The 288,358-nt window shown below is 43.8% G+C and overlaps 7 protein-coding genes and 3 long non-coding RNA genes across 39 annotated transcripts; 3 read left to right on the top strand and 7 right to left on the bottom strand.

Annotated features, from left to right (window-relative positions):
• Positions 1-46,037: 46,037 nt before the first annotated feature.
• socs9 (suppressor of cytokine signaling 9) lies at positions 46,038-49,068 on the bottom strand. 2 transcript variants are annotated; one of them, XM_052077510.1, is made up of 3 exons: positions 48,915-49,068; positions 47,298-47,646; positions 46,038-47,177 (listed from the first exon to the last, which is right to left on the bottom strand). In XM_052077510.1, exons 2-3 carry the CDS (start codon positions 47,638-47,640, stop codon positions 46,165-46,167), a joined length of 1,356 nt encoding a protein of 451 aa, XP_051933470.1. In that variant the 5' UTR covers positions 47,641-47,646; positions 48,915-49,068; the 3' UTR covers positions 46,038-46,164. The 2 variants fall into 2 exon arrangements, with proteins under 2 accessions (XP_051933470.1, XP_051933469.1); XM_052077509.1 differs by having other exon boundaries at positions 46,038-47,646.
• A 738-nt stretch (positions 49,069-49,806) lies between these two features.
• LOC127608433 (protein Smaug homolog 2) lies at positions 49,807-67,762 on the bottom strand. The gene is made up of 13 exons (XM_052077496.1): positions 67,465-67,762; positions 65,372-65,854; positions 63,599-64,075; positions 63,264-63,500; positions 63,073-63,182; positions 61,363-61,449; positions 60,911-61,178; positions 57,476-57,561; positions 56,571-56,686; positions 56,254-56,452; positions 55,999-56,125; positions 54,834-54,917; positions 49,807-54,715 (listed from the first exon to the last, which is right to left on the bottom strand). The coding sequence occupies exons 2-13, from the start codon at positions 65,565-65,567 to the stop codon at positions 54,687-54,689; spliced, it is 2,016 nt and encodes a 671-aa protein (XP_051933456.1). The 5' UTR covers positions 65,568-65,854; positions 67,465-67,762; the 3' UTR covers positions 49,807-54,686.
• Positions 67,763-76,332: 8,570 nt separating this feature from the next.
• gmfg (glia maturation factor, gamma) lies at positions 76,333-150,050 on the top strand. 25 transcript variants are annotated; one of them, XM_052077586.1, is made up of 8 exons: positions 76,333-76,551; positions 99,483-99,518; positions 99,867-99,945; positions 100,024-100,067; positions 100,141-100,190; positions 101,483-101,577; positions 102,326-102,399; positions 102,492-102,647. In XM_052077586.1, the coding sequence occupies exons 2-8, from the start codon at positions 99,516-99,518 to the stop codon at positions 102,555-102,557; spliced, it is 411 nt and encodes a 136-aa protein (XP_051933546.1). In that variant the 5' UTR covers positions 76,333-76,551; positions 99,483-99,515; the 3' UTR covers positions 102,558-102,647. The 25 variants fall into 25 exon arrangements, with proteins under 25 accessions (XP_051933546.1, XP_051933553.1, XP_051933554.1 ...); XM_052077593.1 differs by lacking the exons at positions 99,483-99,518; positions 99,867-99,945; positions 100,024-100,067; ... (2 more) ...; positions 102,326-102,399; positions 102,492-102,647 and adding exons at positions 115,289-115,324; positions 147,274-147,352; positions 147,431-147,474; ... (2 more) ...; positions 149,728-149,801; positions 149,895-150,050 and having other exon boundaries at positions 76,336-76,551; XM_052077594.1 differs by lacking the exons at positions 99,483-99,518; positions 99,867-99,945; positions 100,024-100,067; ... (2 more) ...; positions 102,326-102,399; positions 102,492-102,647 and adding exons at positions 115,289-115,324; positions 131,469-131,547; positions 131,626-131,669; ... (2 more) ...; positions 149,728-149,801; positions 149,895-150,050 and having other exon boundaries at positions 76,336-76,551.
• LOC127608488 (uncharacterized) lies at positions 76,765-99,356 on the bottom strand. The gene is made up of 2 exons (XR_007964276.1): positions 99,233-99,356; positions 76,765-76,924 (listed from the first exon to the last, which is right to left on the bottom strand). It is a non-coding gene; the product is annotated as an uncharacterized LOC127608488 (long non-coding RNA).
• On the bottom strand, positions 113,798-164,189 carry paf1 (PAF1 homolog, Paf1/RNA polymerase II complex component). Of its 4 annotated transcripts, none has more exons than XR_007964269.1 (15): positions 163,965-164,189; positions 162,812-162,844; positions 162,634-162,726; positions 162,440-162,561; positions 162,188-162,254; positions 161,985-162,086; positions 161,793-161,898; positions 161,495-161,563; positions 161,285-161,388; positions 161,097-161,213; positions 160,892-161,020; positions 159,671-159,776; positions 159,479-159,572; positions 157,238-158,464; positions 113,798-114,108 (listed from the first exon to the last, which is right to left on the bottom strand). XR_007964269.1 is itself a non-coding variant. In XM_052077507.1 (14 exons), exons 1-14 carry the CDS (start codon positions 164,009-164,011, stop codon positions 158,031-158,033), a joined length of 1,623 nt encoding a protein of 540 aa, XP_051933467.1. In that variant the 5' UTR covers positions 164,012-164,189; the 3' UTR covers positions 157,220-158,030. The 4 variants fall into 4 exon arrangements, 1 of the variants encoding a protein (XP_051933467.1); XR_007964268.1 differs by lacking the exon at positions 113,798-114,108 and adding an exon at positions 129,593-129,903; XR_007964267.1 differs by lacking the exon at positions 113,798-114,108 and adding an exon at positions 145,398-145,708.
• A 6,753-nt stretch (positions 164,190-170,942) lies between these two features.
• Positions 170,943-190,989, bottom strand: taok1a (TAO kinase 1a). 2 transcript variants are annotated; one of them, XM_052077459.1, is made up of 20 exons: positions 190,398-190,989; positions 186,089-186,345; positions 183,988-184,059; positions 183,800-183,901; positions 183,666-183,711; positions 183,476-183,572; positions 183,225-183,338; positions 183,051-183,142; positions 182,880-182,973; positions 182,704-182,785; positions 182,464-182,631; positions 182,173-182,373; positions 181,490-181,624; positions 181,008-181,244; positions 180,762-180,890; positions 179,310-179,513; positions 178,322-178,561; positions 176,639-176,851; positions 175,861-176,043; positions 170,943-174,888 (listed from the first exon to the last, which is right to left on the bottom strand). In XM_052077459.1, exons 2-20 carry the CDS (start codon positions 186,218-186,220, stop codon positions 174,349-174,351), a joined length of 3,081 nt encoding a protein of 1,026 aa, XP_051933419.1. In that variant the 5' UTR covers positions 186,221-186,345; positions 190,398-190,989; the 3' UTR covers positions 170,943-174,348. The 2 variants fall into 2 exon arrangements, with proteins under 2 accessions (XP_051933419.1, XP_051933420.1); XM_052077460.1 differs by having other exon boundaries at positions 190,463-190,989.
• A 1,481-nt stretch (positions 190,990-192,470) lies between these two features.
• Positions 192,471-201,416, top strand: tsr1 (TSR1 ribosome maturation factor). Its single transcript, XM_052077461.1, has 15 exons — positions 192,471-192,650; positions 193,055-193,158; positions 193,978-194,206; positions 195,029-195,163; positions 195,260-195,702; positions 195,800-195,944; positions 196,093-196,268; positions 197,286-197,500; positions 198,334-198,493; positions 199,332-199,442; positions 199,527-199,659; positions 199,727-199,843; positions 200,679-200,819; positions 200,899-200,973; positions 201,185-201,416. The coding sequence occupies exons 1-15, from the start codon at positions 192,533-192,535 to the stop codon at positions 201,361-201,363; spliced, it is 2,481 nt and encodes an 826-aa protein (XP_051933421.1). The 5' UTR covers positions 192,471-192,532; the 3' UTR covers positions 201,364-201,416.
• Positions 201,417-233,857: 32,441 nt separating this feature from the next.
• On the top strand, positions 233,858-242,602 carry hic1 (hypermethylated in cancer 1). Its single transcript, XM_052077487.1, is given in 3 exon segments — positions 233,858-234,266; positions 239,884-242,029; positions 242,031-242,602. Coding segments are annotated over 3 exon segments (2,262 nt in total). The 5' UTR covers positions 233,858-234,214; the 3' UTR covers positions 242,095-242,602.
• LOC127608485 (uncharacterized) lies at positions 236,038-239,706 on the bottom strand. The gene is made up of 3 exons (XR_007964273.1): positions 239,486-239,706; positions 239,293-239,378; positions 236,038-237,261 (listed from the first exon to the last, which is right to left on the bottom strand). It is a non-coding gene; the product is annotated as an uncharacterized LOC127608485 (long non-coding RNA).
• A 28,783-nt stretch (positions 242,603-271,385) lies between the features above and the next one.
• On the bottom strand, positions 271,386-277,194 carry LOC127608489 (uncharacterized). Its single transcript, XR_007964277.1, has 2 exons — positions 277,128-277,194; positions 271,386-272,214 (listed from the first exon to the last, which is right to left on the bottom strand). It is a non-coding gene; the product is annotated as an uncharacterized LOC127608489 (long non-coding RNA).
• Positions 277,195-288,358: the final 11,164 nt, after the last annotated feature.

Here is a 288,358-nt window from a genome sequence, read left to right as displayed (position 1 = left end):
TATTTCGTAGAAACGACGAAATATTGCATGTTTGTATAGTTATTGACTGGTCATTGTGTAGCACAGTTTTTTTCAAACTTTTTTGAGCCAAGGCAGAAAATGTGAAAAACAAAAACGCTTATTTGAACAATTAACGTGTTATATTGTTACTATAACCATTTTTTAACATTGAGGAATAACGTTAGAACAGCTTGAATTGGAATCAAATAAACACAAACAAAAAAGTATTTTCTCATCTTTCATATTTATTGTTTCACCGTCGTCCTGCATTCATGCGTCACAAATTTGCTTGTCTCGAGTGGTCGAAACACAAGGCAATTGGCTAGCTGTTGCTGCTCCCTAGCGGAATGAGAGGATACTACACGATTACTTTCTGGGCGATAGACCGCACAGGCATACAAATTTGATATTTTCCCGCGGCACAACTTAACAATGTCTCGCGGCACACTGGCACAGGGTTTGAAAAACACTGGTGTAGCGCATGCTTACAAATCCCTTGTGTTTCCCATTAAAAATAAGATCACAAAACTAAAAATCAGGTAAACTACTGTTAAAAACTATACTGCAAAAATAAAATATTTTAATCACCAAAAAAAAGTCATGGCACATATGTACCTCATGCAATCTTTTTAACATAGCTGCCCTGCTGTTACCCAGATTTTGAACTTTTTTTTCGATTTACGATTTTTCGATTTAGATGTTTTAACATGTTCAATATTAGCAATCTCAACCCTTCATGTGTATCGACGACAATCATTTGGTGTGAGTCCTGGACTCTTTGATCGTGACGTGGAATAGAAAGATAGCAAATTACGGCGCTACCTATAGCTAGCGCTCATGTTTGAAAATTTGAGTTCACCCATATTTTTTTTTCCTTGTGCATGTGTGTTATTTATTTATGAATGACAGCCCTGATTGTTGAACGCTTTCAGGGACAGCGGTTACTATGGTGGACATCTTCTCAGGTTATCATGATTTGTGCATGAAATGGTTAACGAGCAGATCAGGGAGCGAAAAATCACCCATCACACCTTGCCCTCCAATACGCACTCCAGATAATCGAGGGGAGACATTTTGAGATTCTTCTGACTTTGATCCGAAAACAGGGAAAATGCTCAAATCTGGCCCGATTTTAGTGTGTGTGTGTGTGTGTGTGTGTAACAAGCTTAAGGGGGGAGAAAAAAAATTATGCGGCCAGATGAATTCGTGAAGCAACTCAGTACAACCTCCCCCGTAAAAGAGGGGGCGCCCCCCGCCCCCCATCCCAATGTACCGCTTGATTGTCAGACATTCTTTCTCGACGTTCAAGTATCATTCTGTCACCGCGGCAACGCTCCGCCGCTGATGCGGGAACTCTGTCATCACCTTGAAAGTTCCAGCGCGCCGTTGGCAGCCTCAACATTTTCATCTGCGCGCCGGTAATTTTCATGAGCTAACAAGGATTTATTTAGCATGCCGATTTAAGGGGTTTCGCTCACACCCGCTTCCTCCAGGTCAGCACCACCTTGAATTTATCCCTCTTTAAGCTACCTTTAGGACAGTATTTCAACAAGACTCTGTCAGGTAAAATGACTTCAGAAGACGGGCCACTATGTCATCGTGACTTCTCTAACTTACAGAGCTATCACGTCTATGAGCTCTATGACGACGACTTCAAGGTTTCATTGAGGTTTGTTTTTTTTTTACCCTAATTTACCCTGTGTAGACTGAGACAGAAAATCTTTCAAATTGTGTACTTTAGATTATACTACAGCACACTGCTGTTAAACAAAACGTCCGTCACAAAATTTCAGGCGGAGTTTAAAAAAAAACTAAATTCTTGCTTGACGTACAATGGACATGAATAAATTGAATACATCAATAAATGAATACATGAATAAATAAAATGGAATGAATAAATCACTTGTATTCTTTGGCGTTTGACTCAGCATGACTTAGATTTGTTCTTGATTTTACTGCTTGGTGCTTTCTACCGCCTTTATTACTGATTCGTCTTACTGTTTATTGTGTATGTTAAATCGCTCCATGTACAGCACTTTGTACGCAGCGATGGCTGTTTGAAAGTGCTCGAGAAATACTGTTGACTTGACTTAAAACCGTTTCAAATGTTGATTCCTTCAGATTTTTTTTGTTTGTTAAATTTAGTTTACTTCACTGCTGTAGACTAGTTAAAGATCTGCACATAGGCAAAGGAGCAATGTTTGCTTCATGTAGCTCACCTTAGCCTGGCCATCATGTTGGCTAATGAGTGAAGTTAGCTTGAACCTTCAACAGCATTCTACATTCTTTGTTTCAAGTGTTTGAACAGAACCAACAACAGAGAGGTGCTAAAAAAAAAACCACAATAAGGAATAGATTCCTTAACAAGACCCTTGCTGTAAACGTTTCCAGTGGTGCGGAAGTGCACTCTACCTAATGTGCCTGGATTGCCAAGCAAAGTGTATTTCATAACAGCGCTTCTCATCGGGTAACACAGTTCCATCTGCCATTGACATACATTGAATGCATCCCTCATGGAAGTCGATATAAGCTCAGAGAAGTATATTAGACCATTGATTCATTCTCTGAAGCCTAACCACCTTCCCGGTTTCATATTGTTTTCACAAACAGCTGCCATCTTGCAGTAATAGATGTCAACGGCACCGCCTCGATCGATGCACAATGCTTCCGATGGGACACCCGTGGCCCGCCTCACGTCCGATGCTTGGAAACATTATGAAAAAGTATAACCTGCCCAGCACCGTTTGCTTAAACACAGCAGCTCATTCCACTGGAACATGACAACACAAGGGATGTGAAAGAATGAACAACAAGTGTCCATCACACCCACGCTCACGGGCTGAGAAGAGGGATTGGGGTTGGCCGGCCAACGCCCTTCAATGGTCGGGAGATTTTTCAAGAAGTTATAGATTGGGGCCGTTGGTAGGATGGGTGTCATACACAACATGCTGAAACAAGCAGTTTCTCGCCTCGCTGCTACAATACTAATATTTCATCCTGATGTCTTGCCAATAGTGCTCGCGTGTGCACACGCATACATACACACACGCACGCACACAGAAACAAAATTTACGGCCGCTTTAAAATGTAATTACAAGGACTGACAACGTAAAATCTCTCACCTCGCCGTCATGAATCCCTTAAAGACATTGTGAACTTTTCATTTTTCATTTTCCCCGCTCTGCATGTGAAGTCTCTCATTGATTGTTGTGGTTGCAATCAGCGGCCTTGGCAGCGTGATTTATAAAGACAAACTACCAGGCTTTGTTGCAAAGTGCTACTAATTGTTTCGGTGAGCGGGGTTGGTGGGAAGCGCGAGCCGAGAAACAACATTCACCCATGTACAGCGTTATGTCTAATGATGCCCCCATGCCTTATCAAATGATGCTGCTGTGCTAGGGTTACCGGTTTATCCCTGGGGGAGGCTACGGATTTAAGCCCACCTCTCATTTCCGATGTTCTACCTTAATGAACTTCACTCCTGTGCTGTCACGTACAAAACATTTCCACCCTCTGATCTGGAAGCCTTGAATATGACGGCACGAGCTCCAAGGCAGCAGCATAAAAATGGCAATTAAAGTACATCGAGACTGAGAAAAATGCAGTGAATCTCCTGCTGATTCACAATGCGCCTACTCGCAATGTTTTGTTTTGGACCAAACAAGTGATATCTCAGCTACACGTATTCACGCCCATCTCCTTCCTGACATGTATTTTACTGCTGTTCCATTAAGCAGCTTTGGCTGCGTCGAAAGCGAACAGGAGCATAATGGAAGATTCAAGAAGAGCAGGGGTGCCAAACATACGACCGCGGGCCAGAACTGCAACTGAAGAAGGTTCGATCCAGCCCGCAGTATTATTTAAAAGTGAAAAAAATGCATTAAAGACACAGAATGAATATTTTAAATAAAATGTAATTTGTGGGTTATCCGCTAGGGGGCATTAACCTGCTCAATTACTGGCTCTTTCTTAGCTTTGTCCGTAAGGGATTCTTGTTGTTTATCATGTTGATATGTGTCATTTACATAGCCTATTTGGTATGTGTTTGTTTTTTATCAAATAACTCCATGTAATACACATACAGTGATATCCCCACTTACGAAATTAATATGTTCTGGAAGAAATTTCTTAACTAGAAAATTTTGTAAGTACAGACGCTTTTTCCATGTAAATGCCCTAATCCGTTCCAAGACCCCCAAAATTCAGACATACATGTTTTCTAAAGCATAAAAATGTGTCAAAATACGTAACAAACACATGTTTGATGGCGGTACGGACGCCTGCAGCGGCTCCTCTTGTAGTATGTTGTATGTTACACATACAAAACATTTGACAATAAAATTGTCTCCTATCCAATCCAATTATAGCACAATAAATGAGAGTTGTACATAATGTAAAAAAACTAAGAATAAAAATGATGGTATTTTAACTTTTGACTGTGTTCTCATCATTTTAGTTGCCCTCTTTTATTCATGTTTTCTCTCAGAAGTTGTTTTTGCCTGGTGTTTTGTCACGAACCGATCCAAGGACGCTTGCTTTTGTCAGCTTTCCTTCAAAAATGTCCAAGACAAACATCAGCAAAGTGAGCGATTTCCCGACTGCTGAACACTTTTTCTGGAAAATTCACATTCACAGGACAATTCACAGGATCAAATGACAAGGACGCTGCATAGATACATATCTATCCACGAACATGCACACGTATGGTCAAAGTCCCTCTTAGCCAATGGGATGCCAGAATGATGCTCGGTAATAGCCAATGGCAGAGCGGCTAGAAGTATTTTCGCGTTCAGGAAACTCGGAGCGACGATCAGCAGCTGTCACTGTATTTTTACTTGAAATTTATTTCGAAACAAGAGGCAATATTTTCCCGTTGAGGCGTTTCGTAACTTGAACATTTCGTATGAGGAGACGTTCGTGAGTAGAGGTACCACTGTAATCTGCTATATATATATTTGTAGGACTTGTATAGGTCAGAGTTGACCATTCGGGATGAGAAAGTTAGTATGTACAGGTATGTATGGCTGGTAATGTCAATTGGAGATGGGGTTGGGATGAAACAAGTTTTCTTCATTTTTCATGTGTTACTAATGAGGGGTGCACGATTCAGATCACATAACAATAGGGATCATCTGATCTTTTGGCCAGATTGTCCGCCTCGCCGAACGAAGTAAATCAGATGCAATTATAGCATGCGGATCAGGGAATTGCCGAGATGTTTGCAAATGAATAGGCCGCGACTAATTTGTGCCTATGATGAACAGCCCACTCTGTGCATTAACGTGATGAATCATCTCCATTTGTCAGGTCATTCATTTGCCGCTCCTGATGAGAGCCGCGGGCGTTGTTCATCACGCGTCTCACCAAGCGTAGATCCGGTCCCGGCATCAAAAATTTGGCACAAGAGGCCACGGCGCCGCCAGACCACGTGAAGGATTTTAGCACACAAAACAGCAGGGGACCATAGTTGAACCTTAAAAGTCATCCATCCCTTCAATTTTTACCATATAAGCTGGAGCTTGTCCCAGCTGACTTTGGTGAGAAGGCACATCTAGATGCAGTCTAAAGTCTGGGAACCGACCAGCATCACAGAACGGATCGTCTTCAATTTTGGAGGTTTGGGATTTAAATGAAAGCGACCAGTCTGAAGTCCTCTAATGCGATTCCCGCCCTCCCCCGAATGCGAACATACATGAAGAACATGGTGAAGGATTGTGCCAATGCTTATTTTACGTTCAGGGTTAGCGTGAAAGAACTGAAGCCTGCTTTTTGTTGCCACACTATTTGCTTTGACTATTTCCATTTACTCCAAGGTTAAAATACAAAAGAAAACCTTGGTTCAGCGGGCCAGCGGAGTGCGAGCCCTCAGTTTAATGTGAACTGTTGTACGCCACCGCCGCTCACAAAACTCCCACAAATGTTCAGGTATTCAGATGTGGCCGTGGACAAATCAAAAAGGAACCGTTAAGATTTTCCTCACATGATGCTTTTCGCTTTAAATCCTGCCTAATTTAGTGCAATTTAGGAGCACTAAATCAAATGTCTCGATGCGAAAATTTACTGTTTATTTTGGGGCAGTGATTCCCAATCTTTATTGAGCCAAAGCACGTATTTTAACTTTGAAAAAATTTTTACACGGCACAGCACCAGGGTGGCCTGGTGGGGCAGTGGTTAGCGCATCGACCTCATAATCCAGAGGTACCGGGTTCAATTCCAGCTCCGGTTTCCCTGTGTGGAGTTTGCTTGTTCTCCTAGGGCCTATGTGGGTTTTCTCCGGGTGCTCCGGTTTCCGCTCACATTCCAAAAATATGCATGGCAGGCTGATTGAACGCTCTCAATTGTCTCTAGGTGTGAGTGTGAGCGCGGATGGTTATTTGTCTCTGTGTACCCTGCGGTTGGCTGACAACCGGTTCAGCGTGTCCCCCTGCTTGCTACCCAAAGACGGCTGTGATAGGCTCCAGCACCCCCCCCCCCCCCCACCTCGACCCTTGTGAGGATAAAGTGGAACGGAAAATGGATGGATGGCACACCACCAAACAAAATTAGCACAAAAAGAAGAAACCAGATGTTAATTTCACACTTTTTGCCATTTAATAAACTAACTGCATTATGCATTATGCAGGTTTGCATGATGGAGTTGGTCGCAAAAAGTGTAGGACCCAAGTGCAGGGAAGCACAGAGGCTTTCAAGAGCCCCAAGACTGTCTGTATAAATGCTTGTACTCATCCGCTCAGGAACTGTGACACCCAGTGCCTCATATTCCCAGGATTGGCTTCACACTGAAATTCAAATGACTATTTACCTGTCGCACCAAAACTGTGAATCATGACCATTTGCTAGTAGGTTTCCGTTTGGCCATTTGCTGCTTGTAGGAGGCGACAAATTACACAGTTTATATGCCCAAAACACACACACACACACACACACACACACACGCACACACACACACACACACACACGGTTATCAGTGATTGGCATGACTAACAATGGCTGCTCACATCACATCGACTGAGGCAACTGGCTCTGGAGCGGGGAGAATACTGCGAGTGTGACATCTTGAACTCGCCACACAAATCGATGGCAAAGGCCTAAAATTTGACACACACAAACATGACACCGCCGAATAACCGTGGCCCGAGGCTCAAGAAACGATGGCCGACAGCACCTACAAAACCTTGCTGACGGCTGGAAAAGTAAGAAAAATCATCATGCTTTTGCTAATAATTGACCGGCGAGTGCTTTTGTTTGTTTCTAAGCGGATGTTTTCAATCTAACAGCCGACCGTTTCTCAGATTTTAGCTTTCTTGCTTACAAAGCGAGCTCATCTTCTCCGACGATTTGTGCGCCTTGAAATCAGTCTGTTTCATTTGTCTGCTTGCTCATCTCTGCGGGATAGCGAGGTCAGTGATTGGAAGCAGAAACTGCGTCTACAGCTTTTACTTCTTTATTTTTCTTTTTTAACATTTAATTTCCCTGCTGCGGCTGAATTCACAGCACCGGCCAGGAAACCATTTCACGTTGATTACCGTTTTCTGAACTGGTGGCCTGGGGTGTTTTATTGACTGAAGTGCATCGAGTAGAAAGCATTTATTTGAGGTGAGGCATTTATTTCTTTGAGTGGACAGCATGTCCATTGATTCATTGTGAAGAATGCTATGTGATGAAAAACTATCGGGAAAATCTGCCATGTTAATGTTGGATTCGGACGACAACACAACAAATGAACAATACAAATTTGTAGCATGCTTTCAGTTATTTGGTGAAAAATTATCCAATGCTAATGCTAATTATCCAATGCCAATTCTGAGACATTCCAGTCTCCCACATACATACAGCATGTGTTTCCTTCATTGTAAGTTTTATAGAAGGCTTTCATTTTTTTGCGGCTCCAGACATATTTGTTTTTTAGTTTTGTTTTTTGTCCTATATGGCTCTTGCAACATTTTGGGTTGCTGACCCCTGGTTTAGGGGGAAAAAATAAGTTGTAAAAAGGGGTTTTTAAAAAGTAGTTCCAATTATATTTATGACCTTATTTTTGTGCTCACGCACAGTGGAGTCCAACTGTGCGCATGAGTGGGGTTTTTTTTCTTTCTGCATTTTCATGGACGGGTGCAGTACGAAATGGGTGTTTGCGTCGTCGTGGGACTGAACACCGGCTTGATTCCTAGCCAATCAAAGTGGCTCTGCTCCTTCCCTTTAAATTCAGCGGTTTCGAAATGTCGTCAGCAAAACAAACACGCTGAAGTCCGTGCAGGAGATTGGCATGTGCACAGTATGTGTATGAGGAACTGCAAGAGTTGCACTTGCGGATGATGGAGACCAACTTCAATCCCCAATCAGGTGCCTGTGAGCGACTATACTGTGACTGAAGCCCTTACGGACACTTCAGTTTGAACAAAGAAGTGAGTAAGTTTCGCACATGGGGCGGGAAGCAGGGGGAAGGGGAGTGAAACGTACCAATTAAAGGAGAACATTCGGGCTGCCAATTGCATGATGCATTTTTGCCTTTTTGCATGATGCAGAACAAAATGTTGGAAAAGTGAAATTAAAAGGAGGTGGTGAGCAGGACTATTTTTTAACAAAGGGGACATATTTCCAAGAGGAATTTATTTTCACATTATCTGTCAAGTAAAACGAGTTTACGATCATTTCTGTGGAAGTTGGGGCCACTTAATACTGAGGAACAAACTTGCTGCAGGAAAAAAAATAAACCAAACTGTTTCAAAGCATGTTTTGCAACAACATTTGAGTGAGTTTGGCCGATAGGGTTGTGCTCATGTAACTGAATCGAAGGTTCGTTGTGTTTTTTTTTTCACGAGTCTTTACGACCCACAAAAACCCTGAAGGAATGTGTGTGTGTGTGTGTGTGTGTGTGCGTGTGCGTGTGTGTCTCAGGGCTTCCTCACCTAACTAAACACAGTCAGTTTGTGAGGCAGGCAGCAGCCTTGGAGGCTAAACACCCCACTACTTAAGAGCCAATAATGACTGTCAAACAGCACAACACAGCCTCGGGGCAGCCGAATGCATCGCGCGCGGCATCGCAACACAACATTTCCACCAGTTTGCTGAACAAGAGGGCTCATTTGCATATTAGGCGCATATAACGAGAGTCACATCTCAATGTGTTGCATTGGAATAATCAAAAGGAAAGCTCGAAGGAACATCAGATTTGTTTTCCGTGTCACTGTTCAGTATAACGCGGGCATGGAACGCAGGGAAGTTGCCGCTTCAATTTTCCGCTGGCAGATCCGGGATCAGAGCAGAAGCCGTGGCGGGCCATGAGCCGGTATGGGTACTTGACACCTCACAACCCCCACCCACCCACCCCTCTGTTCCACTACTGCTGTTTTTACAGCAATAATCTTTCATAACTTTGCTGCTGTTAATTGGGAATTTCTCTATTGTGAGACGAAAGGTTTTCTTATTCTTCGGGACCAGGCCCCAAAACATACAGCAACATTTTGCTACAAAAAAAAGGTAAGGCCCTACACCAAACTATGATCCTGGAACACTTTTTTAAATATCATTACCAACTCATTTTACATCATTACCCCTAAAAATGAATGACTAACAGATATTCTAAAAACAAATGCAATATTAAGGCAAGGATGCTGGCCTGTATGTGGTCACTTTACACCCAGGAAAATATCAATGACTACTTTCTTATGAGCCATCATCATGTACGCACTTTTCACACATACAAGAAAGAACAAAAATGAGTGGATGCAAATTAACAGCTGAATTTTTCAGTCAATGGATTTCAGTTAAAAAAAAAAAAAACAACAACATTGTGAACAGGTATAGGTTGACTGTACATTACACCAGATGCTGCAGTCGTTGAATTCGGATTTTGCCATGTGAAAGCTTTTGCGCAGTTGCAGTAATTTTACGCTTCACAAGGCAGAGGCAGCAGTACCATCATGCCTCACTCAAACAACAACATGTGCGACTGCAAGTGTACATACAGATGGCACTCAAAAGGGACAAACACTTTATATTTGTGCTCATTTGAATTGACAGAATTGTATTATTATGATAAATACAGAAGCAGATTTCAGGAGCTGGAGGGAGTGGGGGGTCTCCTTAAGACTCCCTTTAATCCAATTTGAAGCAGGCGACTACGTGGCGCGAGGTCTTTACGGGGGGAATGGGGGGCAAAAAATATTTTCAGAATAATACCATGCTTTGTGACCAGTATATTGCTTAAACATTTCATGTTGAAATGATGCTAAAAGCTTCAACAAAAATAACAAGGACAATTGTCGAGAAATGCAAAAAATACGTCTGAACTGCTTGGTGGAACTAATAAGTCTCCCAGCTCTCAACTTGTTGCTGTACACGTGAGAAAAGATACGAGGTGCTACCATGCTAACATTTGGTACGCCAACATGTAGCAAGATGGCAAGTGCAAGGAGCACTAAGGCAGATATTTTATATCTATCTATCTATATACATATATATATACACACACACACATCTATATATACCGTATATATTCTATTTGGTCAGATAGCATTTCATGAGAATGGATGAATGCTAAATTGCTAACACCAGCTTGCATGCAAACATAAAAAAGGTAGATAAAATAATCTACCTTTTTTATGTGCATGCAAACATAACAGATAGGACTGAAGCAGATCAGGATGCTTTTTGTAGCCTTTTCGTAAAAGTTTCATTTCAAAATACTATCGAGACTAGCTAACATGGTAACACTCTAAAAATTGATTTGCAAACATACAGCATGATAGCAAGCACTTGCTAGCACAAAAAATTGGTTGTGGTGATCAATCGGTTGGTCAGAGATGGATGGATAGACTGTCAGACACACAGTGATTGATTGTGGGTCTGATAATGTAGATCGTGGGTCTCAAACTCACTGCCTGGGGGGTAGGGGAGCATTTGCAGGACGATACTTTGTGGCTCCCTACTTTCGTTTTTAATGTCAAATCTGGGTTTATTGGAGTAAGAGACAAACTGAAAGTCAATCTGATATATGGTCAGCCAGTCAGATCCTTCCTGTATGTGGAAAAAATGTGTCACCCGAGTGTTTCTTTACAAACTCGCACTCAGAACCCTATGAGGGCTTCATCCTGCTGATGAAAATATTTCAACGGTCCTTAATAAGTGATCAGTGTTTGCCGCGTCGACGTCTCCCTCAGCGAGGCAGACGACTCTTCTCTTTACTCAATTTATTAGCCTAAGTCAGGGGTGTCCAAACTTTTTGCCAAGGGGGCCAGATTTTATGTGGTAAAATGTCGGGGGGGCCGACCTTGGCTGACATTCTTTACATTGAACAACAATATTGTTCAACAAATTTTAGTAAGCCAGTCTGTTTTACATTTCCATTTTTATTTTAATTTCAACAATTTTAAGAATTTCTTTTGGTTCATTTGAAACAGGTATATCACATGCAACTGCTTATTCACTTGACTTTTTCTTAAACAGAAGTCTCCTGAGTGCAAATTGATTGATTTGAAACATAAAATGTATCACCATGACTTTTCAATAGTCACAAAACCTTTGACTCGAACAACAGGGAAATGAACAAGCAATACACATATCCACAACTGCAAGGATCATTTGAAATATGACACATCAGTCAATATAAACACGGAGTGATGTCTTGTTAACTCGTGAGTGATGCCCTCTAGTGTCTAAATACTATTACTCATTTAGTGAATGCTATTACTCATTTAGCCACTAGAGGGAAGCAGTACTCTATGAAACATCACTCCCCAGTCTACGAGACCTCAGTCAATGCAACACGTGTTCCATTGCGCCCAACCTGCGGGCCAGACGGCACTGATTTTATGACGGGGGCCGAGGGCCGGATGAAATTCGACCGCGGGCCGGATTTGGCCCGCGGGCCGGACTTTGGACATACCTGGCCTAAGTAATCGCTTGATGCACCACGAGTAACCACGACAGACAGCATCATACGGTCGCCCATTTCAAAATGTCGTCTGCTGGGATATCACCTGACGTTTTAAAAGTGTCGCCTTCGATTTGTCGCCGTGGCAACAACATCACCATGGCTTGCGCACAGGCTTTTCATTCACAGAATATGCAGACACCAAATGGGGTTTTTTTTTTGCTTGGTTTTTTTGTGTGTGTGTGTGTCTGTGTTTGAGAAAACTGCACTTTTCTGAGAATGTCTGCAGAGTGAAATCAAATCTATTTCTCATTACAGAGGCACACTCATGCATCACCACAATAATATGAATACAAATCCTTGTCTGATAATTTCTTTCGCGCCCAAAAACTTCACTTCAGACTTTATGGCTATTGCATCCTGCACAGGCTCTAAGTATTAGTGATGATGTGACCAAGCAAATATGACGATTACGCATTTCTCTGCAGCACAGCAAAAAAAAAAAAAACTATTCCAATATCAGAGTTATCAGCTCATAAACATATCCCTCCGTGACTGTCTCATCTGGAAATGAACGTTGGATTAATACCGGGCGCAAGCAGTGCTTTGATGAAATATTTTGCATTTTTACTCGATACACAAACTCTGTTACAAGACTTCGACACCCAAAATGCCATACATGCACATCGCCATGGAGACAAGCAACAATGTCGGGCGCTAATGATGAGGATCCAGTTTACTGTATTGGTACAGCTAGATTTTGCAACAAAAAAAAGATTTTGCTGCATGTTTTGTATTAGCATCAGTGGGTTCAAATTGGCACAAAGAGTTGGCCCCAAAAAATTTCAGGCCGCGTTCTTACCCAGTCTTCAAAGTCGCATGTGAAAAAGTGTTTCAGTATTTGATTGCTTTATGAATCCCTGAGGCATATTCCAATATTTTTTTTGAGAAAGCTGTGATTCCATGAGCACATATTTGCAGAATTTCGATTACAAACGGCCAAAGTCTATTTTTTGATGAACGATAGTGCACTTGGTCTAGATGGGAAAGATATTGCGGAGCGGCTCACATAGCCTCCACTTGCCCCTCAAATCGAATTTTCCATCAAAAACAAAACCCTATTTTCTTTCCGTGGTGCTTCCAGTATCTTCTGACAGAAACTATTTTGGGCCACTTGAGCTAAAGTCACTTTTATTTTCTCTGTTAACCTTTCTCAAATTGATGAGAAACTCTCAAAGCTTCTTCCCGCTCAATTGATACCCAGAGCGCTGCATCTGTTAAGAACAGCATGAAAGAGATTCTGAGCAGCTCTAAAAGAAGCACTTGCCCGTCTTCAACATTAAACGGGAGGGCGCCACCACGTTTGTGTTAGTTCGCCTCTCAAACGGCAAAATAGCTTTGAGGTCATTTGACAGGATGAAATGACTGAATTTATGAAGCAATGCGCTTTGATGATCCTCCTGGTCCTGTTTTTTGTTGTTGTTTTTTTTAAACAGCAAACACTTGTTCACACACACGCAGGCAGATTAGGAGTGAGCACGTTATCTTTCCACTCCATATTGGAGTCTTTTACAGGGCCTGAATTTCAATTTGAGACTGGATTCTATGAACTCCTTCCGAGAGAAATTTTTTTTAAAAAGACAGGAGGATGCCGCTCATTTGTTGCTGAAAGCTTGTTGGCTCACTTCAAGGACTCTGTCAGGGAGATAAATCCCAGCTGGCGGGAATGAAGCCATGCTGAATCATTAGGAGGACCAACAGGTTCGCAGATGTTGATCACTGACTGTTGATCATTACAACACGAACTCATCAACACAAATTACAACAATGCACTCGCACGCAGGCCACAAAAATAGGTACAACTCAAAGCTCTTATGTGCCTTTCTAAAGACTACAATGCTCAATTTAGACCGACACTGTCATAGAGGTAGTCATTCAACAGTTTCTTGACTCTTGTGGAACTTGACTGCTCGAATCACGTGAGAGAGAATACAGGATGCTACCATGCTAACAGTTTTTACGCCAACATGTAGCAAGATGGTGAGCACCAAGGCATATTTATAGAATTTTGTTAATATCTATTCCATTTGGTCAGGTATCATTTCATGAGAACGGATGAATGCTATCATGCCAACACCGGCTTGCATGCTAACATAACAGAAAAGACTTGGACAGATCAGTGATGTTTTCGCAGCTATCCTATTTCGTTAAAAGTCTCATTTCAAAATACAATTGAGACTAGCTCAAGTGGTAACACTCTAAACGTTGATGTGCAAACATATCGCAAGACAGCAAGTACAGAAAGCACCAAGACAAATCAAGGTTTAAGTACCTGTAAAATAACTAACTGAGATAATGTAATTGCGCAAATGTGCCTCCTAATAATTGGGCATGTGGCGGTCTTCATTTATATTTAAGCAAACACATTCACATGCTGTTAAATGGGTGTAATAAGCACACACCTGCCACTCTTACAGGTGCCTCCAATAAACCCCAAATAAAGTTCAAATTTTGCAGGCTTTTCCTGATTTGGGGGGAATCACATCATAAAGCATAAACCATGGTCCAGAGAGGACTTCGTTGGATCAGAAGGACTTATTGTGCAAAGGTATCAGTCAGGAGAAGGGTTCATTAGAATTTCCAAGGCTTTAAACATGCCACGGAGCACAGAGAAGACAATCACCATCAAGAGGAGAAGACATGGCCCGGAACCAACATCCATCCATCTATTTTCTGAACCGCTTGATCCTAACGAGCGTCGCGGGGGGTGCTGGAGCCTATCCCAGCCATCTTCGGGCAGTAGGCGGGGGACACCCTGAATCAGTTGCCAGCCAATCGCAGGGCACACAGAGACGAACAACCATCCACACCCACACTCACACCTAGGGACAATTGAGAGCGTCCAATCAGCCTGCCATGCATGTTTTTGGAATGTGGGAGGAAACCGGAGCACCCCGAGAAAACCCACGCAAGCCCGGGGGGAACATGCAAACTCCACACAGGGAGGCCGGAGCTGGAATCGAACCCGGTATTTCTGCACTGTGAAGCCGACGTGCTAACCACTGAACTGCCGGGCCGCCCATCGGAACCAACATTCATTCATTCATCCATCTTCCGAGCCGCTTGATCCTCACTAGGGTCGCGGGGGGTGCTGTAGCCTATCCCAGCTGCCTTCGGGCAGTAGGCGGGGGACACCCTGAATCGGTTGCCAGCCAATCGCAGGGCACACAGAGACGAACAACCATTCGCACTCACACTCACACCTAGGGACAATTTATAGTGTTCAATCAGCCTGCCACGCATGTTTTTGGAATGTGGGAGGAAACCGGAGCACCCGGAGAAAACCCACGCAGGCCCGGGGAGAACATGCAAACTCCACACAGGGAGGCCGGAGCTGGAATCGAACCCGGCACCTCTGCACTGTGAAGCCCACGTGCTAACCACTGGACTACCAGGCCGCCCTTATTCTACAGATAAAAGTTTTAAATTAACTTTATGGTCACGTATGAAGTATCCGGTCTGTATTGCAGCAAACGGAATCAAAATTATTATAATTGTATTTCAGTGCAGAAAGGGTTCTTTTTGGCAGCACCTCTGACTGTTCAATCACCTACATTTTCACAAATGATGTGCCGGTCACGAACGAGCCGGTACAAAAAGCCGGCTCTTTGAAGTGAATGAAGTGAATGATGAGCCATACCTCTGCACTGTGACGGAACCAACATACTTTGGTAAAAGCATACTTATTTAGGGTGCCTTTTTCTCCCCCCATCTTAGGAGCCTAACAATGTAACTTTGGCTTTTGTTTTGCAAATTCAGCACTGGCATCCTGAGCAGTAAGTTCTTCGAACATTGTTCTATTGATGTGAATGTTGTACATGCGTAGGAGTGTAAATCCCTACACAAACGTGTGCACAATGTGTTTCTTTTTTCTTTGTTTGCTTTGGAAAATAATCCACTGGTGCTTGTGCGCATGTCCTCTAGGAGAGTGTGTGTACTGTATGTGTATTGATGTTTACGACAGTGATGCCAAATTTAGTAGCATTATCTTACCCGTTGTCTTTTTTTTTTTTTTTTTTTTTTTTTAACGGTTGTACGTCTGCAGAGTTTGGAAGAAATATTGTGCATGCAATAAAAAATGTGAAAGGACAAAGAGGGACAAACAATGAGGAAAGAGTCCACACCGTGTCCTGTAGTTTGACAGCGTTTCATTTGACAATTGATAAAATGCTAACATGCTGATATATTCTATGATAAACAGCAAGAACAAAGCACTAAGGCAGATCCAACAAGGTGTGTAGGATTAAAAAACAAAAAATTTAAAAGGCAACAAACTTGGATCACATTTTATGCCATGCAGTTCAACTAAATAGTTCAAGATTTCTTCCAACTTAAGAGTGTTTTTTTGTAGTGTATCGGAGACGGGAGGGGCAGGGTGATGCTCATAGTTTTGTCCTATTTTATGATCACTGATAAAATACATGCGGGCAATTGGTATGTCAAAACACTGCCGTACTTGAAAAAAAAAAAGAAGACACAACTCAGTCGGTTCGATGAGGATTTCATATTGGTAGGGGAAAACAGCCTGCAACTGGATAAAATCCTCACATGCTAACAGTTCACATGCTAACATATAGCAAGCGGGAAACCCAAGGAGAGAAACCACAAAGGCAGATCAATAAGAACTTCGCAGCATGGCCTGGAGACAGATGTCGTTTCAAATGATCAAGGATCAAAGGCCAACATACGAACACCTTACATCAGTGGTCACCAACATGGTGCCCGCGGGCACCAGGTAGCCCGTGAAGACCACTTGAGTAGCCCGCCAGTGCCTGGACATTGTGATTTGCTAGTAGAAATTATGATTTAAAAATGCAAACATTGGCAGTACTGTGAGACATTTCGAAACACGATCAAAGTCTGACAATTTAAATCATCAAGTATTAAAAATAACACATCCTCATATTATAGAAGGTATTTTGGACAAATATGTTATTTCAGACGTGTATCAATTTGGTAGCCCTTCACACAATCGGTACACATGAAGTTGCTCTCACCCTCAAAAATGTTGGTGACACCTGCCTTACATGCTAACATTGCATTGCAGCAATGAACAGGAAGCAATGAGGCAGCTCATAAGATTTTTCCATATACCCTTTTCGTAATGGAACATTTCAAATGCTTGAGACTGATTTTACATCTTGGCAAACAATTCAGCCCTAACCCTAACACAGGGGTGGGCAATTATTTTCCCGGGGGGCCAAATGAGAAGCAGAAAATATTGTGGAGGGCCGGGCCAAAAGTTAGAAATAGAAAATAAAGAAGATAGCACAATGTCTTTGTATGCCAGTAATAATGTAACATTCTCCTCCACCATCACACTCAGCACCGGTTCTCCTCAGGGATGTGTACTGAGCCTCCTGTTGTTCACGCTCTACACATTTGACTGCTCTCCGACTCTTATTAGCGGTCCAGTTTGCGGAAGGTTTTTAACCTGATTACAATCAAACCATTCTAGGAAATGTTCATTGACTCGAGCTACAAGCAATTCACTCTGAGCATGGAAATTGCCAGAATCGGACTGAGTAAGAATCGCTTCCTTGTTTTTCAAAGTCTCGTAGATTTGAGTCTTTCCGACTCCAGGCGTTTCCTGAATGTTTCGTACTTCGTTACCAGCTTCGTTTAATCAGATACATATCACTTTCCCTTCCATGGTCATTACTCTCTCCCTCTTTCTTCGTCTTCCCCTCCCACCCTGTGCTCTGCAACTTGAAGTAACTGCGCCACCTGGTGTTGAAATACCCGTCATTACGATTCCAAAAAAATGAATGCAATCAAACCTTAATTGTGCACCAATCTTCGGCGGGCCGGATTAAAAAGACCAACGGGCCGGATCCGGTCCGCGGGCCATAGTTTGCCCTCCCCTGTCCTAACAGGTAAATGCTAACATGCAATATGCTAAAATACATTAACTGGAGTTTGAGTGGCCGGTGTGCACACAAGTACGTTGACGTTCAGTCTTCCCAAATCTAGTAGCATTTTCTGCATATTTTTTGGATGTACATCCAAAGTTGGGGAAAATTTGTCCTCTATAAAAAGAATGCTAAAGGATGAAGAGGGTTGTGAACAATAGACTATCTGTTACTCTTATCTGCCTTCCTCCTTCCACAGTAACGTTAATCACATCTCACCACTGAAGATACTTGAGAAGAGTTTGCTGGGCCGGCTGTGCAGTTTACAGATCTCATTTGATTTTCTGTACTGATAACGGACGCCGCAATTTTATGCCCATGCTCATTCAAGTAGGTGGAGATTAAAAAAAAAAAAAGAAGAAGAAAAAAGACGCAGACAATTCTTGCTACATCCCCGGTTTCATGAGATCGACAACGCGAGTTCAGAAGGAGTCATCCTGTGTCGGGAGCAATTCCAGCATCACGGCTGCGCCCCGAGAAGCTCAGGTGTACTCAATGCATTTGCATCTATTTACATGTTTGTCAAGCATGGAATTGTGACTTACTGCAATCACTGCTGATCAGACTGGGGAGAGATTTACATATATAAAAATGCAGCATATATTAGTCCCCTCTTCTTGCTCATCCATTACCATTTGATGAATATCAGTTTATGGCGTTGCATCATTCAAATACCTGATTTAACAAGTCACATTTACAATAATATTAACTTACAAACTTCTTGGGTTTGATTCTCAGGTAGTGAAGCGGACTGAGATACTGGCTTGCAATGATATAGCAAAAATGGCGACATGCGCACCGAATCCTCTCGGGGTAACAATTTGAAACCATTTAGAGTCAGGATTTCAGATGCAAACGCTCACATGCTTACATTTTACATGCTAGCCACCTGCATAGACCAAGAAAGTCAGGAACATTTCAGGGCTAACTGGAAAAGCATGGAAGCCTACGGAGGAATGTAAAATACTAATAATACCAGCAGGATCGCAACCAGAAAGCAGAAACTGCTAAGGCAGACCGATAAGAAAAACGTATGCGTACAACTGAAACGGCAACTAAGTACAGAAACCACTGCGACAGATCAGACGTTTTTTATGTTTAGCCTATTAATGTACTCGAGCAAATTTCTTTTCATTCAAAACTCCAAAAATGACGTCGTTCTATTTAACTTACTGTTGATTAAAAGAAAAATTGTGTCTTAGTCTTAGGATGGAGAAGGTTGCTTAAAATAGGATTTTAAATGTCAGGCATGCCCGGCAGACGTCCCCACATAGCACAAAGGTCATGACTAGTGTGGTCTCGATCCCAGGTGACCAACGTGGAAAGACAAGCTCATGTGAGTGGAGCACTGTACTCGCCTGAATTCCCAAAGTAAAATTCTGTTGCTTTCCTGTAATTAGTGATGTGATTTGTGTTTCACTTACATCTGCAAGCACACTCCCCGGGGGAGCCAGACAAATTGAGACAAAAAGATATATTGCTCCAATTTCTTGTTATTTATGAGCGACATGAATTGTGCTTTAACCGCTTATGAAACCTTCATCACCTTGTTCTCTGGAGACGACAACAATGAGCAGCAGCCACTTTGTGTGACACAAAAAGACACGAACACGCCGCGGAGTGTTACGCGCGCATTGTTTGATTGCTGACATCATCGAGCGCCCCGCTACTAACTGGCGACAACACGAAGAAACGACATAAATTGATGTCCCCCATTGATAAAAGGAGGGGAACGATGCTAAAAGGATAGCCAAAATTCGCTCAATCACTAACTGTAGCCGTGTTCCGCAGCATTTCCTCAATCGCTGCTGTCGCGTCACAATTCACCACCAGAAGGCACACTATACTTGGGGGGTGGGATGGAGGGGTGGGGGCGCAGCAAGTCAAATAGACCCTGATATACCGTATTGGCCCGAATATAAGACGATGTATTTTGCATTGAAATAAGACTGAAAAAGTGGGGGTCGTCTTATATTCGGGGTCTAGACATTATACCCATTCACGACGCTCGATGGCGCCAGATATCATTGAAGTTAATGCTGAACTTGACTCCCCTATCACGAAGAATAAAAATAAAAATAGCGGTAACATGGAGAAGAAAAATAAAAAAATAGCGGTAAGAAAGAAAAGAAGAAAATAATAGAAGAGATAACAGAAAATGGAGAAACGTAGCAACCAACTGGACAAAAGTGGCTAGAAGATCGGCAAGGTTAAGCGGCAGATGAGGTGAAGTTATGATGTCATTTACATTTAAAAAATCTGAAGCCATTCATTTACGAATGTGATTGCACTTTAGTTTACATATGTAAATGTTCAGATATTAAGATTTGAATGAGGCAAAATAACATGCTTTTTCTCTCAAATATATTGTTTGTTTGTTTCAGATGTACTGTAATTATTTTCTGGACAAAAATTAATTTGGTGTTCATAGAGTCATTTGTCAAGCTTGAGTCTTGAAAAAGAGGGTCTTCTTATAATCAGGGCCGTCTTATATTCGGGGCAATACGGTTTTGTACACTGTGGGCTGAAAGTAAGTGTACGCTTGAAGGACTGTTCAAAATGGGGCTTCTAAATTTGTATTCAAATCAGTTGCAAATTATGTACAGCCAAGAAAAGAGGTGAGCACATCGTTGGACAGGAAGAAGAGCTCAGCACAGACAAAGTCCATGAATTTGCTTCTCATTAGAACCCGCCTTGCACGCCCTCGCATTTGGTTTCATGGCACACACACCGTACTGCTGCTATTTATGGCAGTCGGCCTTCTTATTCCGCCACTTCTTTTGAGGAAAAAAAAGTCCTTAAAGTCCTAGATTTGTACAAAATAACATCTTTATGAAAAGAGAACACTTCCATGTAAAACAAACAAAATGGCCTTGCTCATTCGTTTCGGGCAGACACGTTTCCAGTATAAAAGGAGACCCTTTTCACATGGGCCATGTTGGCACTCGATGCGACAGACATATTTGTTTTCGAGACGTGGCTGTCTGTCAGCTGACGGCAGATAAATCTTACTTTAAGCTGTGTGATGGGACGCCGGCGACAAACACACAAACGCGGACGCAAGATTTATACCGTCGTCTGTCTCTTCAGTGTGTGAAAAGTAATGGCGGGTGGGAAGAGAGAAGAAAAATCTTTTGCGTCTGGGTCTTAATGTGCTGTGTGGTGTCCGCCTTTAAAAATGTCAGGTGGAGCCCGCAAAAAATTGGAGGCCTCCCGTCCACAATAATGTAGTACATCTGGTTTTGATTGCGATTTGGCCATAAGTTCCTAAATCCCAGGAAAACGCTTTTGTCAAAGAAACCGAGGATGAAGAATGACAGCGTGCTTCAGTTCACCACCTTCTCTCAGCTGCCGGGCCAGCACTGAGTACAGACTCCGTTACCCTGGCAACCAACGGCAGAGTTAGGGTTTGAAACGAGCCGAGAGCAGGGCTATGTGCATTTCATATTCGATATTCAATTATAATTTTAATTATTAGACTCCACAATTACAATATTGGCATAATCATTTAAAAAAGATTATGATTATTATCCCCTTTAATTCCTTTGTTTTCTTCACCTTCTGTGGTGTCGTCTCAGACAAGCACAATACAATTTAGCCCGGCTCCATAAGTGAAGGCTGTCAGCCCCGACTGCACAGCGACTTGGACGGTTGCTTTGATGCACCTCAGGTCGAAATGTGATGCGCTGACCACCAGAGCAGAGAGCACATCACTAAAGTTGTGCTTTGTGAGTCTTCGCACTTTTTGTTGAGCTCCGAGCAAACCAGGATACAGGACGCATTAGTTATTCTATGTTCATAATCAGGTATATTTAAAAAAATGTAGCTGGTATTGATGAGTAATAATAAAATATGCTGATTTTCCAACTACATTAACATACATCAATCAAAATCCACCGTAATTTAGTTTGACCTTCTCTCAATCTTTAATGGACAACTGCTCACCTGGGAAGGCTAAAGTGTATTTTAGTTCATCCTGAAATATCGCCTGAAAGCCTTAATTTGCATGTGCAGCTGCGGTCAACAACCTGCAGATCTTTTATTTTAAAAAAAATAATAATAAGCAAAAAGCTCACCGGGGATATCGTCAATTCCTAATAATGTTGAAGACGTGATTATTCGAAAATGTAGACGCTTGCAAAGATGTATAGAAATAGTGCATTATATTGATGATCCATTTCCTACCTTGTTAAATCGCAACTCTGAAACGTCATTAACAACAGTGTGTTCACTAAGGGTTGAATCGAATTCTACAATTAAAGTTTTTGTTTGATTGAGTCCGAGTTGATTCAGTGATGAAGCAATTGATTTTTTTTTCAACAGCGCAGTAGTTTTAAACTTGCTTTGCACGTATTTGAGTCCCACGCATGTTTTCTCTTCAGCGAGCTTATCTTGTGTTACACAGGAAAATACGTTCCAAGACGTACTTTCCTGTGGAACACAAGTTTGAAGACACGTTGGTAGCCAGGGCCGAAAAACAATAAAATATTTTGCAAGTGACCTTGCCTCCGGTCTCACGTTTGGTAAAATATCTCCCCACACTGCAACAATTTATAACGATGCCATGATGTTGGTCTTATCACGCAGTTGTTGCACGCACATTATGTACCATCATAAAATTGAGCTTCACTTCGTCCCACCTTGCTGCCAAGTCCCGTGGTACAATTGGCATGAATATTTTAAGACGAGCGGCGATCGGAAAAGCGGGAGTTATTGCGGCTTGCCATCATTCTCATCCCCAACCAGTTTATTTTTCAGACTGTCTGACTCGCGCCACTGCACAAAGACTGTCACATCATTAGCTAGACATTTTGCTGCTCCACAGAGCATCATTGTCCGGTGACGGCAGCGGACGGGCGAGTCACAAGTCCACTGAAATTAGACACCTGGATGACAAGATGTCAAAAACATGATGATTTGGTGACTTGGTGGGGGAGGCAGTTGAAATTGATAGCACACGCTTTGGCATCAACAAAAAAAGGAACGCTCAGGAAAATCATATCTTACGACTAAACGTTGATTGTCGATGCATTGCCGTGGAAAAGAAAAGTCGCCCCTGCCAACATGGCCGCCACAAAGGCATAGTGGTTAGCCAGCAACAGACCAATCAATGGTCAGTATTTCGGGGAAATCCTGTGGATTCCTGGACAAGTTTGAGCTCATAACGCTGAAGAATTATTAAAATGAGTACAAAATTTGCAGAAGTGAGAACAGCTTTATACTGATACAGGACTCATATTGAAGATGCTCTATGAGGAGTATCTACGACAACGGCAAGGTAAGGAGCGATTGTTTTGCTGGTATTTTTGAGGGTTGGTTTGCTCATGCTCGTAACCAACTGAGAAGGCGTTATTTATCATACCATCCACAGTTAGGCTTTCATGACATAAGATGCAGAAAAAAAAAAATAATACCAGCAGGATCAAGTCGAAGTAAAAAGCAAAGTTTTACAGAGCGCAATTTACTAGATTCTATTTCCCGTTGGGGTGGCCCGGTAGTCCAGTGGTTAGCATGTCGGCTTCACAGTGCAGAGGTACCGGGTTCGATTCCAGCTCCGGCCTCCCTGTGTGGAGTTTGCATGTTCTACCCGGGCCTGCGTGGGTTTTCTCCGGGTGCTCCGGTTTCCTCCCACATTCCAAAAATATGCATGGCAGGCTGATTGAACACTCTAAATTGTCCCTAGGTGTGAGTGTGAGCGTGGATGGTTGTTCGTCTATGGGTGCCCTGCGATTGGCTGGCAACCGATTCAGGGTGTCCCCCGCCAACTGCCCGGAGACGGCTGGGATGGGCTCCAGCACCCCCCGCGACCCTAGTGAGGATCAAGCGGTACAGAAGATGAATGAATGAATATTTCCCGTTGTTTAGCTTTCCAATCAGAGTGATCAATCATCGTCTGCAGCCAACACTATTTTCCATACTGCAATTAACGGTCCATTCATTCAAACTATCTCAAAATCACAACACATTTTTGTGTTGATTTTTCACAATTCTAAATGCTGCTTTTTATGACAGGATTGCCCGTCTTTGTTTTATGAAATGTCTGATCATGTAACCGACATCTCAGCCATGTTACTTGTTTTCTAAAATATGAGCGTCATGATTTAGTTTGAAATCGACTTCAAGAATCATTTGTCTTTTCCCAAAGGATGGCTTGCTTTCGCATTCAAATCAGTTGTAAATTCAGCATTTAAAAATGTCATTATCATCAAATTATGGCAGAATATTGAAGGATACGGCTTCCTTGCGATGCAATAGTAGCCCACTGGCAAGTTTCACTGCTCTCCCGATTAAATACTACGGGCCTGCGACTGAATCATTATTGCCTCAAATCTACCAGTGCAGGTCACAGTCAAGCATGTTTGCTCCCGTGCTTTGTAGAGGAGTAGAGCTGCACAGAGCTCAAACCGCATCAAACCGACAGATGCTTCAAAACAGCATGATCATCTTTGTCGAGGCACTAATGTGCGAAGCAGCTCATGTTTTGCACGTTTTGTGATGGCCGAAATGGTCCGCGCGTCAACTGCCGTCTTGTCGATTCTCGTGTAGAAAACGCTGTTGACGATGCCCACTTGTCACCCCCAGGGGCCGTAAACAGAAGCGGCGCGCTGGACGACAGATGAAGACGGATGGATGAAGCGTCGCGGCTACATCGTCTCATCTTCACACTCGCCGCAGGCAGTGTTGTCGGACCGAAAAAAACCACACACACCCCCGTGATCGGCACTTACCAAAGAGAATACAAAGTAGCCGAATACAAAAAAAAAAAAAAAAAAGAACGCTCCGCGCTTCCGTTGTGGCTGAGAGCTGACCGGGACAATGTGGATCATAACAGATTTTCTCCTTTCAACTTTTTCCCCTAAAAGCAGAGGGAATGATTTTCAAGCCGTGGCTCATTCCAGCTGGCATCAAGCAACGAGGCTTATAGAGATAGTCGAGGGTCTTGATTCACTAAAACCACCCGGACTATTCTTATCAGCCTCCGCAGATGCTGCTGGCAAATGCTACATCATTGTCTTCCTTTTTATCTTCACAGTGCCTTTAAAAGGTGGGCGTAGTAATGACAACCCGGACAGGAAGAGACGGCTTCAGTAAGCAGGTTACATCTTGTAACCCTAAAAAGGGATACGCATGTGTCGACTTTTAACATTGTCACTGGTTTTTGAAATGATAGAAGCCTCACGCATCAATATGTCAAACAACCCTGGCAAGTCTCCTCCCACAAACCAGGTGGATGTTGTAGTCTCAAGATCAGAAATGTCAAATCCAGTCAAATCTGTCACTGTTTGGCTTTAGCTCCGGGTGAGAACGTTTACCTGCCGGTTGAGTAGAAGCACCTGTGGCTAAAGCCAAACTGGCAGGGTTTTTACTTTCTGGACCGCGATTTAACACCTCTGATCAAGACCCATAACATGGTTATGGTTAGCAAAAACTCATTTTAAAAAACAAAAACTGTAAAAAAAAATCATGTAAATGCTTAAAAAAAAAATTATTATTTACAATCGTAAAAAAGCAAAAATGTCTGTTTTCTCTTGTCAAAGTGTCTAACACACAACCCTTTGGGGTTGACTATAAATGTGTTTATTCCGTTATTAGTACATCCATTAGCTGGAAGAAGTTCAACAGTGGTCCGTTCGCAGTGTGTCAGCTGGAAGCATCACCTAGTGGCAGCCTATCAAAAAATGCCACCAGATGACATACCTCCATCGCTTAGCAATTAGCTTGGTACACTCAAACCATTATTAAATGCTAACTGCTTAGTCAGAGCCATGCTAGTCTAACCTTAGCCTATGTTAGCTTAGCTTATGCCTCTGCCATGTGGTTGTTTTTTTTGGTAGGACGACAGTGTGTCTTATTTCTTCGTTATTTTAATTTAAAGCATGTTTAGGAACTAATGATAATCAAAGTTTGTTTGGTGTATAAATGACAATACAGTATTATAGCTTTCAAGATTTGACCTCATTGTCATATTTGCTGCTCAACTTCTCTTCATACTTGAACGACAGTTTGGATGAAAAAAAACAAAACAACCCCCCGCCCCCCCCCCCCCCCCCACACACACACACACACAAATCATTTTTAAGATTTAATCATTGATACAGTTCCTCTCTGGAACAGATGCATTCACTAAGACAACAATATGTTATTGCTTCACGTAATTGTTTACCGACACCGATTAATTGGTTTTGCATGTTAAATAGGGGAAATCTGAAAAATGTCAAAGTGGACCTTGTATCCTATAGTTATATGATTTTGTATATTCAAATGCATTCGTATACTTGGTAAAAATTGACATTTTTGATGCAGCTCTTGCATTGGGTCTCATTAAAATGTGGTGGCATGGCAATAAATTGAGTGCGCTATTCGATGCCCTTTCACGGCCTTTCTTTATTTTGGAACACTGAATAATGAATGCAATTATTCAATTAACTACATGTGACATGGAAAAATTAAAACGAGAGACTAACAGCACGCGTAGGCATTTTTCTTCCTCGCACGAACAGCTTTGCACAAAGGATCACCATAATTGTGTGTGAATAGTCCATAGATATGTGTTGTGTTTGTTGACGTACACATTGCTAACTACTCAACAGCAATTTGCGTGATAGGGATGCTCACGCTGAAATAAACACACCCAAAAAAATGTACTGTTGACATCCACCAAGATGAGCCGCCTGCCTTTGTGGGGAACAACTGATAGCGGGTTCTGGCAAAAATTTACAGCAGGAAAGGGAACAAGAGACATTTTATGAGATAATGGTGCAGCGGCATCATTTAAATGATAAACTGCCGACTTTGAATAATGGCTATGAACACAAGAAAGCAAATGCTACTCTTTACTATAAATTCTCTCGTAAGCAGTCCACCGAGGAAAATTCAGTAGGTAACAGACGAATAAAACATGACACGGCACAACATAATCCATTTGACAAGCCAGTTGACTTCAAAGTTGTTGAAGTCAACTCTCACTAAAATCCTAAATAGCACTTTCTGAATTGCATGTTCATTCATTAAACAGAGTGCGCTTGATTTATTAAGAATGCGCTTTTATACTTTGACCTCAGAACTAAATTGAATCTAGTTTCAATTTTTTCATTACAATTAGTCTTTATCTCATTTTAACTTCTGTTTTTTAAACTCAGTTCACCTTAATGAGTTTTTGCAACAGGATTGTTATCTTACTAATTTTTTATTTTGTTGTTTTCAGTTTTAGTTATCTCCGTGGCGGTTTTGATCGATCCATTTGCATATACCCGTACTCCTCCCACAAGATTGAAAAATGAACTGCGCAGCAATTTAACACATTTAATGAAATCCTCCACAGATGACCTAGTCCAGCTGCCCAAGTTATAAATCTCAGGTAGCTCTTGAGCAGAGGTGGGCAAACTATGGCCCGGGGGCCAAATCCGGCCCGTTTGTCTTTTTAATCCGGCCCGCCGAAGGTTGGTACGCAATTACGGTTCGATGTCAATGACTGCATTCATTTCATTTGGACTTGTAATGACAGGCATTTAAACGCCAGGTGGCACAGTTACGGGAAGTTGCAGAGCATAGGGAGGAAGGGGGAGACGATACGTAAGCCTGCAGTAGCGCCAAGTCAAGCAAATCCCGTTCGATACGACAGAATAATGTACTCTTAAAGTCTGAAAAACGTGCCAAAAAATGCAAAATACTGCTTTTTAAATTAAGAAATCCAATTAATATTATGTCGAATTTAGTTCACCCTTTTGATCCAGCCCTCCATAATATTTTATGGTTCTCATGTGGCACCCTGGGCAAAAAATAATTGCCCACCCCTGCTCTTGAGCATTAAAGATTTGCCCGTCATATTCTCGCTGAATCGATGTACCACAGGGATTACTGATTTGCACTATGACATTTTGATGTTTTATTGGCAAACTGCCATTTTAGGTTCCTCTGTCCACTGAATAAAGTTTCGGAATTTAACCAACTCCACTGGTCCCAAATCGGAGCGATACATTTCACCATCTGGCAGAGACGCAATACTGTATGTCAAAGAATGACAGAAGGCCCTGCCCTGTAAACACCTCATTCCCACGTTTCACATCAAGAGTCAGTTGGAAAAGAATGTTTATTAAGGATTAATCTTCATGATTTCGGAAGTTAACTTGACCCGGACAAGCTCCTCAAGGCAAGAACGCTCACATTTCATCATTTATCAAGCAGCCAGCATTGCTCGAAAGGGGTTCCTTGTGCATTCATTTTAATGAAAATATTTAATGGGAATGACGCGAACGTCTGAGCCCGAAGGCGGTGATAACGGTGACTCACGAGGCTGTGACTCCCCGCAGCTGTTTGGGCTCTTGGAGAGGATCGACACCCAATCTTTTTTATTTTACTTAGTTTTGGCTCGTGGACAAGATATTTGCTTGTCATTTGCTTAACTGTAACATTGAAAAACGTGTAATTGCGGGATGTACATTTGCGGGATTCCAATTCATAGACTGGAAGGTGGATCCGATTGGTTTGGTAAGCCTTACAAACCAGGAACAAAGTGAGCATGATAAATATCAATAAATTTGATTGGAATTCCAACAGCAGAGGCCTTCAGTCTCTGATTCAGTTGACAGCGGTTTTGTCGCATGTCTTTATACGGGTTTATCGCCCTATGGCCATCCCGACATTTCGAGGTTACAAACAATGCTCAATGAACTACAGCAGTTTGCGCAGTGGTCTAAGAATGTTTTGACATGTCAGAAGCCGTTTTTCCATTTGTTTTATGTTGAGGCCTGCAAGTGTTTTTCATAAAAAAAAATATTGACTTAACTAGCTGCAATAGCTTAAGTTAGCGAGACGATGGCCCGACTCGGGTGCAAATTTGGGTTAGGTTGACATTTCTTTTCAGGGCAGGCTTTGTGTTCACAATAGGGTTTCTTCCCTTTCTACTTAAGAAAACATAGCCTCATTTTTACCAGAGATCTTAGTAAATAGGAGAAACATATGCCAAAGCCTTCCTATAAAAAACAAAACTCAATTGATTTTACACATATCCTACCTTAAGAATTTAGACCTCAAGGTAGATCAAATGAGTATTACTGTAATATACTATATATACTATATAATATACTATAATGAGTACTGTACTATATATACTATATAATATACTATAATGAGTATTATAGTATTACGACGACAGGGGATGGTTGACTTAAGACAGTCCCAGCATAATCAGGTTTCGATGTTGCGAATGACATGCAATTATTAAGTTACCATCAATGCCTGCCTGGCACCATACCTGAATTAAATCAGAGACTACAGGGTGACCACGGTTTAAGAATTCCGTTCCTTTGTGAAAAATGCCGAGTTGAAATCAAATCATTGAATGAAAAATGTATGGTTGATTTTTTTTAAGTGTAAAAGTCCTGTTTTCATCATAGAAAAAGCGCATTCAGCGTGATTGTTCAGAAATCCAGCACAACTGAAGTAATGCGGGGATATTGATATGTGCCATATGGGCTAGCTTACATAAATTCCCTGCGTCTACACATTCTTCTCAAGACATCGATTCATCAAGTGAAGACTTAGATTTGCTTTGACGACTCACCAACTGATTACACACATTTAGCAACATTCTGATCACTTCATTGAAACATGAACAAGAAATTACTCCTGTGACATACCCAATAGAGCAATTCAGTTTGTGTATGATTTCCGACAAATTTCTCTTGGGGCGATGGTGATTTGTATGATCTGAAGTTGTAGTCTGCCTGAGTAAGAAAACTGGGTCAGGCTTATGAAACAGGAAGAGACTCTCTCATTTATTCTCCATTACAGTATAATGTTTAATCTTCTGCGGTTAGTTTTACGATCTACGGATGATCACGACCTTTCTCTTTCGCTCCCTTGCTCTTTCTCCATCTCTCTTTTTCTGTCATGTCATTCTCACTACCTCACATGCTTCCTGTAAACGCTGCTGCACCAGCGAACTTCCCCCAGTGGATCAATAAGGCGCAATTGAGATCTTTTTTCTTTTTTTGTTGCGTCACTGCAAAGCAGCAGCAGCACATTTGTTGTGCTCCAAGTCATTTGCTTCTACCCGGGAGGACCTGCTGCTGAATTTAGTAAGCGGCATTATGCCACAGTGACTCAAATGTCGCTTGTTTTTAACGGGGACAATTACGGTTTCAACGAAAGGTGCGTCATTTTTCACTTTAGGAAATCGTGTGCAGTTAATTCATCTGAACGGTCGCCATGTGACACATTTAATAGCACTGATGATTTTAATCATATGAATTCTAAATCAAGGAAGGGTGCATGGCAACAGGAAGATGTTTGCATAGCTATGCTATCATCTAGTGGTGTTTTATATTTATTGATGGAATTAAAAAAAAAAAAAGAAGCTCTGCTGCGTTTCTAAATATGTTAAACACGGTTTAAGGAAATTGCTGAAGACATGCAAAGACTGAGAATTAGGTAGCACTCAACTGTGGACATACAGGTTTCTATTTTCATAGACTGCGTGAAAAAGTGGCGCAGCTTCATTTTACATGCCCGGACAAGTCGAATTTATCGCGTTTGGGAATTTAGCAGGCCACGCAGTGCCTCTCTGGGCATTACGGCCAACCAAGGGCGTTTTCTATTCCGCACCCCGTGCCCACTTGACAATTTGGTGACAGAGAGTAGACTACTGTAGACTTTAGACAAGGTGAAACCAGGTCTAAGTTGTGGCGCAGGTGGCGTAATGCGCGTAACGGTGGATTTGACGCACAATCGGGGGTTAGAGGCAGTCTTCAAGTGCCCACTTCACAGCGGCCAACTTTATCCAAAAGTGGAGATCTAGTTGCAGTTTCTTTGAAAATGTACTTTGCGCACGCTGACCTCCTGCACATATTGAAGCAAGTCCCTTCTGCTTACGCCATGTAGCCCGCACGCCAGTCCTGCGTTGAATTCAAAGGACTGAGGGGAGCCGCTTTTATTGGCTGAGAATCATGTTAGCTGTGTTCACTCCCACAACGGCGTAAACGCCCATTTCTTTCTGCGCCCAGCTACAAAAATGCCAAAAGAAAGAAAATCCAACCCGTTCGCACAGTTAGACAGCACGTCGCGCTAGACTTATATTGGGCATGAAAATAGGAGCCTGAGTGTTAAATTGATTTTCAACATTTCTTTTTGAGGTGTGTCTAAAATGGGACCAAGTGACTTAGGGCCTGGTCTAGCCGCCACGATATAAGAATGCAAATGACTTCATTCATACTCACATTTCTGACAGTGCTTGTCCTCATTAAGGAAGCGGTTGAGACAATATTGCCAAGTTACATTTCCAGTATTTCCACGATTATTATGTTACTTTTCCTTGCTTGGAACTCCATGTTTGACTCAACTCGTCCCACTTTCGTGGGCACATATTTTAGGGGAAAAAAAAATCTCCACCCAGCAGCAGATGCTCGAGTTATGTATAAAAAGTATGCATATTGAAATAATCTCCTCGACATCTACTCAAAAATCCAGTCCTGTTTAGTTGAACACAAATTATCTGTCAATATGTTTTTATGAATGGCAACGGGGGGGGGTTACAAGGTTTTATGGTCGCTGGAATAGATTTAACAAAGAATTGTAGTCAATCATTTTCAGACCAATGTGGTGACATGGGCCAATTCCCGCAGCGCAGGAAAACTGACCTGATCTCGATTTGCCCCTAATTAAGAGTTGTTCAAATTCAGTGCGCGCACAACCACCAGGGCAAAAAGAAGAGCAACAAACCTCTCGAGAAACCGATCGTTGCATTAGAGGCTGCTTGCCAAGCAGGACACGAGAGCGAGCTTGGACTATATTACAACGGAGAAGAAGGCGAGCGCCAGTCGTTTAGTGTTGCGTGACATAACACACGTGGTTCGTGACCGAATCACCACACCCACACACAAATTTGACCATCAGCACAAGCGTCAACAATCAGTGCAGGAGAGCTTCGACGTTCATTGGATATCTGGGGCTAACACACTAATTGCACGTTGAAACTATCTGCAATAAAAGTACGTACTAAATCTGTGACGAAATGTTTGTCACGACAGCAACAGCTGCCTCATCATTTGCCGCTCTTCTTTTTCACTGTTTAGCTTGTTTATGACCACTCGAAAAAACATTTGCATCTTAATTGTCATCTTGTGCTATTTCCAATTTAGTTTTGCTGCGTTTAAACGTTTCATTTTTCGACTGACACATTCAGTCATTACGCCGCAGAGAGGATCATTCAATTTGGATGAACTATTTTAGAACGCATCCTCTTCCATGGTTGAGGTCCAAGGAGTTCATATTTCGAAGGGAAAAAAATGACAAAAAAGAATAAAATTATTCATTCATTCATTCATCTTCTGAGCCGCTTGATCCTCACTAGGGTCGCGGGGGGTGCTGGAGCCTATCCCAGCTGTCTTCTGGCAGTAGGCGGGGGACACCCTGAATCGGTTGCCAGCCAATCGCAGTGCACACAGAAACAAACTACCATTCGCACTCACACCTAGGGACAATTTAGAGTGTTCAATCAGCCTGCCACGCATGTTTTTGGAATGTGGGAGGAAACCGGAGCACCCGGAGAAAACCCACGCAGGCCCGGGGAGAACATGCAAACTCCACACAGGGAGGCCGGAGCTGGAATCGAACCCGTGTACCTCTGCACTGTTAAGCCGACGTGCTAACCACTGGACTACTAAAAAAATAAAATATAAAAAAAAAAAAATCGGGCTCAAACTGTCATGAATTTTACATTTTACAATCCTTAACTGTCACACACGTCTAAATCTATGTCAAAACAAATACAAATGAGTGTATAGAGCTGGATAAAAAAGGTGTGTCATTTTAGAGGGCTTTTTCGGAATTCATTTTATATATAACCTGTATAATGATGTGAAAAATTGCGTTGAGAAAATGTGAGGAACATTCCAAGAGAGATTCCCATCCCATTAACAAGAAACAATAGAGTTGAAGATTCCCTTTTTTCTTTTTTACTCTGGAGATAATTAAACAATCATTCAGGCCATGTTTATTATATTGGTTGGGATTACCTGAAATTATGGTCAGTGCCTTTTATAATTAAGGGGGGCTTCTCAGAGAATGCCAGTAAATGACTGAAACTGTGGGCAATTTATGCGCTCCTTTCTTAGTCACATGCGAAAGGTTTTTGCAAACCCCCCCCCCCCCAGAGATTCAGCATCTTGCCAAAGCTCCCAGCGGGGTATTTGTCGGTGAGATGATGAGCCCCCAGGCACCAAGTGACTCATACTGCAATGTTAAAGAAAGAATGGATGAAATAAATGCAAACAGGCTAAGGTAAAAATGGCTGCATTAGTGTCAGGTGATTATACAGTCACGTGAACGAACGAGGAGAACAGAAGATAATACTAATTGCGACCAACGCAATTTGAGGGATCACTCGCCTGAAATTATAAATGTATTCCCCGCTGACGGACAAGATGATCAAAGTACAAACATGAATAAAATGAATTGTAAAAATACATTACATAGTCTGGAATGAGGCCACCTGCTTTCTTGAGCCTTAATCGGCACTTCAATGAATCATGCATTCTTATTTCCGGGCCTTTTGCAAGCCCCTCGTTTATGCAGTAGCAACTTTACAGGTCTGAGATGGGGCTTCTGTTTTAAGTTGATTGCCTTTTATTGGAGTTGGGTGAACAAATCAATTGATTGTTTTTATTCCAATACACTCGGGCTAAAACTGCTCTAATTATATATCCATCCATCTATTCTCTGAGCTGCTTATCCTCAGGAGGGTCGTGGGCGTGCTGGAGCTTATCCCAGCTGTCTTCGAGAAGTAGGCGGGGGGGCACCCTGAACAAGTTGCCAGCCAATCGCAGGGCACACAGAGACGAACAACCATCCGCGCTCACCAAATATATATACTGTATGTGTGTATTTATTTAGGTTTTAAGAGGTGCTGCAATCCAACTTGCCTTTTTTGGTAAATGGGCTGTCAACGTCGACAGCGCTTTTCTACCTTTGGCATTGAAAGCGCTTGGCATCATTTCCCCTCATTTACCGACTGATGACGCAGCATCAAGAGCAACTGGGGATTCTGTATCTTGCTCAACGACACTTCGGCAAGGTTGCAATGGCTGGGGGATTTAACCGACTCTACCGCTGAGTCAGGCGGCCCCATGATTTAGGTATATGCCACATTTGCTTGATAGAAGACTAAAAAGACTGCATTCATTTACTAAGCTTCACCAAAACCTTTTATTTTCTTCAAATCAATCTGATCTTGTTTACTCTAATACAGTTTTACATGGGAATATGACTTGTATATTGTATATTGCTTGTATATTAAAATTGCAATTGCAAAATTGAGGAAATAAAAAAAAAATCACCATTTCATTATTTCTAACAAATGGTCAGCCTTGCAAGATAGGGGACAGGTGTATGTCTGAAATAAACAGAGGAATGATGCCAAAGATCATTCAGTCTGAATTTCCCTCATCCTACCATTTGTTGTCCATGCTCGGCATGGAACCCAATCGCAGGTTTTCCGCCGTGAGATCGCCACAATTTCATCGCTCCTAGCAAAGGGAAGGCCGAGACAAGGATGAATGACCTCATCTCCATTTCACGTTGAAAGTCGTGAGCCTTCCTGCTCGTGCCGGGATGCCCCCTGCGGCCAGCAGCGGACCACAGCTTGTCCCCTTCTCCTCTGTCAATACTGTATGCTCTATTTTAAGAAAATGTCAAGGTGATTTGGGACGGATCAACATCCAATCTAGCATGTATAATGTAAAAAAAAATAATAATAAAAAAATATTGAATGAATGAAAAGCAGGCTCACATCAATGTGTGTTGAAGAATTCCATTTGGCATTTTGCCACAGACAGCCCACCTGTGATTTACTGTGTCCTTACCTTGGGTGCATGTACAAGCACAATTATTTATGCCAGCAAAAAGGGCTTTCTGGTGTCATGCTGCTGATTATAAATTAATGCCTCATGGCGCTATTATTAAATTCCGCTCTGGCAGGCAGGCAGAAAAAAGTGGCCGCTCTTCATTCTCAAACTCGTACAATTTACGTTCAAGCAACATCGGCTACTTAAAAAAAATAAAATTAAAATACCCCAGCAAAACTAATGGGGTGAGAATATAATTTCATGCTAGACTATTCAAGTTGAATATTTGTCATGACGCTTATATATTCTGGCCGGAGCATCGACAAACGCACAGAGAAGTGACATATTCGTTATGCCGGCGCCAGGGGATGACCTTTAAAATGATTTCTCTTTTTTAAACACAGATAATGCGGGCAATGCAAGCCTTTTAGTTTGTTTATCAATGATATTCACCTGCATATTGTCACTGCAGGATCCATATTTCACTGTAATGTAATTATTAGGGCAAAGAATTAAAAATAATAATTTTTAAAAAGTGGAGTATGGCGGCCAATTGGCATGCAGCGAGTAACTCCAGTGGCCGTCTCCATTTCGGAGAAGCGCCATGGTCCAAATAGCATTTTCTCTGGAGCGATATGAACGACCAATACGGACATAACGCGCAAGTCAGACGCTATCAGACCAATCAAATTGACACCGTCACATCTCTGCGGCGTGTGCGCGTTAGCGCAAAGCAGATTTCATTAGAGATGCTGCAGCGCCTTTGGGAGGGGCGGAGGGCTGGAAGATTCATTTCTTGTACCAGAATAGTCAAATAGAGTGAAGGAATGATGTCAAGGGACGTTATCACATAATTAACTGATTTTATGTGAGATTCCTTGTATACAAATTGTTGGGTTGCATGTTCTCCCCGTGCGTGTGTGGGTTTTTTCTGGGTATTCCGGTTTCCTCCCACATTCCAAAAATGGAATACTCTAAATTGTCCCTAGGTGTGAGTGCAAAAGGTTGTTCGCCTGCAATTGGCTGGCAACCAGTTCAGTGTGTTTCCCGCATACTGACCAAAGACAGCTGGGATGGGATCCAGCATGCCCACCACCCTCGTGAGGATAAGCCGTTCGGGGGAATAAATGGATGGAAATTGTTGGGGGAAGTCTATCAGCCCACTTAGTCAGAGGCTGAATGATAAATATCCATCCATCCATCATCTGATCGGCTTATCCCCACAAGGGTCAGTCAAGATAGTGCCTCCCATGATTCCCAAAAAGACATGGTGGAAGGGGAGGAGGGTGTGTCCATATAGCCCGATCACAAAGGGCAGTTTTAAAGTCATTAGTTTTGTATTGATTACTCAAAAGCAAAAGGATATCATTGAAAAGGGAAGCTAACAATTTTCTCTCTTTGAATAAATAAATAAATAAATGAATAAATACACCATTTGAGCTTGTTAGCAAAAATATATACATTTTAAAAATGGACCCTCCAGGCCGGATGATCACTTGAAATTGTGGCCAAAACAATGCATAATAAGGGTCCTTTAGAATGAAGGCTTCACCGCCAATCACTACCGAAATCAAGTAATGCGGACGTTGGATGCATTTAATCAACCTATGGTGGGCTTCCACGAGCGGGTAATTTGATGACACCCACACAGAAGGCATGTTAATGACCGGACTGACCGACATGCAACCTTTATGATGTGAGCTCCGCTGCTGCAATTTAATCACTGGGGAGTTTGGCACTTACTCCGAGTCATCTCATTAGAAGGTCACCGGATGAATCCAGATACTATTGTCCATGCCATGGGTCTGAATATCCGAATATCCAATGATTTTTTTGTAACAAGTAACAAGCAAATTGTTTTGAAAGTGTTTGCATATCTGACTATGATATTTTCACTTTTTTCTGACGATCCAATCACACAATCGCCACTGACATCTCTTCATTCAGCCGTCACCGCAGCGACTGTCAGTGGCCGGGATAGAGATAAGAGGAAGGAATTTGGGATTCCCCCAGCGTGCACTTCGAGGGACAGTGAGCCAAGCAATCCCCCAGCTGGCATACAAAATTAGCTTTGGCGTTAATATGGAGAGAACGCCTGACAACTCATTAAACACAGTCCTCTTGATAAGCACAATGGGGGGTGCGTCTTGGGAGTCGACAAATTCGACATTGCGATGGAGAAGATATTGTTTGAACACGCGTGCGCACAAAAATAACAACAAATGCTCGGGAAAAGAGCGCAGAAGTACCACAAGGGAACTTGCAGAACAAAGCGCAAGTTGTGCGGGAGACTCACTTCGCCAAGGAGATGTGAAGGTTAAACACAGCCCATCCTTCCTCTTCCTCATCCTCCTCCTCTCGCTCTAATTACGGGGACCGAGCTTGAGAGGAGAGGTGGCGGGTGACCGCAAAGCAAATCTTTGCTGTCATACATCGTACAGGAAATCATGGATGGATGGAGAAATTGTCTTGGCGGCAGCTTTCAAGTTAAAACCATCCTTTGTGCAATTAAGAGTAGAGCGGAACCCAAATGGAATTCAATTATTAAACCTACGCCACGGCCCAACAAGCCTGAAGATGTTTTGTCTCAACTCGAGTCATGTGCCAAGCAATGCTGTTTTACTTGAGGCCCGCAGGCACTCATTTGATCTTCCAAAGTAACGCAGCAGACCAATATTAAACAATACACTAAGTGAAGTTGTTTCACCATTGATACGGTGGCACCAAGTCAGAAGTCACCAATCTACGGTAACACGATAGTAAAGTCATAATTACAGATCATGTATGGAAAAACACAGACGTAATATAAAAAAACTGTTGCCATTCAACATTGGGAAAACAAACAATATTTCTGAATTTATTTTGGTTTTAAACAGTATATAAATACACTTTTAACCTGATCAGGCACTCTTCTGGGCCGATGTACGCCTGCCTTCATGTGCAAATTCAGTTCCAGTCGCGTGTAGCATGATTTGCGCATTTCCCCCCCTCTTGACACCAATTAATTTGCCTGCTATTTTGCCAACCAAACGTGGTTATTCTCATCTTCGATGCGGTTCTAGCCAGACGTCTGCAAAAACGTACTTATTTCTGGTATTTTGCAGTTACGTGTCGCCATAGCTTCGCCAATTAGCATAGCTTCTCCTCATCATCCCTACGTGAGAACGCTACTTGTCAAAGTTGTAGCTCATTTGCCACCATAGAGATGGTGATTACTGAACTGAGAACGACTCTGCATCATATTTTGCCGAACTAGCTAGCCAGCCTGAGGTCGTTGCCAGCTAGCAATTTTTACTGGCCCAATCAGGCCAGCATCTTTGCCAGAGGTGTCAAACTCATTTCACATTGTGGGCCACATACGGACTCGGTAGGTGTCAAGTGGGCCGAACGATTAACATAATACCATACTGTGCTATGAATCACCAAAATCTCATCTCTTTTCTTTGTTTTGGTCTCAAGAAGCATTGATTGGCGCTTTCATATGATTTGCAGCATTGGGTCTATCTTGGTGACAGACTGAGACTGCTGTTTTCTTCCCCGATCAAAACAATGTTGTCTTCTACTGTGATCAAAACAGTGTGCCGCCTAGCGGATAATCCAGGAATTGCATTTTATTTAAAATATTCATTATGTGTCTTTAATGCATTTTTTCCACTTCTAAATTGTCGCGCGGGCCGGATCGAACCTCATTGGGACCCGGTTCCGTAGCTACGCTCATTGGCGCAATTACTTGTGCTTAATGTGAAAGTGTGTTTGATGCATGTCGGAACCATCGTAAAACAAGGACCCACTGTAGAGGATTATTTGAAGTGGTACACCAGCATGTGCGTCATAAATTATACCATCTTAATATCAAATATATCGATCTCGAGCTTAAATCCGCAAACAGATAACATGATTGGGAGAAATTAGTCAAATATATTCGTCCAGCAATGTTTTGACCCAAGGGATGCAAAATGACTATCAAATGATGGATCTCCAAAATCCAATACAAAGTTTGCGGACGGAAAAATCAAAAGCGTTAAAACGTAATCTCATCAGGCCAAGTTAGTGTCACGCTTCGTAAAGTTATCCAATAGATGTAATCGGTTTGTCCGATTGTCATCGCTTACAAGCTCGCGGTGTCGTTTCCGGATGGGACCATACTCGTTTCAACGCACTGTCGTTTCCGAATAAATAGTTTGGGTTTTAATTGGGAACAGTAAGTGCAGGCGCGGCACTGCGGGTAGTCTCCGCTCTGGCTTAACACCGCTGCCTCAAGCTGCGTTTTGTCACCCTTTTGTGTACAGCTTAAACACACACACACACACACACACACACACACAAAAACAACAAGTAACACAATTACAGAGATGCTGAAATAATACACGTTGTCTGCTTCCCTGCTGTCAATCAGAGGACTATTGAGCACATCGCTTCAAATTGGCGCCACGTTGGCCATTGAAGTCTGAATAACCTCACATTCAGCCTGCTGATGACGAGAAAAGCGGCATGCTGTGTTTCTTAGCAATGCGGCATGTATCTTATTGGTGACAATTTCTCATTTAATCAGCGTGGATTCTTTTCACATGGATAGCGAATCCACACATTCATGAAATAATGGTGCTGATGGAGGGAAGGGGTGATATTCCAGAATAGAATTTTAAACGTACACTCATTGTCTTAAGGGGGTAGAAATCTAATGATTGGGTGGAATTGATCGTTAATGTGTTGCTTTTGTGCATGAATAGGCAACATTTTGCGGAGCAGGAAATGTTGTCGAGCGCGGCCTGGAAGAGATCTGGAGAGAAATGAGAGTCTGCGGTTCAAACTGAAGTTAAAAGCGAGTTATGACTAAATGGGCCTGAAGAATTTCAATGCACTTTATGCACTTAGTGAGTTAGTCGTCAACGGACACGTTTTCAGCTGTTAAAAAACTACAGTGGCTCGTTTGCTTTCAAACTTAGCAAATGTGAGTGCGTCCTCATACTGGTCAACGGAGACTTCAATATTGCTCCCCTCTCTCTTCTACATGGTTATTTTTCGGTATCCATTTTTTCATGTACAGCGCATTGGTACAGCTGTGAAAGCGGCATGGAAATAACGTTGAGTAGTAAGTAGGACATGTTTTGTGTTTGGTGAATGGGAGCCACAGTGTCGTGTCGCCCGCTTACATGAGACGTCTCGTTGACTTCAAAACGTTTAGTTGACTTCAAAAAGACACAAAAACTGGGTGCGGTGCGCTGTAATTCTTCACTAATAGGTTATTTTGACAAAAGCATGGGCAGGTTTTAAGTGTGGAAAAACAATGTATACGGATACTCCTTTCATGATTATTTTAGCTTTTTGAAATCTGTTCAACTGCCCGGCGAGAGCTCCAGTGGACTCCACGCCAAGATGCTATGTAGCATCAGCATGAAGCTAGCGGCCTTAAAAGCGGAGCTGCTGTGCGATCGTTGTAAACACATATCGTGAAATTCTCTCTTTTGTTTATTTAACATTAAATTTCAATTGCGAGTGGCAATAAACAGCTTGAATTATTCCACTCCCGCCCCCAAGAATTGTTTTCTAAGTGCAGCAACCGAACTGCATCTTGTTGTGAAATAAAGTGAGGGACTGCCCCATACAGCGCTCGTTTCTATGGTGCGAACTGTCAAAGCAGAACTAAACTATTTCATCTGTGTGTGTGTGTGTGTGTGTGTGTCTTTCCAAAGCCATGGCGTCAAAGCCAAGAAGTAACTTGAGCCCTTGCCACACACCAAGTAATCACCGGCCAATTCGATTCTAAGCGAAGGCCCACCACTCATAAACGGCCATCTTTTAACATTCATCTGTCGTTCATCCAGTGCCTGCATGACATCATCCTGTAACACCTGAGCGGAGCTTTACAGTCCACTTGCATTTAGCATGATCATGCTGTTGCTTGATAATTCTGCGATTACTACAACTTTATTTTCCTTCGAAGAGCTCTCGTGGCCAAGATTTATTGGGATTGAGGCTGATTTGCGACAAGCAAAGCACCTAATCACACACGGGTTCAGTATATCTCGTCAGCCTCTTAAAAGTCCCAACCCACGCAGCTAGTTCAATACACCATAAAATCCAGCCTGGCCTTGCACAAGCATATATGTAGAGGTGTAACCACGCCCACTAAGCTGTACGAACCCCAAAGTCCTCCTAAAACGCCACTTTGCAAGCAGTTGTGCTAATAACAAATCTTCCAGTTTATAACCGATACAGCCATGTATCTATCGCATAAGAGATCTCCCCCACAGCACAGATGACCAGCACAACAACAGAAATTGACAGTATTCGCAAAGGTGTTGTTTGCAATGGGGTTTTTTTTTCAGAGATGAAAAGGATGCCATCGGCAAAGCTTGTCAAGTGGATTTGTTATGACAAGGCAGCTCGCGATGGATTCAAACTTCAGTTCGTCAGATGAGAGGATTTTCTATTTGGTCTGTAGATATTGTTGTTGGGACCTATATATATATATTATTTATTTATTCATTGATTCTTTGAACAAACACATTTGCATAAAGATACATGTTTACAATTAAAGGCCTTCCTCCGAACCAATGCTATATACAAAATTGGCAAGCTGTACAACTATAAGGTGCAGAGACTGTTGACATTACTCTCCAGTCCCATAGCCAATCAAGATGCAGATCAAAATGTGCTGTTAAACAACAACAACAACAAAATAAATCAAAACAAACAAAATCTTTGAAACAGCAAAGCCGTGTGAATGATGTGCACTAACATAACGTCCCTCCTCCTCATACATTTTGTCACAATTGCCGCTTCAATTCCAAGTCAAAATTCTCTCCTCAAAATGCGACTCAAGACCTCAAGACAGTTACTGCTTGCTCACTGTTGACAAGACTTCCAAAAGCAGTGGAAAAGCTCAAAAATCCTCATTCAACAGCAATATCATCACATGACAGAAATTGAGTCAATTGCAGTCCACAGATTGATGTTCCACGATAAGAACATCAAGCGGCCATTCATTTACACTCTTATTCAGTGTTAACAGCGGGTCAGCGGTGGCAAAGCGCAAAGCAATTGGCATCTTAAATGGAGACATTAGTCAGCCTCTATTTTGTACATCAGCAGAGAACTAAACAACAATGAGCATAACATGCAAGAATCCAGAAAAACATCAGGGCTGGGTCAAATGGAGTCAATTGTCACTAGCTTTAGCTTCATCTAACAAAGTGTAGGTCCCAAATATCTCCTTTTTTTCGCCTCTCAGCTTCATTCTGGATTTTTGATGTTTTAATGAACACAAATTTCCTTACCTTTTGTTGTTGCGTGCTAGTCTCCCTTCCATGATGTCAACCATCGTGAGGCCTCGCTGCTCGACGAGCAACACCTGGATCTTCCCTGGCCCCGCCCTACTCTTTCTCTGATTGGCCAGTCAGCTTCCTCTCAGTTGCCATTGCAGCACACCTGTGATTGCTCTTTGTGATGAATTGAACACAGTTTTTCCTCAGTTGCTTTGGTACATTTCCCAGATCAGAATTGAATGTCGCAAATCCACTTGACCGATTTTCAGAGCATAGTGTCGCTTGTGCACACCAGAAAAAGCAGTTTGTCATTCCTTGGCGCATCCCTGCAAAAAAGATTATGGACGATGTATGTCATCATATCTTAGATCAACCAGTTTCTTGAAATAGCTCATCGCAAGTGAAGATAATTGTTGTGATGTGGATGGAAATTGGTGGCCCAGAGGAAGGAAGAAGACGACTGTAATTCCTACAACGGCGCATGTACAATTTTCCCTCTGGAGATTGTTTAATGTTCACATCTCCCCATTTCTGATTTTTTTTCTTTTCTTTGTGCTATCCAGCAACATCCGCAATCAGGTGGTTTGCCAAAAACATTACAGTGCGCGCAGGATAACAGTGGCAATCTTCGGACCCCCAAACTCATCACTTTTCAACATTGCATCATCAAAGAGAGGCAGCCATTTTTCAACGCTTTTAGCTTGACCAGTAATTTATTAAAAAAAAAATGCATATTTACGGTATATATTGCCCACAGGTATGAACTGAGTCACAGTAATAATTTGTGAAAAATAAGAAGTTTGCTAAATTTTGATGAAGGTTTCAGGTCTGATGGCGTTGAGATGTTGAGTGACACAAATATTTCCTTTTGAGCCAAGTACGAAGAGAACCATGGTGTTTTGCTGTTTGTACGAATTGTTCTGAGGAATAGAGTACACATAATGTTTTGCAAATATTCAATTCTAATCTGAGAAATCTACCAATGCAATGAGGAAACTGTAAGTTCTCTACCATATTTTTATTTTTGATCATTTGCTTGAAGATATTTTTTTTTACGTGTTGTTTTATTGTAAATAGCTTTATTGGATAACTTTTTTAACTCGGCTTACCAGATGCCACCGATGCTCTCAGAAATCAGAGTGCTGGTCCGAATAGTATTAGTACTTCATATAGTGATCCTGTTTATTTCGCCAACTGGAGAAATAAGACATTTTTCAGGGCTATTCCTTTCATTTTTTCTAAATGCTTTTTTTAGAGTGGTAATCAATTGTGGTAATTTTCTCAGATTTTTGGTTTGTTTGTTTTTTAATTCCTGACGCATGTGGCCCCGTTTAGCAGAGGTGAAAGCTGCTATTAAGGGACCACTGTTCTCAAAACAAACAACTCTTATCTATAATTATATCCGTAGCGCCCATTACGGCAAACGTATTATGATACATTACAAGTATAGCGATAGGATCATTTACAAAGCTTCATACGGGAAGCCGTGTCGATGGCACATCCCGGCTTTTTCCATTAAGTAGCGTGGTAATGATTTTATGGACTAAGCCGTCGAATAACCGTCACTATCTATCTATCTATCTATCTATCTATCTATCTATCTATCTATCTATCTATCTATCTATCTATCTATCTATCTATCTATCTATCTATCTATCTATCTATCTATCTATCTTCCTGTGTTTCTGTCTTTGTGTATGTTCGTCGATCCGGGAATGACTTGACCTGTTTTTGAGAAGAAGCGCTCTGTTTGAACAGTTTGACGAAAATAGACAGGTATGTTCCTATTCATTTTCAAAAGGGAGAAATTCAGCGAGCCTAATTTGCTGTCCACCCCCCCCCCCCCCCCCCCCCACCACCACCACCACCACACACCACACACCCAAAAGAACTTGGGAGGAAACTCTTTTATCTGCAGTGTTTCCACTGTCACAGAAATGTTGGCCTGCTCGGTGGGCGGATCAGAGGAAAACATGTCTAGACGTAATCATCTTTGCAGGAAGTGGGAATCAGTTTCATACACCCCCACCTGAGTGAATGGCCTACATACACTGCATGCTGCGGAAACTGTGTTCACACATTACATCAATGGAATTTGTGTGGCAAAACAATGTTGGGGCACAAATACCCAGAAGGGCTGATTATTACTTTTCTATAATCCTCTTCCAACTCCAATATTATAAATATGTATAAATCACACAGGCAATCCAATACAAAATGGACAGCTATCTATCTATGCTTTTATACATATGTATATACTGTATATAAAAAAAATCCTCGTCTCACCCCATCTCGGTTGGTGTCCGTCCCTCATTCAGCTCGGGTCCTCTACCAGAGGCCAGGAAGCTTGAGGGTTTTGCTTCCTCAAGCTATATATATATATAGTATATATATATATACACACACACACACATCGCGCCATCAGCACCCACAATCACACCGAGGAACAATTAAGAGTGTTCCATTAACCCGCCATTCATGTTTTGGAACGTAGGATGAAACCAAAGTACCTGGAGAAAATGCACGCAGGCACGGCGGAGAACATGCAAACTCCACACTAAGGCCAGAGCCGGAATCAAACCCTGCACCTCTGCACTGTGAGGCGAACATGCTAACCAGTCGACCAGCTCATCAAGCTCTGCATAAGCCATATATCTATCCTGTTCATTTCAATCAGGTGTGTTGCAACGGAGAGCGATGGAAAACATGCAGGACCGGAGTTTGACACCTTTGAACCAGAGTAAGGCATCTGTTAAAGTAGAGTTCACTTTTTGAGGGGGAAACAGCACCATCTGGTGGATCTGGTGTGTTGCTGGACTGCAGCCCATGCCCCTCAAGCGTAGTCACAACTGATGAATCGGGGTCTCCACAAAAAGCCCAAACAAACCTATTGAAGTTGGACCAGTGCCAGCCTGAATCCGTTTGCAGCATTTGTTCAACCCGCAGATCCGCCGGGCGACTTGGCAGTTTGTTTATCCCCAGGTGTTGTGAACATTCCAAGCTTATTCTCCACCCCTTTGATGCTCAGATGTAGGGATTAAACTCAAGAAGGACAATCTCTTCCCCCACTAGTGAGAGAGGGAGGGAGAGAGAGTAGAATGTGAGGTTTCAACATACAGACAATGTGTAGCCAATCAGCTTGGGTCTCTCCTTGAGCGCCGGTGTCCCCTCTGGGCCCACTGATCCAGGAAGAAATGCCTCTTTCTTCCCTCAGGGGTTCTAATACCTGCATGATGAGTGCCACAGTGTTGCCAGCTGCAGCAGGCACACACATACAGCCCAACATGGAGCAAAGCTCCCTACAGCCCCCTGCTGTACTTGCTGCAATTTTGCTGCTGCAAAAAAAAAAAAATAAAATAAAAAAAATACTGTTGTGATATTGTATATGTTCTTAGTTCTAGCATCCCCTTTTTAAGAACATTCAGGAGGTGTCCGCAGTATGGATATTGAGTGCTTCGGGCTGTCTTGTTAGAGAACAAGCGCGAGCTTGTTGTTGAGAGAAATTAGGATGGAGTGAACTGGATCTTATTCAAAATATGCCAGTGAACCAAATGCTCTGAGTATTACAGCTGAAACCTTCAAACTGTTCCATCAATGGATTTCAATGTAAATGATGGCTCATTTACATGTGAATATTCATCATTACTTTTCTTAGCAAATTGGCTGACACAGATCACACGGTTCCATCGCCTTTGAAATGGGGCTGAAAATTTTCGAAAAATCGCTAATGTACAATTTTTTTTTTTTACCGTCAATTTACATGTGCGATTTAACATGAAATAATTTTTTTAAGGTCCTCTTCCCATGTAATTTTATGAGGGGTTTCCCAATATCAAGAATGCAGAGAACGTTACAATTTAATTAAACACCAAGTCTTCCAAAGAATAATCTTTAAAAACGTTATAGCCGGTTTTAAAGGGTGCCACTTATCTGCAGATTTTCGCCATTCGCGGGCCGGTCAGGGTCCACTCACTGTAACTGTTTTTATTATCTTTTGTTTGTTCGTCCGTGAGATTTGTAAAAAAAAGTCAATAAATTAATCATGCCGTTATCTAATCAGCAGAGCTGCTCTCATCACAGATAGAAATTCAGCAGGTTTATTGTAGCAGAAAGAGTTTACATACTTTTGACAGTGTGTTTAGAATGTACACAGCAGGATATACAGTACAATAAATAAGTCCAGTTTGGCGAGGAGTCGTTGTCGTCAACGTTCATTCCCACCACGTGTCCAGCCTGTGGATGTGTACCCTCTGCTTGTAGTGATACTCTTTGAGGTGCTTCTTCAAGGCGTTGGGTACGGGCAGCGCGTTGATGCCGTCGTAGGTGGTGCAGCTGCTGACGACGGCGCGGCACAGCCTCTGCAGGCTGAAGGGCTGCGTGCGGTGCATGGGGAAGGACAGCAACGGCTCAAAGAACATGCACGAGCTGGGGTCCTTGTAGTGCTCCAACAAAGCCGTGACGGTGGGCGCGTGAAAGACGCTGGGGTCGCGCACGTCAAAGCTGAAGTTGTGGTTCCACTGGTCGACGCGGGCGTGCAGCGAGCGGCCGTAGCGGCGGAAGCTGACCGAGAACAGGTAGTCCTCCTGAGCAGAGTCGCGCAGAAGGAAGGTGCCCTCGGGCTTGCCCTCCAGGAGCCCCTCCGCCTCGTAACGGTCCATGATGCCCCAGTAGCAAGGCAGGTTGGTGATCTGCAGCAGGTCGGGGACCAAACAGTGGATGTAGTCGATCTGAGTGTGAACAAGCGGGCCGGTGTGGGGAGGCGTGGCTCTCGCGGCCACTTCCGCGTCACAAGAAGAAGTGGAAGAGGGCGAAGAGGACGCCACCACCTCGTCGAGAGTGTCCAAACAGGTCTGCAGAAGGAGCTGGTGCTGCCGCTGGAGGTGAAGCTGCTTCTGCTCGGCTCCAGCCGCTTCGGTCACGCCATGGGCCAGCTTGGGGCCGCGCCGCCTGTGGAACGCCGGGCCGGTCTGGGACATCACCTCCAGGGTGTGGATCTCGGCGTTGGCCGGTGGCTCCACGCCGTGCTCGATGCTGATGCGCCGGCGCTCCCTCAGTCGGTCGTCCACATCGTCCGCCGGGAAGGCCGAAAGCCCGGCGGCGGGGTCCATCGCCGTGTGCTGCTTTATGACATGCCACTTCTGAGCCAGCTCCGAGCCCGCCGCGAAGGGGCAGCTGTCCAGCATCAACTCGCTCAAGTGGATCTTCCGCCTCGAGGCAGTGCAGCCTGCTGACAAGGACAACGCCTGAGGGAGTGACGGCACGCTCGCTGCGCTGTGAGTCTTCATGGGGAAGCACTGCCCCACCGCGTCTTGGATTTTTTGCCGGAGTGTGCGACTGCTGCTACCTTCGCCGGCTGACGACTCTGCACCCAACACCGGACTGGATGCCCCCTCTTCTGAGACTTCCTTATTATGACATCGGCAGCCCAATCTCTGGGAAAATGAGGAGCTGGCTCCGGCCTGGTCACTGCTCTCCAGCTCTTTCAAAAAGTCCCCATACTCAAAGCCGTCGCTGACGGGCCGTTCGGCAGCCGGTTGGTGTGCGGCGAAATCCTTCCGCCTGCCGTGAGAAGCTTTGCGGCCGCCGCCAGTGTCTCGTCTCTCCTCCGACCGACTCAGTCGCACCTTGGGCTGCGCTCCCATCCTGCGCTCTTTTCTGCGAGCCCCCAACTCCTCTGGTAACGACATCGTGGACTAAGACGAGAAAAAAAGTCCGACATGGATCAGAGTATTACTATTAGTAGTTGTATGAATTGTTCTTTATTTAGTTATAGTAAAGACGATCTGGCTCATCTTCATAGAAGGGTTGAAACTTCTGAGCTTTCAAAGTTGAACTCTTTGCATGGGAATTGATACTGTATATGGGAATAAATTGTAGGGCTGAACAATTCTGAAAAACATTTTTTTTCACCCCTTGAACATTGTAATTGCAATTTACAAAATAATGCAACCAACTCTGTCATTTTATCATTTGTACTTTAACTGTTTCATGACACAATAATTATGGTAAACACGTGGACCGCACTGCACTTATGGAGCCACTGTATAATTACATAAAATACATAATTACATAAAATACACACGTCAATTTGAAATTAGATGAACCGTTCAGTAGCATCTGGCTGGCAACCAGCTCAGGGTGTACCCCGCCTCCTACGCAAAGAGAGCTGAGATGGGCTCAGCACGTCCTCGACCCTTGTGAGGTTAAGCGGCTCGGATAATGGATGGACGGATGGATGGTTCAGCCAGAATAAATTAGAAATGAAATATTACATTTTGGGGGAGCACACAGTTGATTCGTGGTTTTGAACGTCTGCCTCACAAGGTTCTGAGGTACCGAGTTTGGATCTCGGCTCAGGATGCGGAGATGGGACGTTCACCCACGCCCACATCTTTTCTTCAGCTGGTCCGGCTTCCTCCCACATGAAAAACTCATGCATGTTAGATGAATTGAGGATTAAATTGTCCGTAAGTGTACTTGTTTGTTGGCTCTCGAACAATCCTGGGCATACCTGCTGTCTCCAGGTCAACAGGATCCCCTAGACCCTGAACTAGATCAGCGGTATATTAAATGGATGAATGTGCTACTTCCCTAAGGGAAAAGTCCAACTTTGAATATTTCCAGAATTTAGAAAGTTTCCGCTTTTTCCGAACTTCACTGTCAACTGTGCAGATCAAGAAAGTCAGTAACAAATCCTTTCAGACATAGGTGAGTTACGCCATTTGAAACACTACGGTTCTTTACCAGTCATGGAATTGTGACTGTATAAACACAAACGAGGCTTACTTTTAGAGGTCGAAGCCAAAAACAAAAATAACGCATTAGGTAAAAGAACAAAGCACATCTAAACTAAGGCTCGACTAGCCTTCTGTTCAGGAAGTTACGTGACTGCACGAGATACATTTATCGACTAAAAAAAAACAATACATTTGGATTATTTGAGCTAAGTATGGTAACATACCTTTGCTGGTTGTGTCGAATTCAGCACTGAGGGGACTTTGGCTTCATCTTGGGTAAATTAATAACGATACCAAAAGGCGGCTCGCTGTCGCTTGCTAGAGGACCAAAAACGGTTGCCGTTCAACCCGGAAGTACTTTCGATGACGTAGTCGGACTGAATGTTCCGAACACTGAACCGACAAATACTCGATATATCTAATATCTAGATCGATATTAGATATATCGATCTAGATATACATCTCTCTCTCGATAGATAGATAGATAGATAGATAGATAGATAGATAGATAGATAGATAGATAGATAGATAGATAGATAGATAGATAGATAGATAGATAGATAGATAAAAAGCCTTTGTCTCACAATGGAGAAATTCCCAATCGATAGATCAATATGTATTTATAGCTATCTACATCTCTGTCTCTCTCTAAAGGCTCCAGCACCTCCAGGAGGATAAGTGGTTTAGAAAATGGATCGATTAATAAAACCAATAAATAAAGCACAAAAACAATGGTCTCTCTCTCTAGAGAGAGAGAGAGAGACAAAGGCACGTGCGTCAATAATTTTGTTAATTGTAATTTGGATAAAATGTCATGTAATTAAATATTTACGACCAAGTGTGTTGATTTGAAATTACAGGCATTATGTGATCAGAATACTGTAAACTAATTTTAAAATAAAGTGAACAGGTGAATTTCTGTTACCTTTGTGATTCACTAGTTGAAATAACTTCCGTGTCTGCAACTATTGTACACCTCACTCATGTTTCCTCCCCTCAATGTTGTATTACATTTCAATTGGGTGCAAGTACTCCTTAGTGAAATATTCTTCACACTTGAGAGGTCAAAGTCACAGCATGAAGATGCAAGTCAAAAGAAACCGACCAAACCACTGATTCCGTTGCAAAAACTGAACCTCTTTATTTGGACTGCCATTGAGCCGACGGATGCTGCACTTCAGACCATTCACAAATAGGACTTACAGTTTTTAAAAAAACAAACAAACAAAACAACAAATAACAAAAGCAAGCACGGGATGCACAGCATTTCAAAAAGCATTAGAAAAAGTCTGGGAAGTCTTTAGAATTAAGTATAAATTGTGTTAAGACAAAACCAACAGCTCGGTTGCGTTAATCAATCAAGCTTGGCAGGGACATCGAAGATTTCAATGTGAATGTGAGAACTAGTGCAGGGATGGGAGGACCGTTGTGGTCCTCTGAGGCCTTTCTCAATGCAAAAATATGTGCCGACTGATGTGCATCATTTACACTACTGAAGTTTTTCAGCGTTTTGGTGAAATTTCAGGATGAAGCTCAAATGCAGTATGTCTTCATTCGACCCCTTCTAAACTTTTGAAAGAGCCAACTGTTCACTGTCTGTCATTTCAATGCTTTTTGACAGATTGCTGTTCTCTAACAAGAAGCTGAACAGCAAACGTCACCCCCAAAACTAGACAAAACGAAAAGTGGCGGCATGGTAAGCAACTGGTTAGCACGTCCGCCTCACAGTACAGAGGTGCCAGGTTTGATTCCGGCTCCAGCCTTCCTCTGTGTAGTTTGTATGTTCTCCCGATGCCGGCATGGGTTTTCTCCGGGTACTCCGGTTTCCTCCCACCTTCCAAAAACATGCACCGTAGGTCAATTGAACAGTTTAAATTGTCCCTTGGTGTGAGCGTGAGCATGAATGGTTGTTCATCAATGGTGCACCGAGCCAACTTCCCGAAGACAGCTGGGACAGGCTCCAGCACCTCCAGGAGGATAAGTGGTTTAGAAAATGGATCGATGAATAAAACTAATAAATAAAGCACAAAAACACAGAGCAGTTACAAATCCATCCATCATCTCACAAGGGTCACGGGCATGTTGGAGCCTATCGCAACTGTCTTTGGGCAGTAGGCGGGATACACCCTGAATTGCTTGCCAGTCAATCGGGCACGCATAGACAAACAACCATTCACACTCACAATAACACCTAGGGACAATTTACAGTGTTCCATTAACCTGTGCTGCATGTTTTGGGAATGTGGGAGGACACCGGAGTACCCGGAGAAAAGCCACACAGGCACGGGGAGAACATGCAACCGCCACACAGGAATCAAACCCTGCGCGTCTGCAGTATTTAGGCAAACGTACAGCCAGTTAGAAACCAATACACCAAATTTTAGAGGTCAAATCAAGTAGACCTGTAAGTTTATAGTGCATTTTCGGTTCATCCTGAACTTTTTGTACATGTGTATCATAAGCATTTGGCCACAGGTCCCCCGACCCCTGTTCTAGAAAAGAAACAACTTGGAAGTGCATCACTGGAATGTAAACATGGAGTACTGCACTCCTTGGCCTTGAATTGTTGTGTAGTGTTTTACAGATTACTCATCAATCATGGCTCAGAAAAGCATATCATGCCCTGTTGCAGCATCATTATTTCCGCACATCCACTGTACCGTACTCTACTGCAGTGCTTCGCTTCTGAAAAGCACAATCTGAGCAATATGTAACACAAGCCCTAAAAACGTCAGCTGTCTTTGTTGAGGTCTTTGTCCGGCACGAGTGTGATGCATTTTTTTTCATTAAGTCAGATGTATCCAAGAGCCTGCTCTGAAGAAAACCCATGACTGCAATATAACTCGACACCATGAAGCCAACATGTTACGGATCCGCAGAAACCCCCCCAAAAAGGGGAGGTTGTTTTTGCTTTGTTTTCTCATAACATGATGTGGGCATCATCTTAGAAAGATGTAAACAGGCGTTATAAACACACAGACACAACTTTAGTTGCAAGATGCCCGCTCACCATGTCATTCTCTTATCTACAACAGTGCTGCATTGCCACACATGCGATTATAGAAAGTAAGCATAAGTTATCCATCGCAAGGGAGTTAAAAAAAAAAAAAACAGGTTTGTGTATACAGTGGAACCTCCAAAGGGGAATTAATTACATCTAAATTTGAAAAGGTATTTCAAATTTGTCAAATGAGTTAGCTCTGTAATTTAGGTCAGATGTCAAGCTGATTAGTATACAATAGGAGAAATACCATTCATTAGACAGCAATCAAACAGAAATTTATTGAATGTAAAAAAAATGTGTAACCGAGATTATAGCTCGAAACTGCATACAATTATCAAAAGGGGGACATATTTCGATGCTGTGACTTTTGAATGGTGTACACACATAATTGAAGTTTAACAAATCTTAAACCTTTTGTGATTTGGCTATTTCTGAAAATGGGGGCGGGAGGGCAAACTACAGCCTGTGGTAACTTGACACAAGCGGCATTCATTTGCAGTCTGTATGCTGCATTTGTAACTGAAAAGTATAAAATGGTAGCTTGTTGTTGAAGTACTGCCTTCACGAGGGAAAAGAGAACCCATGCTGGGGGCTTCACCGTTTGTACTAGCTTTTATTCGATTCAGTGTTCCGTATGCAGCCAATTGTTGCATCATCACCACAAAGTCTGGACTCACCGTTGGACCAGCAGTCAGGGTGAGATGACGGCTAGCTCGCATTATAAGACAGGGACAATTTGGCCAAATGAACAAATTTTAGCAAGACAAGTGTGTGTGAAGTGTCTTATAATTCCTGCTTCTTGTGTTATTTGCCCATCCAATTAATCGGCTTGAATTAGCGCTTAAATCGGCCGATTTTTAAAACCATTTGTGAACATGTCGACACATTTCAACATAAAACAAGGATTTCAACAATCAAACACCGCAAAAAAAGACATTTTTTTCTGTTAAGTTTAAACAAATACAAAAGGACTTCCGTAAAACAGTAGAATGCTCTCCGTGCAATTCATATTTTCAATGTTGTAAGTATTAAGGGTCACCCCCCCAAAAAAGAAGTTATTTCAACCACTATACATTTTAAAAATTAATAGGACTATTAATCAGTTATCAGAATTTTATTCCGTCAAACATTGCAATTGGTCTCAAAATATCCGGTTGGGCTCTAGTCTAATAACCGGGGAACTGTTTTATGATCACCAATAATTCAAAGTATGTCATTATGTTTACAGTTTGACTTTGAAACTCGTTCATTGACTTGACATTATTTCCAAGAGGAAAACGTAAAAGTAGAATAACTTTGAAGTCAACTTTGAGGGTTCCACTGTTTCATCATCTATTTTTTTTTTTACCATGGGCGCCACCACAAAATAAAAAACAAAATAGTTATAATCGCTGCCTTACAAAACAACCGAACAATCAAAGTGAGGCAAAAGAGAGACCATATTCAAGCCTACATGCACCTCGGCCCTGTCACATTCCAAGACAGACGCCGGGGTTAGAAGACCGCTTCTTTTGTTTATTTATTCATCATTATTATTATTTTTATTATTTTTTACTATTATTTAAACAATTCAACACTGATACCATGTGATAATGTTGAGGGCTTACTGAAACACAGACAGTAATGGAAAAATATGGACATCTTGGAGCACCTTGGAATCGCATGAGTCATCAAATCGTCACGTGTCAGGATAGAGGGTGCACTTCAGGGTGCCAAAGTCGGTCCATGGGTCTCATTTGGAGGGCCGATTGTCAAGAGTTTCACGAATTCAGGCATTTCTCTATCAATTTTGCTTTTGTACAGTACTTGCAAATTTCCCCAGTGTGGGATAAATAAAGGTTATCTTATCTTATCTTGTGAATGTTACAGCAATCCAGGAGGTCCTCGGATTTTGACACTGGATGTTACGAACTAGCATGTACTGCTGCGTAAGAATGTCTCGATAATCAGTTAGCACTGTACTTACTGGATTCATTTAATCGTATCGTTTTAAATATAGTTCCGAGAAGTGTTTCCGGACAACAACTTACTGCTTTACTGCAGGTTCATGATATACCACAGCATGTTTGGACTTGAATAGAAATTTAGTGTTATGCCACGGCAGTCCTAAAACCGAGGACACCCTGTACTTGGGGTCCCCGGAGAGGAAGCATGTTTCAAATCAGCTCTTGTGCAATAGCGCAACCCTCGGCCAACCCTCGCTCCTCAGTAAAAACGTGATAATTCATCATCATTAACGCCAGTAGGGAGATAGTTGGGGGAAAAAAAGGATATAACGGAAACAAAGTGCAGCCGAGCAATCTCAGACTGCTTTTTAAAGTCAAACCATTCTGTCGCCAGGAATCCTTCCCGAGTGAGACACGGACTGAAAAAACCCTTCTCTTTGGCTTTAGTGGAGAGGAGGAGTCTTTAGGGTGTAACGCTTCGAATAAAAGGCAAGGCCTGCTCTTAAATTGAATGTTTGTCCTCTCAGTAATCTGGAGTGGACAGTCAGGAGACTAGTCGCTGTTTGAACAAAGTGTGGGGAATCTTTTCAGATGCCTTTCGGGGTCTCAAAAGTGTCTTCTTAAGCCAATTACAGTCTAGTGCCGTTTGTATAAAAGTGCCTTACTTCTGGCTGATCCACGCACGAGGCAGCGTAGGTCTGCGGGGAATAAGGAAAAGAAAGAGAACTCATAAAGGGCCGTTTTGAAGACAGCACCAATCCTTTTCGCGCTCTCTCGCTCGCTCAAATTGCGCCATGTCACAGTCCTGCAAATGACATTGGCATCAACCTTGCTCCCTGTCCTACAATATAATAATTATCTGTATTCCATTTTTTTGTGTAATAATAAACTTAGTTGTATATAATAAAGTACAAAAATATTCGACAACGTGTACACAGTTTTTTTGTCATTATGTAGTGACTGCTTCTGCTTTGCCTGGTTTGCTTGAGCGTACGTAATTCTTTGTGCTGGGTGATGAGGATTTTTTTTCTTCTGTTGTCTTCTTTTCATATCGTCGATGTCCGGTCAGTTCCGTCTGTAGTGGTGATGAGAACGTGTGAATACATTTTATCTTTACCACTCTTTTTTAATTTTTTATTTTTTTTTGTAGGAGAGAGTGTTAGGCTCGCGTGAACGCAGCTAAGGACACTCACCCCCTAAGGCGTGTTCCGTCATACTGAGGCACAGCGACTCCAGCGTAGGGTTGATCTCCAGGTCAGCGCCTGGAACTTGGCAATCTAATAATAAAATGGTGGTTTGGGTCATGATTGAGCATTAAATTTCATCATATCCAAATGTGGTTGTGTGAAGGAGTTGCGTGGGCTGCCAAAAGAAATACCACGGGTATAAAATCACAGAATGTAAAGAGTGGGTATTTTCACCCATGTAGGTTTCGTTGTAGTCGGAAAGTTCTAAATTTCTGATAATAAACTATATATATCATATATCAAAAACAAAAAAATGTTACTCCTATAAGAATACATTTGACATATTATAAGAATAAAAGCATTATTTTAGCAGGATAAAGTAATAAGAAAAAATGTGTAAGTGTACCAGAATGAAGTTGTAAGATTACAATTATGCCACTTAGAGCTCATAAGTTTACCTTCTCTGGCAGAATTTGTAAGATTCTTTAAACTGTGTTCAAATCCTGAAGGTTCCACTAGACTTGCTGTTAATGAATGTTTCATCCATCTAGTATTGTTTTAGCAGTTAATATTGGAGGCCACACATGCTGCAAAACGTTACCAAAGTAACCCCCCCCAACAAAAAAAACAGGTAATGAGTGGTACTTTCGTAACAGAGTGCCACCGTGCTCCTTTTGTGCCGGAGACGCAATAACCAAGGCGAGGCAAGCAGTGTGTGGCTTTTAACAATCTGGCACACATTCCGCAAGGCGCACACTCGTTCTCGTATGCCAGATGCCGCGTTGCAGATTTCGCTTCTAATGGCCCTGTCGTGTTCCAACCAAGTCAACGCTGACCTTTTTTGCAACACGTCACCTGTAAAAACGTTTGAGGCTGGTTCACGCCTATTCATTATTCATTCAAAGGCGGTATAAGACGTTTGTGTGTGTGTGTGTACCATGGAACACTGGCTTTCGTCAGCAACAGATTGAGCAGATGACTTATTGTCCATGTGTGAACAACAGCAGCAAAGACAGATTAACTGAGTCGTCAAGCAAAGAAGGTGCATTCTAAACCAGTCCTAGACAGTATTGAACAATAGTGGCAGTAAAGTCGTTCAGAAATCAAATGAACTATTTGAAGAGAAAATTCCAGACTGATGGGGGCTAATGGGAGAGGGTTGATACAGAACCTTGCTGCTGGAACATGAGCATGGTTTGCGGCGAGGTGTGGACAGGAAGCGAGTGTGTCCGCTGCACAGAGCTGCGACTTTGACTTGGCATGCTGTTACTGCCCCCAGGGTTGGCGAACCACAAACTCTAAAAACCAGGAGAATTTCAGCAATAAGTCCCGTCAACTGGTTGACATTCAGCTCAGTCGCTGATGCTGCCGTGATCGTAAAATTTGAACAAAATGACAGGTAGCACACTGGCCCCGCTGTACTGACTTGACGACCCTGGCCTGCCAGCGCAGGATTGGTGAGAGAGTGGCGGGGAGAGACTCCGCCAATTCCGCCGGGACTCAGCAGACCGATGCGCCCCGCCTGGAGTCCGCGGGGGGTTATTTGGAACTGCCTCTGGCCCCGGCGGCCCACGCCTCCGCTCACAGAGCCCGCTGTGGGGAGGGAGTTGGACCCGTAGGCCCAGCTGGAGCAGGAACGCACAACAAGACATAGGAAAATAAACTGGGAGAACTCCATTTTGACTCAGCTGAAACTACTTCATGTCAAGTGGCGGCTCGGATTCAAAGTTGTGCTCAGCTCACCCTTTCTGTCGGTACACGGGCATGTCCAGCATGGCTTTACGAGGGACCAGGCGGAGCAGTTTGAGGACCTGCTGCTTCCAGGAAACCAGCCGTTTCTTATGGGTTTCTGTGAAAGCCTTAAAAGAATGATGGAAAAATTAATAAATAAAATAAAATTAAAAATCATTTTAACTTCAATTTGGTTGTGGTCATGTACAAGGTGTGAACTGTACTTCTTTAAATGACGACCATCCCCCAATTGATCAACTTTACAAAAAGAGCTAAGCCCATTATCCTATCCCCAAAGTACCGATAAGGTGAGTGGATAAACTTTTTTTAAATATATTTTTTCACACCAAATTTCTACTCTCCTGGGCATTTTTACGCTTTCAAAAAAGTACTTCCTTGGAACGGACAATTGGCTCTGACTGACGAGCATTTCCCCCAATTGAACCTGTTCAACTGTATTTGAAAAATAGATAACTACCTCCCCAAACAAACCCCAGATGGACACCCGACATGTCACCCATTCAAGAAAAAAAAATCATCTCTTAAATAGCGGGAATTAGGTAAGCATCTCATTTCAAAGATCTTGCGCAGACGGAACAACTGAGCCAGTTTAAACCATGTTGCCCACCAAAAAAGCAGCACCTATCAAGGCACACAGTCTTTCACGAGTGGGGTCTTATTGGATGTCATAAATTAGTTCTCTGTGCTGCATTAAAGAAGATCATCCGTTACTTTGTTCTGTTCTGTCGGCCTCAGTTCTTGCATTTTTCCGTTCAAGTGCTTTTTATTTTGTGTTTAAATTCCTGTAATTTCCCGCGAACATTGATAAGGTTTCTACCTCACCTGCAGTAGAATCAAAAACACACATCTACCCCTGGATACCATTTGATGAAAATACATCAGGTACCTACACTCACCTCGTGTATTAGACACTTCTCAATGAGCTGAAGGTAGCAGCTGATATTCTCCTCATCTGGCCTGGACACGAGCAGCTGTGTGCACACTGAAACGACAGAAGTGAGCCTGCTCATAAGGGATGAGCACAGAACATTGTCAAAGACAATTAATAACTTATTATGTAATACATTCAACTATAGGAAGCACTTCAATGTATTTCCATTCAGCCATCGAGATGTCATGGCAATTAGTTTTTTTCTTCCTTTCTATAGGGTGGGATAATGCCACACAAGTGACATCTGGTGGACCGCATTTTGTGTTTCTTCAAGATGATCAGTGTGTTTTAATTTCATTTCACTGTGCGTTTATTTACACCTTCTGATACATAAATGTATATATTTTGTTGTTCTTAACAAGGCTTGTGACTTATAAGGAAGGTAAGAAGCTGTAAAGATTCAATTAAAATTCTTCAATGACAATAACATGTATATTTTTGGAATATAAGGAATAGCCAAAGAAATCCCGCAAAAGTGTAGAAACAGAACACCATGCAAATTCCACATAGAAGAGCCCCAGTCAATTTTTTTAACCCAGGACCTCTGGACTGCGAGGCAGGTGTGCTACCCACTAGGATACCGTGGTGGTGCAATTTATATACCATATTTTCCAGACTATGAGTTGCAGTTTTTTTCCATAGTTTGGCTGCGGGTGCGACTTATACTCTGGAGAGATTTATGGGTGAAATTATTAACGCGTTATTATATCATTTCACCAGTTATTTTCACATTAACCCACAAGAAGCTGCTCTAGACTTGTATTCTCAAACTTGGGCATTAAACTGGACAGTGATTTCAAACTCGATCGGCAAATTGGTGCCGTTGTTAAATCCAGCTTCTTTCACCTTAGACAGCTGGCCAAAATAAAACCTCTCCTCTCACATGAACACTTTGAGACAGTAATTCATGCCTTTGTCACATCCCGGCTGGATTACTGCAATGCCCTGTACTTTGGAGTCAGCCGGTCCTCCATTAAGCGCCTTCAGCTAGTCCAGAATGCCGCTGCTCGCCTCTTGACTGGTACTCGTAAGAGGGAGCATATAACTCCTACTCTGGCATCCCTTCACTGGCTCCCCATTCATTTTAGAGTTATTTTCAAGATCCTCCTCTTTGTTTTCAAATCTCTGAATAATCTCGCGCCACCTTACCTCTCTGAGCTCATCCGCCCCTACACACCTGCCCGGCGCCTCAGGTCTGTGGACCAGACTTTGTTAGAAGTACCAAAAACTAAACTGAGGCTCAGAAGGGATCGAGCCTTGTCTGTTGCTGGTCCCTCTCTCTGGAATGACCTCCCGCTGAACATTCGGTAAGCCTCCTCGCTGCCCATCTTTAAAGCCCTCCTCAAAACTCACTTGTATTCTTTGGCATTCGACTCAGCATGACTTTGATTTGTTCTTGGTTTTCTACCGCCTTTATTACCGATTTGTCTTACTGTTTATTGTGCATGTTAAATTGCTACATGTACAGCACTTTGTATGCAGCGATGGCTGTTTGAAAGTGCTCTATAAATACTGTTGACTTGACTTGACTTGTATTGATAAAACCACGATGAGTCTCACGTAAGCGGCGAAGAAGAGGAAGCGCTGCATCTTCTACATCCGGAGTTGGTGGCGTTGTTTTAAAGATACACAGAGAAGGATGATTTCATTGGATTTAGTGATTTGGAGTGACACTGATGGTTTGGTGAACTTGTTAGCATGTGCTTTATGCTATAGTGAGCTGAATAACTCAGTTCGTTGTTTATGTGTCATGTAACTTATTCAGCGTGTTGTTTTCCATTTTATTTTTAGTTTAAATTGCCTTTTCAAGATGGCATGTATGTCCTTGGTGTTGGAGTTTATCAAATAAATGTCCCCCCCCAAAATGCGATTTATACTTCAGTGCAATTTACAGTAAATATTCCCATCCCCGGAATTCTATGAAAAGGAATATCCTTCACCCGGAATAAAAACCTATGCATTAACATTTTGACTACGATATTACATGTTACCGGAACTTGTGTAAGCGGAAATTCCACTACCCGTAACCCGAATGGAGGTGTAATGCCGCGGGAGCTTAAATATACACAACGCCTACCCGGTGCGACGGAAAAGACACAGTGCTGAAACAAGTTTTCACTTTGTGTTTTTCAATCATCAGATTCTAAACGACGAGATGTAACTGACTTTTTATTGCCGTGCGTTTTACTGTAATTGTGAATGATTTTAACTTTATTCACTTATGTCCTGGAGAACGCTGCACTAGCATAAAAGCAGCACCCACTCGACATGACCGAAGAAACGTGTTCGCTTCGCCGTTTTCATTCATCAGATTTGAAACGAAGACGTGCAAGGCGACTTTTTATTGGCGTGCGTTTTACTGTAGATTTTAACTTTATTCACTTACGTCATGTAGATCATCGCATCGAAACGTAGAAGAACTGTAACGACTGGAGCGGTGCGAGTGAAATGCGTCCGTTTGAGCGAGGCTGGACACAAAGTAAAAAAGATCCAGCAGACACTTGGAGTCGGAAAGACGCAAATCTACGAAACTTTAAAAAACAAGGCATCGATTCATATCCTGATGACAAGCCACCATCCAGCAAGGAAGCAATGCAAATGGCAACAAAAATCCTTCAGTATGCACAAGAATTACCAGACATCGGTGATCAACGGGACAGTTACTTGCAACTAGCAAGAAAACTGTATAGCACGCAGACAAACATTGTCATAAACCAAAGAATGCATCCAACAAAACAATCCAAAATACACATTTTTTTCCCCAAGACAGAAAAAAATAAACATTAAAAACTTTACGCATTTTGTACGTATATTTTGATTTTTTGGGGGGGATACACCTGTATTGCAGTTTTTGTTATACAAACAGTTTTTGGACAGTATATTTTCGTATTTTATTGATTGTGTTGTTACACGTGCATGTTGTCAACATACTTGCAGGTTCATAAAGGACATGTACCATGCTCATTTCCCAAATGAGGAATTTCTGTCATCAGGACAAATTGGACAGCGTGAACACGATTCCGTACTAGAAAATATTTACTGAATATGTTTCTTTCTTCTTTATTATGCATTTTATGGTTGGTGCGACCTGTACTCCGGAGCGATTTATAGTCCGGAAAATATGGTGTGTGTGTGTGTGTGTGTGTAATATACTGTATATATATATATTTTCTTTTGTTTATTTATTTATTTATGTCCCCCCCACTGACATTCTTCTCTGCCTCGGGCGCTCTCTCTTTTTATTTTTTTTAATGGCCAAGTCCATTTCTAAGAGTTACTAAAAAAAAAAACACACACACACACAGCTCACCAGTAATGAGACTGTTCCAGTCTCATTACTGAGACTGAGACTGTTCCAGTGACGCAGACCGCACCACCAGAGCAAAGAGATGATCCTTACCTTTTCCCATGACTCGGGTGAACTGTCCGGCAATGTCACCGTCCGAGATGGGCGTCGCCGAGGAGTCTCCATCGCAGGCGGGTGTGCTGTGGGAATGGAATCCCTCGCGGGCCGTGTCTTTATCCGTCACCGACTTTGTCGCTTCTGGAGGAGCGCTGGCCGGCTCTTGCAGGGTCTGCATCAACGTGCTGTAAGCCTTGATGGGCGTGATGATGATCTGCTGCAGCTCCTGCAGAGCATTGCGAAGGTTTCCTCCTTCCAAAATATCCTGCAAACAAGTGAGGTGAGCACATTAGTCAGCCACAAGAGTCCAATAACTAACGAAGACCCAATCAACCAAAAAGCTGAAGGGGAATTTCCTGACGCAGCAGAAGCGAGTCACATGAAGACTAATTACTACTTACTCATTGTTCTCAGAATATTAACTCATTAAAAAAATAAGTATAAATTACCTTTTCCAAAGACTTGAGGACACTCTGCCGCTCACGCAGTTTTTGAATGCTCAAGGCAATTTTATGCCGCGCTCCCTTGGTGACGTTCTAAAGAGGAAGGAGATAAAAAGATGTGCGTAAGGCAACCTGTCATTTCTTGCCTCAGCCATCGATATTGTCACTACACACCAAAACATAATCACCATCTGTTCCAATGAAGCCAAGGGGCAGGGACAATAACGGTTTTGTCGTTACATGTGACCGGCAGGGTACATTGTTTAATTTCACGCCTCATTGAAAGGTGATGTATTAGCATTAGGTTTAAGGACACGACACAAGTGTTTATACATCCACCCATGCACTTTAGCTTGAAAAATGTGCCTTGTAATTTTCCATGAATCTGAGCATTCACACAAACTAAACGAGCATTCCCCTTACCATGGTAAGCAACATTAGACATGCACATAGATATCAAAACAATATCACACCTGTCCAAAACCTGACGTCATAACAAGTTATATGATGTAGATACGTGACCAAAAAATTCAAACTATCCATTTATCAAAACAGAACAAACCATTGAAGGTTTGTGACACGAACAAAAATCAGCCTGTTTGTTACTTTTAGTTTAGCACACAGGTAATTTTAATCATAATTAAATCTTCATACAATCTCTACTAATATGGTCCCACATTGTCCACGCATAAATAATGGAAAATTTTTCATCACCTGACTTCTGAAACATGCAAATAAGCCTCATGTGTGTGTGTGTGTGTGTGTGTGTGTGTGTGTGTGTGTGTGTGTGAGAGTGTTCCCGATTACATATTAATTGAAGACCTCAATCTGTCTGGTGTGTGAACCAAATGCGTTCCCAAAGTGGCCCTCATGTACAGAGGACGAGACAGCGTCACTCATAACATAGTATTGATGGAAGTAGGGTCTAGTGTGCACAGGCTCACACATTTTTATTATCTCAAATCTAAACAGGAGCAACATTTTTATGGCAAAACAGACCAGGAAACAAGTCAAAAATGCATAGTGACATACTACAGCACACGACAGCTTCACGATGATTATGTGAACGGCTGAAAAATTTTCAACATGGTGCAGTGCAGGGTCCGTCACTATCCATCCATCCATCCATTCTCTGATGCACTCATTCTCACGAGGATCACGGGCGTGCTGGAGCCTATCCCAGCTGTCTTCGGGCACTAGGTGGGGGACACCCTGAACTGGTTGCCAGCCATTACCAGGGCACACATAGACAAACCACAACCATTCACACTCATAATGACACCGAGGGGAAATTTAGTGCTCCATTAATTTACCGTGCATGGTTCTGGAATGTGAGAAGAAACCAGAGTATACAGAAAAAACCCACAGAGGCACCGAGAGAACATGCAAACTCCACACAGGAGGGCCAGGGTCGGAATCGAACCCATGACTTGTACATTGTGAGGCAGACGTGCTAACCAGTCGACCACCGTCATTATTTTAATACTTAATGGGCTTCAATTTTTTTTTCAGGGAATCAGATGCCATTGATATCTGCTCTATTAATGTTTACATACACACTATCATAGAATGAAGAAAAATACATTTTCAGTGTCGTGTTGCTTTAAGTCTCAGAATATTTATTACATCTTGCAATATTTTGGTGTGTTTCCAAACTGTACAACCAAATGGCTCTTCAAATTTTGGGATTTTGTTGGAATCTAACTCAAGTCTCACCTGAGATTCCAGATGATGCTCCGTAAGAATCATCATCTCCTCATAGGTCATTTGGGAGAAAAGCGATGCATACTTGTGAAGGCGGAGGCTTTTTAACCATGCGGGGACATCTGCAACAAAACACGGGGCACAAAATGAGAGGTCAGCTTACGTCACTGCAGCGCCACACACGATTGAGAGACTCCTCTGACCTTTCATGCCACTGCCGTCCTCTTGGAAGGTGTTGCGTGCTGAGCCCTGCTCTTCTGTCTGCTCACTACCGGAGGAGGCCACGCTGCTCTGCGGGGAAAGCGGCGCTTGGTCTGTCGGGAGGAAGTTCTGCCGGCTACTCATGTCATCCTGACTGACCCACTCTGAGCCACAGGCTTGGGGACTGGAGGGGATGACGGACTTCTTCATGGGGCTGGGCTGCATCTGCCCGCTCAGTCCTGGGAATGAGTAGGGAAAAAAAGAAACTAATAGTAATCCTCGAAAAATAAAACTCTCGTCCTGTTTGCAGTTTTGACAGCATGAGCTAAAAATAAACCTGTGTTGTTGCTGTTAACAGGAGAGGACAATCCGCCCGGAAAAGCCATGTGCCCGTTCTGGCCTGCAGGAGACGTGCTAGATGAGGGGGACTTTTCGTGCCAAGCGTGGCCGGGCTCCAGGGTCTCGGCTGAGCTGTGCCACTCGTCCGAGCCCTGACGTGGGTGGTACGGGCTGGGCGGCGCCCGTGTAGACGGCACAAAGCCGCCGGATAGATGCTCCTCCAGGTGGTTGAGCCACATAGCCAGGGACGTGCGGTCCTCCAGCGTAGTGGCGGGGTGGATGAGCGCGTAGGACAGTAACTGTCTGCTCTCCTCCACAAACAAGCTACTCTCAATGGTGTGACTCAACACCTTCTGCAGCAGCTTCATGTACTCACATTTGGCCTCGCTGTTGCGTGGCTGCAGCAAAGGCAGATGGGACAAAAGCAAGGACACCACTTTCTCCTTGGGCTCCTGGTGCCACTGGTTGACTATGGCTGAGGGCAGAAGACATTCTATCAGTGCTGCTGCTTTACTATGTTCAAACAACAATTTGGATATACAGGAGAACCTCCAAATTGGCCAAGTGACCTCAGATTACCTCGGTACTGTGCTTTTTTTCTTTTGCCGTTTATTTAGCCCTTTCTCCGAATAATGAACGGCCATCACACATGGCCTGTATTATTATGACATGTTTCATCTAGAGACAGTTTGCCTCCCAACAGACAAAGTCCACTCAGTAGCGACCAAATACTTATTCACCCTTTATACATATTTAGTCTTTATTAGCGACGCAACACTTCATCAACAACTATTTTTGATACATGATTCATCGTTTAGCTAGCTTGTTACATTTAACATTGGCCAAATTCTCAGAATGCCGTGTTCTCAACAGTAAATAAACCAAGAACTGAGTCGTAATTTATTTGTTTATCTAGTTTGTATATGTCGATGACGGTGTAGGGGTAACACAGACTTGTGTGCGGGCAGCGTGGATTCGGTTCCCATTCAGTGACGGTTTGAGTGTGAATGTTCATTTGTCTCAATATGTGCCCCGTGACTGACTGCCCACCAGTTCAGGGTGTAGTCTGCCTTCCGCCTGAAATCAGCTGGGTCAGGCTCCAGCAACTTTCCATGACTCTGTTCATGATACGCGGTTTTGGAAATGGATGCATGGATAGTTTTATAGTCTATTTTCAGTGCTGTCAATTGGACATAATGTCTTGGTTTTGGTAAAAGGGGGGTGGGGGGGTATTTAAAACTTATAAAGGGAGGGAAATTAAAACTTCCTTTTATTCAACTCAACAACAAAATTAATCAACAGATTAGTCAGTTGAGGAGTTGAGGCCATCAGCAGGTTGGCTAAAAATGTTCTTATTTTTGTACGATGTATTTGTCGTTTGTTCACTGAAGCTATTGAAAGTGCACCAGTTGGTGTTGATTCTCCTTCTATCCTAACCACCTGCAGAGCAATTACAATTCAGTTCTGACTAGCGATGGTATGCTATATTAAATTGGCTAACAGTGTACACTTTCCCATAGACATGCTGTTTTGGAACTTAAGCCAGTTGCCCTTTCCAATAGGCAATTGAACTTTTTTATTCGGAATGAAATGATCCCAACAACAACAAATTCCTCTCTGCACTGAACCCACAAAAAGTGAACTGCGATCCAGGGTGGAACTGTATTTCTCATTCAAAATCCAACTGGAGGTTCACCAGCATCCCAGAACATACTGTGATCCATCTCAGATGTTGCACCGTATATAAATACGGAAATACATGTTCATCTACCTGCATTGTTGGCCTCCGCTTCCAGGATATGAATCTCTGTGCAGTCCGCCAACCAGTGTTCAAGGCATATGTGTAAAAAGCGAGCCTGGGTGCGGGACACCCTCTTGAGAAGGGACAACAGCGCCACCGTCTGTTCGCACTCGTTCCAGCCCTTGAACCAGTCCGTGAGGATACCTACCTGGTCTCTGAACATCATGGCGCGTCTCCTTTTTTAAGGTGAGGAGACGGGGAATGTGTGGACAGGGTAGGAGGGGACGAAGGGGACAACAGGGTGGGGAAACACACTTTTCAGGGACAGGGTCAGTCTTTTCCCCAGACTCCAACGCAGAAACCCTCACATGGTTCAGGTGCAGCAAAACATAATGGGAAATCTTGACAGATCACTGTGTGGAATGCTTGGGGGATTTCCTTGTAAAGTGTTCCTGACAGGAGTCCAAATAAATTGTAGAGTCACTCTTGCATGCTCAGGAACATATTGGTCACCTAGGCAAGCAGAAGAACAAAGAAAGGAATGTTGTTAACCTTTTAATTGTGATGGACATTGAGGTTTTAATAAAGTCTGTCTAGCAGTGTGACTGGTGCCAGTAAATTAATCATTTAAGATATTAAACCCTTGTCTTGATACCACAGAAGACAGCCCATGTAATCAAAGCGGGTTTAATGTTTTTCACGTTTTTTTTTTTGCCTCATCTCTTGGATTTTGTTCTAGCAGCAAGAACCAAAGTATGGGATGTTAATTGCATGAACATCACTATCAGGGCTCACGTGTACCATTTTAAAATGCTTCTCCTGACGCTCCATATTACCATTCTTTGCCAGTGCAGTGAATTGCTTATGAAAGAAACTGATGAATATTTTTTTCATGGATATATCGCGACAGCTCTGGTCACAAGCTGCCATTGTGGTGGAGGAGAGGAGGTCATGTGGCACCGTAAGTTGAAGGTGACCTGCTTTTTACGTTTGTTTGGGGGGAGTGAAAGTTTTTGGCGGGGTTTTTGCCCATTCACCCCTACATTCCCGCGATCGACTTGGAACCAGTTCGTGAGCTCCTAGTCGATCGTGATCGACTGGTTGGACACCACCTACTCTAGATCATTCAATATGAACAGCAATAGAACCGTGATTTTCAGTTTTTCACTGCCTACCACGTTATTCGCCTTCCCACTATGTAACACTACTGACGACTTAGAGTGGTGGTTCTCAAGTGAAGATATGCGTTTCAGAGCAGTGTGGACCCCTGCCCTGACAAAAACCCAACATTTGCTACGTTCGGAAACATTCGCCACTCAGTGAGGACCCAAACTAACCTATCAGACCAAAACATTTATGTATAATACGTCTAACACGGTTAATTGTAAAACAGACTCATCGTTGTGTTTGTTAATTTAAAAATACAACACTAAATGATTTGGGAAAGCTCCTTAAAAAAGAAACATTGTAACTCTTGTTACGTGTTTGAATATTGTCCCTGGTAAGCTACTTTTGTTTTCTCTGCCTGAATGTCTTTGGCCGTTGTGTTGTGAATGAATTTAGGTGTTACGTCTTTGTGTGAGGCACATTGAGTTGCCTTGTGTACGAAATATGCAATATGCCCATTTATATAACGTTGCTTTGCTTTAAAACTTGATCTTGATACTAGAAATCATATCGCGAACTGAATCAACGTGGGTTCAGACATACACTCTAGAACAGTACGGTACATACAACTAGGTGACCGGCGGCAAGCATAACGTTCATGTAGCATGTCAAACACTCGCCCGTCACTACAAATGGTGGCACCTGTAACATTAGGAGCAACATAACCACACCCTGAGCGGTGTTAGGTCAGCACAGTGTTCCCGAGAATAGTCACAGGAGAGTAAAACGAGACTTCTAGGCGACATCGACAACTGGAATGAGCTAGCCAGCGCGAGCAAAGTCGGCCTTGCTAAGGGATGGGATGGAATTTGTATTGTTTTTCGTTGGCGGTGTTGCTGCTTAAAACACGTGCCCTCAAAACATTTAAACGAAAACATGGCCACGTCGAATAAGTTCACCAAGACGACATTGGTGTTAATACACGAAATACGCGGAGAAGACACAGGGTTGTTTACCTTTGTCGCTTTGTCGGTGCTTTTAGCAAGGTGAGGCTAATGTGCTAACGCATAGCTTAGCGCTTAGCGGCTACCTTGGTCGCTTATAGCAAGTTTTGCTAGCAATAAGGTTGCCTTAGCAGCGAGAGGCGAACATTCCGATCCTCCGTCGTGGTGTTGTCCATGACAAAGATAGTCCCGCAGTGGATACAACGAGGTCAAAGAATGTGTGTACAAAAAATGTGTTTATCATTATACAGGAGTGGACGCCTAGTGAAAAATGTACTTCATTTTTTTCCTTGACGTGCGCGAACGTCATACGTCTGACATCATCATACGTCTGGACGGCGCGTCATGTTGTCAAAAACACAAGAAAAAAATCATCGTTTAAAAATTGTATTATTATACTTTTTTTCGCGAAAACCAGTCCAAAGACTACAGGGAAAAAACGGAACACCTTCAAAATGACTTTTTGAAGAGCTACAAAATAACAAGAGTGTAATTTATGAATCATTTTGATTCATTCAATGCATGAATACTCACGTGAGTATTTTATTTCATGAAACTGACTGTGGAGAGTATCATAAAGAATGACGCACACATGCATGGGGATGTTGTGTCACTCTGGCCAACACTGCGAAAAGTTTGTGGCTACAGCCCTGCCCTTTTTGCTAACTAAGTAGTCTGACAGCTTTTACTTTGGTGTTTTCATGTTCAAACAGATCGGGAGGTAATCAGACGTGTGTGATTTTTGAACTGTGTGATCTGCCACAGTAAATTCATGATGACACAAAGTGGGCAAGTGCTTTTTTTACAGAGGATCAGGGAGCTCAGATTACCCCCCCCCCCCCCGAAATAAATCAAAATTTCATTTCAAACCGTTTTTTTATGTTTACCAAGGTTAACTTTGTCTGATTTTCATGTTTGTTTGATGGTCTTAAACAATGAAGTGGGGAAACTGAGAATTTTCAAAGGGGAAAATACATTTTCATGGCACTGCATGACACTTTAAATTCTAACCCAGCGAGGTGTCCGAAAATTCCCAGATTTTTTTCATAGCGTGTAAACGTTTCCTTGACTGCTACGCAAGCTCATCACCTATCATCATGAGAACACCGACACTAGCGGGGGTCTGGTGGTGCACATCATCCAGATTTTTGTAAACCATGAACCTAGTCCAGACGGTAAGTATTTAATAAGTCGCATCACTCATATGTCTTCGTAAAGGTTGAATTTGAACTCGAGATGGCAGTCGTGTGCTTTAAGGGAATGGTGCAAGGCATTTGAGTTTAGCTCATTTCCTGGTCGGACTTGGTGATTAGTCAGTGTTATCAATCAATTGTACTGAATTGCTCAAGACCATTGAACACAATTTTTTTTGGTAATTGTATAGAAAAAAACAAATCCAAATACTTTTAAGGACTATTTTTCAAAAGAGTGACAAGCAACTAAATCCATCCATCCCATCCATCTTCCGAACCGCTTGATCCTCATTCGGGTCGCGGGGGTGCTGGTGCCTATCCCAGCTGTCTCCGGGCAGTAGGCGGGGGACACCCTGAATCGTTTGCCAGCCAATCGTAGGGCACACAGAGACGAACAAACCATCCACGCTTACACTCACACCTAGGGACAATTTAGAGCAGGGGTGTCCAAACTTTTTGCCAAGGGGGCCAGATTTTATGTGGTAAAATGTCGGGGGGTCGACCTTGGCTGACATTCCTTACATTGAACAACAATATTGTTCAACAAATTTTAGTAAGCCAGTCTGTTTCACATTTCCATTTTTATTTTAATTTCAACAATCTTAAGAATTTCTTTTGGTTTATTTGAAACAGGTATATCACATGCAACTGCTTATTCACTTGACTTAAACAGAAGTCTCCTGAGTGCAAATTGATTGATTTGAAACATAAAATGTATCACCATGACTTTTCAATAGTCACAAAACCTTTGACTCGAACAACAGGGAAATGAACAAGCAATACACATATCCACAACTGCAAGGATCATTTGAAATATGACATATCAGTCAATATAAGCACGGAGTGATGTGCCTTGTTAACTCGTGAGTGATGCCCTCTAGTGTCTAAATGCTATTACTCATTTAGTGAATGCTATTACTCATTTAGCCACTAGAGGGAAGCAGTACTCTATGAAACATCACTCACCAGTCTACGAGACCTCAGTCAATGCAACACGTGTTCCAAGTAAAATAAAGTATTTTACTTTATGTTAACTGTTTTGTAAAGCGCTTTGTTACAGCTGCCGCTGTTGTGAAAGCGCTATATAAATCAGCATGTATTGTATGTATTGTATTGTATTGCGCCCAACCTGCGGGCCAGACGGCACTGATTTTATGACAGGGGCCGAGGGCCGGATGAAATTCGACCGCGGGCCGGATTTGGCCCCCGGGCCGGACTTTGGACATGCCTGATTTAGAGTGTTCAATCAGCCTGCCACACATATTTTTGGAATGTGGGAGGAAACCGGAGAAAACCCACGCAGGCCCGGGGAGAACATGCAAACTCCACACAGGGAGGCCGGAGCTGGAATAAACCCAGTACCTCTGCACTGTGAAGCCGACGTGCTAACCACTGGACTACCGGGCCGCAAGCAACTAAATATCACGCATAAAAAAGACAACATAAGCAGATTTTTTTTTTACATCCAATTTTTACACATTTTTCTGTTTGACAAGCAAGGAGTTCGGTGGAAGGCAGTCATGAGGTCAAATTGCGCTGACACATGGTCCCCGCTTACATTGATATTGAAAGCATTCAAGGTCTGGTGGATATAAATTCAACACACACCTGTTCAAATTTAAGGATTTTTTTGTTTTAAAAAAACAAGAGCACAAAACTTTTTTTCACCTCTACAACTCAATTCAAAAAGAAGATGAATGGTTGCAGGTGTGCGCTGATTCTCCTTTAACATGAGTTTGAACCTGACGGATGAATTCCAAACAAATCCACGTCCCCAGATATGAGGGTGTGCACACTTGTGCTCATTATATCAAATGAAGACTGTATGTTGAATGTCCCGTAAAATGTACTTATTGTGCATTGAATGTGAAGGGTGCTCCGTAAGGACCCTGATGGTGTACGCATCCAGCGTGGAACTCCCGAAGAAAGCGATGAATGCCACCAGACATCTGCCTTTCAACACATACCGTCCGTTCAAGCAACATCCACAATGCTGGTTTGCTCACTCTCAGATACGCCTTTTTCAAATCTAACAATCTTGCACATGGCCAGTCGTCGTCATTCATATCCTTCAACCCTTCCTGAGTCACTCTCTTCTTACAATCTTCTACATCCTCCTGTATGCGTACCAACATTTGCGTTACATCCGCTGTGGACCTCGCTTTCCTAAAGCCCGCTTGGTTTTCGTCCGAAAACACGACGAGGTCTAAAGCCAACTAGTCAATAAGAAGCGAAACAGCGATGCAATAAACAATACTCCGACAACAGGTGTACGGCGGAGGAGTCCTTAAATACTGAGTCTATTAATCACAGATTGGCAGCAGGTGTGCTCAGAAGTCCGCTCATGCCACCTGCTGGCCAGACCACAAACCGAAACGTGACACAACCTTCTCCTCGCATTCAGTGTCTCCATTTTCTTGTTCCTTCTGTCCACCCTCTCCCATATCCTCTTCTTCGTCTCTTCTATCTCCTCCTCTCTCCCTACCGTCCAAGGGTTGGATATTTCTTTTCTCTTCCTTCCACATACCTCCACGACTGTTTCCACCAACCCCGTCCACCCGCTCTCCTTTACCAGTCCTTCCTTGTTCGATTCCTCCAGTTTCTCTCTTGTCCTCTCTTGTCCTCTCCTCATATTCTCTTTTCTTCTCCTCCTCTTTCAACATCTCCCACTTCGCTAGCACCACTCTCCTCTGGATCCTCTCTTCTGTCCTCCATCTCTTCCGCTTCCCATTCACCTTCATGCGCACCGGCCTATGGTCTGATAATTCGTACTCACTCATAGTCCACATCCTCTTCACCATGCGGTGTCTCTCATTCCCCTTCACCAGAAATCCATCCAACTCATACCATTTTCCACTGGCCATGTGTTGCCACGTCCCCCTCCTTCTAAACCTATATCTGTTAACATATGCCAGATCGTGCTCCTGACACCATTCTATTAAGTCCCTTCCGGCTTCATTCATCCTCCCCAACCCGTGCCTCCCACACACTCCTCCTATCTTCACATTCGTCCCCACACTTGCATTGAAGTCTCCACCAATCACCAGTCTTTCACTCCCTCCCATCACCACCCGACTCGCCATATCTCGTCGGCATCTCTCCATTTCTCGTTCATCCGTTCCCCAGCTCGCTTGGTAGACTGATGCCAGCCTGAGCCCTCCCAGCACCACCACCACCACTCTCTCTCCCAGCCACTTCTGTTGTCCTTCCTCTATCCACGTCCTCAATGCCGTTCCCCTCAACATCACTTCGGCTTTCCTCCCATGAACAAGCACTACCTGTTCCTCCTCCTCACCCAGCCACACCACCCCGGCTTCTTCTGCCTTTAGTTCCGTCATCAGCACCGCTTCCCATTTTTCTTTGTTGACTCTTTCTGCTCCTCTCCTCAACCTCTTTCTAAGTGTTTCTCTCACATTCAATCTCCTCCCATTCCATGTGACTATCACTCGTTCTCCATTCTTACCCCGAGCTTCAGTTCTGTTTCCCCCTTCCCGTCCCGCCCTTCCTTTCCTCCTGTCGCCCCTTCTTTCATTCCTCTCTCTTCTTTTGTCGTTTCTGCTCCTTTCTCCCCTCTTACTACCAGGGCCTGGATGAGGGTGAATCCCCACCAGTCTGTCTTTCACCCATCCTCCCACATGCCTTTTGTCCATCCCACCTTGCTTGCGCTTTCTTCTCACCATCCCCATCCCACCCCCTGGGGAACCCTTTCGGTCCCACCTCGTCGCGCCACGTGCGGGTCCTGAAAGGTCCCTCGCCTGACTTTTGTTTAAGGAGGGTTGTGGGGTGGCTACTCTCACTTCCCTCCGTTCCGGCGGGGCGAACATCGGGTGTCTCTCCTTCCAGTGAGATCCCTCCTCCTTCCCCGTTGGCTGGTGGGCACTCAGCCGCAGCAGGGGCTCGAGACCCCCGGCGTTCCCCCTCGCGCCACGTGGAGGCATCCCACCATGCGAGGCACCCCAAATCTTGGCTCTGTCTCTTCGTCGTCCCTGTCAGAATCACTGGCGGAGTTCTCGGCCTCGCTGTCACCGCCTCTCTCTTTGTCATCGCCTGGAGGAAAAAGAAGCAAAAGTCACATGTAACCTTTGTGTAAATGTTTGAATGGCAGCGCCATCGCCGAGGCGTTTTCGACGCTGGTCACGTGAAAGTCCAGGAGCCGCATTGAAACAGCCAAAGAGCCGCACGCGGCTCGCGAGACGCGAGTTGGCCACCCCTGCAGTAGTCCATGTTTAGTGAGTTTGCACACCATTGTAAAGATATCAGAGTAACCTAATTTAACCTAAACAAATTTATTTTCAGTACCCCTCCGTGAGTCGTCACCTTACCGTGGTGGAGGGGTTTGTGTGTCCCAATGATCCTAGAAGCTAAGTTGTCTGGGGCTTTATGCCCCTGGCAGGGTCACCCATGGCAAACAGGTTCTAGGTGAGGGGCCAGACAAAGCACGGCTCAAAAGACCCCAATGACGACAAAAATAAATGGATCTAGGTTTCCCTTGCCCGGACGCGGGTCACCGGGGCCCCCCTCTGGAGCCAGGCCTGGAGGTGAGGCTCGTTGGCAGGCGCCTGGTGGCCGGGCTTACACCCATGGGGCCCGGCCGGGCACAGCCCGAAGAGGCAACGTGGGTCCCCCTTCCCATGGGCTCACCACCCATGAGAGGGGCCAAAGGGGTCGGGTGCAATGCGAGCTGGGCGGCAGCCAAAGGCGGGGACCCTGGCGGTCCGATCCTCGGCTGCAGAAGCTAGCTCTTGGGACATGGAATGTCACCTCTCTGGCAGGGAAGGAGCCCGAGCTGGTGTGTGAGGCAGAGAATTTCCGACTGGATATAGTCGGACTTGCCTCCACACACAGCCTGGGTTCTGGTACCAGTTCTCTCGAGAGGGGTTGGACTCTCTTCCACTCTGGAGTTGCTCACGGTGAGAGGCGCAGAGCAGGTGTGGGCATACTCATTGCCCCCCGGCTCAGTGCCTGTACATTGGGGTTCACACCGGTAGACGAGAGGGTTGCCTCCCTCCGCCTTCGGGTGGGTGGACGGGTCCTGACTGTTGTTTGTGCATATGCACCAAACAGCAGCTCAGCATACCCACCCTTTTTGGAGTCCTTGGAGGGTGTGCTGGAGAGTACTCCTGCTGGGGACTCCATTGTTCTGCTGGGGGACTTCAATGCTCACGTGGGCAATGACAGTGATACCTGGAGGGGCGTGATTGGGAGGAACGGCCCCCCCGATCAAAACCCGAGTGGTGTTTTGTTATTGGACTTCTGTGCTCGCCACGGATTGTCCATAACGAACACCTTGTTCAAACATAAGGGTGTCCCTATGTGCACTTGGCACCAGGACACCCTAGGCCGCAGTTCGATGATCGACTTTGTAGTTGTATCATCGGATTTGCGGCCGCATGTTCTGGACACTCGGGTGAAGAGAGGGGCGGAGCTGTCAACTGATCACCACCTGGTGGTGAGTAGGCTCCGATGGTGGGGGAAGATGCCGGTCCGTCCTGGCAGACCCAAACGTATAGTGAGGGTTTGTTGGGAGCGTCTGGCGGAATCCCCTGTCAGAAGGAGTTACAACTCCCACCTCCGACAGAGCTTTTCCCATGTTCCGGGGGAGACGGGGGACATTGAGTCCGAGTGGACCATGTTCCGTGCCTCTATTGTTGAGGCGGCCAATCTGAGTTGTGGCCGTAAGGTGGTTGGTGCCTGTCGTGGCGGCAATCCTCGTACTCGCTGGTGGACACCAGCAGTAAGGGATGCCGTCAAGCTGAAGAAGGAGTCCTATCGAGCCTTTATGGCCTGTGGGACCCCAGAGGCAGCTGACGGGTATCGACTGGCCAAGCGGACCGCGGCTTCGGTGGTCGCCGAGGCAAAAACCCGAGCGTGGGAAGAGTTCGGTGAGGCCATGGAAGCCGACTTCCGGACGGCTTCGAGGAAATTCTGGTCCACCATCCGACGTCTCAGGAGGGGGAAGCAGTGCACCACTAACACTGTGTACAGTGGGGATGGGGCGCTGCTGACTTCGACTCGGGACGTTGTGAACCGGTGGGCAGAGTACTTCGAAGACCTCCTCAACTCCACCAACACGCCTTCCTTTGAGGAAGCAGAGCCTGGGGACTCTGAGGTGGGCTCTCCTATCTCTGTGGTTGAAGTCACCGATGTGGTTAAAAAGCTCCTCGGTGGCAAGGCCCCAGGGGTGGATGAGATCCGCCCGGAGTTCCTCAAGGCTCTGGATGTTGTGGGGCTGTCCTGGTTGACACGCCTCTACAACATCGCGTGGTCAACAGGGAGAGTGCCTCTGGATTGGCAGACCGGGGTGGTAGTCCCTCTTTTTAAAAAGGGGGACCGGAGGGTGTGTTCCAACTACAGAGGGATCACACTCCTCAGCCTCCCTGGTAAGGTCTATTCAGGGGTGCTGGAGAGGAGGGTCCGTCAGGAAGTCGAGCCTCAGATTGAGGAGGAGCAGTGTGGTTTTCGTCCCGGCCGTGGAACAGTGGACCAGCTCTACACCCTTAGCAGGGTCCTTGAGGGTATGTGGGAATTCGCCCAACCAGTCTACATGTGTTTTGTGGACTTGGAGAAGGCGTTTGACCGTGTCCCTCGGGGAGTTCTGTGGGGGGTGCTTCGTGGGTATGGCGTACCGAACCCCCTGATACGGGCTGTTCGGTCACTATACCACCGATGTCAGAGTTTGGTTCGCATTGCCGGCAGTAAGTCGGAACCGTTTCCAGTGGGGGTAGGACTCCGCCAAGGCTGCCCTTTGTCGCCGATTCTGTTCATAACCTTTATGGACAGAATTTCTAGGCGCAGCCGAAGCGTTGAGGGAGTCTGTTTTGGGGGCCTCAGTATTACATCCCTGCTTTTTGCAGATGATGTGGTGCTGTTGGCTCCTTCAAACGGGGCTCTACAACTCTCACTGGAGCGTTTCGCAGCCGAGTGTGAAGCGGTTGGGATGAAAATCAGCACCTCCAAATCTGAAACCATGGTCCTCAGTCGGAAAAGGGTGGATTGCCCCCTCCGGGTCGGGGAGGAGATATTACCCCAAGTGGAGGAGTTTAAGTATCTTGGGGTCTTGTTCACGAGTGAGGGCAGGAGGGAGCGAGAGATCGACAGGCGGATCGGTGCAGCGTCTGCTGTGATGCGGACGTTGTATCGGTCTGTCGTGGTAAAGAAGGAGCTGAGCCAAAGGGCGAAGCTCTCAATTTACCGGTCGATCTACGTCCCAACCCTCATCTATGGCCACGAGCTATGGGTCGTGACCGAAAGAACGAGATCCCGGATACAAGCGGCCGAAATGAGTTTTCTCCGCAGGGTGTCCGGGCTCTCCCTTAGAGATAAGGTGAGGAGCTCGGTCATCCGGGAGGGGCTCAGAGTCGAGCCGCTTCTCCTCCACATCGAGAGGAGCCAGATGAGGTGGCTTGGGCATCTGATTCGGATGCCTCCTGAGCGCCTCCCTGGTGAGGTGTTCCGGGCATGTCCCACCGGGAGGAGACCCCGAGGAAGACCCAGGACACGCTGGAGAGACTACGTCACCCAGCTGGCTTGGGAACGCCTCGGAATCCCCCGGGGAGAGCTGGAAGAAGTAGCTAGGGAGAGGGAAGTCTGGGCTTCCCTGCTAAAGCTGTTGCCCCCGCGACCCGGCCCCGGATAAGCGGTAGATGATGGATGGATGGATGGAAATTTATTTTCTACCAAAGCGAGCAAATGCTTGTCGGCAGTTTTGAGCGCATACCTGCTAAATTGGACCTGGCCAGCAGGGGCACTGGACTTAAACTGTATCATAGAAGGCATTTCAAAATGGCAATTAAAGATGACAAGCAGAGAAGAAAACATGTTAGACAAGTTCACACCTGCACATTCAGTGCTTTACATCCACCTGAATAGTTTCGAAGCTCGCCGTGCTTTGCTCCCTCCTTAACAGGTAAGCAATTTGCAACACAAATCTATTTCGCTTGCATTTGGTGGTGGAAAATGCAGATTTATAAATCCTAAATTTCCAATCTTTATCATTAATTTGGATTGTTTCAAAATGAACAGATTGGGTGGGGCTGCAAGGACATAAATGATACCAATTTTGCCAAGTGGTGCATTTCAGTTTTTTGCATTGTCAAGCACTCCACTAGTGAGTGATGCGTTTTTAGAAATATATTTGTGTCTTTTAGCTGCAGAATATCATGCAACGTTCCCAGACTGCTGGGAAAGTCCCAAATTGATCTTCGCAGAGCTTCCTTAGCCCAGCCTCAAACTGCTCTCACAACCTAAGTTAACACTTTTTTTTTTTCCCATATATATGTCTGAGTAATTTCATGCACCAAATATTGGACTTTGGCGATCCCAAATAACGTTTTCCGATACGGGGCTTAGGAATGTCATTTATACGAGGTTTCGGGACCACGCCCGAGTAGTCAAAAGGGTTTTCATTTCCAAAGACAGTTTGCTATTTTGTATTTATTGAGCAAGTGTGAGTGCACAGAGCTATAGAATAACATCTGTGTTGAATATTAAAGCTTTTTTTCCTTTTTAACTTTTTTTTATACAGTCAGGAAGTCTGAGGAAAAAGATCAGCAGGAAAATGGTGAGAAAAACTGATGCAATTCCATGATCGTGTTGTTTCATGTTGTATCATTCCTTTCTACTTTGTTTCTTTCTTTTCTATTTAAGTTTTTTCCAAAGTTTGAGCTAAGGGACTCATTGTACATTCGAAGAATCTCATGGCACACCCTTGAACAAAAATGTTACCCAAAGTCAAAGTGTCTTCTGCTAATCAAATTGTTCTGCCTGTCATGATACATTGTTGACATAGAAAGATAAACAGAGACATATTTGCGTTTAATTACCGGTAAAATAATTTTTGAGAGCCTCTCACTGCACACGAGCTGGTTGGGAATCACTTGCCGGTTTTATCCTGTTTGTAACCCCACAGGCCATGATGGGAATACAGATGGATGATGACCTCGAGCAGAAATTGAAACGTCTTACGAACCACAAACACGCCCTGATTAGTGAGTGCTTCTTCACTCAAATAGACGTTGATGCTGTTCCGTATCTTGATGCAGAAGTGTATATCATGTCTATTGCAGTGAAAATGGAAAACAAACTTTTGATTTTGGATCAGGAACACGAGGCAAGTGACACTTTTTATTGGAAAGAATTTGGATCTTGAATGCCCCTTTTGAAAATCAACATTTGTCTTTCAGAACATCTCGATGGATGATTTAAGAAACAAGATTCCAGAGAATGAGCCCAGATATCCGAAAGTAGTAACAAAGGCCATTACCTGTGTTCATTTAGCATGATTGGTCATGACATTGTTCAAGCTGTTACACATGGTAACATAATTCAAGGATTTCATCAATGACAGCAAGTCTTCTCGGTCCTGGAGGAGTATTGCACCCCGAGATTATCTCGCAACCACCACCAGCCACTCCTGAGAAGATTAATTATTGTTCCATGCTCTCTCAATTTGTGGATAGTGGCTCTTATCGTAGCTTTCCAGACTGAGAGATGTCAATTGATATCTCAGCCGTTCTTGAATTTCTTTGGATCATGGGTGTTTGTGGCAACTTTTTGAGATCTTTTGCAGGGGCGGTACTTCATGGTGGGGTCACTCTCTGGCCACGCCCTTAGCCACCCCTCACACCTTGCTGGAAATTATATTAACTATGATCTTTATGCTATTTTCACATGGGTGTAGTATTCCTCTATCTTTGCATACGCTCCCAAAACTTATTTGTATTCACTCCACATTCAAAGACTCAATGCACAATTGATCTGAATGTAAATTCTCAAAGAAATCTGTCAAGAGCATTCATTCTTAGCGTCAACATTAGTCAAAATCATTACCATCGCAAACAAAAAGCATGGCACAGAAGTCAGTGTTTATCATAGCTCATCCACGGTCATGATTTCATGAAATCACACATGTCCAGAACCTTGCTGTGCGTGGTGGACATTGTTCTGGATATGTGAGTCTTTTATTTCATGAAACTCTGACTGTGGAGGGGATCATAAAAAATGACGCACCCATGCATGGCCACCCCTCTTTGGGGTATTGTGTCACCCTGGCCAACCCCGCGAAAAGTTTTTGGCTCCAGCACTGATCTTTTAGCCAACTTTAAGTTGTCAAACAGGTTTTACTTCTGTGTTTTCATGATCAAACAGGTCTGGAAGTAATCAGACGTGTGTGTGATCATCCTCAGTGAATTCATGATTAAACAAGGGGTGCAAGTGCTTTTTTAAAGAGGACCAGGGAGCTCCAATCTCCCCCCCCCCCCCCAAATATATCAAAATTCCATTTAAAACCGATTTTTCTCTTTTTATTATGTTGACCATTTGTCTGATTTGTTTGTTTGGTGATCTAAAACATTTAAGTGGGGGAAACTGAGAATTTTTGAAGTGGAATATACATTTTGATGGCACTGTATTTGAATTTTGCTGCCGCATGACACTTCCAATGTTGAGCCAGTGAGGTGTCCAAAAATTCCCAGTTTTTTTAACAGCATGAAAACTTTTCCTTCACTGCTACCCAAGATTATCGCCTATAGTTATGATTTCCAGCGCCCAAGCGGCCAAAAGATACACCACAGTACGGTGATTTTGGTATGCCCTGACCCCAGCCCAGGCGGTAAGTATTTATTATGTTGCATCAATCATGTCTTCTTAAAGGTTGAATTTGAACTCTAGATGGCAGTCGTGTGCTTTTCGGGAATGGTGCGAGGCATTTGAGTTTAGCTCATTTCCTGGTAGAACTTGGTGATCAATCAGTGTTATCAATAAATTGTACTGAATTGCTCAAGACCATTTTAACACAATGTTTTTGGTCACTGTATTTAAAAAAAAAATCCAAACACCTTAATGGCAAATTTTCTAAAGAGTGACAAGCAACTAAATATCCTGCATAAAAAAAGACAACATAAGCTGAAATTTTCCATATTTTTTTAGCTAAAATTTCAATTTATTTTTCTGTATGACAAGCAAGGAGTTCAGTGGAAGGCACTCATGGGGTCAAATGCGCTGACACATGGTCCCCACTGACATTGATATGAAAGCACTCAGGTGTGGTGGATATAAAGTCAACACACGCCTGTTCAAATGTGAGGTTTTTGTGATTTAACAAAACAAGACCTCAATAAAGTATTTGAAAACCTTTTTTTCCCTCTACAACTCAATTCAAAAAGAAGAAATAATTTCAAGCGGGGTTTGAACAGCTGAAGTTCATTTGCTGTTAACATGAGTTTGAACCTGACGGATGAATTCCAAACAAAGCCACGTCCCCAGATATGAGGGTGGGCACACTTGTGCTCATTATGTCAAATGAAGACTGTATGTTGAATGTCCCCCAAATATACTTATTGTGCATTGAATGTGAAGGGTGCTCCGCAAGGACCGTGATGATGTACGCATCCAGCGTGGGACTCCCGAAGAAAGCGATGAATGCCACCGAGGTGTCGATGATTTCTCATTTCTCACACTGACTTGTGTAGGTCTAGGGAGCCGAAAAATGATGTTTTTTTTTTCCATTTTTGTGTTCCACTCAGTGTCTCGAAATCAAAAACAAGAACGACTTGACCGAGCAGTGGCTGAAAAACCATCTGGTTCACTGAGTTTGAAAACCCATGAACATGGTGACAATTTCTGTCCATTTTCTTTTTTGATGGCATGTATCTTGCTAATAAATGGATGGACCTATATAACGTGTTCCATTTTGCCATCTTTTACAGAACTTCAATTTTAAGTATCGCAAAAACAAACCAAGCACATTAAAAAAAAAGATCCCACCATGACAAATCACAGTTTGATATCATATCGGATCATGATTATGAAGGTCAGATTGAATTGATGCAGGTGCTGTCACGATTCGGTCTAACCGAATCAAGTTTTGGAACCCAAGAGTGTAGACGCCAGACAAGGTCTCCGAAGCAAAAATATTTAATGTACAAAAATCGCACCGACAAAGTAGAAACATAAAGCGCTGGTCGAAACAAGGACCAGAGGGCACAAACAACGAACAACAAAAAGCGCTTGCACTAAAGGCAAGGGAGGAAAATAAGGATCGCGAAGACAAACCAAAACAATGTATCCAAAATACACGCAAGAGAAAACCAATTCACAAAATAAAATCCAATACTTACAAAACCAATGGTACCGAGAGTTCAAGAGCGAAACATGACGAGATCTATAGCAAAAAATAGTCTATGGGCAAGGAAGCATCAAGGCATAACAATATCCCGACAACCAGCAGACAGATTGTTGGTTCTTAAATACACAGTTCCTTGATTGAAAGATTGGCAGCAGGTGTGCAGCCAGAAAGTCTGCTCAGACTGCCACCTGCTGGCCAGGCCAAGGACAGGAACATGACAGTAACCCCCCCTCAACGGACGCCTCCCGGCGGACCACCCGGTTTCGAAGGGTGAGCAACGTGGAAAGCACGAAGAAGGGACCAAGATCCAGGAGCGGGGGACCCACTGCCGATCCTCCGGTCCGTAGCCCTCCCAGTCGACCAGGTACTGGAACCCCTTTCCCCTGCGCCGAGAGTCCAGGATTTCCCTCACCGTGTACACCGGGTCACCGTCAACAATCCGCAGAGGAGGAGGCGAGGTGGGAGGCGGAGCCAAGGGACTGGAGGCCACCGGTTTAAGCAGGGAAACGTGGAAGACTGGGTGGCCCTTCATGGAGGGCGGCAGCCGGAGCTTGACAGAGACGGGGCTGACGATCGATTCCACCATGAACGGTCCCGTGAAGCGGGGCCCCAACTTGCTCGAAGCGCCGGCCAGACGCAGATCCCTCGTAGACAGCCACACCTTCTGCCCCACCTGATAGCTTGGTGCCGGGCGACGACGCCGATCCGCAATCTGCCGGTTTCTGGCGGCGGTACGTGTGTCTCCCTCCACACGTGATGGGCCCGCTTGAGATGGTGCTGTACCGACGGGACTTCCACCTGCCCCTCCTGTGATGATAGCCATAGGCAGACATGAAGGGAGACTGACCTGTGGCTGAGGAGACCAGGGTGTTATGCGCGTACTCCACCCAAGGCAGGTGGACGGCCCAAGATGAGGGACGGTGGAGACACACGCATCGCAGAGCCACCTCCAGGTCCTGGTTCATACGTTCGGTCTGCCTGTTGGACTGTGGGTGGTAACCTGACGATAGGCTTGCTGTAGCCCCCGTGGCACGACAGAACCGCTTCCACACCCTGGACACGAATTGGGGACCCCGGTCCGACACAATATCCAGCGGGATCCCATGGAGGCGGAAGACGTGGTTGACGAGGAGGTCGGCGGTCTCCAGGGCGGACGGCAGCTTGGACAACGGAATGAAATGGGCGGTCTTGGAGAAGCGATCCACGACGGTGAGGATTACGGACTTTCCCTGGGAGACAGGGAGGCCTGTGACAAAGTCCATTGAGATATGGGACCACGTCGAGGAGGAACAGGTAAGGGTCATAGCAAGCCAGCCGGAGGCTGATGGGAGACCTTACTGCATGCACAGACGGAGCAGGCCTTGATGTAGTCCACAATATCCCTTCTAAGTTCATGCCACCAAAAACGCTGAGTGACTAGATGCAACGTCCGGTTAACCCCAGGATGGCATGCCTCCTTAGATGTGTGCCCCCACTGCAACACCTCCGCGCGCAGAGGTGGGGGCACAAATAGCCTTCCTGTGGGACACCCAGCCGGAACTTGGGTTCCCTCTTGGGCCTCCTGGACCCTCCGCTCAATCTCCCACCTAAGCGCTCCCATGATGCGGTGGTCTGGTAGGATGCTCTGGGATACACTGCTCTCGGCCACTGGGTCATAGATCCGCGATAGGGCGTCGGGTTTCACGTTCTTGGATCCTGGGCTGTTGGTGAGGGTGAAATTATAGCGCGTAAACAGGAGTGCCCACCGGGCTTGACGTGAGTTCAGTCTTTTGGCAGAGCGAATGTATGCGAGATTCTTGTGGTCGGTGAACACGGTGAAAGGCTCCTTAGTTCCTTCGAGCCAGTGTCTCCATTCTTGTAGGGCTAGCACGACGGCCAAGAGTTCTCGATTTAGCACATCATAATTGGCTTCAGCAGGACTGAGACGACGTGAGAAGAAGGCGCAGGGGTGGAGTTTCTGGTCAACTGGTGAACGCTGAGACAGTACTGCCCCCACTCCTGAATCCGACGCGTCCACCTCTACTACAAAAGCAAAATCAGGGTTAGGATGTTGCAACACGGGTGGCTCAGTGAAGGCCTTCTTTAATTCGACAAACGCTTTGTCGGCCTCCGAATCCCACCTAAAATGGACTTTGACGGAGGTCAACCGGGTTAATGGAAGTGCTTTCTGGCTGTAATTGCGAATAAAACGACGGTAGAAATTAGCGAACCCCAAGAAATGTTGTAACTGCTTCCTTGTGGTGGGTGTCGGCCATTCCACCACCGCCTTAATCTTGGCAGGATCGGCTCTCAGCTGACCCTTCTCCACGACGAACCCAAGGAACGAAATAGAATTGACGTGAATCTCACATTTCTCAGCTTTGACAAAGAGACGATTCTCCATTAGACGTTGCAAAATTAGTCTGACGTGGTGTTGATGTTCCTTAAGCATCCTTGAAAATATCAATATGTCATCCAGGTAGACAAAACAAAACACGTTAAAAAAATCTCTCAACACATCGTTGATTAAACTCTGAAACACGGCAGGAGCGTTGGTTAACCCAAAAGGCATGACTAAGTATTCAAAATGGCCTAATGGTGTCTTGAATGCAGTCTTCCATTCGTCCCCCTTCCTAATACGGACCAAATGGTAAGCACTGCGTGGATCCAGTTTTGAGAAAATGGTTGATGATTGGAGGGGGGCAAATGCAGAATCTAATAGTGGAAGAGGGTATTTGTTTTTAATGGTAATTTCATTTAGTCCCCGATAGTCTACACAAGGTCGTAACGACTTGTCTTCCTTTTCAATAAAGAAAAACCCGGCCCCCAATGGGGATTTAGATGGCCTAATAAGGCCAGCGGAGAGTGAGCTGTCTATGTATTCCCTCAGAGCCTCTTGTTCGGGCTGTGAAACCTGATAAAGTCGAGAACTCGGTAGTGGGACGTTAGTCAGCAAGTCGATGGCACAGTCGTAAGGTCTTTGAGGAGGTAGGGATTGAGCACGATCTTTACTAAACACTTGGCGTAAATCATGATAGATGCTTGGGACTTCCCTCCATTTCCTGCCAGTCCTCACTTGGATCCCAGCCTTAGCCACCTTCGGATCTCTTGAGTCCCTGTATTGAACAACTTCTCTGGCTATGGTGACCTTAAATTCCTCCTCCAAGGATTTGAAGGGCAGTTGCAGTTTGTTGCTGTTTCCGTAGAGAGCGATGCTGCTCAGGCTCTTTGGAAGTCCTAGCCATCTCCGGAGGTGGCTGCTGACCTTCCTCTCTAAGGTCTCAACTGTTGAGATGGGGACGGAGTAGACCAGGAGGGGCCACAGGATCCTGGGAAGAATGCCGTGCTGGTATACCCAGGCTTTAAACTTCCCCGGTAGGCCTGACTTGTCCACTGATTTCAGCCAGCCATCCAACTCCGTGCATGTCGACTGGATAGATTTTGTGTCTCTCAGAGAGCAGTCGAAAACCTTCCCTAGGCTCTTGACCGGCTTCTCTGAGATTGATGGAATGGCTGTGCCTGAGATGGTGAACCGGAACTTGTTTTCCACCTTCCCTTTCCTTAGCACCATAGATCTTGATTTGGCGGGTTTGAAACGCATCCGGGCCCACGCCACCAGCTTTTCAAGACCCTTCAGAATCCACCGGCAGCCTGGGACTGATTCTGTCGTGACTGTGAGGTCATCCATGAATGCCCTAATGGGTGGTTGCCGTTGTCCGGAGTTCGTGCGGGGCCCTCTGCACTCTGGCTCAGCAGATTTTGTGAGCATGTTCATGGCTAGCGAGAACAGTGTCACAGAGATAGTACACCCTGTGATGATGCCGATCTCCACCTTGTGCCAACTGGATGTCATTGCTCCTGTAGAGATCCTCATCCTGAAATTGCTGTAATAATCAGCGATGAGATCTCTGCATCTGCTGGGTACATGATGCTTTGTCAGAGTGAGCTGGACGAGCTTGTGTGGAATGGAGCCGAATGCATTTGCCAGGTCGAGCCACAGCACTGATAGGTTACCTTTGTTCTCTCTGGCCTCCCGAATAAGCTGTGTGACCACACCGATATGTTCCAAACATCCTGAAATTCCTGAGATGCCACCTTTCTGGACAGATGTATCGATGTAGGAGTTCTTTGCCAGGTAGGTACACAGCCGCTTGGAAACAACAAAGTAGAAACATAAAGCGCTGGTCGAAACAAGGACCAGAGGGCACAAACAACGAACAACAAAAAGCGCTTGCACTAAAGGCAAGGGAGGAAAATAAGGATCGCGAGGACAAACCAAAACAATGTATCCAAAATACACGTAAGAGAAAGCCAATTCACAAAATAAAAACCAATACTTACAAAACCATTCTGAAGGGGGGGGGGGGGGGTTCACTCCCCCTAACATAGTCAGGCTATGTTGATTGTGTTGGTCCTTCTTGCGCAGAAGTCTCTCTACGGTTTTGTGTAGACCTCATTTCAAATGACTACACTCGGTTCGATGACAACACTGGAGACGTTTTACTTTCGCTAGGTCGCTACCACTGTAGCGCACTGTCACTGTCAGACGAACACAGAGAAGCTCCACCCGCTCTATTTATATGGACACGGAACGCTGTAACCTTCCACACAAAATAGTTCCAAACAAGTAACAATCGCGTCAGTGGCATACATCGTATACCTGTATGATACAGAGAGAGAGAAGAACAGATAACTTTGGTCTTGTCAGTGGAGCAATATGGCAACTATTTAAAGGTAAACTTTCCATTCATAAACTCTTTAAGTATCCGTTTTCGGTGTCTCGCGCTGCCGTGGCTGGCAAAACAGACATGGGCGTGGACTTCTGCAGCGCTTGTTGCTTTGTTTCTGGTGTATTTATAGAGCACCGTAACATCCGCTTGTGACGTGTGCCGCGTTAATCTCGCGAGAAAAAAAAATTAATCCCGTTAAAATTCATTTAAATTAATGCCAATAAAAACGCGCTAAACTAACAGCTCTAATATATATATATATATATATATATTATATATAATATATATATAATATATATATTATATAGGCCTCATGAGGCGTGTCGACACACTGACTCACTGTGTTGATACTGTGCTGATACTGTGTCACTGACCACTGCCACCTCCTGGACCTTCAAGATCCCTGCAGCCAACCCACTTAACAGACTGAACCGACTGATACATTTATTTGTATATTGAACATATAAACATACAATTCGGTAATAAATTGGCAAAAAATGAAGGTAAGATATAAAAAAAGGAAAAGAAAATAGTCATCATCACAAATATGTGTTCAAAGGAGTCGAAAGAAGTCTATATACATATATATATATATATATATATGGGCTACTGTAACAAAGCGGAGATGGGCGAGATGCGATAACATGGCTCTGTTGGAATGCTACTACTCAAGCAACCCTAGTCAGAGGGGTTACATGCAGAGAATGTGGGCTAAATGGTTACATCGAAACCCACAGTCACGGTTGACCACGAAACACCTAGTAGCTCAGTGTTCCAACATCCACAAACGGCAACTGCTGTCATAACTTGAGATTGATGAGGTACAACGCAGGTTACATGGTGAAGGGCCCCAGGCTGCCAGATCAGAGGAGGAGGTCATACCAGAGATTGGGAAGCAAGCCCCAATGAATGCAGATGATGAGATTGGGAAGCCAGCCCCAATGAATGAAATGCTGAGCGAGGCAGCAACTGACCTTAAAGCTAAGATCATGGCGAAAATGAAAGCTGGGCAACCTAGAAACCGATTACAACGGCTATGTGAAGTACCATCTGAAAGTCTCATAGAAAGTGTGAATGCAGCACTGAGGGCGATCCCTACCGTAACGATCACAGAAACCAATGAGCTGATATACGCTTCAGCATCAGTGATCCTAGAGACTCTGGGCTATAAGAGCAACCATGGAAGCCATGAGATACGTTACCTACCATGGAAAAGACGGTTGGAGGCTAAGATCAAGGCAGCCCAGAAAGATGTGAGTCAATTGACGGAGGCCCAGAGCGGTGTGACGAAAAGGCCGATACCCGAGAGGTACATCCAGATGACCATACCTGAAGCACTCGAAACTGCCAAACAAAGGCTCCAAGCCTTGTCCAGCCGCCTAACGCGGTACACGAAAGAGAATGAGACCAGACGAAAAAACAGGCTGTTCGCAACACAACCTGCGAAAGTGTACGCTCAGTGGCAGGGTCCTAACAACAGAGCTGACCCACCAAGACTGCAAACTGAAAGGTACTGGAAAGGCATATGGGAGAAGGAGATTGCACGTAACAGCAGTGCACAATAGCTGGTAACCCTGAGAGAGGAGCACAGCAACCTCCCTGAACAGAACCCAGTTACCATAACAGTGGCAGACATACAGGAAAGAGTCTCAGATATGAAGAACTGGACAGCACTAGGCCCAGACATGGTCCACACCTACTGACTAAAGAAACTCACAGCACTCCATGAGCGCCTAGCAGTACAAATGAACCAGTTGCTGAGGGATGGGACTCACCCAGAATGGCTAACCGAAGTGCGAACGATCCTAATCATGAAGGATCCCTCGAAGGGTGCAGTCCCATCCAACTATCGGCCAATAACCTGTCTCTCCACAACATGGAAGCTCATGTCAGGCATCATTGCGGCTAAGGTAAGTGGACACATGGATCAATACATGAACGAAGCACAGAAGGGCATTGGTAGAGATACCAGAGGAGCCAAACATCAGCTCCTGGTTGACAGAACAGTCGCACAAGACTGCAGGTCCCGACGTACCAACCTGTGCACAGCCTGGATTGATTACAAGAAAGCCTATGACTCGATGCCACATACATGGATCACTGAATGCTTGGAGTTGTATAAGGTGAACAGGACCCTAAGAGCCTTCGTTGCGAACTCGATGAGGATGTGGAAAACCACACTTGAAGCCAATGGCAAGCCACTTACCCAAGTGTCCATCAAATGTGGCATATACCAAGGTGATGCACTGTCCCCACTGCTGTTCTGCATAGGACTGAACCCCCTAAGCCAAGTAATCACCAAGACAGGCTATGGATACCGCCTCAGAAATGGAGCTACAATCAGTCACCTCCTCTACATGGATGACATAAAGCTGTATGCTAAGAGCGAAAGGGACATAGATTCCCTGATCCACACAACCAGGACCTACAGCAGCGACATCGGGATGTCATTCGGGGTTGAGAAATGTAGTCGGATGGTGACTAAGAGAGGAAAGGTAGTCCGCACTGAAGGGGTCTCACTCCCCGAAGGAACAATAGCAGACATTGAGGACAGCTACAAGTACCTCGGTATACCACAAGCCAATGGCAACCTCGAACTGGCAACAAGGAAAGTGGCTACGGCCAAATACCTCCAGCGAGTGAGGCAAGTCCTAAGAAACCAGCTCAATGGCAAGAATAAGATCCGGGCAATAAACAGCTATGCCCTGCCAGTGATCAGATACCTTGCAGGAATAATGAGGTGGCCAAAGGAAGAGATTCAGACCACGGACGTTAAGACCCGAAAGCTCCTAACCATGCATGGAGGGTTCCATCCTAAATCCAGCACCCTGAGACTCTACGCAAGCCGAAATGAAGGAGGCCGGGGACTAGTAAGTGTGAGAGCCGCTATCCAGGATGAAACATCCAAGCTCCATGAATAGATCAAGGAGAAGGCTCCAACGGATGACGTACTCAGAGAATGTCTCAGACAATGGGGAACAGAGGATGAGGAGCTGGAAGAGGGACCATCATGGGAGGACAAGCCCCTACACAGGATGTATCACCAGACCATAACTGAAGTGGCCGATCTCAAGAAGTCCTATCAGTGGCTAGAGAGGGATGGCCTGAAGGACAGCACAGAGGCACTCATCCTGGCTGCTCAGGAGCAGGCCCTGAGCACCAGAACCATTGAGGCCCAGATATACCACACCAGACAAGACCCAAGTGTAGGTTGTGCAAAGAGGCACCTGAGACGATCCAACACATAACTGCAGGGTGTAAGATGCTGGCAGGGAAAGCCTACATGGAACGCCATAACCAGGTGGCTGGCATAGTCTACCGAAACATCTGTGCGGAGTATGGACTGGAAACCCCAAGGTCAAAATGGGAAACACCTCCGAAGGTGGTGGAGAATAACAGAGCGAAGATCCTGTGGGACTTCCAGGTCCAGACTGACAAGATGGTAATGGCGAAAAAGCCAGATATCGTGATCATAGATAAAGGACTGAGGAAAGCCGTTGTGGTGGATGTAGCGGTCCCAAGTGAAGGAAACATCAGAAAGAAGGAACACGAGTGTCAGGTTGGTCCAAATTGACACTCAAGAATAACCAAAAGGAGGAGACAGGAGACTCGATTCTGGTACCAGGAGGGAACGAGGAGAAGCGTTCGGTTTCAGTTCTCCACACGGAACCCTAACGATCTCCCCCTTCACCTCCTCATTTATTGGGAAAAGCTACTACATAGGTGTGTCCAACCTAAAGGGTGGGGGCTGTTGAACACACACTGAACTTGTTTGACTATGTGTGTGTATGTGAGTGCAATTTACGTACATGTGTGCAAATAGACATAAACATCCCGTTGCAGCTGGTGTTGATGACTCCATTCACGGTTCAGCCTTGCTCGCTGTTTAGTCTTAACAGTTATCTCTTCCCAGTCACGTCCTCGGAAAGGTGGTTGCGACCCTAACTTCTCACACAGTACAGCAAGCAAAAGTGAGCACATAATGAAGAACATATAATGATTATAGATGTGAGTAAATAATAAAGGATAAATCTTTATTGAAAGCATAAGCGTTCTTCATTGCAGGCAAAGCCAACTAATGATTGCAAGCATAAGCGTTCTTCTTTGCAAGCAAAATCAAACTATACTGACAGGCAGAAGCATTCTTCATTGCGAGCATAAAATGACGACACGAGAATCAACCGAATAATACGTGAATGTATGATTACTAAACAATAATAAATCCAACATTCCCCCCTGTTCATCCTACATTTGCACGTATCATCACACAGAACCTCCCCGTAGGACTTTATTCAGTGGAGTCATGCCGCACACGCAAACATAGTTACACCTAGGGGCAGGGAGCAAAACGACTAAAAACCATCTATGACCCCCTGATGCCGAAGCGAAATCACGTCATCATCCGAAGAGGCATAATCAACACCAGAATCACTGCCATCAAACAACAACAGAGGATACATCTCATTCACTTTAGACGTCGTGGGCGAGACAGCCGTAGTAATAAGCCGGATAAGCAGCACTCTGATACAGGGAATGCAACAGCATCCACACAACGTCAAGACAGCTGCAAAAAGAGCAAAAGAGATTAGTACATAAAACACCAAATCCTTGTTCTCTCCAAAGGCCTTATGCCACCACTCCGCCCAGAAGGACGTATTCACGCCGGAATGGGCCCTTATTTGGCGAGTCAGGGTGCGGAGGCCTCCAATGGCCTTGGCGAGGGCGCTATCAGGCGCGGTGTTGTTAGGTATGAACGTACAACACTGGTCACCAAACATCGCACATACTCCATTGGTCTCTGCCAAGAGCATATCAACCGCGATGCGGTTCTGAAACGCCATCAGGGAGGTGGCCGCCAATTGCTCTTTTATAGCCAAGACGGCTTCTTCAGTAAAATTTCCGAGCCTCTGGACGTTGTAGTGGAGGTAGTTGATCCTGTCAACATTCTTATTAGGGGTAACCCAAATGAAAATGGATTCCCAACCGGCAGCAATCTGGTTAACCAACTTATACTCATCTGGCACGCCACGAGGAACCCCAATTGCGTCTATATAGGTGGGATCGCCATCCCTCCAGGAGGCGTCACGCCGGAACCGGAGAAGGCTACTCTCCGTCATCGACGATAACGCAGCCCCCTGTATATCCTCCGCTGTTGATGGAAACACAGTTACTGGCAAAAGCAGTGATACCAATGCGCAGACACCAGAAAATGAAAAACACTCGCCTGCGATAACCATAATTTGCCTTCAAAATCATTAGAAGTACACTACTTCATCACACCGTATCCGCAGTAACATAAAATAAAAATAAAATAACAAAAGAATGAAAAATAGCTCAACTTTCTGCAGAGAATAACTACATCACCGTTGGGTCGTTTTCCTTTTTCCTTTTACCACCAAAGAAAAGATCGTAAACGCATAAAATCACCTAAGAAATGTATTTAAAATCCATATCTGAACCATTACGACCAAATCAATGCACCATTTGAACTAGAAATAAATCAAAAAACGGTTATAAATTCAATTTCAGCCGAGCAACATCACCAGAGGAGCACAGTACACAAATCACTTCAATCTCCAAAACAAACCCAAATAAAAAAGTTGTGCTCTTTTCTACCACTCATGGTGTGTTCACTTCTCAATTTTTATTTTTTATTTTCATTATGAGATCGACTAGACCGATTATAAATAAAATACTTTTGCCACCAAAACAAAAAAGTATACAACAATTTGTGCCGCAATGTGTTTCTTCATTTCCCTTCCCCAGATCATCTAGTTCACAGGTGTCAAAGTCGAAACCCCATGTACTTATGTGGCCCGTGAAAGCAATTGACGCGCATCAACTGCCATAAACCCTGCTAAAATCTGTACCGAAATGCCCAAATTCTATATGAATAATGTCGAGATTTTGTGATAATTTTGTTACCTGTTAAAACACTCAACCAAACAATAATCGAACAAAATATGACTGGCTTCAGAATTGGCACAATTCATCCATGTGTAGTTGTTAGCAAATAATTTCATCATTGTATTTCTGATATATCATAAAATATAACCATTTAATCAAATGTAGTTTATTAAAAAAATACACCCCCATTCACATGTGCTAAAGGAGAGCACAAATACCATATAAAAAAGGAGAACACTCGATCATGTGTTAGTGTGATCATATAACAGGAAACGACATGCCACCACTGATATTCTAGCATGTCGACAGAAACACACCCTAAATGAGTGCAAAGGTGTCTTGAAACTTCTTCCGCCGGTCGTTTGATGTTCCCAGTAACTAAAATACTGTGCCCATCGCGTCACCGGACTTCGCTCACCTTCCTCAGTGGATGTTTCTGTCGAGATGACCTTTTACAATGTCCATCAAACGGTGTGGTCATCAACACTTCAAAGAAACACAATGTTTGTTTTTCATGTTTCGAATCAGAGCTATGTCCGCTGGAACCTGCTGTGGAAAAGCACAATCGTCCTACAGCAATCTCAATTCATTTTTATCTAAACATTCTCACATATTGTCAACCGAATCAGCTTAATTTCGTAGTTCACAATTTTGTAGAAATTATCAATAATATATATAGTCTCCCAAACAATATTTCGAACAAAGAAGAAAACACCATTCTCGTAATATTAACATATAAGTCAATTCAATTTCAATTCAATTTCTTTAATTGAATTTTAACCATATACTTTCAGACTTGCTACCAATCCTGCAGATTGTGGATGGCAGGAGCAATAGTGTCTCAAATAAAATGTGAAACATGCATTCCATTTTATCAATTTTCGACCCATTTTGGAAAAGCCTCAACCAAACCCCGGCACTATGGCATCCCCTCATTAATTCAACGAAAACCATCTACATTATCTGAAATGGAGATGTAGTTCAAAATGTACCGTATTCCAACATTGGTTAAAACCATAGGTTGTATCATGTCTCCGAACCAGAGACACCATTCCCCCTGCCAATGCGTGAAATAATCCATGACACAAAAAAGAAGTTTGGGTTCACTGCCCAATTTGTTGCCGCATATAAAACAGAAGTGAACTGAACCCAAAACGTTATCATGTTGCTGTTAGTCAGCAAGTCCCCCCTAAAAAAAAAAAGAAATCGCTGCCGTGTGAGCCGCGTAACTATCACAACATGATACAAAAACGAGCAACATTCGTCACACTGAATTAACAATACTTCACGTGTTATATAACAACCGCAAACCGCAAAATAACTATACAAATCAGTTTTAAGCCAATAAACTGATGAGATGCCGTAACGTAACGGGGCACCAATTTTGAAAAGCGACGCATAAATATGCTCCCGTATATGCTCAAACAGTTTGTGCACAAACTGAAAGTCGCACAAACCTACCTAAATATAGCCCGCAAAACGCGCTTGTTTATATCTAGATTCCTCCCTTCGCCCGTTAAACCGAGATGTACCCAAAAAAACGACCCATCACTATATGAAGCAATACATTCAGTCATTCAATGTCCGATCCGCTTTTATCCTCACGAGGTTCGCGGGGGTGAGTGGAGCTTATTCCAGCCATCTCCGGGCAGTAGGAGGGGGACAACCCGAACCGGTCGACAACCAATTACAGGGCACACAGACACAAGCACAAACACCCAAGCCCATGCTCACACCTAGGGACAATTTAGAGTTTCCAATCAGGCAGTCATGCAGGTCATCTCAATAATAATATGAAACAAATCAACACACACAAAAACGGGAGATAAGATGAGATGAGTTTGTTGTACATCCTCCTACAACCTCTCAAATCACTATTACCTGTTCACATTCCAACAAACAAACAAACAAACAAACAAACAAACAAACAAACAAACACCCATCAGGAAGCCACAACAAAGCAGCACGGTTAAGCACTGTGCATTTTTCCAGCGTTAAAGGGGATCGACATAACAACATAGACACACAAAATAAATGCCAACCATGCAACAAAAAAACGTCATGCTAGTGTGCAACAGCTCATCCCTTTATCTTTGTTTTTTTTTTTTTTCTAGCACTCTTCCAGCATGCAGAGTTCACACCATACACTGCTGCCAAAAGGCTTATCTATGCCACAACTGTCTTTGGTAAACACCACCTAGGGTGCGTGATACTCAAAAATGCCACTGACCTTAAAACGTGCAGTCATACTAAGTTAACGAAGCCAATTGTAAATTATTCACACGTGACCCTGAAACGTGCTGATTAAAGCTGGAAGATTTTGCTCTTGTGACAAACGAAATTAGAAATCCAGCCTGTGTATGCACAAATGAGATGTGTCGTAAAATCTGACGGGTTTTTTTATGACTCAAACCAACAAGAATTTGTATGTTCGACGATAGCTTCAACTCTAGTCATTAAATTTCATAATGACGGAAGGCACAACACAATCCACGGATAGCAAAGTTGTAACAGAATTTTCCAAATTCATGAGACAAGACCATCATTCCTCCCACATCAGGAGCCGTGATGGCTCTTCTCAGGTTTCAAGAGAAATGTGCATCTTATGAACGTAATCTAAAAAAAACATTGGAACATAATCGGAACATCCTGGCAATTAGCAGCATAACAGAAGCATTTATAAAACAAATAAGATAACTGAAACCCACAGACATCAACATTCACAAATCATCCAGATCAAGGCCTTCACTGTATACTTACACATTCTAACTCCTCCCAGAAAGTTAACAACGTCCCACACACGTCCACTGTTTACGACTTACAAACAACCATCTAAGCATCTCGTGACCTTCCGGCCCTTTTCAACCTAAACACACGGTGACCTCCTCATTCGTAGCATCACTGTGTCAAACCTCACCTGCCCGTGCCTTTCTTTATTCTCAACATACTCAACTTCCATCATCACCTTACGTCTCACCATCAATATTTTCACTTGCCTGTCACCCACTATAAGTATCCAAAACTCTCTGTGTCACCACACCCATACTCAACCATTTTATTTCTTTACCTGATTTACACATACTTCATGTAGCGCCGGTTGAAATTATGAAGCTGAAGTGGTGTTAGGAATTATAATAAAAACAGTTTCAATTACAAGTACCGGTAATTATAATACAAACCTTCTACACTGCAAAAGCCAGAAAACAAAACAAACAAGACTCCATGAGTCGCGCCAAGAGTCACGCATATCTACACACCCACACGCAAAGACTAATCCAACACATATTCGCAGACACAACCCTACAGACAAACCAAAATATTCACCTTACTACCGCTCACAACCAAGTTAAGCACATCCAAACTTTTAATTTTGTCATCAGCGAGAAGACTTCACTCCATCCAAATATCGATACAGTATACATCATCAATTTACTGTCAAACAAGCCGCCATCCAAACTTGTTGCTCCTCAGCTCCATTTAGATGATATGATTTTCGCAGATCCTCCATTTCCTGGACAAATTGTACCACGTCAATTTTATGTGATGTAATGCCGTCTACGGCTTTTTTTTACATCTTCTTGTGTCCATGTTCTATAAACAAAAATGACAGGCGACTCACCTTTTATGTCTGGATCTGCAACTTCAATCATGGGAAAAGCGTCTCGTACCTCACTCCCGGATGAGTCAACCTTCGTCGCAGCAGGGGAAAAAACACTACTCCAATTTTTTGAAAATTCCACTCCCAAATCTCCTTTTCCCCTGGTGGCCATCGGATGGCCCCCTCTGTAAGAGGGTGGAGAGGATGGTGGAAAAGGAGGAGATGTCGGAAGAGTCGGATCTAACGGTGGTGTATTTTTCTATCCACGTATCTAAATGTTTTATCTTCGAAGGACATTGGCTCTCTACGAATCTCCAGTCCTTACATGTTAACTTCTTTTTGGGATCACCTCTCTCCACGGTCTTACTATTATGAACCCCCATTTGCGAATTAGGAGGTGGAACTTTGGGAATTTGGATAATTTGGAATTTATTTTTCAGAGTCAGCGATTTACCTAGGGTAACTAGGCTGACTGTTCCCTTGAACAGGGTGGCAATTTCTCCGACTGAGGTAATTTCCAACCTTCTACCACCAAGGTGGCGGGAAATTCTTGCCTCTGCTTCCTCAGACAGTTGCCACAACAAATGTCCTGTTCAGATGAGGTAGCGAACCTCCACTCACACAGTTACACAGTCATACATTTATGCGCATTTAATTTGGTTTTATCCTATTACCTTGACCAGAGGTAACGCACTATATAGAGATTATTATTATAAATGTCCCCACTGTGGGACGAATAAAGGATATCTTATCTTATTTATACCCGGGGTTTAACACACATTATTTACACACGGAGTTTAAGCACGTGCAGGACACCGTCGCCCTCATCAGTTTAGAGACTTGCACGGTCTGTATGCCTGATAGGGACTAGTATGGCTCAGGGCTTTGCGGCGCGCAAACACTCAATCACCGTTGAAAGAGTTCCTTCTCAACAAACCCCTCTCAGGCTCACACAGGGTCTCGAACCAAGCGTTCGAACCAAACTACAACACCTGCCCTGAGAGTGTTTCAATTGAAAACAGGTTTAAAGACCCCGACCTCCGTCTTTACAAACCCGGCGCGCAAACACTCCTCGAGTGTCGATGCGGAGTTTAAGTACGTACAGGACACCGCCGCCCTACTTACCAAGAGTAGTCCTCTCTCCTCTGGGATTCGCTTCAACCCTCAGCCCCCAGACGAGGAGCCGAAACCCAGTCCCAGAAAGGGTGTCTTTGCCGTGGCCACGGTCTTCCTGGCCGTCGACTCAGCGTCTGGAGGCGTCAGGTATGTTGCGATCCCGGACGAGCCCCCAAAAATGTCAGGTTGGTCCAAATTGACACTCAAGAATAACCAAAAGGAGGAGACAGGAGACTCGATTCTGGTACCAGGAGGGAACGAGGAGAAGCGTTCGGTTTCAGTTCTCCACACGGAACCCTAACGATCTCCCCCTTCACCTCCTCATTTATTGGGAAAAGCTACTACATAGGTGTGTCCAACCTAAAGGGTGGGGGCTGTTGAACACACACTGAACTTGTTTGACTATGTGTGTGTATGTGAGTGCAATTTACGTACATGTGTGCAAATAGACATAAACATCCCGTTGCAGCTGGTGTTGATGACTCCATTCACGGTTCAGCCTTGCTCGCTGTTTAGTCTTAACAGTTATCTCTTCCCAGTCACGTCCTCGGAAAGGTGGTTGCGACCCTAACTTCTCACACAGTACAGCAAGCAAAAGTGAGCACATAATGAAGAACATATAATGATTATAGATGTGAGTAAATAATAAAGGATAAATCTTTATTGAAAGCATAAGCGTTCTTCATTGCAGGCAAAGCCAACTAATGATTGCAAGCATAAGCGTTCTTCTTTGCAAGCAAAATCAAACTATACTGACAGGCAGAAGCATTCTTCATTGCGAGCATAAAATGACGACACGAGAATCAACCGAATAATACGTGAATGTATGATTACTAAACAATAATAAATCCAACAACGAGAAACTCGAGAAATACCAAGGGCTCAGAGAGGAGTTGGAGAGAGCCTGGAAAGTAAAGGTGACAGTCGTGCCCGTGGTGGTCGGAGCACTCGGGGCAGTGACCCCCAAACTAGATGAGTGGTTGCAACAGATCCCGGGAACAACATCGGACATCTCAGTCCAGAAATGTGTAGTGCTGGGAACAGCAAGGATAATGCGCAGAACCCTCAAGCTTCCTGGCCTCTGGTAGATGACCCGAGCTTAATGAGGGACGGACACCACCCAAGGGGTGAGACGAGGATTTAAAAAAAAATATATATCTATATATATATTGCGCGTTGTCCCGCACGCGGTCTGTCCTTCCGTCTGTCCCTTTTCAAAACGTACCTACTTCACCGAGCCGCTGTGCGCCGCCACTGCGCGCCGGCACTGCGCGCCGCCACTGCGCGCCGGCACTGCGCGCCGCCACTGCGCGCCGGCACTGCGCGCCGCCACTGCGCCGCTCAGGCAGTGGCTCACTACGATCGCGCGGGCATCTTAGCGAAAAAATGTTGTCTACCCACAAGCATTGCAATGAAATTGTTAGTTATTTAGTAGAGCTAAACATCTCTTTATTTTCGCGATAAGCAATGAAGATGAACAAAAAGTTGAACCAAGCAACAACACTTTTGTGGCCACCTTACCAGCCTTCCGCAGGAACCAGCTGATGAGCCGCCCGGAGGGCGGCGAACCAGCTAGTATATATATATATATATATATATATATATATATATATATATATATATATATATATATATATATATATATATATATATATATATATATATATATATATATACGATTGAACACTTGAAATCTCGGTGTGAGTGTGAATGGTTGATCGTCTCTGTGTGCCATGCGATTGGCTGGCAACGGGTTCAGGGTGTCCCCCACCTACTGTCTGAAGCCAACTGAGAGTGGCTCCAGCACTCCAGCGACCCTTGTGAGGATGAAGCGGATTGGAAAATGGGTGGGTGGATGGTCCTGCTATTTTGCTGTTTGCTTTAGATAGTATTTGTTTGTTTGTTCGTTTATTGTTACTTGAACATATAAAAATATACAGTAATAAATTGGCAGAAAGTGAAGGTAAGTAAAAGTGTAATAAAGAAAACAGTCATCATACAGCATATGTTCAAAGGAGTAGGAAGAAGTAACAAATTTATCTAGTTCTACCTCTTGTTATGTATTAATATAAATAGATAAAATTTTATTTCAATTAGAAAGGGAAAAAGTCTGCATGTAAGCAAACACTTTTACCTTTCAAGTGTTTTATACTTTTATTTTTCCAACTTTTGGTTTGTATAGGGCAGGCAGCCTTCCTCAACTGGCAGACCGCGATCCACGACCGGACCGCCGACCTCCTCTGCCCTGACCCTCGGCAAATTGTATAAAATAATAAATTATCATGTGATTAATCAGTGTTATCAATCAATTGTACTGAATTGCTCAAGACCATTGAACACATTTTTTTTGGTCATTGTATAGAAAAAAAAAATCCAAATACTTTTAAGGACTATTTTTCAAAAGAGTGACAAGCAACTAAATCCATCCATCCCATCCATCTTCCGAACCGCTTGATCCTCACTCATGTTTAGTGAGTTTGCACACCATTGTAAAGATATCAGACTAACCTAATTTAACCTAAACAAATTTATTTTCTACCAAAGCGAGCAAATGCTTGTCGGCAGTTTTGAGCGCATTACTTGCTAAATTGGACCTGGCCAGCAGGGGCACTGGACTTAAACTGTATCATAGAAGGCATTTCAAAACGGCAATTAAAGATGACAAGCAGAGAAGAAAACATGTTAGACAAGTTCACACCTGCACATTCAGTGCTTTACATCCACCTGAATAGTTTCGAAGCTCGCCGTGCTTTGCTCCCTCCTTAACAGGTAAGCAGTTTGCAACACAAATCTATTTCGCTTGCATTTGGTGGTGGAAAATGCATATGTATAAATCCTAAATTTCCAATCTTTATCATTAATTTGGATTGTTTCAAAATGAACAGATTGGGTGGGGCTGCAAGGACATAAATGACACCAATTTTGCCAAGTGGTGCATTTCGGTTTTTTGCATTGTCAAGCACTCCACGAGTGAGTGATGCGTTTTTAGAAATATATTTGTCTTTTAGCTGCAGAATATCATGCGACGTTCCCAGACTGCTGGGAAAGTCCCAAATTGATCTTCGCAGAGCTTCCTTAGCCCGGCCTCAAACTGCTCTCACAACCTAAGTTAACACTTTTTTTTCCCATATACATGTCTGAGTAATTTCATGTACCAAATATTGGACTTTGGCGATCCCAAATATCGTTTTCCGATACGGGGCTTAGGAATGTCATTTATACGAGGTTTCGGGACCACGCCCGAGTAGTCAAAAGGGTTTTCATTTCCAAAGACAGTTTGCTATTTTGTATTTATTGAGCAAGTGTGAGTGTACAGAGCTATAGAATAACATCTGTGTTGAATATTAAAGCTTTTTTTTCTTTTTTAACTTTTTTTAATACAGTCAGGAAGTCTGAGGAAAAAGATCAGCAGGAAAATGGTGAGCAAAACTGATGCAATTCCATGATCGTGTTGTTTCATGTTGTATCATTCCTTTCTACTTTGTTTCTTTCTTTTCTATTTAAGTTTTTTCCAACGTTTGAGCTAAGGGACTCATTGTACATTCGAAGAATCTCATGGCACACCCTTGAACAAAAATGTTACCCAAAGTCAAAGTGTCTTCTGCTAATCAAATTGTTCTGCCTGTCATGATACTTTGTTGACATAGAAAGATAAACAGAGACATATTTGCGTTTAATTACCGGTAAAATAATTTTTGAGAGCCTCTCACTGCACACGAGCTGGTTGGGAATCACTTGCCGGTTTTATCCTGTTTGTAACCCCACAGGCCATGATGGGAATACAGATGGATGATGACCTCGAGCAGAAATTGAAACGTCTTACGAACCACAAACACGCCCTGATTAGTGAGTGCTTCTTCACTCAAATAGACGTTGATGCTGTTCCGTATCTTGATGCAGAAGTGTATATCATGTCTATTGCAGTGAAAGTCGAAAAGCAACTTTTGATTTTGGATCAGGAACACGAGGCAAGTGACACTTTTTATTGGAAAGAATTTGGATCTTGAATGCCCCTTTTGAAAATCAACATTTGTCTTTCAGAACATCTCGATGGATGATTTAAGAAACAAGATTCCAGAGAATGAGCCCAGATATCCGAAAGTAGTAACAAAGGCCATTACCTGTGTTCATTTAGCATGATTGGTCATGACATTGTTCAAGCTGTTACACATGGTAACATAATTCAAGGATTTCATTAATGACAGCAAGTCTTCTCGGTCCTGGAGGAGTATTGCACCCCGAGATTATCACGCAACCACCACCAGCCACTCCTGAGAAGATTAATTATTGTTCCATGCTCTCTCAATTTGTGGATAGTGGCTCTTATCGTAGCTTTCCAGACTGAGAGATCTCAATTGATATCTCAGCCGTTGTTGAATTTCTTTGGATCATGGGAGTTTGTTGCAACTTTTTGAGATCTTTTGCAGGGGCGGTACTTCATGGTGGGGTCACTCTCTGGCCACGCCCTTAGCCACCCCTCACACCTTGCTGGAAATTATATTAGCTATGATCTTTATGCTATTTTCACATGGGTGTAGTATTCCTCTACCCTTTGAATACGCTCCCAAAACTTATTTGTATTCACTCCACATTCAAAGACTCAATGCACAATTGATCTGAATGTAAATTCTCAAAGAAATCTGTCAAGAGCATTCATTCTTAGCGTCAACATTAGTCAAAATCATTACCATCGCAAACAAAAAGCATGGCACAGAAGTCAGTGTTTATCATAGCTCCTCCACGGTCATAATTTCATGAAATCACACATGTCCAGAACCTTGCTGTGCGTGGTGGACATTGTTCTGGATATGTGAGTCTTTTATTTCATGAAACTCTGACTGTGGGGGGGATCATAAAAAATGACGCACCCATGCATGGCCACCCCTCTTTGGGGTATTGTGTCACCCTGGCCAACCCCGCGAAAAGTTTTTGGCTCCAGCACTGATCTTTTAGCCAACTTTAAGTTGTCAAACAGGTTTTACTTCTGTGTTTTCATGATCAAACAGGTCTGGAGGTAATCAGACGTGTGTGTGATCATCCTCAGTGAATTCATGATTAAACAAGGGGTGCAAGTGCTTTTTTAAAGAGGACCAGGGAGCTCCAATCTCCCCCCCCCCCCCCCCCCACCCCAAATATATCAAAATTCCATTTAAAACCGATTTTTCTCTTTTTATTATGTTGACCATTTGTCTGATTTGTTTGTTTGGTGATCTAAAACATTTAAGTGGGGGAAACTGAGAATTTTTGAAGTGGAATATACATTTTCATGGCACTGTATTTGAATTTTGCTGTCGCATGACACTTCCAATTGTGAGCCAGTGAGGTGTCCAAAAATTCCCAGTTTTTTTAACAGCATGAAAACTTTTCCTTGACTGCTACGCAAGATTATCGCCTATACTTATGATTTCCTGCGCCCAAGCGACTCAAAGCTACACCACAGTGCGCTGATTTTGGTAAACCCTGACCCCAGCCCAGGCGGTAAGTATTTATTTTGTTGCATCAATCATGTCTTCTTAAAGGTTGAATTTGAACTCTAGATGGCAGTCGTGTGCTTTTCGGGAATGGTGCGAGGCATTTGAGTTTAGCTCATTTCCTGGTAGAACTTGGTGATCAATCAGTGTTATCAATAAATTGTACTGAATTGCGCAAGACCATTTTAACACAATGTTTTTGGTCACTGTATTTAAAAAAAAAAATCCAAACACTTTAATGGCAAATTTTCAAAAGAGTGACAAGCAACTAAATATCCTGCATAAAAAAAGACAACATAAGCTGAAATTTTCCATATTTTTTTTAGCTAAAATTTCAATTTATTTTTCTGTATGACAAGCAAGGAGTTAAGTGGAAGGCACTCATGGGGTCAAATGCGTTGACACATGGTCCCCACTGACATTGATATGAAAGCACTCTGGTGTGGTGGATATAAAGTCAACACACGCCTGTTCAAATGTGAGGTTTTTGTGATTTAACAAAACAAGACCTCAATAAAGTATTTGAAAACCTTTTTTTCCCTCTACAACTCAATTCAAAAAGAAGAAATAATTTCAAGCGGGGGTTGAACAGCTGAAGTTCATTTGCTGTTAACATGAGTTTGAACCTGACGGATTAATTCCAAACAAAGCCACGTCCCCAGATATGAGGGTGTGCACACTCGTGCTCATTATGTCAAATGAAGACTGTATGTTGAATGTCCCCCAAATATACTTATTGTGCATTGAATGTGAAGGGTGCTCCGCAAAGACCGTGATGGTGTACGTATCCAGCGTGGAACTCCCGAAGAAAGCGATGAATGCCACCCAGGTGACGATGATTTCTCATTTCTCACACTGACTTGTGTAGGTCGAGGGAGCCGAAAAATGATGGGTTTTTTTCCATTTTTGTGTTCCACTCAGTATCTCGAAATCAAGAACAAGAACGACTTGACCGAGCAGTGGCTGAAAAACCATCTGGTTTACTGAGTTTGAAAGCCCATGAACATGGTGACAATTTCTGTCCATTTTCTTTTTTGATGGCATGTAACTTGCTAATAAATGGATGGACCTATATAACGTGTTCCATTTTGCCATCTTTTACAGAACTTCAATTTTAAGTATCGCAAAAACAAACCAAGCACATTAAAAAAAAAGATCCCACCATTTACAAATCACAGTTTGATATCATATCGGATCATGATTATGAAGGTCAGATTGAATTGATGCAGGTGCTGTCACGTTTCGGTCTAACCGAATCAAGTTTTGGAACCCAAAAGTGTAGACGCCAGACAAGGTCTCCGAAGCAAAAATATTTAACGTACAAAAATCGCACAGACAAAGTAGAAACATAAAGCGCTGGTCGAAACAAGGACCAGAGGGCACAAACAACGAACAACAAAAAGCGCTTGCACTAAAGGCAAGGGAGGAAAATAAGGATCGCGAAGACACACCAAAACAATGTATCCAAAATACACGCAAGAGAAAGCCAATTCACAAAATAAAATCCAATACTTACAAAACCAATGGTACCGAGAGTTCATGAGCGAAACACGACGAGATCTATAGCAAAAAATAGTCTATGGGCAAGGAAGCATCAAGGCATAACAATATCCCGACAACCAGCAGACAGATTGTTGGTTCTTAAATACACAGTGGGCGGCCCGGTAGTCCAGTGGTTAGCACGTCGGCTTCACAGTGCAGAGGTACCGGGTTCGATTCCAGCTCCGGCCTCCCTGTGTGGAGTTTGCATGTTCTCCCCGGGCCTGCGTGGGTTTTCTCCGGGTGCTCCGGTTTCCTCCCACATTCCAAAAACATGCGTGGCAGGCTGATTGAACACTCTAAATTGTCCCTAGGTGTGAGTGTGAGTGCAAATGGTTGTTCGTCTCTGTGTGCCCTGCGATTGGCTGGCAACTGATCCAGGGTGTCCCGCCTACTGCCCGAAGACGGCTGGGATAGGCTCCAGCACCCCCCGCGACCCTAGTGAGGACTAAGCGGTTCAGAAAATGGATGGATGGATAAATACACAGTTCCTTGATTGAAAGATTGGCAGCAGGTGTGCAGCCAGAAAGTCTGCTCAGACTGCCACCTGCTGGCCAGGCCAAGGACAGGAACATGACAGGTGCGTGTCAACAAATTTGTATCTTGTGTGGGGAAAAATCCGTACTACAGCTCATTTCAAACAATTAAACTCAGATTACAGGAAAGTAATTCTCAGAAGGCCAATTGCTACCCTTTACATGATAAAAATAATTTTGATTGTGTCTGTAAATTTTGGGGGTTTGTTTTGTTCGTTGTAAATTAATATTTAATGGATAAAATATTTTTCTCAGTGTGTAATGAAAGTACATAACACATTTCCAACATTGTAATTTCTTGAGATGTAACTCGTGCAGATTTTGACGCAAGCATGGATTTATCTTTTCCTATCTCTCTCTCTCTATACTGTATATACCTGTATATATACATATACATATATATATTAGAGCTGTCAAACGATTAAAATATTTAATCGAATTAAAAATGCAACTGTCATAATTAACTCAAATGAACAAAAAAATTAATCGTGGTTACTCACACATTTTTTATCGTTTCTGAATTTCCTTTTACATTTTTTTTGTCCTATTTTTTCCCCATTTTAATGCTCTCATCAACATGGAATCATGAATCAGTTTTCTATGTGCCAAATGCAAATATTTAATGAAATAACAATTTCGATTTTCAATTTTACATGAACATTTTTCACTTGGTGCAGTTATTCACACATAATCTCTCACACAATATTACTGTCCATCAATAACGGTGAAAAAATATTTTGTCACACAACAGCTGCTTTAACAGCTTTTTTTTAATGAAATCAAAACAGAGCAATATAACATTATAAAGTGCACATCTAAGGTACACTAGTACTCAGCCTATACTGGATTTAAACCATGGTTGCATACATCGTTTTTCTCAAGTTTGCTTTCAACACAGCAGTCTGTTTCTGTATGTTTGTTGAAGAATAACGAGACACCGGACACACTGTTCATTATGTGCCGCTGTATTCGAAACTGCCGGCCGTACAAACAAGCACACGCACTTCCCCCGTGCTGCAGGGGCAAACCACTCTGAAAGGGGGGGGTTCACTCCCCCTAACATAGTCAGGCTATGTTGATTGTGTTGGTCCTTCTTGCGCGGAAGTCTCTCTACGGTTTTGTGTAGACCTCATTTCAAATGACTACACTTGGTTCGATGACAACACTGGAGACGTTTTACTTTCGCTAGGTCGCTACCACTGTAGCGCACTGTCACTGTCAGACGAACACACTACACAGAGAAGCTCCACCCGCTCTATTTATATGGACACGGAACGCTGTAACCTTCCACACAAAATAGTTCCAAACAAGTAACAATCGCGTCAGTGACATACATCGTATACCTGTATGATACAGAGAGAGAGAAGAACAGATAACTTTGGTCTTGTCAGTGGAGCAATATGGCAACTATTTAAAGGTAAACTTTCCATTCATAAACTCTTTAAGTATCCGTTTTCGGTGTCTCGCGCAGCCGTGGCTGGCAAAACAGACGAGGGCGTGGACTTCTGCAGCGCGCTTGTTGCTTTGTTTCTGGTGTATTTATAGAGCACCGTAACATCCGCTTGTGACGTGTGCCGCGTTAATCTCGCAAGAAAAAATTTAATCCCGTTAAAATTCATTTAAGTTAATGCCAATAAAAACACGCTAACCTAACAGCTCTAATATATATATATATATATATATGGGCTACTGGAACAAAGCGGAGATGGGCGAGATGCGATAACATGGCTCTGTTGGAATGCTACTACTCAAGCAACCCTAGTCAGAGGGGTTACATGCAGAGAATGTGGGCTAAATGATTACTTCGAAACCCACAGTCACGGTTGACCACGAAACAACTCGTAGCTCAGTGTTCCAACATCCACGAACGGCAACTGCTGTCACAACTTGAGATTGATGAGGTACAACGCAGGTTCCATGGTGAAGGGCCCCAGGCTGCCAGATCAGAGGAGGAGGTCATACAAGAGATTGGGAGGCAAGCCCCAATGAATGCAGATGATGAGATTGGGTGGCCAGCCCCAATGAATGAAATGCTGAGCGAGGCAGCAATTGACCTGAAAGCTAAGATCATGGCGAGAATAAAAGCTGGGCAACCTAGAAACCGATTACAACGGCTATGTGAAGTACCATCTGAAAGTCTCATAGAAAGTGTGAATGCAGCACTGAGGGTGATCCCTACCGTAACGATCACAGAAACCAATGAGCTGATATACGCTTCAGCATCAGTGATCCTGGAGACTCTGGGATATAAGAGCAACCATGGAAGCCATGAGATACGTTATCCACCATGGAAAAGACGGTTGGAGGCTAAGATCAAGGCTGCCCAGAAAGATGTGAGTCAATTGACGGAGGCCCAGAGAGGTGTGATGAAAAGGCCGATACCCGAGAGGTACATCCAGATGACCATACCTGAAGCACTCGAAACTGCCAAACAAAGGCTCCAAGCCTTGTCCAGTCGCCTAAAGCGGTACACGAAAGAGAATGAGGCCAGACGAATAAACAGGCTGTTCGCAACACAACCTGCGAAAGTGTACGCTCAGTGGCAGGGTCCTAACAACAGAGCTGACCCACCAAGACTGCAAACTGAAAGGTACTGGAAAGGCATATGGGAGAAGGAGGTTGCACATAACAGCAGTGCACAATGGCTGGCGACCCTGAGAGAGGAGCACAGCAACCTCCCTGAACAGAACCCAGTTACCATAACAGTGGCAGACATACAGGAAAGAGTCTCAGATATGAAGAACTGGACAGCACCAGGCCCAGACATGGTCCACACCTACTGGCTAAAGAAACTCACAGCACTCCATGAGCGCCTAGCAGTACAAATGAACCAGCTGCTGAGGGATGGGACTCACCCAGAATGGCTAACCGAAGGGCGAACGATCCTGATCATGAAGGATCCCTCGAAGGGTGCAGTCCCATCCAACTATCGGCCAATAACCTGTCTCTCCACAACATGGAAGCTCATGTCAGGCATCACTGCGGCTAAGATAAGTGGACACATGGATCAATACATGAACGAAGCACAGAAGGGCATTGGTAGAGATACCAGAGGAGCCAAACATCAGCTCCTGGTTGACAGAACAGTCGCACAAGACTGCAGGTCCTGACGTACCAACCTGTGCACAGCCTGGATTGATTACAAGAAAGCCTATGACTCGATGCCACATACATGGATCACTGAATGCTTGGAGTTGTATAAGGTGAACAGGACCCTAAGAGCCTTCGTTGCGAACTCGATGAGGATGTGGAAAACCACACTTGAAGCCAAAGGCAAGCCACTTACCCAAGTGTCCATCAAATGTGGCATATACCAAGGTGATGCACTGTCCCCACTGCTGTTCTGCATAGGACTGAACCCCCTAAGCCAAGTAATCACCAAGACAGGCTATGGATACCGCCTCAGAAATGGAGCTACAATCAGTCACCTCCTCTACATGGATGACATAAAGCTGTATGCTAAGAGCGAAAGGGACATAGATTCCCTGATCCACACAACCAGGATCTACAGCAGCGACATCGGGATGTCATTCGGGCTTGAGAAATGTAGTCGGATGGTGACTAAGAGAGGAAAGGTAGTCCGCACTGAAGGGGTCTCACTCCCCGAAGGAACAATAGCAGACATTGAGGACAGCTACAAGTACCTCGGTATACCACAAGCCAATGGCAACCTCGAACTGGCAACAAGGAAAGCGGCTACGGCCAAAATACCTCCAGCGAGTGAGGCAAGTCCTAAGAAGCCAGCTCAATGGCAAGAATAAGACCCGGGCAATAAACAGCTATGCCCTGCCAGTGATCAGATACCCTGCAGGAATAATAAGGTGGCCAAAGGAAGAGAATTCAGACCACGGACGTTAAGACCCGAAAGCTCCTAACCATGCATGGAGGGTTCCATCCCAAATCCAGCACCCTGAGACTCTACGCAAGCCGAAATGAAGGAGGCCGGGGACTAGTAAGTGTGAGAGCCACTATCCAGGATGAAAATCCAAGCTCCATGAATAGATCAAGGAGAAGGCTCCAACGGATGACGTACTCAGAGAATGTCTCAGACAATGGGGAACAGAGGATGAGGAGCCCGAAGAGGGACCATCATGGGAGGACAAGCCCCTACACGGGATGTACCACCGGACCATAACTGAAGTGGCCGATCTCAAGAAGTCCTATCAGTGGCTAGAGAGGGATGGCCTGAAGGACAGCACAGAGGCACTCATCCTGGCTGCTCAGGAGCAGGCCCTGAGCACCAGAGCCATTGAGGCCCAGATATACCACACCAGACAAGACCCAAGTGTAGGTTGTGCAAAGAGGCACCTGAGACGATCCAACACATAACTGCAGGGTGTAAGATGCTGGCAGGGAAAGCCTACATGGAACGCCATAACCAGGTGGCTGGCATAGTCTACCGAAACATCTGTGCGGAGTATGGACTGGAAACCCCAAGGTCAAAATGGGAAACACCTCCGAAGGTGGTGGAGAATAACAGAGCGAAGATCCTGTGGGACTTCCAGGTCCAGACTGACAAGATGGTAATGGCGAAAAAGCCAGATATCGCGATCATAGATAAAGGACTGAGGAAAGCCGTTGTGGTGGATGTAGCGGTCCCAAGTGATGGAAACATCAGAAAGAAGGAACACGAGAAACTCGAGAAATACTAAGGGCTCAGAGAGGAGTTGGAGAGAGCCTGTAAGGTAAAGGTGACAGTCGTGCCCATGGTGGTCGGAGCACTCGGGGCAGTGACCCCCAAACTAGATGAGTGGTTGCAACAGATCCCGGGAACAACATCGGACATCTCAGTCCAGAAATGTGCAGTGCTGCGAACAGCTAGGATACTGCGCAGAACCCTCAAAAGCTTCCTGGCCTCTGGTAGAGGACCCGAGCTGAATGAGGGACGGACACCACCCAAGGGGTGAGACGAGGATTTAAAAAAAAATATATATAGATATAGATATATCTATATATATATAGCACGTCGGCTTCACAGTGCAGAGGTACCGGGTTCGATTCCAGCTCCGGCCTCCCTGTGTGGAGTTTGCATGTTCTCCCCGGGCCTGCGTGGGTTTTCTCCGGGTGCTCCGGTTTCCTCCCACATTCCAAAAATATGCATAGCAGGCTGATTGAACACTCTGCTTTGCTGATGACACCCAGTTCTACCTCTCCTGCAAGCCAAACTCCATACTACCACCCCCCTCCCTCATCTCTTGCCTCTCCGAACTCAAAACATGGTTCACAACAAACTTTCTTAAATTAACTGCTAATAAAACTGAAGTCCTCCTTCTTGGCACCAAATCCACTTTATCCAAAGTAAACAGTTTTTCCTTCAACATTGACAGTTCCCTCGTGTCCCCCTCCCCCCAGGTTAAGAGTCTGGGTGTCATCCTGGATAGTACGCTCACCTTCCAGTCACATATCAACACCATCACCTGCACTGCTTATTTCCACCTCCGCAATATTACCAGACTTCGCCCTTCCCTCACCCCCCGCACCACTGCTATCCTTGTCCACAGTCTTGTCACATCCCGCCTTGATTACTGCAACGCTCTCCTCTTCGGTCTACCTCAAAAGTCCCTTCATAAAATCCAGCTGGTTCAGAACGCCTCTGCTCGTATCATCACAAAAACATCTTCCCACCAGCACATCACCCCCGTTCTCCAACAGCTCCACTGGCTCCCTGTTCAACATCGAATCAACTACAAACTGCTTCTATATACATATATGGCCATCCACAACCTGGCCCCTCCTTACCTATCTGACCTTCTCCAGGTGCATATCCGATCCGATCCGATCCTGGGCAATCGGCCCCCGTCAGGGACTGGCCCCCCCTCCCGGGTCCCACACCCGGCACGAATCCCCTTGGCGTCTCGCAAGGTTCCCCGCCAACATTTCCTTCCCACACCTCCCGCAAGCTACCCTTCTCCCTCCACGCCCCCCCTCCCCATTCGCCCTTCGCCCCTCCCCTGCCCTACCTTCACGCGCCACGCCCGCTCCCTCCCCTCTCACTCCTTCCCTCTCCCCCTCATACTCTCTGCAGACTCTTTCACACCCCCTCACGTGTCTGGCATAGTTTGCTTTCGTCACCCACCTATCACACCCTCCACACTGTCTCCTTTCTCCCTTCTCCTCATACGCTCCTCCCGTGCAACTCCTTTGGTGACTCATTTTATTTCCTTTCGACGCAAACCTCTTCTCACACTTCTCGCACTCAAACTCCACCTGTTCCTCGTTCCTGCGGTGTATGCGTTTCTCGTGCATGGTTAGACCAGCTCTACTCCTGCACACTTTTCCGCACCCGTCATACCGACATACCAACCCATCATTCACCCTCCTCACATTCCTTTCCAGTCTTTCCTCGTTCCTTCCCGCCTCATATCTGTGACCTTTCTGATTTTCCCATTCATACAGGTGATCCATTCGCTCTCTCACTCTCCGCTTCCATCCTTCCCTGTCACTCGTCAATCTTTCTACCTCCGTCCAGTCCATCCCTGCATCCCTCATCACTCTCTTCCAGTACAACACCGTTTTACTTTTGCGCCCCATCCTCGTCCCTCTTCCTTCCAGTTCCTCCCACCATCCCAATACCATAGCTTTTGTTAGTCTTTCATTTCCCATACGCATCACGTCCAATTCTCTGCAACACTCGCCTCTCGATTTTCCACTCGATGGATTTTACTCCCAACATTTTCCTTACATCATACATATTCACTCCTCTTTCTTGCATTTGCCTCAGTGGTTCTCCGTTCCTATCACTCCACACATACCTGTAGCACCTATCCATCCACTTCTGAAGTTTCCCCACATCCTTCTTCATCCATGTTCTTACCTGACAGTCATATAGCAAGCTGCTCTCCACACACGCCTCTACTACTCTCCCTTGCCACCTCTTAGATAGTCGTGTCCCTTTCAACCACCCTTTCACACTCCCCCATAGCTTTCCTGCCCTCTTGATCCTGTTTCTCACATCTGCCCGAGTCCCAATCAAGCTTCCCAACACTCTAATCTCCTCCCCCTCTAGCGTTCCAAACTCCAGCACCTCCTCCTTCTCCTCATTATTCCTCTCTTCCCACTGGGCCATTACACTTTTCACTCTCCTTACACTCTCGTCTATCTCTCCTTTCGTCCCCACTATAGTAGTGTCGTCCGCAAACAAGGCGCTCGATACCCTCACTTCCTTTGTTTCCGAGCTCCCTCTCTCCCAGCCATGGTCACCTGCGAATGACCCTCCTGGTATCCACCTCCACACCACCATTTTTTCCTCCCTGTTACCTTGATTCCTCGCTGCTAGTGCCTGCCTCATCACCGCCTGATGGTAGATGTTAAAGAGGATCGGTGATATTGAGCATCCTTCCCTCAGCCCTCTCGCTGGCATCCATCCTCCACTCACTCCCTCCCTTCCCCTCACCTTATACTCTGTCGTCTCATGCAGGTCCATAATGGTGTCCAGACATCTGCCTTTCAACCCGTACCTTTCAAGTAACATCCATAGTGCTGGTTTGCTCACTCTCGGATACGCCTTTTTAAAATCTAACAGTCTTGCACATGGCCGTCGTTGTCCTTCATGTCCCTTACCCCTTCCTGGGTCACTCTCTTTTTACAATCTTCTACATCCTCCTGAATGCGTACCATCATTTGCGTTACATCTGCTGCGGACCTCCCTTTCCTAAAGCCCGCTTGGTTTTCGTCAAGGAGCCCCAGGTGTTCGGCCCACCAACTCAGTCGCTTCGCTAATATTCTCCCTAACACCCTGCTGCCCATACTCAGCAGGCACACTCCTCTGTAGTTGTTTCTGTCATTCCTATCCCCCTTCTTATGTATCGGTACCATAAGTCCCACTTTTACACTACCCTCCCATCGGTCCGCCCTCTGCTCAAACATCTGCCTCACTATCTTAATCACTCTTTCTCTCACTTCCTCACACGCGCTCCGTATAAATCCTATTCTCACTCCATCTTCTCCCAGTGCTGACTCTCGTATCTCCCCCATAGCCTCCATGATTTCTTCCCTCTCTGGCACCTCATTCATGATCTCGTTTGCTTCGCTCGCTCTGCTATCGTCTCTGAGATCTACTGCTCCTTGAACTGCCTCTTCTATCACTCTTGGTTCTCGACACGCTTTCAAAATGCTCCCTGAACTCCTCTGTCGTCACCGTCGTGCTCCGAGCGGCCGGTTTATCCCTTTTTCCCAACTTCCTCAAACATTTGTACATGTCACCAATCCTTCCTCTAGAACATGCTTCCTGACAGTCCTCAATCACTCTTTCCCACCAGTCTCTTTCCAGTCTCCTCAGCAGCTTCTTCAATTCCTTTCGCGTTTCCTTCACTTCCGCTTTTAGCCTGGTGAGTTCTTCTTCCATCTCCCCCACTCCTTTCCCTCCTCCCCTCACTCTCAACCTTCTCCTCGCATTCAGTGTCTCCAATTTCTTATTCCTTCTGTCTCCCCTCTCCCCTATCCTCTTCTTCATCTCTTCTATCTCCTCCTCTCTCCCTACCGTCCAAGGATTGGATATTTCTCTTCTCTCCCTTCCACATACCTCCACTGCTGTTTCCACCATTATGTTCGCCAGCTCTGTCCACCCACTCTCCTTTCCCCGTCCTTCCTTGTTCGACTCCTCCAATTTCTCTCTTGTCCTCTCCTCATATTCTCTTTTCTTCTCCTCCACTTTCAACACCTCCCACTTCGCTTGCACCCTTCTCCTTTGGGCCCTCTCTTCTGTCCTCCATCTCTTCCACTCCCCATTCACCTTCATACACACCGGTCTATGGTCTGACAATTCATACTCACTCATGGTCCACATCCTTTTCACCATGCGATGTCTCTCATTCCCTTTCACAAGAAATCCATCCAACTCATACCATTTCCCGCTTGCCATGTGTCGCCACGTCCCCCTCCTTCTAAACCTCCTATAGCTATTAACGTATGCCAGATCGTGCTCCCGACACCATTCTATTAAATCCCTTCCGGCTTCATTCATCCTCCCCAACCCATGCCCCCCACAGACTCCTCCTATCTTCACATTCGCTCCCACACTCGCATTGAAGTCTCCTCCAATTATCAGTCTTTCCCTCCCTCCCATTCCCACCTGGCTCCCCATATCTCGTCTGCATCTCTCCATCTCTCGTTCGTCCGTTCCCCAGCTAGGTTGGTAGACCGATACCAACCTGAGCCCTCCTTTAGTTCCGTCATCAGCACTACTTCCCAGTTTTCTTTGTTGACTCTTTCTGCTACTCTCCTCAACCGCTTTCTAAATGTTTCTCTCACACTCAATCTCCTCACATTCCATGTGACTATCACTCGTTCACCGTTCTTGTCCCGAGTCTCAGTTCTGTTTCCCCCTTCCCGCCCCGCCCTTCCTCTCCTCCTCTCTCCCCTTCTTTCATTCCTCTCTCTTCTTTTATTGTTTCTGCTCCTTGCTCCCCTCTTGCTTTCAGGGCCTGGATGGGGGTGAATCCCCACCAGTCCGTCTTTCACCCACCCTCCCAAATGTCTTTGGTCCATCCCGCCTTGCTTGCGCTTCCTTCTTACCATCCCCAACTAGCCCCCTGGGGAACCTTTTTCCCACCTCGTCGCGCCACGTGTGGGTCCAGGTGCATATCCCCTCTCGCTCCCTCAGATCCTCGTCCTCCCTCCGCCTGTCAGTGCCCCCTGCCCGACTGATCACCATGGGAGCCAGAGCCTTCAGTCACGCTGCTCCAAAGCTCTGGAACAACCTACCTCCTGACCTCCAAAACTGCACACCTCTTTCCACTTTCAAGTCCCGACTAAAAACACACCTGTTCAGGATTGCCTACAACACATAGCTCTTCCATTTCCTATGTTTTTATGATTTTATGTCCTGTTTTTATATAACATCTCGTTTACAAATTTTTACATTGTATTTTCTTATTGTTTGTACAGTGTCCTTGGGTGGCATGAAAGGCGCTTTTAAATAAAATGCATTATTATTATTATTACTTTAAATTGTCTCTAGGTGTGAGTGTGAGCGTGGATGGTTGTTCGTCTTTGTGTGCCCTGTGATTGGCTGGCAACCAATTCAGGGTGTCTCCCGCCTGCTGCCCGAAGACAGCTGGGATAGGCTCCAGCACTCCAGCGACCCTTGTGAGGATGAAGCGGATTGGAAAATGGGTGGGTGGATGGTCCTGCTATTTTGCTGTTTGCTTTAGATAGTATTCGTTTGTTTGTTCGTTTATTGTTACTTGAACATATAAAAATATACAGTAATAAATTGGCAGAAAGTGAAGGTAAGTAAAAGTGTAAAAAAGAAAACAGTCATCATACAGCATATGTTCAAAGGAGTAGGAAGAAGTAACAAATTTATCTAGTTCTACCCCTTGTTTTGTATTAATATAAATAGATAAATTTTTATTTCAATCAGAAAGGGAAAAAGTCTGCATGTAAGCAAACACTTTTACCTTTCAAGTGTTTTATACTTTTATTTTTCCAACTTTTGGTTTGTATAGGGCAGCCTTCCTCAACTGGCAGACCGCGATCCACGACCGGACCGCCGACCTCCTCTGCCCTGACGCTCGGCAAATTGTATAAAATAATAAATTATCATGTGATTAATCAGTGTTATCAATCAATTGTACTGAATTGCTCAAGAGCATTGAACACATTTTTTTGGTCATTGTATAGAAAAAAAAAATCCAAATACTTTTAAGGACTATTTTTCAAAAGAGTGACAAGCAACTAAATCCATCCATCCCATCCATCTTCCGAACCGCTTGATCCTCACTCATGTTTAGTGAGTTTGCACACCATTGTAAAGATATCAGACTAACCTAATTTAACCTAAACAAATTTATTTTCTACCAAAGCGAGCAAATGCTTGTCGGCAGTTTTGAGCGCATACCTGCTAAATTGGACCTGGCCAGCAGGGGCACTGGACTTAAACTGTATCATAGAAGGCATTTCAAAACGGCAATTAAAGATGACAAGCAGAGAAGAAAACATGTTAGACAAGTTCACACCTGCACATTCAGTGCTTTACATCCACCTGAATAGTTTCGAAGCTCGCCGTGCTTTGCTCCCTCCTTAACAGGTAAGCAGTTTGCAACACAAATCTATTTCGCTTGCATTTGGTGGTGGAAAATGCATATGTATAAATCCTAAATTTCCAATCTTTATCATTAATTTGGATTGTTTCAAAATGAACAGATTGGGTGGGGCTGCAAGGACATAAATGACACCAATTTTGCCAAGTGGCGCATTTCGTTTTTTTGCATTGTCAAGCACTCCACGAGTGAGTGATGCGTTTTTAGAAATATATTTGTCTTTTAGCTGCAGAATATCATGCGACGTTCCCAGACTGCTGGGAAAGTCCCAAATTGATCTTCGCAGAGCTTCCTTAGCCCGGCCTCAAACTGCTCTCACAACCTAAGTTAACACTTTTTTTTCCCATATACATGTCTGAGTAATTTCATGTACCAAATATTGGACTTTGGCGATCCCAAATATCGTTTTCCGATACGGGGCTTAGGAATGTCATTTATACGAGGTTTCGGGACCACGCCCGAGTAGTCAAAAGGGTTTTCATTTCCAAAGACAGTTTGCTATTTTGTATTTATTGAGCAAGTGTGAGTGTACAGAGCTATAGAATAACATCTGTGTTGAATATTAAAGCTTTTTTTTCTTTTTTAACTTTTTTTAATACAGTCAGGAAGTCTGAGGAAAAAGATCAGCAGGAAAATGGTGAGCAAAACTGATGCAATTCCATGATCGTGTTGTTTCATGTTGTATCATTCCTTTCTACTTTGTTTCTTTCTTTTCTATTTAAGTTTTTTCCAACGTTTGAGCTAAGGGACTCATTGTACATTCGAAGAATCTCATGGCACACCCTTGAACAAAAATGTTACCCAAAGTCAAAGTGTCTTCTGCTAATCAAATTGTTCTGCCTGTCATGATACTTTGTTGACATAGAAAGATAAACAGAGACATATTTGCGTTTAATTACCGGTAAAATAATTTTTGAGAGCCTCTCACTGCACACGAGCTGGTTGGGAATCACTTGCCGGTTTTATCCTGTTTGTAACCCCACAGGCCATGATGGGAATACAGATGGATGATGACCTCGAGCAGAAATTGAAACGTCTTACGAACCACAAACACGCCCTGATTAGTGAGTGCTTCTTCACTCAAATAGACGTTGATGCTGTTCCGTATCTTGATGCAGAAGTGTATATCATGTCTATTGCAGTGAAAGTCGAAAAGCAACTTTTGATTTTGGATCAGGAACACGAGGCAAGTGACACTTTTTATTGGAAAGAATTTGGATCTTGAATGCCCCTTTTGAAAATCAACATTTGTCTTTCAGAACATCTCGATGGATGATTTAAGAAACAAGATTCCAGAGAATGAGCCCAGATATCCGAAAGTAGTAACAAAGGCCATTACCTGTGTTCATTTAGCATGATTGGTCATGACATTGTTCAAGCTGTTACACATGGTAACATAATTCAAGGATTTCATTAATGACAGCAAGTCTTCTCGGTCCTGGAGGAGTATTGCACCCCGAGATTATCACGCAACCACCACCAGCCACTCCTGAGAAGATTAATTATTGTTCCATGCTCTCTCAATTTGTGGATAGTGGCTCTTATCGTAGCTTTCCAGACTGAGAGATCTCAATTGATATCTCAGCCGTTGTTGAATTTCTTTGGATCATGGGAGTTTGTTGCAACTTTTTGAGATCTTTTGCAGGGGCGGTACTTCATGGTGGGGTCACTCTCTGGCCACGCCCTTAGCCACCCCTCACACCTTGCTGGAAATTATATTAGCTATGATCTTTATGCTATTTTCACATGGGTGTAGTATTCCTCTACCCTTTGAATACGCTCCCAAAACTTATTTGTATTCACTCCACATTCAAAGACTCAATGCACAATTGATCTGAATGTAAATTCTCAAAGAAATCTGTCAAGAGCATTCATTCTTAGCGTCAACATTAGTCAAAATCATTACCATCGCAAACAAAAAGCATGGCACAGAAGTCAGTGTTTATCATAGCTCCTCCACGGTCATAATTTCATGAAATCACACATGTCCAGAACCTTGCTGTGCGTGGTGGACATTGTTCTGGATATGTGAGTCTTTTATTTCATGAAACTCTGACTGTGGGGGGGATCATAAAAAATGACGCACCCATGCATGGCCACCCCTCTTTGGGGTATTGTGTCACCCTGGCCAACCCCGCGAAAAGTTTTTGGCTCCAGCACTGATCTTTTAGCCAACTTTAAGTTGTCAAACAGGTTTTACTTCTGTGTTTTCATGATCAAACAGGTCTGGAGGTAATCAGACGTGTGTGTGATCATCCTCAGTGAATTCATGATTAAACAAGGGGTGCAAGTGCTTTTTTAAAGAGGACCAGGGAGCTCCAATCTCCCCCCCCCCCCCCACCCCAAATATATCAAAATTCCATTTAAAACCGATTTTTCTCTTTTTATTATGTTGACCATTTGTCTGATTTGTTTGTTTGGTGATCTAAAACATTTAAGTGGGGGAAACTGAGAATTTTTGAAGTGGAATATACATTTTCATGGCACTGTATTTGAATTTTGCTGTCGCATGACACTTCCAATTGTGAGCCAGTGAGGTGTCCAAAAATTCCCAGTTTTTTTAACAGCATGAAAACTTTTCCTTGACTGCTACGCAAGATTATCGCCTATACTTATGATTTCCTGCGCCCAAGCGACTCAAAGCTACACCACAGTGCGCTGATTTTGGTAAACCCTGACCCCAGCCCAGGCGGTAAGTATTTATTTTGTTGCATCAATCATGTCTTCTTAAAGGTTGAATTTGAACTCTAGATGGCAGTCGTGTGCTTTTCGGGAATGGTGCGAGGCATTTGAGTTTAGCTCATTTCCTGGTAGAACTTGGTGATCAATCAGTGTTATCAATAAATTGTACTGAATTGCGCAAGACCATTTTAACACAATGTTTTTGGTCACTGTATTTAAAAAAAAAAATCCAAACACTTTAATGGCAAATTTTCAAAAGAGTGACAAGCAACTAAATATCCTGCATAAAAAAAGACAACATAAGCTGAAATTTTCCATATTTTTTTTAGCTAAAATTTCAATTTATTTTTCTGTATGACAAGCAAGGAGTTAAGTGGAAGGCACTCATGGGGTCAAATGCGTTGACACATGGTCCCCACTGACATTGATATGAAAGCACTCTGGTGTGGTGGATATAAAGTCAACACACGCCTGTTCAAATGTGAGGTTTTTGTGATTTAACAAAACAAGACCTCAATAAAGTATTTGAAAACCTTTTTTTCCCTCTACAACTCAATTCAAAAAGAAGAAATAATTTCAAGCGGGGGTTGAACAGCTGAAGTTCATTTGCTGTTAACATGAGTTTGAACCTGACGGATTAATTCCAAACAAAGCCACGTCCCCAGATATGAGGGTGTGCACACTCGTGCTCATTATGTCAAATGAAGACTGTATGTTGAATGTCCCCCAAATATACTTATTGTGCATTGAATGTGAAGGGTGCTCCGCAAAGACCGTGATGGTGTACGTATCCAGCGTGGAACTCCCGAAGAAAGCGATGAATGCCACCCAGGTGACGATGATTTCTCATTTCTCACACTGACTTGTGTAGGTCGAGGGAGCCGAAAAATGATGGGTTTTTTTCCATTTTTGTGTTCCACTCAGTATCTCGAAATCAAGAACAAGAACGACTTGACCGAGCAGTGGCTGAAAAACCATCTGGTTTACTGAGTTTGAAAGCCCATGAACATGGTGACAATTTCTGTCCATTTTCTTTTTTGATGGCATGTAACTTGCTAATAAATGGATGGACCTATATAACGTGTTCCATTTTGCCATCTTTTACAGAACTTCAATTTTAAGTATCGCAAAAACAAACCAAGCACATTAAAAAAAAAGATCCCACCATTTACAAATCACAGTTTGATATCATATCGGATCATGATTATGAAGGTCAGATTGAATTGATGCAGGTGCTGTCACGTTTCGGTCTAACCGAATCAAGTTTTGGAACCCAAAAGTGTAGACGCCAGACAAGGTCTCCGAAGCAAAAATATTTAACGTACAAAAATCGCACAGACAAAGTAGAAACATAAAGCGCTGGTCGAAACAAGGACCAGAGGGCACAAACAACGAACAACAAAAAGCGCTTGCACTAAAGGCAAGGGAGGAAAATAAGGATCGCGAAGACACACCAAAACAATGTATCCAAAATACACGCAAGAGAAAGCCAATTCACAAAATAAAATCCAATACTTACAAAACCAATGGTACCGAGAGTTCATGAGCGAAACACGACGAGATCTATAGCAAAAAATAGTCTATGGGCAAGGAAGCATCAAGGCATAACAATATCCCGACAACCAGCAGACAGATTGTTGGTTCTTAAATACACAGTGGGCGGCCCGGTAGTCCAGTGGTTAGCACGTCGGCTTCACAGTGCAGAGGTACCGGGTTCGATTCCAGCTCCGGGCTCCCTGTGTGGAGTTTGCATGTTCTCCCCGGGCCTGCGTGGGTTTTCTCCGGGTGCTCCGGTTTCCTCCCACATTCCAAAAACATGCGTGGCAGGCTGATTGAACACTCTAAATTGTCCCTAGGTGTGAGTGTGAGTGCAAATGGTTGTTCGTCTCTGTGTGCCCTGCGATTGGCTGGCAACTGATCCAGGGTGTCCCGCCTACTGCCCGAAGACGGCTGGGATAGGCTCCAGCACCCCCCGCGACCCTAGTGAGGACTAAGCGGTTCAGAAAATGGATGGATGGATAAATACACAGTTCCTTGATTGAAAGATTGGCAGCAGGTGTGCAGCCAGAAAGTCTGCTCAGACTGCCACCTGCTGGCCAGGCCAAGGACAGGAACATGACAGGTGCGTGTCAACAAATTTGTATCTTGTGTGGGGAAAAATCCGTACTACAGCTCATTTCAAACAATTAAACTCAGATTACAGGAAAGTAATTCTCAGAAGGCCAATTGCTACCCTTTACATGATAAAAATAATTTTGATTGTGTCTGTAAATTTTGGGGGTTTGTTTTGTTCGTTGTAAATTAATATTTAATGGATAAAATATTTTTCTCAGTGTGTAATGAAAGTACATAACACATTTCCAACATTGTAATTTCTTGAGATGTAACTCGTGCAGATTTTGACGCAAGCATGGATTTATCTTTTCCTATCTCTCTCTCTCTATACTGTATATACCTGTATATATACATATACATATATATATTAGAGCTGTCAAACGATTAAAATATTTAATCAAATTAAAAATGCAACTGTCATAATTAACTCAAATGAACAAAAAAATTAATCGTGGTTACTCACACATTTTTTATCGTTTCTGAATTTCCTTTTACATTTTTTTTGTCCTATTTTTTCCCCATTTTAATGCTCTCATCAACATGGAATCATGAATCAGTTTTCTATGTGCCAAATGCAAATATTTAATGAAATAACAATTTCGATTTTCAATTTTACATGAACATTTTTCACTTGGTGCAGTTATTCACACATAATCTCTCACACAATATTACTGTCCATCAATAACGGTGAAAAAATATTTTGTCACACAACAGCTGCTTTAACAGCTTTTTTTTAATGAAATCAAAACAGAGCAATATAACATTATAAAGTGCACATCTAAGGTACACTAGTACTCAGCCTATACTGGATTTAAACCATGGTTGCATACATCGTTTTTCTCAAGTTTGCTTTCAACACAGCAGTCTGTTTCTGTATGTTTGTTGAAGAATAACGAGACACCGGACACACTGTTCATTATGTGCCGCTGTATTCGAAACTGCCGGCCGTACAAACAAGCACACGCACTTCCCCCGTGCTGCAGGGGCAAACCACTCTGAAAGGGGGGGGTTCACTCCCCCTAACATAGTCAGGCTATGTTGATTGTGTTGGTCCTTCTTGCGCGGAAGTCTCTCTACGGTTTTGTGTAGACCTCATTTCAAATGACTACACTTGGTTCGATGACAACACTGGAGACGTTTTACTTTCGCTAGGTCGCTACCACTGTAGCGCACTGTCACTGTCAGACGAACACAGAGAAGCTCCACCCGCTCTATTTATATGGACACGGAACGCTGTAACCTTCCACACAAAATAGTTCCAAACAAGTAACAATCGCGTCAGTGACATACATCGTATACCTGTATGATACAGAGAGAGAGAAGAACAGATAACTTTGGTCTTGTCAGTGGAGCAATATGGCAACTATTTAAAGGTAAACTTTCCATTCATAAACTCTTTAAGTATCCGTTTTCGGTGTCTCGCGCAGCCGTGGCTGGCAAAACAGACGAGGGCGTGGACTTCTGCAGCGCGCTTGTTGCTTTGTTTCTGGTGTATTTATAGAGCACCGTAACATCCGCTTGTGACGTGTGCCGCGTTAATCTCGCAAGAAAAAATTTAATCCCGTTAAAATTCATTTAAGTTAATGCCAATAAAAACACGCTAACCTAACAGCTCTAATATATATATATATATATATATGGGCTACTGGAACAAAGCGGAGATGGGCGAGATGCGATAACATGGCTCTGTTGGAATGCTACTACTCAAGCAACCCTAGTCAGAGGGGTTACATGCAGAGAATGTGGGCTAAATGATTACTTCGAAACCCACAGTCACGGTTGACCACGAAACAACTCGTAGCTCAGTGTTCCAACATCCACGAACGGCAACTGCTGTCACAACTTGAGATTGATGAGGTACAACGCAGGTTCCATGGTGAAGGGCCCCAGGCTGCCAGATCAGAGGAGGAGGTCATACAAGAGATTGGGAGGCAAGCCCCAATGAATGCAGATGATGAGATTGGGTGGCCAGCCCCAATGAATGAAATGCTGAGCGAGGCAGCAATTGACCTGAAAGCTAAGATCATGGCGAGAATAAAAGCTGGGCAACCTAGAAACCGATTACAACGGCTATGTGAAGTACCATCTGAAAGTCTCATAGAAAGTGTGAATGCAGCACTGAGGGTGATCCCTACCGTAACGATCACAGAAACCAATGAGCTGATATACGCTTCAGCATCAGTGATCCTGGAGACTCTGGGATATAAGAGCAACCATGGAAGCCATGAGATACGTTATCCACCATGGAAAAGACGGTTGGAGGCTAAGATCAAGGCTGCCCAGAAAGATGTGAGTCAATTGACGGAGGCCCAGAGAGGTGTGATGAAAAGGCCGATACCCGAGAGGTACATCCAGATGACCATACCTGAAGCACTCGAAACTGCCAAACAAAGGCTCCAAGCCTTGTCCAGTCGCCTAAAGCGGTACACGAAAGAGAATGAGGCCAGACGAATAAACAGGCTGTTCGCAACACAACCTGCGAAAGTGTACGCTCAGTGGCAGGGTCCTAACAACAGAGCTGACCCACCAAGACTGCAAACTGAAAGGTACTGGAAAGGCATATGGGAGAAGGAGGTTGCACATAACAGCAGTGCACAATGGCTGGCGACCCTGAGAGAGGAGCACAGCAACCTCCCTGAACAGAACCCAGTTACCATAACAGTGGCAGACATACAGGAAAGAGTCTCAGATATGAAGAACTGGACAGCACCAGGCCCAGACATGGTCCACACCTACTGGCTAAAGAAACTCACAGCACTCCATGAGCGCCTAGCAGTACAAATGAACCAGCTGCTGAGGGATGGGACTCACCCAGAATGGCTAACCGAAGGGCGAACGATCCTGATCATGAAGGATCCCTCGAAGGGTGCAGTCCCATCCAACTATCGGCCAATAACCTGTCTCTCCACAACATGGAAGCTCATGTCAGGCATCACTGCGGCTAAGATAAGTGGACACATGGATCAATACATGAACGAAGCACAGAAGGGCATTGGTAGAGATACCAGAGGAGCCAAACATCAGCTCCTGGTTGACAGAACAGTCGCACAAGACTGCAGGTCCTGACGTACCAACCTGTGCACAGCCTGGATTGATTACAAGAAAGCCTATGACTCGATGCCACATACATGGATCACTGAATGCTTGGAGTTGTATAAGGTGAACAGGACCCTAAGAGCCTTCGTTGCGAACTCGATGAGGATGTGGAAAACCACACTTGAAGCCAAAGGCAAGCCACTTACCCAAGTGTCCATCAAATGTGGCATATACCAAGGTGATGCACTGTCCCCACTGCTGTTCTGCATAGGACTGAACCCCCTAAGCCAAGTAATCACCAAGACAGGCTATGGATACCGCCTCAGAAATGGAGCTACAATCAGTCACCTCCTCTACATGGATGACATAAAGCTGTATGCTAAGAGCGAAAGGGACATAGATTCCCTGATCCACACAACCAGGATCTACAGCAGCGACATCGGGATGTCATTCGGGCTTGAGAAATGTAGTCGGATGGTGACTAAGAGAGGAAAGGTAGTCCGCACTGAAGGGGTCTCACTCCCCGAAGGAACAATAGCAGACATTGAGGACAGCTACAAGTACCTCGGTATACCACAAGCCAATGGCAACCTCGAACTGGCAACAAGGAAAGCGGCTACGGCCAAAATACCTCCAGCGAGTGAGGCAAGTCCTAAGAAGCCAGCTCAATGGCAAGAATAAGACCCGGGCAATAAACAGCTATGCCCTGCCAGTGATCAGATACCCTGCAGGAATAATAAGGTGGCCAAAGGAAGAGAATTCAGACCACGGACGTTAAGACCCGAAAGCTCCTAACCATGCATGGAGGGTTCCATCCCAAATCCAGCACCCTGAGACTCTACGCAAGCCGAAATGAAGGAGGCCGGGGACTAGTAAGTGTGAGAGCCACTATCCAGGATGAAAATCCAAGCTCCATGAATAGATCAAGGAGAAGGCTCCAACGGATGACGTACTCAGAGAATGTCTCAGACAATGGGGAACAGAGGATGAGGAGCCCGAAGAGGGACCATCATGGGAGGACAAGCCCCTACACGGGATGTACCACCGGACCATAACTGAAGTGGCCGATCTCAAGAAGTCCTATCAGTGGCTAGAGAGGGATGGCCTGAAGGACAGCACAGAGGCACTCATCCTGGCTGCTCAGGAGCAGGCCCTGAGCACCAGAGCCATTGAGGCCCAGATATACCACACCAGACAAGACCCAAGTGTAGGTTGTGCAAAGAGGCACCTGAGACGATCCAACACATAACTGCAGGGTGTAAGATGCTGGCAGGGAAAGCCTACATGGAACGCCATAACCAGGTGGCTGGCATAGTCTACCGAAACATCTGTGCGGAGTATGGACTGGAAACCCCAAGGTCAAAATGGGAAACACCTCCGAAGGTGGTGGAGAATAACAGAGCGAAGATCCTGTGGGACTTCCAGGTCCAGACTGACAAGATGGTAATGGCGAAAAAGCCAGATATCGCGATCATAGATAAAGGACTGAGGAAAGCCGTTGTGGTGGATGTAGCGGTCCCAAGTGATGGAAACATCAGAAAGAAGGAACACGAGAAACTCGAGAAATACTAAGGGCTCAGAGAGGAGTTGGAGAGAGCCTGTAAGGTAAAGGTGACAGTCGTGCCCATGGTGGTCGGAGCACTCGGGGCAGTGACCCCCAAACTAGATGAGTGGTTGCAACAGATCCCGGGAACAACATCGGACATCTCAGTCCAGAAATGTGCAGTGCTGCGAACAGCTAGGATACTGCGCAGAACCCTCAAAAGCTTCCTGGCCTCTGGTAGAGGACCCGAGCTGAATGAGGGACGGACACCACCCAAGGGGTGAGACGAGGATTTAAAAAAAAATATATATAGATGTAGATATATCTATATATATATAGCACGTCGGCTTCACAGTGCAGAGGTACCGGGTTCGATTCCAGCTCCGGCCTCCCTGTGTGGAGTTTGCATGTTCTCCCCGGGCCTGCGTGGGTTTTCTCCGGGTGCTCCGGTTTCCTCCCACATTCCAAAAATATGCATAGCAGGCTGATTGAACACTCTGCTTTGCTGATGACACCCAGTTCTACCTCTCCTGCAAGCCAAACTCCATACTACCACCCCCCTCCCTCATCTCTTGCCTCTCCGAACTCAAAACATGGTTCACAACAAACTTTCTTAAATTAACTGCTAATAAAACTGAAGTCCTCCTTCTTGGCACCAAATCCACTTTATCCAAAGTAAACAGTTTTTCCTTCAACATTGACAGTTCCCTCGTGTCCCCCTCCCCCCAGGTTAAGAGTCTGGGTGTCATCCTGGATAGTACGCTCACCTTCCAGTCACATATCAACACCATCACCTGCACTGCTTATTTCCACCTCCGCAATATTACCAGACTTCGCCCTTCCCTCACCCCCCGCACCACTGCTATCCTTGTCCACAGTCTTGTCACATCCCGCCTTGATTACTGCAACGCTCTCCTCTTCGGTCTACCTCAAAAGTCCCTTCATAAAATCCAGCTGGTTCAGAACGCCTCTGCTCGTATCATCACAAAAACATCTTCCCACCAGCACATCACCCCCGTTCTCCAACAGCTCCACTGGCTCCCTGTTCAACATCGAATCAACTACAAACTGCTTCTATATACATATATGGCCATCCACAACCTGGCCCCTCCTTACCTATCTGACCTTCTCCAGGTGCATATCCGATCCGATCCGATCCTGGGCAATCGGCCCCCGTCAGGGACTGGCCCCCCCTCCCGGGTCCCACACCCGGCACGAATCCCCTTGGCGTCTCGCAAGGTTCCCCGCCAACATTTCCTTCCCACACCTCCCGCAAGCTACCCTTCTCCCTCCACGCCCCCCCTCCCCATTCGCCCTTCGCCCCTCCCCTGCCCTACCTTCACGCGCCACGCCCGCTCCCTCCCCTCTCACTCCTTCCCTCTCCCCCTCATACTCTCTGCAGACTCTTTCACACCCCCTCACGTGTCTGGCATAGTTTGCTTTCGTCACCCACCTATCACACCCTCCACACTGTCTCCTTTCTCCCTTCTCCTCATACGCTCCTCCCGTGCAACTCCTTTGGTGACTCATTTTATTTCCTTTCGACGCAAACCTCTTCTCACACTTCTCGCACTCAAACTCCACCTGTTCCTCGTTCCTGCGGTGTATGCGTTTCTCGTGCATGGTTAGACCAGCTCAACTCCTGCACACTTTTCCGCACCCGTCATACCGACATACCAACCCATCATTCACCCTCCTCACATTCCTTTCCAGTCTTTCCTCGTTCCTTCCCGCCTCATATCTGTGACCTTTCTGATTTTCCCATTCATACAGGTGATCCATTCGCTCTCTCACTCTCCGCTTCCATCCTTCCCTGTCACTCGTCAATCTTTCTACCTCCGTCCAGTCCATCCCTGCATCCCTCATCACTCTCTTCCAGTACAACACCGTTTTACTTTTGCGCCCCATCCTCGTCCCTCTTCCTTCCAGTTCCTCCCACCATCCCAATACCATAGCTTTTGTTAGTCTTTCATTTCCCATACGCATCACGTCCAATTCTCTGCAACACTCGCCTCTCGATTTTCCACTCGATGGATTTTACTCCCAACATTTTCCTTACATCATACATATTCACTCCTCTTTCTTGCATTTGCCTCAGTGGTTCTCCGTTCCTATCACTCCACACATACCTGTAGCACCTATCCATCCACTTCTGAAGTTTCCCCACATCCTTCTTCATCCATGTTCTTACCTGACAGTCATATAGCAAGCTGCTCTCCACACACGCCTCTACTACTCTCCCTTGCCACCTCTTAGATAGTCGTGTCCCTTTCAACCACCCTTTCACACTCCCCCATAGCTTTCCTGCCCTCTTGATCCTGTTTCTCACATCTGCCCGAGTCCCAATCAAGCTTCCCAACACTCTAATCTCCTCCCCCTCTAGCGTTCCAAACTCCAGCACCTCCTCCTTCTCCTCATTATTCCTCTCTTCCCACTGGGCCATTACACTTTTCACTCTCCTTACACTCTCGTCTATCTCTCCTTTCGTCCCCACTATAGTAGTGTCGTCCGCAAACAAGGCGCTCGATACCCTCACTTCCTTTGTTTCCGAGCTCCCTCTCTCCCAGCCATGGTCACCTGCAAATGACCCTCCTGGTATCCACCTCCACACCACCATTTTTTCCTCCCTGTTACCTTGATTCCTCGCTGCTAGTGCCTGCCTCATCACCGCCTGATGGTAGATGTTAAAGAGGATCGGTGATATTGAGCATCCTTCCCTCAGCCCTCTCGCTGGCATCCATCTTCCACTCACTCCCTCCCTTCCCCTCACCTTATACTCTGTCGTCTCATGCAGGTCCATAATGGTGTCCAGACATCTGCCTTTCAACCCGTACCTTTCAAGTAACATCCATAGTGCTGGTTTGCTCACTCTCGGATACGCCTTTTTAAAATCTAACAGTCTTGCACATGGCCGTCGTTGTCCTTCATGTCCCTTACCCCTTCCTGGGTCACTCTCTTTTTACAATCTTCTACATCCTCCTGAATGCGTACCATCATTTGCGTTACATCTGCTGCGGACCTCCCTTTCCTAAAGCCCGCTTGGTTTTCGTCAAGGAGCCCCAGGTGTTCGGCCCACCAACTCAGTCGCTTCGCTAATATTCTCCCTAACACCCTGCTGCCCATACTCAGCAGGCACACTCCTCTGTAGTTGTTTCTGTCATTCCTATCCCCCTTCTTATGTATCGGTACCATAAGTCCCACTTTTACACTACCCTCCCATCGGTCCGCCCTCTGCTCAAACATCTGCCTCACTATCTTAATCACTCTTTCTCTCACTTCCTCACACGCGCTCCGTATAAATCCTATTCTCACTCCATCTTCTCCCAGTGCTGACTCTCGTATCTCCCCCATAGCCTCCATGATTTCTTCCCTCTCTGGCACCTCATTCATGATCTCGTTTGCTTCGCTCGCTCTGCTATCGTCTCTGAGATCTACTGCTCCTTGAACTGCCTCTTCTATCACTCTTGGTTCTCGACACGCTTTCAAAATGCTCCCTGAACTCCTCTGTCGTCACCGTCGTGCTCCGAGCGGCCGGTTTATCCCTTTTTCCCAACTTCCTCAAACATTTGTACATGTCACCAATCCTTCCTCTAGAACATGCTTCCTGACAGTCCTCAATCACTCTTTCCCACCAGTCTCTTTCCAGTCTCCTCAGCAGCTTCTTCAATTCCTTTCGCGTTTCCTTCACTTCCGCTTTTAGCCTGGTGAGTTCTTCTTCCATCTCCCCCACTCCTTTCCCTCCTCCCCTCACTCTCAACCTTCTCCTCGCATTCAGTGTCTCCAATTTCTTATTCCTTCTGTCTACCCTCTCCCCTATCCTCTTCTTCATCTCTTCTATCTCCTCCTCTCTCCCTACCGTCCAAGGATTGGATATTTCTCTTCTCTCCCTTCCACATACCTCCACTGCTGTTTCCACCATTATGTTCGCCAGCTCTGTCCACCCACTCTCCTTTCCCCGTCCTTCCTTGTTCGACTCCTCCAATTTCTCTCTTGTCCTCTCCTCATATTCTCTTTTCTTCTCCTCCACTTTCAACACCTCCCACTTCGCTTGCACCCTTCTCCTTTGGGCCCTCTCTTCTGTCCTCCATCTCTTCCACTCCCCATTCACCTTCATACACACCGGTCTATGGTCTGACAATTCATACTCACTCATGGTCCACATCCTTTTCACCATGCGATGTCTCTCATTCCCTTTCACAAGAAATCCATCCAACTCATACCATTTCCCGCTTGCCATGTGTCGCCACGTCCCCCTCCTTCTAAACCTCCTATAGCTATTAACGTATGCCAGATCGTGCTCCCGACACCATTCTATTAAATCCCTTCCGGCTTCATTCATCCTCCCCAACCCATGCCCCCCACAGACTCCTCCTATCTTCACATTCGCTCCCACACTCGCATTGAAGTCTCCTCCAATTATCAGTCTTTCCCTCCCTCCCATTCCCACCTGGCTCCCCATATCTCGTCTGCATCTCTCCATCTCTCGTTCGTCCGTTCCCCAGCTAGGTTGGTAGACCGATACCAACCTGAGCCCTCCTTTAGTTCCGTCATCAGCACTACTTCCCAGTTTTCTTTGTTGACTCTTTCTGCTACTCTCCTCAACCGCTTTCTAAATGTTTCTCTCACACTCAATCTCCTCACATTCCATGTGACTATCACTCGTTCACCGTTCTTGTCCCGAGTCTCAGTTCTGTTTCCCCCTTCCCGCCCCGCCCTTCCTCTCCTCCTCTCTCCCCTTCTTTCATTCCTCTCTCTTCTTTTATTGTTTCTGCTCCTTGCTCCCCTCTTGCTTTCAGGGCCTGGATGGGGGTGAATCCCCACCAGTCCGTCTTTCACCCACCCTCCCAAATGTCTTTGGTCCATCCCGCCTTGCTTGCGCTTCCTTCTTACCATCCCCAACTAGCCCCCTGGGGAACCTTTTTCCCACCTCGTCGCGCCACGTGTGGGTCCAGGTGCATATCCCCTCTCGCTCCCTCAGATCCTCGTCCTCCCTCCGCCTGTCAGTGCCCCCTGCCCGACTGATCACCATGGGAGCCAGAGCCTTCAGTCACGCTGCTCCAAAGCTCTGGAACAACCTACCTCCTGACCTCCAAAACTGCACACCTCTTTCCACTTTCAAGTCCCGACTAAAAACACACCTGTTCAGGATTGCCTACAACACATAGCTCTTCCATTTCCTATGTTTTTATGATTTTATGTCCTGTTTTTATATAACATCTCGTTTACAAATTTTTACATTGTATTTTCTTATTGTTTGTACAGTGTCCTTGGGTGGCATGAAAGGCGCTTTTAAATAAAATGCATTATTATTATTATTACTTTAAATTGTCTCTAGGTGTGAGTGTGAGCGTGGATGGTTGTTCGTCTTTGTGTGCCCTGTGATTGGCTGGCAACCAATTCAGGGTGTCTCCCGCCTGCTGCCCGAAGACAGCTGGGATAGGCTCCAGCACTCCAGCGACCCTTGTGAGGATGAAGCGGATTGGAAAATGGGTGGGTGGATGGTCCTGCTATTTTGCTGTTTGCTTTAGATAGTATTCGTTTGTTTGTTCGTTTATTGTTACTTGAACATATAAAAATATACAGTAATAAATTGGCAGAAAGTGAAGGTAAGTAAAAGTGTAAAAAAGAAAACAGTCATCATACAGCATATGTTCAAAGGAGTAGGAAGAAGTAACAAATTTATCTAGTTCTACCCCTTGTTTTGTATTAATATAAATAGATAAATTTTTATTTCAATCAGAAAGGGAAAAAGTCTGCATGTAAGCAAACACTTTTACCTTTCAAGTGTTTTATACTTTTATTTTTCCAACTTTTGGTTTGTATAGGGCAGCCTTCCTCAACTGGCAGACCGCGATCCACGACCGGACCGCCGACCTCCTCTGCCCTGACGCTCGGCAAATTGTATAAAATAATAAATTATCATGTGATTAATCAGTGTTATCAATCAATTGTACTGAATTGCTCAAGAGCATTGAACACATTTTTTTTGGTCATTGTATAGAAAAAAAAAATCCAAATACTTTTAAGGACTATTTTTCAAAAGAGTGACAAGCAACTAAATCCATCCATCCCATCCATCTTCCGAACCGCTTGATCCTCACTCATGTTTAGTGAGTTTGCACACCATTGTAAAGATATCAGACTAACCTAATTTAACCTAAACAAATTTATTTTCTACCAAAGCGAGCAAATGCTTGTCGGCAGTTTTGAGCGCATACCTGCTAAATTGGACCTGGCCAGCAGGGGCACTGGACTTAAACTGTATCATAGAAGGCATTTCAAAACGGCAATTAAAGATGACAAGCAGAGAAGAAAACATGTTAGACAAGTTCACACCTGCACATTCAGTGCTTTACATCCACCTGAATAGTTTCGAAGCTCGCCGTGCTTTGCTCCCTCCTTAACAGGTAAGCAGTTTGCAACACAAATCTATTTCGCTTGCATTTGGTGGTGGAAAATGCATATGTATAAATCCTAAATTTCCAATCTTTATCATTAATTTGGATTGTTTCAAAATGAACAGATTGGGTGGGGCTGCAAGGACATAAATGACACCAATTTTGCCAAGTGGTGCATTTCGGTTTTTTGCATTGTCAAGCACTCCACGAGTGAGTGATGCGTTTTTAGAAATATATTTGTCTTTTAGCTGCAGAATATCATGCGACGTTCCCAGACTGCTGGGAAAGTCCCAAATTGATCTTCGCAGAGCTTCCTTAGCCCGGCCTCAAACTGCTCTCACAACCTAAGTTAACACTTTTTTTTCCCATATACATGTCTGAGTAATTTCATGTACCAAATATTGGACTTTGGCGATCCCAAATATCGTTTTCCGATACGGGGCTTAGGAATGTCATTTATACGAGGTTTCGGGACCACGCCCGAGTAGTCAAAAGGGTTTTCATTTCCAAAGACAGTTTGCTATTTTGTATTTATTGAGCAAGTGTGAGTGTACAGAGCTATAGAATAACATCTGTGTTGAATATTAAAGCTTTTTTTTCTTTTTTAACTTTTTTTAATACAGTCAGGAAGTCTGAGGAAAAAGATCAGCAGGAAAATGGTGAGCAAAACTGATGCAATTCCATGATCGTGTTGTTTCATGTTGTATCATTCCTTTCTACTTTGTTTCTTTCTTTTCTATTTAAGTTTTTTCCAACGTTTGAGCTAAGGGACTCATTGTACATTCGAAGAATCTCATGGCACACCCTTGAACAAAAATGTTACCCAAAGTCAAAGTGTCTTCTGCTAATCAAATTGTTCTGCCTGTCATGATACTTTGTTGACATAGAAAGATAAACAGAGACATATTTGCGTTTAATTACCGGTAAAATAATTTTTGAGAGCCTCTCACTGCACACGAGCTGGTTGGGAATCACTTGCCGGTTTTATCCTGTTTGTAACCCCACAGGCCATGATGGGAATACAGATGGATGATGACCTCGAGCAGAAATTGAAACGTCTTACGAACCACAAACACGCCCTGATTAGTGAGTGCTTCTTCACTCAAATAGACGTTGATGCTGTTCCGTATCTTGATGCAGAAGTGTATATCATGTCTATTGCAGTGAAAGTCGAAAAGCAACTTTTGATTTTGGATCAGGAACACGAGGCAAGTGACACTTTTTATTGGAAAGAATTTGGATCTTGAATGCCCCTTTTGAAAATCAACATTTGTCTTTCAGAACATCTCGATGGATGATTTAAGAAACAAGATTCCAGAGAATGAGCCCAGATATCCGAAAGTAGTAACAAAGGCCATTACCTGTGTTCATTTAGCATGATTGGTCATGACATTGTTCAAGCTGTTACACATGGTAACATAATTCAAGGATTTCATTAATGACAGCAAGTCTTCTCGGTCCTGGAGGAGTATTGCACCCCGAGATTATCACGCAACCACCACCAGCCACTCCTGAGAAGATTAATTATTGTTCCATGCTCTCTCAATTTGTGGATAGTGGCTCTTATCGTAGCTTTCCAGACTGAGAGATCTCAATTGATATCTCAGCCGTTGTTGAATTTCTTTGGATCATGGGAGTTTGTTGCAACTTTTTGAGATCTTTTGCAGGGGCGGTACTTCATGGTGGGGTCACTCTCTGGCCACGCCCTTAGCCACCCCTCACACCTTGCTGGAAATTATATTAGCTATGATCTTTATGCTATTTTCACATGGGTGTAGTATTCCTCTACCCTTTGAATACGCTCCCAAAACTTATTTGTATTCACTCCACATTCAAAGACTCAATGCACAATTGATCTGAATGTAAATTCTCAAAGAAATCTGTCAAGAGCATTCATTCTTAGCGTCAACATTAGTCAAAATCATTACCATCGCAAACAAAAAGCATGGCACAGAAGTCAGTGTTTATCATAGCTCCTCCACGGTCATAATTTCATGAAATCACACATGTCCAGAACCTTGCTGTGCGTGGTGGACATTGTTCTGGATATGTGAGTCTTTTATTTCATGAAACTCTGACTGTGGGGGGGATCATAAAAAATGACGCACCCATGCATGGCCACCCCTCTTTGGGGTATTGTGTCACCCTGGCCAACCCCGCGAAAAGTTTTTGGCTCCAGCACTGATCTTTTAGCCAACTTTAAGTTGTCAAACAGGTTTTACTTCTGTGTTTTCATGATCAAACAGGTCTGGAGGTAATCAGACGTGTGTGTGATCATCCTCAGTGAATTCATGATTAAACAAGGGGTGCAAGTGCTTTTTTAAAGAGGACCAGGGAGCTCCAATCTCCCCCCCCCCCCCCCCACCCCAAATATATCAAAATTCCATTTAAAACCGATTTTTCTCTTTTTATTATGTTGACCATTTGTCTGATTTGTTTGTTTGGTGATCTAAAACATTTAAGTGGGGGAAACTGAGAATTTTTGAAGTGGAATATACATTTTCATGGCACTGTATTTGAATTTTGCTGTCGCATGACACTTCCAATTGTGAGCCAGTGAGGTGTCCAAAAATTCCCAGTTTTTTTAACAGCATGAAAACTTTTCCTTGACTGCTACGCAAGATTATCGCCTATACTTATGATTTCCTGCGCCCAAGCGACTCAAAGCTACACCACAGTGCGCTGATTTTGGTAAACCCTGACCCCAGCCCAGGCGGTAAGTATTTATTTTGTTGCATCAATCATGTCTTCTTAAAGGTTGAATTTGAACTCTAGATGGCAGTCGTGTGCTTTTCGGGAATGGTGCGAGGCATTTGAGTTTAGCTCATTTCCTGGTAGAACTTGGTGATCAATCAGTGTTATCAATAAATTGTACTGAATTGCGCAAGACCATTTTAACACAATGTTTTTGGTCACTGTATTTAAAAAAAAAATCCAAACACTTTAATGGCAAATTTTCAAAAGAGTGACAAGCAACTAAATATCCTGCATAAAAAAAGACAACATAAGCTGAAATTTTCCATATTTTTTTTAGCTAAAATTTCAATTTATTTTTCTGTATGACAAGCAAGGAGTTAAGTGGAAGGCACTCATGGGGTCAAATGCGTTGACACATGGTCCCCACTGACATTGATATGAAAGCACTCTGGTGTGGTGGATATAAAGTCAACACACGCCTGTTCAAATGTGAGGTTTTTGTGATTTAACAAAACAAGACCTCAATAAAGTATTTGAAAACCTTTTTTTCCCTCTACAACTCAATTCAAAAAGAAGAAATAATTTCAAGCGGGGGTTGAACAGCTGAAGTTCATTTGCTGTTAACATGAGTTTGAACCTGACGGATTAATTCCAAACAAAGCCACGTCCCCAGATATGAGGGTGTGCACACTCGTGCTCATTATGTCAAATGAAGACTGTATGTTGAATGTCCCCCAAATATACTTATTGTGCATTGAATGTGAAGGGTGCTCCGCAAAGACCGTGATGGTGTACGTATCCAGCGTGGAACTCCCGAAGAAAGCGATGAATGCCACCCAGGTGACGATGATTTCTCATTTCTCACACTGACTTGTGTAGGTCGAGGGAGCCGAAAAATGATGGGTTTTTTTTCCATTTTTGTGTTCCACTCAGTATCTCGAAATCAAGAACAAGAACGACTTGACCGAGCAGTGGCTGAAAAACCATCTGGTTTACTGAGTTTGAAAGCCCATGAACATGGTGACAATTTCTGTCCATTTTCTTTTTTGATGGCATGTAACTTGCTAATAAATGGATGGACCTATATAACGTGTTCCATTTTGCCATCTTTTACAGAACTTCAATTTTAAGTATCGCAAAAACAAACCAAGCACATTAAAAAAAAAGATCCCACCATTTACAAATCACAGTTTGATATCATATCGGATCATGATTATGAAGGTCAGATTGAATTGATGCAGGTGCTGTCACGTTTCGGTCTAACCGAATCAAGTTTTGGAACCCAAAAGTGTAGACGCCAGACAAGGTCTCCGAAGCAAAAATATTTAACGTACAAAAATCGCACAGACAAAGTAGAAACATAAAGCGCTGGTCGAAACAAGGACCAGAGGGCACAAACAACGAACAACAAAAAGCGCTTGCACTAAAGGCAAGGGAGGAAAATAAGGATCGCGAAGACACACCAAAACAATGTATCCAAAATACACGCAAGAGAAAGCCAATTCACAAAATAAAATCCAATACTTACAAAACCAATGGTACCGAGAGTTCATGAGCGAAACACGACGAGATCTATAGCAAAAAATAGTCTATGGGCAAGGAAGCATCAAGGCATAACAATATCCCGACAACCAGCAGACAGATTGTTGGTTCTTAAATACACAGTGGGCGGCCCGGTAGTCCAGTGGTTAGCACGTCGGCTTCACAGTGCAGAGGTACCGGGTTCGATTCCAGCTCCGGGCTCCCTGTGTGGAGTTTGCATGTTCTCCCCGGGCCTGCGTGGGTTTTCTCCGGGTGCTCCGGTTTCCTCCCACATTCCAAAAACATGCGTGGCAGGCTGATTGAACACTCTAAATTGTCCCTAGGTGTGAGTGTGAGTGCAAATGGTTGTTCGTCTCTGTGTGCCCTGCGATTGGCTGGCAACTGATCCAGGGTGTCCCGCCTACTGCCCGAAGACGGCTGGGATAGGCTCCAGCACCCCCCGCGACCCTAGTGAGGACTAAGCGGTTCAGAAAATGGATGGATGGATAAATACACAGTTCCTTGATTGAAAGATTGGCAGCAGGTGTGCAGCCAGAAAGTCTGCTCAGACTGCCACCTGCTGGCCAGGCCAAGGACAGGAACATGACAGGTGCGTGTCAACAAATTTGTATCTTGTGTGGGGAAAAATCCGTACTACAGCTCATTTCAAACAATTAAACTCAGATTACAGGAAAGTAATTCTCAGAAGGCCAATTGCTACCCTTTACATGATAAAAATAATTTTGATTGTGTCTGTAAATTTTGGGGGTTTGTTTTGTTCGTTGTAAATTAATATTTAATGGATAAAATATTTTTCTCAGTGTGTAATGAAAGTACATAACACATTTCCAACATTGTAATTTCTTGAGATGTAACTCGTGCAGATTTTGACGCAAGCATGGATTTATCTTTTCCTATCTCTCTCTCTCTATACTGTATATACCTGTATATATACATATACATATATATATTAGAGCTGTCAAACGATTAAAATATTTAATCGAATTAAAAATGCAACTGTCATAATTAACTCAAATGAACAAAAAAATTAATCGTGGTTACTCACACATTTTTTATCGTTTCTGAATTTCCTTTTACATTTTTTTTGTCCTATTTTTTCCCCATTTTAATGCTCTCATCAACATGGAATCATGAATCAGTTTTCTATGTGCCAAATGCAAATATTTAATGAAATAACAATTTCGATTTTCAATTTTACATGAACATTTTTCACTTGGTGCAGTTATTCACACATAATCTCTCACACAATATTACTGTCCATCAATAACGGTGAAAAAATATTTTGTCACACAACAGCTGCTTTAACAGCTTTTTTTTAATGAAATCAAAACAGAGCAATATAACATTATAAAGTGCACATCTAAGGTACACTAGTACTCAGCCTATACTGGATTTAAACCATGGTTGCATACATCGTTTTTCTCAAGTTTGCTTTCAACACAGCAGTCTGTTTCTGTATGTTTGTTGAAGAATAACGAGACACCGGACACACTGTTCATTATGTGCCGCTGTATTCGAAACTGCCGGCCGTACAAACAAGCACACGCACTTCCCCCGTGCTGCAGGGGCAAACCACTCTGAAAGGGGGGGGTTCACTCCCCCTAACATAGTCAGGCTATGTTGATTGTGTTGGTCCTTCTTGCGCGGAAGTCTCTCTACGGTTTTGTGTAGACCTCATTTCAAATGACTACACTTGGTTCGATGACAACACTGGAGACGTTTTACTTTCGCTAGGTCGCTACCACTGTAGCGCACTGTCACTGTCAGACGAACACACTACACAGAGAAGCTCCACCCGCTCTATTTATATGGACACGGAACGCTGTAACCTTCCACACAAAATAGTTCCAAACAAGTAACAATCGCGTCAGTGACATACATCGTATACCTGTATGATACAGAGAGAGAGAAGAACAGATAACTTTGGTCTTGTCAGTGGAGCAATATGGCAACTATTTAAAGGTAAACTTTCCATTCATAAACTCTTTAAGTATCCGTTTTCGGTGTCTCGCGCAGCCGTGGCTGGCAAAACAGACGAGGGCGTGGACTTCTGCAGCGCGCTTGTTGCTTTGTTTCTGGTGTATTTATAGAGCACCGTAACATCCGCTTGTGACGTGTGCCGCGTTAATCTCGCAAGAAAAAATTTAATCCCGTTAAAATTCATTTAAGTTAATGCCAATAAAAACACGCTAACCTAACAGCTCTAATATATATATATATATATATATGGGCTACTGGAACAAAGCGGAGATGGGCGAGATGCGATAACATGGCTCTGTTGGAATGCTACTACTCAAGCAACCCTAGTCAGAGGGGTTACATGCAGAGAATGTGGGCTAAATGATTACTTCGAAACCCACAGTCACGGTTGACCACGAAACAACTCGTAGCTCAGTGTTCCAACATCCACGAACGGCAACTGCTGTCACAACTTGAGATTGATGAGGTACAACGCAGGTTCCATGGTGAAGGGCCCCAGGCTGCCAGATCAGAGGAGGAGGTCATACAAGAGATTGGGAGGCAAGCCCCAATGAATGCAGATGATGAGATTGGGTGGCCAGCCCCAATGAATGAAATGCTGAGCGAGGCAGCAATTGACCTGAAAGCTAAGATCATGGCGAGAATGAAAGCTGGGCAACCTAGAAACCGATTACAACGGCTATGTGAAGTACCATCTGAAAGTCTCATAGAAAGTGTGAATGCAGCACTGAGGGTGATCCCTACCGTAACGATCACAGAAACCAATGAGCTGATATACGCTTCAGCATCAGTGATCCTGGAGACTCTGGGATATAAGAGCAACCATGGAAGCCATGAGATACGTTATCCACCATGGAAAAGACGGTTGGAGGCTAAGATCAAGGCTGCCCAGAAAGATGTGAGTCAATTGACGGAGGCCCAGAGAGGTGTGATGAAAAGGCCGATACCCGAGAGGTACATCCAGATGACCATACCTGAAGCACTCGAAACTGCCAAACAAAGGCTCCAAGCCTTGTCCAGTCGCCTAAAGCGGTACACGAAAGAGAATGAGGCCAGACGAATAAACAGGCTGTTCGCAACACAACCTGCGAAAGTGTACGCTCAGTGGCAGGGTCCTAACAACAGAGCTGACCCACCAAGACTGCAAACTGAAAGGTACTGGAAAGGCATATGGGAGAAGGAGGTTGCACATAACAGCAGTGCACAATGGCTGGCGACCCTGAGAGAGGAGCACAGCAACCTCCCTGAACAGAACCCAGTTACCATAACAGTGGCAGACATACAGGAAAGAGTCTCAGATATGAAGAACTGGACAGCACCAGGCCCAGACATGGTCCACACCTACTGGCTAAAGAAACTCACAGCACTCCATGAGCGCCTAGCAGTACAAATGAACCAGCTGCTGAGGGATGGGACTCACCCAGAATGGCTAACCGAAGGGCGAACGATCCTGATCATGAAGGATCCCTCGAAGGGTGCAGTCCCATCCAACTATCGGCCAATAACCTGTCTCTCCACAACATGGAAGCTCATGTCAGGCATCACTGCGGCTAAGATAAGTGGACACATGGATCAATACATGAACGAAGCACAGAAGGGCATTGGTAGAGATACCAGAGGAGCCAAACATCAGCTCCTGGTTGACAGAACAGTCGCACAAGACTGCAGGTCCTGACGTACCAACCTGTGCACAGCCTGGATTGATTACAAGAAAGCCTATGACTCGATGCCACATACATGGATCACTGAATGCTTGGAGTTGTATAAGGTGAACAGGACCCTAAGAGCCTTCGTTGCGAACTCGATGAGGATGTGGAAAACCACACTTGAAGCCAAAGGCAAGCCACTTACCCAAGTGTCCATCAAATGTGGCATATACCAAGGTGATGCACTGTCCCCACTGCTGTTCTGCATAGGACTGAACCCCCTAAGCCAAGTAATCACCAAGACAGGCTATGGATACCGCCTCAGAAATGGAGCTACAATCAGTCACCTCCTCTACATGGATGACATAAAGCTGTATGCTAAGAGCGAAAGGGACATAGATTCCCTGATCCACACAACCAGGATCTACAGCAGCGACATCGGGATGTCATTCGGGCTTGAGAAATGTAGTCGGATGGTGACTAAGAGAGGAAAGGTAGTCCGCACTGAAGGGGTCTCACTCCCCGAAGGAACAATAGCAGACATTGAGGACAGCTACAAGTACCTCGGTATACCACAAGCCAATGGCAACCTCGAACTGGCAACAAGGAAAGCGGCTACGGCCAAAATACCTCCAGCGAGTGAGGCAAGTCCTAAGAAGCCAGCTCAATGGCAAGAATAAGACCCGGGCAATAAACAGCTATGCCCTGCCAGTGATCAGATACCCTGCAGGAATAATAAGGTGGCCAAAGGAAGAGAATTCAGACCACGGACGTTAAGACCCGAAAGCTCCTAACCATGCATGGAGGGTTCCATCCCAAATCCAGCACCCTGAGACTCTACGCAAGCCGAAATGAAGGAGGCCGGGGACTAGTAAGTGTGAGAGCCACTATCCAGGATGAAAATCCAAGCTCCATGAATAGATCAAGGAGAAGGCTCCAACGGATGACGTACTCAGAGAATGTCTCAGACAATGGGGAACAGAGGATGAGGAGCCCAAAGAGGGACCATCATGGGAGGACAAGCCCCTACACGGGATGTACCACCGGACCATAACTGAAGTGGCCGATCTCAAGAAGTCCTATCAGTGGCTAGAGAGGGATGGCCTGAAGGACAGCACAGAGGCACTCATCCTGGCTGCTCAGGAGCAGGCCCTGAGCACCAGAGCCATTGAGGCCCAGATATACCACACCAGACAAGACCCAAGTGTAGGTTGTGCAAAGAGGCACCTGAGACGATCCAACACATAACTGCAGGGTGTAAGATGCTGGCAGGGAAAGCCTACATGGAACGCCATAACCAGGTGGCTGGCATAGTCTACCGAAACATCTGTGCGGAGTATGGACTGGAAACCCCAAGGTCAAAATGGGAAACACCTCCGAAGGTGGTGGAGAATAACAGAGCGAAGATCCTGTGGGACTTCCAGGTCCAGACTGACAAGATGGTAATGGCGAAAAAGCCAGATATCGCGATCATAGATAAAGGACTGAGGAAAGCCGTTGTGGTGGATGTAGCGGTCCCAAGTGATGGAAACATCAGAAAGAAGGAACACGAGAAACTCGAGAAATACTAAGGGCTCAGAGAGGAGTTGGAGAGAGCCTGTAAGGTAAAGGTGACAGTCGTGCCCATGGTGGTCGGAGCACTCGGGGCAGTGACCCCCAAACTAGATGAGTGGTTGCAACAGATCCCGGGAACAACATCGGACATCTCAGTCCAGAAATGTGCAGTGCTGCGAACAGCTAGGATACTGCGCAGAACCCTCAAAAGCTTCCTGGCCTCTGGTAGAGGACCCGAGCTGAATGAGGGACGGACACCACCCAAGGGGTGAGACGAGGATTTAAAAAAAAATATATATAGATATAGATATATCTATATATATATAGCACGTCGGCTTCACAGTGCAGAGGTACCGGGTTCGATTCCAGCTCCGGCCTCCCTGTGTGGAGTTTGCATGTTCTCCCCGGGCCTGCGTGGGTTTTCTCCGGGTGCTCCGGTTTCCTCCCACATTCCAAAAATATGCATAGCAGGCTGATTGAACACTCTGCTTTGCTGATGACACCCAGTTCTACCTCTCCTGCAAGCCAAACTCCATACTACCACCCCCCTCCCTCATCTCTTGCCTCTCCGAACTCAAAACATGGTTCACAACAAACTTTCTTAAATTAACTGCTAATAAAACTGAAGTCCTCCTTCTTGGCACCAAATCCACTTTATCCAAAGTAAACAGTTTTTCCTTCAACATTGACAGTTCCCTCGTGTCCCCCTCCCCCCAGGTTAAGAGTCTGGGTGTCATCCTGGATAGTACGCTCACCTTCCAGTCACATATCAACACCATCACCTGCACTGCTTATTTCCACCTCCGCAATATTACCAGACTTCGCCCTTCCCTCACCCCCCGCACCACTGCTATCCTTGTCCACAGTCTTGTCACATCCCGCCTTGATTACTGCAACGCTCTCCTCTTCGGTCTACCTCAAAAGTCCCTTCATAAAATCCAGCTGGTTCAGAACGCCTCTGCTCGTATCATCACAAAAACATCTTCCCACCAGCACATCACCCCCGTTCTCCAACAGCTCCACTGGCTCCCTGTTCAACATCGAATCAACTACAAACTGCTTCTATATACATATATGGCCATCCACAACCTGGCCCCTCCTTACCTATCTGACCTTCTCCAGGTGCATATCCGATCCGATCCGATCCTGGGCAATCGGCCCCCGTCAGGGACTGGCCCCCCCTCCCGGGTCCCACACCCGGCACGAATCCCCTTGGTGTCTCGCAAGGTTCCCCGCCAACATTTCCTTCCCACACCTCCCGCAAGCTACCCTTCTCCCTCCACGCCCCCCCTCCCCATTCGCCCTTCGCCCCTCCCCTGCCCTACCTTCACGCGCCACGCCCGCTCCCTCCCCTCTCACTCCTTCCCTCTCCCCCTCATACTCTCTGCAGACTCTTTCACACCCCCTCACGTGTCTGGCATAGTTTGCTTTCGTCACCCACCTATCACACCCTCCACACTGTCTCCTTTCTCCCTTCTCCTCATACGCTCCTCCCGTGCAACTCCTTTGGTGACTCATTTTATTTCCTTTCGACGCAAACCTCTTCTCACACTTCTCGCACTCAAACTCCACCTGTTCCTCGTTCCTGCGGTGTATGCGTTTCTCGTGCATGGTTAGACCAGCTCTACTCCTGCACACTTTTCCGCACCCGTCATACCGACATACCAACCCATCATTCACCCTCCTCACATTCCTTTCCAGTCTTTCCTCGTTCCTTCCCGCCTCATATCTGTGACCTTTCTGATTTTCCCATTCATACAGGTGATCCATTCGCTCTCTCACTCTCCGCTTCCATCCTTCCCTGTCACTCGTCAATCTTTCTACCTCCGTCCAGTCCATCCCTGCATCCCTCATCACTCTCTTCCAGTACAACACCGTTTTACTTTTGCGCCCCATCCTCGTCCCTCTTCCTTCCAGTTCCTCCCACCATCCCAATACCATAGCTTTTGTTAGTCTTTCATTTCCCATACGCATCACGTCCAATTCTCTGCAACACTCGCCTCTCGATTTTCCACTCGATGGATTTTACTCCCAACATTTTCCTTACATCATACATATTCACTCCTCTTTCTTGCATTTGCCTCAGTGGTTCTCCGTTCCTATCACTCCACACATACCTGTAGCACCTATCCATCCACTTCTGAAGTTTCCCCACATCCTTCTTCATCCATGTTCTTACCTGACAGTCATATAGCAAGCTGCTCTCCACACACGCCTCTACTACTCTCCCTTGCCACCTCTTAGATAGTCGTGTCCCTTTCAACCACCCTTTCACACTCCCCCATAGCTTTCCTGCCCTCTTGATCCTGTTTCTCACATCTGCCCGAGTCCCAATCAAGCTTCCCAACACTCTAATCTCCTCCCCCTCTAGCGTTCCAAACTCCAGCACCTCCTCCTTCTCCTCATTATTCCTCTCTTCCCACTGGGCCATTACACTTTTCACTCTCCTTACACTCTCGTCTATCTCTCCTTTCGTCCCCACTATAGTAGTGTCGTCCGCAAACAAGGCGCTCGATACCCTCACTTCCTTTGTTTCCGAGCTCCCTCTCTCCCAGCCATGGTCACCTGCAAATGACCCTCCTGGTATCCACCTCCACACCACCATTTTTTCCTCCCTGTTACCTTGATTCCTCGCTGCTAGTGCCTGCCTCATCACCGCCTGATGGTAGATGTTAAAGAGGATCGGTGATATTGAGCATCCTTCCCTCAGCCCTCTCGCTGGCATCCATCCTCCACTCACTCCCTCCCTTCCCCTCACCTTATACTCTGTCGTCTCATGCAGGTCCATAATGGTGTCCAGACATCTGCCTTTCAACCCGTACCTTTCAAGTAACATCCATAGTGCTGGTTTGCTCACTCTCGGATACGCCTTTTTAAAATCTAACAGTCTTGCACATGGCCGTCGTTGTCCTTCATGTCCCTTACCCCTTCCTGGGTCACTCTCTTTTTACAATCTTCTACATCCTCCTGAATGCGTACCATCATTTGCGTTACATCTGCTGCGGACCTCCCTTTCCTAAAGCCCGCTTGGTTTTCGTCAAGGAGCCCCAGGTGTTCGGCCCACCAACTCAGTCGCTTCGCTAATATTCTCCCTAACACCCTGCTGCCCATACTCAGCAGGCACACTCCTCTGTAGTTGTTTCTGTCATTCCTATCCCCCTTCTTATGTATCGGTACCATAAGTCCCACTTTTACACTACCCTCCCATCGGTCCGCCCTCTGCTCAAACATCTGCCTCACTATCTTAATCACTCTTTCTCTCACTTCCTCACACGCGCTCCGTATAAATCCTATTCTCACTCCATCTTCTCCCAGTGCTGACTCTCGTATCTCCCCCATAGCCTCCATGATTTCTTCCCTCTCTGGCACCTCATTCATGATCTCGTTTGCTTCGCTCGCTCTGCTATCGTCTCTGAGATCTACTGCTCCTTGAACTGCCTCTTCTATCACTCTTGGTTCTCGACACGCTTTCAAAATGCTCCCTGAACTCCTCTGTCGTCACCGTCGTGCTCCGAGCGGCCGGTTTATCCCTTTTTCCCAACTTCCTCAAACATTTGTACATGTCACCAATCCTTCCTCTAGAACATGCTTCCTGACAGTCCTCAATCACTCTTTCCCACCAGTCTCTTTCCAGTCTCCTCAGCAGCTTCTTCAATTCCTTTCGCGTTTCCTTCACTTCCGCTTTTAGCCTGGTGAGTTCTTCTTCCATCTCCCCCACTCCTTTCCCTCCTCCCCTCACTCTCAACCTTCTCCTCGCATTCAGTGTCTCCAATTTCTTATTCCTTCTGTCTACCCTCTCCCCTATCCTCTTCTTCATCTCTTCTATCTCCTCCTCTCTCCCTACCGTCCAAGGATTGGATATTTCTCTTCTCTCCCTTCCACATACCTCCACTGCTGTTTCCACCATTATGTTCGCCAGCTCTGTCCACCCACTCTCCTTTCCCCGTCCTTCCTTGTTCGACTCCTCCAATTTCTCTCTTGTCCTCTCCTCATATTCTCTTTTCTTCTCCTCCACTTTCAACACCTCCCACTTCGCTTGCACCCTTCTCCTTTGGGCCCTCTCTTCTGTCCTCCATCTCTTCCACTCCCCATTCACCTTCATACACACCGGTCTATGGTCTGACAATTCATACTCACTCATGGTCCACATCCTTTTCACCATGCGATGTCTCTCATTCCCTTTCACAAGAAATCCATCCAACTCATACCATTTCCCGCTTGCCATGTGTCGCCACGTCCCCCTCCTTCTAAACCTCCTATAGCTATTAACGTATGCCAGATCGTGCTCCCGACACCATTCTATTAAATCCCTTCCGGCTTCATTCATCCTCCCCAACCCATGCCCCCCACAGACTCCTCCTATCTTCACATTCGCTCCCACACTCGCATTGAAGTCTCCTCCAATTATCAGTCTTTCCCTCCCTCCCATTCCCACCTGGCTCCCCATATCTCGTCTGCATCTCTCCATCTCTCGTTCGTCCGTTCCCCAGCTAGGTTGGTAGACCGATACCAACCTGAGCCCTCCTTTAGTTCCGTCATCAGCACTACTTCCCAGTTTTCTTTGTTGACTCTTTCTGCTACTCTCCTCAACCGCTTTCTAAATGTTTCTCTCACACTCAATCTCCTCACATTCCATGTGACTATCACTCGTTCACCGTTCTTGTCCCGAGTCTCAGTTCTGTTTCCCCCTTCCCGCCCCGCCCTTCCTCTCCTCCTCTCTCCCCTTCTTTCATTCCTCTCTCTTCTTTTATTGTTTCTGCTCCTTGCTCCCCTCTTGCTTTCAGGGCCTGGATGGGGGTGAATCCCCACCAGTCCGTCTTTCACCCACCCTCCCAAATGTCTTTGGTCCATCCCGCCTTGCTTGCGCTTCCTTCTTACCATCCCCAACTAGCCCCCTGGGGAACCTTTTTCCCACCTCGTCGCGCCACGTGTGGGTCCAGGTGCATATCCCCTCTCGCTCCCTCAGATCCTCGTCCTCCCTCCGCCTGTCAGTGCCCCCTGCCCGACTGATCACCATGGGAGCCAGAGCCTTCAGTCACGCTGCTCCAAAGCTCTGGAACAACCTACCTCCTGACCTCCAAAACTGCACACCTCTTTCCACTTTCAAGTCCCGACTAAAAACACACCTGTTCAGGATTGCCTACAACACATAGCTCTTCCATTTCCTATGTTTTTATGATTTTATGTCCTGTTTTTATATAACATCTCGTTTACAAATTTTTACATTGTATTTTCTTATTGTTTGTACAGTGTCCTTGGGTGGCATGAAAGGCGCTTTTAAATAAAATGCATTATTATTATTATTACTTTAAATTGTCTCTAGGTGTGAGTGTGAGCGTGGATGGTTGTTCGTCTTTGTGTGCCCTGTGATTGGCTGGCAACCAATTCAGGGTGTCTCCCGCCTGCTGCCCGAAGACAGCTGGGATAGGCTCCAGCACTCCAGCGACCCTTGTGAGGATGAAGCGGATTGGAAAATGGGTGGGTGGATGGTCCTGCTATTTTGCTGTTTGCTTTAGATAGTATTCGTTTGTTTGTTCGTTTATTGTTACTTGAACATATAAAAATATACAGTAATAAATTGGCAGAAAGTGAAGGTAAGTAAAAGTGTAAAAAAGAAAACAGTCATCATACAGCATATGTTCAAAGGAGTAGGAAGAAGTAACAAATTTATCTAGTTCTACCCCTTGTTTTGTATTAATATAAATAGATAAATTTTTATTTCAATCAGAAAGGGAAAAAGTCTGCATGTAAGCAAACACTTTTACCTTTCAAGTGTTTTATACTTTTATTTTTCCAACTTTTGGTTTGTATAGGGCAGCCTTCCTCAACTGGCAGACCGCGATCCACGACCGGACCGCCGACCTCCTCTGCCCTGACGCTCGGCAAATTGTATAAAATAATAAATTATCATGTGATTAATCAGTGTTATCAATCAATTGTACTGAATTGCTCAAGAGCATTGAACACATTTTTTTTGGTCATTGTATAGAAAAAAAAAATCCAAATACTTTTAAGGACTATTTTTCAAAAGAGTGACAAGCAACTAAATCCATCCATCCCATCCATCTTCCGAACCGCTTGATCCTCACTCATGTTTAGTGAGTTTGCACACCATTGTAAAGATATCAGACTAACCTAATTTAACCTAAACAAATTTATTTTCTACCAAAGCGAGCAAATGCTTGTCGGCAGTTTTGAGCGCATACCTGCTAAATTGGACCTGGCCAGCAGGGGCACTGGACTTAAACTGTATCATAGAAGGCCTTTCAAAACGGCAATTAAAGATGACAAGCAGAGAAGAAAACATGTTAGACAAGTTCACACCTGCACATTCAGTGCTTTACATCCACCTGAATAGTTTCGAAGCTCGCCGTGCTTTGCTCCCTCCTTAACAGGTAAGCAGTTTGCAACACAAATCTATTTCGCTTGCATTTGGTGGTGGAAAATGCATATGTATAAATCCTAAATTTCCAATCTTTATCATTAATTTGGATTGTTTCAAAATGAACAGATTGGGTGGGGCTGCAAGGACATAAATGACACCAATTTTGCCAAGTGGTGCATTTCGGTTTTTTGCATTGTCAAGCACTCCACGAGTGAGTGATGCGTTTTTAGAAATATATTTGTCTTTTAGCTGCAGAATATCATGCGACGTTCCCAGACTGCTGGGAAAGTCCCAAATTGATCTTCGCAGAGCTTCCTTAGCCCGGCCTCAAACTGCTCTCACAACCTAAGTTAACACTTTTTTTTCCCATATACATGTCTGAGTAATTTCATGTACCAAATATTGGACTTTGGCGATCCCAAATATCGTTTTCCGATACGGGGCTTAGGAATGTCATTTATACGAGGTTTCGGGACCACGCCCGAGTAGTCAAAAGGGTTTTCATTTCCAAAGACAGTTTGCTATTTTGTATTTATTGAGCAAGTGTGAGTGTACAGAGCTATAGAATAACATCTGTGTTGAATATTAAAGCTTTTTTTTCTTTTTTAACTTTTTTTAATACAGTCAGGAAGTCTGAGGAAAAAGATCAGCAGGAAAATGGTGAGCAAAACTGATGCAATTCCATGATCGTGTTGTTTCATGTTGTATCATTCCTTTCTACTTTGTTTCTTTCTTTTCTATTTAAGTTTTTTCCAACGTTTGAGCTAAGGGACTCATTGTACATTCGAAGAATCTCATGGCACACCCTTGAACAAAAATGTTACCCAAAGTCAAAGTGTCTTCTGCTAATCAAATTGTTCTGCCTGTCATGATACTTTGTTGACATAGAAAGATAAACAGAGACATATTTGCGTTTAATTACCGGTAAAATAATTTTTGAGAGCCTCTCACTGCACACGAGCTGGTTGGGAATCACTTGCCGGTTTTATCCTGTTTGTAACCCCACAGGCCATGATGGGAATACAGATGGATGATGACCTCGAGCAGAAATTGAAACGTCTTACGAACCACAAACACGCCCTGATTAGTGAGTGCTTCTTCACTCAAATAGACGTTGATGCTGTTCCGTATCTTGATGCAGAAGTGTATATCATGTCTATTGCAGTGAAAGTCGAAAAGCAACTTTTGATTTTGGATCAGGAACACGAGGCAAGTGACACTTTTTATTGGAAAGAATTTGGATCTTGAATGCCCCTTTTGAAAATCAACATTTGTCTTTCAGAACATCTCGATGGATGATTTAAGAAACAAGATTCCAGAGAATGAGCCCAGATATCCGAAAGTAGTAACAAAGGCCATTACCTGTGTTCATTTAGCATGATTGGTCATGACATTGTTCAAGCTGTTACACATGGTAACATAATTCAAGGATTTCATTAATGACAGCAAGTCTTCTCGGTCCTGGAGGAGTATTGCACCCCGAGATTATCACGCAACCACCACCAGCCACTCCTGAGAAGATTAATTATTGTTCCATGCTCTCTCAATTTGTGGATAGTGGCTCTTATCGTAGCTTTCCAGACTGAGAGATCTCAATTGATATCTCAGCCGTTGTTGAATTTCTTTGGATCATGGGAGTTTGTTGCAACTTTTTGAGATCTTTTGCAGGGGCGGTACTTCATGGTGGGGTCACTCTCTGGCCACGCCCTTAGCCACCCCTCACACCTTGCTGGAAATTATATTAGCTATGATCTTTATGCTATTTTCACATGGGTGTAGTATTCCTCTACCCTTTGAATACGCTCCCAAAACTTATTTGTATTCACTCCACATTCAAAGACTCAATGCACAATTGATCTGAATGTAAATTCTCAAAGAAATCTGTCAAGAGCATTCATTCTTAGCGTCAACATTAGTCAAAATCATTACCATCGCAAACAAAAAGCATGGCACAGAAGTCAGTGTTTATCATAGCTCCTCCACGGTCATAATTTCATGAAATCACACATGTCCAGAACCTTGCTGTGCGTGGTGGACATTGTTCTGGATATGTGAGTCTTTTATTTCATGAAACTCTGACTGTGGGGGGGATCATAAAAAATGACGCACCCATGCATGGCCACCCCTCTTTGGGGTGTTGTGTCACCCTGGCCAACCCCGCGAAAAGTTTTTGGCTCCAGCACTGATCTTTTAGCCAACTTTAAGTTGTCAAACAGGTTTTACTTCTGTGTTTTCATGATCAAACAGGTCTGGAGGTAATCAGACGTGTGTGTGATCATCCTCAGTGAATTCATGATTAAACAAGGGGTGCAAGTGCTTTTTTAAAGAGGACCAGGGAGCTCCAATCTCCCCCCCCCCCCCCACCCCAAATATATCAAAATTCCATTTAAAACCGATTTTTCTCTTTTTATTATGTTGACCATTTGTCTGATTTGTTTGTTTGGTGATCTAAAACATTTAAGTGGGGGAAACTGAGAATTTTTGAAGTGGAATATACATTTTCATGGCACTGTATTTGAATTTTGCTGTCGCATGACACTTCCAATTGTGAGCCAGTGAGGTGTCCAAAAATTCCCAGTTTTTTTAACAGCATGAAAACTTTTCCTTGACTGCTACGCAAGATTATCGCCTATACTTATGATTTCCTGCGCCCAAGCGACTCAAAGCTACACCACAGTGCGCTGATTTTGGTAAACCCTGACCCCAGCCCAGGCGGTAAGTATTTATTTTGTTGCATCAATCATGTCTTCTTAAAGGTTGAATTTGAACTCTAGATGGCAGTCGTGTGCTTTTCGGGAATGGTGCGAGGCATTTGAGTTTAGGTCATTTCCTGGTAGAACTTGGTGATCAATCAGTGTTATCAATAAATTGTACTGAATTGCGCAAGACCATTTTAACACAATGTTTTTGGTCACTGTATTTAAAAAAAAAATCCAAACACTTTAATGGCAAATTTTCAAAAGAGTGACAAGCAACTAAATATCCTGCATAAAAAAAGACAACATAAGCTGAAATTTTCCATATTTTTTTTAGCTAAAATTTCAATTTATTTTTCTGTATGACAAGCAAGGAGTTAAGTGGAAGGCACTCATGGGGTCAAATGCGTTGACACATGGTCCCCACTGACATTGATATGAAAGCACTCTGGTGTGGTGGATATAAAGTCAACACACGCCTGTTCAAATGTGAGGTTTTTGTGATTTAACAAAACAAGACCTCAATAAAGTATTTGAAAACCTTTTTTTCCCTCTACAACTCAATTCAAAAAGAAGAAATAATTTCAAGCGGGGGTTGAACAGCTGAAGTTCATTTGCTGTTAACATGAGTTTGAACCTGACGGATTAATTCCAAACAAAGCCACGTCCCCAGATATGAGGGTGTGCACACTCGTGCTCATTATGTCAAATGAAGACTGTATGTTGAATGTCCCCCAAATATACTTATTGTGCATTGAATGTGAAGGGTGCTCCGCAAAGACCGTGATGGTGTACGTATCCAGCGTGGAACTCCCGAAGAAAGCGATGAATGCCACCCAGGTGACGATGATTTCTCATTTCTCACACTGACTTGTGTAGGTCGAGGGAGCCGAAAAATGATGGGTTTTTTTTCCATTTTTGTGTTCCACTCAGTATCTCGAAATCAAGAACAAGAACGACTTGACCGAGCAGTGGCTGAAAAACCATCTGGTTTACTGAGTTTGAAAGCCCATGAACATGGTGACAATTTCTGTCCATTTTCTTTTTTGATGGCATGTAACTTGCTAATAAATGGATGGACCTATATAACGTGTTCCATTTTGCCATCTTTTACAGAACTTCAATTTTAAGTATCGCAAAAACAAACCAAGCACATTAAAAAAAAAGATCCCACCATTTACAAATCACAGTTTGATATCATATCGGATCATGATTATGAAGGTCAGATTGAATTGATGCAGGTGCTGTCACGTTTCGGTCTAACCGAATCAAGTTTTGGAACCCAAAAGTGTAGACGCCAGACAAGGTCTCCGAAGCAAAAATATTTAACGTACAAAAATCGCACAGACAAAGTAGAAACATAAAGCGCTGGTCGAAACAAGGACCAGAGGGCACAAACAACGAACAACAAAAAGCGCTTGCACTAAAGGCAAGGGAGGAAAATAAGGATCGCGAAGACACACCAAAACAATGTATCCAAAATACACGCAAGAGAAAGCCAATTCACAAAATAAAATCCAATACTTACAAAACCAATGGTACCGAGAGTTCATGAGCGAAACACGACGAGATCTATAGCAAAAAATAGTCTATGGGCAAGGAAGCATCAAGGCATAACAATATCCCGACAACCAGCAGACAGATTGTTGGTTCTTAAATACACAGTGGGCGGCCCGGTAGTCCAGTGGTTAGCACGTCGGCTTCACAGTGCAGAGGTACCGGGTTCGATTCCAGCTCCGGGCTCCCTGTGTGGAGTTTGCATGTTCTCCCCGGGCCTGCGTGGGTTTTCTCCGGGTGCTCCGGTTTCCTCCCACATTCCAAAAACATGCGTGGCAGGCTGATTGAACACTCTAAATTGTCCCTAGGTGTGAGTGTGAGTGCAAATGGTTGTTCGTCTCTGTGTGCCCTGCGATTGGCTGGCAACTGATCCAGGGTGTCCCGCCTACTGCCCGAAGACGGCTGGGATAGGCTCCAGCACCCCCCGCGACCCTAGTGAGGACTAAGCGGTTCAGAAAATGGATGGATGGATAAATACACAGTTCCTTGATTGAAAGATTGGCAGCAGGTGTGCAGCCAGAAAGTCTGCTCAGACTGCCACCTGCTGGCCAGGCCAAGGACAGGAACATGACAGGTGCGTGTCAACAAATTTGTATCTTGTGTGGGGAAAAATCCGTACTACAGCTCATTTCAAACAATTAAACTCAGATTACAGGAAAGTAATTCTCAGAAGGCCAATTGCTACCCTTTACATGATAAAAATAATTTTGATTGTGTCTGTAAATTTTGGGGGTTTGTTTTGTTCGTTGTAAATTAATATTTAATGGATAAAATATTTTTCTCAGTGTGTAATGAAAGTACATAACACATTTCCAACATTGTAATTTCTTGAGATGTAACTCGTGCAGATTTTGACGCAAGCATGGATTTATCTTTTCCTATCTCTCTCTCTCTATACTGTATATACCTGTATATATACATATACATATATATATATTAGAGCTGTCAAACGATTAAAATATTTAATCGAATTAAAAATGCAACTGTCATAATTAACTCAAATGAACAAAAAAATTAATCGTGGTTACTCACACATTTTTTATCGTTTCTGAATTTCCTTTTACATTTTTTTTGTCCTATTTTTTCCCCATTTTAATGCTCTCATCAACATGGAATCATGAATCAGTTTTCTATGTGCCAAATGCAAATATTTAATGAAATAACAATTTCGATTTTCAATTTTACATGAACATTTTTCACTTGGTGCAGTTATTCACACATAATCTCTCACACAATATTACTGTCCATCAATAACGGTGAAAAAATATTTTGTCACACAACAGCTGCTTTAACAGCTTTTTTTTAATGAAATCAAAACAGAGCAATATAACATTATAAAGTGCACATCTAAGGTACACTAGTACTCAGCCTATACTGGATTTAAACCATGGTTGCATACATCGTTTTTCTCAAGTTTGCTTTCAACACAGCAGTCTGTTTCTGTATGTTTGTTGAAGAATAACGAGACACCGGACACACTGTTCATTATGTGCCGCTGTATTCGAAACTGCCGGCCGTACAAACAAGCACACGCACTTCCCCCGTGCTGCAGGGGCAAACCACTCTGAAAGGGGGGGGTTCACTCCCCCTAACATAGTCAGGCTATGTTGATTGTGTTGGTCCTTCTTGCGCGGAAGTCTCTCTACGGTTTTGTGTAGACCTCATTTCAAATGACTACACTTGGTTCGATGACAACACTGGAGACGTTTTACTTTCGCTAGGTCGCTACCACTGTAGCGCACTGTCACTGTCAGACGAACACACTACACAGAGAAGCTCCACCCGCTCTATTTATATGGACACGGAACGCTGTAACCTTCCACACAAAATAGTTCCAAACAAGTAACAATCGCGTCAGTGGCATACATCGTATACCTGTATGATACAGAGAGAGAGAAGAACAGATAACTTTGGTCTTGTCAGTGGAGCAATATGGCAACTATTTAAAGGTAAACTTTCCATTCATAAACTCTTTAAGTATCCGTTTTCGGTGTCTCGCGCAGCCGTGGCTGGCAAAACAGACGAGGGCGTGGACTTCTGCAGCGCGCTTGTTGCTTTGTTTCTGGTGTATTTATAGAGCACCGTAATATCCGCTTGTGACGTGTGCCGCGTTAATCTCGCGAGAAAAAATGTAATCCCGTTAAAATTCATTTAAATTAATGCCAATAAAAACACGCTAAACTAACAGCTCTAAAATATATATATGTATATATATATATATATATATATATATATATATATATATATATATATATATATATATATATATATATATATAAAAATCCTCATCTCACCCCTCGGGTGGTGTCCGTCCCTCATTCAGCTCGGGTCCTCTACCAGAGGCCAGGAAGCTTGAGGGTTCTGCGCAGTATCCTTGCTGTTCCCAGCACTGCACATTTCTGGACTGAGATGTCCGATGTTGTTCGCGGGATCTGTTGCAACCACTCATCTAGTTTGGGCCCCGAGTGCTCCGACCACCACAGGCACGACTGTCACCTTTACCTTCCAGGCTCTCTCCAGTTCCTCTCTGAGCCCTTGGTATTTCTCGAGTTTCTCATGTTCCTTCTTCCTGATGTTTCCATCACTTGGGACCGCTACATCCACTACAACGGCTTTCCTCTGCCCTTTATCTATGATCACGATATCTGGTTGGTTCGCCATTACCATCTTGTCAGTCTGGACCTGGAAGTCCCACAGGATCTTCGCTCTGTTATTCTCCACCACCTTCGGAGGTGTTTCCCATTTTGACCTTGGGGTTTCCAGTCCATACTCCGCACAGATGTTTCGGTAGACTATGCCAGCCACCTGGTTATGGCGTTCCATGTAGGCTTTCCCTGCCAGCATCTTACACCCTGCAGTTATGTGTTGGATCGTCTCAGGTGCCTCTTTGCACAACCTACACTTGGGTCTTGTCTGGTGTGGTATATCTGGGCCTCAATGGCTCTGGTGCTCAGGGCCTGCTCCTGAGCAGCCAGGATGAGTGCCTCTGTGCTGTCCTTCAGGCCAGCCCTCTCTAGCCACTGATAGGACTTCTTGAGATCGGCCACTTCAGTTATGGTCTGGTGATACATCCCGTGTAGGGGCTTGTCATATATATACCGGTGTGTATATATATATATATATATATATATACACGCACACACACACACACATATATATATATATGGGCTACTGGAACAAAGCGGAGATGGGCGAGATGCGATAACATGGCTCTGTTGGAATGCTACTACTCAAGCAACCCTAGTCAGAGGGGTTACATGCAGAGAATGTGGGCTAAATGGTTACATCGAAACCCACAGTCACGGTTGACCACGAAACACCTAGTAGCTCAGTGTCCCAACATCCACAAACGGCAACTGCTGTCACAACTTGAGATTGATGAGGTACAACGCAGGTTACATGGTGAAGGGCCCCAGGCTGCCAGATCAGAGGACGAGGTCATACCAGAGATTGAGAGGCAAGCCCCAATGAATGCAGATGATGAGATTGGGAGGCCAGCCCCAATGAATGAAATGCTGAGCGAGGCAGCAACTGACCTTAAAGCTAAGATCATGGCGAAAATGAAAGCTGGGCAACCTAGAAACCGATTACAACGGCTATGTGAAGTACCATCTGAAAGTCTCATAGAAAGTGTGAATGCAGCACTGAGGGCGATCCCTACCGTAACGATCACAGAAACCAATGAGCTGATATACGCTTCAGCATCAGTGATCCTAGAGACTCTGGGCTATAAGAGCAACCATGGAAGCCATGAGATACGTTACCCACCATGGAAAAGACGGTTGGAGGCTAAGATCAAGGCAGCCCGGAAAGATGTGAGTCAATTGACGGAGGCCCAGAGCGGTGTGATGAAAAGGCCGATACCCGAGAGGTACATCCAGATGACCATACCTGAAGCACTCGAAACTGCCAAACAAAGGCTCCAAGCCTTGTCCAGCCGCCTAACGCGGTACACGAAAGAGAATGAGACCAGACGAAAAAACAGGCTGTTCGCAACACAACCTGCGAAAGTGTACGCTCAGTGGCACGGTCCTAACAACAGAGCTGACCCACCAAGACTGCAAACTGAAAGGTACTGGAAAGGCATATGGGAGAAGGAGATTGCACGTAACAGCAGTGCACAATAGCTGGTAACCCTGAGAGAGGAGCACAGCACCCTCCCTGAACAGAACCCATTTACCATAACAGTGGCAGACATACAGGAAAGAGTCTCAGATATGAAGAACTGGACAGCACCAGGCCCAGACATGGTCCACACATACTGGCTAAAGAAACTCACAGCACTCCATGAGCGCCTAGCAGTACAAATGAACCAGCTGCTGAGGGATGGGACTCACCCAGAATGGCTAACCGAAGGGCGAACGATCCTGATCATGAAGGATCCCTCGAAGGGTGCAGTCCCATCCAACTATCGGCCAATAACCTGTCTCTCCACAACATGGAAGCTCATGTCAGGCATCATTGCGGCTAAGGTAAGTGGACACATGGATCAATACATGAACGAAGCACAGAAGGGCATTGGTAGAGATACCAGAGGAGCCAAACATCAGCTCCTGGTTGACAGAACAGTCGCACAAGACTGCAGGTCCCGACGTACCAACCTGTGCACAGCCTGGATTGATTACAAGAAAGCCTATGACTCGATGCCACATACATGGATCACTGAATGCTTGGAGTTGTATAAGGTGAACAGGACCCTAAGAGCCTTCGTTGCGAACTCGATGAGGATGTGGAAAACCACACTTGAAGCCAATGGCAAGCCACTTACCCAAGTGTCCATCAAATGTGGCATATACCAAGGTGATGCACTGTCCCCACTGCTGTTCTGCATAGGACTGAACCCCCTAAGCCAAGTAATCACCAAGACAGGCTATGGATACCGCCTCAGAAATGGAGCTACAATCAGTCACCTCCTCTACATGGATGACATAAAGCTGTATGCTAAGAGCAAAAGGGACATAGATTCCCTGATCCACACAACCAGGATCTACAGCAGCGACATCGGGATGTCATTCGGGCTTGAGAAATGTAGTCGGATGGTGACTAAGAGAGGAAAGGTAGTCCGCACTGAAGGGGTCTCACTCCCCGAAGGAACAATAGCAGACATTGAGGACAGCTACAAGTACCTCGGTATACCACAAGCCAATGGCAACCTCGAACTGGCAACAAGGAAAGCGGCTACGGCCAAATACCTCCAGCGAGTGAGGCAAGTCCTAAGAAGCCAGCTCAATGGCAAGAATAAGACCCGGGCAATAAACAGCTATGCCCTGCCAGTGATCAGATACCCTGCAGGAATAATAAGGTGGCCAAAGGAAGAGAATTCAGACCACGGACGTTAAGACCCGAAAGCTCCTAACCATGCATGGAGGGTTCCATCCCAAATCCAGCACCCTGAGACTCTACGCAAGCCGAAATGAAGGAGGCCGGGGACTAGTAAGTGTGAGAGCCACTATCCAGGATGAAACATCCAAGCTCCATGAATAGATCAAGGAGAAGGCTCCAACGGATGACGTACTCAGAGAATGTCTCAGACAATGGGGAACAGAGGATGAGGAGCTGGAAGAGGGACCATCATGGGAGGACAAGCCCCTACACGGGATGTATCACCAGACCATAACTGAAGTGGCCGATCTCAAGAAGTCCTATCAGTGGCTAGAGAGGGATGGCCTGAAGGACAGCACAGAGGCACTCATCCTGGCTGCTCAGGAGCAGGCCCTGAGCACCAGAACCATTGAGGCCCAGATATACCACACCAGACAAGACCCAAGTGTAGGTTGTGCAAAGAGGCACCTGAGACGATCCAACACATAACTGCAGGGTGTAAGATGCTGGCAGGGAAAGCCTACATAGAATGCCATAACCAGGTGGCTGGCATAGCCTACCGAAATATCTGTGCGGAGTATGGACTGGAAACCCCAAGGTCAAAATGGGAAACACCTCCGAAGGTGGTGGAGAATAACAGAGCGAAGATCCTGTGGGACCACAGTGTGCTCACAGCGTCAGCCCAGGAGAGCCGCACACAATTAGACAAGACTAATCGCGGGAGGTTTTGATTGTGTGTAGTTTTGCTCCCGTCTACCTGGGGATCTTTGCAGCTGTTTAACAGCAGAACACCGCAACATGGTAAATGAACATCACAATGGCGTCCTCAAATAATATTTGCATGCCTCAGACATTGCATTCACCTTTAGTGGAAGAACAGCACTGCACATTCCTGTGCTCCCTTGTGTCAATATTTAAAATGGTTCTTAACTCCTCTTCTGATATATTTTTCAGTGATTTCTAAGGGGATGTGAAAAGGGGAATTGTACAAATGAAAAGGATATTTTTGTTTTCATGTTTAGTATTTATTTTGGTAAAATTAGTATTTTGTTTTGCTTTTGTTAAATTAAAGTAAAAATGTCTTATTTCCCTAAAAGGGTTATTTCTAAGCAGGCACAACTTAACAAAATAAAAGAGTTCCTGTGCCTCAACACAATACCTCTCATTATTTGCTGTGTACTGGCAAAGTGAACAATTGTTATTTTCATGCACCCCATTATTGGTTGGTTTTGAGGAGTGATGATTTGTATAAGCTTGGCTTGACCATACTAAACGGGCATATAGCCCTGCTCCCCATGACCGCCATGCATGGGACCGGACCTTGGTCTTATTTAAAAAAAAAGTGGACCTACAGCATTTCTAGTTGAGGACCACTGGTATAGGTATTATTCGCGGACACACACTAGCACATTTACATGTCGAGGAGCTTGTGTTTGTGCTGCTTCTCCAGTGACGTAGCTTTGTTCTGTACAAACCTGTCACCAGGGCAACAAGAAAGGAAAAAAAAGTGAAAGGAAAAAAATACATCTTTATCTCATTTGCAGTGTGTTCACTGCGCTAGGTAGGTTTTCTTGTGTACAGTGTGTGACCAGTGCGAAGTTTAGAGGGAACATTGCCGAGGTGTGATCATGAGTGCTAGCTCGCATTGACTCAGGCACGCCAGCGACCCGTGTGAGGATCAAGCGGTTTCAGAATACAGTATGGATCGATACTTTACATAACAGTTGTTTGGAAATGGTTTGTTTGGTTGTCATAGTGAATGCTTCAGACTGCAAGTCCAGGTGTTTTGTAAGTTAACTCTAATTGAAGAAGATAAACTGTCTTTTATGTTCATTCACATCTTATTTGCCTTTCTTTTAGCATATGCCTTACCTACAGGAGCAAAATGTTCACGCACAATACATTTTACATTTTTATTGTAAAACAGATGAATTTAAAAACAAATTCGTCAAGCAAATTTTTCAAACAATTTGCTTGACGGTTAATGTTTTTAAAGCCATTACATAATGTTAACAAAAAATGAAGGGTACACAGTTTTTCATTGTTTTGTGTACTGGCTGCTTCAAAAACAAAATCAACAAGAATGATGTCTGCATCACAACAGGGCGACAGCTACCGATGATGAAAAATCGAGATGACTCCAGTCCAAAAGTACTAGCAGGCTTCTGTATAATGATGACGACAGTACAATTATTCAGAGTCACTGGCGTCACTGGATTCAGACACCCTCTCGCTGGCGCTGCCGCTCTGCGCCTGAGCCTCTGAGTGGTCGCTGCTGCGCTCGCTGTGAGCCGGAGAGGCGCTGCGACTCCTGCTACCTCCTCTTCCTCCCTCGTCGTCATCGTCGCTACCCTCCTCGCCGCTGCTCCTTTTGGGCCCGTTGTCGCTGTCGTCGTCGTCACTCCCGAAGATCTCCTCCTCGTCTCGCATCTCGCGGGCGCGGTCTTCACCGCTCTCGCTGTCGCTTGACAGCCTCCTCTTGTTCTTGCCGCTAATCTTGGCTCTGTCTCGCTCTCCGTCGTCGTCGACCTCTCGCGCCCGTTTCTCGGTCTCTTCGTCGTCCCTGTCAGAATCGCTGACGGAGTTCTCGGCCTCGCTGCCACTGCCTCTCTCTTTATCACCTCCTGGAGGAAAAAGAGGCAAAAAAAAAATCACAAATAACATTGGTGTAAATGGAAAATAGCTTTTCCCCTGTGTGTGTGCGCGTATTTCTGTGTGTACTGACACAGGGGAAAATATTCAAATTACTTGACCACAAAAACATGTCTGCCACGAATTGGGCGGGAGTTGTGGGTGCGTGATTACCTGACTAATCTCTGGACTATTCAATCAATTCTTAAAAGATCTGTTCGTGACATCCCGGGCATTTATGATTGCACACATTCATGTTTGCATCATCCAATATGAATACAAATCATGAATAAAATTATTTTTTGGGGTTCCTTAAGCTTACAATCCTGAAAACCTGCCATTCATTACCCGTGTCTTGTGTCGTAATGTATGAATATACAACTCTCCCCCGAAAAAGGTGAAAAAAAGACAAATCAAATGGGGTTTTTTTGTGCCATTACAAGAATCTATATCAGCCCATATATCAGTCAGGCCCTAATTTTAACCAAGTAAAATCAAGATAAGAGTCAAAAACAATAAAATGTTGATTATATTTAGGGGGATTTTGCTCAAAATAAAATAAAATGAAACATACAATGATAATTATAGTTTGGCTCTTGTAACGTAACCAAATATAAACGCAAACAGTTGAGTAAAAACTATGAATCATGAAGAATAACAACCAAAATACATTTGATTATGGAGAGTTAAATGGGAACGAATAAAGTAAAATTAAACCATACCAAATAATTATATTTTGGGTCACGATAAGAAAATCAATAAAATACATCTAATTTGAATATATTTGGAGGGGATTTAAAAAAATGTAAATAAACGATGCCAAGTAATGATATTTTGGGGATTTGAACAAAATGCAATACAGTACAAGTGATGGGAAATCTTTGTAATTTGGGGATTTCAACCACACACACACACACACACACACACAAAGAGAGTAATAAAACACAGCAGTTTGGTCAACCGTATGTGATGGCACCGCTGTGTCAAGAGAAAATACAATGACTGACCGGAGTCTTTGTCCATGTCCATGTCCATGTCCAGGTCCAGGTCTTCCTCTTCATCCTCAGGCTCATGGTTCTCCAGCTGAGCTTTTCTGGCTTCCTGCCAATCAAACGGCCAAAGAGTCATCAGGGGAAAAAAATTACATAAAAAAATAAAAAGCGTAAGTGGATGGCAAATGGTTGCAGATGGAGACTGACCTGGGCCTCCAGCTCCTTCTCGTTCATATCTCGGTGCTTACAAACCAGCACGGCGTTTGTGGTGGACTGGGCGCCCGCCTTGGCTCGCCTCTTGCTCAGACGCACTCTGCGCCCCGACATCACAGGATATATTAAATTGCCACAACAAGATATACGTAGATATGTTTGCAGGAAGAGTATTACGTTCAATCAGATATTCGGAAAAGGTGTTCAGATCCAACCAGAAAACTAAATAAAACAGGAAAGAAATAAAAGATAACATTTTCAATTTTGAAAATTCATCATTTCAAATCATACTTAGGTCTGGGTCAAAAAAAAAAGGGTAATCGAATCAAATCGACTTTCCTTTTCACAGCCCAATATCGATTCATAAAACCATAAATAGATTCTTTTAATATGTCTTTTTCCCCACATATATTGATGTGACTTCTCACGTTGAGTAATGTAGCAAAACAACATGGCGGAAGCACTGAAATCAACGCGAACAATCTTGAAGGCAGTTGTCTGGAAGATTTTGAGTTTGAAGAAAAAAAAGACCCAAACAGACTACAATGAACTCCATTTTGTGAGACACTCACAGAAATGTAAATGTCATGAATTTGCAATGTGCTTGTGCCACTTTATTTATACAGCCTATCCCTGTGGTTGGAATTGATTTCAAATATTTATTCAGCACGACGTCTCTGATCCACTGGTGAAAGGACACTTTGATCCTCTCCTCTTTCATCTATCACTGCTTCAGACAACTAAGTGTATGCAGAAAATTGGTGAAGATTGCACAACTGTCTGTGTCTTATGTGTTGTGTTGTGTTATTTTTGTTATTTTGACTTCAAAATGGCGCCGCGTGAGTGGCTGCCTTTCCAGCAGCTCCTATATTTTGTTGTTCTACTTCTTCCTTTCATAACTTGGCTGCTGTGAATTGGGAATTTCTCCATTGCAAGACTAATAAAGGTTTTCTTATCTTATCTTCTTATCTTATTGTTTGTTAAATTGAAAACATTTGAAGAGTAATCAAATTGATATATTGAAAATATCTTGAAACGCAGACATTTCCAAAATTAAATGAAATGCTTTCCGGTAGCTGGCAGAGGATTTACAGTTCAACCCAAAATTAGGCAAAAAACATGCCTCAAAAATTTCAAGTGTCTCATGGAATAACCGTCCTTTTGAGTTACAGGGTTTTTCCTCGATCTTTTGTGTCTCTTTGGAGGAGTGCTTACCTTGTTTCCAGCTCATTGTAGTAAACCCCGTCTCCATCTCTGAAGATGAAGAAGTAGTTCTCCTCGTAGCCTTTGCTGGCTTTGTTCTTCACGTTCCAGTTGTACTCCCTGGCAATCTTGTAATCGTAGCTGAAAAAGGCAAAGAACTTGCTGGGTCACTCAAGTGCACCCGATGAAGCGACATCTCGTCTTGTTCTTTCCTTACAGGTCGTCCGGCATGTAGTCCAGCCCCTCATCGCAGTCCCGTTTACGCTTGCGAAGCGTGTCCTCGTTGGGCAGGAAGTAGGCCACAAACTGGTTTCCTTCCTCGTCCATCATGCCTCTGTGCGCATGGAAGATGTTCATCGCTCAAGTGTCAAAAGCCAACACACGGCGGATCTCATTTGCCCCTACCTGATCATGGCTTGGGACATCATTTCCACGCCTGCTGGGCCCGACATGTCTTTTGGAGCAGGATCCGAATCGAAGATGACCTGAGCGCACGGGTTGATCCACATCTGGCGAGGCACAGGGAAAATATTGGAAATCGGTTGAACATTGGTTTAATCAGTTTCATCTACTCAAGTGATATACTTGAGCAGATTAAAAAAATTAGTAGCTCACCTTGAAATCTGGGAAGGCGGGCAAAACCTCCACCGGAGTAACTCGGGGTTTGCTGTAGTGCTGCACAATCTGAACCCAAATACCATTTTAAGATTGTTGCCATCTCTCTCTCTCCGCCTCCCTCCCTCCCTCCCTCCCTCCACACATACACACACACACAGAACCGAAAGTGTGTGCGTGGGGGGGATACGCACGCACGCACGGGAGCCAAAGTGCCATCCTCCCCATTAGTGCATTACACTGCTCAACTCAATACGTTAATGGTTGTGGTTGTAGTTTGCAGTGACAGTGCTCTCACCGGTTTCTGTGCATCTTCAAAGGTCTTTTCGATGGCAGAGATTTGGCTGTCTCTGTCCTTGTAGATTTCCTCTTCTGTGAACTGTTGTTTGACAGACACGCCGATCCTAAGCAAAAACACGCGGTCATGTTGGCAAGCTCTTGTGCTCTCTCTCCCCATCACAGATGCATTCCCACTGGATCATCAACTCACTTGACTTCCACTTTCTCGTTGGAGACACCGTATCTGTTGAACTCAGTGGAAATATATTCCGTCTTTCTCATCCACGGCACCACCTTGGCGTGCTGCTGGGATCTTAAATGGTGGAGGACAAAAAAAACAAACAAACAAAACAAGTGAAAACATCTCCAAAGGCATCACCAAAAATCTGGAGGAGCTCAGCTTTGTGGCTTTACCTCTTGGAGCTGGACGGAGCTTGGATGTCCTCTTCTAACAGTTTTTCATCAGCTGGATCCAAGATGACTGAAAAAAAAAATGATTAAGTAAAACGAAGAATAATACTATTACCTCAACTCCTGGAATACGTTGGGAAAAAATATTATGTCACTATTGGTTTGAAAAAGCATCACAAGGCACAGTTCAGTTGTATTTAACTTTGAACTTAACTTCCTGTGTAATCAAGGCCATGATTAAACAGCCAGACTTACTGTTGGGGTCTATGCGGTACGTGTCTGGGTTGATGAGATCGATAGTGACGCCGAGGTCCGGCTCGGTGAGGAGCTCGTGTTTGTGCTGCTTCTCCAGTGAAGTAGCTTTGTACTGTACAAACCTGGGCCAACAAAAAACGACTCATTGTCTTTCTGCTCCTAGTGGTAATAGTAGAAAGTGGTATTTATGGTACCTGTGTTGATCGAATGGGTATGTGATGAATTTGGGGTCAAACGGGATGTCCGGCAGGCTGTTGCAGTATTTCACCCGACAGACCACACCCGACCTGTCACAAACACAAAACGGCTGTTATTGAAAAGTTATTTTCACCTTCATTCCAACTCAATATAACATGCATCAACACAATTTACCTCTCTGGGACAGTTCTGTGTGATGATGGCCGACTAAAAGGGGGATAAAAGTGACAAATTCTTAATAAGACAAGATACTTCAACAGTGACTAATCATGAGTGTCAACTTTCACACAACATTTTGACAATGGTGCACAATGAATTAATTTCTTTGTATGCATTATTTTATTGTTGGATACAAGAGCAACACATATTATATACTGTAAGTATTTGAACCCCTATTTCTTCATAAATGGATCATGAATTTTATTAGAGCTTGATCCAAGTCAATACACAACAGATTGAGCGGAAAACGTTTCTTGAGACATTTTGCAAGATAATTTAAAAATTATGACACGCACGTCTTGAATTTTGAAAATATTAATCCATTGGTCTAGAATTGGCTGGTACTGAATGAGTTGATCCAAGTGAATGGTGTGAATCAGTTGACAATCTGGACGGAGTGAAAGAACTACAAGTAGAATTGATTTTTTAAAAGGTGCTGAATTACATTTTGTTGTTTTTTTTTAAATAAATTTGCTTAACTTTGTTTTTTAACATAGTGAGCCCGCAACGGTTAGTGCTGGACTCTGGCGCCTTGCAAGTTGCATTCTCAAAATGTGGTAGGAGTACCAGTAGTGGTAATTCATATTATTATTTTTTTAACTTTTCATGCACTGTATATTCTTTAACTTCCGAGCACAATTGATTTAAGTACAGGCCGGTTGTATTTAAAACTGCAGTAGCGCGTGTACATTTCCATTCAATCTAAAAGTACTGTTTGCTTTGAAACATGTATTGAAGTACAAGTTTATTTAACAACGTACACTACAGTTACAAACCATCCCCCAATTTCCTCTGCTTTACAGAGGCTAACAATGATAATAAACTTACTTTTAAAATAATAAAATCTATGCAGCAATTTTGATATTCCTGATCGTGTATTTTAATGGTACCGCTGGAGAGATAGAAGTTGTACTTGGTTTATGGCTAAAATGTCTGAACATAAAAAAAATAATGGGAAATTTTACACTACGCTTGGTAGTCTTTAAACGAAACTCTAGTTAGGTAAGGACAATGAGCCTTTGCGAAGAAAAAAAACACGACATTGTCGCTAATAGGACAGACTGATGATTGCTAAGCTAGCTGCATAGCTAGCAGTTATCGTGTTTACCTGTGGCCGTCCTCGCGCTGTGCTTGCGTCTGAATCGTCGGGGCCATTGTAGCACAAAACGGTCCCCTCACGTTCACCTCCAATAACAGTCACGTCGAATAAATACGAGTGGATAACTTCTTCATAAAGGCAAAGCAACACGAAACTATCGAAACGTACCACCCATTTGCTGAGCGAACTGTTTAGTAACGGAAAGAGTTGACAGAGCCGCTGTTAAAAATAGTCGCTGTTTTTTTTTAGCGCCCCCTGCTGCCCGTGAAGGTGCAACACAAGGCTTGGGTTTGCTCCGAGGTTAAAATGAATTTAGTTTCGGTAATTATTAATGTTATTAAATAATTAATACATATCAACAAATAAATAAATAAAACATTACATCTAACGTTCTTGTACTCACTGGTGAATTAATTATAGTTACGTGATAAATACTACGACAGTTGAACTGATTCAAACAACAAAGCGTATGAGGGAAAAGTGGTTAAGATTGCAAGACTGTTTTTTGTGATGTGTTGTGTTTACTATTTTAACTGTTTTGTTACAGCTGCAGCTGTTCTGAACGCGCTATATAAATCAGGATGTATTGTAATAAATTGTTTGTTTTACGTCTTCTGTTTTAAAACGCTGTTACAGCTGCTGCTGTTGTGGAAGTGCTATACGAATAAAGACGTACCGGTATTGTAAAAAAAAGAGATTTCATTACAATTTAGTTATAATAATGATTTTAGACCCACGTTTGAACTTTTTTTGTCTGAATTAACTATAAATGTGAATCACAACTCTTATCTCAAACCCATTTTAAAAACAACCACAGTATTGAAAAACTGCTGCACACAATGAGGGTCGACACTTTATATGCTGTGTCTATCTCCCCTCTGTTAAATTGTATGCAATGTACAGTATTTACTTACAGTACTTCTGCACAAAAATTTGCCTCGCCCTGGTTGAACTCCAAAATACATTAATTTATTACCCACTAAAATACAAATGAAGTATTCAAATACAAAATTATAGGTTTCTGTCTGAGCTGCAAGCAAAACACACACACACCTGTACTTGTGGCCGAGTGAGGACCAAGTAAAAAGGCCTACAAAGCGAGGACCACCCTTTCTGCTTGACAAAGGAATGAGAAAGACATTTCTAGACACAGGAGGGCGCCCTTAGCCAATACATTCGTTTATCTCTCACACACACGCACACCCGCACCCACGCACAGTAATAACATCAAATCACCCCAAAAACAAACGCATAAATAAATAGAACAGCTTTATCATTGTGACACAGTGGAACTTAAGACAAACACCCCAAAAGTGTTTTTGGTGTAAAAATTTTAAACTCTTTGGCATTTTGTGACATCTTCACAACAGAAGGGTACCCCAGATGGCAAATGAATTTGATAGCCATAGAATTGCGTATACAACTTTCAAAAGCACAGGAATCGGACTGCGCAGTACAATATGAGCAATGCACAAATTAATTTCTGTGGATTCTTGTTAACAAAAGATATGACAAGACGTTCCCTCCGTGAGCCGTTACCGTACCATGGTGGAGGGGTTTCTGTGTCCCAATGACCCTAGGGGCCAAGTTGTCTGGGGCTTTATGCCCCTGGCAGGGTCACCCATGGCAAACAGGTCCTAGGTGAGGGACCGGACAAAGCACGGCTCAAAAGATCCCTTATGATGAGTAAAATAGATGGACCCGAGTTTCCCTTTCCCGGACGCGGGGTTGGGGCTCATTGGCGAGTGAGTGCCTGGTGGCCGGGCCTACACCTATGGGGCTCGGCCAAAGCGCATCATTGAACATCAGGGCAGTGGTTCACACAGAGCTCTGTCTTGGCTCTTTGCCACCTTTTAATCGGTGTGCACCTACTGCAGTAAAGTACCGAATTGTCTCAAATATGAGACGGCCCTGATGATAACACGACCCCCTCTTATTCAAGACTCAGGTTTGAAAAAAGACTTTCTGAACACCAAATTAATTTTTGTACAGAAAATAATTACAGTACATCTGAAACAAATGATGAGAACAATATATTTGAGAGAAAAGGGATGTTATTTTGACTCATTAAAATCTTAATATCTGAACATTTAAATATGTAAACTAAAGTGCAATCACATTCATAGATGAATGGCTTCTGGTTTTTGAAATGTAAACAAACCAATCTATTGTGATAAAACAAAAAAACATGCAATAACGGCATTAAGATATCCTTTATTCGTCCCACTCTGTGGAAATTTACTACTACAGCAGCAAATTTGGGGCGTAGAAAGAAGAAAAACAAAGTGTTTGCAAGCACAAAAATAAACGTAGATAAAGAGAGCTGTACACAGTTCAATATAAGTGCACTATAAATATAGATTTATTAACCATCAAAGTGAAGTCTAACTGTAGTTTTGAAACAAATCTGAATAAGGAAAAAACATTGCAATAAAATAATGCAAACTGGTTAAACCTGAGAGTAGCTGAGATCTGTCATGACAGAACATTCCTCCTCACAAACATCCTCTGCCTCGCTGTGCTCAGTGTCACTGTCCTCACTCCCATCCTCTGGTTCCTCCCATAGCACGTCATCCTCACTGCCGTCCAGGGCATTTGATATCCAACATTTTTTAAACCCGTGGATGATGCTCTTTGGGGAAACTGCATCCCATGCGTGGAGGATCCACTCACAGAGCAAACGTACCGAAGGCTTCTGAATCTTTCCTGTCGGTGTGAGTGCGTGATCACCAGACAGGAGCCACTCTGTGTATTTCTTTCGCAGATTGTCTTTGAAGGGTTTGTTGACCACAACATCCAACACCTGCAGCTGACTTGTCATTCCCCCCGGAATGATCACCAAGTCGCCGTTCATCGCCTTCACTTGTTTTTTGACTGGATCAGACAAGAGTCCACTAAATGCATCCAAAATCAGCATGTTCCTCTGTTTTCTGAGTCCCCCATGCCGTCTGCCCCACACAACCGTGAGCCAGTCCATTACATGCTTGGTTTCCATCCAGCCCTTTTCCTGGGCACGTACAATAATGCCAGCTGGCATCACGTCCTTAGGTACTGTCTTACGTTTTAAAACTACATACGGAGGGAGTTTGGTTCCGTCTGCGAGGCAGGATAACATGACGGTAACGCGGCTCTTCTCATTTCCAGTGGATTTTATAATACCGGGAACTGATTTCTCACCTTTCTTGTGTACAGTGACAAGTGTTGGCATGTCAAAAAACACAGGTGTCTGATCAGCATAGCCAATCTGATCCAGTGGGTAAGAGTGCTTTTCCGTTAAGTTGATTACATAGCCCTGAAAAGACAACAGCTTCTCTCCAAAGTCAGAGGGCAGGCGCTGGGCTAGACTTGTTCTGCGTCGCAGCGTTAGTCCGTTACGCCTCATCATTCTTCTACACCAGCCGAGGCTTGCTTTGAAGTCAGCGGTGGGTATGTTGAGCTCTTTAGCTATTTCCACGGCCGTGAGCCGAATGAAAGCTCTGCTGATGGGCATCCCGTCCTTTCGTTTCTTGTCCACGTACGCGCACACCCTCCTGTCAAGTTCTTGGAAGCGGCCGCTCCGAGGACCACGGAAAGCTTTTCTCTGACCGTGAGCATTTTTAAAGTCATCTTTTTGAGCTCTCCATCTCCGTACATTACACTCTGCGACACCATATTTCTCAGCCGCTTTGCAATTGTTTGAAGACTCTGCCTCATTTATCACCATCATCTTGAAGTTGACATCATAACTTCTCCTTAGCTGACGGTTAACCTGGCCGATCTTCGACCCACTTTTCTTCAGCTTGTTGCGACGTTTCACCATGTCTGAAGTCTACATCTCTCTCGGCAAGTGGGAATCAACTCTGTTAAGAGAGATAAGGCGTGGTGAGATCAAAATCAACCAGGTATTTTTTGTCAGTCTTTCTCAAAACACACACAAAACATTTACAAATACGTATGATGTAATATTAATAATTTCATTTCGGGGATAGAATCAAACAATCTTAAATATATAACTGATTTTGGCAGAGCTGGCTAGCATTCCGAGATGTTTGAGGCAAATAAATAAATAAAAAACATAAAAATTGGGGCGGGGTCAAAAGAGATTGCTGATGCAGAGTAGAGCAAAGCAGAGCAGCAACATCATTGCTTTGTTTAAACATTGTGCATCATTTTCAGTGAGTTTCCCATGGTGACCGACGGGCAAGCATGCTGCAAACAGCCGAATGCTGCAAATACCAAAAGATAAGAAAAAAACAAAACAAAACAACAAAAACCAAACAAAAAGACAAACACAAACACACGTGCTAAACTAAAAACTAAATAACTGTGAAAACGCTACGAGATGAAAATGATACAAAAAGCCAAACGCTCCAAATACAAGAATGATGCAAACAAAACACATACATGCAAGAAAAAAACATACACGCAAGAAAGAAATCACAGCGAATCAAAACAAAACAGCTAAACAATAATTATAATAATGATAATAATAAGAAGAAGGGGAGGGCCATTTCAGAGTAGCCTATTGACAGTAGGCTTCAGGATATGTCAACATGATATGCCAACATCGAAAAGAGAAACCAACAAAGGGTTCTCGCAATTACCTCTTGGCGTCATGTCGTATTGTATTTCTTTATCCTAATAAAAACAAAAAACATACCTGCTCAGCATGTATATCAGCTCGCCAGAATCATCTGAAAATGCACTGTTACTTTAAAAAAAAAAGGCTCAGTTCAATTTGACATTAAGACTTACATTAAAATACACACAGTCCATCCACATTTACAGCAGATGTAAAATGTCTACACACCATTGTTCAAATGCAAGGTTTTTGTGACATAAAAACAGTAGATCAAGTTCAATCAAATAGATTGTTTTTAAACAGAAAACAATTCAGTTGCATATGTTATAAGTCACATAAATACTGATGAAATGTTTAAAAATGATATCTCTTAGTGTTATCCTGGCATCTGAACAGGGTAGTTGTAGACTTCTTATATCCACGGTATGCCTTATGGGCCAAATCATGAGACTTCAACTTTTGATAAATACTGTTATTCTGGGAATTTGATGTCTTACCCATCTCCCCAGTGGTAGAGGACTCTGTCTTGGTAGAACATTGAGAGGAAGAACCACACACTGGTCTCCACCCAGAAGATGACAAACAGGAACCACAGTGACATGAAAAGTAATTCGCACAACATCCTGCAATTTAGAAGAAAAAACAATCAAGAATTACATTTTGCAATGACTGTCCCTCATTGGACAAGGTGTTTTATTTCAACAGTGACATAAATTACGAATTACGAAAAGAGTTACCAGTAATTTTTAGACGAGGTATTTCCCTGGATTTCTGACCTGTTGAGCTTAGGTTTTAGACCCTACTTAAAATTTTATGACACTAACAAGACAAATTCAGACATTTCACATTACTGCTTGGGGTGGCATGGTGAGCGACTGGTTAGCACATCCGCCTCACAGTGCAGAGGTGCAAGGTTCGATTCCAAGCTCCTCCTTCATGTGTGGAGTTGGCATGTTTTCCCGGCAGTCCCGTTTCCTCCCACATTCTAAAAAACATGCATGAGAAGTTAATGGAATACTCGAAATTGTCCCCAAGTGTGATTGTGAGTGTGTATAATTGTCTGTCTATGTGTACCCTGCTATTGGCTGATAACCAGTTCGAATGTAGGGTACACTCGAACTGGGCCTACTGCCCGAAGACACCTGGGATAGGTTCCAGCATGCCCGCGACCATCGAGAGTACAAACAGAAAATGGATGAACATGATTGCTATCTTGGCAAATCTAAATAGATTCTGGTCTCTTTATAATCACACTGGCTAAACACCGGTGGGACGAAAAAAGACGCCGTGGACGAGCCTACAATTGTAGTAGAAAAGTATATATTTGGACAGAAAAAAGGAAAGAAAGGAAGAGAAACATACAGATTAATGGAGAGCGTGTCCGTCCAACGTCGAGCGTCGTGTCGTCTATACTAACATAGCTGTTGTCGTGGCTAGCCTAGCTTAGCTGTTGTAGCACAAAGCTATTTGATGTGTTACGTCCGTTGCGTCAGCACTGATTGGTTGAAACCAAAAGACGCGCGCGTGCGTACATGTTCGCGCTGATGCACGCACATCAGAGAGCAGCGGACTATCGACTCATTCGACTGCTGAGTTGCGCTTCAATCGAGTGGCATCGCTACAGAGCCCCCATCCTGTATCCATTGGAATGATGGAACAGACGGAATAGCCGACAGGAGGTAAAGCGGTCAGGGAAGCAGACTCGTCGGCCGTTGCGCGTGCTTTGGCTTGATGAAGACGCCAGACACGATTTCAGTTGTGGAGTGCGGGGCGAACGGAACATCGAAGAACGAACAGCTGTGGATGATGTCGTGGTCGAAGTGGGTACGGGAAGGGCAGCAGTCGGTGTTGAAGACTGCGAGCGTGCGTCCATGTTCGCGTTGACGCACGCACAGCTGAGAGCAGCGGACTATCGACTGCTGAGTCGCGCTTCACTCGAGTGTCGTCGCTACGTGTGCGTGTGATTTTCTGACACTGAAGTTTCCAAATAAAATAATTATTGCTTACCCATGAAACGTATATTCATTATTAATGTATTTGCTTACCTCAGTGCCATCGATGTTTTCGTCAGCATTCAATTTTCAACTAGCTGTAGCATGCTAATGCTAACTCGCCACCAGGTCAGGAATCTTATGAAGTTTACACTATTTTGCCCCCATTTTACGAGGCCGCTTCCAGCTTTGCAGATAATGTTAGTACATAGTCGAGTTCTTGCGTACATTTCTTTACTCACTCAAACGACAACCTATTCAGGTAGGTGGCATTCCTCCCACGAATGTCGGTTCGAAGAGTATAACGTTTACGATATCCGCCATCCGACACGCTGCGACCGATTCCGTCCCAGGGACCAATTAGAGAGCAGAACTCGTGCTCATTTCATGGCGTCATAATCACGGTTAGGGGAAAAATATACACACACAATGGCCTTTTATACTAAAATTACTTTATTACATCTGATTTCTTTTCAATAATCCCTCTGCCGACACAATGGTACATTATAATACAAACAAAATAGATTTTATTCTATTCATATTCTGTTTAATCATTTTTTATAGAATTTGAATCAATTGAAGTGTCTGAGCATCTCGTTACGTGTAGCATCTTCATAAACTCTCAAGACCAGCTATACAATTTAATACAGGTTACAAGTTGTAGTGGTAATGCGCCCAAAAAATAAAATAAAATACTGACATCTTCAAAAGAAATGCTCTCATCTCACGTACTATATTTGTCACCGAAGCATTTTCTTGTGTGTGTGTGTGTGCGCGCGCGCGCGCGCGTGCTGGCCTCTGCATTAGATGTGACCATGATCACCGAAGACAACATGGCAAGATCCGGGCTTGGCAACTATGGCAGTGTTTGGACCACAGAAAAGGCGTCTGCCCTCTCTCTCTGTCGCCTCATTCAGAATCCATAACAGCGTTCAGTCAGTCAGTCAGTCAGTAGGACCCACAACCCTCACGAAACAAAAAAGAAAAAGTAAATATAAAAACACATCCAGGTTGGTGGACAGATGGGTCATTAACAACTATCCAATCAAACACATAGATACTGACAAAAGTGTAGGTTGGCATTGGGAGTGGGGGGTGAGGGTCTTCGGGGCAAAAATTCAAACTCTTGGCTTCTGCCGTGAGAAAGGAACAATATGTTTCCATTTTGTTCTTTATCGATACATCTGACAAATGGTAAGATTGCTTCTTTCTGATGGTTGGGGGGGTGTCACAAGAAATTGAGGAACTTGCTCTATTCACATGTCAACTGTAAAGCCAATTTTGTCGGCTTTAAATTGTTACGATTATACATACAAAAAAAGTCTGTATAGAGTGAAACCTCCAATGTCGAGAGCTATAGAAAATAGATGGTTGGATTTATATTGTTCACTTCTCTCGAAACTTTGTATGATCGAACGTTAACATGGTCGTATAAGTTTCCTGTACAGTTCAAGCCTTTAATTTAGCAACAAAGCACATTCATTTGTGTCACACGATTTGCAATTTTTGAAATTACAACATGGAAGTCAATTGGATTGTGTTCAACTTTGGAGGTTCCACTCGAAGCAATCTGGTTTCTTGCTGCTTTAAAGCACAGGTTGTCAAACTCAAGTTCCGTTCCGGCCCACTGCCGTAATTCATGCAAATTAGGGGTCAATTTTATTTTGGCACCAAGTTTTGTATAGAAAGTCTTGTTACATTGAGCAGATGCTGCAAGCATTAAAAAACAAAAACCTTTAAAACAAATTGGAAATCCGAGGTCATGAAAAATTGTGGCATACAAATTCAAATTGCAGTGCAGGTCGTAATACAAGGGACTGCGTGTAAATTTGTATGCTTTTCTTTTCACTCATAACGGCTCTCCGAGGGAATCCAAACAGTGGGTCAAATGAGTAAATGACGCACCATCAATTTACAAAGAAGGCTGATATTTTCACAGCAGCTACACGTCAACTGTCAAAGACAATCTAAAAAAAATTGCAATATGGAAAAATCACAATTAAAAAAAAAGTCATTTTATTGCATGAAATTAAGCATTTTTACAATTAGAGGTAACATTATTTCCTGAATAGATTTGCACACACCGTATCTGGGATTTTGGCTAGTTCCTCCTTGGAGTACTTGCACTTTTGGGTCTTTCTCACATGTCTAATGTAGTCACTTTCATTTACATGCTGACCAGAATTAACATGATAAAATACTTCATTGGGGGGAGGAAAAAAACGCCACACCCAATATTTAAAACTCCAATTTGATTCTCTGTATTTGCTCCCTCTGGATTCTGCCCATCATAGAAGTGCACAGACAACTAGACCTCGTCATTCTTTCTAAGTGGGGAAAATGTGCAAAACTGGCAACATTTGTATTTTTTGCACAACTACAATGTGGCCCACAGCAAAAAACAAGTTTGACAGCCCGTCTTTAAAGCTTTATTATCGTGCAATGCAAGCCGCTCCTGTCAAGTGTAAAATAAATGGCTAAGTGCTCAATGCCACATTTGTTTCTATTCTAACTTGCATGTACACTCACAAACACACGCGGGTGCTCAATTCAGTCAGTCCCAAAATGTTCTTTTCATGTCACTTCTTTATGTTGTCACCTCACCCGATGATGTGGCTCCCAGCCTGCTGTCATGGTCATGGCTTTTACCTGTATTTGACCAGCCTGAACATTTCCATCAGTTTGATGAACTCAGAAAGCCGCAACTCCAGTGGCTCCACACATTCAGTTAAATTGGGTTCCAACTCACACGCACCAGGCTTGCCATGGACTGCACCGCAACCCCTCATCCCAACATCGCCTACCAGGTGCTTTTGTCAAAGCAAATCAAATATTTACTTTAAAAAATTGCATTCAGCATAAAGTGCTTGGAAAATGCAGCAGTTTTGTTCCCCCTCTCTAAAAAAGGCACTGATAAAAATCAAGACATCTGATTTGGATCGTTTTTGAAGGCAAGGGTGTCACCTCTGGACACTGACAGGTCACTTCTAAAGAGTACCACCCCTCTAGAAGGATGACTATTAAAAAAAAAAAACAGTATTTACACGTTGCTCTCCACTTCTCAGTTTAAGACTACTCTGCACATCACCAGTGCGTACACATCTGAATATATCTGGGACTTGTGGAAATAAAGAGGGATCCTTAGAATGCTAAATGAAGTACACACACTGATAACATTTAAACCCAGAGTCTTGACATTTGGACATATGGGCAATCGATTTTAGTATCACCAAAAAGAAACCAAACAGGAGGGCTTCTTTGAAATGGGGGGGCAAAATACTATGTTCTGCATGAAAATGACCAATTGGAGGTTTCGTGCGGTATTTAACATTTAAGACTTGTGTTTTCATTCAAACAAGCTGAAAAGGCACCATTGTCAAGCTTGTGGCCTTGAACTGGAGGAAGAAAATGCTTATTTGTTTGTGACTTTTGGCTGGTGGTGGTTTAAATGGATCCCCATGGCCATCGCAGCAGGCTGGCATCACAACACTGTTTCAAACCACAATCAGCACTAGATGGGAGAGGGGAATATCATTATGAATGGGAAGGCTTACAACAGCGTTTTCCTGTGCAAAACGGGAGCAAGGGCTGTGAATGACAATGTAATTATATCAGTGTGCTAATGTAACAAAGCTAAAGGATCAGTATCCTTTGTGTGTGTGTATGTGTGTGGGGGGGTCGGCTGCAGCTATTTGCAGCCCATTTGACCTGAGCAACATTGATTCAACCACACATCCACGTGTGGGTATGCACAGTAGAAAAAAAATGGAGGGGGTTGGGGGGGTATTTCTTTGTTGCTGTGTTTAGTTGGACTTGACATCTGCGCCAGCTGACATAGGATTTATGTGTAGGACAGGTGGGACCCGTTGGATATTTGCGAGGTGACGCTGGTGCTCCTGCTCATGCCCTGATCGCCGTGCCCTCCGGGCGGTGTCCTCCCGATGCCTTGGGGACTGTTCTGCGCGACGGTGCTGCCGCGGGACACCGCTGAGGGGTGGCCCCACGGCTGCGGAGCCCCGCCTCCTCGCACGCCTTGACCCCAGCTCTGCGGCGTAGGCGGGCCGCTGGGACTAGAGTGGTAGTGGCGATGGCTGCCTTGGCGGCTCGACCCCGCCCCTAAGCTGCCGCCGCTCCACTGTGACCCGTGAAAGCTCCCTGATGAAGGCTGCTGCTGCTGCTGAAGATGGACACCCCAATTTGCCGGCGATCCGGGATAGCTGTGGCCGAGGGCTTCAGGGGAGACGCTCGATAGCACCATGTTGCTGAAGCCCAGGCGCATGCTCTCCGAGTCGAATGCCTCCACCTCTCGCGCTTGACGCTCCAGCAGACTGCGGATTCGCTCCAAGCGATCGTTTTGCAAGGACATCATCTCCTCCTCGATCTGAAAGGCAAAAAGTGTTTTTAAAAAAACCGCACACATGACTGTTTTCCAAGCTTTGCGTCGCCAGAAATAAGAAAAATACACAGCAAACTATTGCTGGCTCAGTTTGCGGTCCTGGTATTTCAATGTTGTGAAAGTGCTACATAAATAGATGGGGTTTTTTTCAGTCCAGATAGACATGGACTATTGTATTCGGATAGCAAAAATATCACGGTGTGACTGTTTTAAAAACATAGCTCTAAAATAACCTTCTCTGAAATACCTGGGTACGTATTTTTTCCCCATTGAACGCACACTATTTTATTTAGATGTATTTATATTTTACATAATATTGAATGTTTGGTCCAGCGAAAACACACAGCTTAAATAGATAATTTAAATATTCTAAGTCAATGGCCTATCACCGGGCAGCATTTTTATTATTTAATTTTTTTTTTTCAACAGACCTATGGGCTACTAATATTGACAATGCACCTTAGTTAACACAAGCATCTGTTTGCAAAGTCTCTTCAGTCTTGCTCCCTCCCTCCACGCATAACTGCTCACCCCTCCCTTCTCTGCTTAGTGAGGAAAAAAAATGTTTTGACGTTAATTGGAGGCAATTTAAGTCAAAGAGACAGCTAGTTTGCTCAATGAGGTAAATGAGCTCGTTTACTTGCAAGATGAGTAGAAGCAACCTGTGGCTAAAGCTAAACTGTGTCAAGGTTTTTACTTCTGGACCTGGATTTGGCACCTCTGACTTTCAGATCATGTGTTAGTTTGGGAAAATAAATACAATTTGTTTACTGTAAATACAGGTGTCCGCACACCGTTGCACTGTATAATATTTTGGTATTATCCATTTCTGTTCCTACCACTCAAAATAATATATTTTTGAATTTGTTAGAATTATATTAAAGTGTGAATGTAAAAAACAAAAAACAAACTTGAATGGGTTCACTGCATGACCAACAATTAACTGATAGCGCAAACCTTTTGTTCCAGGAGCGCTCTGCGTAGCGACACCCTCTGTTCCAGATCTTTCCTCTCGCGTTCATGCTGCGCGTCTGTCTGCATCTTGATCTTGCTCTGATAGGCGTTCAGAAGCTCCAGCTCCTGCTGAAGCTGCATTTTAAGGCCCTGGCACTGGGACTCTTGAGTCTCATCCAGACGAAGCTGGGGAGTGAGACACAAAATCATTGCGTCATCATTGAAGACCACTAATGTAATGCCATTCCTGAAAGCCCCCCCCCCAAGAGTTCAAGTCTTAAGCCTATACCCCCCCCCCCCCAAATTTCATAGATTTAAAAATAAGTAAAAAATAAGCATATAGACTGGTAACATATATATTGATGTTGAATCAACCGAATCGAACCATGGATTTTGTAAACTGTTCCACCCCTAGTAAAGAAAATGATATGGCATTGTGAAAGATGTATTGTGATGTGATAATTTACCAGTCTGTTAATTGGGAGTTTATGAGCCCCTTGCCTTTACTTGTACAAATGCAGTTTACCACATCATCAGATTGTTGCGTTCTTTCCAAAATGTGCAATTTTTAAAATTTGTACATTTATCTAAAACTTAGAAAACAAATCAATTACTGATATCTTGACATATTTGTATGAATGGGTTAAAATAAATGATTTAAAAGACCACTCAAGTGCTATTTAGCAATTTAACGCGGTATTTATCAGAGACACTAATTGAGAAGAGTGCAGCAAACAAAATGACATACATCTGATACCATAGTTGGCATAGTTGGACTCACCGCCTGAGTGGACAGCATCTCATTGATGGAGTGGTCGTACTGCTCAGCCAAGATGGCGAGTTTGCGGTGCTGCTCCTGCTTCAGGCGCTTGAGTACAGCCTTGTGCTCCGACTTCGGTGTGGTGTCCAGCAGGTGATTCCTCAGCGCCTTGTACTGTCGGGTCTGGATCTTGCAGGTGTCCTGGAATTGCTTCTTGATCTGTAGCTCTTTGGACTGCCAAATTTGAATTTAGAGTCAAAACTTCTGTTCATGGACTCCATTTGTTCCAAAAAGTCATTCCCCCCCCCCCCTCTCTAAATGAATGGAGAAGTTGTATGTTTCACCTACATCGAGTTTTTTCATGGAATTATGTAAAAACAAAAACACACGATATGATGAAAGAACACAAAAATAAACACAATTAGTCTTTGGCGCAAGCGTTGGATAATCTGTTGCTCGAGTGAAATGGAAAAAAGGAGAGATAGATTAATGCACCGTAAGACTTTCACATGTGGGCAACGAGAGCTGCAGTCGTTCCTTTAAAAAAGACAAACGGTCAAACACAAGTATACAAAATCAAATAATTTCCAAGGAGTTGGTATAGGCCACAACTCAGCCCTCATGCTCATACTGAACTAAGCGGCCACCTAACTCCAGCTCCTGACGTCTCATACGGCCTGAACAACTTTGAGATTGAGAAATCATCTAATTGAGACCCCCCCCCCCCACCTCGATATTGCAGTTACAATTCATTTTTTCAAGGTCCTCCCATGGATTATTTCTTCAACAAAAACTATAAATAAATCGGTCTGTGTTACAATAAAAATATCTGATTGATTCTACATAAAAGTTTGGGTTTCATACATTCGGTTTATCCTAAAACACATGTAAATTAACCATAACAATATTAAAGAGTTTATCTACCCTGATTCGGGCTTGTGCATGGGAGTGTATATGGAATATCCTCCAGACTACCAGGAAAAAAAAAAGTTGTCCAATCACATTTATTTTGAAATTCCCCAATCTGTGTGAAGTAATTGGACTACTCCAAAATAAATTTGTGAAACTCCACTACATTTTTTAAACACTTGAATACTCGGCTCAAATACACTTAAAACAACTAAATGTGTTCATAAGAGTCTTATAAATAAAATGCCAACAGCATTTCAAGACAAAATGTGTTTGATAAAAAGTATTACTTTTCCTCTTCCCATAAAAAGTGCCTGCACTAAGGGAAGCCATTTTCTTAGTTTTTCTAACGCCTACAAATTTGGTATCATTGGAAAGCACTGAATGTCCTCTTGAGAGTAACAAAGGGAGTTAATGCGATTGGATGCACTGGGTGGCAGATCTTTAGGTTCACAAATGTCCTCTACAGAGGACAGATTTGAACTATTGGTAGTCAGGAGGATATAATGCCATTTAGTGGTCAGCTAATAGAATGGTCAAAGCGGGTGGAACAACAACCCCATGAAGCACGCACACTATACTGTGTCAAAGAGATACCAAATTTCACAAGCCTAACACCCATTTCTTCACCTTCAGATGTGCAAGCAAAATGTTATCCCCAAACAACTTCCAGTATTCCCATCAAATGACGAAGTGTAGCCTTTACGATCTGAAAACGACATTTTACTGCACTGTGGTATCGATTTGAATTGGATTCATTGCTCAGCCCTAGTGTACACGAAAGCCACTTCTCACCTTGAGGCTTTTGGGTTGTTGGCGAACCTCCATAACATGCTTGCGTCTCAGCTCCCTCTCCCGCCTCTTGTTGTACTCCTGCTGGTTGGTGAGCTCCGTCTGGTGCTGCAGTCGGATGAGCTCCGCCCGCGTCCTCTGGATGGTGTTGAGCTGGCGGAACTCCAGCTCTTGCATGGACTCGTGGTGCCGCAGGAGCATGGCGTGTTCCAGGTCCTTCTGGGTCTGACGTTTGTTCAGCTCCTTCGTTGAGGGCGCCAGGGAAGAGAATCAGTACAAAGGCAAATGCCATTCAAACCAGCATTTTTCCTGGTTTGTATAAATTTGATTTACTTTTTCCCCGTTTTTAATAAATGCAGGGTTTTTTTAGGTCTTTAATTTGAAAAAAGTCATATTTTTGTTTTTCATGAAGGGTTCAGTGAATGTGGATATGAACTGGTTAGGTTCCGTGCCTCTAACAAGGTTAAGAAGAACCACATAGAAAGATTTACCCGATGCACAAAAACACGCGCATGCTCAATTAATTTAGGGGGAGAAATTTTAAGTATTAAAAGAGCGAGAACATCGGACCAGTGTCAATAAACTTCGGATTGCCCGACACAGTCAACTCGAGGCTCATCATTAAAGTGCAAGTCTATCAAAGAAGGTAGAACATACAAACACTCCACTCAAAATTAGGAACCAAAAATATGATAATGGTTGCTCTCTCCCCAAATTGCTTTTTTGATAGTTTATAGGGATTACACTGCACTGGATTTCACCAAATGCAAAACAGAAGCCTAAGGCTGTAAAACATACCATGAATAGTCTCAACACGTTTGTATTTTAGAATTGTATAAAATGAAGAAAAAGAACATTTGAAAAAGGATAAAACTCATGTAAATAATTAACAAAAAATGAGTTTGAGACAACAGGGCGTGGCATAAAGCCATTACAATTTTGTCAATTACCCAATCTAGAATCAGTGTAATACAGGCGGCTGGCTACTCACCTCGCGCACTAAATCCTGCTCGATGTTGTGGCGAGCGATCAGGATCCTCCGTTTGAACCTGCGCGACTCCAATTCCAGATACTGCCTTTGTCGGCGCTGCAGGTTTGCCTCCTCTTCGGCTTGGAAGTGCTGGAAATTCTCTTTCTGCTTGGACAACCACTCTTGCTTTTCCTTCTTGGGTGTTGACTGGTTTTCATTCAGCTCCTACAGGGGCAAAACACATTAAGGTAGGTGAACAACACACCTACGTGATGTTGACAGATTTGAACGTGCTTTTGAAGGTACAGGGGGCCCCCCTTGCTTTACGATTCAGTTTCAATCCTCTGGTGGCAACTTACCTCACCACAATATATCACTGACTCTGTTGTAAACTCATCGCTGAAAACATTTGTATGAAAAATACTTCTCGGCTGCCTCCTGAATATGATGACAAATTCTAACAGGCACCTCGAAATGTCAGAATTAAGAGTAAATAATTGTATTCAAAACACTTCTAGATCAAACATATAAGGGCCATTCACACGGCACACGTTTGCTCCGGTGCTGCACCGAGATATTTTGTTGCGGGATATTTTGCACCGCAGCAAATTGTGTGGAGCGTTCACACGTACAAAGCCGCTGAGCGGGGCAGCCCCGACACAGTGTCGGGGCTGCCCCACTTGCGTTCACACGGCAGTTTCTGCAGCGGAGCAAAACGACAGAAAACAAACGAGCTGTCGTGTTGGTTCTTTTTAAAACGTACTGTATATACACAACTCAAGCGACTACGTATGGCGACTATTCTCGCCATACGTACTCTTCAGAATCAGAATCATCTTTATTGGCCAAGTATGTAGAACACACAAGGAATTTGTCTCCGGTATAACACGCTGCACTAGTATCATCGTAAACAACAAAATCATTGAACCATTTTAGAGTAACCACTAGTTTTGAAGTACCATTTTGTGGTGCAAGAAGAGTGACTGTCAGTGACTGTTTAAGGAGTTAATGGCTAGAGGGAAGAAGCTGTTTAAGTGTCTACTGGATTTGGTGCGCATGGATCTGTAGCTCTGGCGCAAATTTAACCCAGTTGCGTTCACACGTGCAAATTTACACCGGTGCCGCTTCGCAAACGAGCATTTGCCCCGGAGCAAATATTTGACCCACCTCCCTGAGGTGAGTCAAATTTGGTCCGTAATAAGCTCTTTTCCGGGGCTACGCCGGAGCTACCGGTAATTTGTATGTGTGAGCGCTCTACTGGGGCAGCACCAGCGCAGCACCGGACCAAATCTTGCCGTGTGAACAGCCCTAAAAAGCAATCAAATTAAGAACATGTATGGTGGTAACTAAGTGTCACAAGGTACATGACCACATATTCTTAAACCGATGCAAAAATTAATTCATGCCGTGTCGTTTGCAACTAACATACACCGTGGCCCCCTTGTTGTCAGAAAGCAGGTGAGGATTCACGACCTCTTTCAGTTGTTCCTTGCGCAGTTTGTACTCCCGCTTCTGTGATTCGAGGAAGCTGTTGAGTTCCTTCTTCTGCTGGCTCTGGATGTGTTGGTGGAATTTCTTCTCATCGTTGCTGAAGGTTTTTGTCTGTTGAAAGACAGCGCACAGGAGGACCATCACATGACAGGAAATAAAGCCCCTCCACTCCCCCCAAAAAACAGACTTTTTTTTGGTCAGCAAAAGGTTTAAAAAAAAAAGGCCTACATCCTTCTCCATGGAGCCTTGGTGCTTCTTAATCAGCTTCTCCATTTCCTGAGCAAAGCTGTTCCTCTGGTTCTCCAGCTCCTTATCCAGGCGGAGACGGTGCTCATCCATCTCTGCCTTCAGCTTGTTCTCCAGGGCCATCAGCTGTTTCTGGTGCTGCCGCCGCATGCGCTTGTACCCCAAGATCTGCTCCCTCAATTCAGAGTCCTGCTCATGCTCCTTAATCTGCCGAGTGAGCTGGTGAGTATGGGAGAGGAAGTACTTCAATATTTAATCGTGTACTAGTGTGCGAAATATAGCACTAGCAGTGGGGTGGGCGACATTACTAGTGAGGCAATCAGTTATACCCGACACCAGAGCTGGGGTGAGGACAAAGCACACACCAGTACACGATATAATCTGGATATATAGGATATCCAAAGAATGCTCAAACAACTTTGCAGAGTTTCCCTGATTCAAAACAACACATTACAAGCTATTACCACTGAGGCTGTGCGAATTGTCGCAAAGTGTTCACGGTTCCGTTTCGGCCGCGGGGTGTTGGCGGGTTGGGTTTGGGACTGAGGCTCAGTTGACCGCACAAGAGGTTCGGAATCTTTGTTGTGCGCTCCTTTCTCCTGAAAGTTAAGCACGACAGTCATTCGTCACCAAATAGATGACAGCTATCATAAAAACATTATTACCAGGCATCTTCTTGATCAAAGCACATATTTGACAATGGAAAAATATCAGCATTATGTCGGTTATTTAATTAAAATGCCCCTCCCATGCATTTCAACCGATTTAAATTACCGGTAGTAAAACACTGACTAAACACAAAAAATGTATGTCTTTAGCGTATTAATAACATACTGCACACATTAAGATTTTCTTCCCTTGCTTTTAAATAACTCTCCGCCACGCTCTACTCACATGTATTATGAAATGTATTCAAACTTCTTTCTCAACACAATGGAAAACGCATTGACCGTAACACGTGTGCTGGTACTCACGGTTGTAGTTGTTTGTAACATTATTTAACAAATAGCCAGACAAAAGCCAACAAAATGGATGTCAAAGTACCGTTAAAAAGGCATCAAATGAGTTCCACGTTGCAACTCACAAACAACTACCAACGCGGTTACAATATAAGTGCAATTGACAAAGCAATAACATTGTGTTTTACCGGTTTGACATGTATGACAGAGCTGTTGGACATGACAGTGTGGTCCCCCTCCATGTCCACCTCGCTTTTGTCGTCACCGGCATCCGTCAGACTGTTGACGGAGCTGCTCTGGGAGCTGGCGCTGATGGACATACTGGGAATGGACTGATTGCTCCCCACGCTGTTCACCGTGCCCGTTCTGCTGACACTGTGTTCTGGCTCCTAAAAATAGCCCGACAAATACGGTGTCAAAAACAAATGCTCATTCTGTTAAAATGACAAAGATAGAAAAAGAGACAACGGTTGACAGACCTCCTCTTCATCCGGAACTTCAGTTGTGGGACCATTGTGGGCTTCATGAAACAAGATCTTCTTCATTTTGCGATACTGCAAATTGTCCAGCTCTCGCACCGCATCCTTTGTCCGATTTATTAGGTCTAGTAGAACCGATTCGGGACGTTCACGCTGGACAAACGCGTGCTAAAGAAAGAACACATCACATGAGCATTTAAATGATGATAATTCCCTGGCAGTGACTTTTTTTGTGCTGACCTTTAAGAGCTCCTCGGAATTCGGCCTATCTTGGGGACATTTCTGAAGGCAAGAATCTACAAAGTTTCTGAAATAATCCGTCCTAAAATGGGGGAATACAAGACACAAACAGTCACTTTCTGTTATTTGTCTTTTTGGGGCGACAAAGCTCAAACAAAAATGGAACTGCAACTCACCATTCACAAGACTGCAGCATGGGGCTTTCATTCTGTGCTATGTGATACAAGGCACTCATTGCATTCATGTTGAACAGTGGAGGCTTCCTCTCAGCTACAAACCAAACATATGTCAGGCTACAATATATCAGCTTTGAGATTTGAAATATTACTTCATGTCAGTAACTTTACCTAATTCAATGCAAGTTATTCCCAAAGACCAGATGTCCACCTTTCCGTCATACTGGCCCTCATCCATAGCCAATATCACCTCTGGGGCCATCCTAAAAGCAGACAAAAGCACATAAATGATGATCGCTCTTAAAAAATGTGTGCAGTGTTCAATGCTGGCGTTATTCAACATACCAATATGGCGTCCCAACAAAGGAGTTGGCAGGGCAGGCGATGGAGGCCGAACCAAAATCAGCGAGTTTCACCTGGCCTGGCTCTGTCAGCAAGATGTTTCCTGCCTTGATATCTCTGTCCAACACACGAGCGGGAGGGAGGGGGGGTTGGGGTGGGGGTGGGGTTAGGGATGGATGATAACAACTCTGTGCAGAAGAGAGAAAGCCCGAGGCCGTTGGTGTTTGCAACACGCTCCGCTCCTGAACACTCACCGGTGAATCATGTTGTGGGAGTGAAGATAGGCCAAACCTTGAAGAGCACCGTGGGTAATTGCAGCAATTTCGACCTCTTGAAGGGGCTTCTTGTGCACTGGAGAAGGTAAAGAAAACAGCCGGCAACATTGTAAATCCGGAAGGGGGAAAAAAAAGTTAAGGATTCATGTGATGAAAACTTTTGGCTCACCTTCTAACAGATCTGAAGCAGAGCCTAGACAATACTCCATCACCAGCTGTAATAATATACAAAATATAGTTAAAAACTGTGTTAACAGTCTCATCAAAAGCATCCATGACCTCCACCATCACATTATTTCTTACCCAAGCCGTGTGCTCTCGCAGGTAACATCCTTTGTACTCAATACTGTTTGGGTGTTGTATTCTCTGCAGGAATTTCACTTCCTTGATTATGTCTTGCCATTTCTGAAGAGAGTACATAAGAAGATCATGTCAGATGGCAAACCAAAAAAGCAAATAGTGACTGCGCGAACAACTCTTGGGAGTGGTACCTCGCTGGACTGCTTTCCACTGTAAGACATCTTCTTGATGGCCACAACCTCACTTGTTCGCACATCCTGTGCCTAAATAACAAAACACACAGGATAACACAGGATGATGATGTGATCATCCTCATGAATATTAGAGTTCATCAAAGCCATGTTTCGGTTTGCATGATAATCTTCACACTTAAAGGTTGTGGGTTCGATTGGTGACCATGCCGAAGTATTAAAACACACGCACATGTTCTTAAAAATTTTTTGGGGGGGAGGGAGCTTACCCGATTTATGGTATGTTTTATCAAAAACTCTGTAATGTAACTAGGATACTTTATATTGTTCTTTTTACATGTCTCTCACTGAACTGGATGTTGTTTTTCTGGGATGTTGCATTCTATATTAGTGTACCTAATTGTTTAACCAGCGAGTATCTCTACTGGGGTTGAACTTGCATTACTGTAAGACGGCCGTGTCAACCACCAGGATTGAAGACTAAGATAAACTCAAGTTTTGCTTGTTAGAATAATTCCTTTTTCACAATTTAAAACATGCTCCCGAGTGCCTTAATAGGACTGTTATGAATGAACCTTTTTAGAATCGATCATCTTGTCAATTACTTAATAATCGACAACTAAGGCTTGAAGATTTTCAGGAATATGAAAATGCACATCTCTACAAGTTTTTAGAAGCTAGTGTATATTCACACTATACTTCCGTCTAAGTGGACATTTTCATATAAGCCAGCGTCTGGTGCTGCGGTCCTTTGCCTCACAACTGCCTCTTGCAGTCGTTAGTATCAATCTGCTCCAATGGCCCGCTAGAAGTGGACATAAGGACTTAACTTGTGCTGGGACAAGTCTAACCGGGCATGACGATTGGGATGGGATGTACTGTGATGAGGCTTAAGCTTGTTTGGTGCAAGTTAACTTAAAAAGCACCAAAGCCTAAGCTGCACTTTGTGAAATTAAATGGGCGCTCACATAAGCATCCTTTGCAAAATGAATACACTACATTGTGTAATCTACAAACACCACAGTGCATATTAGTAATGGTATATTGAAATATATAGTAATATTCAAACTGTGTTGCCTCAAGCATGTGTCGGCCAGTCGGCTCAAAGTCCTGTGTATATATATATATGTGTCTGTGTTCCTGCATCCAAGGTGTCCTTATTTAGGGATGCCAAACAAATTCTTGTTGCAGGCCATATTGCAGTTTTGGTTTCCTTCAAAGGGCCGTAATGACTGTGAACTCTAATAAGTGTCTGATTGCCTCACGTCATACATACACAACAAATTGATGAAGAACTTTTTTTAATTACAGGCCATTAAAAACTGTTCGAATATTACATTTATTTTTAATGAGGGAGGGGTCGGTAACGAAGAATGCTTGCAATTTCTCAACATTTTTGAAAGTAAAGATAATTTACAATTCTGGTATTTTAGCAAGAAACATGAAGTCAATGCCTATATGCTTTCACAGGCCTTATAAAATGATGTGATGGGCAGGATCTGGCCCGCAGGCCTTGAGTTTGACACCTGTGGCTTGGCATATTTTTAATTTCAGGGTACCCCTCCTTGGAGATCCGCAGTGTCTGTACTACGTGAATCCATCTGCAACAAAAATCTGTACGAAAAACACGGAATTGCCCAGGCACGTTTCCAGGGAGCGCAAATCTGGTTTTAAAATGAATAAATATCTCAAGATAAGGTTCATAATCTGATGAGCTAATGCAATTCAGTGCATCTAACAACACAGAGCTCGGTTTTTGCTTCCGACTTTGACATGAGAGTGCTTCAAGAAGTCTGGTCATCGTGTAAAAATGACGGATCTATGCCCAGTCTTATCATGGCTAGACAGAGTAAGTGTGCCGGAGGTGTGATTAAAATTATCCCAAATGAAGCTTTATTTGGCTTCATATTTGGTGAGACGCACATTCCAGAGATCAATCCATTTGAGTGCAGGCAACCAAAAAAAAAAACATTTGCCACAACAGGTTCACTTTGAGGCAAACAACTATGAAGAGACAGGGAGTAAATGAGCACCCCTGGCCTCCACTTTCAGAAATACAATAGTATGGCACCCATACTCATTACTGGGGACATCTACTCACAAAATATACGGCGCCAAAGCTGCCATGTCCTATCTCGCGCAGGTCAGAGAAGAGCTTCTCGGGATCTTCCTTGAAGAAGAGCTCCGCAATTTCGGGGTCCTTGAGACTCCCCGTCCGACTGCTGTTGGGCATAGTTGGGAGATTGTAGGGGTCGGGGGTGATGCCGCTGCCGCCAAACTATCTGGGTCTGCGGCAGCGACTAAAAAGCCCCCACCGACGGCTCATTTGCAGGACAGTTGTCTCATATGTTGTCACCACTGAAAGCAGAGAAAAATAACATTACAATTACATTTACAAATGTATATTAGCTGTCAAACTCTGCAGATGTAACCAGCAGAGGTATCACTGCTATGCAAAATGACATGGTCGAACAGTTAAAAGTCAGCATCTGTTATTTTGGAGGGCTTTTAGTAGTATGGTATTGCTGGCATAGTGTATTTTATATAACATTTACACCACCGTTATTCTGGATTGGTAAGGGGCAATTTAGCAGCACCATAAATTAATATTTTCATGCTCAAGAAATGCAATTCAGATTAAATGTTAAGGGATGAAGGGAAAAAAATTCACACCAACCTCCAGAGGTTAAACTACTCCGCAAGGTTTTCATGTGTATGTTTAGCCTTTTCCTTTAACTTTATGTGTGCGACTGTGTGTGGATGTGATCCTACCAGAGCAGTCTACTAGCGATGGTACAGGAAAAAAATGTAACAACAAGCTTAAAAGCATTGCGGCTAAGTGATAAAGAGATCATTGTCCTATCTATACCAATGGCAATACAAAAATAGAATTTCACCGCCGGTAAGATTAGCTTTACATGATGAACAAGACTTTGATCACAGAATTACTACATATTTTGGATTTTGACAAACAGCACTTGTATGACAAATATCCACCAAGTAAACCTCTCTCCTATCCCTAAACAACTACATATCTAACACACACACACACTGCTATCACTATTTGACACAACACATAACTTGTTGAATAATCTGCAGTGTTATTTATTTCAAGCTTGCAAGAGAAACTTGACTATTCAAGATGCAATGGGAACAATGATGTCTAATTCGGGGGGCGGGGGGGGGGGGTAGAAGACATCCTGGGGTAGGACAAGATAAGTCAGTCGCCATGGTGGCAACTCCAGTCATGAGATCAGGCAGCGTCCTGAAAGCCCGCACCTCACACTGCTACCACCGCTGCCATTGGTATGCTGATAGACAAATGTCTCACCCCCTGACAAAAGTCCCCGAGGTGACAGCACACTGCCTCCACTTGTCAGATGCCTAAATGAGACAAAGCATTCCAATGATCGGACTTCTCGTCAAACCTGTACGCTCCTAGAAAACATGTCCTCAAACATATCACGGGCTACTGATTTTCATACCGTCAAATGCGGGGTTGATATGGTTTAAAAATCTTTGCAACCCGCTAGAAGATATCCTTTATTTGTCCCAAGGTGGGGAAATTTACAGCCTCCAGCAGCAAAAATATAGGTAGAAAGAAGAAAAAAAAACAACAAACACAGTTCAATTAAGTGCAATATAAATACAAAATGGATAAATCGCAGTGCTATTTACAATTGTCTTTCACATCATTTAAGTATTATTATTGTTGTTATTTTTATTCAGCAGCCTGACAGCAGTCGGTACGAACGAGCGTCGGTAAATCTCCTTCTTGCAGCGCGGGTGTAACAGTCTCTGGCTGAAGGAGCTACCAAGTGCTGTCAGGGCGGGCTGGAGGGGGTGGGAGGGACTGTCCATCATAGCTTTTAGCTTAGTTAGCATCCTTCTGTTGCCCACCTCCTCCAGAGTGTCAAGGGAGCAACCCAGGACAGAACTGGCCTTCCTGACCAGTCGCTCCAGTCTCTTTCTGTCCCGGGCTGAGATGCTGCCTGACCAGCAGACAATGCCATAATGGATGGCCGAGGCCTCCACCGAGTTATAGAAAGTCTTAAGGAGCGACCCCTGACCCCCAAAAGACCCCAATTTCCTGAGTAGGAAATCGGCTCTGTCCTTTCCTAATCAGGGTGTCCGTGTTTGTAGACCAGTCTACAGTATAGACTATAGTTCTGTAGTTCTGGATAGGGAAAATGAGCAATGGGAGAAAAGAACTCCATGTTGGTTTGTGGGGAAATGTGGGTTTCTCTTGCTTGTTGTTTAAAATTACATACAGCAGGCAGTGTCGAAGAGGTCAACAAATCCTGTCATGTCAAAACTTTCATGTACCGGTAGTTAAGGCAGGGCTATTTATGCCATCTCTGACTTCTGCCATACAGATGTAGAGTGTAAAAAAAATTACCCTCAGAGACTCGCTTAGGCCAACGTGGCTCAGATGATCAGCTGCAAGCAGATGCTGAGCCGAAAGTCACAAGACTTCCCTTTGCCTGCCTGGGAGAACCAGCGCCTCAGATCAGGCAATCTTTTTTTTTTTGGTTTCCAAACAGTAAAAAAGTCACAACTTCACACAGATTGAGCAGGCCACATCCCCGAATTAAAGGGAACATATTGTGGAAATATTACATTTTAATGTTTCTAATAGTCAGGTCTCTGTGATATAAACAACATAAATCTTTATCTGCCCCTCTTGGGGCAAAGTGCCTGTGACCAAGGCATTCTGCACTACCTCACCACAGATATTAAAATAAAAAAATGAATAGCGAGCCAAAGACATGATCAGCTCGTTGGGGTGGAATTCCAGGGCAAAATTATCACTTAAAAACAGGCAAATACTTCCATTGGTGTTGTGTGTTTTGATGATATGTCCATGCACCACATTAATGCTGTCATTATATTGGGCCCTCGTTTGTTTGACACACTTTGGACTTGTCTTGTGCGAGTAGAAGTGAACAGCTGATCGCCAAACCCTCGGCATAGAAGGTGGTAGAAGACATGAACCAGCAGGAATGCGGTGGTCATTCTAATATCAGGGATCACCATTTGGCTGGCTTTATGAAGGCTTGCTCACTGAAAACAAAAACTCCACCACTAAAACTAGCCTATCATTTTCTATAATTCCTAAAGAAAGCATGTCACAGACATGTTATTAAGACACCTGGTAAGTGGTTGATATTAGAACAAAAAAGGCATACTATGTCACCATAAAAGCCTAATTACCCTATGGGTGACTGCACCTCTTTTATTACTATTGTTTCAACCAGCAATTGTCGTGGAGTGAATGAGCCTTGTTGCCGCACTCCGTGGTGGTATTCTCTGCCGACATGCTTGAATGAGGACAACTCATACATTCACGCGAGACACCTTGTTGCACCGCAGCATGCGCTCGTGCAAGAATGCAGCAAGACGAGACAACTGAGCTGGAGGGTTGGTATTCCCAATTCATGCCTTTGCCATGTGGCATATCTCACCACTTCCTGCTCATACAGCTTGAGAGCAATTAACGTTTCAGTATCTCCACATTATACCAAAAAAGGAATTCATTCGTGGGTTCAGGAAGGAAAGTGAAAGACTCTTAGTGTCTACTTGGGTGTAGTAATGTTATGGGTGTTTAGCTCTTTGGCATTAATTTGCAAAAATATAAGTGGATCCTACAGCAGTCAATATTCCACATATTAGATTGCAATTGAGTCCTCAGACCTTACTTAACGCTATCAACTAACAGAACAAACATTTAGTGAAGGTAATATATTTTACATTTCCTTTTGATACACAACCTGAACATCAAAAGGACCACATACATTTTTGTTCGTGGTAGAGCCTGTAATATTTTCATCCACCCTCATGTCAAACTGGAGCTAAGTATCTCGGTGCTAATTACATGAGAAAACATTCTTTACGAGCCACATATATCGGAGTTATATCAGTGATAAAGCTAACCCTGTAGCCCACTTTGACTAGCCAAACGGGATTACCTGTGGTTAGTGAGTAAAGCCCCCCCCCCCCCCCCCCCGGTCAAATTGCAACACAAGTAGCTTTAGAGATTATCTCATCCATGTCACTTTTCTACGACAGTCTCTCGGGGAAATAAACTCACTTGAGCTGTGATACAAACGGTTTCCAAATGGTGTGGTTCGAGCAGATCCCCGACTAGTCGCCCAGCGTTGACTGTGATGTTAGCACCAAACTTGACGTTAGCAAGATGAATTTACGTGTCAAGTGTTAGAACAAGCTCAACAATGCGCGTTACAACTTTTGAATATTATCAAAACATAGCGTGCAGTTTGGTATTTGAGAGTTGAGGGGCACATCATACAGTTCGAGTCCGTTCAGTAGAGATAAGAGACATTGGGAGGCTTTGCGACAGGGACAGGGTTGTTTGCTACGTTAGCTTAGCGACTTAGCTCCGAACTCACCGATCTGTGACAGGCCAGCTCTCGGGGGGCACTGGAGAAATCTCGTCAAATTCAAAGCAATTTACAAAAAAATTAAGTAGTCCCTCCTTTCTCATCCCTTTGCTCCGTGGCCGTATTAGCGTGTCGGATCCCTGCCGTTCTCTAGGCTGTCACTCGATGGTCACATGAAGACGAAGAAGTTCATTTACGTAAAAAAATGAAAATAAACACAAAAAGAAGAAAGGACAAAAAGGAAGAAACGACAATCCACGGCCTACGAAGTAACTGGGATGGCAGAATGGTCGAATCCCACTCCCGGGCAAGGCAGGTCCAAAGATGGCTGCCGAGGGCTGCCTCCGCCGCCTCCCTTGTCGTCAAAAGAAAAAAAAACAAGTTGAGGGCAAAAACGTCAGTGAAGTTCAAACAGCTCCCAAAACGGCCTTTTGAACGAGCCACGATAGTGTCCGCCGTGCGCTCGGGTTACGTCAGAAAAAAGCCGAGCACGTCAGCATGCAACTTGGACTTGGATGTTAACAAACTCAGGGCCGAGCGTCCGCCTCGCTTCGACGTACTCGAGCAGTTCCGCCCTGCCTGCCTGTTGCACTCAACTCTCTCTGACCCACAAACACGAGGAGGTGGAGACATTCCAGGCCAATAACACTTCATATACAAAACACGACCTTTTTGTTCTTTAAATACCAACCTAATCGACCTATTTTCCAACTTTGACGTTGATTGAGATCAAAATTCCCGTGTTGACACTTATTTTATAACTAAGATTGATCATGGTTGGTCGCATATGAAGTAGGGTCTAACCAATATGCATTGTTTTTTGCACTTATATTGCAACATCTTTTCATTTACAACTTCGACAATAGAGCTACTGGTTTCCATTCTTCATACATTTCAGTGCTTAATCTGCAGTACTTTCATACTACATTTATAATAATGTAATCACTTGACTCACAAATATAATATTTAGGACTTTTACATTGGATGTTTCAGTAAAGTAGGTGATTATGAGTCAGCCGCATTTGGCCCGCTCCGCCTTTAATCTGGCTCATGAGCATTTACATGATCAAGAGTCCCGTAATATTTTTGTATTCATTTTGCCTTTCCGTAAATAAAGAAGTCAATACACATATTTAGTATTTATTGATTTGTGTTTTTTTATTTAGCTCATGAAATAATTGGTTAATTCGTTTATTGTAAATATCCATGCATCCATTCATTTTCTGTACTGCTTATTTATCTACCCTCTGCCCGTCTCAGTACAATGGGGTGCAGAGCCTTCAATCGCTCTGCCCCCAAACTCTGGAACTCACTTCCTCCCAACATTCGTAATATTGACTCTCTTTCCTTATTCAAAACCCAGCTCAAAACCCACCTATTCAGACTTGCCTACCCGCCTTAAATCTTTCTTTATTTATTTATTATTTTATATGTATTTTACTATTGGTCTTGGCTGTACAGTGTCCTTGAGTGTTGTGAAAGGCGCTTACAAATGTGATGTATTATTATTATTAGTTTCATTTGGTTTGCAGTTGTTTAATACAATAGAATGAATAATATTAATAAAATAATCATTCACATACATGTTTAACAATTTATTTAGTTTATTGAATAATTGTTGAATGAATTATAATTCAAATAATTTGAAATAATACAATACATCTTTCACGTTCTTTCGCTTTCACAACAGCTGCAGCTGTAACAAAGCACTTTACAGAACAGGGAATATAAAATAACAAAATACGGTAATGTAACACAACACATAACATAAGACATGCCAATCATGCAATCGTACAACTATATTCCAGCATACGCCTTGTTATTTTAAGTAGTCATAGATGAAAGAAAAGAGAATCAATGTGTCCTTTCACCAGTACAGTGAACAATGAGAAATAATTAATGAGGGAAGAAACTACTTTACTAATTTTACACACGTATCTACACTTTTTCTTTAATGGCAAGTACTATAGCAAATGTATGGTTAGGTTTGAATTGCTATTTTGAAGTTATTACCTGTTTTTTTTAAGGGATTACAGTACTTTTATTTCGAAGCAAAAACACATCCCGGAAGTGTATGGACGTTTACCGTCATGACGTAACGCTTCCGGAAGTAAACCAGATAGTTTAGGCCCACATGGTAAAAAATGGTCGCAAACGGGGAAAAGCAGCAAGGCCACCGGCCGGGCGTCTTTAAGCAGAAAAACAAAGGGCACAAACATGGCAAGCATCGGACGAAAGGTGAAATTGAGAGAGAAAACAAAGGTGAGTGTAATTTTATTTTGAATTAGACATGTACTAGCACCCATAGCTAGCGTTATTGCGGCTAACACATCACACGTGTTAACATCTCCAATCAAAAAGTGTGTGCCTTGACTATGATACGAATGACACTGTCATAGAGATATTGATCGAGCAATAGTATTGTGCTTGTTGTTTCCAGTAATATAGAATGCTTGCAATTTGTACATTTGACACGGGATATACAGTAATTGCACAGAGAAAAAATACGTTCAGCCTGTTTAATCTGCAGTTTCAAAACAGCTATTCTCACATTATAAGCACATACATGATTTTTCGTATTTGCTTCATTATGGAATCTATGATAAATGATGTCTTACGGTTTCTCCACTTTGTCCAAACCATATACTGTATACAATCTCTTGCAGGAAGGGTGTCGGTGATAGCGCTCACTAAAAAACTGAGAAAAGAGCAACGGAAGATGGACAGAAAGAACAAAGCTAATCAACTACGCAAGAACAAGAGAGACATGGTATTTACAAATGCTAATTAACGAGGCTGCAGTTCAATGTCCCCAATTCTGATTTAATGCGTCTACCCATCAATTCCCCTATATATATTTCAAATACTGTACCGGTGAAACAACACAACAGTCAACATCGCACGACAACACAGAAGTAAATTATACTATTTATGTATATTATGAGATACAAGCCGCCTGGGCCAATGTTTTTTTCTTTTCTTTGTCTTGTGTTCAGAGCACAAATTACTTCGAAACGAGCAGAAGTCTGTCAGATAGTGACCTATTCTTATTCTTCAAGTACTTGCTTTCATCTGTTTACTGCCACTACCAGTTGAAGTTTTTATTCAAACTGAACACAAAATGAAAAGAGACCAAAAGCAATTCAACCAAAGCACCAATGTTACTAGCTTAATTCGAACTCACAATGCAAAGCACTATAGACAGGCAAACAAAACTAGCATCAATGTTGCTGTAATTATAGACCTTTAAACAACATACATTTGGACATTAGTGTCAGCAACCAATGCAGACAGCTCATACAACAAAACTCCCATGCATGTATTCAGTGTATTCAAACAACACATTTCAGTGCGGTTTAGATGCAGTGGTCTTCTGTGTCGATGTGTATACCGGTATATGAATTTTACTGCCCTTCTGGTAGCATGGCATATTTTTGGTCATGTTTGGCAGAGTATTGAAAAGCATGGAATCGGACCTAAATTGTTTAATCCAAATCAGAATTTCATCACTTCAACCATTTACCAGCCAAACATATGCAATAGCCTGTTGAATAGCACATCTGAGTTTGAATATTTCTCATCATTCTAGGTGCTAACGGAGAAGCGGCGTCTAGGCACCAGGGATGGTCCTCCTATCCTGGTTGCCGTGGTCCCTCTTCATGCCACAGTAGACGCCGGCGTTGTTACCAAACTTCTCCGTCAAGAGGGCGCAGGCGGCGTTGTACACCAGGAGCAGTCTGTCAGTGGCGCCAGTGACAGTTTCGGACTGGTTGTGCCTCGTTTTAAACAAAGATTTACCTTTCTTAGAACCAGCACAGGTAAGTACTGTGAGTGTTTGTGGGTTCAAATCTCTGTTGAGGCTGCCCTCCGGTCTTTAGGGGTGTTCACATGGCACACATTTGCTCCGGTGCTGCACCGATGTATTTTGTTGCAATATATTTTATACCAGAGCAAATTTTGTGGAGCGGTCACACGTACAAACCCGTTGAGCGTGTTAGCACCGGCGCAGCGTCGGGGCAGCCCCACTTGGCTTCACACGGCAGTTTCTGCAGCGGAGCAAAATGATGAAACAAAGAGCTGTCGTGTTGGTTCGTTTTAAAACATACACAACTCAAGCAACTACTATACAGGCATGTCCTTCTCCTTCTCGGTCTCCGTGCCTTGCCGTGCGAACACCCCTTATGTGTATGCATGTGCTTCATGTCCTCTTGTGGGTGTTTTTCAATGAAAAAAAGTGAATTATTTATATTATTGTATTTTAATTAATACGTTTTAAAATCAAATGGTCAGTCCTACTATGATCCCGGGTTGCCTGGCTGCCAGTTCCCCATCCCTGGTCTATGCAATCAAAATGATGGTTCTCCTGTTGTAATGCAGTGTTTCACCACAGGGGCGACAGAAACGACTCACTCCAGCGTTAATTTTTTACGTCAATTTAAGGCATCCCATGGTAAAAAGTCAAAAATGTTATACCAGGAATATATTTTTGATTCCTGACATAAAAAATATACACCATGTGATCAGAGTTGTCTGGGTATTTTCACACTTGAACATACAAATTATACAATAACAGTCTAAAGATGCCTTCCGCTTTTTTTCTAAGCTTTGACTTGAAGCGTGTATGTGCTCTCTCTGCCCAGATGACATACATTCACTGCTCGATGTAGCAAAGACAGTGGATAGCCTTATTTTTGTGCTGAATTCTGATGAAGGCTGGGACAGCTATGGCGACTACTGTCTCTCCTGTCTATTTGCCCAGGGCCTCCCGAGCTATGGTAAGTGTCACCCATACAACTGTCACATTTCATCTTCGTATTTTATTGATTTTTAATGTAATCTCCTTCGTCCCAAAAAAATCCACACCTTGCTAGCTCTTGTGTGCCAGGGCATGTCTGACCTGCCGGTAAAGAAGAAAGTGGATTGCCGTAGGGCACTCTCCAAAGTCACCGAAATGCGCTTCCCTGAGGCCCGTCTCTTCCCTCTGGATTCGGAGCAGGATGTCACCCTTCTGCTCAGACATTTGGGCACACACAGACAGCGGAAGCTGGGCTTTCGGTCCAGACGCTCTCATCTCATAGCCCAGCACGTCACTTTTACACCCAGCGGCACGCCGGGTAGCCCCTCCAGCCTTGGCACACTCTGTGTCTCCGGGTATGTTCGTGGTCGTCCTTTCCGCGTGGACAGGCTAGTGCACATCAGTGGACATGGTGATTTTCAACTGAGTCAGATCGACGCTCCAACGGACCCACTTCCCTTGAACACAACCGCACCCAGACCCGGCAAGCGCGGCAAGGCTGGAGAGGTTAACATGATGGTAGGATTTTAGTGAAAAACCGACAGCTCAGAATAACTCTTTTCGGTTGCTATTTTGCTGTGGTCTGCATGTTTGATGTTTGTTTGTTCTCTTGCAGGATGGTGACGAAGCAGAGGCCCCTGTGAGGGTGCTAATAAAAGCAGACCCCTCTTGTCGGGAAAGCCTGCAGACTGAAGCTGAGGTGGACCCCATGGATGGAGAGCAGACATGGCCCACAGAATCAGAGCTGTTTGAGGCTGAAGGTACAAAATGAGACAATCTCTAAAATGTGGATTTGGAGAGTTTAGGTCCCTGCCCCACCCTCAGAAAATCCACACGAACGACACCTCGTTACCAAAAAGATGAACTATACCACGTACCAATAAATCACATTTAATTGCTGTCTTTTAGAGGCCAGAAAGAGCAAGCACGTGATGAAAGTTCCAAAGGGAACATCCGACTACCAGGCAGCGTGGATCGTGGATAATGATGAAAACTGTGACCTGGACGAAGAAAGCAGCGAAGACGACGACTGCGATGATGAAATGATGGATGAGATCCCTGAAGGGAACGATGATGACTCACAGGTAATTGTGTCCTTGCTTTATTGAAAGCATTTCCATAAAATGTTTTACTTCTCAAACACAAAAAAAAATCTATCTTGGAAAACAGATTTTTGTGCTGTTCTTTAAGGACATTGAAAGGGTTACATTCAGCACTTTTTGGGGATCCGAATTTGTTGATTTTGTCTTGAGTAAATAGCTCTTTGACAAATAATTGCAATTATCCAATTATGGAACTGTACAAATGCGACATTATGGCGGTTTGAATGGCTCATGCGTTGCTGTGCAGACGTGTTAGTTTGTTTATCCAAGCGTCTGCCGCAGCAGGCTTCAGGCCAAAACAATAGTGCTTTGGTGCATGCGTCCCGAAAGCAAGCCTCTTATCCTCCTGCTCGACGAACACGACTCACTTCCTGTCTGGACACGGGGAGGCTTCGCCCAAATGATTTATTTCCAGCTTTCCTTCAAAGGAGGAAAATACAAATTGCTTGCACTTGTTTGATGTTTTGAACTTCACAGACAGGAATATGTGCGAGTAACAATAGGGTTCTTTCAAAAGCGTTTTATTTATTTTTTTGGGATGCAGCAATGTTAGGGAAAATAGGCTCAACCACCTAATGTGTCTTGATGTCATTGCGGGGTGGCACGTAAATGCACGATGGCTGCTAGTTTTCATCTTAGGGGGAGGCAACTTTATTTATATAGCGCGTTTCATACATCACACGGTTAAAGGTAACAATCAGGGGAAATTGTGAACTTCGTCCCTCCATTTCACATCGGTGCTGTAAATACCGAAGAGGACTCTGAAAGGAACAAACAAACTTTTATGGGCAGTGTAAAGCTACCTCTTGGGGTGACATTTGCTAGCTTGACTTAGCACTGCTCTTCCGTGTTCATGCAGAACTGCATCACGAGCAAAGAGGGAAAATACAGTTTGACGCGGTTATGCAGGTATTCATAACACGTTAATTGTTGTGGTTGGAGATGCGTAACTACTGACTATTGTCCCGTGTTCTTACCACTTGGTCTGTATTTTGCCAGGATGCAGGTTCATACCTTCCCTCAGAAGGGGAGGATGAAGAGGAAGAAGAAGAAGAATTGTCTTCCACAGAGCGAGCAGGAGCCGACCAGCGCTATGACGAGCACATGGATGAGATGGAGGAAGAGGAGGGTCTCAAACGTTACCGCGAGGCGAGAGCCAATGAGATGTTTCCCGATGAGGTGGACACGCCCATTGACATGGCTGCCAAAATCAGGTGCGTTCTGAATTTTACCCCTGTGCATAAGTCCTTTGCATGTGCTTTCGGGATTTAATTTGCCCAACAGATTATGGCCCTCCAAACATCGGCCAAATGGCCGATGTTTACAGGTTTCTTTTTACCTTTATATGCTCAAGTAACACAGGTATCATTCATTGCGCATCAATTTATACCACAACAATGGATGCTTAAAAAGGTCATTCCATGGACCTGACATTCAAAATACAGCACATCTCACTTTTGACAAACAAAGCCTAGGTGAGCAATGGAAGTTGGGCAACGAATTGACCTTGATGTCACTATTTTACACACAATTTAAAAGTGATAAAAGTCTTCCAAAAAGAATAATGCGAAAAGCATCGTGCAACATAAATTATACAAATAAATACATTTGGCACACGTGAACTGGTAACACAGACACATATAACAAGGATTAATGTCCTTATAACTTAATTAATTAACTGCATTGTGCCACACAATGCCTTCTGGGAACCGCAAATCTAAGCTATTTGAACCATATATTTACAGTCGACCCCTCTTCGTGGCAAATACGGTCAAGGTTGGCCCGCAAATAGCAAAAATCCTCATATAATTGACACGCATTAAAATGTATTGGGGTGTGGGGGGGATTTTATGTATTATACATTTTTGAATTAGTAATTAGTAGTTTTTTCTGCCGAAATAGTAGTAGTACCGGCAATAGTGTCATTTTGAGAAGTATAGTATATTAGTTTTTTGCCAAACCTGTGATGAAGAAGCTTAGAAATTGATCTTAAATGCCTTAAATGCTTGATCTTCTTATTTTGAGACTGGGTGACCCCTTCCTCCAGGTTCCAGCGCTACCGGGGTCTGAAAAGTTTCCGCTCCTCCCCTTGGGATCCCATGGAGAACTTGCCTCACAACTATTCGCGCATCTTCCAGTTCCAGAGTTTTGAGCGCACCCGCCGCCGCATTCTTGCTGAAGCCGCAGAAGAGGAGGAAGGCGCCATGGTGAAACCTTTGCACCCTTTCATCAAGCGTTAACCTTTTTTCCACTTAAAATGTGATCGTGCTTGCCAGCATAGCAAAATGTGTGACACCGTCCAGGTTCAATGGCTTAATCGATGATTTCAGACTTCTTTGCTAACGCCTTAGTTTGACTGTGTTAAGTGTCAGTCAAAAAGCAGACGCATTGTGAGGTAGACAAATTCCAAATGAGATGCAACATTGACCGCAGGTTTACATTTCAAAAACAGACGTGATGGAAATTCAACATTAAGTGAAGATGATCATCGAGGGGCTGGCTAATTATTTCCGGTTTCTGTGATTGGCACAGATGTGTTCTCTTGACCCTGAGATGGGCAGCACACATTTAGCTAACTTTCTCAAAGATGATCCACCCAAACATTTTTCTACGAAGACCTACTAAATGACTTCGCCAAATCCAATGATGGCAGTTTGGTTTTGATTCTTGTCCGTTGGGAAGTAGCTACTGATTTTAATTCCGACATCTGTCGATTTTATTTATTTTTTGGTTTGTTTTATTTTGGAAAAACAAAACAAAACCTTTGGAGTACTACATTTGGGGACCAACCCCCAACTAAATCTTTTGTCACGGAGTTCGGTTGAGGTAGCCAATGGCTTTTCTGCCACTTCGAAGTACCTTGCTGCCTAATGACAAACACTGAAAAGCTCGACAAAATTGAAAATAGGTCTACATTTGGTTTTGTTCATAGTACAGAGTTTTAGATTCAGGTAGCTTGGTTTACTCAATACTGCTGTCCGCAAGTTACAATGATGTCAAGAAGTTTTAATAGACTTGTTCTGAACGTTGCTCTGTGCTGTGCAGGTGGGCTGGTACGTCACACTCCATATCAGTGATGTACCTTCCTCGGTGATGGAGAGCGTGCAAGGAGGCAGGCCGCTGGTGCTGGTGTCTCTCCTCCCCCATGAACAGAAGGTGCCTGTGCTCTTCACGTTATAAACAAAAGCTGTTAACCTCCACCCCAAACACTGATCCAACTTGTATTGGCTTCATTTCTAGATGTCAGTGATGCACCTTTTGGTAAGGAGGCACCCGAGCAACACGGAGCCCATCAAGTCCAAAGAGGAGCTGGTGTTCCACTGCGGTTTTCGACGGTTCAGGGCCTCGCCCATCTTCTCTCAGCACACCTCGGGTACGATGGAGGGTGTAGTTGACCGTTCAAGCCAACTACTCAGGCGCTAACCGTTGTTGCTATTCAGCCGACAAGCACAAGATGGAGCGCTTCCTCCGGCCGGGCGCCCCCACTGTGGTGTCGGTGTATGCTCCCATCACCTTCCCTCCAACAGGAGTCCTGCTCTTCAAGCAGAGGGACGATGGTGAGATCAGCAGAAATCCCGCACCCCCTCACCCTACAAAGACAATTTCAATTTGACTTGATTTGTTTACGAATACTACTTTATTCATGCCAGTGACTCACTGTGGCACCCTCTTAGTGGATCATGTGAACATTGATTCTCAAATGACGGTTAGGTTTTTTTTTTCTTGTAGAACAACAAGACAATTTGAACTTCTTTTATCAAAATTTTAACTTGTGACAGGAAAGCTTATGACGTGAAGTCATGCCCTTTTCCTCTTAAAAGTAATTTTTTGTGTAAAATATTATTTACGTCTTGTAAAATAATTGTTTTTAAATTACAAAAATCTTGTCACATTAGATTAAAAATGCAATTTATGTTGTGAGATTAACGCTTTTTATAGTTGGCTATGACGTTGATGTTATTTTAATCAATGATGACTCTTTGTCTCACTAAAATTACTTCTCAGATCATAGTCAAGATTTTTTTCTTTTACAATGATGTCTTAATTATATTTGTAGTTATTTGACCTTTTAATTATAATATGACTGTAAATTTGTGATTTGTTGTTTTTTAATGGTGAAAATGTATGAAGTAAAATTTCAATTTTTTTAAATGTTTTGTTTTTTCTAAACTTAGCACTTATTACCCAAAATATTATTTTTCCCCCAAAAAATTTTGGATATACGCCTTATACACTTTTAACTTGTGTGTAGTAAAAAGAAAAGTTTATCAGTGTAAAATATAATGTGTTGCTCTACAACAGTATAACATAATTCCTACAGTATCATGACTTTCTTATCCTGATTCTGCCTTTAATTTTTTTCCCCCCCGTAAATAAATTGTGTGCTCATAGGCGTACAGGACCTGGTGGCTACTGGCAGCCTGCTCAATTGTGACCCACAACGCATTGCGCTCAAGAGGATCGTGCTGAGCGGACACCCATTCAAAATTAACCGGCGTTCCGCCGTCGTTCGTTACATGTTCTTCAACCGGGGTGAGCATTCTTTAATTCCTCAACAATTCTTCTGCTCCCTAGCTGTTACTGATCTGTTTTTCTCTTCGTTGTGTGCTAGATGACATCATGTGGTTCAAACCCGTGGAGCTGCGCACTAAATGGGGTCGGAGGGGCCACATCAAGGAGGCTTTAGGTCAGACAAATGAAAAATTGATCATTCACAGCAATCTGCGGTCAATCTAGGACTGGTTGATTAATGGATTTACCATGGGAGAAAAAAAAACTTGGTTTGAATAACATTATTTGCCTTTTACTCTTGAATGGGGGGGATGATGGCAATATGTTTGTCAAAAGAGTAAGTGTATTTTGAGGCCATATCATAACACTTTTTTTTTTTTTTAAAGGAACACATGGTCACATGAAGTGCGTGTTTGATAGTCAACTGCGCTCTCAAGACACGGTCCTGATGAACTTGTACAAGAGGGTTTATCCTCGTTGGACGTACGACCCCTACGTGCCTTTGCCTCTGCCCTGGTTTAAACGGGAGTCGATGGTGGACCTGCAGGACTTAGACATGGAATAGTTTGAGATGACCAAAATGCCATTGTTATTGAATAAACCTAATTGGCGGCTCTATGCATGTTGGTGCTTATGATTGGGATACACGCAGTCCGTCCCCAGTTCGTTTTTTTTTGGGGGGGAGGGGTTGGTGTATGTTTGGTCAACAACTGCTATTCTTTCAAATATTGACTGCAATTATGACCTTACTAGCTTTATGCCCAAATTTGTTGACGTCACCTCCAAATGAATGACATTCTGTCCGTAAACCGAAGCCCACACCTTTTGATTTCAGCTTTCTTGCCTCTCGACTGCTAAATGGGTGTGGGCCACCAGAGGGCGGCAATGTATAAATCTTCCGAAGTAAATAGTCTGAATCATATGTTTTGCCAGGCAAAGGAGAAACTATAACTTCCATATTGATAATATCCATATCTAGCTAAGATTATTGACATAATGCATTCTTGATCCAGTCTTGCATCAAGTAAAAGATAATCTGTCTACAAATGCAACTATGGACCAGTACTTAAAATGCTTAACTGCAGTGTTGATTCTCTAAGGCAGGGTTGCCCAACCTTTTTATACATAAGGTCTACTTTTCAAGCCAACTGCCCTTACGCGATTAACCGTGACCGCACACACGGCGTGATTAGAAATCCCAATAACGGTGGTTTACATGAACGAAACAAAAAATAGATCTAAGACTCAATAAATAATATTAATTTACATATACACAGCTTTTCACTGATAAGGGTTTGATGTTATTTTCATTAAAATGGGCAAAAACTTTAAATTAGATTTAAAATGTTCTCTTTTTTTCCTGATGGTCCTTTTTTAAATTATTTTTTATTTATTTATTTATTTATTTATTTATTTATTTGAATGAGCCACGACCACTTGAAATAGTTTGTCTTCTATCATGATTATCATCTCTTAACCCTGGAGAACACATGGGGTCAAATTTGGCCACAATAAATTCTGCTACTCAGATACTACCCTTGAAGCAAATTTGGCCCTAATACTAAATTAGGATTTAAGCATTGAATATTTGAATAAACATATATTTTGGTGTTCAGTGACCATATAGCAGTCATTTAATGTATAATTCACCATTTTCCAAAGAAGGGTTCTTGGGTTCTCCAGGGTTTAAATGACCAAATTTAACAGGTAATATTTGATGTTCTTTTCCAAAAAAAAAAAAACTTGAATCCCTTGTAAAACAAGCATTTATGACTTGCAAAATAATGTCCATACTCCTAAACATTTGACATGAGTAGTTGTGATGCAAAAAATATTGCTTGTCTTGCAAAAGTATATTTTCAAATAACATGATGACGGTTTACCGGTCAAATGTTGACACTCCTATCACAGGCAAAAAACTTTTTATGAGCTCATTTTTTATTTATTTACTTTTTAAATCGGCTGGAGATACGACTTCACGAAGGCACCTCAGAGGTTTTCTGTAGAGTATTTAATCACTTGTCCCATAGGAAATTGGATACACTATGAAACAATAACCAAAGTACGTGACAGGGATGGAAAAAGCCTTCCTTTTTTACACCTACCAGCCTTACAGAGAAACCTGGCACCTCCATTAGACTCACGCTAGCAATACTTCTGCTGCACACATCCCCTGAGCTGTCTAACCTCTGACTTACTGAAAAATTATAGCATTGTGCCCCCCAAAAATGTGGTTTGGAAGTGTGGCTTGCTCTTTTTTTGACCCGATGTTGCCCCTTCTTCACCGCAAAGTTCATAGCCTCATTGTTGCTGTCAAAAACGAAGGCCAAAAAATGCTCCGCAGTTGTTAGTTGTTTTTTTTTTTTTTTTTTGCAAAGGGGGGAAATGCTTGATTTATGAATCTCAGTATTTATTGGGAATAGCAAGCCCCCCCCCCCGCGCCCTCTCCCCCCCCCTTTTTTTTTGCACGCTTGCAGAAACATGATTCATCCCGGCGGGCATGCCAAGATGTCGACATGAGCAAGCACAGGGCGAATACGTTGAGACGGAGGCAACGTGATACAAGTGGAGCAAAAGTTCACCTTGTGCTTAAAAAAATGAAGAGAAAAAATATATATACCTGTGTGTATATATATATATATATATATATATATATATATATATATATATATATATATATATATATATATTGGGTGGCCAGCCCCAATGAATGAAATGCTGAGCGAGGCAGCAACTGACCTGAAAGCGAAGATCATGGCGAGAATGAAAGCTGGGCAACCTAGAAACCGATTACAACGACTATTTGAAGTACCATCTGAAAGTCTCATAGAAAGTGTGAATGCAGCACTGAGGGCGATCCCTACCGTAACGATCACAGAAACCAATGAGCTGATATACGCTTCAGCATCAGTGATCCTGGAGACTCTGGGCTATAAGAGCAACCATGAGATACGTTACCCACCATGGAAAAGACGGTTGGAGGCGAAGATCAAGGCGGCCCGGAAAGATGTGAGTCAATTGACGGAGGCCCAGAGAGGTGTGATGAAAAGGCCGATATCCGAGAAGTACATCCAGATGACCATACCTGAAGCACTCGAAACTGCCAAACAAAGGCTCCAAGCCTTGTCCAGTCGCCTAAAGCGGTACACGAAAGAGAATGATGCCAGACGAATAAACAGGCTGTTCGCAACACAACCTGCGAAAGTGTACGCTCAGTGGCAGGGTCCTAACAACAGAGCTGACCCACCAAGACTGGAAACTGAAAGGTACTGGAAAGGCATATGGGAGAAGGAGATTGCACATAACAGCAGTGCACAATGGCTGGTGACCCTGAGAGAGGAGCACAGGGACCTCCCTGAACAGAACCCAGTTACCATAACAGTGGCAGACATACAGGAACGAGTCTCAGATATGAAGAACTGGACAGCACCAGGCCCGGACATGGTCCACACCTACTGGCTAAAGAAACTCACAGCACTCCATGAGCGCCTAGCAGTACAAATGAACCAGCTGCTGAAGGATGGGACTCACCCAGAATGGCTAACCGAAGGGCGAACGATCCTGATCATGAAGGATCCCTCGAAGGGTGCAGCCCCATCCAACTATCGGCCAATAACCTGTCTCTCCACAACATGGAAGCTCATGTCAGGAATCATTGCGGCTAAGATAAGTGGACACATGGATCAATACATGAGCGAAGCACAGAAGGGCATTGGTAGAGATACCAGAGGAGCCAAACATCAGCTCCTGGTTGACAGAACAGTCGCACAAGACTGCAGGTCCCGACGTACCAACCTGTGCACAGCCTGGATTGATTACAAGAAAGCCTATGACTCGATGCCACATACATGGATCACTGAATGCTTGGAGTTGTATAAGGTGAACAGGACCCTAAGAGCCTTCGTTGCGAACTCGATGAGAATGTGGAAAACCACACTTGAAGCCAATGGCAAGCCACTTACCCAAGTGTCCATCAAATGTGGCATATACCAAGGTGATGCACTCTCCCCACTGCTGTTCTGCATAGGACTGAACCCCCTAAGCCAAGTAATCACCAAGACAGGCTATGGATACCGCCTCAGAAATGGAGCTACAATCAGTCACCTCCTCTACATGGATGACATAAAGCTGTATGCTAAGAGCGAAAGGGACATAGATTCACTGATCCACACAACCAGGATCTACAGCAGCGACATCGGGATGTCATTCGGGCTTGAGAAATGTAGTCGGATGGTGACTAAGAGAGGAAAGGTAGTCCGCACTGATGGGGTCTCACTCCCTGAAGGAACAATAGCAGACATTGAGGACAGCTACAAGTACCTTGGTATACCACAAGCCAATGGCAACCTCGAACTGGCAACAAGGAAAGCGGCTACGGCCAAATACCTCCAGCGAGTGAGGCAAGTCCTAAGAAGCCAGCTCAATGGCAAGAATAAGACCCGGGCAATAAACAGCTATGCCCTGCCAGTGATCAGATACCCTGCAGGAATAATAAGGTGGCCAAAGGAAGAGATTCAGACCACGGACGTTAAGACCCGAAAGCTCCTAACCATGCATGGAGGGTTCCATCCCAAATCCAGCACCCTGAGACTGTACGCAAGCCGAAAGGAAGGAGGCCGGGGACTAGTGAGTGTGAGAGCCACTGTCCAGGATGAAACATCCAAGCTCCATGAATACATCAAGGAGAAGGCTCCAACGGATGACGTACTCAGAGAATGTCTCAGACAATGGGGAACAGAAGATGAGGCGCTGGAAGAGGGACCATCATGGGAGGACAAGCCCCTACACGGGATGTACCACCGGACCATAACTGAAGTGGCTGATCTCAAGAAGTCCTATCAGTGGCTAGAGAGGGCTGGCCTGAAGGACAGCACAGAGGCACTCATCCTGGCTGCTCAGGAACAGGCCTTGAGCACCAGAGCCATCGAGGCCCAGATATACCACACCAGACAAGACCCAAGGTGTAGGTTGTGCAAAGAGGCACCTGAGACGATCCAACACATAACTGCAGGGTGTAAGATGCTGGCAGGGAAAGCCTACATGGAACGCCATAACCAGGTGGCTGGCATAGTCTACCGAAACATCTGTGCGGAGTATGGACTGGAAACCCCAAGGTCAAAATGGGAAACACCTCCGAAGGTGGTGGAGAATGACAGAGCGAAGATCCTGTGGGACTTCCAGATCCAGACTGACAAGATGGTAATGGCGAACCAACCAGATATCGTGATCATAGATAAAGGGCAGAGGAAAGCCGTTGTAGTGGATGTAGCGGTCCCTAGTGATGGAAACATCAGGAAGAAGGAACATGAGAAACTCGAGAAATACCAAGGGCTCAGAGAAGAGCTGGAGAGAGCCTGGAAGGTAAAGGTGACAGTCGTGCCTGTGGTGGTCGGAGCACTCGGTGCAGTGACCCCCAAACTAGATGAGTGGTTGCAACAGATCCCGGGAACAACATCGGACATCTCAGTCCAGAAATGTGCAGTGCTGGGAACAGCAAGGATACTGCGCAGAACCCTCAAGCTTCCTGGCCTCTGGTAGAGGACCCGAGCTGAATGAGGGACGGACACCACCCGAGGGGTGAGATGAGGATATATATGATGAGGTGATAGCGGCAATACGTGTGTGTGTGTGTGTGTGTGTGCGTGTGCGCGTGTGTGTTTTCAAGGTCATGGTGATTCAATATCCCCTAAATGCACAAACATACGCAGTGGACGTGCCAAAGGCCAACACAGTTGACTTCCATCGCGTCTTTCCCGTAGGAAATCATGTAAAGTGAATGAATTTGTTCCAGGCGCAAACTGTTGCCATCATCAAACCTCAAATGTACAGGCAAGGGTTGAAGTGACATTTGATAGTGATTCAATTCAAATTTATTACACATGAAGGTGAATGATGAATTTTACAGCTCTGAAAGATAAATGCAACTTTCAAGTTAAATACAACCAAACTGGACTTCGGCAGGGATTCTTTCTTGTACCACAAGGGGGAGACTGCATACCCCTCGTGGTAAGAATAAGAATGACGGCTTGAACTGCTCACTGAGCTTATGTCTTGCAATATTTTATGTTTAAGAGGGAAGAAATTTCATCTGTGCTGTACATACAGCACATTTGACAATAAAGTTGTATTCAATCCAATCTAATTTTCAGAGGTATACTGAATAATCAAGCTGCAATTACACAAAACTACTCACCCTTTGAAGTCAATGAATTATAATAATAATAATAATAATGAATATTGCTCATATTGTTCCACCAGGGTCTTTCTTCTGTTACAAAGAGTTCAATTTCCTGTTGAATGGTTATCACACCGTCCTTTGCTGTTATTGGGGCCCTTTTTTGGTGTCTCTACAAACAAACCGAAGAAAAAGCTAAGTGTGGAGTCAATCCCTTACATCAAGGTATTTGCAAAGAGTATGGTATTAGCTATAACGATTAGCAATACGATTAAGAATGATTACCAATTGTCTTGTACCCCCCCCCCCGCCCCCTCCTTCAATTTACAAACATACTGCCCATATGTCTGTTTAATAAGTCAAATATGGATCTTGAGTGCTAAAGTTTTCTCATCCCTTGCTTAAGATGCTCACTGAGCTGAAGTTTCGTAAAAGAAGTTTTGGAGCTCATTTCTCAAAGACCAACTGCAACGTGGTACATAGCGCCGAATCCAAGCCGTGACTCGAGTGTTTGGCACATGTCTGCAGTCAGGAGACATGAATGCTGGTGACTTAGTGCTTTGTTGGCCCAAGAATGTCTTGCGGTTCCCACTTCACTGCCACCACACTTGGAAGGCGCCCCGCCGAAGATATAACGGGTGAGAGGTTTTTCCATTGGACGCGGATGAAGAAGGCGGAAGAGGAGAAAGAGGGGGCAGGAGAGATAAGACAAGGACCAACCTTAATAACATATATATATATAAATATATAGATATAAAGAATCTGGGTGGAAGGAATCACAAGAATGTATGAAAATAAGGGAAAGGGGGAGTGTAAAAAATTTGCAAATTAAAATAAAAAAGTGAGTGAGAATGTGGGAGAGCGTAGAGTGGCGTTTATGGATTGCAGATGTGGCGCTGTGGGGTTTTGGCAGGGCCCTCGCGCGCCTAAATCATGCACCGGCTGGGTGGCACCGGGGTGAGAGCGAGGTCAGCGAGCCGCAGCACACAGGCTGTAAAAATCCTGCGAGGAACGAGAGCCTCAAAATCATACGACTGCAGGGCATTGGGGTGTAGGCTGCATATGTATATCTGTGTGCGTGGGAGGGCCAGTGTGGCGAAAACACACTTTGGGTTCATGCACAGGCACCAAAATGCTGCAACACGAAGCTCCATCTGATTAGCTTTATTTACATTGAATCAGGGGTGCCCAACACTAATTGCTGTTAAATTGAAACATTCTTTTCTGTATTGAAGGGTCATGACTCGAAAAAATGTCCTCCCGAAAAATAAAAGCTACGGGGGGCACTCCCTGCATTGGTTGCCATCCAATCGTTGGGCAGATGTTAACGAACAAAGTGTCTTGAATAAACCTGATTGAGGCAGCACAGCGGACGAGAGGCTCGTGTTGGGTTCATTGAAGACTCAAATTCAAGTATGGCGATTGAAATGATGGACGTGGCTACAATTTTTTGGAAGGGTCACGCAGGACAGTGCACTTCCTAACCCAATGTACAGAATTGTCTGGATCCTGACTTTATTTGAAAAGCATTCTCTGGAACCGTGATTCAAAACCAATTTTCATCGGTTAATTTTCATTCCGGCGGTACGGTGGTACAGTGGTTAGCATGTTAACCTCACAGTGCAGAGGTGCCTGATTCAATTCCAGCTCCGGCCTCCCTGTGTGGAGTTTGTATGTTCTCCTCCTTCCTGCGCGGGTTTCTGCTTTCCTCCCACATTCCAAAAACATGCATGGCAGGCTGATTGAACACTCTAAATTGTCCCAAGGTGTGAGTGTGAGTGAGTTTGTCTCTGTGTGCCCTGCGATTGGCTGGCAACCGGTTCAGGGTGTCCCCCGGCCACTGCTCAAAGACGGCTCGGATAGGCTCCAGCACCCCCCATTGTGTGGCTAAGCGGATCGGAAAATGGATGGATGGACAGAATTTTCATTCCGTTTTTATTTATAGAAAATCAGGGGATATGGATCAGGCCAGAACGTGAATAGCAAAAATCCACATATAATTGACACTCACAGAAAACCCCTGTAAAAAATTTTGACAAACATTCAATAAAGGTGTTCCTTGAAAAAAATGGTTGAAAATGGCAATACAAAAACCACCCGAGGGGGCTGTCCACAGTAAATACGGTGGGCATTAACATGTCTTGTCAGGCAATACACCACACTGATGTCAACTGGAAAAATTTTGCACCTCCCCCCTCTCTCTTTGCAATTTTTAGATGGCATCATGTCTATGTGCTTGCCCGCCCCGGTAATCAACTGCTTCGCTTGCCACTTGCTCTTTATCTCCATTCGGATTAAATGAGTACCACCTGAGCGACAGGCGCCTCCTAACAAGTGACCACTTTATCGTGCACTCGACTCTCCTCTAGTTCATGTGTGTGCCGGTACATGGTGATCAGGATGTGACAACAAAGGCATGAGAACAAGTTCAACGAGCGAACAAGGAGGTGACACTCAACCAAGCCTGGCGAACACATTGCAAACTACCACACATGAGACTCATTGAACACAACATTCTTTGGATATTTTGGCACTCAAATCAATCAGAGCGAAGCCGGGCTGGCATGATGTGACCTGCTATGTAACCGCTAATTATTTGGCGTCGAATCCCCCCCCCCCTCAAGGTGCGCGTACCTTTCATCCACCCAACTTTCCACAGGCCTGATTATCCAGGTGGGAATGCAATAGAAAGAGGTGGGGGGAGGGGGGAGAGGCAAGATACAATTTCCAACGTCTGCTGCGCGCACCCCCGACGGGCCTCCCAGAGTGCTTTGCAGCTGACATCACCTCGAAGAAACCTGGCAAGCTTGTCTCTATCTCTCCCCTTGCTTCCTGCCCTCATGATGTCACACTCCATATGGTTTTCAGCAATATCAAGCCGGAAAGAAGGGAGAAGGTCTGGGAAGTTGTGTGTGTGCGTGTGTGTGTGTGTGTGTGTGTGTGTGTGTGTGTGTGTGTGTGTGTGTGTGTGTGTGTGTGTGTGTGTGTGTGTGTGTGTGTTCTTGTACTCACTACATTGTGAGGACCGGCGTGAGTTTTTAACCAACGGAGTGAGGACATTTTGACGAAGTGAGGACATTTTGGCCGGTCCTCACTTTGACACCCTCTAAATCAACTCCAAAGTGTCCAAAACGGGTACCCTGTGCTTTTCCCCAATGGTCCCCAGAATGGGTCCACGTTGAGAATTTTTCGCCGGGAATTCACACCCTTTTTGCTCTCTACTGCAGCTTCTGTCGAAATTCAGTACTGCACCAACTTCACACTTTTTGCTCTCTACTGCAGCTCGTGTCAAAATTTGGTACTGCAACAATTTCACACTTTTTGCTCTCTACTTCAACTAGTGTCGAAATTTGGTACTGGACCAAAATTATAAATGACAAATCCCCTTGCTGCTCTTTGAAGAGCCACCTTGAGAAATAGTTATTTAAGGTAAGATATCCTTTATTCATCCCACACTGGGGAAATTTATAGCCTCCAGCAGCAAGAATGTATGTAGAAAGAAGAAAGAGAAAAAAACAACAAACATCTTTCAATTAAATGCAATATGAACACAAAATGGATAAATCGCAGTACTATTTACAATTTTCCTTCACATAATTTAATTATTATTATTATTATGATTGTTATTTTTTATTCATCAGCCTGACAGCAGTCGGTAGGAACGAGCGTCGGTATCTCTCCTTCTTGCAGCGCGGATGTAACACTCTCTGGCTGAAGGAGCTACCAAGTGCTGTCAGGGCGGGCTGGAGGGGGTGGGAGGGACTGGCCATCATAGCTTTTTTTGTTTGTTTTTCAAAGACCTTTACAAGTTATGTGAATTCATTTTTTTTGTGAGGAATGTATTTTATTGAATGTGTTTGTTCTGAGTTTGTGTTGGACTCCTATTATTTCCATGTGATTTGGTTAAATGTATCCGATTAAAATTGGAAATGCAATTAATAATAACAGTACCCAAATTAAGTAAAGCCTCAGTCCTACCCAAAATCCACCATCATTTTTGCAAAACTTTAATTGTATTCAATAGAGCGCAATGAAGGGACATAGCATTTTTTTCTTGTCTACATTACATTTTACATTGTCTAGATCCAAAAGTACTGCACTTAAACAAGTAGAAAAATGTATTACATTACAAAAGAGAGGTTCGAGGCTCGTTAAAGCCATTTTTCATCAGTTGTTTTTGTTGAGGCACAAATAAACGTTGCATTTAGCATAATTTTAAACTGTCTGACCATTACAATTGGACAAAGAAAATAGCACTTTAAAACGATCTGACATTTGTATCTCTTCAATGTATACAAATACAGTGAACAACTGTGACATCAGCTCAATGAAATGTAGAGTGAAACTGAAATGAACAGATTTAAACACTAACCTCGTGTACATAAATACAACACAAATCATCTGGTACTAAACAAAGACATAAATGCAGCTCGAAGTGTGACAAACAACGATAAACGAGGCGTTTTCGCGATTCTTTCGCATGCTAATTGGCTCGCTAGCACCGACCTAGCATCGTCGCTATGTTGTTAGCATTCATTTAGCATCATCGCTATGTCGTTAGCAGTACTCTGAGCTAGCGAGTTTCAATGACAACAATTGAAGAAAAACGATCTCCGAAACACATTTCTAAATAATTCTAAGCACAAGCAGACTTACAGCCATTGCTTTCGAAGGTGAAACGAAAGGAATATAACTCAGGAGGACCAGTTGCAACGACCACAATCGGGCTTTCTGGAACGATTAGTCTGCTACCAACACGGCGTCTGCTACCCACAATGCACCGCGATAACTAAATGAATATTCTAAACACGATTTCTATTAATGAAATGGCCCGAAACCTTTACTGTGGGCAGAACACTTACATACAGGAGTTTATGAATAAAATGTTTGTGAGAATTGAAAGCCGTTGAGAGACGGCATCGTGTTTGCACATGGTGACCAACTCCTGCTGAGTGCATCAAGCCGAATTAATCAAATATCTTATCATAAAATAACTTATCATGGGGATTGACAATAGGATGGCACATATTTTTATTTTATTGGATGGATTCTGGAGTTGGTGTGAATTCACAAATACTGCGAGAATTCAGCTTGCAGGCATGGTTTTCCTTCGAAGAGGCTGTGAATCAGTCGCCAAATGTCCGCATGACCAATGTTCCCTCTAAATTGTGCTCGTGAGCAATTTTGCGTAGCTCTCGTGCTCCCAGCCGCACACGGTGATGCTGGCGCACACAACGCGCAGCTGCAGGCAACATTGAAGGGGTGTTCACACGGCACACATTTGCTCCGGCCATGCACCGATGTATTTTGTTGCGATATTTTTTGCACCGCAGCAAAATGTGTGGAGCGTTCACACGAACAAAGCCGCTGAGCATGTCAGCACCGGCACAGCGTCGTGCAGCCCCGCTTGCGTTCACACGGCAGTTTCTGCAGCGGAGCAAAACGACAGAAAACAAATGAGCTGTCGTGTTGTTGTTTTTTTTTAAACGTATACACAACTCAAGGACTACTGGACAGGCACGTCCTTCTCCTTCTCGGTCTCCGTGCCTTCTGCTCGAGAGTGACCGCCCCCGAAAAACGCAAATCAACGATGACTTCAATGACACTCAGAAAAGCAAACATGTAATGCGCCAAACAGAAAATCAGAGAGGAAATCACAAAATAAATTATATGGGGGTGGGGGGTTGTGAGCACACAACAAAGGAACAAACTACACAAACAACTCCGAGACAGTCCAGTCTCCTACAAAAGGAAAGATGTTACCAGCTAAGTCTTGTGTCGTTATTAAACAAACACATGCAGTCCGACAGAGCGTGAAAGCAACGCATTCTCGCCGTACGTAAACTCTTCACAAGCATTTGCTCTGGAGCAAATTTAACCCAGTTGCGTTCACACGTGCAAATTTACATCGGTGCTGCTGCGCAAACGAGCTTTTGCTCCGGAGCAAATTTTTAAACCACCTCCCTGTGGTGGATCAAATTTGGTCCGGTGTAAGCTGTTTTCCGGGGCTACGCCGGAGCTAATTTGCACGCGTGAACGCTCTACTGGGGCAGCCCCGGTGTAGCACCAGACCAAATTTTGCCGTGTGAACACCCCTTGAGACCGCTTAATTCACGAAAACCATATGTGGACATAGTTTACGAGCCCCTTAAATGAGCCTCTTTGTTTAAACCTCTTTCACACTTTTCGGTGGACAGGAGACTAGAAATGTTTGTGTTTAACTAAATGACATGCTTTCCATGATTAATGAGTAGGCAGTGTGGAACCATATTGCTACAGGTTGTATTGAGACTTGATTATTCTTGAAAAGACCCATGCTAAAATAAAAGTAACGAATGAGGGCTGGTATATATGTTACAACTCTCTATTCAGTGGTTTGATTTTTGCTTGTTTTGTAACATATCTGCTTCATGTAACTTGTGATCTCAGGTTTTAGACAGGTGTAACGCTTGTTTGATTTTGCTCACCGTGGTCCAAGTAATACTCAGGCAGTTTGTGTGAATGCTATTACAACTGGAAAATTAGAAGAAATATTGCTCATGACCTTGCTGCATGTCCACACGAATGACTCAAACTTAAATACTGTGGAATATTGCATGTTTCAAGTATGCCGACTCTAATCAGAATTTGAAAACGCTAGCTTAAAGCTCTTCTCATGGTCTCACCACCCGTGGGAGGGGTCGAAGGGGTCGGGTGCAATGCGAGCTGGGCGGCAGCCAAAGGCGGGGACCCTGGCGGTCCGATCCTCGGCTGCAGAAGCTAGCTCTTGGGACATGGAATGTCACCTCTCTGGCAGGGAAGGAGCCCGAACTGGTGTGTGAGGCAGAGAAGTTCCGACTGGATATAGTCGGACTTGCCTCCACACACAGCCTAGGTTCTGGACAGCTGAGCAACGCTGTCTTGGGTGGTGATCGAGGGGAGGTCAAGTTCGAGATAGTGAGTGATTGGAAAGAAAAGCCACCAGCTGTTATAGGTCTAAAAAGGTCGCAAAGAGCCCTCATTTTGTGACTTCTCTTGTTATAATGTATTTTGTTCATATACCTGTACTGTATACTGCCGTTTTTGTGTTATTTGTTTTGTTGGGGCATATATTTTTGCATTTGACTGCATGTGTTCTTACACATGTATTTTGTTAACATACTTGCATGTTCATAAAGGACGTACACCATAGTCATGTCCCACATAAGGAAATTCTGTTATCAAGACTGATTGAGCAACGCAACCATGATTTCTACTAAAGAATACTTACTGTTGTTACTTACTGGATGCAAATCATAATGATCCAGTTGAAATGTCCAAATCAGAATGAAACAAATTGGATATGCTGGGAACACTTCTGCAATACAGTACCTAACTCATTTTTCCTTGCAAAGCGTTGTGGCTGGCTTCTGCGCAGCTCTGCTAATTGAAATGTAAACAAACTCATGTCTGGGGGGAGGGGTGCTGCAAAAACTTCGTTTTGGAGCAGGTAACAGCCGCTCCTCTTCATGGCCAATGACTAAGTCAATTATCAAAATTGCCACAGCCTTTTTGAACTTTGAGGTCTGCTGTGAAGGCGAGCATGATCAATTTTGAGCAACATCTACATACAGTATTTGAGTAACTAGGCTCACCAATGTCACGTACTCCGCGCACACACAGTATATTTAAACTGACTTACAATTTTACAATTGTTTTTAAAGCAACATAATTCCAAACTCTAATATGGAATTTAGATGAAACAATTATTTACTTATTGAATGCAAGTCATATTTTCCAGTTTCAATGTCCAAAGCTGAATGAAATAAATTGGATATGCTGGGGACACTTCTGCAATACAGTACCTAACTCATTTTTTCTTGCAAAGCGTTGTGGCTGGCTTCTGCGCAGCTCTGCTAATTGAAATGTAAACAAACTCATGTCTGGGGGGAGGGGTGCTGCAAAAACTATGTTTTGGAGCAGGTAACAGCCGCTCCTCTTCATGGCCAATGACTAAGTCAATTATCAAAATTGCCACAGCCTTTTTGAACTTTGAGGTCTGCTGTGAAGGCAAGCATGATAAATTTTGAGCAACATCTACATACAGTATTTGAGTAACGAGGATCACCAATGTCACATACTCCTAAAATAATTACAGCAAATAAAATTATATATATGTTCACAAACACAACCGCACACACAGTATATTTAAACTGACTTAAAAATTTACAATTTTTTTTAAAGCAACATAATTCCAAACTCTAATATGGAATTTAATCGTTTCTTGGTTTCTTGGAATTGGAATTCTTTACTTATTGAATGCAAGTCATATTTTCCAGTTTCAATGTCCAAAGCAGAATAAAATGAATTGGATTTTCTGGGGCCCTCCGTGAGTCGTCACCTTACCGTGGTGGAGGGGTTTGTGTGTCCCAATGATCCTAGAAGCTAAGTTGTCTGGGGCTTTATGCCCCTGGCAGGGTCACCCATGGCAAACAGGTTCTAGGTGAGGGGCCAGACAAAGCACGGCTCAAAGACCCCAATGATGAATACAATAAATGGATCTAGGTTTCCCTTGCCCGGACGCGGGTCACCGGGGCCCCCCTCTGGAGCCAAGCCTGGAGGTGGGGCTCGTTGGCAGGCGCCTGGTGGCCGGGCCTACACCCATGGGGCCCGGCCGGGCACAGCCCGAAGAGGCAATGTGGGTCCCCCTTCCCATGGGCTCACCACCCATGAGAGGGGCCAAAGGGGTCGGGTGCAATGTGAGCTGGGCGGCAGCCAAAGGCGGGGACCCTGGCGGTCCGATCCTCGGCTGCAGAAGCTAGCTCTTGGGACATGGAATGTCACCTCTCTGGCAGGGAAGGAGCCCGAGCTGGTGTGTGAGGCAGAGAATTTCCGACTGGATATAGTCGGACTTGCCTCCACACACAGCCTGGGTTCTGGTACCAGTTCTCTCGAGAGGGGTTGGACTCTCTTTCACTCTGGAGTTGCTCACGGTGAGAGGCGCAGAGCAGGTGTGGGCATGCTCGTTGCCCCCCGGCTCAGTGCCTGTAAATTGGGGTTCACACCGGTGGACGAGAGGGTTGCATCCCTTCGCCTGCGGGTGGGGGGACGGGTCCTGACTGTTGTTTGTGCATATGCACCAAACAGCAGCTCAGCATACCCACCCTTTTTGGAGTCCTTGGAGGGTGTGCTGGAGAGTACTCCTGCTGGGGACTCCCTTGTTCTACTGGGGGACTTCAATGCTCACGTGGGCAATGACAGTGAGACCTGGAGGGGCGTGATTGGGAGGAACGGCCCCCCCGATCAGAACTCGAGTGGTGTTTTGTTATTGGACTTCTGTGCTCGTCACGGACTGTCCATAACGAACACCTTGTTCAAACATAAGGGTGTCCACATGTGCACTTGGCACCAGGACACCCTAGGCCGTAGTTCCATGATCGACCTTGTGGTCGTGTCATCGGATTTGCGGCCGCATGTTCTGGACACTCGGGTGAAGAGAGGGGCAGAGCTGTCAACTGATCACCACCTGGTGGTGAGGAGGCTCCGATGGTGGGGGAAGATGCCGGTCCGTCCTGGCAGACCCAAACGTATAGTGAGGGTTTGTTGGGAGCGTCTGGCGGAATCTCCTGTCAGAAGGAGTTTCAACTCCCACCTCCGACAGAGCTTTTCCCATGTTCCGGGGGAGGCGGGGGACATTGAGCCCGAGTGGACCATGTTCCGTGCCTCTATTGTTGAGGCGGCCAATCTGAGTTGTGGCCGTAAGGTGGTTGGTGCCTGTCGTGGCGGCAACCCCTGTACTCGCTGGTGGACACCAGCAGTAAGGGATGCCGTCAAGCTGAAGAAGGAGTCCTATCGAGCCTTTATGGCCTGTGGGACCCCAGAGGCAGCTGACGGCTATCGACTGGCCAAGCGGAACGCAGCTTTGGTGGTCGCCGAGGCAAAAACCAGAGCATGGGAAGAGTTCGGTGAGGCCATGGAAGCCGACTTCCGAACGGCTTCGAGGAAATTCTGGTCCACCATCCGACGTCTCAGGAGGGGGAAGCAGTGCACCACTAACACTGTGTACAGTGGGGATGGGGCGCTGCTGACTTCAACTCGGGACGTTGTGAACCAGTGGGCAGAATACTTCGAAGACCTCCTCAACTCCACCAAAACGCCTTCCTTGGAGGAAGCAGAGCCTGGGGACTCTGAGGTGGGCTCTCCTATCTCTGTGGTTGAAGTCACCGATGTGGTTAAAAAGCTCCTCGGTGGCAAGGCCCCAGGGGTGGATGAGATCCGCCCGGAGTTCCTCAAGGCTCTGGATGTTGTGGGGCTGTCCTGGTTGACACGCCTCTGCAACATCGCGTGGTCAACAGGGAGAGTGCCTCTGGATTGGCAGACCGGGGAGTTCTGTGGGGTGTGCTTCGTGGGTATGGAGTCCCGAACCCCCTGTCTCGGAGTTGTTTGTTCCTTTGTTGTTTGTTCACAACCCCCCACCCCCATAGAATTTATTTTGTGATTTCCTCTCTTGATTTTCAGTTTGGTGCATTAGTGTTTGCTTTTCTGAGTGTCATTGAAGTCATCGTTCATTTACGTTTTCTTGGGTGGTCACTCTCGAGCAGAAGGCATGGAAACCGGGAAGGAGAAGGACGTGCCGGTCTAGTAGTTGCTTGAGTTGTGTATATACAGTACGTTTTAAAAAGAACCAACACGACAGCTCGTTTGTTTTCTGTCGTTTTGCTCCGCTGCAGAAACTGCCGTGTGAAGTGGCTTCGTACGTGTGAACGCTCCACACAATTTGCTGCGGTGCAAAATATATCGCAACAAAATATATCGTTGCAGCGCCGGAGCAAATGTGTGCCGTGTGAACGGCCCTTTAGTCAATCAGTTCCTACAACAGCAAATCGCAACCGGCCCCTTGCTAGGTTCTGATAACCTTCAATCTTGGCTCCAGCCTCCCTGTATGGAGTTTGCATGTTCTCCCCGGGCCTGTGTGGGTTTTCTCCAGGTACTCTGGTTTCCTCCCACATTCCAAAAACATGCATGAAAGAATAATAGAACACTCTAAATTGTCCCTAGGTGTGAGTGTCAGTATGGATGGTTGTTCATCCATGCATGTCCTTTTAGAACAGCTTTTCACATGGCTACACTGTAAAAATGAACTTTTGGTTTGAAAAAAAAAGATGTCTACATTAGAGATTGTGCAGGATAACTGCGTCTTTGTCAGTGGCTAAGTACCCACTCGTTGATGAGTACTTAAGAATGCAATGGACAGTAATTAGGGTGTGACACATATTTGGTTTCTGGGGGGGCGGTAGGGGGGACAAAGTGGAGACTCGCTTCGTTGACGCAAAGTTTCACATCAAGGTGAGGGGCCTGAAATTAGCGTCTTGTAGCCCGTGAGTGTGAGACCCCTGTATTAAATTAAGAAACATTTCACATCTTTTTGGAAAGGCAGGTTGGAAATATAGGTTGTTATTTCAGTATTATTGGATGACTACATTGATAAACTACAACTTGAGCCCTTCTGACAGTTTTGTGGTATATTGGTTTCAATGGCAGCACTGTTAAATGCTGGATGCGAAAGGGAGCCGGTCACCTTGTTGAAGTGAAGTTGTAGTCTTGGAAGTAGGAAAAATGGACAAACATAAATATGGAACAGCTTTGACAATATCCCAAACTGTAATAACCGAAGCAGAGCATTGCATACACAGTGTAGGTGTTTTATTTGTTTTAATTTCTTTGATTGATAAATTAATAACTAAAGTGTTTTGAAATGTTGTTACAATACTTTATGTAGTTTAGGAATTTGTGTGAATTTCTGATTATGTTATATGAAACGTTAAAGTGAGAAGACCATGAAAGGGTTAATCGTGTTTAAGTAGAATTTTCGCTCCGAAGTTGCTGCTCTGCCCATCCCCCCCGCTTTCCCCCTCGCATCAATTAAGAGCGGTTGGCTTCAAAGGCTGGAGGAGCGTTGTCTTCACACGATACTTTTCGGCGCACTCAAGCCATTTATATTTCAATACCGGGACAACCAACACCATTTGGCTTTTTGACAACATGGAGAAAACACGGAGAAGACTGTGGTTACAATACTTTATGTAGTTTAAGAATTTGTGTGAATTTCTGATTATGTTATATGAAACGTTAAAGTGAGAAGACCATGAAAGGGTTAATCATGTTTAAGTAGAGTTTTCGCTCCGAAGTTGCTGCTCTGCCCATCCCCCCACTCTCCCCCTCGCATCAATTAAGAAGCGGTTGGCTTCAAAGGCTGGAGGAGCGTTGTCTTCGCGCGATACTTTTCGGCGCAATCCAGCCATTTATATTTCTATACCGGGACAACCAACACCATTTGGCTTTTTAACGACATGGAGAAAACACGGAGAAGACTCGCCCCTAACCGGGAGCACCACCGTCAGAATGAGAATGCTCAGGTAAGTAATCATCCTTTCTTTGTCGAGAGACGGGTACCCGCGAATACGAGTGTCGTCGTAACAATCTGCGTACTGAGCACCGAAGGACTTGTTACTCGCGGCGTACTGTAAACTCTAGGCCGTCAATTGGTTTTAATTTAAAGCTGCCTTATGTAGTTTTTTTCTACACGAAGAAACAATGGCAAACTACGAACACAGCAATTTAGGAACAACGCACATGGCTTGCGCTCAGGCGGTTACGGCAAGGCCGCGTCGCGTTGAATTTATGTGGTTTATATTTCGGCAAAAATGAGACAGAAATTGTTAGTTTCTGTACTCATACCGAATTGAAATAAGTAGACAAATGAACCAGTGCTCTGGCTCGCTGTATTATATTAAACTAGACATGTTTAGTCTAGCCAGAAACCGTTTTTTCTCGAGAAAAATTTATTTTTTAAATTAAATACCGAATGAATGAGGCGGATTGCAGGCCAACGCGAGCTGCTTTACTGTGTTTTTAAATGCCAGTTACTTAATTTCACAGAGCATCCGAAGCGTGTATCCAACATGAGTTTTATCATCACAGGTTCAAATACTACTCTGTACCATTTTATTTATTACTATCATATTTTGAGTTAATTTACATAATCATATTCATTTTACTCTTTTTTCTGCCTGTCAACTAAAATGTCCATAGATTTTTGCCCAGTTTTTAATTTAATAAATTATATTATTTGTCTCTTTTCCATGAAACTAGAAAATGCATGCTGATTAACTCATACTTTGTTTTATTAATGGAGGTTTTAGTTCCATCTGGTCTACTTTCCATCCTATGAAAATGTGTGACGACAAAACATTGTCGTATTTTCATGAATGCAAGTTGGAAGACAAGTGTTGAAAACATTGGCAAAGACAGATAAACTTTGTACAGAATTGCAGAGATCTAGCATAAAACTCTTTTTCACCATCTCAGTTGTCTACAAAATTAACAATTTTCCCTGTTTTTCCCTCTTCTGCCCTGATGTGTAGGCTCAAATGCGTAAAGCCCAACCATCAGGGCAACATACACCTCTTCTCAAAGAGAGGCCTGGTGCTGAGACTCATTCCGGAGCCTTCTCCACAAGGTCAACACCATCATCATCATCAGAGGAGTCTGTGTCATCCGCCCAAAGTGGAGACAAACCAGCATTCAGTGAAGGGAGGGGGTCCCGGTCGTCCAACAGCAGTGGATCAGAAAAGGACCACATTGATCTGCATGAAGCTAAGGCCCTCAAGGCAAAATGTAAATCAAAACAAAAAGGTATGAAATCGAAAGGAACAGAGAAGTTAAATGATGGCCAAAAAAGGAACTACCACCAATCTTCGTGGATGTGACACGTGCCTCAGAAAATACGCACAAGAGAGCCAGGCCAAAAACCCAGAACTGTTGAGGTCAACAAAATTAAGGAAGCATGTTGCTACCTTATGTCAGCTTCTCGACCTGAACAATCAGGAACTCGAGCAAGTTGCTCGTTTTATGGGACACGACATTAGAGTCCATTGTGAGTTTTATCGGCAGACCGATAAAACTTTCCAAGTGGCCAAGATTGCCAAACTACTGTTTGCGATGGAACGTGGGACAGAGTCGCTGAAGGGAAAGAGTCTGCAAACCCCGGACTCTGTTATCACTGGTATGTAAATTAATATATTTTTAAAGTCATCCCCTTCCATTTATTCTTTTCTCCCTCTGTCTTTTTTTCCACGACAGTGTGCATGTCTTTATCGGCATATTTTCTTTTACCTTCATATTTTAGTGTAAAATTATGTTTTCTGATTTCTGACTGTGAATATTTCAAAAGGAAGAGCACATGCAGCCACCTCAACCAAAGGTCTGAAAAGTGGCAAAAAGAGAAGACATGATCCAGGGAGACGACAGGAAGCTCAAGATGGTATGTAATAAAAATATTAGTAGTCATAGCAGGAAGAGGGATGCCAATATATGCTCTAGAGTTCATGCTTGGAATTAATATAGAAACCTTGAATCATTTTAAATTAATCACATTCAAACGTTAGACCTAATGTTGACCAAATGACCTACTTCTAAGTTACAACAATTTTTAGTTAGACACCAATTGATCCCAGTTGCCTCTGCCTCTGGCACCTTTAACCAGAACCTTTTTTTCAATGATAACAATAAGCAAACAAAAGCACGCACATATGTATGTCGAGTTATTTGGGGGGATGTTGCGGCAACTTGACAGGCAGCTGCCTCTCACTATCCTCACACGTGTGCTGTTCTGACACACATCTGTCCTGTGGATTAAAAGTAACGAACAATGATCAAAGACAGAACTTTTAATCAAACAGGGAGTTAGTGATAACATGCGATCGATACCGTTCTAATACCGTTAAACTACTACTGATTAAAGCTGGTTAGCCTGTCGACCTCACAGTGCAACGGTGCAGGGTTCAATTCCGGTCCTAGTCTTCCTATGTGGCGTTTGCTTATTTTTCCCACCACATACCTGCGTGGGCTTACTCCAAGTACTTCGGTTTCCTCCCACATTCCCATAACATGCATGGCTGATTGAACACTCTAAATTGTCCCCAGGTGTGAGTTTGAGATGGTTGTCTCTGTGTGCCCTGCAATTGGCTGGCAACTTGTTCAGGGTGTCCCCCGCTGACCTCCCAAAGACAGCTGGGATAGGCTCCAGCATGCCCTGCAACTCTTGTGAAGATAAAGCGGATTGGAAAATGGATGGATGTTTAGTAATTCCTTTACCTTGACAGCTCTCATTTTCTCCTCTGTGTCCAGACCATTTGCATAAATGAGAAAACCCTTTCATTCTCGGAGCAAGAGTGAATGTCTTCCATCCATATTTACATGGTGTAAATGTCATCTTTCACAGAATGAGAAGTGCCACATTCAGCTGTAGCAACGAGATCTGATGATGAAGATGATGGAGGCGGTAACAGTACCAACTTGGACACTGAAAACACAGGTAATGCTTTCAGTTTGACTTGGACCATCTGTCACTGCACCATTGCTATGTTTCTGAGATGTAAGGAATTTCATTTGAGTACATCATCTTGCTACAAGGCACCTACAAAAGGCCACCGAAGATGCAGTCAATTAAAGAAAGAAATTATGCTGATGACGCTGATGACGACATGAGTGATGTTTCTGGCAGTGAATATGGCGGTAATGTTTTTTTGTCCGACTTGAATCCTCTTTTGCTGTATTATTGGCATATTTCTGAGATGCATGTGGAAAGAACTTTGATTCTATCAAAACATTATTTTATAGATGGAGGGGTGTGCCATAAGACAGTTAAGAAGACTGTCAAGAAAAAAAAGATAATGTTGGGAAGACATGGATTGGGTGAGTCTCTAACATTAGCACACGTGACATGTTACATGTGACATTAGTAAGATTTTTTTTCTTACTCTAAGTCAGGGGTGTCAAACTCATTTCACTCTGTCAAACTCAGGCCACATTGGCCTCGGTAGATGTTAAGTGGGCCGAGCCATTAAAATTATACCGTACTCTGCTATAAAGAAGCACAAGAACATTCGGAAATGTAGAAATTTAATGAACATATCTTTTTACAAAACATTTCATGAAGCACCTTAGATTTCCTTAGACAAATGTACGATTGACTTTTATCATTCACATATATGCATCGCAACTGATTGTACAAGGGCACTAAACAAGTTATTGGTGTTGAAAAATACAGAGATGCGCTTTTAGATTAAAGGAGATTTGTGAAGAAAGGAATTTTTAAGCCTTGTGCATATAAATTATAAATTTAATCCCTGCCTATACCTTACAAACTAAAGAAAGTGCCATTAAATGTGTAAAGAATAATGAATTAAAATGTCCTTGATAGCATCTGCTGTTTTGGGTCCGTCCGTCTCAGTGACAGACTTAGACTGCTGTTGTCTTCTTCTCAAAACAATGTGTCTTTCTACTCTGATCAAAACGGTGTGTCCCCTAGCGGATACTCCATGAATTGCATGTTATTCAAAATTTTCGTTCCATGTCTTTTCTGCATTTTTTTCACTTTTAAATGATCCTGCGGGCCTGATCAAACCTGCTTGTCGGACGGTAACGGCCCGCCGGCCGTATGTTTGACACCCCCGCTCCAAGTCCTGATTGTTTTTTGTACATTCCAATATATCAGGAATTACAAATGTGTGTCATCAAAGCATATTCACCCAAAGTATATTATTATTATTTACAGTCTATGACGCATCTTTCACACATGGCCAAGAACAACCATCAACATCAGGGAGCGCCACCAAACGAAAGAGGATTGCAACACTTACACATGACGACGATGATGTTGAAGACAGCGGTGAGTCAGTGCATCGTCAACACAACTCAAAGTTTCATTACCATTATACTAACATGCCAACTTTCTTAGATGAAGAGGACAAAAAGACTGGACACAGATCTCTTGGGAAGAAGAAGACAGCAGTTCGAAAAGAACATAGTGAAGTTGGTAAGATGAATTTCTGTTGGATAGATCCGTATAACAATTTAAGAAACTCAAACAGCACAAGTCACTGTGACTTGCAGATGGAAAGACGAGTCGTTGAAGTGGTCTACTCAGTTGTAAAATTGTCTTCAATTTCTATTGTATAGCAATTTCTCTTACAGGGTTATGATATAATTTGGTTACAGTAACACACTGATTGTAATTGAATCCAATTAAAAAAAAAATCTGACCAAAGAGAGATACAGTCGAACCTCTCGACAACGAAATCATGTTTGCAGCCAGAAATATTCACATTCACACCATCACTGAGCAGGAACTGATCCCACACAAGTCATGCGAGTATACCACTACACCACGGGTGTCAAAGTCAAGGCCCAGGGGCCGGATTTGGCCTGCCACATCATTTTATGTGGCCTGCAAAAGCAAATAAAGCATGTCGAATTCCATGAGGCTTACTAAAGTCTGAACCAAAATCTCAAAATGTCATATGAAGTCCACAAGAACAATCATTATTTTTTACTTCTGATTTTAAAAGTAGTTATCCATCAATATGTTATGAGTGGTGTATGTAATGTGGAGGTGATTAAATATGTATATGGTCTCCCAAAATTCATAATGGCCCTCCAAGGGAAACCATGACTACAATGTGGCCTGTGCCAAAAATGAGTTGGTCACTCCTGCAATACACCATCAGCAACCAGAAGTTACATATTTGGTATCTGACATTTGAATGGATTGTAAAATAATGCATTTCACTGCAAACAAGGAAAACTGGTAATGCATACCGTATTAGATAATATTCACCACATATGTTGCTCTGAAATCGGCACAGTGGTTCAGGCTTTGATTGTAGCTTCGAAACATGAATGTCAACAGTGCCGCTGGATTACCATTTATCGCGGCCTCTGTGTGTCATGGATTTTTTCAAACATATTCATTAAAAAAAAGTGAAAATGCTGCAAAAGGTCCTCAAGAGGCAGTGAAAATAATCAAAACAACAGCGAGTCACATAGAGCAACATATACAGGACTGTGTTTACTGTATTTCGTTATTTATACACTAACCTAACCTAACTTATACATGTTTAAATATATTAGTATATAGAATTAAGTACTGTTAATTACTACAAACATGCATGTATACCAGTACATTTGGCCTTATAAATATTTATACTCATACACATGTTCATATACCTATATGGAGGGTGGGGGGGTTTTGCTACTTTTTTTCGTTTATCGCGGGTGGTTTCGGTCCCCATTAACCCCGATAAACGAGGGATCACTGTACTTGCAAAGACTGTTTTTTCTGTATGTTCTTCACAATAGAAGGCTTCAGAAATAGAAAACAAAAGTTTGGGGCATGCTGGAGCCTATCCTAGCCGTCATTGGGCTGTAGTCAGAGTACACCCTTTAGTGGTTGCCACCCAATTGGGGGGCCCACATAGATAAACAAGACATTAAAGGCGGAGACTAGGCAAAAAACCCCACATTAATTTTAAGGATATTGAAAAATATTAAATAATGTAAAGAGCATAACACTCATGAATCATGCCTTGAGGGAAATTGCTGCTGAGGTGTTTTTAAGTCAACAAAGTTGCTTTAAACTAGATGCCTAAAACATGTTTTGAATCAATGCATTTTTGATAGTTTTTATTCTGGTCCTGTTATCAGTCAATGCAGTGTTCAGATTTTAATACAACTTCAAGAATGTCTGTTTATATTCAACTAAACCACTAATAACCCTCTTTTTTTCCCCTCCAGAATTGGAAACTAAAAAAAGGAAGAGACCCGGACTCCAAAGGAAAGAGCAGCAATTGATCGACACCTTTCAAAATTTGTAGCATTAAAGAAAGTTCCAAGGAAAGATGACTGCGTTAAGTGTCGTAGTCAAGCATCGCCAGACCTTGAAGACCGCACATGGAGAGATATTCCACAATGAAATTATTAAAAGATATGTAATTGGGAAAAAAGCTTGAAGATGAAAGATAGAGAGAGGGAGAGACATAGGGGGGAGATAGATGAAGGGAGAGAGGGAATGGGATGAGAGAGAGGGGAGAAAAGGAATAGAGTTTGAAAGCACAGTTATTTGGTAGGGTATATGTGGGTTCATGTGTCAGGTTGTGGCGCAGCAAGTTTTTTTAGTGTGCGTTTTGAAGGTTGAAGTTTTTCAGGTGTTCTTGTAAGTTTTGAATAAGAGTACTTTTGTTTGTCAAAAATAAATCATAAAGTCAAGTCAGCTTTTATTGTCAAATATGCTCTCTGTGTAATGTACAGCACAGATTAAAATACTTTCCTCTCTCAGCCACAGTGCAAACATGTGGCGTATTGAACACACAAATATCAGAACTAAATAAAACTAAATAAATGACAGTACCCTGTTAATGGTGATAAACTGTTTAAAAATAATATATCTGATTATAAATTTACATCATTAAATGTTTAGTAAGGTGAACGGCACCTAATCTACTTCAAAATCATTAAGAACGCATGGCCAGTGCCCGGTCCTCACTTATCTAGTTAAAAACTTTTTCTTAACCTTTGGTGTTTTATTTAATCTAAAGGAATGTATTGCCTAAGGGCGCCCTCCTGTGTCTAGAAATGTGTCTTTTTCATTTCTTTTTCAAGCAGAAAGGGTGGTCCTCGCTTTGTAGGCCTTTTTACTCGGTCCTCACTGTGCAGCAAGTGCAGGAATGTGTGTGTGCGTGTGTGTGTGTGTGGTACTGTAAGTCGGACACAGAAAACAAAAGATTCTGTGGCGGGCAGGAGGTGAGAGGCTGCTGCTCTGTGTGAGGCTTAACATGGAGGGAACAAGAATTGGGTTCCATGTGTCAGACACTCAGGCGCACACACTGGCCACTTTATTAGACACACCTGCACACAAATAATGTCCACTGCAAACTAAGATCACTTGAATAAACTGTTCAGTGAATGGCTAAAAAGTGTCATTTGCATGACATTATTCGGTTTGTTTGTCTACTGCAGCGATTCTCCAAGTGTGGTGTGAGTAGCACATAAATGCAGTCATTCTCGTGGCAAGCAAAATAATCACAGAATAAGATAAAAATGTGTGCAGTCAGGACCTTGACGGCCTCCTCTGCTGGTCCAAATACTCTCAGAAGTACTGTCCTACATTTACTACTTATACCAATGTCTGAGCTGCATAGTATCAACCACATCGGCCAACTGTATCTAATTAACTATTTACCCTATTTTTCAGTCTGTAAATCACTCCTGAGTATAAGCCACACCAGTAAAAGAAAAATAAAATGCATCAAGTTGCACTGTACCATAAATCACAATATTTTTTTTGGGGGGGGGGGGGGGGGTTAGTTACATAAACCGAGACCAAGAACAGTTGCACTTGGACTTGCACCCAAATTGCCCGTTCCCTAATTGTGTTCGGCAGCGCATGCGGTCCGTTTGGATTTTAAACCTCTAACTCTGAAAACTTTTTTTCTTTTTAGTTTACAATGGCTTACCATTGTGGCCAAAGGTGGAACCTGGGTTGGTTATTACCGATGGTCAGGCCACTGGTCTGTCATCATCTGTCCGTCATTATTTCAATCACTTCAGTATCATTTATACGGCAATTCTGTCATTGCTAAATTACAGTTTGTCATCAGTTATTCAAAAATATATTTAACATTTTAACCATGCTTTCATTATATGGGTCAATGTCATTGCGGTCTATGGGACCGAAAAGTATAGAAGCCAGCAGGCAGGGAGAATGGAACCACAGCCCAGAACACCACAGGTCACCAGATTGACTAGCGATGCTCAGACTGTTTTTTAATTTTCTGCTGAAGGATGAGGAGCCTGTCCTCTGTTCTGCTTGAAGCAACTCCAGGTGTAGTCAACCCCGCGAACAAACACGCTTTGCATGTCAACCGCCAGCGAAACGAGAGTCTCACTGATGGACCTTCTCTCTTTAGTTATGGAGTACATACACACCACTTGGGTTAGTGACAATTCAGGCGACGGATAAAAAAAAAAAAGCTTAGTCTGTCTGTTCCTGTCAGTCATCAGTCCACCAGCAAAGAGGGAGCCCGTCAGAGACACAGACTGATGGAGCTGTACTGTACTGATGGAATGCCCACCTCGAGTTTTGAAGCCTTTTCGTGCTGTACATCGTAAATCCTTGTGGTGGAAGCTGCATGCTAAACTGGCAAGCTAGGTGGCAAAACCCTTCATCTGTTGCACTGAGAGGTGTCAGTAAACGAACGCCATACATCACACATTCGTTGCCTCTTCTATTATTTATTTTTCTTCAAATTTTCCCTTTAAGGCCATCTGTCAATATGTAAAGAATGCAGAGTCAGATCTTACGAACTTACCAAGTACAGTCTTTCCTAAGAATGTACTCAAGAACTGACTTCCTGAGAACGCTAGTGTTTTTGTAAATTGGTAAATGGCTGTGGACTTGTCAAATGATGATATGATATATGATATATGATATATGATAAATATATATAGGCCAGGGCGGCCCGGTAGTCCAGTGGTTAGCACGTCGGCTTCACAGTGCAGAGGTACCGGGTTCGATTCCAGCTCCGGCCTCCCTGTGTGGAGTTTGCATGTTCTCCCCGGGCCTGCGTGGGTTTTCTCCGGGTGCTCCGGTTTCCTCCCACATTCCAAAAATATGCATGGCAGGCTGATTGAACACTCTAAAAATTGTCCCTAGGTGTGAGTGTGAGTGCGAATGGTTGTTCGTCTCTGTGTGCCCTGCGATTGGCTGGCAACCGATTCAGGGTGTCCCCCGCCTGCTGCCCGGAGGCAGCTGGGATAGGCTCCAGCGCCCCCGCGACCCTAGTGAGGCTTAAGCGGCTCGGAAGATGAATGAATGAATATATAGGCCAACAAGTTGCACCTGAGTATCGACAAAGTTTCTATCCATCTATGTTTTTGTCTTTTAACGCTTGCTTTTGGGACATTGGAATGAGTGATGGCAACATAACCAAAAGGAGACACCAACATTTGAGAATTTTATGAGCGATCATGGGACTCTAATGGCGATGGTTTCTGCCTTTGAGATGTGAAGTTTACATGTGGCGCATCCTGCATCGTGTCAAGCCCCTGCCGTGTGTCTGCGCCGCGCCACATGACGATAAAGGCGAGTGGAAATTCAAAGTGAAACGGGGCCTCAGGCAGCCGAGGGGCCTGCGGCGTATCTGCTCCCAGACGTCTGCGTGGAAAGCTCCTTTCCACTTGATCTTCTCGGGCCCGAACCTGCGCAAGATCCGCACCGCGTCACATGGCCTGAGCCTGAAACAGGAATGTTGTGTAATTTAGTGCGGGAGCCGCACTGCCCCTGTCTAATCTCCACTTTTTTTTGCTCTTCTGCATGGAAAGCTGCCCTATGCGCGACGCTCTTCCCTGGCTCTCGCAGTGGTAACCCAATTATTGCTTACAACCAGCAATTTAGTGGTTTAAAAAATAAATCCTCCTCCTCCAGTTCATAAAAAGTTCACTGTTTGGGGTTTATTAGGGCCAGAGTATGGCTATGACTAAAATTCTGTTTTGACAAGTTTAAAGTCCAGCACAGGCCTCAGGAGGCTGATTGATTTGTAAGATAAAGTCTGCAAAGACAACAGCTGCGCTCAAAAGGCACACATACAATTTGACACAGTCTTTCATACACTTTTCCCCATCACACAGAGATGGAAAGAAAAGCTTGATTGTGGAATTAATATATTTTCATTCCCTGGCCTCAATACTCATTTCCACTCCTTCATACTCCCAAATTAGCACACAAACACTTGATAAGCCTTGATTTTGCAAAGGAACATTTCCTTCTATATCTATCTATCTATCTATCTATCTATCTATCTATCTATCTATCTATCTATCTATCTATCTATCTATCTATCTATCTATCTATCTATCTATCTGTCTGTCTATCTATCTGTCTGTCTGTCTGTCTGTCTGTCTGTCTGTCTGTCTGTCTGTCTGTCTGTCTGTCTGTCTGTCTGTCTGTCTGTCTGTCTGTCTGTCTGTCTGTCTGTCTATCTATCTATCTAGATAGATATATATAAATTATAAATTCCTCGTCTCACCCCGCCTCGGGTGGTGTCCGTCCCTCATTCAGCTCGGGTCCTCTACCAGAGGCCAGGAAGCCTGAGGGTTCTGCGCAGTATCCTTGCTGTTCCCAGCACTGCACATTTCTGGACTGAGATGTCCGATGTTGTTCCAGGGATCTGTTGCAACCACTCATCTAGTTTGGGGGTCACTGCCCCGAGTGCTCCGACCACCACACGCACGACTGTCACCTTTACCTTCCAGGCTCTCTCCAGCTCCTCTCTGAGCCCTTGGTATTTCTCGAGTTTCTCGTGTTCCTTCTTTCTGATGTTTCCTTCACTTGGGACCGCTACATCCACCACAACGGCTTTCCTCAGTCCTTTATCTATGATCACGATATCTGGCTTTTTCGCCATTACCATCTTGTCAGTCTGGACCTGGAAGTCCCACAGGATCTTTGCTCTGTCATTCTCCACCACCTTCGGAGGTGTTTCCCATTTTGACCTTGGGGTTTCCAGTCCATACTCCGCACAGATGTTTCGGTAGACTATGCCAGCCACCTGGTTATGGCGTTCCATGTAGGCTTTCCCTGCGTTGAGGAATACTCATCAAGCAGCGCTTTGGAACATCTCACGGGCGAACAGGCTTACTGGGAAGAGGTGAGTACCATGGTTGAGTGTAAAAGGAGCTTCCCTGAATTGCTCAGTCATTCACAAACAATGAAGGAGAGAAGTTCGCTCCTTCGTGAACACTCTTGTAAGAAAATTGTCAAACAGTTTAAAGACAATGTTGCGCACCATTGCAAGGAATTTAGGGATTTTATCATCACTGGTCATATCAACCAAAGGTTCTGAGAATCTGGAGAAACCACTGCATGTAAGCGGCAGAGCCGAAAACCAACATTGGATGCCCGTGACCGTTGATCACTCGGGCGGCACTGCATCAAAAACCGACATCAATGAGAAAAAGATATCACCACATCAGCTCAGGAAGACTTCAGAAAAGCAACGTTAGGAAAATTGGTTCAGCTCGACATTAGTTGGTGCAATTTAAAATTCTACCAGGTAAAGCAAAAGTGATTTATCTACCACACGATTCACATAAATGTGTGTGCGTGTTTGTGTGTGTGTGTAATGTATGTCTGAGTGAGTCTGTGTTTGTGTGTGTTACAATCAAACTAATGATAAATGGAACCATTTTTAAAATACATATTTCTTTTCTTCACATTAAAAAAAAATTTCTTTCTTTTTTTTTTGTTGCCCTGATCTGTGAATGACCTGACGCATCTGTCCATTTTAAAAATCACAATGTGACCCATAAGCACAAATGTTCGCCCGAGCCCCGTGCTCTCCTCACCGCTACACTGCAAATAGAGAAGACAGTCAGGATCCACACAAGACAATCGATGTGACAGCTTTTGTAATGACACTGTACTCTGTGTGGAAACTATTTTGGACCTTGGATGAAAAAGTCACATCCTCCATGGAGCGTATGCGTTTTCCAGGCCACTCCATGTCTGTCTGCCAGGTTATCAACAGTTCATCGGGGGAACATGGAAGCCCGAGACAATGCGCTCGTCCCTTTCTCGGCCCGGGCGACTCGGGGTGCTGCGGATCACTTCCGCGCACCAGCGGCCAGCACCTTGAACCGGGATCAGCCTCCCAGAGGAAACCACTGGGGGCCTTTGTGACATTATCGCATGCTGTTGCCATCAAACAAAACAAAGGCACACTAACGAACGAGCCGTTCTGTGGTTGAAAAATGAGACATTTAATCAGCTCTAGTCCTTCCCATCAACCCGAGTGCTTGACACTGAGCAGATTAAAATCTCAGGCACAGTCTATGTTTATGGAGGTCGTGACCTCTGCTAAGTGTAGTGTAAAAAGTAAGAGAAAGTGATGTTAGGGCATTAGGCTTCCATTTCATCACACGTGTTGAAATCATCAACCTTAATCCTAAATGCAGGAAAGATTTGAGAAAACACTTGGAAAAAAATGTATTCAAAAGGAATTTGGGTTTGATATTGTGATTGACATTTATTTAAGCTTTCAAGGACTTACTGAATTGGTCCTTTTTATACAATTGTTTTAAAACACCACGACAGTCTTTCTAGAATGCTAACATGCATTGCCTACATATGACAAAATAAAAATAAACAAAAATCTCGCTGGCGGCCGGGGTGTGTGTGTGTGTGGGGGGGGGGGGGGTGGGGGGGGGGATTTCCATCTATCTATTCAAATCACTTATCCCCAAAAATGTAAAGCAGACTATTCTGAATAATAACATTTCAAGCAAAATCCTCCTACAGTTGAGTGGATTAGGAACTTCTTTAAAGATGATTTAACAAATATCATCATCATCATCATCATCTTCACTATTATTATTATTATTATTATTATCACTGTTTTTTTTGTATTTATTTTACCAAAAAACATGGGAGCAAACGTTGTCAATGCTCACTCCATCACTTCAACTTTTGTTTATTGATCTAGTATTTAAAAAATAAATCATCATATGCTTCGGCACATTAACTGAATTAGGTTTTAATTAAACCTCCCTTTCTACTCACTTCAATTGGCTTCTCCTGCTGTTACATCTTTTCGCCACAGAGTGACGCTGTGGAGCGTGAAGTGTCAAGCGTCTATTTGTGGTCCGAGCGGACCTCAGCAAAACATGTCGATCACAAGTGTCATTGAAGTCGTGTCAATTCGTCATAATTTACTTTATGTTAGACGAGTGATCGCAAAGAAAAGGGCAACAAAGTCCTACATTGTGTTTGTGGGAAATCTGATTGTTTGTCCACGTTTTTTTTCAAGAATTCATTGAGCTAAAAAAATGACTGAAAACAATAGTTCAGCATCTGCGTATTCGGCATTTCTCACCAGTTTCTTTCAAAATAAATATATATTTTGCCTATTTTAAATTTTTTTGTTGTTATTTTACCAAGATTCTTTTCAGGGCGGGAGGGTGGTTAAACGTTTTTTTCAGTGCATCTTTAATTGACGTCAGTTACGTTTGTCCACGAATGTGCAATTTAAAAAAAGAACAGGTGCAGGTAAATTTTCTTGACGTTTTTTTGCGCTGATTCTTCACCAGGTTTGGATGGCATTAATAATAATAATCACATTTCTAATCCTCTTACCCTTACGAGGATCGCGGGGGTGTTGGAATGTATCCCAGCTGTCTTTGGACAGAAGACGGGGTACACCTTCATCCTCAACCATCCAATCGCAGGGCACACGAACAACCATTCGCGCTCACAATCACACCTAGGGACAAGTTAGAATGTTCCATTAACCTGCAGTGCATGTTTCTGTAATGTGGGAGGAAACTGAAGTACCTGGAAAAACCCACGCGGGCATGAGGAGAACATGCAAACTCAGAAAGGCCGGGGACGAAATCGAACCCTGCACCTCTGCACTGTGAGGCGCAGTTGCTAACCGGTCGACCAACGTCCCGCCATAATAATAATAATAATAATAATAATAATAATAATAATAATAATAATAATAATAATAATAATTACTCTTGTAATTGGTCATGTTTATTAGGATTTATGATTTGGAAAGGTTAGGTTCAGCAACAGGTGGATTTTTTTTCTGAAACGTCACAGCTATAAATTACAACGCATCGTGAAATCAAAATTTCGCAAGCCATTATGGGACAAACTTAAAAGGAGTAATAAAAAATTATCTCAAAAACCTGATGTGTTAGAAAAAAAACCTAAGACATAATTACACCCAGAGACACATAAAGCCCTCTGATTAAAAAATGCTGTTGACCAGTGTTACACGCGGACGTTCGCTATTTACGCGAATAGCCGGGGTTCCACTGTGTTGAGATATTTTATTTTACGAAGGCTGATCAACTGAATTTGAATGCTCTTCCATGTCTCACTGAGAAAGAAAAGGAGCGGCACACTCCCTGCAGTACGAGCCGCCTGCGCCTTTAAGACGATGTGCGTGGAGAAGTTCAAGTTGGGGTCAGCCGAAGTTCCTGCCCTCCGCTTTACCTTCTTGCTTTTTTTTATTATAGACTGACATCACACTGGAGGCGAGCTCACAGAGGATCCATTATCATCACCGCCGCCGTTCCGAGTGCGCGTTATTGCCGCTCCAAAATAGCAGAGGAAATTAGTAGAAGGGCTGAAAAAACGGGAGGAAACTGATGGTTTTTTGGTATGGATAGGAGGGGATGAAAAAAGAGAGGAGGGGCAGAAGAGGGAGAGAGAGAGAGAGAGAGAGAGAAAGTGGGTGGGAGGACCGACGTGAGCTAGCTTACGAGAGCCTTCGTATCAATTAATAATGATAAAAAAGAGCTGGTGAAAAGCACGCTGGCATGGCTGAGTGGAGGCTGGCACTCGGGACGTCAGATATGACTGCAGCAGCCTGCTGACATGATCATTGAGGCAGACTCGGATGGGATGGCAGCAGACATCGGGCATGCAGGTAAGACAGGACACTTACAATTCACCAGCCTTTCAAAGAAGCATTTTTGAAAACCGGCGTGCTTTCACACAACACAATTGTTCTTGTTTTTCCCCCTCGTCGATTTTTCTACGATTTCCCCCCTCACCTGTTTCAACCTGCTTCAATGCAGATAGGCGGAATCCTCCCCTCACCACCCTCTTTTCATGGTTTTGCGACCCTTTTAAGTGAAAATAGCAAAGAGAAAAAAAAACACATCAAAGTCAAGCCACTCTTATGTAACGGTTAGCACGTTTTTGCCTTTAAAAGTATGTTTCTAATGAGCGTTGTTGATTTGTTGTCCTCAAAGATTACGAGGAAAAAACAATGTCATAAAAGTGCACGAGCAAACACGGCTGTTACCAACCACATTTTCAGACTTTTGCTTTTGAATATGCATCAGATGCGAGGCACGTTCCTAACGATTTGGCTTTCAAATGTATGTCTTAAAGGATTTACATCAAACAACACGATAACATAAAAGTTCGTGAATATGCTACTCATACAAAACTGTCTCCGCATTTGTCGTTTTTTGCTTTTCGTAGTATTTAAAAGGGTCTTCAAGTTCATGCTCGTCCCACTAACAGTCACCACATTTACACGTTTACTCTTTGAAGTCTGATTAGACTAATCTGAAAAGCTTTCAGTCATAAACGTTCATGCAATTGTTTACCCCATTTTCATGTTTTGGTTTTAGAAAATGTCTAGTGATCGTTGTCAATTAGGAAACCTTTAATTAATGTAGAAAGCAGAAAAAATATTGAAGAACAAAACCTGTGCTCACCAGTGCAGTAAGTTGCAAGACAGTTTGTGTTTTTTAAAGCAGATGACATCCCTGATTGAATGCAGGATGCGTAAAAATCATAAATGGTCAAGCGTGTGATCCTGTGTCACCCATACGCTGCATGACATCATTGTCCCAAAAAGTAGGTGTTGACAATTATTAAAAGTGATCTTTATCAAATAATGTATGTAAAGGAAGATGGATGACTTTCAAGTTGTAGTTGAAGAAATCACATTTCCATGTCAAACTCATGCGAGAACTGGAAATGGCATTCCTTTACAGTTGGGCTTGATGTTGCAAATTGTAAAAAAAAGTGTGTGATCATGTGTCGCCAATAGTTTAAATAAAATAAAAAATGCACCCACATATTTTTGTAAGAACACACAAGGACATTAAAGATGATCCTACGTATCCTGAAATAGAGAAAAACATTTGTGTGTCACACATAGTGCAGAAATGAACAGTACATGACATGTGCAAATGATTTTTATCAGTAATAATAAAATGTGGAAGCCATAAAAATTTTTTAAAATATGCCCTCACATGCCAATCCGAGTGCAGAACTGACGTCTTACCATATTTCGCGTATTTTATTTATTTTATTTTTTTTTAAAAAAAGCTGAGAAAACAATTTACTTTGTAATTGTTTAGTAACTCTTAAATGGACAAACCAGAAAAAAAGAAACAATAAAGTATGCTTACGCTTTAAAGTTGTGGTGAAATATGTCCAAATCGTTTTTCCATCTTCTCATGCTTGTATATATCAAAGTGGAACACCAATCCACAAATTGACAAAATCCATAAAAATAACCGTGTTCAACATTTGGCCCTTATTTATGTATTTTGCTGTTTTACAGCATACATATGCCACTTCATTTGAGCTTTTTTTCCTGTTGCTTTTCTGGTTTCTGACTAATATGCCAGTTTGTGTGTGTGTGTGTGTGTGTGTTTTCAGAATAGTTAGCTGGATTCTGATTTTCCTGTCATAGTTTCCCTCTTAATTTCTGGCTTGCCCGTTGACAGCTGGGGATTTTATTTGTCAGCGGCCCTCTACGCACTGTTGACACGTCTCATTAGTACACGAGTACAGTATGGGGTTGCCGTTACTCTTTTCGGGAGTGAAAAAGACGTGTGGCAATTCGGGATTCACGTGTAGCTTGTGTGAAGAGAAATTAGGCCCCATGCTGCTATGAAAACTTGTTTTAAAAAGACATTTTGTTAGGGGAGACAATCTGATGCTATTGTGACTATGTTACCTAACTGGGTTCCCATCACTATTTTGTCACCGTTTTCTAAGATAGTGTGAGGATATTTTTTTTTCTTGATGCAATCAGACAGGAAGTTGACTGTGATGCGCTTTGCTGATATGACTGAAGCGTGACCTTTTCACCTTTCGGTACTGTTTGAAACGAGCAAGGGGGGGGGCAGAGGGAGGGGGCGGTAGAATTGACTGCTGTTATGTTGCACATTAAAAGTACACTTTTCTTTTGTCAAATGAAGCACGGCGGTATCGGTTTAAACACATCAGACTGTAAAAAAACACAACTTGTTATTTGTCTGTGACTAAAAACAGTCATTTCAGTTGGAACAACTTTAAACTATACATTTTTTTATACTATACATTATATTGTAAGTTGGCGCAACAACTTGTTTGCTCCAAAACAATTAGCTGAATTGTTTTTTTTTACTTCTAGCTTTAAGTTGGGGCACAATACAAGGGGAAATTAGTTCTGAAAACTTGTCTTTACTCGTTGAAAATGATAGCGACAGTTTTAACCACAGGAAACCTTAAAACATGGAGTTGAATTGCCCAACTTAGGTTATGTTGCCTTAAAAATTTGAGTTCACCTACTTTTTATTTTTATTTTTGAATACACTACATTGCACTTTAGGTGAAGCGAACACGTTCCAAAGGAACATGTTCGTTTGTTACAGTGTTAAATGTGCTCCTTGTGCATTTCATTTGGTAATTTTGTATTCTTTTAAACTAATTATTCATGTGATGGGCACATTCAGGATGCTTTAAGATTTGGAAGAAAAAAACCTTTGAAGGAAGTTTTTTTTGCACAGGCAGTAAGGGCTTCGGCCGCCGTGTGTCGTCACTTCACTGTCAGAGTTCACCAAAGGGGTAAGCTGGGCTCACTTGGGTTTAATGCGATCGCGGCTGAAAATTTATGTTCAAATATGATGGCCCTGTAATGGAAAGCAGAAGTGGAAACGATCAAAATGACAGCTTGGGAAAGGATAGAGCGTGATGTCAAATTAGTTCCTTTCACCCATTTTTTTTTTCACCCCAGCTGAAATGGATCCTTGTCCTAATTTATGATATATAAAGTTTAGAAATGCGCATTTGATTCATGTCGTACAATTTAATACTAAAACACCTTTCTAAATGGTAATTTCTCCTTTATTTTACTCTTAGTTTTTCATATTTATTGTCTGGCAACCACGTCATTACTTTTAATTGAAGCAGATTTTTTTCCCCCCTTCACAAAAATATTTTCTTAGGCTTTTATGTTTATTGTGACTGCAAATTACTTTTTATTTGCGCTCCTCCCCCTCTTGTGATGCTAAACAATCAACATAATCAGAACCATGCTGCAAAACCAGAGCTTTGTGTAACTTTTTAGGGGCTAACTCTTCACTTTCTGTCCCACCGCAAGGAAGAATGTGAAGTGATATTTATTTATCGACTTGCTCGTGCTCCCATCAGCCATAGAAAAAGCCCCACAAGGATCACTTTGTATTGTAAACTGTCCTCAGATGCCTCTGCTGGAACGAGATGTCATGTTTCATGCGTGATGTAGTTTACTTTAGGCCTGATGGAGGAGAGGAGTGGTGATCTTTGAGCGTGCGGGAATGTTTGCGTGTGTGCATTGGATCCCCGGGGACTGAAACGGCGTGAAGCATTGCTCCATCTAACGTAAATTGACAGTAGATTCTATGCGTTTTGGGTTTCTTCTATAGTAGAGTGGAAAAGACCACAATTGCTGTTGTGGTTACCGGTATATGTAGATAACGCCCAGATTCCTGATGAGAACTTAACTAGAAAATGCAAACAGTGAAAGAACACAAATCGCAAATGACGTTTTAAATGGCAAGTCCAGTCAGAAAATGTATTGACAATGTTTTATGCCCCCTTACAAGTCTAAATAAGTATTCATATTAATCTTGTGTATGTGAGATATTTATTAAGCCACCCATTTTTATCAGTCTCAGGGGGCGGCCATTTTGCCTTTAATTGGCACTTGCTAGCAACTGAAAATGACATCACAGTGAGAAGGGCTCAGCCCACGAACGTCACATGATTAAAGAAACCCAGAAAACAGCTGCGAGCTGTGATTGGAGGTTACCTGAGCCATGAGCAGCTGTGATGTCATTTTCAGTCGAGAGCAAGTGGCAAAATGGCCGCCCCCTAAGATGTATAAAAGCGGGTGGATTTTGCGGCTCAATTCATATTCCACAAACGAAATATTAATCAGAATACCATGTTTCGACAAGTAGCATCGGACATATTAATTGAAAGAAAATATTTGACTTGACTTCCCCTAGAAGTAGGGCCTGACCAATTAATCAGACGGTTTTAGCTCTTTCAAATTACCGGTAGTTAAAAATCAACCAATTTTTTTTGTCAATTTAATAATTTTTATTTTGGATTTTTATTTTTGTTTGACATCTTCCAACATAAGGCAAAGGGAATGACATTTAAACATTTCCCTTCCCAGAAAAGCAACTGATATTTGTCCATTTTTTACTCTGTTGCAAAGCTAAACAAATAAAATACTATGGGTCAAATTATTGTAAAACAATCATATGTTCGGTTTATTTCTCTCTCTCTCTCGGTATACATATATATATATATATGTGTGTATATATATTTATTTATAGATATATACACACACACACACATTTTGTCATGTCGAACAGAGTCGGCATGGTTTTAACCAATGGCAAATTCGACCTTTATTTCCCTTGTGGGTATCATTTTTTCAAACCGTTAGTCTACGTGCGCTTCATCACGCTTGTGAAACCTTCGTCACGTCTAGTTTGTTCAAATCTCTGCACAAAACCATTTGCAGCCTCAAAACTTTTTTTTCTATTTTTTGTGGGGGGGGGGGGGGGGGTTGGGTGTTCTCTGCCTGTTGACGGCTCTGACGTCAAGAGGCAGTTGACGGACGTTAGTTTTTTTTTTCTCATGATGAGAAACGCAGCAGCGGTGCTCACCTTTTTCGCTTCCCCTCGACTTTCAGTGAGCCCCTCTCTGGTATGCGCTTCTCACACTGTCGCGCCGCCGCAGCTTGCTTGTTGTGCTGCACAATTGACACGACCGCTGACATATGTCGAACAATCCCGCCAGTGAATTTAGTGGGACCGCAGATTAATTACTTTCATACATGAATGCAGCTTTGTGACTCACTTTGTCTCTTGTGTTGTGACATGTGGCCGGTCCGCTGACAAGTGAAAATGTGAATATTTCTGCCCATTCCATTGGGATCCGATCGAGGGCCTCCAGGCTCAGTATCTCAGTTCTTGCGTTTGATTTTGATTCCAGCACGTTACCGGTGTCGGCAGAAGATTTTTGGTTAGCACCACCACAGTTCAGCGGGTTTCCATTAAAATCTCGATTTCCTGCCACATTCCAGAAAAACACATGGTTAATGAATACTCCAAAAAACGGTCAATTGTTGTAAAAGTGACTCTGAATGCTGGTTTGACGATATGTGCCCTGCGATTAACTGGTCTAGAGGTGTTCTTACTCCATGCAATTCTTCAAATCTTCAACATGACCTCTCACTGCTCTCTGTTCGTCTGTAGGTGGCGGACTGAAGACGATGCTGGATGCCATGGAAGTACCAAGTCACGCTCGGGATCTCCTCCTGCAGCTCAACAGCCAGCGCACCAAAGGATTCCTTTGCGATGTCATCATTGTGGTGCAGAACGCCCTCTTCAGGGCACACAAGAACATTCTGGCGGCCAGCAGCCTCTACTTGAAGTCCTTGGTGGTTCACGACAATCTAATCAACCTTGACCATGAGATGGTGAGTCCCGGGGTCTTCCGGGTCATTCTGGACTACATCTACACGGGCCGCCTCACCGAGGGGGACCCTTCTTCTCCCACCGAGCCCAACCTGGGTGCTGTTTTGGCTGCGGCAAGCTACCTGCAGCTGCTTGACTTAGTAGCTCTGTGCAAAAAGAAACTTAAAAGAAATGGCAAGTACCAAACTCGCACCACTCCCGCCTTCCTGCCTTACGCAAAGATGGGCGTCATGGGGCTCGGTGGCGGAGGCCGCTACAGGGTTCCCACTCCTGTCATCCAGCCGTGTCCCCCCGGGGGGATGATGAACAGCCACACTGCCCGGCCTCCGCCGTTGGAGGAGCTGGTTCCCCATCGGCTCGCCATCCATACCGGCGAGCTGTACGCCCCCACCTCCACCCAAGGCCCCCAGGCCTTTCCGTCCATTCAGTCGGTGCTGCCAGCTCAGCTTGGCCTACGTTCTGCGCTTCCGGAGAGGAACTGCTCCCCAAACTATGGCCTGGACCTCTCCAAGAAGAGTCCCAGCTCTCAATCTCAGCACACCCCTTCCCAGTCCCATGTGGTCAGCACCCACAACGATGAGGAACGAGACGGGACCGCGAGCGGCCACGCCAGTCCCACGCAGGGAGCCAACGGCAGGGCCTTCCCTTCCGAAAAAATGGAGACGGCGGATCAGACGAGTACTCTCACTCCACCGCCGTTTCCACACAACCAACCGCTCGGCCCCCATCTGCCCCACCTCCATCGCTCGGGATCACAGGGCACCGACCGCTTCCCGTGCCCGCCGAGCCCGGACACCCTCACGGAAGTCGGGGAGGCCGGAAGAGAGGTAGGCAACATCTACCGCTGGGTGAAACACGAGCCGCTGCCGTACGCGGCCGAGGCTGAGGACGAGGATGAAGACGAGGATGAGGAGGAAGGGGGCGAAAACGGAGAACGGCGGCACAACCACCACAAGGAGGAAAGCGAGGGCCCGGACGACAAAAGTGGCTCTGGCACCGAGGAGACGGGCAGTAGCGAGGGTCGCCCGTCGCCTTCCGGACCCATGGGGAGGTTCCATGTTCCGTACGAGCCGGAGAGTTACGGGGACAATCTGTACGTGTGCATCCCCTGCGACAAGGGCTTCCCGAGCTCAGAGCAGCTCAACGCGCATGTGGAGACTCACACGGAGGAGGAGCTTTACGGCAACTCGGCCGGCGAGCTGGGAAACGGCAACAGCGGCAAGAATATCAGCAGCAGCACCAACGGCTACGGCGGCACCGCCCTGAGCAGTCTCTCCCATCTGGAGACAAAGTCCAACCAGGTTTTGGCCCCGGGGACCATCGGGGAGATGATCCGCCCGTACCGCTGCTCCTCCTGCGATAAGTCCTACAAGGATCCGGCGACTCTGCGGCAGCACGAAAAGACCCACTGGCTCACCCGGCCCTACCCGTGCAGCATCTGCGGCAAGAAGTTCACGCAACGCGGCACCATGACGCGCCACATGCGCAGCCACCTGGGCCTCAAGCCCTTCGCCTGCGACTCCTGCGGCATGCGCTTCACTCGCCAGTACCGCCTCACCGAGCACATGCGCATCCACTCCGGGGAGAAGCCGTACGAGTGCCAAGTGTGCGGCGGAAAGTTCGCCCAACAGCGCAACCTGATCAGTCACATGAAGATGCACAGCGGCGGGGGCGGGGCCGGCGGCCTGACCGCCGAAGGCAAGCTGAAGCTGGACTTTGCCGAGGGCATCTACCCCCTCAGCAAGTACACGGCTGAACATCTGGGGCTCAAGCAGGAGAAGGCCAACGAGCTCCTCCTCCAGGCGCAGCAGCAGCTGGTGGCCGACGCCAAGGTCATGGAGAGTCTCTACCCGCTTTCCAAACTGGCGTCGGAGCACCTGGGGGCTCTGGGCCACGACAAGATGGACATCCTGTGCCACGCCCTGCCCCCCCCCACCCCAGCAGGCCCTCTCCGAGGCCCGCACCATTGACCGCTACTCGCCCAGCTAAGACTTCACCACAGCCAACACGCAGTATTCTGACGCCGTTCACCTCAAGTAAATAACCCCTCCGCACCTCAGACTGTGGCGACTGTAAGTGCCTTTCTATGCGTCTAATCTTTGAAGCCTCCTACCGGAAGGAGCACTGTGCTATCTATCCTGTGACCAAGGGACACTTGCTTGAGAGCAGTATTTATGTGTGTGTATGCAAAAAAAGAAAAGAAAAAAGAAATACCACCAAAAACAATTCCAGCCATTGAGCCAAAGCATAAAAAAAATCTGAAAATGCTTATTTATTTTTTCTATTATGATGAAATCCAAAGAGAAGCTTCAACCCTTAAACCTGTGTTATGAGAAGCAAAATGGACAAGATTCAGGGTTTGTGTCCAGATCATCTGGGCTTTTAGAACATTGGGAGTTTTTCTTTTTAGAATTTCCTACTCGGGAGTCACTGATGGCATAGTGGTACACTCGCGTGTTCCCGCTCGCTGACTGTGTGAATGTGGTTTGGGGTCAGGGGCGGAGCTAGCTGGTGCCCAGCGCTTACTCTCTGGCACCCCCCACATCAAGAGGACGATTTTGGTATCTGTGATTTTCCTGCCATTTTCACACAGGTGCACTTTTCTTAGATTCCTTAAAGCTGACACAATACATTTAGATTAACTCATTCAGTACCAGCCAATTATGGACCAAGTCTGAAAAGACGTTTAAAAACGTCTTTGGCAGTGAGTGAGTTAATTGCATATTTTAAAGATTAGACTTTGGTTACATTACATCCCGACTGTCAACGACACTCAAAATCATTTCTTTTCCAACATACCAAATAACCAACATGGATGAGAAGTCAATTGTTTATCATGAGATCCACCGTCAGGTTTCATGAAATAAAATGCACATGTGTATTCAACTGAAAGTGAAAAGTAACGCTCAGAATTGTGAAGAATTAAGAGACATTTGTGTTTTTTTTATATAAATGGTTTGAATGAACGAGCCATCGATCGCGGTATGCAAAATGGGCTGTGATGACACTTGCTCACTCTTATTGCTGTTAGCTTGTGATTCAGAGCATGACATACAAGTTCACTATGAGGTAGTACGCAAAAGCTTAGCAACGGCAAAGAAAATGGCATGACCTAGTCAATTAAGCGCATCAAAACAGAACTTTTCCCTGCTTATATTCTGAGTGTGTCGGCCAGGATTCTCTCCATTTGTGCAGTTTATAAGTTTATACCATGAAACCCGGACTGTGTATGGTATGACAAACAATGACTTCTCAGTTACAGAGCCTGACAAGAATGTATGCACATGTGTGCATATCACTGTAGCCACACCACTGAAAAACTTATTGCTATGCCATTGATTAGCGACTGTGAATGGTTGTCTGTTTTTATACATGCCCTTTAATCGACTGGCAACACAAAAATACCTGTCCGTCAATGAGGGTGTCGCCCTCGGACTAATCGCTCCATTCAGGTTGATTTAATCGCCAATCAGGGATTTGACCCCAGTCCCGCTGTCACGTCCGTGAAGCCCAGCTACCGTTGACATGCCAACGTGAGTGTTAAGCACACACGCGCCTTATCTCCCCGCCCCTCCGCACTCTATTTCACACACACTTAGCGAAGCTGCTAATCTGTCAACGATGCGACCACGAGGCCCCCACCCCCTCCCTCCCCGGTTGTAGGCTGGCCCAGCTGTTGGGCGCCAGTAATCCCTGTGAAATCTTGCTTTCTCCAGGACAATTTGCGCACACCACGTCCCCATTTCATGGCTGACATCCCCTCAGTGCGACTTACTAACGTCTGAAGCCTCGAATTACCTCCCTACCGCTCCTCCCTTTTGTCCCCATGCTGATACCAAAGCCACAAAAAAAATCTATTATGAAAAGTTTTTTTTTTTTTTTGCATGGGGGGATGAGTGGCAGTCGGAAAACAAAAGAGCACTTGAAGTTTGCGGGTTTGAAGGCACTTATTCTTATTACTTTCAAAATGCTTTTAGCCCAAAGAATATCCTGCAGACTTTTTGCTTTTGCTTCCCTTTTTCTTTCACGAGTCCTTAATTCAGATCGTCTGACCACTATCGTGCCAACGTCAACCTCAGAGGGTGAATGTGAAGACTTTTAAGCCATAAACACACTGTGATGGACCGAATGACTTTTATCTGAAAAAGCTACCCCGCCCCCCTCCCGCCCACAAAAAAAAAAATGTGCCTTACATTTTGGGATTTTTATCTGTATTCTGTATTTTGATGTAACAGTCGTTTTAAGGCAGCAGTGGGGAACTTTTTGAAATATGTGGGTTAAAAGTTTTGGGGCTTTTTATAACAATTCCTCTGAGGTTTTGTATTTGTTTTTATATTCCATCCGCATGCATGTGTTTCCTCACCCCTGCCTTAAGGGGCTTCATTTGTGTAATACAGTATATGTCCAATAGCAAATTTGTTGTTTCCTGTCACTTTTTCTTGTCCAACCAAAGCAGTGCACATGAAAACCGGTGCTTACCTCAGGACCACACACACACACACACACACACACACACACAACACGTGCACACATAACAACACGCAGTTGTTCTGTTTTTAAACCTGTGGTTACTGTCTGTTTATACGTTAGTTTTACAGCAGAGTGATGACATTTGATACTGCTTTTTTATTGTTATTATGATTATTACGATGTGGCGTACACTTTCCATTGTGTTGTCTTTAAAAAAAAAAAAAGAGGCGTCTACGGGTCTGCCCCAGTCGGTGGCTGTCTTCACGGGCTGTCTGTGAACATCAGAACCGCACTCGGGGCTGAGCGCCATGCCATTTTGATGTTGTTTGGGTTCAGAGTGGAGCTTCCAGGGACTTTTCACAGGCCGTTTGACACAGTGTTCAAGAGCTTGAGGCAACACACATGCACACATACACCCATTTATATAGCACACACACACACACACACACAACACACACAGAGGAGGACAAGTTTTTCTTTTTTGGGGGAGGGGTTATTTTCTGATATGCGTTATGAGTGTGTGGGAATTTCAGCAGCTTAGTCACTTATTTTAATGAAAATGTGCCCCCCCCCCATTAAAATAACACACTTTCCTCTGTAGCACCAAACCTAAGCAGTAAGAGGAAGAGTCAGATAACCCCTTTTTTAAGGAGAAGCTCCAACACACACACATACACACACTCAAATGTACATACTGATAGAAAAATAAACCGCATGTGCTCAAAAACCTCACTTATGAGGTTTTCCTTAGACTGCTATCGGTCTCCCACTGGGTCCCCATATGAAAACCAGAATCGAAGATGGATAAAAGTACTCACATTCCGTGCTTAAGAAGTAGTCCTATGTTTTCTTTATGTGAAGATGACAAATTCTAGATTCTAAAATGTGCTCACTGTAACAGTAAAAGATAAATTTGAATTTCTACCATCAATTTTAGACGATGCATGTTCTCCTCGGGCCTGCATGGGTTTTCTCCAGGTACTCCCGTTTCCTCCCCCATTCCAAAAACATACACGGCAGGCTGATCGAACACTCTAAATTTAGTTCATAGGTGTGATTGTGAGTGCGGATGGTTGTTTGTCTGTTTGTGACCTGAGATTGTTCCCCGTCTACTGCCCGAAGACGGCTGGGATAGGCTCCAGCGGATCGGAAAATGGATGGTTGGATGCAATACCTGCTTGGATAACTTTGCACAGCTAAATGAAAAAAAAAACTTTTGTCCACAGATTCCCACTTTTATTAATATACAATGTGCTTATACTAAGTGTGTTTGTGTGCTTGAGTCTGGGCGTGCGTGTGTGTGTGTGTGTGGCGTGTGGAGGAGGGTGGGACATGCTTTAGCTTTGACCAAGGTTTTTCTATGATGACACCTTGTTCCCATAGTCCCACAACAAAAAAAAAAAATGCCCTCAACTTTATTTTTATACTGTATCATGATTTAGGCCCCCATAATTAAACGTCTTTTTGTTTGGTCCACCTGTCGATGTTCCTCGATGGTGTGGGTGGGTATATATTCTCTATATTGCATATGATCATAACACCCCAAAATATTGTGAATAACATTTGGAAGTTGGTGGGGGGTGGTGTATCGGAAAGTATTCCCATTTTTTGCCCCAGAATACATAAAATGCAATAGTTGAAATAATAATACTGTACTTATAAAAAACCCCCCTTTTTTTAAATTAGCTAATGATAACTGGAGAAAAAAAATTGCCTTCCATGAATGGGTTTTGTCCAACTGAGGACAACTTTTTTTGCTTGTATATTTTGCTTCTGCAATCAAGTCAATCATCCCCAAAAGGCTACCTTATAAAAACAATTTCGCAGTTGACTCGTTGAATTGTCCCGGAACATGCGAGTGAGCGAGGCGCTGATGTTGATAACCTATAGGAGTCAGTGGGCCGGAAGTGTTTTCTTGTCTGTTTATGCCATCGGAGCATGCGGAGCAGGGCCTAATTCACATCCTGGCAATAAAGCTGGGCGCGAAGGAGACGAGCCGAGGAGCAGGAAGTGAACTTTTGCCCGTGGCGCAGGATGTGTCAGGGCAGATAGTAGAGGGAGAGAAATCGGGGCGAGTGCAAGCGGGGTGGAGCCTGAGCCATTGTCCGCCTATGAAAAGCCCGCGTGAATCTCTAAAATGCTCCATTCACAAAACAAGTCATTATCTTGGCTTTTCCTTCCCTACTTTGCTCGGTTGGGAATAAACCTCTGCTCGGAGTCACGGTGATACAGTCGAATGCATTGGAAGGCGTTCAAGCGCTTTGTGGTGAGGATGTTGTGGATTTATCGTTAAGAGCGGGGTTTTGGGGGGGGGGCGGAATTGGTTGACTAGCAAGCATTTAGGTAGGCTACATACCAAGAAAACTGCAGGATGCTTATTAAAAAATATCTTCCGAAGGCAATGTTACAAACCGCACAGACTACACAAATCATTATTTATTCATTATAACACTTAACAACTGCAATAACTTTTGAGAATCGCAACATAGATCATCTGGAAATGACATCCGCTCATCTTTGTCGCTTGTTGCGAGACAGAGTTCATAGGGCTCAGCCAATCCTGCCCCACAAACCAATGCAAAAAAACAAAATGAACTTCACCAATAAAAAGAGAATTAGCTATTGAACAGATTGTAGCAACATTACTCAAATTCTTTCCTTTACCCAACATCACATATTCTGCGTCCTGCTATGCAGAGTTCACCGGGAAAACAAAACGATTGCCAAACAAAGCACTTTGGAGGATTATTTGGTATTGGTAAAGACCAGAGGTAGATACCGTTCGCTGATTGGATGGCGATGCGCATTTAAGGTCATATTTCACCGAGCGGCGAAGTTTTGAAAGTGTGTGTGCACATGGCGAATGTAGGGTTTTTTTTTGGGGGGGGGGGGGCCTAGGGTTAGTTCAGGGTGGTCAAAGACGTTGGCCGGCAATTTTAATGGTTTCACAGTTTTTCTTGTCACTGGCAAATTTTAAGCATGTTAAAAATTTGATGGCGACACGAAAAAAAAAACTGTTTGCAACCATTAAGACTGTTTGGGAATGTTGAAGATTGCTTCTGAGTGGTCAAAGTCAGATAAAAGCACACATATCCATATCGAGTGTGTGTGCACATTTATTTGGCACAGAAAAGCTTTGTTAGCCTCCAGCGTAGTTTAGCAGTTTTGAAGGTGATAAATAAGGCTTTTATGAAATTTCATTAACGAAGCAGAGCCAAATAAAAGCCTTCGCAGTGGGTTAATTAAATTTTTATATGCTGATGTTTGATTTCTTTTGCCATTTCTTTCCTTTTTAAATGTCAATGCGAGACCCATAACTTTTATAACACCAACAGTATGGAAAAAAGACCGTCTGCATGAATTCCAGCGGCCTAAGATGGATGTTGGCTTTTAAAGCTTCCTACCAACTTTGGGAAAGAAAAAAAAACGTAAGAATAATAATTTTAGCCGCATCCAAAGGGGAGAAGTACTAACCCGACATTACTTAAAAAAGAAATATCTCCGACTGTCTATTCAGTTTTATGGATTCACGTGCTGGCTGTGCATCATTGCCTTTTAGTGTGGATAATCATAGGTGCCAAAAGCCACCATTGTCCACTGCCTATTTCCTTTTTTTATGAACTGCCAAATTACAGAGAAAAATGGTCCATTTTTATCCCTGAAGCTAAGAATTGACTTTCTCCTTGCGGGATTGCGCACGACGCTGCTTGAAGTGAGCATTGTCGCTGATGTAAGCAGCATGGTCATCCGCGTGCGTTGTCTTTGTGCACCTCTGCCCCCCCACTCCAGAGTGGGTGCCCCCGCCCCAATTACTTGCCTTCATTCTGAGCAGCTGCTTCATATTGACATCAGTGTATGTGATGCTTTTATTCCTCGTTTCATCTGCTCCAAGTGAAAAATTAGCTGTCACTCGGGTGAGTGACCCCTGCCTAAATTTGATTTCACTTTAACGACCACAAACTTCATTCCCGTAATGCTGTCCTATTCTGAGCTTTTCTTCATTGGTCTCAATGCTCACAAAGTGACTTTTTTTTGTCCCCACATAATGATTATGACCACTACACACACACACTTACATGACTTAGCTTATTCTAATAAACTTAAACAAAGCCCAAGCATTCATATTTGTACTTTTCCCAAATTTGTGGTGCCCCACACTGAAATTCATTTGAATTTTGTCCAGGCCATTTCTAAAAACGCTTTCACTTCTGGAGCTTTTTTAGATTTTTGGTTGCCAGGCTAAAATACATAACTAAACCAACTTTATTAGTCTGGGTCAGTTCTAAAAATGGAACACCTTCCTTCTAATAGCTCATGTATTTGTGTTTTTGGCTCACCTTGATTTTTAGTCCCTATGATGGGACCATGTACAGTTTTTGTCCCCAGATTATGAGGATGACCAACATACATACACACATACACGACTCAGCTGATTTCTAATACCGGTACTCTTCAGAAATTTAAGTGTGGGCCAATTCTCAAAACAGATTACTTCATAATAGCGCATGCTTTTTGAGACTTTACTGATTTTGGTCTCCATGATGTTACCTTTTTGTCCCCAAAATAGCAATAGAGACTCATGACGGTGTGCAGTAACAATTTTCAGGGACAAGTGTAAAGGGTAAAATTACCTAACAGCTTACGCCTCCGTATTTTGACCTTTCCCTATTTTTGGTCCCCTAACGTGACTGTGTGACTGTGTAAACTGACTTTTTGTCCCCAAATAGTGACAAAGACGAGTAGACAGACGTACACCTGCACAATGGGTAAATTTCTAAAAACGTAACAGATGTCTTCAGAGTAGTTCATTCTTCCATATTTTAAATTTTTTAATAAAAAATATTAACTTTTTTAAAAAAGTTTTGGTCGCACAGCACAGATGACTTCAAATTAGCTTTTTTCCCCGTGATTATTATCCCCTGGTATTTGGTTCCCATGCTCTAAAACGCCGCCTTGATGTAACAGCTGACTTTAGTCCCCATATAATCAAAACGACCAGTACACACATACACAAATGGTGCCAATTGTCCAACTTTAGCAGATTGCTTCAGAATAGCCCTTACGTTCACATTTTGTGGGTTTTCCGTGATCTTTACTCCACGTGACGTGACCCATGTCTCAAGACTTTTTGTCCCCAACTGGTGATGAAGACCACTTCGCACACACACACATAAATAAATGGGGCCAATTGTACAGCTTGAACAGATTGTTTTCAGAATTGCTCACGCATTCAAATTTTTTGGGCCAAGGCTCAAAACTTGCCTTGCGTTGTGCTCCTTTTCTGACATGTCCCACGTTTGTCTCTCCACTAGCTCGGACTCCCTCCTTAAATCTTGCTCAACCCCTACGCCCCGATCCACTTACTTCCAGCTGTTTCTCATGCTAAAGAAGACACTTGTCTAAATGTTTACACCGAGGGCTACTTTCTTTTTCACTAAGCCCTGATCGATTTCTAAAATGAACCCCGCCGCCACATGCGTTGACCTCCACTGCATGATGGTTAACCCCCCCCGCCCCCTCTCCTCCACCACCCACCCCCCGCCACCGCCAAGAAAACCGAAATTAAAACCAGAGGAAATGAATACTGCTCAGAAAGATGCCAGCAAAGTAAACATGTATGAAATTGCACAATTGCGCCAGGGCCCTCCGGGTGCACAGCAGCCAAGTCATGCGCCCAGATGAAGGGAACAAGGGGAAAAAGAAGGCAAAGCCAGAAACCAAATAAGAAAGAAAGAGAAGAGAGCGGGGAGGGGAATGGGGGGGGGGGGGGGGGGGTAGCGTCTTGCCTCGCCTGCTGTTTCTTTTTCTGTTAGGTGAAGCTGAAAGTGTGATTACCTTCAGGAAATGATGCCGCTCATTGTCAGACTTGCTGGGGCTCATCCATCATGTCAGCTCGCCCTCACAACTGTGAAGCTTTGCTGCAAGTGGATGGGAAGCAAAAGTGCAGTTTTAATGTCAATGGAATCTATTAACAGGAGAACACAGCTTTTTCTTTGCTTTAATTAGGGATTTTGAACTATCATCTCAGTGCAATTCCCCCAGCCCAAACTCCACCAATAGTGCGACTGCAAAATATGTGAGGTTTTTTTTCTTCCCAATGTCTATTTTCAAGTATTTTCTTTAGAGCACCAGCAATAAGGTAATCTGTCTTACAATAAATATCAGACAGATATCAGCCTTATAAATGTTTGTTCTCGTAGTTTTAGCTTATGCTAAGATATAGCCAAATGAACCATGAATTGAAAGTCAGTTTAGCGACTTCACTTAAGAGTTGCGTTTGGACTTGCAGTCTTCCAAGCACTCACGATGACCGCTTCACAAAATTCGACAGACCCAAGTGTGATGCACGCATAAATCAGATCATCCAAACCAATCTATGGCTTTGTCATTTCAGCTTTTTATGTCAACATCTGGACCGCACTTAAAAGCACTAAACTTATTGAGACGCCATATGAATATATAAATTACAGATGGAAAAATAACACAGACTAAGCAAAGGTTTTTTTTCCCCCCGGACGGCATCCTTTACCATTTGAAAATGGCATTCCACTAAATCACGATGTCAATTTGAATTCCATTCATTGTTCAGCATCTAATTCAAAGTGTCTGTTGTCACTTGAAATGAGTTTAGTAGGATTTGCACAAAAGTGCAATGCGGTAGAGAAAGTTTTTTGTAGTACTTGAAAAAAAAAGTGGGGGGCGGGGAGGGGTGAAGCAAATGAAATGTAGCATTCTCGTGGCAATATTTTACGTTTTATTTAGACTTTTTCTGCAGATACTATATGATAGTGCACACCATTTTTTTGCACTATTTCTGACTAAATTCTTGTACGTTCATGTTTGACATAAGTGAAAGGGGCCATAAAAAAAAATCCTGGCTCTTTCCCCACATGTTTATGAATACCAGCACACACATGCATGAATCTGCCAATTCTAAAAATGTCAAAGAAACCTCTAGAATCTTACATGCATTCATATTTTGGGCTTTTCTCACTGTTTATTCCCCAAACTGAAAGACATCCCCGTGACTTGACAGTGTATGTAACACACACACAGACACATACAGTAAGTGGTTAACACTTTCAGAATTGGAGCTTTCCTTGATTTTTTTATTTTTTTTTTTTGGTCCCCACATTGACATGCTTTTCATGAGGTGACTTCAGGATCACTCTTATCCCTCCACAATCGTGAAAACCATTGCACACACTTACACTAATGCTAAAACCATAACATTTGGTATTTTGGGCTTCCCTTGATTTTTGGTCCCCACGCTGAAAGATGTCCCCATGATGTCATTTGTTAGGCATTCGTCCCCATATTGTGTGGAAGACCAGAACTCACAGACACAAGGCCTGCAGACTCCAGATTAGATCATCTTTAATGAAGTTGCCATGCCGCATTTGGAGTGTCGCTTCTTGTCGAAAAAGTCATTATTAAGGACCGGGCGATCAGAGAGAACAAACGTGCCAAGATTGTCCACTGCCTCGGGGTTCTCCTCCTACACACAAACACACACATGAATCAGGAATTAAGGGCAGGATTGATGGATTAGGCGGCTGGTTGGATTATTGTCTAATGAGGATGACTGCGATGTGCCCGAAGAAAGTTCAGTCACGGGATGCACTGCCACGCTGACAACGCAGCACACATGGAAAAGCAAACACACATTTGCAACGGAAATGTCTTCATTCACATGACATGCCGCCGCGTTGTCGTCCATCAGTTACTTTTTAAGCAATACAACCAAACAGTATTTCTGACTTCTTAAAATAAAGCCAATATGCTTTTAATGAAATGAATGTATTTATTGCATGTCCAAATGTTTTAGTTATTTTTTTGTGTACATTTCAATGTTTTAAAAATCTATAAATATGAAATGTCATTTCATAATGACATTTGTTAAAACGGTGTCGATAAGGTTTGTATTTTTTTAAAAGGCAATGTGAAAACATGTTGCAGTTTGTTCTGTCACTATACTCCAAATCTTCCTCGCAATAAAGTCCAATTACCTAGCAAATCTGAAAGCAAACGTGTGTGTTTTGTGTTTTGTCCACTTCTGATGAAGGAGAAGGAATTAAAATTAAAAGTGACTAAAATTAAAGGACAAATTCCATTGAGCAGAATTGGGTATTTCGTGTGGTTAGCGGATCCGCCTCACAGTGCAGAGGTGCAGGGTTCGACTCCGGCTCCGGCCTTCCTTGTGCGGAGTTTGCATGTTCTCCCGGTGCCTGCGTCGGTTTTCTCCGGGTACTCCGGTTTCGTCCCACACTACAGAAACATGCACTGTTGGTTAATGAAACACTGTAAATTGTCCCTAGGTGTGATTGTCAATGAAAATGGTTGGTAAGCAACCAGCTCAGGGTGTCCCCCATCTGCCGCCGAAGACAGTTGCGATATGCTCCAGCACGCCCGCGACCCTCGAGAAGATAAGCAGATTAGAAAGTGCCATCCATTTTCTTGGATGGATTCCATGTTACTTTTATTGACTTGTGTGTTCATTGTAGTCAAATTATTTACAATTATAATTTTATTTTTAAATTAATTTAGTCAGTTATATATAGATAGATAAATCAATATCCAAGCAAAGATAAAGTAAATCGCTTAATATTTATGACCATTTTCAAATCCTCAGAATTTCAGCCATCAGTCATAAATCTTAAATCTCAAAAAAATTCATTGATTTCTGTGGTCCTCCTTGAACGAAGACTGATTGTGGAATCAAAATAACACAAAAATCTGCTTTTACTTTGGAAAACGATGATCAACATTTGTGCCCATTCCCTATCATGCGACGGACAAAACCCAGTAACTAAATCGAAATTTTTTGTGTGCACTTTTTTACCGTGAAATTTAGATAATTTTGTTTTTAATAAAGGGATGGAAATTGAATCAGATTAATTGCCAAGGTCATCAACAAATAAATTGCTCATTGAGATAATACTTAGTTGCAGCCCTAAACTCTCTCTCTCTCTCTCTCTCTCTCTCTCACTCTCTCTCACATTTATTTGGCATGAAGTGGGATTAACATGAAAATCAAAGAAGTCCTGCCTGCAAATTCATTCTCTTGCATGCGAGTGTCTAATTTAAGTCGGAAAATTTCAAATGAATCTCATACATCACAACACGTCCGCATGCAACGGATGAGGAAATCCATTACTCTGTCAGTTGCTGTATAACCCGCCAACATTCTTGCACACGCACACACATACAGGTACGGCTTTTTCCACGGTCTGAAAATTCCCTTTTTTTAAAAAGTTCTTATTATTATCGGTGGTGCGTAAGTAATCATTCACATTTTGAACATGAATCAAACATGTCAACAGATGCCATTAGGAGGAAAAATCAGCAGGTGCGGCAAGTGATTAACGCTCACGCTTGACATTTAACGCTGACTCACTTCCTCTGAGTCTGTCGTAATGGACATGATTGGTTGTCATCGTGCAGTTCCAAGATTGGATGAAATATAAGGGCAGATAAAACATAAAACAAATTTCATGGCAAAGAAAAACGCTATTACAGCTTTGGTGAGGATCTGGAAAAAGTGCGGATGTGCGAATTTAGTTGCGCATTTTGATGAACCGCTAATTAGCACAAAAAAAAATGCACCAACAAAAAGCTGCATTTCCACCAAAAGTGCCAGACATTTTTTTGTTGTTGATACATGTAGATTTTATTTCTAAAGAGTTCTAATCAGATAAGTTTGAGACCTCAAATGTCTCTGGACCTCTGAAACTAGTTTTACCTCTTTTTTTATGTGATGTCATATGTTTGAAAAACATACAGTAACAAGCCCATTTAAACAAATTTAAGAGTGTAAAGTATCAGAAAAATAAATACTAAAACAATGATAGGCATCTATAGGTGATACCTCTAAATGCACCTAATATTGTGGATGAGTTAGGTATACTTGGAGACCGCTTTGCCAGCACCTCTAAATTTGAGAGGCCACACTTTAAATGTCAAATGTCAAAATGGTGTCTGATGGCAGCCAACCGTACTCTTGACTGCTAATATCAAGAGGCTCCAAAGCGTCTCAAAACTTTAATGAACCTGTGTGCGCGTGTTTGTGTGTGTGTGTGCGCGCGTATGTGTGTGTGGGCACCGCAGTACATACAAGTCAAAATGCAGGCAGGAGGGAATGCGAGAGAGTTGAGTGAGGTGGAGTGGTGACACATTCCCTGTGTGTTTTCATCCTTTTTACCCCCCTCCACCGACCCGACAACATCAGGTTAAAAGATTGAAACAATGTAGTGGAAGAATGAAAGTTGAGTGGATGAAGGGACATCAGAAGGGCAAAGGTGTTGACTGCCCAGTCATTAAAACTTGGTCAGCTCTCAGTTGTGAGAGGAAGCCATTAGGAAGTGTGTGTGTCTGTGTGTGCGTGTGCGTGTGTGTGTGTGTGTGTGTGTGTGTGCATGTGCGTGTGTCACAGCAAGAGCGAGACAGACTAACTAGACCGTCATGGATATCGATGTGCTCCATAAACAGCACTTAATAAATAGATTAGAGCAGGTCTCATACTGTAAAGCACGAGTGTCAAACTCATTCTTGTCGCGGGCCACATTATAGTTACGGCTTCCTTTGGAGTGCCGTTATGACTGTGAATTATGTGGAACCATATAAATGTTTAACCACCTCATCTTATTGTATACACAGCGAACAACAAATTGATGAATAACCAATTATGAAATCAGAAGTCAAGAATAATGGCTAGTTCAAACATTGTTATTATGGATTACATATGACTACCGGTAGTTTAAATTTTGGTTCAGACATTAGCAAGCATCGTGAAAGTTAACATGCTTGATTTGCTTTTGTGCGCCACATAAAACTGATGTGGCAGGACAGATCTGGCCCTTTGACACCTGTGCTCTTAGCAGACATCCGGTAACATGAAGTGCTTTAATGTGGACTTGATTTCAGTCAGCGCTTCACATTTTTCCATGTTGAACAAGAATGCCAAATTTTAAACTGAAATCACCTTTTAGACACAAATTTGAGAAGTTTTTCAGAAGTCAGAGAAAAAAAGATTTAGCATCTATTTAACCCCCCCCCCCCCCCCCGCCCCCAAATAAAATAAAATAAAATGAAATATTCTGGTTAGGAATTTGTCAGTAAGTAAAATTTGACATCTTAAATCAAGAAAGAGCCCATATAAAGTGAAAACAAATAAAACTTGACACAAAAATAGTATTGTAATCCATGCCATATTTGAAAAATCAGTATATAAAATTAGCCTTCAAATTCATAACCACCAAGCAAGTCCTCTAAATGTGCTGAAACTATGTCAACTGTCAATCAAATATGCCAATACTTTCCTGTGCCTACACATCCCTACATGTTTGAAAATACATCTGCTTGAAGCCTCTGGAGGCTGAAATGTATCTCGCCGACTTTACAAGCCCTGATGAGAAGCGCTACCCACCACCTAGCTTGTAAGCTAACAGGCCCCAGGAGACTCTTTGAAGGTAACGCCGCTCTGTTGCAGCAGACGAGTTTGCCGTCTGCTGCAACAGAGCTCCTCACTTGGTGTTGTGCCGGTGTGTGAGTGAGTCCACATTGCAGACACTTAAGGGAAAGTTAACTGTTTGTTAAACAAACCTTTGGGCGCGTACTTCCTGTTAGCTACAATGCTTTGCGTTATATTACATATTACGATAATAACACAACATACATGGGAATGTATAAAAAGACACTAAGATGTTTTGTAAATTTTGGCACCCTTGTAAGATACATTTTCAGGTTGTAGGCATTGCTAGCTAGCTAATAGCACACTGTCGTGGTCGAAACAGGCCCAGTAATTATATAACTAAGTAAATCACAATTGGATGAAGGTGCACAAGATAAAAGAAAATCTGGAAAACTGAAATGGTTAAAAAAAAAAATCTTTAATGGTATATGTCCATAATTTTTGACTGACATAATTGTCAGTCAAAGCACATTTTGAGCTTCAATCAGGTCTACCGTACAATATCTCTGAATTCACTTTACATTGTAAATTTCCCCAGTGTGGGACAAATAAAGGATATCTTATCTTATTACCTTGAAGAATAGCATTTGGTTTATGAGCTTCTAATTACAGAGGTATTAACCGTTACAGAAACCTGAAAAAATATTTGATAAATACTGTGGCATAAACCTTCCTCTCCATGTGTGCTGGTCTCTCAAATCTGTTAAGCACTTTACCTGAATTTTGTCATTAAGAGTTCATTATACACGAGGAAAAAAAAATAGACTTTTGCCCGGATGCGCAACAGTTGTGTCATATTTCTTTCCTTGGCCCAGGTTCCACTCATTCACACTACTTCTGAAGCAATGAGCCCATAAGGAATTGATAATAATAATAATCTGCCATAAAACAGAGGAAAACTTAACATCACTTCATCATGTTAATTAGTGCTCACAGTGTGACCACATTCAGAGAGAGGCTTCTGCACAATGTCTGCAAGAGTTCACAACCTTTCAGAGTTTCCAGTCTGGCACATTCTCCAAAGATTGGCGATCCCTGAAAAGGATGCTTTGATGACTTCCTCGCCCACTTATGAATGTTTTTATTTAAAAGCTCTTCTTTTTTGAAGGCATGTCGCCACACCTTATTTTATCTTTTTTTTTGTGTGGTCCGGTTAGTTCATAGATCAAGACAAAGTTAATTCCCTCAGGACTCATAACATGATTTTTCTTTTTTTGTATGTTTGTCTTATAGTTGATAGGTTAGTATGTAACTCTATTTATTTCCCTGAAAATATTCTTGTTAATGTTATAGGCATTTTCAAATGCACTGGTATCCTGCCAAAATGAAAAAAACAAAAACAAAAAAAAGTAAAGCACCTTAATCAAGGCATCAAATCAGAATAATTTACTTGCGGCCCTAAAGCTACAGCTCGCGGACCTCTGGGGGTTCAGGAACCTCATTTTGAGAATGTTTGAGGTAGGGCAGCTCTGGGATAAACAATCCATTCGATGATGTGCTCATCAAATTCAGGCATTCTTTGTGTATATTGTCGCGTGTATATGAACAAATTTTGAAATTTTTTTTCCCTTTTTTCATGAAAGCTAAAGAAGAGTCTGCGCTGTGGTCTATGATTTTTTTTTTTTTGAGAGTTGAGGAGGAAAGGAAGCCCGTCGTCATGACCTTTCCATGTTGTGTGTCCTGGCATGTGCAAGGCGTCTCTTCCACCCTGCCTACACTCCCTACGACTCAATGGAAAACATCTGCCTGCGAGCACAGTGTGCCCAGTTTGGTTCAATCCAGTTCAGTTGTTTCCCAGCTACCGCTCCCATCTCCTCCAGCGTCCAGAGCGCTCCCTTGCGCCCCGTCCTCCTTTTAAAAGGTGGGGCCGGGCTACGGCCGAAAACAAAGACAAAGTGCATGAGAATGTGTTCCTCACCCACATGTGCAACGCTTCCCCTCTCCTCTCACTTGCACTCGTTTGATTTGCCAAAAAAGTGTCTCCCTCGCTGATGTTATGCTTCTTCTGGCCGGTCATGCTTTTAAAAAGCTACAAAAAAAACTAGGAGGTATAACACAATGTGGTATACGTGGACTTCAGTAATATATTCATTAGTAAATCACAGGTTATATGTTTGGCAATGTAATGCAGTCGCACTAATAACATCACGCACACATTTGTATGCTCCTTCCTATTTTCACATTAGAAATGGTCCCATTGAACTCTAACCAATCCTAAAGTCGGTGAGGGCCCCTAACCTCAACCGTGCCAAAACCCCCCATGCCAGCTACAGAAATACTCAGCATGACCCCCTGAGTCAGTGGATGGTGTCCATTCCAAAAATTTGAATCCAACCCACTGGCCCAAATCGTCAGTAAACAGAAATCCAACCTCAGCGCTCCCAGCCACTGACTGTGTACCCGGGAATGGTGGTTCATGCCCGACCAAGGTATTTGGTTGGAGCCCCCAGCCTAAAACCTTTAAAAATATTGGAACTTGGACCCAATAGAGGTTGGAATCCAGAATTCCAATTTCAACAAAGAAATTTCAGAACCTTTAGACAATTTTGGCAAATTATAGTGGGCGTCCAATTTACATTCATTCGTTAAGATGGAACTCTTCTCAAAAGCAAACCTACTCGTCTTAAACTCCTTCATAATTTTATGTGCTCTAACCTTACAACAAACCCAACCACTAACCTGACCTTGACCTTTATCTCGAACGAATTTCGAATCATAAACCAGTCACCATAACCACCCAACACGACCCTAAATCAAAGCCATAATAATAACAATAACAATAACAATAACAATAACAATAACAATAACAATAATAATAATACCCAATACCTGCCCAAACCTAACCCGTGACTATATCCTATCCTAACCTTCCATAAGCATACAACCAACCAAAACACAAAATGAATATAACGGGCTTAAAAATGCACTCCTGTTATGACAAAAAGACCAAAGCCTCGTGGGAGGATGGGGAACTGTCCTGTGATATCACCGGAGAGCAGAGGTTCTTAACTCATTCACTCCCAAAGACGTTTTTTAAAGATCTTTTCAGACTTGGTCCAGAATTGGCTGGTACTGAATGAGTTAATCTAGGTTCGATCGGGCCTCTTTTGCTGGGAAAAAAAAATGACTGTGTAGTAAGGCATATCGAGCCCAAAAAACACGGCCATGCGTTTTTGGCCGGAAAAAAAAGACTATGTATATATAGTAAGGCATTCTTTGCTGGGAAGAAAACTGACCATGTATAGTAAGGCGTTTTTAGCGGCCCCCCCCCCCCCCCCCAAAAGTGACCATGTATACTAGAGCGTTTTTTAGTCACTGGAAAAGGACCACGTATAATGAGTTTTTAGACCCAAAAAACAACCATGTATGGATAGTAAGGCTTTTTTAGCCGAAAAAAAACATGTTTACCTAGGCGTTTTGGCTGAAACAAATGACCACGTATAGTAAGGCGTTTTAGCACCGACAACAAAAAAAAAGACTACGTACAGTAAGACCTTTTTCACTCAAAAAAGACAACCATGTACAGTAGGGCATTTTTAACCGAAAAAAACGGCCATGTATTTTAAGACATTTTTAGCCCAAAAAAGCCAACAATGCATGGTAAGGCGTTTTTTGCCGAAAAAAATGACCGTGATTAGTCAGGCCTTTTTTGCTGAATTTTTTTTTTAAACGACCATGTATAGTAAGGCATTTGAGCCCCCGCCCCAAAAAAAACAACCATGTATAATCAGGCGTTTTTAGCCGAAAAAAACCCGACCATGTATAGTAAGGCATTTCTAGCCCAAAAAAACGACCATGTATAGTAAGGCGTTTTTAGCCGAAAAAACCCACTATGTATAGTAAGGCATTTTTAGCCGAAAAAAATGACCGAAAAAAAACGACCATGTTTAGTAAAGCGTTTTTAGCTGAAAAAAACGACCATGTATAGTAAGGCGTTTTTAGCCCCCAAAAAATGACCATGTATACGAAGGCGTTTGTAGCCGGGAAAAAAATGACAGAAAAAATGACCATGTATAGTAAGGCATTTTTAGCCCAAAAACCCCCACTATGTATAGTAAGGCATTTTTAGCCGAAAAAAATGACCGAAAAAAACCGACCATGTTTAGTAAAGCGTTTTTAGCTGAAAAAAATGACCATGTATAGAAAGGCGTTTTTAGCCGGAAAAAAAATTACGGAAAAAAATGACCATGTATAGTAAGGCGTTTTTAGCCGAAAAAACGACCATGTATAGTAAGGCATTTGTAGCCAAAAAAAACCCAACCATGTATAGTAAGGCGTTTTTAGCCGAAAAAAATGCCAGAAAAAAACGACCATGTATAGGAAGGCGTGTTTAGCCCTAAAAAACGACCATGTATAGTAAGGCTTTTTTTGCCCCAAAAAACGACAATGTTTAGTAAGGCATTTTTAGCCCAAAATAACAACCATGTATATAGTAAGGCGTTTTTATCCGAAAAAAATGACAATCTATAGTAAGGCGTTTTTAGCCGAAAAAATGACCATGTATAGTAAGGCGTTTTTAGCCGAAAAAAATGACCATGTATAGTAAGGCATTTTTAGCCCAAAAAAACCCACTATGTATAGTAAGGCATTTTTAGCCGAAAAAAATGACCGAAAAAAACCGACCATGTTTAGTAAAGCGTTTTTAGCTGAAAAAAATGACCATGTATAGTAAGGCGTTTTTAGCTGAAAAAAAAAATGACAGGAAAAAATGACCATGCATAGTAAGCCGTTTTTAGTCGAAAAAAACAACCATGTATAGTAAAGCGTTTTTAGCCGGAAAAAAATGACCATGTATAGTAAGGCGTTTTTTGCCGAAAGAAATGACCGAAAAAAAAACCCACTATGTATGGTAAGGCGTTTTTTGCCGAAAGAAATCACAGAAAAAAACAACCATGTATAGTAAAGCGTTTTTAGCCGAAAAAAAATGACCATGTATACTAAGGCGTTTTTAGCCGAAAAAAAAATGACAGGAAAAAATGACCATGTATAGTAGGGCGTTTTTAGCCGAAAAAAAACCCGACCATGTACAGTATAGCGTTTTTAGTCAAAAAAAAACGACCATGTATAGTATAGTTTTTTTAGCCGAAAAAATGACCATGTATAGTAAGACCCCCTCCGTGAGTCGTCACCTTACCGTGGTGGAGGGGTTTGTGTGTCCCAATGATCCTAGAAGCTAAGTTGTCTGGGGCTTTATGCCCCTGGCAGGGTCACCCATGGAAAACAGGTTCTAGGTGAGGGGCCAGACAAAGCACGGTCAAAGACCCCAATGATGATTGAAATAAATGGATCTAGGTTTCCCTTGCCCGGACGCGGGTCACCGGCGCCCCCCTCTGGAGCCAGGCCTGGAGGTGGGGCTCGTTGGCAGGTGCCTGGTGGCCGGGCCTACACCCATGGAGCCCGGCCGGGCACAGCCCGAAGAGGCAACGTGGGTCCCCCTTCCCATGGGCTCACCACCCATGAGAGGGGCCAAAGGGGTCGGGTGCAATGTGAGCTGGGCGGCAGCCAAAGGCGGGGACCCTGGCGGTCCGATCCTCGGCTGCAGAAGCTAGCTCTTGGGACATGGAATGTCACCTCTCTGGCACTGAAGGAGCCCGAGCTGGTGTGTGAGGCAGAGAATTTCCGACTGGATATAGTCGGACTTGCCTCCACACACAGCCTGGGTTCTGGTACCAGTTCTCTCGAGAGGGGTTGGACTCTCTTCCACTCTGGAGTTGCTCACGGTGAGAGGCGAAGAGCAGGTATGGGCATACTCATTGCCCCCCGGCTCAGTGCCGTACATTGGGGTTCACACCGGTAGACGAGAGGGTTGCTCCCTCCGCCTTCGGATGGGTGGACGGGTCCTGACTGTTGTTTGTGCATATGCACCAAACAGCAGCTCAGCATACCCACCCTTTTTGGAGTCCTTGGAAGGTGTGCTGGAGAGTACTCCTGCTGGGGACTCCCTTGTTCTGCTGGGGGACTTCAATGCTCACGTGGGCAATGACAGTGATACCTGGAGGGGCGTGATTGGGAGGAACGGCCCCCCCGATCAGAACCCGACTGGTGTTTTGTTATTGCACTTCTGTGCTCGTCACGGATTGTCCATAACGAACACCTTGTTCAAACATAAGGGTGCCCATATGTGCACTTGGCACCAGGACACCCTAGGCCGCAGTTCGATGATCGACTTTGTAGTTGTATCATCGGATTTGCGGCCACATGTTCTGGACACTCGGGTGAAGAGAGGGGCGGAGCTGTCAACTGATCACCACCTGGTGGTGAGTAGGCTCCGATGGTGGGGGAAGATGCCGGTCCATCCTGGCAGACCCAAACGTATAGTGAGGGTTTGTTGGGAGCGTCTGGCGGAATCCCCTGTCAGAAGGAGTTTCAACTCCCACCTCCGACAGAGCTTTTCCCATGTTCCGGGGGAGGCGGGGGACATTGAGCCCGAGTGGACCATGTTCCGTGCCTCTATTGTTGAGGCGGCCAATCTGAGTTGTGGCCGTAAGGTGGTTGGTGCCTGTCGTGGCGGCAATCCCCGTACTCGCTGGTGGACACCAGCATTAAGGGATGCCGTCAAGCTGAAGAAGGAGTCCTATCGAGCCTTTATGGCCTGTGGGACCCCAGAGGCAGCTGACTGGTATCGACTGGCCAAGCGGACCGCGGCTTCGGTGGTCGCCGAGGCAAAAACCCGAGCGTGGGAAGAGTTCGGTGAGGCCATGGAAGCCGACTTCCGGACGGCTTCGAGGAAATTCTGGTCCACCATCCGACGTCTCAGGAGGGGGAAGCAGTGCACCACTAACACTGTGTACAGTGGGGATGGGGCGCTGCTGACTTCGACTCAGGACGTTGTGAACCGGTGGGCAGAGTACTTCGAAGACCTCCTCAACTCCACCAACACGTCTTCCTTGGAGGAACCAGAGCCCGGGGACTCTGAGGTGGGCTCTCCTATCTCTGTGGTTGAAGTCACAGATGTGGTTAAAAAGCTCCTCGGTGGCAAGGCCCCAGGGGTGGATGAGATCCGCCCGGAGTTCCTCAAGGCTCTGGATGTTGTGGGGCTGTCCTGGTTAACACGCCTCTGCAACATCGCGTGGTCAACTGGTAGAGTGCCTCTGGATTGGCAGACCGGGGTGGTAGTCCCTCTTTTTAAAAGGGGGGACCGGAGGGTGTATTCCAACTACAGAGGGATCACACTCCTCAGCCTCCCTGGTAAGGTCTATTCAGGGGTGCTGGAGAGGAGGGTCCGTCAGGAAGTCGAGCCTCAGATTGAGGAGGAGCAGTGTGGTTTTCGTCCCGGCCGTGGAACAGTGGACCAGCTCTACACCCTTAGCAGGGTCCTTGAGGGTACGTGGGAATTCGCCCAACCAGTCTACATGTGTTTTGTGGACTTGGAGAAGGCGTTTGACCGTGTCCCTCGGGGAGTTCTGTGCGGGGTGCTTCGTGGGTATGGGGTACCGAACCCCCTCATACGGGCTGTTTGGTCACTATACCACCGATGTCAGAGTTTGGTTCGCATTGCCGGCAGTAAGTCGGAATCGTTTCCAGTGGGGGTAGGACTCCGCCAAGGCTGCCCTTTGTCACCGATTCTGTTCATAACCTTTATGGACAGAATTTCTAGGCGCAGCCGAAGCGTTGAGGGGGTCCGTTTTGGGGGCCTCAGTATTGCATCCCTGCTTTTTGCAGATGATGTGGTGCTGTTGGCTCCTTCAAACGGGGCTCTCCAACTCTCACTGGAGCGTTTCGCAGCCGAGTGTGAAGCGGTTGGGATGAAAATCAGCACCTCCAAATCTGAAACCATGGTCCTCAGTCGGAAAAGGGTGGAGTGCCCCCTCCGGGTCGGGGAGATCTTACCCCAAGTGTTAGTTGGGGGAGTTCAAGTATCTTGGGGTCTTGTTCACGAGTGGGGGTAGGGAGGGAGCGGAGATCGACAGGCGGATCGGTGCAGCGTCTGCTGTGATGCGGACGTTGTATCGGTCTGTCGTGGTGAAGGAGCTGAGCCAAAGGGCGAAGCTCTCAATTTACCGGTCGATCTACGTCCCAACCCTCACCTATGGTCACGAGCTATGGGTCGTGACCGAAAGAACGAGATCCCGGATACAAGCGGCTGAAATGAGTTTTCTCCGCAGGGTGTCCGGGCTCTCCCTTAGAGATAAGGTGAGAAGCTCGGTCATCCGGGAGGGGCTCAGAGTCGAGCCGCTTCTCCTCCACATCGAGAGGAGCCAGATGAGGTGGCTTGGGCATCTGATTCGGATGCCTCCTGAGCGCCTCCCCGGTGAGGTGTTCCGGTCATGTCCCACTGGGAGGAGACCCTGAGGAAGACCCAGGACACGCTGGAGAGACTATGTCACCCAGCTTGCCTGGGAACGACTCTGGATCCCCCGGAGAGAGCTGGAAGAAGTAGCTAGGGAGAGGGAAGTCTGGGCTTCCCTGCTAAAGCTGTTGCCCCCGCGACCCGGCCCCGGATAAGGGGTAGATGATGGATGGATGGATGGATATAGTAAGGCGTTTTTTGCCGAAATAAATGACCGAAAAAAACGACTATGTACAGTAAGGCGTTTTTTGCCGAAATAAATCACCGAAAAAAACGACCATGTATAGTAAAGCGTTTTTAGCCGAAAAAAATGACCACGTATACTAAGGCGTTTTGAGCCGAAAAAAACGACCATGTATAGTAAGGCGTTTTTTAGCCGGAAAAAAAATGACAGGAAAAAATGACCATGTATAGTAAGCCATTTTTAGTCGAAAAAAATGACCATGTATAGTAAGGCGTTTTTAGCTGGAAAAAAAATGACAGGAAAAAATGACCATGCATTGTAAGCCGTTTTTAGTTGAAAAAAACGACCATGTATAGTAAAGCGTTTTTAGTCGGAAAAAAAATGACCGTAAAAAACGACCATGTATAGTAAGGCGTTTTTAGCACCCCCCCCCCCAAAAAAACGACCATGAATAGTAAGGCGTTTTTAGCCGAAAAAAAAACCGACCATGTATTGTAAGGCGTTTTTAGCCGAAAAAAACGACTATGTATAGTAAGGCGTTTTTAGCCGAAAAGACGACCATGTATAGTAAGGCGTTTTTAGCCGAAAAAAATGACCGAAAAAAACGACCATGTATAGTAAAGCGTTTTTAGCCGAAAAAAAATCACTGTGTATACTAAGGCGTTTTTAGCCGAAAAAACAACCATGTATAGTAAGGCGTTTTTAGTCGAAAAAAATGACCATGTATATTAAGGCGTTTTTAGCCGAAAAAAATGACCGAAAAAAAACGACCATGTATAGCAAGGCGTTTTTAGCCCCAAAAAAATGACCATGTATACTAAGGCGTTTTTACCCTAAAAAAACGACCATGTATAGTAAGGGGTTTTTAGCTGGGAAAAAAATGACCATGTATAAGGCGTTTTTAGCCAAAAAAACGACCATTTATAGTAAGGCGTTTTTAGCCGGAAAAAAAATAACAGGAAAAAATGACCATGTATAGTAAGCCGTTTTTAGTCGAAAAAAATGACCATGTATAGTCGGGCGTTTTTAGCCGAAAAAAATGACCGAAAAAAAACGACCATGTATAGTAAAGCATTTTTAGCTGAAAAAAACGACCATGTATAGTAAGGTGTTTTTAGCCGAAAAAAAAATGACCATGTACGGCATTTTTAGCCCCCAAAAAACGACCATGTTTAGTAAGGCGTTTTTTGCCGAAAGAAATGACCGAAAAAACCGACTATGTATAGTAAGGCGTTTTTAACCGAAAAAAATGCCCGGAAAAAACGACCATGTATAGGAAGGCGTTTTTAGCTGAAAAAACCGACCATGTATAATAAGGCGTTTTTTGCCGAAAGAAATGACCGAAAAAAACGACTCTGTATAGTAAGGCGTTTTTAGCCGAAAAAAACGCCATAGTATAATAAGGCGTTTTTAACCGAAAATAAAGACAGTATAATAAGGCGTTTTTAGCCGAAAAAAATGACAGAGTATAGTAAGGCGTTTTTAATCTCCCAAAAAACGACATAGTATAGTAAGGTGTTTTTAGACTGAAAAAAACTACCACGACGACAGTAAGGCGTTTTTTGCCGGAAAAAAAATGACAGTTCAACTGACCAAAAAACACGGTCAGTTGAACCGGGGTTGCCTGGACCAAACATCTGCATGTGTTCCCCGACACTGCCAGTGACTGTGACATGACCTGAACGATAGGTTTATTTGGCATGCACTATGGAGGGTTGCCAGTTAAAAAGAAAAAGTGTTTGTTGTTATATTTTCACACATCTCCAAGCGGCGTTCGAACCGGGGTTGTCTGGACTCCTGCATGTGTACCCCTACACTGCCAGTCACTGTGACTTATCTTGCACTATTGGCGTATTTGGCATTCACCAGGGAAAGTTTACAGTTAAAAAAAAAAGCAAAGTGTTTGGTGTATTTTATTTTCACATACGACTGAGCAGAGTTTGAACCCAGGGAGCCTGGACCGAAAGCCGGCGTGTGTGCCTCTAGACTATGACATATTGTCGTTTTTTTCAGGCTAAAAACGCCTTACGATACATGGTCGTTTTTTTTAAGCTCAAAACGCCTTACTATACAAGGTCATTTTTTCGGGCTAAAAACGCCTTACTATACTGTCGTTTTTTTCATGCTAAAAACACCTTACTATACTACGTGGTTTTTTTCGGGCTAAAAACGCTTTACTATACATGGTCTGTTTTTGGGGGCGAAAAACGCCTTACCATACTATGTCGTTTTTTTCGGGCTAAAAACGCCTTATGATACTGTCGGGTTTTTCATTCATTCATTCATTCATTCATCTTCCTAACCGCTTGATCCTCACTAGGGTCACGGGGGTTGCTGGAGCCTATCCCAGCTGTCTCCGGGCAGCAGGCGGGGGACACCCTGAATCGGTTGCCAGCCAATCGCAGGGCACACAGAGACGAACAACCATCCACGCTCACACTCACACCTAGGGACAATTTAGAGTGTTCAATCAGCCTGCCATGCATATTTTTGGAATGTGGGAGGAAACCGGAGCACCCGGAGAAAACCCACGCAGGCCCGGGGAGAACATGCAAACTCCACACAGGGAGGCCGGAGCTGGAATCGAACCCGGTACCTCTGCACTGTGAAGCCGACGTGCTAACCACTGGACTACCGGGCCGCCCGCATTTAATATAATAATTTAAAATTAACATGTCAAATCAGGAATTGGGTTGTAAATCGGGGCTGCTGTTTAAAATAAAGTTTAGAGTTTCAATTTGGGGTTTCAAAAAGACACGATTAGGGTCTCGAGCCACAGTTTGGGTTTCAATTTGACGGTTATGCTTTAAATTAAGATTTCAAGCTAGGTTTAGGGTTTTAAAGAAATATTAGCATCTCAAATACTGGTTTCAAGTCTGGATTAACATGTCAAAGTAAGATTTGATCGTACCATTTAATATCTGGATTATTATAATTCATGTTTAAAATCAGGGAAATGGTTTCAAGTCAGGGTGAGGTTTTAGCTAAAAATGCTTTACTATACATGGTCGTTTTTTTTTCGGTCATTTTTTTTCGACTAAAAATGCCTTACTATACTTGGTTGTTTTTTTTGGCTACAAATGCCTTACTATACACGGTCGTTTTTTTTCGGCTAAAAATGCCTTACTATACATGGTCATTTTTTTCTGTCATTTTTTTTCCAGCTAAAAACGCCTTACTATACATGGTCGTTTTTTCGGGTAAAAACGCCTTAGTATACATGGTCATTTTTGGGGGGCTAAAAACGCCTTACTATACATGGTCATTTTTTTCGGCTAAAAACGCCTTGCTATACATGGTCGTTTTTTACGGTCATTTTTTTCGGCAAAAAACGCTTTACTATTAAGGGTGTGGAAAATAATCGATATTAATCGATACATCGATGCGCAAGTGCGCGATGCGAGTGCATCGGCTCATTCTTTGGGTACGACGCGATTGACGGGTGAAATCGAGATTCATCACGATGCATTGGTGGGTATCGGTAAAATCCGATTCAAGCGCCGTTTTATTCATGTTAAACGTCACCTACCTGCCCTTTCCTAGGCGCAATGAATGCACCATCATTGTTTTGCGTTTTCTGTTGAATATGGACGGTAGCCGTGCGTCACATACAGTCCAGTAAACAACTAGCGAAACACTATGGAAGTTCGCGCAAGCGGCAGCGAGGAAACTTCTGTATTTAATGCTTCCGCAACATTCAGATCTTATGTTTGGAAATGCTACGGCTTCGAAAAGAAAGACGGAAAGATTGATAAAAGCTCCGTAATTTGCAAAGAATGTCGCACTACGAAGCCATACAACGGCAGCACCACAAATATGCAGACCACTTAAAACGATGGCCCCCAGATCACCGACAAGTTTCCCGCCCCCTCCCCCCCCCTCCCCGTCCAGTTCTTCGTTGGACACCGGAGAAACTCTTGGCAAACCAGGTCAGGATCAGAAAAAAAATTGCCTCTTATTTTGGGGGTCCCCTTGCAGCTCAGTGTGACCGCGCAAGGAAAAACTATATATGGATGACTCTTTTGGACATTTCATTTTGACACTCAGTGAGAGTGGTCTGTGTACGCTACAATACACACAGCAGCTTTGAGGCTGTGACTGCCACATTGTTTCAATTGTATTTTTTTTCTGTCCTATGGAGATGAATATTTCATGTAAGACACTCGGTGAGTAGTCTGTTTGTGTTTACACTACAGCAACAGCTGTGAGTCTCCGGTGCCAAATTGTTTACATTTTCTTTGCACAAAACCCAATTGTGAAAGGGCTTAAATAAGTTGTTTTACACGTTCTACTGTTTATAAGGAATAAAGTAGTCTACGTTTTGCAATACCATACTGAATTCGATCTTTTTTTAAAACTTTTTTTCTTTGCGTATTTGCATCATGTTTAATTGCACACACAATATCACAACAAATTGCACTGTATCGTATCGGATCGCATTGATTTGAACTAAATGTGTATCGCGTCGTATCACATCGTGAAGACGGTGAAACGTATCGCATTGTGTCGCCAGAAAATTCCATGTATCGTTTAAGTATCGCATCGCTGGTAGTGCATCGAGATGTGTATCGAATCGTCCTCAGTGCTGAGATTCACATCCCTATTTACTATACATGGTCGTTTTTTGTCGGTCATTTTTTTCGGCTAAAAACGCCTTGCTATACATGGTCGTTTTTTTTCGGTTGAAAACACTTTACTATACATGGTCATTTTTTTCCGGCTAAAAACGCCTTACTAGACATGGTCGTTTTTTACGGTCATTTTTTTCGGCAAAAAACACCTTACTATACATGGTCGATTTTTTCGGCTAAAAACGCCTTACTATACATGGTCGTTTTTTACGGTCATTTTTTTCGTCAAAAAACACCTTACTTTTTGGGATTAAAAACGCCTTACTATACATGGTCATAAACATGGACCGTAAAAAACGACCATGTATAGTATAGGGTCATTTTTTTCGGCAAAAAACACCTTACTATACAAGGTCATTTTTTGGGGGGATAAAAACGCCTTACTATACATGGTCGTTTTTTTTGGGCAAAAAACGCCTTATTATACATGGTCGTTTTTTTTGGCTAAAAACGCCTTACTATACATTGTCGTTTCTTTCGGCTAAAAACGCCTTATTAATTGTGCACAAAATGAATCAGCTAGTGATGGTCAAGTGGGTATGTCATAACTAATTGAGATGTTGAGTCGAGTGTGCCTTACCCTCCATGGCAGAGTCTCTGTTGAACCCCTAAGACCGATTCGCCGTAGAGCAAACTCTCCCAGACTCTTAACGCTGAATTTACCGTCACCGCAATCTCTATTTAAATGTAAGATTCCTTACAGCTCATGCTAACCTTAGCCAAATCTACTCTAACCCTCATTTAACGAAAACACTTTTCCGAAAAATGATGCCTATTAACAAACACGCAGCCCTCCCCTTCACCCAACTAAGCTCAACTCTTAACCCAATTAACCCCGATTCTGACCCTAACACTACACCAACACCAAACACTGAGGACCTGTTTTATTGAGATACCAAAGGGATGGCTAAATTGTCTGCTCACTCACTCGATCGGACCGCACAGACTGTTGAACTTTTGTGTGCTGCCTCGCACCTGCCTTTCGGATGAGCTACCTAAAGGCGTAGTATTAGCCGTCGCAATTCGTCTCAGGATTAACAGTTTTAACGCTAATCCACAAAGACAAAAACAAAAACAAAAAACGCAAAATGTTCCAATAAATGCTGTCGTCACAACCAATCAACCAACTCGGATGAACATTTACTGTAACGTCCTTCAGCGAGGTCATAAGGTGCTGTCAAAAATGACAAAACCTTTTCAGTGGAAGTACGACTAAAAAAACCTATTTTTACCAGAAGAGGAGTTTGAAGTGTCACGGGTCAAGGCGTAGGTGTGTGCGATCAGGCGATGGTGACATCAGACTTCCAGTGGGTACGACGTAAGTCACGTACAGAGAGGAAGTATTGCTTCATGAGCTGAGGGGGTGTCGTTACAGTGTGGCCGCTACTCGCGCGCGTGTGTGTGTGTGTGTGTGTGTGTGTGTGTGTGTGTGTGTGTGTGTGTGTGTGTGTGTGTGTGTGTGTGCCAGTTGCAACTTCCTGCCTGCACGTTGACCAACAAGAGGGCACTCTCAGTCCACCCATCCTGTCTTTTGCCTCACTTTCTTCACAAACCTCCTGCTGCATGGAAAAACTGTAGTCCAAATACGAAAGCGATTTTAACACATTTTTGCAAATGTTTTTTAAAATCAAATGAACCACGTGAACCTTTCGAGCTGTTTTTTTTGTACCTGATTCTGCTGTAGTTTTTTCTTAGGAGCATCAGTTTTTCATAATAGTAATAGTAATAGTAATAGTAATAGTAATAATAATAATAATATTAAGAATATGTCCTAGTGCAATATATTTAGTAATATTATTGAAGTAAGGGTTGGCTTGAGCAAAAGGAAGAATTTTTTAATGAAATGTCATCACTACAAATTACAAGGCATGGTAAAATCCGTATTTTGTGCTTCAAAACAATAAAATGAAAATATCACAAAAACTGATGTGCAGGGGAAAAAAAGTAAAGATGGTTTTTAAATCAGTGTCAAAAATACTTTCTGGTACACATCAAGCCATTTCTGCTAACATTTGCCGTGAACAAATGCAATCTAATCACAATTTTTTGTCTTCAAATTGTGATATTTTGACTTAATATGCAATTATTTTTTCAAGGTCCTCTTGCCAAGTATTTTTGAACAAACAAAAGCAACAACGTTTTACAAGAAAAATATCATATATTAGACATGATTTTTCGGATTTATAGGTTATGCTTATGCTAAAATGAAGGCAAAAGAAACATGAATTTATATGAAAAAACAGTTTATTTGTTTATCTGTACACGCTAGCAAAACTCGACCAAAGAATGGGGCGTAAACATGTCCGTCACTTGAGCACTTTAGCACAACTTTGACTATAAATGATATGTTTCATCTTCCAATAATGTGTACAACAACAACATTCAATCATGTGGACAGCACTTCTTAAGCACTGAACTTATCGAGACACGATCTAAATTAAAAAAATGAATATATAAACACACACACACACTACATTGCAATGTCACTGTCAGCTATTGTCGCTCGCTTACATTTGACAACAACTTTCAAAGCTCATCTGACAAAGCATCTTTCTAGGAACCAGGTGCATTCAAAAGCCAACACGTTGACAAACAGACTTCTTTTTAAGAACATCATCAATTAGTCACAAGCAAAAACTGGAAGCGAGAAGGGAGGCGTGCTCCAAGAAAACCAAAATAAACTCTTTACTGGATGTCTTTGCACATCACTTGTGATTTTATTATCGGAATACCTATCCAGTGGTTGCAATTCAAAAACTATGAAACAATAAATTAATAACAAAGACAGTCGAAAGCACAAACACAGTGAAACAAACAAACAAAAATAAACAACAACAAAATCTCATAAATCCAAAGAATAAAAAGCAGGCAATGAGGGGGCTTGCCGAATGTTCAGAGGGAGGTTATTCCAAAGAGAGGGACCAGCAACGGAAAAGGCTCGGTCCGCTTTGAGCGTCCGCTTACTCCTTGGTACATCTAATTATGTCTGGTCCGCAGACCTGAGGCAGGTGCGCAGAGGCGGAGGAGCTCAGAGAGGTCAGGTGGGGTGAGGCCATTTAAAGATCTGAAAACAAACAACAGGACCTTAAAAATAACTCTAAAATGCAGAGGGAGCCAGTGAAGGGATGCCAAAGTAGGCGTTATGTGCTCCCTCTTACGAGTCCCAGTCAAGAGGTGAGCAGCAGCATTATGGACCAACTGGAGACACCGAATGGAGGATTGGCTGACGACAAAGTAAAGTGCATTACAGTCATACAGCCGGGATGTGACGAAGACATGAATTACTGTTTCAAAGTGCTCATGGGAAAGGAGATGTTTTACTTTAGTCAACTGCCTAAGATGAAGCTGGATTTAACAACGGCACCCATTTGCCGGTCCAATTTAAAATCACTGTCCAGTTTAAGACGCAAATTTGAAACTGTTGGCTTAAGATCAGGAGCCAAGGGGCCCAAGTCCGCAGGTTATGATGTACAGGACCCACTGTACATCAGGTTGAAATTTTGTGCCATCCAGGTTTTGATTTCCTCCAGGCAGGACAGAAGCGGCCTCAATGAGAAAACGTCTTTTTTGCTCAGCGGGACATAAATCTGCTCGTCATCCGCAAAGCAGTGGAAGGAAATACCATGTTTCCTTCAGATGGAACCCAAAAGGAGCAGATACAGTGAGAACAATGGACTCAAGACTCATTATGATGGCATACAATTTATATCATTCAATTGAAATTGCTCATTTTAAGAAAACTGCTCTCATAAAACATTATGAAAAAGTTGTAATTTCACGTGAATAAAGTTGTAATCTCACAAATGAGTAATATTTTCCTGCAAATAAGTTGCAATATGAGATAAAATAATTGAATGTGAATGAGATTGCAATATATACATAAATTTGCAATTTTCGTACTGTATAGTATGACAAAATAAATAATTTGCTTAAAGTTGTAATCTGCACAAAAATATTTCAAATTGTGCGCGAGCGCGCGCGTGTGTGTGTATTTGTGTGTTAAGTTTCTGGAAGTTTAACTCGGTGAGCAAGACTTAATGCGAAAGTGTGTGAGTCACAATGCGTGAAGGTGGAACTGAAGCATTTGTTACTGGAACAACAAAACTAAAATCAAGTAAACATACTTTTTGAAGATGCCTGACAGAAATGTAACGGAGAGGGAAAAGGGAGGTGTTCGTTTTCTGGGTTTTGTGGTTACGTTTGAAACACGTTCCCGTCATTGTCACCATGGTAGCTGTTTGTGGTTGCGCGAGGTAATAAATAAATAAATACATAAGAATGACAGCGCGTATATGGAGCAATGCAATTTTGAATTATAGGGCTGACTTGGAGCCAGTCACAGGAAGGCGTCATGCACACTTCAAGTGATCAAACCATTCCAAAATACAAACGCACACACACACACATACACACACACACACACACACACACACACACGGAAATGGCTAAATTAGTGCAACAATCATAACAGGACTACAGGAAAATATTTTACTCACTCCTGGCTAAGACTACATTCAGACTGCAGGGCGTGATGCCCAATTTGGATTTTTTTTGTGTTAAATCCGATCTTTTTACATTCTCATTCACGTTACGAAAACAAATGCGATTTCTAATGTGAGCCCAACACCTCCGTAATGTGACACTCATGCTCACAAAGGACGACGTTGAGTGACGTACCACAAAAAAACTCACGTGGCACAATGTTTACAGAACTTAATATGGTCTCGTGTGTGGGGGCTCATCTGATTATCATCTGATATCACCAAAGGAGGAAAATGGGAGGAGGTAGAAATATTTTGGAGGCTATGAGGCAACTCTCCTTGATCTTGTCATTTCGTGTCAATGTCGACTAAAGATGATGTCACCCCATTGCATCTGTCTAGCAGAATTATCGCCACAAATGTCAATTTTATGATTCATGTTTCAAGCGGAATTCAATTAAAGTCAAATGTAAAGACAACAATTGTTCCTCAAAACAAATTTGCACATTCACATATGTCTACTGGGATTTTGATGACTAACGTGTCAGATGTGTGCGCGTGAGCATTCATACCGCAGACGCACCACATTCATATCCAATTTATATCCACAAACAAAAGAGGCCCAAGTCGGATGGATTTGAAAATATCTAATGTGACTGTGACAGACTTTTGCTCTTTGTTCCCTTCATGTTGTTTGTTGCTTTGTCCTTTATTCGGTCACACAAGGATGGGGTTGTTTTTCTATGTATAAGCTTGAGTTACTCAGTTACACGTTGTCAGAACGTTATGCCTTCTGTGCCCTGCTCTGTTTTTTACTTTGAATATTTGCACATAAAGACTTTCTTTCACTTTGCTACTTTTGTCTACTGCCTGCTTCTGGGTCCATAATCCGCTTCTCCCGTGACAAAATCGGAATTGTACTTGTTTACACTGCTTGAAAAAAATTGGTTTCGTGTCACATATGGACTCACACAGAAAAATAAAATCAGAATTGAACTGCAGTGTGAACAAAGCCTCAGACGTGCAAGTATTGAACTTCAATGTGATGTCTCAAATGATTACATTTTTTTAAACCGGTAGTTTTCTACCCATTTCAGACCCGAGCCTCCGTTTTGGAAAAGCAGAGTCAATGCACATATGCGACTAAGCACTTGTGGATTTTTCATAATACTCATACAAATGATCATTTTGTAATCACATGAAGATTAGGAGCCCATTAGCCTCAGTGGATGCTCTGCTGTTTGGATGGAGTATAAACACAAAGACAGAGCTGGTCCTGTATGTCCTCCCTTTGACAACTCACACGCAGACCTCAAAGCACGGCTGTGTGTGTGTGTGTGTGTGTGTGCCCTCCGCTGGCATCATATCATCCATTTCCTGTACCAGCTGCAAAGTCTCCCCCTTCTTGCACTCCTCTGCCGTTCCCACGATCTTACTGTGAAGTGTTTTTGTGCTGAGTCACAAGCGCGATGCCCTCATCTGCTGTGAATATTCAAACTGCTATCAAGAGGACGCAATGAAGTGGAAAACAAGCGGCATTTGGGCAAATTGTGCAGATGTGCGGTGCTAAGGGAGATGCTGAATATTGCAAAACGATGCAGGACTAAAATCCCCCGACTCCTGAAAAACTGTCATGATTTAAGGGATTTTTTGTGACGAATTTTAGCACCAGTTGTAATGTCCCCAATTGAGAGGCGACAAAGTGACGACATCAGACGGGCTACGTCAGTGAAGTGAGGAGGCCGCTGTCAGTCGACAGATATAAGCTAACGTTGCAAACATCGATTAGCGCGCAACATATTTAGATTGTTTATGATCTCCACAAGAGCCAGTGAGACCGTCTGAATTGCACACCAGTGTCATACGTCATTTTGTGAACAGAGGCCGAAAAATAAAAGCACTCTGAGACCCAAATTGAGTCCGGTTGAGTAATAGCAGAAGCCAAGGAGTTCACATCATGGTTGGTGGTACTTGGATGGTCATTTTTTTTTTTTTTTTAGGTGAGACTAGGTCAGTGGTTCTTAACCTGAGTTCGGTGGAAGCCTACGGGTTCGGCGAATCAGTCTCAGGGGTTCGACAGTGCCTCTGCCATGGAGGTTAAGACCACCAGACTCAACATGTCAATAACTGGGAGTTATGACACGCATGCTTGGCCATCACTGGCTGGATTTTGTGCACAATTAAAAAAACTTTAATTTATACTTCTACTAATTGTGTTTACTTTTTTCTGTTTTTAATAAACGCGTTTGTAAAAAAAATCCATCCATCCATCCATCCATTCATCCATCATCTACCGCTTATCCGGGGCCGGGTCGCGGGCCACCAGCTTTAGCAGGGAAACCCAAACTTCCCTCTCCTCTCTAAAAAAAAAATCATGTTTTTATTTTTTCACAGATGAAAGGTTCAGTGAATCTAACAAGGTTCAGAACCACTGCACTAGGTGTATAAAGTTTGAGTACCACTGCCTTAAAATATTGTGCAGTCAATGATGGTGACATGATTTCCTTGATATCCAGTCCAGCTCGCACACGGTTAAGAGTGAGCATTTCGACCTCCTCTGCCCCAGTTTATTGGCAGCGGCCCAACTTTCCGTGCAGAAAGTCACGTCGTAAGGAGAGCCAGAGCGACCGTGATTCGGAGGCGAGGGTGGCGGTGGGGGGTGTGATTAGGAAGGAGGAGGCTTTGGGGGGCACAAGGAGGAGGATACGGGAAGTGGGGACAGATGAAGAACCGGGAGACAATGTGATGCACAGCGGTGCTGAACCACTGTGGGAGGAGGATGAGTGGGAAGGGGGAAAAAAAGCAGCGTAGCCCTGATGGAACTGGAGGAGGGAGGAAGAGTGTGGTGTGGGGAGGGTGCGGGGGCAACGGAGCAACAGGGTGTGTGCATCTGGCACAAGGAGGCAGGAGAAAGATAGCATGGGCCAGGCTGGCCGGACGCGAGTGTTTGTGTTTGATTGAAGAGGGATGTGAGACGAAGACCCCTTGCTGGCTCACTGTTACTGGAATGTTGCCACATGAAAGATGGTCATGGACACACACTCACACAAACACACACATTTACACACAAATTTGCGCAGTGAGAGCGGAACACCAACAGAAAGGAAGCGGCTGGTTAGGAAAAGATGCTGGGGGCGAGAGTTGAGCAGAAAGGAATCTTTATCTGGGAGCTGTCTGCTGATGTGGTCATTTAAAAACGAACTGTTTATAAATATCTGTAACCTACTACGAACACTGCTTTTGCTAGTATTCCTCCAATACATTTCCAAACATGGATGTTTAAAATATTACACACTGTTAAAATTGCTGGGTTAAAAGTAACCCAGCACCAGTTCTTTCTTTTGCCACCACCGAAACTGGCTCTTGGCTCTGTTGCTTGAAACTGGTGCTTAAAATGTCCGGAATTATTTGTTGGGCCAGACTCTGGCACCAACTACGTGAGAGGCCAGGGGGGCAGGATTATCATGATGATCGCAGATGTAGAGGAATGACTCACCTGGACACACGGAGGTTTTGCTCAAACTGTGGAGCGGTGAACTCGGTACAATGGTGTCCCACCAGAACTTCGTGATCATCTACAACGATTAAGAAAGATAGAAGCGTTTAATGATTGCATATCCATGACTGTTATATACGACACACAAGTGTAATTGATGCTATGCTAAGTCTCTTTGCAGATGCTAACAGTGTATTATTATTATTATTATTATTCATTAATTCATTCATTTTCCGATCCGCTTATCCTCACTAGGGTCGTGGAGGGTGCTGGAGCCTATCCCAGCTGTCTTTGGGCAGTAGGTCGGGGACACCCTAAACCGATTGCCAGCTAATCGCAGGGCACACAGAGACGAACAACCATACGTGCTCCCACTCACACTGCGGGACAATTTCGATTGTTCAATCAGCCCGCCATGCATGTCTTTGAAATGTGGGAGGAAACCCGAGTACCCGGAGAAAACCCACCCAGGCCCGGGAGAACATCCAAACTCCACACACTGTGAGGTCGACGCGCTAACCACTGGACCACCAGGCCGCAATTATTATTATTATTTTTTAATGATTATATCATTAATAGTGGAGGCGCTCTTGGGTAAACACCGACATAAGCAGTGATGTTTGGGCGCTTTATGATGATGTAAAGACTTAGCCCCTACTTGGCTCTTTGTCGGTGGAAAACCAAACGCGTTCTTCATAAGAACTTGTTAAGCACCAACTAAGCATTGCACTGGTCCTGGCGCCAAACAGCACCAATTAATGTTTTTGGGAGGATGGAAAAGGGGTATCTGAGACTTTGGGAAGAAGGGCTTCCAGACACAATGCAGAAAAATATAATTCCTGATTCTGAAAATAATGTCTACGACAAACCAAAAATAAATGTTCTGAGACCGAACCCCCCCCCCCACCCCCGCCCCACCCATTGAGATGACAGCTACATAATCAAAACAACTCTTTGTCAAGCACTTGCACCCTGATGACAACGTATCTATTTTAGGGGTCTCAATCAAGACACCCCCACTCATTAGTGCCGCCTGGAAAGGGTAGAACCACCCCCCACCCCCAAGCAAGAGACAACAGTTCTAGCACGACCACACTGCAGTGTTGTTGTTTTGATTCCATACAGTGCCTTAAATGTGCGTTGTGTGCTCAGGAGAAAGTGAAGGCAAAAGAGGAGGAACTATGAAGCTGCCGTGACGCTTCCTCACAAAATACGGTGGTCTTGTTTTTTAAAGAGGTGACACGAGTGTCAAGGCCACAGCCATTGGCCAAAACAGGAAGAGCTTCGGCTCACCCTATCAGCGCTTGTTTGTGCGCTACCGTAGACCAGCGTGCCCGCGGGGCCAAGAGGGCAGACGGACAGATAGGCACGACGCCTCTGGACGATTCGGATCGCAGCTGAAAGGAGACATGCAGCATTCCGCGTATTTGTTTGCGTTTCGGTTACGTGCTTTTCAAGGACACTTTTCACTTGGAATCCTTTCGTCTCGCTCAAATCAGACAGTTTGACTGGGCGATCTCTGCTCCTGCATGTGAGCCGGCGTTGTCTTGGCCCATGTACTTCTGCTTTGACGCACTCTAAAAACTGATGTGTTAAAAGTAACTCGAAATGCGTGAACCAGCTAACACAGCGCCAGGTCCAAAGGGGACCAAGCCAATGTCATTTTTTTTTTGTACCCAGTCCAATGGGTCAAGTTTTTAATCCAACAAGAAGGTCAAATTTACTGAGCTAAGCTACCATACCAACAAGGAGAAATTCCCCCACTCAAATGTCACCACTAGTCAACTCGCATGATATGCTTGGCTGGTTTCACTCCGGATGCCATTCCTGATACAACCTACCCATAATGATCAAGATTTGGGACCAGTGGCTTGAAATCGGCATATCACGTTAAGGGTCTTGCCAAACCGGATTTTGCCCGTTTACCCTGACTGGGATTTGAACCCAAGTCCAAATGTCCAAAATAGTCACCAGCTTTTAGACCTTCAGCCCACCCAAATCCTATCCGCCAGGTCTCTATCTTTTACCCCCCGGCCAAATCATACGTCATCATGGTCTCCAGTTCCACTGCTACGCTGATGATGTCCAATTGTACATATCCACCAAATCATTTACCCCAACAACCCACTCCACCCTGTCTAACTGTCTCTCAGATGTCAAATCCTGGTTGCAAACAAACTTTCTCACTCTTAACTGTACTAAATCTCAACTGCTTATAATCGGTCCTCGGTCCCTCACCCAAACAACCACCAACTTTACCCTCACTATAGATAACTTCACCCTGTCCCCCTCCTCTCACTGTCGCAACCTCGGGGTCCTTTTTGATAATAACCTCTCTTTCGATCAACACATCAACCAAACCACCAAAACTGCTTTCTTCCACCTCAAAAACATTGCTCGTCTCCGCCCATCACTTTCTTTCAACGCTGCTCAAACCCTCATCCACGCCTTCATCACCTCCCGCCTCAACTACTGCAATAGCATTCTCTATAGTACAACCTCCAAACTCCTCAATAAACTACAGTACATCCAGAATGCCACCGCCCACCTACTCATCCACACCCGCACTCGTGATCACATCACCCCCGTCCTTAAAAACCTCCACTGGCTCCCTGTTCCCCAGCGTATTCAATTTAAACTGCTCCTACTCACCTATAAAGCCCTTCACAATCAGGCAACCTCCTATCTTTCCGACCTTCTTTACCAATACACTCCTTCCCGCAATCTCCGCTCCTCAAACACAAACCTCCTCGCCATCCCCGTGACCAAGCTCAAAACCTGGGGGGACCGAGCCTTCTCTGTCGCCGCCCCCACCCTCTGGAACGCTCTACCACAACACATCCGCAACTGTACTGACCTCCAATCCTTCAAAACATCGCTAAAAACTCACCTGTTCCGCTATGCTTTTAATACCTTTTAATCTTTTTTACCAATTTTTCTTTTGTTCATCCAAATGAACTTTCGTAAATTATGTATGCTTGTTTTAAATGCACATTTTTATCCTGTGTTTTTATGCTCTTGTAAAGTGTCTTTGAGTGAGATGAAAGGCGCTTTCAAATAAAATGTATTATTATTATTATTATTATAAAAAAAGTTAAAGACAACCTCAGGTAAAAGTCTAAGTCCATCTGTTCAAAATTCAGAGCAACCCATCAAACGGGTTAGGAAAACCCACCAGGTGTTATTTATTTATTTATTTTTGTGCACATGCAGGTAAGTTTTGACCTGGGAGTGTTCTCGTTTTATCTTTGATTGTTTGTCCTGTTCAAGAAATATCTGAAAAGGACATCAGCCGTTTCGGCTCGCCTTCCCACTTCAGTCAAGTGGCGTCACATTGAAAGTTACACGATTCTTCTTGCCCGCCAAATAAGTAAAGATGCCCCCACGCCCCCAAACAATGTAAAATTTGGGGGCACTCAAAAGTCAAGATTCCACTGTACCCCTCACCACATCGCGACTGCATCGGCAATTTCACAAAGCAAAATTGTGCGGTGCCTATCAGGAGATATAATCTCTCATCTGTGCACCCAACACAACTCAATGCAGATCTGCTTACCTTTTGGCTCTCCCATGATAATCGGGAAGTTGCACAGGTAGAGGATGCCGGCATTTGTACATGACAGTGCGTCTTTATGATACTGTTACAGACAGCATAGCAATGCGATCAGACATCGGTCATCACATGAAAGTAGCTCTGGATCTTCACCCACCCGAGCTAATCATGTCAGTAATGACGTAAATATGCTATTCTGTTCTGTAACAATTTTACATAATTTACCATCCATTGCTGCCCCATTAAAAAAAAAACGGCATTACATAATATGTCCTATTGAAGGTCAAAGCCAGGGCTCATAATGTCACCAAGGCTGTCTATCGGAGAATTCCTTTGCCAACACCCCTGCCCTAAGCCCCCCACGGGGTCACTTCCCGTGTCGCTATCGCCATACAAACGACATTTGCCAAGTGATTACAGGAGCCCTGAAACAGATGTGTGTGTGTGTGTGTGTGCGTGTGTGTGTGTGTGTGTGTGCGTGCGTGTGTGTAAGATGGAGGAGGGACCTACGGGGTCCATTGTTTCAGAATAGAACTGTCGGGAGGAGGAGAGGGAGTGAGGGGAAAGGATAAATTTAGCACCTCCGTTCAAGTATTTCAAATATTCTTACGAGCTCATGTACGCTTCTTTGCTACTGCATACACAAGAATGATGTCATGGTGCCAGCAAAGCACACTTACTGTCCAGTCGACGTTACATAGTTGACTACATGTCTGCCACACATTGACGTGTAGAGCAGCACACACGGGGTTCAATCTACATGTGCATTTTGTGTTTTAGGTCACTTTATGCCGACTGTACAGCTGTGACCCACCGTCATTGACACACATACACATACACACTCACACACATACACACACATGAACACTGCGCAGCACTTCCTGTCAGACATCAACAGCCGCTCAGCAGAGTGTGATCTTTCTCTTCTACATCCCTGATGTACAACACAGCTTCGAGGACAGCTAAATTACTCCCCCCCAACTCTCCCTCATTCCTACCCTCATGACTCTCTTGATCTGCTTTACTGGCCCCTGGTGGGCTTCCGTGCCCCCCGTCAGTCACCTTTAGTGGTCCCGTGGTGGGTTTCAGTGATTTTCAATCGCTGTCAGCTTTCAGGGCTCTCATCTGAAGTTTATTCATTCAATGTACATTTAAATCATTTGGCTATTGGGGTGAATGGTACAGCATACATGGGGCCCTCGAACACCAATATATTTTACTAGGTTGTAAACATACCCTTAGCGGCCTTCACTGAACTTAGAAAAGTGTCTCCTGGGGACACTTGTGCTCAGTCAGAGATTCACTAGTCTCTTGTTGGGTTGATTATCGACTAGTAAACATGATTGCTTTGTTGGGCAATCTAACAAAGGCCCTACTAGGCCCCTGGTTGACTTGAGTAGCGTGAGTAACCCCATGTTAGAATTATCATCTCCAAGATTGGCCCCAGTAAGTTCTTCAGTGAGATTTGTTCTCCCCTGCTGGTGTGAGATTTGCCAGCCCCTCGATAGCTTTAATGATCCAATATTGGTGGCTCCTAGATTTGGGCTCCAACAGACTTTAGGGCCCCTCGTGAACCTCAATTGGCCCCAGAAAGTTTGCCCGGTCAGATTTGGTCACCCCTGCTCGGGTTCCCTGATGCTACATGTGAGCTTTCCCAGACCCGGTGAGCAATGATGATCCCATGTTGGTGTGCCTGGCTCTAAACAAACTTTAGGGGCCCCTAATAGGCCTCGATTAGACCCAGGAAGTTTCCCAGTGGGATTTGTTCAACCCTTGCTTGTATTCCCTGAGCCCCCATATGAGCTTTGCCAGCCCCTGGTGAGCATCAATAGCCCCATGGTGGTATTAATGGCACCAAGATTGGGCCCCTACAAAATTTAGGGCCCCTAGTGAGCCTTGATTGGCCCCAGGAAGTTCCCCCGTGAGATTTATTAATCTCTGTTGAGTTTTGCCCAATCCAAATTGTCGTCTGCCGGCTCCCAACAGGAATCACTGGTCGTTAGTGAACCGAAGTGACCGGCTTGGGTTCCACAAGCTCCATTCAGGGGACGTTGCATGTTATTTCCACACTCGTTGGTCATAAACCATTCATAAAAAAAGATTATAGCAGTTCCAAAATGCAATCTACACATGCGAGTTATTTACGACGCCCATTGAAAATAACAGTAACAGGGCAGGTTTGAAAGATTCACATCTACATACACACACTTTCTCACCCATAACCGATAAATACAAATCTTTTTAGATATGTTGCTGTGTAAAAGTTAACTCAATAATCGCTCCTCTGCTTGACTTCTTCCCTCCGTGTGTGCTACGTGTATGCGGTATGTGTGTCCATGCATCTGGTTTACCTATCAGCGCTACAGTTTCGCCCGTGCGACCTCTCGAGGGGCTGTGACGTGCTTCCAGCCATTGCTTCACTTGCAGGAGGCTGATGTCACTCGGGGGTTGAGGCGTCTGGGTCAGGGGATGCGGAGCTGCAAATAGATTAGGTTAGCTTTTCAAATCAGCCTTTTTTTGCAAGGGGGGGGCAGAATAAATTAAACTTGTGGCCCCCGGGCTTCCTCGCGTGCTCTTATTGAAGTCGGAGAAACAGTGGTGGAGTGTTTACAGTTGCTTCTTATTAACACTGGTATTAAACAGCACGGGGGCGCCGTCCTGCAAGTAGGTATAAAAACTAAACTGGGCCGGATGGCACTAGAAAGGTCGACATCCATCTCGCTATTTGAAAGGGGGATGTGGTGACATAATAACTTTGAGAGAGGTCATTAACACTTATTGCTTTTATTGGGCAGAGCGTTAAAAAAGGAGGAATGAGACACTTGAGGTGTTTATCACGTAGAGTGAAAGCACTAAAATGGTACATGTTACGACCCCTCCACCTGATGGCAACTCGGGAACATAAGTTGGGAGTTGGAGAGAAGCAAAAAGTGATTCGCTGCCATGGTTCAGGCTTTCTAAGACAAGTGACTACTAACACGGGTGGGGGACAAGCGAGTAACATGCGGGGTGTGGGGGGGGGGGGTGATACGCGATTGGAGTAAACACTCCTGAATTCCCGTTGCCTTAGTGCAGCCCCAATAAATACTGGAAATCCATCCATCCATTTTCTGAACCGCTCTATCCTTACAAGAGGAATGCTGGAGGCCTTCCCAGCTGTCTTTGGGGAGTAGGCGGGGGACACCCTGAACTGGTTGCCAGCCAATCACAGGGGCACACATAGACAAAAAAATACATCCGCGCTCACACACACCTACGGGGACAATTTAGAATGTTCCATGAACTTGCCACACATGTTTTTGGAGAGTGGGAGTAAACCAGAGTACCCGGAGAAAACCCACGCAGGCACGTTGAGAACATGCAAAACCCACAGAGGAAGGCAGGAGCCGGGATCGAACCAAAGTCCTCTGCACTGTGAGGTTGACGCGCTAACCACTCGTTCACCGGCCCGCCAGTACTGGAAATAAATGAACCAAAACGAACAATGGCGAAGTTCCCAAACACACGAATGAATAGTGTACATGAATGAACTGGAAAGTTGTTGGATATGGGGAGGAACTAATTTGAGTGCACTAATCGAGAGGCAGTGGTACTGAGGACGCTGGAAGGATTGGAGCCGACAAACACAACAAGAGACAACACAGGGGGATTCTGGAACATAGTCCCTACAGTGGAGGGGAATTGACTGTACAATTCAGTTGTATTTAACTTTGAAGTACAGCGGACGCTTGATATTCATTCCTTGGGGATAGGGAATGGGGCGGCAAACAGTATAATTGCAAAAAATATATACCGGTAAATAATGAATAATATTGAATATTAATTGGCGCACATTTAAATGCACCCGGAGAAAAAAAGTTTAAAAAAAAGAAATAAAGTCCCTAAATTATTATTTTTTTAAATGCAGAAAATCCTCCAGTATGCGTTTTCCATGCCTGCGCACAAAGAAAAAAATATTGGGGGAAAAAACTCTGCAAATTGGTGAATCCGCGGTCCATTACACAATACATTTAGATTTAATCATTTAGAATGATTTGTTTCTGAACATTTACGGGTATTTTGGTAGCTACAATTTTCACTGTAACTTTTATGTGCAATACATTTTAAATGATTTTATTTATTTTTTTTTACATACAAGTGCATGGCTCAAACTCTGCTTGATTGTGGCTTACAATAATATGAAACATACTTTTTGGGAAGACAACGTCTCTCTCATTTTTGACACCTTCTATGACACTGACTGTGTTCTGATGTTGGACATGATGGTGGTACCTGGAGAACTAAGTAGTATTTTCTTTCGGGTGAAGAATAACTTCTTTAGATGCCCACTTAGCTGAAGTCCGACGATATTTTCCGACATCACGCACGGTGATGGTTTGAACTCCAAATTGTTCCCTTTTGGAGGTTCCACTGAATCCATCCACATTGCGTAAAGGCTCGCGCAATTTGTCTTATCCTCCTGATTACCAGTACTTCAAAGTTGTCCTCTGTAGAGGACATTTGTGAACCTAAATATCTGCCACCCAGTGCATTCAATCGCATTAACTCCTTTTGTTACTCTAAAGACGGCATTCAGTGCTTTCCAATGATACCAAATTTGTAGGGGTTAGAAAAAGTAAGAAAATGGCTTCCCTGAGTGCCAGCACTTTTTATGGGAAGAGGAAAAGTAATACTTTTGATCAAAAACATTTTGTCTTCAAATACTGTTGGCATTTTAATTATAAGACTCTTATTAACACGTTAAAGTGTTGTTTGAGTTGTTTTAAGCGTATTTGAGCCTGTTTAAAAAATGTAGTGGAATTTCAAAAATTTCTTTTGGAGTAGTCCAATTACTTCACATGGATTGGGGAATTTCAAAATAAATGTGATTGGACAACATGTTTTTTCCCTGGTAGTCAGGAGGTTATTGCACACAATTGTTGCTCATCGTGACCCATTCATCCGCACCACAACCGCCATGACGATGCCCTGCGCTTTCACAACACAAACAAGGAGTTGCCCTGAAAGTTCAGCATTGCACAAGCATGTGCGAGTGTGCGGTGGTGCATTTACATGTGTGTAATGAGAACCAAATGGCGGGGTGTGTGACCGCATGGTTTCGCTCCCCTATCTCTAATCAGACAGGCCCCTGGGAGAATGGTGCGAGCGTGGGCCCTGCACATAAATCAAGCCTGCTGCCCACGTAGTGCAAATGCTCTAAACGCGGTTCTGGCCTTCCCCCCCCCCCCCCCCTTTCTTTTTTTTAAGAGGGCCATTTTGCGCTCGTGTCATGATTAAAAGTGTGAAAAGTGCTGTGAAGCTGGTGAAACATTGAATTATCCCCTGCTGAGTCTCAAGGGAGTTGCGAAGGGAGGGGGGAGTCTGGGTAGGTGGTCTCTAATGAGAAGGCCAGGTATGGGAATAAGTCCCGCTCGCCTCAACTTTGCGTTTAACAATTGACTTGGCAATTTGTTGCCATTCTGTCCGCTCCTCCTCTCTTCTTCTTCCCCTCGTCTTCCCTCAAGGGGTGGCCTAGCCCCGTCCTCCAGCGTTCCTTCGCCTCCCTGTTGCCTCCGCGTCCACATCTGGCCAGGCAGCTGCGGCTGGCCGGAGTTCAGTGGGGTGTGGAGGGGTGGTGGTGGTGGTGGGGGGGGGGGGGGGGGTAGAAAGGAGGAGGCGGCGGCTATCAATTGCAAAGCCCAGGGCATGGATGAAAAAAAATGACGCAAAACGGGAACTGCTAAAAAGTTTGAAGCGGTGGGGAGGGAAGGTGCATGAGAGGGCAAGCATTTCACAAGCTGATTTCCACATCTTAACTTCATGGTGGCCCAACAGTCGATAAACCTGCGCGCTTACAATGAAATTAATTCGGATGCAACGACAATAGAAGAGTGAAGGAAGGAAGGAATGATCAATGATGGTCAAAAGGATGGAAGGAAACAAGGATGGAAAATAACAGACAGTATAAAATAAAGGAAGGATGAGAGTAAATAAACAAAGGGAAGAAGGTTGGAAGGAAGGAAAGAAAAGACAGAGGATGGGTGAAAGGAAGATAGGAAGGAAGGATGAAAGAAGGAAGGGAAAAGATAGTATAAAAGGAAGGCAGGAAGGATGGATGGGTGGATGGATGGATTTATGGACAGATGAAAAGAAGGAAGGAGAAAGGCTGGAAGGAAGAAAAGATAGATGAAGAAAATAAGGGATGGAGAAAGGAAGATAGAAGGGAAAGAAGGAAATAAGGATGGCATAAAAGAGAGGGAGAAAGGATCACATGAATGAGAAAAGAAGAATAGGAGGAAGGCAAGAGGGAAGAAGGAAGGTTGGAGGATGCATGGAAGGAAAGAAGTTGGCAAGGAAACGAGTTGATACGACAGACAGGAAGAAAAGAAACGGCATGATCACGAAAGAATGACAGAAGAAGAAAGGACAGAAGGCACAGAAGAAAGTAAACAAGGATGCATGAAAGGAAGGAAGGAAGGAAGGAAGGAAGGAAGGAAGGAAGGAAGGAAGGAAGGAAGGAAGGAAGGAAGGAAGGTCTTTTACTGTCTCCACTAGGCAGTGATGTGCTGTCAGGATCGACAAGTAAGGCAACTTTAAAACCCGAGAGAGCACCTGCCTCGAACGTGTGTCGCTACTTTTTGTCCCACCGTGTACCTTCATTCATCTTGAACCGGCGAGGAAGGAGAGGAAAAAGGCTCCAGGGCCACTTATCATATTTGCATTGTGGAATTTCTCTTTCTGATTGTGTGTTTCTTCAAATCCACCGGCCAAAGAATCCATATGCGGCGGTGGCCACATGCGCTCACAGCTGCTAAACACTCACAGATGGCATGACACACTCGCAATACGCGCGTGCAGATGTCCGCCTTTTGTAGGTACGCGACAAGCCAAATGTCCCGCGGATGATTTAGCGCTCCATACGTGCGTCATTGTTTTCCACATTCCAGGATGTGGATCTCTTGTGCCAGCTCCTTCAGTCCCCCAAGCTGCAGTGCCAGGGTCACATCCCCCTCCTTTGCGGGTTCATGTTGGGACAACTGAGCTACACTTTGGGAAATGCCAAAACATGAATGAACCTGACTTAAGGGTTGACTTGTTGAGGGTTGCAAGTACTGTGAACCATACAAAAAACAAAGATGATTTCACATGTTGTACTTCAAACGACCACAGTTATTTAGCTTCGTGATTAAAAACAAAGCAAAACACCATAGATGGGCTAACAAAGAACATACATGTTGCGGTTTTCGCTCAGCTGTACGAAAAAGATCAGTGGGCTGCAAAAGCATCCATCCATTTTCCGATCAGCTTCTATCCTCACAAGGTTCGCGGGGTGTGTCCAAGCCGATTTCAGCCGTCTTCAGGCAGTAGGCGGGGGACACCATGAACTGATTGCCAGCCAATCACAGGGCACACATTGCCAAACAACCATCCGCGCTCATACTCACATCAAGGGACAATCTAGAAAGTTCCATTAGCCTGCCACGCATGTTTTGGGAATGTACCAGAGTACCCGGAGGATGCAAATTCCATACAGGAAGACTGGAGCCGGAATCGAAACCTGGACCTCTGCACTGTGCGATCGATGCGCTAACCAGTCCACCCCCCCAGAGAGAGAGAGAGAGAGAGATTTGGGAGGCAGGGGTTTGGTTTTTGCTCTTGTTCGCAGGTCTCACTGTGTCACATTCGCCCGTAAATCGAC

Source organism: Hippocampus zosterae, chromosome 10, assembly GCF_025434085.1.
Source record: "Hippocampus zosterae strain Florida chromosome 10, ASM2543408v3, whole genome shotgun sequence".
NCBI classification, from domain to species: Eukaryota; Metazoa; Chordata; class Actinopteri; order Syngnathiformes; family Syngnathidae; genus Hippocampus; species Hippocampus zosterae.
The sequence above is the reverse complement of the archived record's forward strand: the minus strand, read 5'-3'. Positions and strand labels throughout refer to the sequence as shown.

Excerpts from the sequence above, each read along its gene's own strand:
- taok1a (XM_052077459.1), bottom strand. The coding sequence starts at position 186,220 with ATGCCCAACAGCAGTCGGACGGGGAGTCTCAAGGACCCCGAAATTGCG. Across the intron at positions 183,143-183,224 it reads TTTGTTGGGACGCCATATTG|GATGGCCCCAGAGGTGATAT; the intron begins GTATGTTGAATA and ends GTCTGCTTTTAG. Across the intron at positions 176,044-176,638 it reads AGATGCTGTCCACTCAGGCG|CTTCGTCTGGATGAGACTCA; the intron begins GTGAGTCCAACT and ends CTCACTCCCCAG.
- paf1 (XM_052077507.1), bottom strand. The coding sequence starts at position 164,011 with ATGGCCCCGACGATTCAGACGCAAGCACAGCGCGAGGACGGCCACAG. Across the intron at positions 162,087-162,187 it reads GCTCCGTCCAGCTCCAAGAG|ATCCCAGCAGCACGCCAAGG; the intron begins GTAAAGCCACAA and ends CCACCATTTAAG. Across the intron at positions 159,573-159,670 it reads AGAAGGAGCTGGAGGCCCAG|GAAGCCAGAAAAGCTCAGCT; the intron begins GTCAGTCTCCAT and ends TTTGATTGGCAG.
- socs9 (XM_052077509.1), bottom strand. The coding sequence starts at position 47,640 with ATGTCGTTACCAGAGGAGTTGGGGGCTCGCAGAAAAGAGCGCAGGATG.
- gmfg (XM_052077593.1), top strand. Across the intron at positions 147,353-147,430 it reads CCACAAACACGCCCTGATTA|TGAAAGTCGAAAAGCAACTT; the intron begins GTGAGTGCTTCT and ends TGTCTATTGCAG. Across the intron at positions 147,475-147,547 it reads TTTTGGATCAGGAACACGAG|AACATCTCGATGGATGATTT; the intron begins GCAAGTGACACT and ends TTTGTCTTTCAG.
- tsr1 (XM_052077461.1), top strand. The coding sequence starts at position 192,533 with ATGGTCGCAAACGGGGAAAAGCAGCAAGGCCACCGGCCGGGCGTCTTT. Across the intron at positions 195,945-196,092 it reads AGAGCTGTTTGAGGCTGAAG|AGGCCAGAAAGAGCAAGCAC; the intron begins GTACAAAATGAG and ends GCTGTCTTTTAG. Across the intron at positions 199,660-199,726 it reads CTTCTCTCAGCACACCTCGG|CCGACAAGCACAAGATGGAG; the intron begins GTACGATGGAGG and ends GTTGCTATTCAG.
- LOC127608433 (XM_052077496.1), bottom strand. The coding sequence starts at position 65,567 with ATGATGTTCAGAGACCAGGTAGGTATCCTCACGGACTGGTTCAAGGGC. Across the intron at positions 63,501-63,598 it reads TGTTAACAGCAACAACACAG|GACTGAGCGGGCAGATGCAG; the intron begins GTTTATTTTTAG and ends ACTCATTCCCAG. Across the intron at positions 63,183-63,263 it reads GGACGGCAGTGGCATGAAAG|ATGTCCCCGCATGGTTAAAA; the intron begins GTCAGAGGAGTC and ends GTTTTGTTGCAG.